General features: G+C 42.4%; 1 protein-coding gene across 3 annotated transcripts; it reads left to right on the plus strand.

Annotated features, from left to right (window-relative positions):
• The first annotated feature begins 26,275 nt into the window (after nt 1-26,275).
• LOC126419052 (glycoprotein-N-acetylgalactosamine 3-beta-galactosyltransferase 1-like) lies at nt 26,276-216,374 on the plus strand. Of its 3 annotated transcripts, XM_050086122.1 has the most exons (8): nt 26,276-26,374; nt 104,316-104,549; nt 165,158-165,313; nt 174,166-174,307; nt 188,913-189,139; nt 193,275-193,426; nt 211,841-211,966; nt 215,018-216,374. In XM_050086122.1, exons 1-8 carry the CDS (start codon nt 26,359-26,361, stop codon nt 215,147-215,149), a joined length of 1,185 nt encoding a protein of 394 aa, XP_049942079.1. In that variant the 5' UTR covers nt 26,276-26,358; the 3' UTR covers nt 215,150-216,374. The 3 variants fall into 3 exon arrangements, with proteins under 3 accessions (XP_049942079.1, XP_049942080.1, XP_049942081.1); XM_050086123.1 differs by lacking the exon at nt 211,841-211,966; XM_050086124.1 differs by lacking the exon at nt 104,316-104,549 and having other exon boundaries at nt 26,280-26,374.
• Nucleotides 216,375-240,347: the final 23,973 nt, after the last annotated feature.

The raw sequence follows: 240,347 nt of genomic DNA on the forward strand, positions 1-240,347 counted from the left end.
CATTAATTCAACAAATCAACACAATGATGACAAGAAGGTCACCACTGTAGTTTAACACATCAAGTTCAGTTTAAATTAGGAACAAGACAGCCAGCTGTGGCACGTGGTCACATTAGAGACTCAAAATTCAAAGGGCTTACAAGGTGAGACAATGTATCAGAAATATGATCCACATGCTACATTATGCTCCCAACACAGTCACTTGAGTAAAGAACCAGCCATTAGCAACTGTCGAGGTAAGAAAATACTGTCTGGTTGGATGCTCTAGCTACTTCCCAGGAAAAATGCTGGCAGTCTCCGGTGTACATCCAGAGCTCAGCCAGGACAATACGGCCTGGCAAGAACACTACTCTGGCTCCCGTAGTATACACTGCCAACTTGTGCTGAAGCCAGCCCAAATGTCATAGCTGGCAGGAGATGTGTGTTGTTAACTGGTGTCTGTTGCTAACTGCCAGCAGCATAGAACCACACCTCCCAGCTGCGTGAAAACAGCCAGCAGTCTGTTGCCCAGATTTAATGCACAGTGGAAGATAGCATGAATGTGTGGACTGATGTATTGTCAGCAAGCCACATGCCTCATCATGCACGAAGTAACTGAAAGCTCTAGTGGAAGAGATGTTGCATCAAAGAGTTATTTGCCCTTACAAATCACAGTATTTGGCTCTCATATTTCTTGTGCCAAAACTGTGTGGCAAAGCAAGACTGGTAGTTGATTATAGACAACTTACTGTGAAGGCAGTTCTCCTTTCCATTCTGTTGCCAGTTTTGCATACCAGTTTTGGCTTATTTGCAGGTGCCTGTGTTTTTACCATCTCGGATATGAACAAAACATACTATCAAATTCCACTGAATGAGGAACTGAAATGCATCATGGCATTTGCTACCTTTTGGAATTTGAGTTTAATAGGATGCCTTTGGGGCTTATCAATGACACAGTGAAGTTATTACAGCTCCCTGATATTGTAGTGCCCCTACCTAGTCTTGAGTGAAACTTGTAAGAATTTGTAGCAATTTTCTGTGCAGTATTGTGTCAGTTACTGCTGGCCAGTAAGTGCAGTGTGATGATGTGTAGGTTATAGCAACATTATGCAAAGAAACTGCAACACAGGTTAACAGTGCTCTGCGAAATCGGCACCACCCAGCGGTAATAACATCACAACCAGTATAGAATGATGTTATGAGCTAAGTAACTGGGTGTCTGGCAATAATGCAACAAATGCATCCCACAGAAGTGGAAATAGCTGTTAATTTTGAGACAGATTCATTTGGAGCTCAGCCGTAGTACCACGAAACCAGGGCTACACTAGATGACAAGACAAGTGCGCACTGTCAGCTGCAGCCACAGGGAATGTGACCGGGTCAGACAGCCCCCTCCCACATCTAATACACCCTGTGTGACAAAGCACCATGGTGCAGAAGATCTCCCATCTGTGCCTGCCAATGCAAGACTCCAGTCAGGAGGCAGCAGATTGTGTCCCGTGTATGTCAGAAGATGCGAGCCGCTTCTGAGTCACCTGGGCATGGGCCTACAACAGCAAAAGGCATACAGTAATGTGCCACTGATGGCAGGGCCTTGACTTACTGACAAACTGCCTGCTTGCTGGTTGACCTGATGCCAGTATCACAGATTGCCGATGCTTGTACCATCCCAATGGGCAGAGGCCATTCATGTGCTGAGCATTGCCAACCATCGTGCTGGAGTGAAGAGTGTCTGTCTCACATTGACAGTGGAGAAATGTGTAACTGACAAGTAATAAAGAGTTTTACTTGACAACCAGTCTGTCACTGGGTCCTACTGGCCCTCCATACAGTCCTCTCTCATTGCCATGGTCGCACCATCCCCAACAGTATGTTGTTTTCCGATATCAAGTTTGGATTCGTGAGTCATTGTGGTTTCTTTAGTAAAAATTGGCAAGAGCATATGGAATATATTAATGCCTCAGCTTCATAAATGGAGTACTTCTTCTCTAATGGTGTTAGTCCTCTAGGACCATATAATACTGCCCTTCACCCTTCTGGGTACTCTTGAAGTAAATCAGCTGCCACACCAGTCACTGAGGCATCAGTTTGTTTGATGAATACTTTAACATATCTTATTTCCAACAGAGGGGCACCCACCAAAGCCTCCTTCAAGCCTTTGAGTGCTGATTGCTGGGGTTCACCCCATTCAAACTGGTAATCCTTTTTCTGTAGTTCATTCAATGGTCTAGTTAATTGCACAAAATTGCTAAAAAAATTAACCGTGGTCACAAATCCCATCCCCAACAGTATGCTGTCTTCCGACATCAAGTTTGATTTCATGTACCATTGTGGTTTCTTTAGCATGTGGAACACTCTAGGGACATATTCATGTGTGTTGATGTATGGTCAGATCTGAAAAGGTGAGTGATACGTTTCATGACATGCCGTTTCTAGGGCTTATCATGTCACCAGGGAAATCAAAATTGATCCTGAATATATCAAGGCCATTAGAGAATGACCTCTGCCCAGGAACGATAAGGAAATAGCACGATTTGTGGCCATGGTTAATTTTTTTAGGAAGGGTGAAGGGCAGCATTATATGCTCCTAAAGGATTAACACAATTAGAGAAGAAGTACTCCATTTATGAAGTTGAGGCATTAGTAATGATGTTCACCCTGGAAAAATTCAGGCTTTATCTAGAATATAGGCCTTTCTTGTTAAAGACCAACAATCCAGCACTGAATTGGGTGTCTGCATGACTGTGGCACACAGGGATCGGCAATGTTACTGCAAATGGGTTGAGCCACATGTTTCAAGAGGATTCTGAGGAAGCTGAGATTAATGAGCCAGGTCAGGATAGTAAGATAAAAGGAATGAATCATATTTTGGGGGATTTTCCTGCCTTGTTTAATGGCATTGTCCTTGTTGAGGGCAGTCAAGTAGAAAATAGAAAGAGAGAAAGTGATTAAGCCATATTCTGCATAGAATGATATCCTATATTGTAATACTATGGATAGTAGTTGTTCCAGTCATTTTTGTTGGTCTAGTGGAAAAACAGCCATATATCTACAATCACAGCAGTGCTAAAATAGCATAGGAAAGCTCAAAATTAAGAGTGAGAAAGGAATGCAAATGAAATATCATAGACACATGCAGTAATTGGAATTCATTTCATTTTTTTTTTTTATGGAAGAGAACAAAGATATAGAACTAAATAGAATTATGTAAGGCAATTTTCTACAAAAACATGTCTTCAAATCTGTTTGGTGATTTTCTGGATCTAGAACAATATCAGACCCATTCTGTATGTAGCTAAATCCATACTTTGTTTTGAAAAGACCATGCTCCACTTTGGCTATGAAAGAAACCAGAGAATGGATCACTAAGTTTCATAACATTGTTTGTAGGTCACTATCAGTTTTCTGATTTTTGATATTCCTTCTCAGTAGGGTGGTACACACTGTGCTGCACAGATGACTTAGAACAGACATCATCATGAATCTGTATAAAGTTATGAAACAAAGGAATTGCTTGAATTATCACATAGATTTTATTCATGTCACGAAAGAAGACGAAGTAAATATTCCAGAATTGGAAACCAGAACAGCTGTTAGCATGAGTGACATAAAAGTAGATATCTTAGGTGTTGCAAAACAACTCAAATCACTTAAGAAAGGCAAGTCTTCCAGTCCAGATGGTATACCTATCAGGTTCCTCTCAAAGTATGCAGACACAATAGCGCCTTTCTTAGCAATCATATACAACCACTCATTTGAAGGGTCTCTTCCTATAGACTGGAAAGTAGCAAAGGTCAGACCAATATTCAAGAAAGGAAATAGGAGTAACCCATTGAATTACAGTCACTGACCTCAATTTGCAGTAGGATTTTGGAGCATATACTGTACTCGAACATTATGAACCACCTTGAAGAAAATGACTTATTGATACATAACCAACACGGATTCAGAAAATATCATTCTTGTGCAACACAGCTAGCTCTTTATTCCCAAGAAGTAATGAGTGCTGTCGACAAGGGATCTCAGATCGATTTCATATTCCTAGATTTCTAGAAGGCTTTTGATACCACTCGTCACAAGCGACTATTAACAAAACTGCGTGCATATGGAGTATCGTCTCAGTTGTGTGACTGGATTCGTGATTTCCTCTCGGAGAGGTTACAGATAGATAGACGGTAAATCATCAAGTAGAACAGAAGTGATATCTGGCGTTCTGCAAGGTAGTGTCACAGGCCCTCTGCTATTCCTGATTTATATAAATGATCTAGGTGATAATCTGAACAGCCCCCTTAGATTGTTTGCAGATGACGTTGTAATTTACCGTCTAGTAAAATCATCAGACGATCAACTCCAATTACAAAATGATCTAGTGAGAATTTCTGTATGGTGCGAAAAGTGGCAATTAGCACTAAACAAAGAAAAGTGTTAGGTCATCCACATGGGTACTAAAAGAAATGCGATAAATTTTGAGTATATGATAAATCGTACAAATCTAAGGGCTGTCAATTCGACTAAATACCTAGGAATTACAATTACGAGCAACTTAAATTGGAATGATCACATAGATAATATTGTGGGGAAGGCGAAACAAAGACTGCGCTTTGTTGGCAGAACACTTAGAAGATGCGACAAAACCACTACAGAGACAGCCTACATTACACTTGTCCATCCTCTGCTGGAATATTACTGCGCGGTATGGGATCCTTACCAGGTAGGACTGACGGAGGACATCGAAAAAGTGCAAAGAAGGGCAGCTCGTTTCGTGTTATCGCGCAATGGGGGTGAGAGTGTCACTGATATGATACGCGAGTTGGGGTGGCAGTCACTGAAACAAAGGCGGTTTTCTGTGCGGCGAGATATAATTACGAAATTTCAATCACCAACTTTCTCTTCCGAATGCGAAAATATTTTGTTGGCACCCACCTACGTAGGGAGAAATGATCATCATAATAAAATATGAGAAACCAGAGCTCGAACGGAAAGATTTAGGTGTTCCTTTTTCCCACGCGCCTTTCGAGACTGGAATGGTAGAGAAGTAGTATGAAAATGGTTCGATTAACCCTCTGCCAGGCACTTAAGTGTGAATTGCAGAGTAACCATGTAGAATGTAGATGTAGACCATGTAGATGTAGATCGATTCTATTCATGTCACCACTCTTACACCCAGATCTGCGACACTAATATACAGGGTTGCCAATATCTAGCTGGGACCTCGTCGGGACACTCTGATACGGAAACGTAAAAATGAAGTACAATATTTATTTAATATAATTACTTTTTATTTAGAACACAATTACATGGAACGTGTTGCGACAGAAGTAATTGGTACACCATAGTTTTCGGAAGATTCCACCTTTTTCAGCAAATCTTTTTTCCCTATTTACGTATTTGTAAAACTCGATGCAAGTCAGGTTGTAGTTAAACTGGCACTGTAAGACTGATTCCACAGTCCCTGGCGGCAATCGATTTCTTTCGTTAGTCTATCGGGCCGACATAAGCGAAGATACTCTTTCCACTGTGGCGTTGTCCGTCCCTGGTAGCTCAATGGTCAGCGCGACAGACTGTCAATCCAAAGGGCCCGGGTTCGATTCCTGGGTGGGTCGGAGATTTTCTCCGCTCAGGGACTGGGTGTTGTGTTGTCCTAGTCATTATCATTTCATCCCCATCGACGCGCAAGTTGCCGAAATGGCGTCAAATCAAAAGACTTGCACCAGGCGAACGGTCTACCCAACGGGAGGCCCTCGTCACACGACATTTCATTTCACTGTGGCGTTCTGTGTGGGAATAGAAAACAAATACTCGCAGAATTGTAGCAGTTGGTATTTGCCTTCAGGATTTTCAGTTTTATTAAGAAATTAAATCGACCTTTCTTCCACGGAGCGTTCAACAACCGCACGGCCGAGTCACGCTTAGTTTCTAAAAAGCTCCTCAGATTCGTATATTCCAGAAAACAATTGTCACCTGAAATCTTCACACCAGTTTTAGTTAAGTATGTAATAGTGTTTTCAGTCATCACGCAATCTGGGGTTTCAGATAGCGTTATCCAATCAAATACTTGCTATTTATTAAAAGAAACATCCAATTTCTCTAAGTAATTAAACGCTATGGTATAGAAACTCAAGTTCACAAGAGTATTTTGCAAAATCGGGACAAAATTGGATATTGTAGGGATGTTGGAGTCCCGATACATCGGGACGGGGCCAACCCTACTAACATACCAAAAGAACACTTTCACCGACCACCTTCATCTGACTAATCTGTTAAATATACGCCTTTCATTAGTTAATTCTTTATGAGTATATATTCCCCTTATAAGTTTTGTCAGAGGGAAAACAGTTTTCTTCTGCGCCTTAGATTACGTAAGCAGGAGCGTGTATCCTAACAATGCTTTATTGAAATAACTTTCTTTTAATAAGAAGCACTCGTGCTGCCATATTCCCCTATATCAACTGATAAAATAACCCACCAAAATATAAAAACAGCTAAAAACGGTTTGGATCGGAATTATAAAATATTGATCCAGTTTTAGCAGGACCTGTAAGTCTGATATGCTTTCCTTCGAAGTTACCAACACAGTTGCATAGATTCCGTACTTCCCGGCAACTATCAGCTGTTTTCCTCCAGAATAATTGAATTGATGTTGGTAAATATTCAGGTTGCAGATGTTCTCATACTACTGTTCACGTGTCAGCCATAATTCTTCGAATGGTAGTGTGTCCTCAGAAAAAAATAAAAGGACAGCTTTGTGAAAAAATGTAAATGTCATGTAACTAGGGCCTCCCGTCGGGGAGACCGTTTGCCGGGTGCAAGTCTTCGGCGATTTACGTGTCGATGGGGATGAAATGATGATGATTAGGACAACACAACACCCAGTCCCCGAGCGGAGAAAATCTCCGACCCAGCCGTGAATCGAACCTGGGCCCTTAGGACTGACATTCTGTCGCTCTGACCATTCAGCAAGCCGGCCGGTGTGGCCGAGCGGTTCTAGGCGCTTCAGTCTGGAACCGCGAGACCGCTACGGTCGCAGGTTCGAATCCAGCCTCGGGCATGGATGTGTGTGATGTCCTTAGGTTAGTTAGGTTTAAGTAGTTCTAAGTTCTAGGGGACTGATGACCTCAGATGTTAAGTCCCATAGTGCTCAGAGCCATTTGAACCATTCAGCTACCGGGGGCGGACAGCTTGGTGCTAGAAGGGTAAAAATAAAAGAGACATCTATTTTGACTGAAGTGCCAACACCCAGTAGTTTCAGAGAAAATAGAGGTCAAAGTTACGAAGCCACTTCGTCAGGCAGCTTGCTCAGTATCAAACATAATGAATTGGTTAGCGCAGTGGGTAAGGGCATCGTTTCGAATTTTTGCACCTTGTGTCCAAATCCGATCTTATGTTTCTTTTTTCTCTATTTTTTGTCGTCACGGAAGTATGTGACATAAGTGTTGTTTCGCGAGATCGTGAAATACAATGAAGTTATTGGCAAAAGAAATAAGCATTTAAAATTTTATTAAGATAGATTTTATCATGACAAGTCTTATATCATTAATAGTATATGAAAATGAAAAATATACGCTGTGTTCCAGGAGGAATGGTCAGTATTTAGGGATATGACAGGAGCGATAATCTGAAGCAAAAAACTTTGCGTGGATATATTCCCTATTTAACGTAGATTTTTGTTTATTTCCTGTATTTTCAGTTCATTGTCATGTTTTGCAACGTACCGCAGCGGTCTAGAGGAAGTTGAGACGAACAATTTAATATAAGACATCAAGCTGGGAAATTACCTCAAATTTGGCCTACAAATACTACCTAAGCTTCGAGCTTGATTTTCACTATTCTCTCGCTCTCTTTGCGCAAACTACACTGACGTGACTAAAGTCATAGGATAGCAGTATGCACGTATACAGATTGTGGTAGTATCGCGTACACAAGGTAGAAAGAGTGATGCATTGGCAGAGCAGTTGTTGGTACTTAGGTGACTGAAGTGAAAAGTTTTCCGACGGGAATTAACAGACTTTGAACGCGGAATAGTAGTTGGAGCTAGAGACATGGGACATTCCGATTCGGAAATCTCTAGGTTCAAATGGTTCAAATGGCTCTGAGTACTATGGGACTCAACTGCTGAGGTCATTAGTCCCCTAGAACTTAGAACTAGTTAAACCTAACTAACCTAAGGACATCACAAACAGCCATGCCCGAGGCAGGATTCGAACCTGCGACCGTAGCGGCCTTGCGGTTCCAGACTGCAGCGCCTTTAACCGCACGGCCACTTCGGCCGGCAATCTCTAGGGAATTCAATATTCCGATTTCTACACTGTCAAGAGCATGCTGAGAATACAATATTTCAAGCATTACCTCTCACCACGGACAGTGCAGTAGCCGACGGCCTTCACATCACGACTGAGAGCATCTGGGGAGGTATCAAGAATGGTGTCCCACAAGATTTAGTCTCGGGTCCCTTATTGTTCTTAATATATATTAGCGACTTGCCACTCTATATTCATGAAGATGCAAGTTAGTTCTTTTTGTTGATGATACAAGTATAGTAATCACACCCAAGAAGCAAGAATCAGCTGAGTAAGTTGCAAAGAATGTCTTTCAGAAAATTATTAAGTGGTTCTCTGCAAATGGACTCTCACTAAATTTTGAGAAAATACAATTCTGTACAGTAAATGGCATAACACCATTGATAAATATAGACTGTGATCGGAAGTCTGTTGCTAAGGCAGAATACTCAAAATTTCTGGGTGTGTGCGTTGATCAGAAATTGAATTGGAAGAAACACATTGATGATCTGCTGAAACGTTTAGGTTCAGCTACTTATGCTATTAGGGTTATTGCGAATTTTGGTGATAAACATATGACTAAATTAGCCTACTATGCCTATTTTCATTCACTGCTTTCATATGGCATCATATTTTGGGGCAATTCGTCATTAAGAGAGAAAGTATTCATTGCAAAAAAGTGTGTAATCAGAATAATAGCTGTAGCTCACCCAAGATCACCTCGCAGACACTTATTTAAGGGATATTCATAGTACCTTCGCAATACATATATTCACTTATGAAATTTGTCATTAATAAACCATCCCAATTCAAAAATAACAGCGAAGTGCATAGCTGCAACACTAGAAGAAAGGATGGTATTCACTATTCTGGATTAAATCTCACTTTGGCACAGAAAGGGGTGAATTATGCTGTCACAAAAATCTTTGGTCATTTGCCAAATAATATTAAAAGTCTGACAGGTAGCCAACCAACATTTAAAAGCAAATTAAAAGAATTTCTGAATGACAACTCCTTCTACTCAATAGATGAATTCTTAGATATGAAGCAGTAACAGTAAAAAAAAAATTAATTAATTATTTTTTGTAAAGAAAACTTATGTTAAAGAGACACGTTCCACATCATTACTAAATGTCGAATTCATGATCTATGGAACAAGGATGTATGTCTGTATGTATGCATGTAGAGTTGCCAGTGTTAACAGACTAGCAAGATTGCGTGAAATAACCGCAGAAATCAATGTGGGACGTACGACGGACATATCCGTAAGGACAGTGTGGCGAGATTCCGCCTTAAGGGGCTACGGTAGCAGAAGACCGGCGCAAGTGTCTTTGTTAACAGCACGACATCGTCTGCAGTGCCTCCCCTGTGCTCGTGATCATTTCGGTTGGACCCTAGACAACTGGGAAACCGTGGGCTGGTCAATGAATACAGATTTCAGTTAGTAACAGCTGATGGCAGGGTTCGAGTGTGACGCAGACCCCACGAAGCTATGGACCCAAATCGTCAACAGAGCACTCTGCAAGCTGGAGATGGCTCCATAATGGCGTGGGCTGTGTTTACATAGAATGGATCTCGTCCAACTGAACCGATCATTGACAGGCTACATGGACACCATTTGAAGACATTCATAGACCTCATGTTCCCAAATAGAGATAGAATTTTGAATGGAAGACAATGCGCCATGCCACTGGGCCAAAATTGTTCGCAATTCGTTTGAAGAACATATTCTGGACAATTCGAGTGAATGATTTGGCCAGCCAGATCACCCGACATGAATCCAACCGAACATTTATGGGACATAATCGAGAGATCAGTTCGTGCACAAAATCATGCACCGGCAACACTTTCGCAGTTATGGACGGCTACTGTGGCAGCATGGCTCAATATTTCTGCAGGGGACTTCCAACGACTTGTTGAGTCCTTGCCACGTCGAGATGCTGCGCTACTCCGGGAAAAGGAGATCCGACACGATATTAGGAGACATCCCTTGACCTCTGTTACCTCAGTGTACTGGTCCTAGAGAATAAATGAATAGGAAAATTAATGTAGATTTATTTTATACTGCGACTCGTTTTCGCTAGAGGCCGCGGTTTTCCAATTATTCAAGAAAAACTTACAAAAGTGACATTAAATGTATTCTATCTCGGAAAATGAAAATGATCGTGTGGCATCGTTGGCCGGGAGGCCCCATCCGGGGAAGTTCGGCCGCCAAGTGCAAGTCTTGTTTCAGTCGATCCCACATTGGGCGACTTGCTTGCCAGTGATGAGGATGACATGAAGATGAGGACAACATAACACCACGAGCGGAGAAAATCTCCAACCCGGTCGGGAATCGAATCCGGGCCCACTGCATGGAACTATGCAGAACTGGGCATATGTCTTTATGGAGTTTTTTGCTTCAAGTGAGTGTTCTTGTTATATCCCTGAATATTGTCCATTCCTCCTTGGACACCCTGTGTAAATGCTAATATTGCAATTTTTGCTCTGCTTTTTAATTTTGTACTTCAGGAGAACCAGTGCATTCCCCATGGCGATATTTACCACAAAAACATTCAAAGCCTAAAAATTTGGAGCACCACGAGCAACGTAGGAAGGCACATACGTCGCAGTCACGTTTTTATAGTATGAGTATCATTAGGAAAAGCATCATCGCTAACGTTGCTAAATATCTCGCGATCTGGCGATAATTCTGCGCCACATCAGCATGTACCGGGTGATCAAAAAGTCAGTATAAATTTGAATAAATCACGGAATAACGTAGATAGAGATGTACAAATTGACACACATGCTTGGAATGACATGGGGTTTTATTAGAACCAAAAAAATACAAAAGTTCAAAAATGTCCGACAGATGGCGCTTCATCTGATCAGAATAGCAATAATTAGCATAACAAAGTAAGACAAAGCAAAGATGATGTTCTTTACAGGAAATGCTCAATATCTCCACCATCATTCCTCAACAATAGCTGTAGCCGAGGAATAATGTTGTGAACAGCACTGTAAAGCATGTCCGGATTTATGGTGAGGCATTGGCGTAAGATGTTGTCTTTGCATCCCTAGAGATGTCGATCGATCACGATACACTTGCAACTTCAGGTAACCCCAAAGCCAATAATCGCACGGACTGAGGTCTGGGGGCCTGGGAGACCAAGCATGACGAAAGTGGCGGCTGAGCACACGATCATCACCAAACGACGGGCGCAAGAGATTCTTTACGCGTCTAGCAATATGGGGTGGAGCGCCATCCTGCATAAACATCGTACGTTACAGCAGGTATTTATCAGCCAGGCCATCTGTCGGACATTTTGTGAACTTTGTTTGGAAATGGAAAGTCCCATGCGTCTAGGTCCAACTACCACACCGCGTTCAAAGTTTTTTAATTCCCGTTTGCGGCCAGCATCACGTCGCAAACATTTTCACATGACATCTAAGTACAAATGACAGCTCTGCAAGCATATTATCCTTTGATAACTTGTGTACGCGATCTACCGCCATCTGTATGATACCTCAGTGTAGCTCGCGCGAAGAGAGCGAGGGAATATTGAAAGACTTGCTCGACGAGCGTGCGATGTAGCTTAGATGTTTTTGTTGGACAATTTGAGGTAATTTCCCATCCAGACCAAAAATGTCCAATATTAAATTGTTCGTCTCGACATCCTATAGACTACTGTGATACGTTGCAAAAAATGACAGTGAATTGAAAACACAGGAAATAAATAAAAATGTAGTTTAAATGTATCTCGGAAACCGTTCGGAATAGGGCGTATGTCCACACGAAGTTTTTTGCTTCAAATGATCCTGTCATATCCCTGAATACTGACCATTCCTCCAGGAACACAGATTTGTGATGATAAAAAGTGCTTTCTTATAAGATCTGAAACACTTATTGCTTTTGTCAGTAGTTCTATTGCTCAAATGGTTTAAATGGTGTCAGTAGTTCTATTGCTCAAATGGTTCAAATGGCTCTGAGCACTATGGGACTTAACTTCTGAGGTCATCAGTCCCCTAGAACTTAGAACTACTTAAACCTAACTACCTAAGAACATCACACACATCGATGCCTGGGGCAGGATTCGAACCTGCGACCGTACCGGTCGCGCGGTTCCAGACTGTAGCGCCTAGAACCGCTCGGCCACCCAGGTCAGATGTTCTATTGCGTTTCACGACGTCACAAAAAATGTTTGTGCCATTTACTTCCGCAACAACAAATTATAAAGAAAAAAAAAAAACACCCTAAGACTGGATTGGAAGGTACGCAAAAATGTGACTGCGTGCTGTTAAACCGCTAACGCCTCACTTCCGTACGCGATGTGCTAGCAGACTGAAAGTATCGTCGAAACTTAAATCATCACTTTTTCGGACTCTATTAAGTGTCAGCACCTAAGACAAAATAGGTGTCGCTTTCGTCTCAACCTTCTTTAACCCTGCAAAATTTTCGTCTGTGTCAGAGAGCGACCTATGGTCGGTTCCCCCTGTGAGTTCACATGAGCGGAATGTTAGCGGAACGTCAGCTACGCAATAAAGTGTTGAGATAATCCTACATTTCCGTTACTGCCAGCAAGTCGCTTTAGATATTTCACTAACAAAATAATTGTACGTCTCATCTCTGTTTCTTATTGCCGACACATTTCTTGTTCTTTCATCAGTTTGTGGTACTCTCAAATCCTCTCGAAGTAAATGTGTCTTCAAGTTGATGACCTCCAGAACAGACAGTACTTTAGTTCCATTTCATGTTCATTGCTCGCTGGAACAGACGCCATTCGATCGACAATATGTGAACAAAACAATGGTTCGTGAATGAAGCTGTTAATGCAGATAAGAAAATTTGACTCTCAAATAAATAAGCGTGCCTGTGAACCTGTTATCTCTAGTTTTCAAATAAAAATAACTCTTGATGCAATGTTAAATTACAATGTGAATGTAACTGACTTCATACACCACATACGAAAGAGAAACACAATTCGCAGCTGCCAATAGCGCGTACCTATAGCATCGAGTGGGGAGTGTCGTACTTCGTCACGGCCAAACCTATCCCGACAAATAAGTGCCATACGATCATTTCATTTTCATTTCATCAAAATATATCACTTATTTATTCGAGACTGGAAAGACTTGTGTCTCTCTTATCAGAGTTAAAAACAATTTCGACACGTTAGCTTCATTTTGTACACCGAAACGTGTGACCTAAAATGCACCAAACGTAAAGTGGTCAGCGTTTAAATTTTTCATTGCAATGTTGTGGTATTTACTTAGTTGTGAAACATCAAAATAACCATACGTAAGACCGCAGAGAGAGCCAGTTCGTTATCAAGCTGCGGCATCAGACTATACAATGCGAAACAATCAATTTTTTCATAGAATAGTTTCTTCAATATCGAATGGAAAAGACTGCTTAGTGAGAACGTGCGTAAAATCCAAAATAGCGGTTCTTAATTTTTTACGCGAAAAGTAGTTTTATTGAGAAACTAACTACAGAGACGATTTAGCTCTGCTTCATCTACATAAAACATTAATTAAGTTGCTTAAAGGTAGAATACTTTCATCATGTGAAAAACAAATGGTGTCACGTTACTTCTACTGATGTCGAGTCGCGCGCATACCACGCTACAGCCAGAGATAACTGCTAAGCCACACGGAAAAGATAATTGCCAGAGGGGAAAGAAACGATAAACGACTGAAAAACTCGCAGAGCTAACCGACAATTTAACTCCACAACCTATGGTTTTGTAGCGTGACACTCCACCATGAGCCACGCGAAAATTTAGAATTATTTACACTATGTGATCAAAAGTATCGGGTCACATGGCTGAAAATGACTTACGAGTTCGTGGCGCCCTCCATCGGTAACGCTGGAATTCAATATGGTGTTGGCCCACCCACAGCCACTCTCGCAGGCATACGTTCAGTCAGGTGCTGGAAGGTTTCTTGGGGAATTGTAGCCCATTTTTCACATAGTGCTGCACTGAGGACAGGTATCGATTCCATCGGTGAAGTCTGGCACGAAGTCGGCACTCCAAAACATCCCAAACGCGTTGTATAGTATTCAGGCCAGGACTCTGTGCAGGCCAGTCCATTACAGGGATGTTATTGTCGTGTAACCACTCCGCCACAGGTCGTGCATTATGGACAGGTGCTCGATCGTGTTGAAAGATGCAATTGCCATCCCCGAATTGCTCTTCAACAGTGGGCAGTGGGAAGCAAGAAGGCGCTTAAAACATCAATGTAGGCCTGTGCTGTGATAGTGCCACGCAAAACAACAAGGGGTGTAAGCCCCCTCCATGAAAAACACGACCACACCATACCACCACCAGCTCCGAATTTTACGGTTAGCACTACACACGCTGGCAGATGACGTTCACCGGGCATTCGTCATACGCACACCCAGCCATCGGATCGCCACATTGTGCACCGTGATTCGTCTCTCGACACAATGTTTTTCCACTGTTCAATCGTCCAATGTTTACGCTCCTTACACCAAGCGAGGCGTCGTTTGTCAATTACCGGCGTGGTTTGTGGCTTATGAGCAGCCGCTCGACCATGAAATCCAAGTTTTCTCACCTCTTGCCTAACTGTCATAGTACCTGTAGTGGATGCAGTTTGGAATCCTGTGTGATGATCTGGATAGATGTCTGCCTATTACACATTACGAACCTCTTCAACTGTCGGCGTTCTCTGTCAGTCAACACACGAGTTCACCCTGTACGCTTTTGTGCTGTACCTGTCCCTTCACGTTTCCACCTCACTATCACATCGGAAACAATGGGCCTAGGAATGTTAAGGAATGTGGAAATCTCGCGTGCAGGCGTATGACACAAGTGACTCCCAATCACCTGGCCCCTTTCGAAGTCCGTGAGTTCCGCGGAGCGCCCCATTCTGCTCTCTCACGATGTATAATGACTACTGAGGTCACTGACATGCGGTACCTGGCAGTAGGTGGCAGCACAATGTACTTAATATGAAAAACGTATGTTTTTGGGGATGTGCAGATACTTTTGATCACATAGTGTGTCACGTGCTGCCGTAAAACGACAAGTAAGTTTCTTATGGGCATGTGCTTGGAACTGACAAAGAATCTGTCAGTTAAATGGAGATAATTCAACTGTCGTTACGTACATAGTGATTCAGCTGCCCCTAACGATGTCGTTTTATGTATTCGACACTATGTCTGTATCAGGAACGGTATTCATATAGGCGATAGCTACGTATTCGATATAACTTCCCTCTCAAAGCTTTGGGCAGTTGTTAGCACACGTAATCATACCGTATAAAATACAAGTGAGGATTGGCCATGAGTTACACGGTGTTTTTGAGCCAAGATGTACCTTTCTTCTGGCATATATATCCAGTTGTCTCTGATCTCTCTTTGTGCAGTTGTCAATGTAGTTGTATATGTTCTGGATGTCTCTGTAAGTTTATTTCCGTTATAGTAGTTAATATTTTGTAAATCGTTCAGAAACGTTGCCTTATACAGTGTGTTTCACCATCAGAAACAACGAAAATGGGAAGCGCGGAAATAACAACTTTCCGATGTATAGCCCAATTAAAAGATTAATATATGACTTGCTGCATTAATGTACTGAAGTAGTTTCATAAGCAAAATTTGTACAATAGGTTTAAGGTGTCTTCGTGTACTTTACCAGTTATTCTGCGACGTTCTGACAATGTGTGTCACATCCCTAGGTCGAACTGGCCGGTAACGTATCACGTGACGGGTTGCATATATCGACTTCGGCAGGGGCACCTCCTCACAATTGAAACCGCTCAATAAACTGCAATTCTAGACAGACGAAAAGTTAACCCAGGGAGTTTAGCAAGAGTTAGCTCAATTCTTCAGCATACACCCTGTCAATTTATGTCACATAGTCTATGGGTTGTGTCAAAAAAACCTGGGTCTCGGGTTAGATCTTGACCATTGCTTAAATTCTGAATAAATATTATCATCAATGGCGGCCGAAGATTTCTAATATAAAGAGTTACCTTCGTTCTGCCAATGGTATTGTCAAAACGTACGTAGTAGCGAATAGAGGTTCAGGGCATCTCTTGCCCTCGGAGTGTGTAACTGCCCCTAAAAGGCGGAAGAATCATCAAAGACCAACGACATGAAGTTGTAAACGGCAATAGAAACCACTGCTTTAAAGATTCATAAAATGAGGACGTGCAAAATGTAACTGAAAAATGTCACTATGATCCTTCCATTGTTAAAAGATTCAGGATTCGGATCTCCGAGAGGGGCCTATCAAGGGAGAAAGTGACCACGAGAAAAATATTGAATAACCATCGAAAAGTAGGCTTTCACGGCCGATATTGTCTTCATTAAAACCTCCGGGCTGATAGGCCGTGGTCGATGTATAAAATTCGCCCATGACGTTTCGTTTCCGACTGCAGGAGACGTCCTCCGAGGTAAAGCGGCGAACTGCAAAGAGATCCTGAAGAAGCGCTGATTATACAGCCAGTACAGAGGGCGCTAATCCATCACGTGGCGTCGGCTATGAGACTGTCTCTGGTAATGCCAACATTCTCGATTGAAAGTAATCGATCGTCACGCTCTCGGTGCAACGCTGACATCCAAATTTTACCCGGTTTAACACTTTCATCCTTCCTATTAAAATTATTACGGTGCTTATCAATCTCGATAGCCTCTCTATGCATGCGCGCATAATAATGCGAGGTTTTAGATATGTCTCTCGTCTCGCTGAACTTTATTTTATGAATACTTTCCTGGTAGGCATGATCTGCTACGGTCGATTTATGCGTGTGACCCAGGCGGCAATTCCTCTTGCGTTCAACACGGTGGGTGTTCACTCTTCTCTTTGTGATACCGATATAAACCTCTCCACAACTACAAGGAATTTTATATACCCCCGGTGTAGCCAAAGGGTGTCGTGCATCTTTTGCCGATTTAAAATATTCTTTTTTTTTTTCCTGGTGGGCCTGAAAATAGTTTCCATCCCATACTTGCTTAACACTTTCCCAATGCGATCTGTGACCTTACTAATGAACTGAAGTAAGATCTTGTCGTTGGCCGACTGTTGTTCGCCGTTGGTCTCTGCCTAGAGCGAAGTGCTCGATTTATATCCGTGCTAGAATAGCCATTCTTCGCGAAAGCTGACCGTAGATGTTCAATCGCATCTTTTAAATAAACAAGTTCAGAAACTTTGTGCGCCCTGTCTGCCAAGGTTTTTATTAACCTCTTTTTTGTCTAGAGTGGTGGTTCGAATCTTTATGCAGATAACGATCAGTATGTGTGGCCTTTTTGTATACCTTGTAGCCCAACGTTCCGTCCCGTCGCTTAATCACAGACACGTCCAGAAAATACAATTGCCCATTACTCTCCATGTCCATAATAAATTGAATTTTCGGATTAATGCTTTTTAGATGTGTCAGGAAGGCATCCATCTTCTCTGCTCCCTGTGTCCATACTACGGAAGTATCATCGACATAGCGATACCATCTGGCTGGTCTCTTACTGGCAGTCTGCCGGCCGTGGTGACCGAGCGGTTCTAGGCGCTTAAGTCAGAAACCGCCCAACTGCTACGGTCGCAGGTTCGAATCCTGCCTCAGGCATGGATGTGTGTGAGGTCCTTACGTCAGTTAGGTTTAAGTAGTTGTAAGTTCTACGGGAACTGATGATGACCTCAGATGTTAAGTCCCATAGTGCTCAGAGCCATATGCACCTTTATTTTTATTTTTACTGGCAGTGTGCAACGTCCGTTGTTCAAAAGTCTCCATAAACAAGTTAGCCACAGCAGGACTAAGAGGACTGCCCATAGCCACCCCGTCAATCTGTTCATAAAAGTCACTATTGCATTGAAAGTAGGTTGTGGTGAGGCAGTGTCAGAATAATGCCACAATATCGGTAGGAAAAATATTCGCTATGCATAAGGTAGCTTCGTTTACCGGAATCATGGTAAATAACGACACAATATCAAAACAGACGATGATATCATCCGGGTCCACGCTCATTTCCTTTAACTTGTCAATGAAATGAGCTGAAATTTTAATATGACTGTCCGTCCTACCAACATAAGGTTGCAGCAATGAGGCAAGTTGTCTAGCTAACCCGTGGGTGGGTCCGCCTATAGCGATGACAATTGACCTCAACGGAACCTCAGGTTTATGCACTTAGGGTAATCCATAAAGAAGGTGGGTACGCTTCTGTTTTACAAAGCAGCTTCTTATCGTCGGAGGAGAATGAAGACGCTTTCACCAGTCGATTGGCCATTTTTGAAATCTTCATACTCCGATCCTTCTGAAGTCTTTTGTAATTGAAGGGAACCAAAATATCATTGATCTTTCCATGATAGTCCTCACTGTTCAATATGATGATGGCATTACCCTTATCGGCATGAAGAACGATAATGTTTTTACCTGCGTTTATATCCCTCAGCTCCTTCCTTTGTGCCTGCGACAAATTACTGTAATATGTACGTAAAATCCTATCTGTTTCCATCCTAATTATATCAGCGGACTTCTGTGGAAGCTGACGGATACCTGTCTCAATATTTGCTACAATATCCTCTGTGGGTATGTTTTGGGGCGTCTCAGCAAAATTGCCTCTTTTAGCTGGTAAAGAAATTTATCCGAGAGGTTAATAACAGTTCGAGAATTGTCCTCAACCTCCCGAAATGTTCTTCTGTAAGTTAGCAGATTTCATTTTCTGTCTGTTCCCTGATATTTCTGCACTAACTTCCACAGTTTTGAACGCTAGACCGTCTATCTTATTCTAGTCACCACATTGCATAGCATTGCTAATAACTAAGTGGAGATGAAAAAAAGCTTACGGCTGGTTTCCGCTAGTGCTCGCCGCGTCTGATGAATCCTCTCCCGTAACAACGCAGATTCCTTACGGTTGAAAAAATGATGAGCCTGAGCCGAGGGAAACATCCTCTTCACCTTCAGAAATTTGGGAACCGGCGAAGTGTCCCTGCAGAGTGAGAGGAAGGTGAGGGTACACGGTTGTCGTGCTTTCTTCTTGCGCATTCCTTCGAATCGGCGACCGATACTGACGTTGCATTTGATCATACAGTGTAGGCTTTCACGGCCGGTATTGTCTTCACTTGAAACTTCCGGGTTGATAGGCCGTGGTCGATATATAAAACTCTCCCCTGACGTTTCGTCTCCGACTGCGGGAGACGTCTTCCGAGGTAAAGCGGCGAACTACAAAGAGAACTCCTCTTAGTCCTGTGTGGAGAACTTGTTTATGGAGACTTTTGAACAACGGGCGTTGCAGACTGCCAGTAAGAGACGAGCAACATGGTATCGCTATGTCGATGACACTTTCGTAGTATGGACAGACAGAGCAGATGAGTTGGATATCTTCCTGGCACATCTAAACAGCATTAATCCGAAAATCCAACTCACTATGGAGACGAAGGTAATGGGCAATTGAATTTCCTGGATGTGTCTGTGATTAAACCATGGGACGGAAAGTTGGGCCATAAGGTGTACAGAAAGGCCACACATACTGATCGTTATCTGCATAAAGATTCGAACCACCACCCTAGACAAAAAAGAGGTGTAATAAAAACCTTAGTAGACAGAGCGCACAAAATATGTGAACCTGTTTATTTAAAAGATGAGACTGAACATCTACGGTCAACTTTCGTGAAGAATGGCTATTCTAGCACGGATATAGATCGAGCACTTCGCTCTAGGCAGAGAATCAGCAAAATGGCTATAAGCATTATGGGACTTACAAGCATTATGGGACTTACCATCTGAGGTCATCAAGTCCCCTAGGCGTAAAACTACTTAAACCTAACTAACCGAAGGACATCACACACACCTCGATGCCCGAGGCAGGATTCGAACCTGCGACCGTAGCAGCAGCGCGGCTCCGGACTGAAGTGCCTAGAACCGCACGGCCACAGCGGCCGGCGAGAATCAGCAGCAACGACGAACCGCAGTCATCCAACGGTAAGGTTTACTCCCGTTAATTAGTAAGGTCACAGATCGCATTGGGAAAGTGTTAAGCAAGTATGGAATGGAAACTATTTTCAGGCCCACCAGGAAAAAAATCGGCAAAAGATGCACGACACCCTTTGGCCACACCGGGGGTATATAAAATTCCTTGTAGTTGTGGAGAGGTTTATATCGGTATCACAAAGAGAAGAGTGAACACCCACCGTGTTGAACGCAAGAGGAATTGCCGCCTGGGTCACACGCATAAATCGACCGTAGCAGAACATGCCTACCAGGAAAGTATTCATAAAATAAAATTCAGCGAGACGAGAGACATATCTAAAACCTCGCATTATTATGCGCGCATCTATAGAGAGGCTATTGAGATTGATAAACACCGTAATAATTTGAACAGGAAAGACGAAAGTGTTAAACAGGATAAAATTTGGATGTCAGCGTTACACCGAGAGCGTGACGATCGATTACTTTCAATCCAGAATGTTAGCGTTACCAGAGACCGTCTCATAGCCGACGCCACGTGATTGGACAGTGGCGCCCTCTGTACTGCCTATATAATCAGCGCTTCCTCGAGTTCTCTTTGCAGTTCGCCGGTTTACCTAGGAGGATGTATCCTGCAGTCGGAGACGAAACGTCATGGGAGAATTTTATACATCGACCACGGCCTATCAGCCTGGAAGTTTTAAGAGAAGAACCATCAAAAAGCTAAACTTCTAAGAGTCGAGGCGTGGAATGTCATAAGCCTGAATGTTGTAGGGAAGGTAGAAATCTGAAAAAGGCAATGCAAAAGCTCAATCCAGATAAGTTGCAGTGGGGTGGGTGAAGTTAAATGGAAAGAAGATAAATATTTCTGTTCAGGGTAATATCAACAGCAGAAGAATCGGCGTAACGCGAGTAGGATTCGTCATGAATAGCGAGGTAAGGCAGAGATTGAGTTACTCTGAACAGTTCATTGACAGGATTACTCTCATTAGAATCTATAGCAAGACCAAAACCAACATACATTGTTAAAGTGTATAGGTCAACAGCACAATCAGAAGAGACAGAAATAGCGAATTGTGGTTGCTAGTAGGACGAGGTCGTTTCGGTTAGAATTTGGGCTTGATAGTAGGAACGAGAAAAGGAAGAAAACCAGTTGGTTCTATGTAATTTTAGCTAGTAATAGCGAATACCCTGTTCAAAAGACACAAGAGGGGTTGGTATTATTCGAAAGATTCTAGTGGCTTACATCGTGGTCGGGCAGAGAAATCAGATATTGGATTGTAAGTCGTACCACCGAGCAGTTATAGACTCAGTTCACAATTTTGTGATGTTTAAGAATAGACTGAAATTTGGGAGAATTGTCCGAAAGAATCAGTGTGGAATGAAGGGCATAACGAAGAACTCAGGTGAGTTTGAAGTTATCTAGGCTGTAGATAACGCAATAACGATACTGCAATAGGCGGATCAGTGGGAGAGGAATGGACGTCTCTAAAACGGGCAATTAGAGAAATTATATAGACAAATATAGGTAGACCAACAGGGAAAGTAATTGGGAAGAAACGTTGGCTAACAGAAGATATACTTCAGTTGATTGGCGTAAGAAGGAAGTACAAAAACTTTCAGGAAAACTCAAGAAATACAGCAATATCAGTCAATTTGAAATGAAATAAACAGCAAGTGCAGGGAAGCCAAGACAAAATGGCTATAGGAAAAATATGAAAGAATTAAAAAGGAATGATCGTCGGACGGACTGATTCAGTATATAGAAACTTCGGTTAAATTAACAGCAAAGACATCAACATTAAAAGTGCAATTGGAATTCCGCAGTTAAACGCAGAGGAGAGAGCTTTGAATGAGCTGTGATCAAGCAAGGCGGAAATCATCGATAACATGTCTCTGGAATTTCTAAAATTTAAAAAAAAATTGCAATTTATATTAAATTATCGGTTGACTGCGGGCAATGACAAGATAAAATACATAATTGATTATATACGACAAACTCTTCTAGAAAGAAATCTTCTTCATGTAACTGACATTAACTTTCCTATAGATAAGAGAGGTAGAAGATTTACTTCGGCAAACGACAAAAGAATGGTTAAGAAACCAGCAGAGAACATTAGATGTTTTAGTTGTGCTACAAACTTTTCAGTGCTGAAACTTTCTCGTTTGCAGGTACTTCATGGTTTTCAGCGTGATACAATCCGTCGGGTTTTTTTAGAAAACTCGAGAACTCCCCAAACAATCTAAATGCATACCAATCATGGTGGGAATTACACATGCATTGACTGACTGTTCCTTCGGGTCTTGGTAGAATATTTTACATTATGAATGAAAACGCATAATATTCTACAATACTTATTACTTATTTCACAAACCGCCGAAAACGATATATGAAATAAATAATAAATGTTCTCGAATTTTACACCAGTGTTGTGTGTGTTTTCATTTATAATTACACTTGCGCTTGCGTCAATGCAAAATGCTTGATGAAGAAACCAAGAGACTGATTCAGGCTGAGACTAAACATTAGTATGAGGTAATAGAGAGGCTGTTGTAATACAGTTCTTGGGGACACAAGGGTTGGCATTCGACGAACAAGAGATATTGACTTTAAAGAAAATAACGGTAATTTGTTGAAATTAAAAGAGCATGCTGCCATGCTTGATGTTTTGTTGAAAGAGCATTTGCGAAGAAGTTCTTATGAAGACAATGTTTATTATCTCACTAAGAGTTATATCAAATAAACTCATCACTCTGTTTAAAAAAATGGTTGCTGACAAACATGGATCTCATTCAGACTTTCAACTTTAGTCATTTATGTGATACTTTGACGTCAATAGCGTCAATTGTATTTTGAAATATCGTGCAAAGTTAAGGACTAAAAAAATTTAATTCTAATGTTCTTATCCTAAGAGATAAATTGTCAGAACACGTACTGAAAAACTGTAGGAATTACACGTAATTTTACTAACAGAATATTTATCTTTAGTGTCACATAAAAAAGTGTTTTTTCCCTTTCTGATGCGCACACAACAATTTTTATGTGTTTGTCAGCTTTCAAATACTTTCATCGCAAATTTTCTAAAATTTAACTACTTGCTCCGTGAGTTTTCTTCACCTGTTGACATACCACTTACGCAGTTACACAGTGTCTTATATTTAAAATGTCAATATAAAATTAGAGTTTTTTTTGTGTTTATGTTCCATTTTTCCCTACGGAAAGAGAAATAATTTGTAAATCATAGAATTAAAAAGTTCCATTATTAAAATAAAAAACTACGCAGATTTTGTACTTTCATTCTTACCACTCAGTTTAAGAGGTAACATATTTTTATTGACGCTGGAACAACACAGTAGATCTAGTAATTTCTGTTTTCACTAAAAGCTTTTAAACATCTCTGGTATTACCTTAAATGGAAATGAAATGTTTCTTTCTTTTAACGTTTAACGATGGAATAAGATCCAGATATTTATTTCTATTATAGAGGAATCTCTACGCGGTAGCTATTTTGAAAGAAAAATCCACTCATTTTCACAATCACTAGATTTTTTTTAAAGGTCTTAACAAGAGCACAAGGAAAGGCAAGTAATGTAGTATGGACTGATGTGTTGGGGGTTAGGGGATGGAGGGAGGTAACGTCGAATAATATGTCGGTTGTGTGGAAAAATGTTGTCGGACAGACCCTAGTTAAGATAATACACAAAATCATCTGTGTCATAGGATTTTTATGTAAATGTCATATTTTGATGCCACCAAGGCTTTCTAGACAATAGCATCGAATATGTCAATGTTTCTGTAAAGGTGGGATACTGTATTGAAAAATTGAACGTTAAAGTCAACGGTAAAATGATAATGTCTTTCTAAAAATATAGCTGTTTGGATTTCAAAAGCTCATGAAGAGCGCGAATGAGCTTCTGATCGCAGCAAACTCTCACAAGCCTCGTTCATTTCGAAACCGCCAAAACGATTTGCCGAGCAGTTTCAACCACTATTAGGAACAACACTGTTCGTGATGTTCTGCTACAGAATATGAACTGCTATGTTTAGCAACAGTGGCAGTTGGTCTCTATATCCCCAAAAATACTCGCAAAAAAAAAAAAAAAATTAAAAAAATGGGATGATCAGATTTGTAATTTGCAAACTGTAGGTTACTTTACGGAATACACTTCGTTTTTCACTAACGCCAAGTGAGTTGGATAGCCTACAGTATATCTTTTCAGGGTGCTAATACAATTCCTTTTTCATTCATTAGTCGTAGAGCTTAGCCGCAAGTATTTACTACGATTTGTTGTGTAATCTCTATGCGTCTATAGAAATATGGTGCATTGGAGTACAGATGATTACCCTAACTCTTGTTATAAATTGTATGAGGGAGGGTTAGATTATATGAAATGACAAGTGACTTGAGTGTAGCTCTGTAATAGATATGAACTAAACATTTAAATTAAAATGTCCACTTGACATTACAGTGTGCTATTCTGATTAGAAGTTAAAGACACCTTAAAAATGCATGTAGTTGTTTAAAATACACTCACAATCCTCAGACGGAAAATAGTGTATCGCAAACATTACTGTGAACTTCCTGTCAGTTCTACATCAAAGGCTTCAAAATGCTAACCACTGCAAATCGAAGAGTGTCAATGCTTTACTTTTTATATTTGTATTACTTCTTAATGTTTTGCTTTTGTTGATGTTCATCTTATATCCTCCTTTCAGGACACTGCCCATTCCATTCAACTGCTCTTCCAAGTCCTTTGCTGTCTCTGACAGAATAACAATGTCATCGGCAAACCTCAAAGTTTTTATTTCTTCTCCATCGATTTCAATACCTACTCCCGAATTTTTCTTTTGTTTCCTTTACTGCTTGCTCAATACACACACTGAATAACATCGCGGAGAGGCTACAACACTGTCTCACTCCCTTTCCAACCACTGCTTCCCTTTCATGCCCCTCGACTCATAACTGCCATCTGGTTTCTGTACAAATTGTAAATAGCCTTTCGCTCCCTGTAATTAAGTCAGGTGATGCTGAGGGAATTAGGTTAGGAAATGAGACACTGAAAGTAGTAAAGGAATTTTGCTATTTGGGGAGCAAAATAACTGATGATGGTCGAAATAGGGAGGATATAAAATGTAGACTGGCAATGGCAAGGAAAGCGTTTCTGAAGAAGAGAAATTTGTTAACATCGAGTAAAGATTTAAGTGTCAGGAAGTCGTTTCTCAAAGTATTTGTATGGAGTGTAGCCATGTATGTAAGTGAAACATGGACGATAAATAGTTTGGACAAGAAGAGAACAGAAGCTTTCGAAATGTGGTGCTACAGAAGAATGCTGAAGATTAGATGGGTGGATCACATAACTAATGAGGAGGTATTGAATAGAATTGGGGAGAAGAGAAATTTGTGGCACAACTTGACTAAAAGAAGGGATCGGTTGGTAGGACATGTTCTGAGGCATCAAGGGATCACCAATTTAGTATTGGAGGGCAGCGTGGAGGGTAAAAATCGTAGAGGGAGACCAAGAGATGAATACACTAAACAGATTCAGAAGGATGTAGGTTGCAGCAAGTACTGAGAGATGAAGAAGCTTGCAGAGGATAGAGTAGCATGGAGAGCTGCATCAAACCAGTCTCAGGACTGAAGACCACAACAACAACACCTGTTAATGTACCGTTAAAAGTCAATTCCGGTCTGAAATTCACTTCCCAGAGTTGTTCGTGGTTCCTGAGTAAATGTAAGTTCTAAAGTTCTTGCTTGCGTTGGTAAAGCGAAACGAAACAAAACTACACAACCACGCTTAACAACCAAAGCGAGTCGCAGTTGGGCACCCATATTGTCATACATCGCATGCCAGCCCTCAGATTGTCTGGTATTTCATTGCGGTCAGTGATCTGCTGCCGATCACAACAATTTGTCCCCACACGTACGATCTACAAAGAGACTGCATCCCTATGCGGCGCGTCGCGGTACCCGCTTGTTCGTGAACCGGCAAGGTGGCGCGCAGACGCTACCCCCACCACGGCGCTTCCCCCCTCTCCGAGTCAAAAGCGTTGGAGAGACGTTTATTGGCTGGGAAACGCTCAAGGTCTCGCGTCACCGCGCCGCCTCAGTAAGCCAGCGGCTTTCGTGAAGAGAAGTGATATAACGTATCGTGCTAAGTGGCGGTCATTCCTCCAACAGAACTGTCATCGGCAACAGCTATGAGACTAGCTACAGGTCAGTACAACCGGCTCGGCGCCCCCTTTGTAAATCGGTAAATTTGCATAGCCGGCTTTCTTCCCTGAAGCACGCCATGGTCCGGTCTAAAATACGCAATGCCTGTGTTCGTGGGCGCAAGGACTACCGAAGCTGGCTTCTGCGGGGTACGTTGTTGTTGTATGTAAAACAACACTTCAACCAGTCACAGTTTGTCCGTTAAGTAATTTGCTGGTTCGGCCCATCATCTGACGGCGGCATAAACTACTTACGCAGTTAAACACAAAAAGTTTCAAGAAATCCATACCGTTATCAGAAGATGGGCTTAGAGCTGTAAATATTGTGGATAAATCGGTTATTCGACGAAATTGTGACTAGGTCCATAATTCTTATACTTCTTATATTTTTGTGTAGTAGTCAAGCTATTACGGATAGGGTTATATTCCTTTTATTTCTACGTGTGTATCTCCTGCTTTTAGTCTGGTTGACAGTTTTTGTCATTACAACGCAGTATATATAGTGCGTATTACATATACCTAGAGAAGATTGCAAGAGACCGTTTGATCCCAAACAGCAATAAGCTCCAATTCCTATTGAACTCTCATATTACGATAACGAGGAGGAATAGTTTTATGCGGCGTGCGTTGTGAAAAAGTTGTGTAATGACGAAAAATAAGAGCATCACCAGACATGACGTTTATTGTTCCTGCAAGTACGTACTTTTCATTGGATTCTATCATTCTTGTTTCTGTCGTCTATAGATCTTGTATGCCCCCGCTATAGGACGTTAACGCCTGTAACAATTAGCAAACGGGAAGTTCGTTTAGGTAATCCCGGAAACCCATACGGTAGCGAGTTTCTACAACAAATGGGTAGGTAAGGTGCAATTAAATAGATGAAAATTGATCTTGATGTATTGCGATGAAATCACTCACACTAAAAATTCGTGATTATTTTCACAGTATAGCTTTTTCGAGAGTTGTAATACCCTTGGTAAGGAAAACACTTTTCTTTTCCTGATTGTCCGGTAAACATCACAGAAATGACGAGGGAAATCTTTTTTCATTCAATGTACATCTTTGTATGCATCATGACTATTACAGAGCTCTTTATTAAATTCAAAAGGCGTGTATTGTCAACCAAAGCAATAACCTGACAGTTGAGAAAAAAATTGAGATAATGTTTTCCACGAGTTGCCAACGGAGCTCACTTCTGGAATGATGTGTGTTCTATAGTCAGAGCCACAAAGACCAAATTTTAAGGGATAAGAACTAATCAGGGATTAGCCTACGCCAAATTTCATATTAGTCGAACATACTATACGATATAAACGTGCCGATTTGCCGTGAAAATATAAAAGCGCGCGCAGCCGCATAATGTTATTGCTTGCTACGTATCTCTGTGGTGGAAAACAGTTCTAGAGTGAAGGCTTTATTTGATGGAAATAGGCAGCGTTTCACATTCTCTTCATCCGGAATCGTTACTCACTCGAAAGCAGAGTGAGGAGTTGTTTACAAAAGTGATGACAGCCGAAAATCACAGCAACAAACACCGATTCTCCGTGGATCTTCCTGGATTTTGCCACGGGCCTCACTATAAACAATAGCATTGTCGGAGAAAAGTCTTGCAGGAGCTTGCCGTGCTTCACATTCGCGGTTGTCTTTCCGCTTCATTTTCATTGTAGGAAATTAAAATGAAATGATCATATGGCATTATTGGCCGGGAGACCCTTTCTACAAGTTTCGGCGGCTACTTGGCGCTAGTGTTTGGCGCCAATTCGGCGATATGCGAGTCGATGAAGACGATATGAAATAACACAAACAGCCAGTCCCCGAGCGAAAGAAATCTGCGGCCTGGCCGGGAATTGAACCCATGGCACCAGATCTGGAGGCAGCGATGATTACGACTTTTTGTTGTCTCTTTTGATCAGTTTGCCAGTGATTCTGTGCGGATGTCGCGTGACATCTTTTAAATTCAATCGATGAGAACTTATTACAAAAAAGTTAAGCCAGTACGGTGGCCGAACACTTTGCCACCGTGCCGGCTAGACCATGAACTATGGACATTCTAGGGCACTGAAAATTCATCGTTTGCAGTAGTTAAATAAAGTATGCTAAATCACCCAAATCTGAAAACAGAAACATTGTATCGTTCCTTAAACGAAGATATCTAGAAGTTTAGCTTTCCAACTCAGCCCGGTGTTACCAGCTGTCCCGAATGCAGCCGGATATGCGGATTTTTGAGAAGTGGCATTACTCAAATACCTCAAGTTTTGGATGTTGGTGACAATGGAATATGTAACGCGTATTCGCTTAAAAAAACAGTGGAATACATGGAAGTTCGGATATGAGTTTCTGAACGCGTTGATTGTGGTAATTAAGAATGCGGCGCTGTAGGAGCTCAAGATCAGCCTATGAACTACGCAGCCATTTCCAAAGTGGTGTATATCCAACCACAGGGGTCGACTCTCACCTGCAACGAGAAAAAAATGAAAGGGAGCGCATTAAATGCAGGTCACAACCAAAATTCCGAATTCTTATCATGAGGCTGAAGTTTTTTCCTGTGTATGTTGCCGTTCGCCTCATCAGCTAAGAGGGTGGAACAACTCTTATTTTTGCTCTCCTGCTCGTAACGTTCAGCGACGTTATTATTTTTCTATCTCCACTCCCTTTGCCGTCTTCAGAGGACTGGAAAAAGCATCTGGCTTTGCCCGTAATGGGATAGGAACCGCTTCGTCACTCATAAAGAGATGTATTAATTTGGGACATCACATGACACAACAATCACTTTGCAGCTTCTGCCAACTCGCAAGTAGGGAGGCCTCGTTCATCTGTCTGTAAAATGGCTATAGTTAGGAACCTTAAGTTAAACGGAATCAATGTGATGAATAGGTCTGCTATACCAAGACAGTTATTTTTTTATCAAATTTTCTTTTTGTATTTCCGTAGATTGCGTAGAGACTTGCCGATCATTAGTTGGGTTGACAGGGTTGATTTTGATTGCTATGTCGTACCACATTTACTAAACAGCTCAATTTTTGTGCTGTGTCTTGCCATATTTACCTGAACAGCCCAGTTTTTGTCCACAGGAAACTGATTTTAAACATGAGCGCTATATATTCGAAGTTTGGCTGCATTCTATCACTGTTAGATAAATGATAACCTATGTGCTTTTTATGCAACAAATTAATGACGCTGGAGGATCATCTGAGAAGGGTTTTTGATGCAGTTGCCAAACTGCTTAAAGATGAACACGTAAATAAATAAAGAAATAAATTGGAAATCACTGACTGCGGAGATTTAAGGTGAAACCTAACAAAAACGAAGCCAAGTATTGAAAACTTGCTAATAAAGCATAGATTCATCCATCCCATGAAAAGCATTTACAAGGTGAGCGGGAAAAATGACTACGCTGCGAGCGATCTAGCAACGCTGTGTTCTACTCGTGTAGACCTGCGTGTTCATCCTTTCCAGATGCTCAGTCCACGATTCAGCTTCGTACAGCCATCACGTGATTTTTGAGAGTCCCATCACTGAAGTTGGGTTTTTAGTGTATTAGGAAAATGGAATACCGGAATTTTGAGTGACGTTATCAGGTTTTGTGCTAAACTTGGCGAATCCATGAGTGTGACCTTTGAAAAGTTGAAACAGGCCTATGGGGAACATTCGTTATCAAGACCACAAGTTTTTCGCTGGCACAAATCATTTCTGGAAGGCAGAGAACGTGCCAAAGATGAACCTCTCTCAGGGAGACCTTAATCTTTAAAAAACGACGAAAACTGCGAATGAGTGCGTTCTCGTGTGTGATGAGACTGAAGTTTAACAATGTCAACCAAGTGTTTTACAACGATGTACTTGAAAGGCTCAGGCAAGGGGTGAATCGATTGAGACCGGACATGGCAGACAAGTGGATGCTGCATCATGACAACGCCCCATGTCACACGACCACTTCCATCACGGGATTTTTGACTTCAAAAGGCATTCCGGCATACCTGTTGTTCCACAGCTGCCACCCCTCCCCCCCCCCCCCCCCCTTTTCAGTCACCTGATCTGAGTCCTTGTGATTTCATTCTTTTCCCGAAATCGAAAAATGTCCTAAAAGGACGTCGTTTTGGGAACTCTGGACAACATTAAAAGGAATGCTACCGACATGTTGTCTTTCAGCGCTACTACCAAGACTGGAGACGACGACTGCGCCGGCGTGTAGTTATCGAAGGGAACTGCTTTGAGGGGGACAAAATTGTTTCAGAAAATAGAAACTCATGTAGACAAAAAATAAGTCTCATTACTTTTCTCACACACCTCGTACACTACTGGCCATTGAAATTGCTACACCAAGAAGAAATGCAGATGATAATCGGGTATTCATTGGACAAATACAGGGTGTTACAAAAAGGTACGGCCAAACTTTCAGGAAACATTCCTCACACACAAAGAAAGAAAATATGTTATGTTGACATGTGTCTGGAAACGCTTACTTTCCATGTTAGAGGTCATTTTATTACTTCTCTTCAAATCACATTAATCATGGAATGGAAACATACAGCAACAGAACGTACCAGTGTGACTTCAAACACTTTGTTACAGTAAATGTTCAAAATGTCCTCCGTTAGCGAGGATACATGCATCCACCCTCCGTCGCATGGAATCCCTGATACGCTGATGCAGCCCTGGAGAATGGCGTATTGTATCACAGCCGTCCACAATACGAGCACGAAGGGTCTCTATCTTTGGTACCGGAGTTGTTGAGACAAGAGCTTTCAGATGCCCCCATAAATGAAAGTCAAGAGGGTTGAGGTCAGGAGAGCGTGGAGGCCATGGAATTCGTCCGCCTCTACCAATCCATCGGTCACCGAATTAGTTGTTGAGAAGCGTACGAACACTTCGACTGAAATGTGCAGGAGCTCCATCGTGCATGAACCACATGTTGTGTCGTACTTGTAAAGGCACATGTTCTAGCAGCACAGGTAGAGTATTCCGTATGAAATCATGATAACGTGCTCCATTGAGCGTAGGTGGAGGAACATGGGGCCCAATCAAGACATCACCAACAACGCCTGCCCAAACGTTCACAGAAAATCTGTGTTGATGACGTGATAGCACAATTGCGTGCGGATTCTCGTCAGCCCACACATGTTGATTGTGAAAATTTACAATCTGATCACGCTGGAATGAAGCCTCATCCATAAAGAGAACATTTGCACTGAAATGAGGTTTGACACATTGTTGCATGAACCATTCGCAGAAGTGTACCCGTGGAAGCCAATCAGCTGCTGATAGTGCCTGCACACGCTGTACATGGTACGGAAACAACTGGTTCTCTCGTAGCACTAGCCATACAGTGGCGTGGTCAACGTTACCTTGTACAGCAGCAACTTCTCTGACGCTGACATTAGGGTTATCGTTAACTGCACGAAGAATTACCTCGTTCATTGCAGGTGTCCTCATCGTTCTAGGTCTTCCCCGGTCGCGAGTCATGGGCTGGAATGTTCCGTGCTCCTTAAGATGCCGATCAATTGCTTCGAATGTCTTCCTGTCGGGACACCTTCGTTCTGGAAATCTGTCTCGATACAAACGTACCGCGCCACGGCTATTGCCCCGTGCTAATCCATACAACAAATAGGCATCTGCCAACTGCGCATTTGTAAACATTGCACTGACAGCAAAACCATGTCTGTGATGAACACTAACCTATTGATGCTACGTACTGATGTGCTTGATGCTAGTACTGTAGAGCAATGAGTCGCATGTCTACACAAGCACCGAAGTCAACATTACCTTCCTTCAATTGGGCCAACTGACATTGAATCGAGGAAGTACAGTACATACTGACGAAACTAAAATGAGCTCTAGCATGGAAATTAAGCGTTTCCGGACACATGTCCACATAACATCTTTTCTTTGTGTGTGAGGAATGTTTCGTGAAAGTTTGGCCGTACCTTTTTGTAACACCCCGTATATTATACTAGAACTGACATGTGATTACATTTTCACGCAATTTGAGTGCATAGATCCTGAGAAATCAGTACCCAGAAACACCACCTCTGGCCGTAATAACGGCCTTGATAGGCCTGGGCATTGTCAGAGCTTGGATGACGTGTACAGGTACAGCTGCCCATGCAGCTTCAACACGATAACACAGTTCGGCAAGAAAAGTGACTGGCGTATTGCGACGAGCCAGTTGCTCTGCCACCATTGACAAGACGTTTTCAGTTGGTGAGAGATCTGGAGAATGTGCTGGCCAGGGCAGCAGTCGAACATTTTCTGTACCCAGAAAGGCCCGTGCAGGACCAGCAACATGCGGTCGTGCATTATCCTGTTGAAATGTAGGGTTTCGCAGGGATCGAATGAAGGGTAGAGCCACGGGTCGTAACATATCTGAAATGTAACGTCCACTGTTCAAAGTGCCGTCAATGTGAACAAGAGGTGACAGACACATAACCAGTGGCACCCCATACCATCACGCCAGTATGGCGATGACGAATACACGCTTCCAATGTGCGTTCACGATGTCGCCAAACACAGATGCTGTAAACAGAACCTGATTTCATCCAAAAAAAAATGACGGTTTGCCATTCATGCATCCAGGTTCATCGTTGAGTACACCATCGCAGGCGTTCCTATCTGTGATGCAGCGTCAAGGGTAACTGCAGCCGTGGTCTCCGAGCTGATAGTCCATGCTGCTGCAAACATCGTCGAACTCAAAATGGTTCAAATGGCTCTGAGCACTATGCGACTTAACTTCTGAGGTCATCAGTCGCCTAGAACTAATTAAACCTAACTAACCTAAGGACATCAAACACATCCATGCCCGATGCAGGATTCGAACCTGCGACCGTAGCGGTCGCTCGGTTCCAGACTGTAGCGCCTAGAACCACACGGCCACTCCGGCCGGCCATCGTCGAACTGTTCGTGCAGATGGTTGTTGTCTTGCAAACGTCCCCATCTGTTGACTCAGAGATCGAGACGTGGCTGCACGATCCGTTACAGCCATGCGGATAAGATGCCTGTCATCTCGACTGCTAGTGATACGAGGCCGTTGGGATCAAGCACGGCGTTCTGTATTACCCTCCCGAACCCACCGAGTCCATATTCTAACAGTCATTGGATATCGACCAACGCGAGCAGCAATGTCACGATACGATAAACCGCAATCGCAATAGGCTACAATCCTATCTTTTATCAAAGTCGGAAACGTGATGGTGCGCATTTCTCCTCCTCACACGAGCCATCACAACAACGTTTCACCAGGTAACGCCGGTCAACTGCTGTTTGTATATGAGAAATCGGTTGGAAACTTTCCTCATGTCAGCATGTTGTAGGTGTCGCCACCGGCGCCAACCTTGTGTGAACGCTCTGAAAAGCTAATCATTTGCATATTACAGCATCTTCTTCCTGTCGGTTAAATTTCGCGTCTGTAGCACCTCATCTTCATGGTGTAGCAATCTTAATGGCCAGTATGTATTTAGGTACTAGTGTTACTAGATTTGCATTGTTTGTCGTTGAGGCAATAAATCTATAAAGCTTGACCTCTTTCTTTTTAAGTTTTTTCACTGTACAATTTTACAATTATACCTATGGAAGTGAGCAGCACTGTATCAGCCTCCAAGAAAAACGTTTGAAGTTGAATTTGTAAAAATCAGTATATGAAAGGCAAGAGGTCTACCCAGAACGGAAAGAATTGCAAACGTTCAAAGACAGTTGAAAGAAATCTCAGCGCAAGCCCGAACTGTACATTACGACACCACTCAGCCACGTAGCTTCCAATGTTGTATCACTGTCAGCCCGCCGCTGCTTTCCGAAAACTGTTCAAACTTTTCTCCTCTCTCCCACTGACTGGCAGCGACTTCTGATGCCGAATCAGTTACTTGTGCTGAAATGTGTAAAAAAAAATAAATAAATAAATAAAAATAAAATATTAGCAACTTGAGTTTCGTACTTTGGATGAAATAGAACTATACTTCCGACTACAGTTGTTCCAGTGTAACAGCTTTGTTCATTGTGTGTCTGATAATTCCTATTACAAGCTTCTAGGGCTTGTCGAGGAGACTTAATAAATAAAGCTTTTATAAGGAACCCATACTAGCAAATGTATCATTTGAATGTAAAAAAAGTTTGACAATCGGATCACTATCAAAACTCCTGCCACACGGTTACGCACACGGCGCAGGCAGTCATCTCTAACCTGTGTCCTGCACATGAGCAAGTAAAATGAGTAGGCCTACTGTACAACTGGCTTTAGGCTGAAATCGACCGATTAAATATGGAGCGAATGAAAACGTTATGCTCCGTTATAGGTCAGTCCTGTTTCCATAAACTTTATTTGGCATTTAGAATCGTTGGCGTCACCAACTCACAACCACATTATCACTTTTCAGCGTATCCTAGACCTCGGAGTGAGCTACAGATCAGTCACCTCAACCAAATCGATCAATTTCAGCCGCACACCATTTAGGCTGTGTTTACAGTAGCACCGGCAACAGTTGCCAGAGTAATCGCCCGATAACATCGGCCGACAACTTGTCACAGCGCGTCTGACCTCCTTCGTCGGTTTTGGTGGAGTCAGGACGGTTAGGTTAGGTCAGAATCTGTGCATGAAGTACGTTAGATTTGAACCTCCTAGGGTGGGACGGATACCATGACGCTCAAGTGCATTGCGACGGGACGGATACCATCACGCTGAAGTGCATTGCGACTTTTGCTGCTAAAAAGACGCCTAACGCTTGTGAATGAGCTGTATCTGTCTCGCAAAGAACATGGCGAGTACTGTACACTCTGTCCTCAGTTATCGGAATAACCAGACAAGTTTTACGAATATATGATATGAAGGGAGAAATCAAGATGATCTTCAGAAGCAAGGATACAAACAATGTTTTGCTGTATTTACATACGTGAATTAATCTTTAATGACTGTCAAAGACAAGCATAAAGTGTAGAATAAGATATTCTGAAGACCACGTACATTATATTTGCAAGCAATTTCTTATAACAGAATTACCATCCTAATGGCACAAAAAACGCCAGTAAGCAGTAATAATAATTTGTAGACAGCTAAAACCTACCTACCACAACCCCCTAAAAAAAGGTTAACTACATATAAGCACAAGATAAGCCACCCTTCTGACTCGACAGATTATTTTTTGAGGTTATAATTTATGTATCAAATTTGATAGATTTTGCGTGCTTGTGCTTTCCAATAAAATTGCGATTCCAGTCCACAGATTTCGGACTATACTCCGATAGTGATAGCTTTCATTTTCAGGATGCCACAAACTCTCCTTCTTGGGCTAAACCTAGCAGTTTCTCACAGCCCATATTCCCTGTGTGAGAACGTCAATCGATTTGACCGAAGAAAACTGATCTGATTTTCACCGTTTGTCGTCTGAAGTCCGTACAGTCGGAAGATGAGATCGGCTACACTGTCACTGCGACCCCTAGTGGCGCACTGATTTGAAAAGATCGGCCGTTTTCGACCGATGTCCGTGCTCCGCGGAATCCACCGACATCGGTGCCACTGTGACCGGAGCCTTATACCGTACTCATTTTAGCGACTCACGTATTGTACACCAGCTGCTCCACCTGACGACTGTCCGTTGCAAAATGTGTGCGAAATGTGATCACAAAGAAACTGAATAATTTTATTAGACACAAAGTAATAAGCTTACATGGAATTTGATTTAATCTCCTTCAGTGTACTATCCTTGACAAGCAATGCTCTTATCCCAACGTTGAATCCATGACTGGAAGCATTTCTGGAAGGCTTCTTTTTGGGAGGGCGTTCAGCTGCTCTGTCGTAACACTCTCAATGTCAGGAATAGTGTCAAAACGTTTTTCTTTAAGCACGGTTTTAAGTTTTGGGAAGAGCCAGAAGTCGCATGGTGCAAAATCTGGTAAGGCGGATGTGAGAATACAGGAACCCTTTTCCGGCCAAAAACTCGCGAATCAAAAGCGCGGTGTGGCACGGCGCGTTGTCATAATGAAGGAAACCAGTGGCCCACTTTTTCTGGTCTTTCTTCGTACATCGTTTCGCAAACGTTGCCGTACGCCCTTGTAAAATTCGGCGTTTAAAGTTGTTTCCCTAGAACGAACTGTGATCACACTACGCACTCAGAATCGGAAAAATGATCATGACTTTGCTTAAAGTGCCTTTTTAGGGCGAGGAGATTCACTGGTTTCCCCATTGGAAACCCTGAATCTCCAGTTATAGTTCTGGACACGAAGTGCGAATCCGAATGAAGACGATCCTTCGACTGCGTGCAGACTGAAACAAGATTTTCCTTCTGTTAATCAGTCAAAAGGCTGAGCAAATTTTGCGCTCCCCTGTCTCATCTGCAAATTATCGGTTAATGTTTTGCACGTACCCGTACGAGATTCTAAGTTCTTCAATAAGCTTAGTTATTTGCCTGAAACTTCCTGGCAGATTAAAACTGTGTGCCGGACCGAGACTCGAACTCGGGACCTTTGCCTTTCACGGGCAAGTGCTCTATCACCAAAGCTGTGAGGACGGGGCGTGAGTCGTACTTGGGCAGCTCAGTTGGTAGAGCACTTGCCCGCGAAAGGCAAAGGTCCCGAGTTCGAGTCTCGGTCGGTACACAGTTTTAATCTGCCAGGAAGTTTCTTATCAGCGCACACTCCGCTACAGAGTGAAATCTCATTCAGTTATTTGCCTGTTTGAATGCTTTTTGCACGTTTTCTTCTATTTTTGAAGTTAATGGACGTCCCGAACTTTGTTCTTCTACAGACTCATTTCCGCTTTTAAACGTACCACTGAAGTCTTCAGAATTACAGCATTATTGTTGTACACCAATCGCAACATTTAGTGAGCTTTAGTACGTTTTGCAACTGGAAACAGAACTTTAGGTTAACGCGTTGTTCGAAATCCATGGTGCACGACAGGCACGTAAACACAACCTCTAATGTCTCTGGACGCTGGGCAACAACTCAGAAGGTGTTGCAGCTTACCACTGCCTGCCTCAACAGACCAGGCTTTCGGACAAAAATTAATCAAACATTTGCAGCATCAGCTGTTGCTACTAAAAAATTCATTGTCTACGTTTTTTAATCACACCTCGTACCTCGTAATTGTCACGCGGGGCCGGTTTAACGCCCTAGTGACACAAGGGGGGGGGGGGGAGGGGGGGGGGGACCGGGTGACGCCAAATGCTAAGTTGCTTGTGTGGAAAAATGTTAAGAGGGCCTACCCAGCTGTCACGTACGCTTTCATACACACATTTCACAAACCCTGGTGTACGTCCCTGGAGCTCCGCAGTAAATTTTCCTAGCTGCAAACGTACCAGTTTCTGGCAGTCGTTGTTGTAGGCGGACGAAAATACTGTGAGATAGACACAGGTGATCCGATATGCGGCCTTCGTACTGCATGGTACTCGGCTATTGCGTAACATTTCACGCAGCAGTGACCGCACAACAACGCATAGAAGCCAGTAATAGGAATCTTCCGTATATTACAAGGAAATTCGTATCCTATGATAGAAAATTTACCTCTATTTTAGTCCAACTCCATGTTAATTGTAGCAAATAGAAGGATCATTTTTTTCTAAAACCATTAAATATATTGCTCTGAAATTTGGACGACATGTTCAGTGAATATTTCTCTACAAAGTTATAATGCCATGTTAAGAAATATGTATTGGTTTTTGTTTTACAATTTTTTTTAAACAGATGCTTATTTTTTCTCTAAAATTTTGCACTTTTCTTGTATAACTCTTGAATTATACACTATTTTTTTTACAATTTGTTATAAAAATGAAGGAAAAGAAGTAAACAATATCGTGTATAAATTTCATTGATATACTGTTAGCAGTTTTTGAGAAAATGTTCTTCAAAGGTGGAAAATTTTAAAGTTATGGGAAATGGCTTCCAAAGTTTTTTAACACATTCCTGCCCCATCCTCTTTTTTCCAATGTTAGTTTCCTTTTCACTGATGTTTTGTTCCCTTTTACTGCATGTTGTAGGCTTTTGTCTCTTCTTCCTGCTACTCTTAGTCTTTCATCATCAATTAGGCGCATTATGGAAATGGTGTTTTGTCCTGGCTGGGAACCTGACGTTACAGCACATCACATTTGATAATGTTTCCTTCATTGTATTTTGCCACTGCATCATACACTCCAACATGCAATGTTTTTATCGGCACAAACACTCTTTTGGGAATCCTAATCCAAATTAAATTATTTACACTTTCGTTTGGATTTTGTGTTTTCCCACGTAAACACTTTTCCAATAAACTTGGCTGTGATAAATCTCTGAATATGGGCTTAATTACATCAATTACAGCATTTGGCAAACTGTTTTTATGGGCGTATTCCTTTCCTGATTGGTAGTTACACAGAGTCATCACCAGTGGGGCAAAGTGCATGTTGTGGGTGCTCATTTGTTGATGCAGTATGACAAAATATTGCCAATACTGCTCTCCTCATATGCTCAATGCTTCTTGTATTTTGCCCAATTGCTTCGTCTGTCAATCTTCCTCTTCCTCCAAGTGTCTTACCATCACTAAGCTTCTGGGATCCTAATGTCTGCTTTAGTTTGTGTAAGCAAGCCCCCATGTGCTTCTGCTCATGTCCAATGCACTCCTGTTTTTTAATGTGAATTTCATTGCCATATGGTTTGAGTTCCTCTACAGCTTTATATGCCTTAGAATCACCATCTCCTAGATAGTAAGTGAATCGTACATTATACCAGTCCTGTGATCTGGAAAAAATTGCTTTCACTCCCTCTACTTCCATCGCTCCACTCGTGCCGTGAAAATTTGCTTCACAACTTTCACTATGTTCGTACTTGGTATTGCCCTTACATCTACAATGTTTTGAGAGAATAGCAACATCAATTACTTTGCAACTGTCTCCACTGGTAGCTGTCACAACTCCATTTAGAGATTTATGACTATGTTGCCATGATCCATCTAAAGCAACAGTTAAATCTCTACAATTCCCATTATCTGTCACAGCTTCTTCAACTGCTTTCTTCATTGTTGCTCGAGCAATATCTTCAGCAGAAGATCCCACCAATTCATTATAAAATCCAAACTTGGTTGGTGGTTTTGGCAAGTTCATAATTCCACATAACATTGCCCCTGCAGCACTGCCCTTGCCAATGCAACGCTAGCCATACACTAGCCTAACATTTATATCATACACCTTCTTTCCACTATTACCACTACGAAGAATACTGTTAGGAAACGAAACTTCTGCAGCACATTTGTTACACTTCAATAACATTTTACATGCCAAATTAACGTGTGAAGTTATTTTCAATTCCAGTCCTCTTTCTTTGCAAACTTGGCATAATACGTTATGTTTCAAAATATTAGAGAGCAAGGAAATGTTACATTCACATAATTACTGTCACTTTCATAGTTTTAAAATTTTTCTTTGCTGTCAGTTTCTTGCTGGAAGAAGTTCTATCACATTCATTTGGAGTAGTCGGTGAAGCAGTCTGTCAGCATCTCCCTTCGAAACAACAAAAGATTTCTTCTTCCACTCATTGTGCCTTTTCTTAAACACTCGGTTGCTGAAACGAGGCATATTGATATCCACAAACCAAATACATACAACAGGTACGAGCAAAATTCGTCAAATACGCAAAATTGAACAGCTAAACAACACAAAGCAAACTCCACAAGTCAACACACACGTATAGCGTTTATGTTTACCGATATGAACAGTCACTTGTCACAGAGATAAAGCCATACAACGTTGGAAAACATATCACTGTCGAATTCCGCAAAGATACCCTGCTTGCAGCCAGCGAGCGGCGCCGACAGAGGTGGCACGCCAAGTCGCTACAACCGTTTACGCGGCGCGTCAACTTTGCAGCGATGAAACACACACTTAGAATTCACTTAGAAGGGTGAAACTTGATTTGTTTTATTCAGAAAATTCCAAATAATTTTGTAATGAAAAAAAAACAAACAAACAAAAACGTTAATTTCGTCATTTTCATCGTTCCGGCTCCCCTAGCGTAAATCCGTGTAAACCCATCTGTCTGCGTGTAGAGCTAATCCTAGCAATACTAAAGCATTTTCCATAACGGGTAATACCAGGAAGGGGATGAGTACTGTATGTCTACTACGAAAAATTAAAAAAAAAAGGAATTTCGTTTATTAACTTATATTAGCCACATACTTCTTAAATAGGTACTGATAAATAAGTAGGGTCCAGAATCTTAACATATCTGTTAGGAATACCAACGCCTTTTTTTTAATGTGTACACTGAGATGAGAGGTACTTTATGATCAGCAAATAAAAATTGTCCACGACTTTTATTCAAAACGTATCTTTTAAAGATATACAGATGTGTAATAAGGGTCATGAAATTGAAAATATGAAAGACATTTATTGTGAAGTCACATTCACTACTAAGACTAAAATTTGTTGGTTAAGTTTTACTGAAAAATTTAAAACAATTACGGATTCTACTCTAAGAAATAACTAGAAACAAAAATTTTTAAAAATTTCAAGGTATAAAGTACATGGTAAGATAACATTTTCAAAAGGTGGGCATTAAGTGCCCTCCCCTCACCCTCTTCTTCCGTATGTATTGCAAGGGTTAATCCTATTTGCGTGGGAACGTTTTCTACAGCGGACTGCGGGCAAAAAGATGGAAACACCAAAATAACAAGGCAGTACCACGCCTAATATAGTGCAAGAAATCTGTTGGCATTCATAGTGCAAGAAATCTGTTGGCATTCAAAACAGCTTCCATTTATCTCGGAATGGATAAATACGGATCCTGTATAGTTTTCAAGGGAATCTTATACCGTTCTTCCTGCAAAACAGTGGCAAGCACAGGTAGATAGCGATCTTTTCGAAGTAGACCACAAAGGCTCAATGATATTGAGATATGGTGATTGTGGTGGCCAGGGGAGATGACAGTTCATCTTCCTGCTCACATAACCAGTCCTGGACGCTATGAGCTGTCTGAATAAGCGTTCTGTCGTCTGGGAACACAGCATCACCATTGGGTATCAAACATTATACCATGGGATGGACCTGATAAACCAGAATGGCCACATAATCCTTGGGAGTAGCGCGACTTTACAAAATAACCGTGGTCACAATGGCTGCCCATATCACCACAGAACCCCCCGCTATATTTCATTCTTTGGACGTAAACTTGTCGAGAAATTGGACACAGTGTGAAACAACTCAACCGATCAAATGACTTGCTTCCATTTTTTTATAGTCCAGATTTTATGGCTTCGGCACCATTTTTTCCTGTTAGGGGCATTTGCATCGTTGAGTGCTTTTGAAATTCCATCTCGCCCTGAAATTCCCCGCTTCTGGAGTTCCCTTCGTGTTTTGGAGTCGAGAGTGTTCGCGGTGCGGCATTTATTTCTGCAGCGACTTTTGCTGCTGTTGGCCCCTTAGTTTTTGTCACATTCCTCTCACGATCACGCAGAACACATTTTCGTCCGCTTTGTGACTTTTCTGATGATTTACCCCTTTCCCCGTATGCGGTATAAATCTTCAATACGGTGCCTCTTGAAACATCGAACACTTCGGCTCCATTGGTTACGGAAGTGCCCACTATCAGCACCAACAATTTGCCCATGCTGAAATTCACTTAGCTCCGACATAATGCACCTCACAACTACACAGAATACTATTGTGACAGCGACTTACATCTGCAAAGTCTTAAGGACATTGCACAGGTGCCGTTTGTGGTTAAACACAACAGTGCATCCTGCAGGCTTGTCTAACATTTCTCGCTGTGTTTTCATATTTTTGTGCTACTACTGCAAATGTTAACGTAACGTGTATCTGAGGCGGAATATGGATGCCAGGCCGGTATTCATCTAGTGCAGGGGAGTCCAACCCCACTGCCCAAACCAAGTAATCGTATAAGTATGCTCCAAGAAGTGAGTAGTAAAAAAAAAACCCATAATATTCCGTTTATGTAAAATTATGATAAATTAAATGTTATTGTCTTCTTCCAGTGTGGTCTAGGTAAGCTAAAAAGTTGGAAACCCCTGACCTTGTGGAATGTGGGAAACCAACTGAAAAGCACTTTCAGGATGGCCAGCTAACATGCCCTCACTAATCAGCAGTTGGTTAAGTGAACTGATTTACAGATTGGAGGAAGGCAAGGCGTACTGCATCCAATAGTGTCCTCACGGTACACAGCGTCTTCTGAAACGAAAGGTCGTGGTAAACCATCCCTCGATGACGAGGTCATTAGAGACTGAGTAAACAGATCAGGCACACAACAAAAGCCCAAGCTGGATAGCCTGGCGAGTTCTGTCCGCGGCTCAGAAGTACGCGCGGCAGGAATGTGGCTGAGAGGGTCGACATGGTCTAGACAGAATTGTTGGCAATGTTCTAAGATCATTTTTGTGAATGCAAGTACGTGAAGAAGATAACTGTGCCTGACTATATTAATTCTATCTAAAGTCTTCAGTGGAGTGTTATTTCCAAAATAATGTTAGTCGGTCTCCATTTGTTTACATGATTTCAGGAAATGCAGTACCAGTACCGATAGTTTAATACTGGTACTGTGCATGCAACTGCTGAAACGTGTTCTTTTTCATTACGAGACACGCTTAGTTTTATTCAGATAAGACATAGCCAATGGTTAAATTTTCGTTTCTATTTCTTGCTTTTAATGTGATTGCGATATCTGCATTCACCTTCACTATAAGTTTTCCCTTTGGCACTGAAGATACAAATAAGAAATTCGGATAGGTGAGAGTAAGATTCGCTCACCGAGCCTTCCGTAAAGATTTAATAACGTATGTACATAATTATCGAGCCCCAGAAGAAAGAGATTTTCTTCGGTTTTAGCCTGTCATCGATACTGGCAAGATACAAAAATATGTAACATAAATTGCCGTGTCTTTTAACCACATGGACGTAGAAATATCCAGATGGCAAATTTGACGAGTAAATCTAGACGGTATGAATTGCAATTATTGCAGGAGGGATAGTTTGCTTTAAAGGAGTAAGGTATACGTACACAGTCTAGGAATCGAGCAAAAGTAAGATATTTTGACCGTCTGTTGACCAAAAACAGTGTTCATACCAAAGTTATAGTTCTGTTACGCTCTTTTTCCGACTCTTGCTTGCCACGACGTAAATATTCCCTACTGCCCTTGCAAGGATCACTCAGGCGAGAAAGAATCGTAGGGGGCACACCTGCAACTTCTCACAGCACATTTTCCAGCCAATTTACTATCCAGATTAACATTCGGTATAATTGTATACGAATGCGTTAAGGCATTAATGTTACCTGATCTTGATAAAACTATCTCTGTGCTTCCGATTTCCAGGGTTCCTTCTTGTGCATTTTCTCTTCTGTTTCCGATTGCTCTGAGTTGCAAACAAATTCCTTAATCAATGATCGGATAAGTTTATTACATCATCTACGAATTTTCGGGGGCGATTACGCAGTTTGCTGTACATCGCCAAGTTGGCGGTTTGTCTGAAATTTCGTTATCTTAAGTTTTTCAACTCTTTAGCACTGTTTGAATTTATGCAACCATCCACTGCTTCCCTTGAAATCACTTAATCTATATCGCGCGCAATGATAGTGCATCATATTTTTTTACTGCGCTGCGGATGATCTTCCATATACGTAATTATGATTAGTACCCGCTCCTTGGACGTTTGTCCTTTACTACGTTTCATTAGAGATTTAATTTGTTTCTCCCTGTCAAACAAGGATGATGAACTACATCATTCGACATGTGTTTGAATCACTTTCAATTGTTAATCACGTGAAGTCATCCTTGCCCCTCAGGTACATTGTCCGCACAGTCGAGTGTATACACCAGCATTCATTCCACTGACTCATCATGCAGAAACGCAAATATTTCATCTGCCACTTCTTTCTACTCTGTAAAGTGCCTTGGGTTCCTTTATGACGAAATATCAACTACGGTAGCTGTTATTGTAGACATAATGCAATTTCTGCCTTGTTTATCGTTGCCTTTGCTCTGTTTTGTATCAACATCACTAGCACTGCAGCACTGTTGTGTGTTATTCGTCGACTAAGCAGTTCAACTATACTCTGCGCCTCATGTAGTGCTCACCATTGGATACCTCCAGCCCCCCCCCCCCCTCCCTGTTATCATTAGCAGCCAATATTGTGCTTGCATGGTAGACGATATGAGGGGCGTCGAATGCCGTAAACATCGTTGGACTTTTGCGTGTGGTGTCGACTGTGAGGACGACGTACACGAGGAGTACAATGACTGCGATAGGTGCTTAATGAAAAAGACATCGAAATAGGTATCAAGCCGTATAGTTCATCATTATTGTAGCGCAGGGAGCCACAAATCCAGTTTTCAGTGAAACGTAGTAAAGGACAACTGTTGTCAAAGGAGCGGGTACTAAACATAATTACGCACGTGGAAGAGCATCCACAGCGTAGTAAAATAGCGATTAAGAACAGATTTCTTGTAAGTGCGCAGTAGTATGACAGTGCAGTGCATAAGAAAACTGCTGATATTCAAGGGAGGAAAAGGCGCACTTGTTACAAAAACTGGTGTTTGCTCGTTTCAAGGATGCTCGACACAATAGTGATCTACGTTACGCACATCAAATTGCACGACATAGATTAGAGTGATTACAAGGGAAGCTGTGGATGGCTGCATAATTTCAAGCAGTGCTACAGAACTGGAAGACGTAAGATAACGAAATTTAAGAAAAAGCGTCAACTTGACGATGTACCGCAAACTGTGTAATTGCCCCATACATTTGCAGATGATATAAACTTAGCCCACCGTTCAGTGAGGAATTTGTTTTCAACCAGGCCATTGGGGATTTGAAGAGGAAATTCCTGTGGAAGGAATATTGTAAATCAGATACCGAGAGAGTTGTATCAAGATCAACTAATGTCAGTGCCGACTGTTAATCTGGATAGTAAATTGGTTCAAATGGCTCTAAGCACTATGGGACTTACCATCGGAGGTCATCAGTCTCTAGACGTAGAACTACTTAAACCTAACTAACCTAAGGACATCACACACATCCATGTCCGAGGCAGGAGTCGAACCTGCGACCGTAGCAGCAGCGCGGTTCCGGACAGAAGCGCCGAGAACCGCTGGGCCGATAGTAAATTGGCTGGGAAGTTATTCATTGTGCTGCGAGAAGTTGGAGGTGCTGTGCTCCCTAAGATTCTTTATCGTGTGCGTGATCTTGGAGGGGCAGTAGGGAATATTTACGTCATAGCAAGCAACAGTGGGAAAATGGGCGTAATAAAACAACTGTGATATGTGTATGGCTTTTGACCAATAGCTGCTGAAAATAACTTGCTTTTGCCTGATTCCTGGTCTGCATATAAAAATCATACTCCTTTAAAGCAGACTATCCTTTCTGAAAAGTGGCATTGCTATTCATACCGTCTGGGACCACTGAACAAATGTAGCCTCTGGATGCTTGTTTTATCCGTGCCTATGAAGTATATTACTATCTGAAGCTGTGCCTTAAAGGATAGCCAGTTTCACGATAAGCTCCACGACAGTGTGTTTCACATTCGGTTGCACGCAGTCACATTCCATCAGTTCCCATCATCCCACTACACCAAAACAATTCCATACTCGTTCTTTGAGTGGATACCTAGCTGAACGTCCTCCACTGTTCGTAACTCCCAAGAAGTTCATCTTCAGTCTTGATGGTGCGAACCTTTATCACTGTGTCGCGCCATTTTTCATAAGATATTCATGGCGAAAGTCAGTAGTTCGTTTTGAACATTTCTTGAATGTTGACGACGTCCATTTTGTGACACTGACTTTCTGTCGCCCTCCTGATGTACAGTGTGTCATTAGCAGCTAAGATTTTTCCTGTCATAACTATTAACACAACACTTTCAAATGAGCCTTATTGAAGATTGAACGTACGACCTCGCAATCAAGGAGTTCCTTTCAAGTACTTATTACAATGATGCGAAAGATGATCAAATCGGCAACCTCTTGGGTGTATAATTTACCTTGTGATTTACATTTAAAAAATTCTGTTTTTTAAAATAAGACGTTATTTTGGGGACTATAATTACGAAACTAAATAATATTCGTACATATAATTCATAAAATAATCTTCCTGAAATAGGAGCACCAAGTGTCACAAATTTTTACGAGAGGTGATTTGTTGATTTACATTTAACAGTGGCAACTATGTCTTTACAACTTATACAAAATACACACGTTTCCAAGTTTCACTGTCCTTCAGAGTGGTCACCAGCGTTATGTATAGCCAGTAGGCAGCGATTTTGAAGTCGTAAGATATCCTTAGTTCTAGTTTTGTTGATATTTCGAGCGGAGCGATCATTTTTGGGAACACAGTCTGCTACCAGTTTATAGAAAGAAGCGGCAACACACTCTGAAGGACCCGTCCATCATTTTGCAGGAAAAACCTCGGAGCCGTATGGTGCGAGGTGTAAGTGATTTGTTCGACCGATGGGGCTGGGAAATGCTGTACCGTTTATCACAAACCTCAGACTTAAAGCCGTTGTTATTTCAACTTGCTTCTTAAGATGAACAAAGCACGTTATAGAATACACGTCAGAACTGTCAGATTCGTCGGGCAATAGATCGCTCCTCTCGAACTGTCAACACAACTGGGACTGCTAAGGGTATCCTACAACTTCCACATTGCTGCCAACAGGTAATACACAATGCTGGTGACTGCTCTGAAGAACAGTAAAACTTTGAAACATGTCTATTTTGTATCAATTGCAAATAAATATTTACCACTATTACAGTTACAGCACCTATATATACGTTCATTCTAAAATGAGATAAATGTAAGTTTTTCTTACAGCCCTCTTGCAGTCATTTGCCATAAATCAGTTAAGTCCTGTTCCAGACCTTCGCGTGCTTTGCTGTTTTCAGCGATACCTATCCACTTGGTTCCTGCTTGTTTTCTAGATCTATTCCGTTAGACCATCCTCTTGGACTTTACTCAGTTCTAGGAATCCACTTAAGATCCTTCTACTGTCTGTTCGCCTGGACACATATCCCACCCGCCTCCATTTTGTTTACATTATAATCGCTAACGTCTCCTTCTTTTCGATCTGCAATAATGCACATCGAGTATACAAACTACACCCTACCCCTGAAAATCACATTGCTTACAAGCTGTGAGAAATGCTAAACTGAGGCATGCAAGTACAATAACCGACAGGACACGGACCACCTGTCCTGTAGAAAAGCCTGCATGGTCTTGGTACGGGCAAAGTAAAACACAGCTGATCCCATTGTCCCAGTCCATGAATTAAACCGTTATTTCACTTCAGCTACAACCACAATTGAGCGCAAAAGAAATAGACTTACTGATTACTACTTTGGGATAAGTTAAATAAGGGTAGCTGCGAAAAAGTCTATTTTAACTATGTTACTGGGAATACCATTAAAAGTGCATCATGTGTATCAGATCAACTTCTACTGAATATGATGGCATCACACACTCCAAATGATAAATCTGTCCACAGTAATAGATACCCCCGTTAGTCCAAAAAGACTGAAGACTGGATTAATAAAAAAGTAGAAGTTAAATAGTGGTGTTACTATTTAGTGTTGTAAAGTCTTACCCTCCACTTGAGTACAGCGCACAGAACGTTCATATCACTATGCCAAACTGACATTCGCTTGAATATCGGTTATGTAGTCAAAGGGCTGAACCTGCGTGTGGATTTCTGCACTTAGTCGTTTTGTGGTAGGCTCGTATTGATGATACAAAGTCTCGTCAACCATGATAAATTTTTCCTGAAAGGAAATGTCCGCGTTTTGCATTCCAATCAAGTCACGGCAGGGATCAGTGCGTTGGTTTTTTTTGTTCGGGAGTCAAGATGTGCGGGACACGTCTTCAAAACGCTCTGTAGAATATCTTGAACACGTGCTGTAGAGATGTTGTTCCACGCGATTTGTGACACAATACGGCCGCACGTACACTAATAACACTGCCTGCTCACAACTGACTACTCGAATACACATCTGAAGTTTACAATTGTTAGTTCGAGCTGCCACAGTAGTTATTGCGCTGATGTCGTTTATGCGCCAGGTCTAAAACAAGTCTCGGAACTTTCTGGTCAGACGGTGTACAGGGTGTGCAAAAACGTGGAAACACCGCGAGAATTGCTTGCTTGAACATTAAACTAGATGCTAACCAAGTCTGCAAATTTCAATGTGGTATTTGACCACGAACGGCAGCTGTACATTGCCCTCAATACGTTGCAAGTATCAGTCGTGATCAGAAAGTGTTCCGTGTAGCTTTGAGTGCGTTACGTCGAAGCTGTCAGTTCGAATGTGGGTATATTGCTGGTGCTCGGAGGGTGGATACCTCCATAACAAAGGGAACCGAAAGTTTTGGTGTTTAAGGGGCTCCGGAACGCCCTATACTTGCAATGTTAAAATAACCCTTATAAATTACATCTTTCCTCACAAAGTATTTGAGGTAGGAAGTTGAACTTTTTACAGATTATTTATTGGAATATGGGCTACAACTTAACACAGGGATTTTACAAAATTTTAGTTCAGTTATTAAAGATGATTTTTTTCAATTGTAATGAAAATTCACAACATTTTTTGCAATTTTTTATTTATATATTAAAAAATGTATAGTTTTTTGGAAAAAGGCTGTGTTAAATTATGCAGAAGGTACTGTGTAACATTTACTGAAAGTTTGAAACAAATATGTTTGGAAGATCCTTAGAAAACATGTAATTAGTATGAGAAAATAAAAGTTTTGGGAATCGAGCGACAAAGATTGGATTAATTTTTAGTGCATTCCAGGTCCATAGGATGGATTATCTTCATCCTCTGCAAACTCCTCCTCCAGCTTCCTCTTGTTCCTCCTCCTGTTTACTCTTGCTTGTATTTCTAGACTCTTTACAGCCCTGTCTGCAGCCCGAAGGCGTTCCTTGTCTAAAGCAAGCATCGCTCGTACCATGTTAGAACCTATCTTCATTCCCATATTTCTAAATACCTTGCACCTTACAATGTTGCCATCATTGAAAGTCGCAACAGCATCATACACACCAAAGTGAAGTGTTTCTATTCCAACAAATACAGTCTTGGGGATTCTCGACCATATAACACTATTTACACTTTCATTGGGGTTTTGAGTTTTTCCGTGAATACACTTTTTCAACAGTTCAGGTGCTGCTAAGTCTCTGAAAATAGGTTTTGTCACCTCCATGATTGCATGAGGCAGACTAAAATGTACCTGATGAACACGGACGTTAATAATAACACCATTTGACAGCAGTTTAACAGCGCCACAGTGGGTCACGCCCATGTAGAACACATTTCAAAAAAAATTTAAAAATAGTTGTAGTCTTCGGAATTGAATAAATTATATATCTATTAAAAGGTAATAGTCTGCAGATTCAGAAAACGCAAAAAAGTAAAAATTGAACTTTTCATGATTTTGAGCCTTTCCGGAGCCCCTTAACAGGTGTTTAAACCGCATAGAGGGAGAGCGGAAAAAACACCATCCACCAAGTCACAGCGCTGTCAGGCGATCGTAACGTACGTATTGAAGAGAATTGTAACGAGCGAGAAGAGGACTACAACTGAAAAAGTTACTGCAGAACTGAATGTTACACTCTTGAACGCTGTACCCACCAAAACACGGTAGAATCTCCATAAGCAGGGAACTTCAGGGGGAGTTGGAATTAAAAAACCACTGAGCAGTGATTCAAATGCCCTTAACAGGAAAACAGTGCCAAAGCTGAAAACCTGGACTCTGGAGCGAGGGAAGAAACTCATTTGATCTGAGGAGTCTTGTTTCACACTGTTTCCAACTTCTGACAGAGCTTGTCCCAAGAGTGATACGTGGAGGGGGGTTTGTGATGATTTTGGCTGTTATATTGTAGATGCCATGGTTACTCTAAAAGATCGCATTACTGCCAAGGATCAAGTATCCATTTTGGCCGATCAGGTCCATCTCGTGCCACAGTGTCTATTCCCAAATAGTGATGTATTCCAAGACGCCAGGGCCCTTCCTCACACGGCTCGCATAATAGGACTGGTTTTGCGAGCACGAGGATGAATTGTCACATCTCCTCTGGACACCACTGTCACCAGACCTCAATAATATTGAGCCTTTTTGGTCTAGATAGAGGTTTGCTTGATCGCTTTCCACCCCATCATTATCTGAGCTTGCCGTTATTTTGGAGGAAGAAAGTTAGGAGATTCCTTTGAAAATCATACACGACCTTTACTTATCCATTGCTAGACGTCTGGAAGCTGTTTTATATGCCAACGGTTTTCATATACAGCACTAGGACGGTAATGTGTTGTTTTATTCTTTCCATGTTTTTGATCACCACCCTGTTTCTTGACCACAAGGGTTTCTCCTGAGGCCTAGAAACAGTGACTTGTCAAGCAACTATCCAGGAAGCACTCTCTGATTACCGACGTACTTACATTCTTTCGACTCTGTCCCACGCCTCAGAATATAGTATAGTCTAAGACTAGGTAACCAATTAACTACAAACAACTTACTGGACGAACACCAGTTAGATTCCCGCAAACACCGCAGCATGACATCTGCTTTAATAAAAAGAGACAACAGGCGACTATCAGGTGTTTCTCATACTTCAGAAAAGCCTTTGACTCTTGTCGACCAATATTTTACTCGCCATGTGGCCTACATTTCTGTCAGAGCGCAGTGCAATTGCTTGCCTCGTACCAACTATCTACTGAGCAAAGACAGTGTTCATACCATAGCTTTAGTTCTGTTACGCTCATTTCCCCACTCTTCATTGCTATGACGTAATATTTTGTACCGCCATTGCAAGATCACGCACACGAGAAAGAGCCACAGGGGGCAAAGCATCTCCAACTTCTCGCAGCACAATAAATAACTTTCCAGCCAATGGGACCGTGTTGAATATTAGAAGAAAAGCTCAGTCCACTCAAAATCCGAGCTGTCCCTGTTGATTTATGTAGACTCATTAGCACGAAATATCGACAATCCGTACCATTTTTAATCCCAAATAGGGCAAAAATAAATTTCACTCGCTCGTCAGAGTCTAGGCGTAATAATAAATGAAAAACTAAAGTGGCTCGTGCCCGGCCCTTTGCTTACCCGGAATGATATCTCCAAATACTGTTCCATATTTATAACTGTATTACCAGTACCCCGTATGTGCGTTGTCATGGCAGATCTGGATGTTCAAATGAAGATTTTCTTTGAACTGTGCCTCAAAACCCCTTCCTGTCTGCCTAATATACCTACTTTGACAGTTATTACAGGTAATTGCATATACACTTGTACCCCAATAACGGCTGTTATTAGTTCCTTATGTCTATATCTAACCGAAAAGCGCTGCAGTCAGGCACGGCAGCTAAGTACGAGGAGGCATCAGCTCTCCCCATGCTCAACAAAAGTGTAAATAGCTCTTCCCTTTAGACTTTAGGAAGAAAGTTGCACAATTAATAAAAATATTCCGGGCTATTATGCCGTGGTCGGATGGATTTTACATTAAAACCCAACGTTTCGCCCCTCTCTTCGGAGGATGTTTTCAAGGGGGATCGTAGCTTCTTTGAGTGAGTGTCCAATCTACACTCTGACTCGCTACTTTTGCCGTAGTCCAGTGCTGCTATCACCCCATGGTAGAAGACTCGTACACAGCGATGTAGGTTCAAATGGCTCTGAGCACTATGGGACTCAACTGCTGTGGTCATAAGTCCCCTAGAACTTAGAACTACTTAAACCTAACTAACCTAAGGACATAACACACATCCATGCCCGAGGCCGGATTCGAACCTGCGACCGTAGTGGTCGTGCGGCTCCAGACTGTAGCGCCTTTAACCGCTCGGCCACCCCGGCCGGCACAGCGATGTAGCGCAGTGATTAGCATACTAGACTCTCACTCGAGAGGACGACGGTTGAAACCCGCGTCCGGCAATCCAGAATTAGGTTTTCCGTGATTTCCCTGAATCGATTAAGGCAAATGCCGGGATGGTTCCTTTGAAAGTGCACGACCGATTTCTTTCTGCGCTCGTCCCTACTCAGAGCTTGTGTTCCGTATCTAATGACATCTTTGTCAACGGGACGTTACGCTAATCTCCTCCTCCAGCACTTTTTCTCTTCTTCCTCCTTCTGGAAGGTTCGTATACATAATCTTCAGCTCCAGTATCAAGATGTCATTTAGTTTCACACCCTCATCTTTTCTGTTGAAATCCATGTGTTGTTTAACGCTCTCTATAGTCCCTCTGTATAGCTTTTTTATGGTATCTGCTTGTAGCTGTCAGCACTTGAAATGAATGTGGTGTACTCCTGGCTGCAAAACATGTCCCGCAACAGCTGTCAACCTCTCCCCTCCTGCAGTTGCCCTGTGATCTTTCAGTCGTTTTTGACCGCTCTTTTTTAGTACCCACGTATACCTTTCTACAACTACATTGAACGTGTATAGAGACTGTTAAACAGGAAGTAAGAGTGTGTGACACAGAATACCTGGATCCTGGTGCCGATGAATATGTGTACCGAACTTCCACCACGTGGTGATAATGGCGGACGACGGCAACCGACAACTGCCACTTGGCCCCTGGTATGCAACGCATGTGACCTCACGCCACTGCGCGGGTGGCGCGCGTAAACGGAATTTTGCTGCAGTCAGCAGCGAACCAAAGTGTGAATCGGTTATTCAAAGAAGCTCCGATGTCCCTTGAAAATGTACTCAGCAGATGGGGACGAAAAGTTGGGTTTTAATACCTGTTAAGTTAGTCTTTTGGATCATATTTCACCATCAAATACACAGCTATGCTGGCTACGTGCAGACAGGCGCAGTAATTTCCATATACTCTGTCCCCTCTCCCGTCTTATCAATGCACACAGTCCCTCCTATCTCTCCTCGACCTGAACGCTCTTGTCTGAACAACATGGCAGCAACATTCGTTTCCGTCAGAACAAATTCCCTTCTATCCCACTCCATCACGCAACAGCTTTCCCGAAGCCCTTTCCTCAGTAGAAACCAGACTCTGGAGTGACCTCCCGCATTACATCGAGAACAGAATATCATCTACTACTTTAGGTACGTTGACGTCAAACATCTTGCCGCCTACATCACCGTTCTTTACCCGCTTTCCATGGATGCTCCCGAAGGTAGCACGCGGCGGCGGGGCCTACCAACTGTTCCCTTTGCGAGATGCTCCTCCCCAGTCGCCGAACCACAGAAATGTTCCTTTTGTTGAAGTCGTCCATGTCAGTGCATTTCGCCAAATGCGGCTCGTATCATCGCTAGCGTGATACCCCATTCGCCTCTGCTCCTCGTACATTCTCCTTATCCACGCGGTGGGCAGTGGCCTTAATGCTGCGGTTTATCAGTGCTTGCGAACAATAAGTACGGCATCCACAGCTACAATAATTACACATACTGAAAGGAACACTCAGATTAAAATACATCGAGGTGTTGAAACGTTGGTAAAATTGATTCAGCTCTATTTGCTGCGTTAGCTGTTTTATTGTAGTAGCTCATAGAGTCGTAAAACCGGTTCGTACCATGCAGGTGTATTTTTGCTTAAAAGTTTTTGTACAATACTTTATAAGAACCGTACTATTGACTAAGTTCAGAATTCTTAATACTAAAAAAGTAAATGCATGGCACGCAAATTAATAACAGAAACCATGAGCTATCACAAAAATTACTTTAATGGTCTAATGTCCCATGTTATCTAAATGAGTTAGTGCGTGTTCCAAGGTGCAATGAAAAGCACCAACTGACGCAACCACCATCAGTAATCAAACATAATGAAGCCCATTGTCACTGATAATTTCTGTTCGGAGAGCGCCAGATGTCCCTAATACAAAAACTTTATAAAAGTAATAATGAGCAAGGTCCAACAGGGGCTACAAGCAGAGCCAAACCAAGGAATATCTCAATTTTGAGGTAAAAGTGGTGATTACACCAATGTCTACCGCTCCCATTTTGACAACGCATGTACGTCCTCAGCCATTGTAGGTGTGTTCCTAATGATAGTATATATGAGGCGAAATTTCTCACAGTTCCAAATAACATGAAGGAAACAGGAGCTAAGGACGGTACTTACGAGAAACGCATGCTATACGTGTGTCCGCATAGTAATGACGGCGTCAAATTGGCTTCCTAGGATAAAAGTGCTGTCACCTTGGCCGGGACCCAAGTTCACTTGGCCAATACATCAATACACGAAACAATTACGTCCTTCTGGCCTTAGATGGGCCAGTCTGTTCCGACCGACCGCCATGTCATCCTCTGGCAATTGAGTCATCCGTAGCGGTACGGAGAGCACGTAGTCAGAACAGCTCGTTTTCCGGTCGTTGTCGGGTCTCTTGACCTTGGAATCGTCACTAATCGTTAGAGTAGCTCCTCAGTGACTGCCTTCCATACCAGTCTTCTGTGGAAATACCGATAATCGAACCCTTGTCCCATGCACGAATAAGCCGGACTGACCACGGAACTAGTGTGTCGGCGAAATATTGTATAGGAGAGTGAGTCCATAATATTTTGAATAGGAAACCGTGTCCGGAAACGTACCGTGATACAGCCGTTTGAAAACATGTTTTGTAGATAGGTATGCAACAGGGAGGGGGGGGGGGGGGGGTTACGTCGGACTGGCTGACGATGACGTCTGTCCTACCTCTCTGACCCGATACGGGACTCAATCACGTGCCTGTGTGTGTCGAGTACTCGCTTGCAGATTACGAGATTACGACGACATGATCCTTTTGAATGGTGAAGCTCACGTTAATGAAAGAGTTGCTCGTCGCCTTTATCAGGATCGTTCTCCACTACGTCCGACTCCATTGCATACCCTTTTCGCCACAATTTCGCTTAAAGAAGTGGTGCCATCACCTTCAGTAGGCGTGACTGGTACTCAGTGGAGATGACGCACACCCGAATTGAAAGAGACCACACTGCTTCACGTTGAAGAAACCCCGTAAACGAACACACGAGCAATATCTTCGGTTATTAACGAGTGGGACTGTAAAACAAGTGAAGTGCTGGGTCACTCCTAATCAATCACTTATAAAAGTGGTTGCCTTACCAACATGTTATGAGCACGGAAACGGTACATTTGCGGATATGGGTTCCAATTCAAAATTTTATCCACTCACTCCTCTCTACAAGTCCTCGAAGTTTATAACGTGAATTTCCGAACACCATGTATACTGAGATGGACAATAATATGGAAACACATTATCATGTGGGGTTTTCGAGAGAATCTTGTATCTTTATATTCCTGTAAAGTAGCAAAATAGTGGCAAGTTCAGGTAACGATGGCAGAGGTGGATAGAGATCACGGACCCTTGTCTCCAAAGTACGCCACAAGGGCTCAATAATATTGGTTTGGTGACTGTAGAGGCAAGGGGAGACACAAATGCATCCTCGTGCTCACAAAACCAATCCTGGACGATGCGAGCTTTGTCAACAAGGACCTTGTCTTGGAATACACCAGCACCACACTGTACGGTGGGATGGACCTGATAAGCCAAAATGGTCACATACTACTTAGGAGTAACGCGACCTTGCTGAGTAACCACGGGGCTCATGGAATACCACAACATGGCTGCCCAAATTACCACCGAAACCTCGCCTTGTTTCACTCTAAAACATAAACTAGGCCAGAAGTTGGAAACAGTGTGAAACAAGACTCACGTCCAAATGATGATATGCTGTTGTTCCATAACTCAGGTTTTTTGGTTTCGGCACCATGTCTTTCTGTATGGGGCATTTAAATCACTGATGAGTGGTTTTGAAATTCTAGCACGCCCTGCAATTCTCCAGCTTCTGGAGCTTCGTTCGCGTTTTGGTGCTGACAGGCTTCGCCAGTGTGACATTCAGTTCTTCAGTGACCTCTGCCTCTTCACAATTCTCTTCAGTCACCGTCTGTTAGTCACTCAACGCACACTTTCGTCCGCGATATGACTTTGTAAGCGGATGATGTTTTTCGCCTTTCGTGTATGTGGTATAAACGTTCGATACGGTGCCTGTTGAAACACCAAACATTGTGGCTCCCTTGCGTACATACCATCCTAGCACTAGCAATCTGCACACGTTCGAATTCGCTTATCTACGACGTAATGCACTCCCAAACTTGCAACGTATTGAGGACACTGTACAGGTGTCGTTCGTGGTCAAATAAAACAGTACAGCCTGCAGGTTTGGATTGCATCCACATTATGTTCATGATTCTTAACTGTCATAATAAACTACAGTAGTGTAGAACTGTAGCTTAGTTTTTTCAGTTGTTACAGTCATGGGTGACTGGAATTCAATAGTAGGAAAAGGAAGAGAAAGAAACGTAGCAGGTGAATATGGATTGGGGGGGGGGGGGGGGGGGAAAGAAATGAAAGAGGAAGCCGCCTGTAGAATTTTGCGTAAGGCATAACTTAATCATGGCTAACACTTGGTTCAAGAATCATGAAAGAAGGTTGTATACATGGAAGAGGCCTGGAGATACTGAAAGGTTTCAAATAGATTATATAATGGTAAGACAGTGATTTAGGAACCAGGTTTTAAATTCTAAGACATTTCCAGGGGCAGATGTGCACTCTGACCACAATCTATTGGTTATGAACTGTAGATTAAAACTGAAGAAACTGCAAAAAGGTGAGAATTTAAGGAGATGGGACCTGGATAAACTGACATAACCAGAGGTTGTAGAGAGTTTCAGGGAGAGCATTAGGGAACAATTTACAGGAATGGGGGAAAGAAGTACAGTAGAAGAAGAATGGGTAGCTCTGAGAGATGAAATAGCGAAGGCAGCAGAGGATCAAGTAGGTAAAAAGACGAGGGCTAGTAGAAACCCTAGGTGACAGAAGAAACATTGAATTTAATTGATGAAAGAAGAAAATGTAAGAATGCAGTAAATGAAGCAGGCAAAAAGAAATACAAACGTATCTAAAATGAGATCGACAGGAAGTGCAAAATGGCTAAGCAGGCATGGCTAGAGGACAGATGTAAGGATGTAGAGGCTTATCTCGCGAGGGTAAGATACATACTGCCTACAGGAAAATTAGAGACCTTTGTAAAAAAGAGAACCTCTTGTCTGAATATCAAGAGCACAAATGGAAACCCAGTTCTAAGGAAAGAAGGGAAAGCAGGAAGGTGGAAGGAGTATATAAAGGGTCTATACAAGGGCGATGTACTTGACGGCAATGTTATGGAAATGGAAGACGATGTAGATGAAGACGAAATGGGAGATATGATACTGCGTGAAGAGTTTGACAGAGCACTGAGAGACCTGAGTCGAAACAAATCTCCAGGAGTAGACAACATTCCATTAGAACTACTGACAGCCTTGGGAGAGCCAGTCCTGACAAAACTCTACCATCTGGTGAGCAAGATGTATGAGATAAGTGAAAGACCCTCAGACTTCAAGAAGAATATAATAATTCCAATCCCAAAGATAGCAGGTGTTGACAGATGTGAAAATTACCGAACTATCAGTTTAATAAGTCACTGCTGCAAAATACTAACACGAATTCTTTACAGACGAATGGAAAACTGGTAGAAGCCGACCTCGGGGAAGATCAGTTTGGATTCCGTAGAAATATTGGAACACGCGAGGCAATACTGACTCTACGACTTATCTTAGAAGCTAGATTAAGAACAGGCAAACCTGCGTTTATAGCGTTTGTAGACTTAGAGAAAGCTTTTGACAATGTTGATTGCAATACTCTTTCAAATACTCAAGGTGGAAGGGGAAAATACAGAGAGCGAAAGGCTATTTACAATTTGTACAGAAACCAGATGGCAGTTATAAGAGTCGAGGGGCATGAAAGGGAAGCAGTGTTTGGGAAGGGAGTGAGACAGGGTTGTAGCCTCTCCCCGATGTTATTCAATCTGTATATTGAACAAGCAGTAAAGGAAACAAAAGAAAAATTCGGAGTAGATATTAAAATCCATGGAGAAGAAAGAAAAACTTTGAGGTTCGCCGATGACATTGTAATTCTGTCAGAGACAGCAAAGGACTTGGAAGAGCAGTTGAACGGAATGGACAGTGTCTTGAAAGGAGGGTACAAGATGAACATCAACAAAAGCAAAACGAGGATAATGGAATGTAGTCGAATTAAGTCGGGTGATTCTGAGGGAATTAGATTAGGAAATGAGACACTTAAAGTAGTAAAGGAGTTTTGCTATTTGCTGATGATGGTCGAAGTAGAGAGGATATAAAATGTAGACTGACAATGGCAAGGAAAGCGTTTCTGAAGAAGAGAAATTTAACATCGAATATAGATTTATGTGTCAGGATGTCGTTTCTGAACGTATTTGGATGGAGTGTAGCCATGTATGGAAGTGAAACATGGACGATAAATAGCTTTCGAATTGTGGAGCTATAGAAGAACGCTGAAGATTAGATGGGTAGATCACATAACTAATGAGGAGGTATTGAATACAATTGGGGATAAGAGGAGTTTCTGGCACAACTTGACTAGGAGGGATCGGTTGGTAGGACATGTTCTGAGGCGTCAAGGGATCACCAATTTAGTATTTGAGGGCTGCGTGGAGGGTAAAAATCGTTGAGGGAGACCTAGAAATGAATACACTAAGCTGATTCAGAAGGATGTGGGTTGCAGTACGTACTGGGAGATAAAGAATCTTGCAGAGGATAGAGTAGCATGGAGAGCTGCGTCAAACCAGTCTCAGGACTGAAGACAACAACAACAGTTAACACATTTTATTCGTACTTTAGTCTTTGCAATAAATGTTATTTGGCGCAGCAGTTCTATCGTAACTCCTCCTTGAGCTCTAACTGAACACTAGCATCAGCGCACACAGTCATTACTTTGTATCTGGGAGTAAGCATTTACACTGAGCGAACAGAATTAATCCGAGGGGGTGAACATCGAAGCATTTGCTGTGTATTTCCTTTTTTTTTTTTTTCGCGCTAACGTTGTCGCGGAGAAGTTGTTATATTGCGTACAGTGCGATAGAGAACTGAAACGTACAACTTGATTTGTCATGTATGGCGAGCACACTGTTGGTCGTCGAAGCAAAACGGCGTAGACACCAAAAAATTTAGGTATCTGAATTTTTGCGCAGATGTGAAACAAATGGTGGTTTGGATCTGAATAATGATTTGCAACTGCAGCTATCGTCAGCCGTAGACGATTTTCGCCTCCTCCTAGCTGCAACTGAACCGAAAGTTTTAAAGCAAGACAAGACTAGTGACGAGCCATACCAGCAGAAGAGGCTCGCACTAGCGCCCGTCTTATATACATGGTGTCCCTAAATGTCGCCAGGCGCATTTTCTCTGGTGTTTCGGCAGATAGTTGGAATTTAGTTATTGCGACATGTAGCTAGAGTCAGCCCCAAACAGATTCTTCTCATCGCGTCTTTTCTGTGACGCTCAGCGTCGATGGAATGCGTCGGTTTGCTTCTCGTTACAAACTGTATGATTTTATGTAGAATTTTACGTTCCCATTCGACAGAGCGCCCCAAATTATGAGATACTCGTGTTATCGATGTGTATTAACAAGGACAGAAAATCACGAAGGATTTTAACAGTACTCCAGCAGTGGGTGCGCAGCGCTTCCATGTGGCGGTAGCAGTCACCATGGGTCAGGGCGTTGATTTCACTGCTGGATTACTGATTATTCTTCGTGTTGTACTGTTTCTGTTAATGAATATCGAATAAATCACTAGACTACTTCTGGACCGCTCTATAGAATGGACACGTAAAATAAAGAATTAAAATCATTTTGTTTGTAATGTGAAGCCAACCGACGCTTTCTGCCGACGATGGGCGTCGTATGAGAGGCGTGATGAGCAGTATTCTTATGGGCTGAGTGTGGCTACAAGTCACAAAAACGAAATTACATAGGTCTACCGAAACACCATTGAAAATGCTCCTAACGACGCACAGGAGAGACCCCCGGTCCACCAATGTTGTTGTGGGCTTTAGTCCGAAGACTGGTTTGATGCAGCTCTCCCGCTACGCCATCCTGTGAGAGCCTATCTCCAAATAACTACTGCAATCTACAACTTTCTGAATCTGCTTAGTGTATTCATCTCTTGCTCTCCTTCTACGATTTTACCCCCCCCCCCCCCCCCACACACACACACACTTCCCTCAGAATGTGTCCTATCGACCGAGCCCTTCTTTTGGTAAAGTTGCGCCACAAATCTCTTGTCTCCTCAGTTCTGTTCAGTACTTTTTCGCTAGTTATATGATCGACCCATCTAATCTTCAGTGTTTTTCTGTAGCACCACAGTTCGAAAGCTTCTATCTTCTTGTCTAAACTGTTTATCGTCCATGTTTCACTTCCATACACGCCTAAACTCAAGACAAATACCTTCAGAAAAGACTTCCTAACACGTAAATCTATATTCGATGTGTCGCGCGGAGGGGCCGCGCGGTTGGAGGCGCCATATCACTGATAGCGCAGCCCTTCCCGTCGGAGGTTCGAATCCTCCCTCGGGCATGGGTGTATGTATTGTTCTTAGCGTAACTTAGTTTAAGTTAGTTGAAGTAGTGTGTAAGTCTAGGGGCCGATGAGCTCAGCGGTTTGGTCTCCTAAGGATTGACGCACATTTGAACATTTTGTATTCGATGTTAATAGAAAATGGTTTTCTTGCCATCGCCAATCTACATTTTATATCTTCTGTACTTCGGCCATCATTCGTTATTTTGCTGCCCGAACTCATCCAACACTTTTGTCTCGTTTCCTAATCTGATTCCCTCGGCAACACCTGCTTTAATTCGACTACATTCCATTATCCTTGATTTGTTTTTGTTCATGTTCATATTATATCCTCTTTTCGAAATACTGTCTACTCCGTTCAACTGTTCTTCAAAGTCCTGTCTGTGACAGGATTACAATTTCCTTGCCAAGCCACAAAGCTTTTATTTCTTTCTGAATTTTAGTTCCTACTCCAAATTTTTCTTTGGTTTGCTTTTTGCTTATTCGACATTCGGACTGAATAACATCGGGGATATGCTACAATCTTGTTTCACTCCCATGCCCTTAGACTCGTATTACTGCCTTCTGGTTTCTGCACAAGTTCTAAATAGCCTTTCGCTGCCTGTATTTTACCCATGCTACCTTCAGAATTTCAGAGTATTCCAGTCAACATTTTCAAAAGCTTTCTCGTCATCTACGATTGCTATAAATGTAGGTTTACCTTTTCTTAACCTGTCCGCTAAGGTAAGTCGTAGGGTCAGTATTGCCTCGCGTTTCCTGCATTTCTCCGGAATCGAAATTGATCATTCCCGAGGTCGGCTTCTTACAGTTTATCCATTCTTCTTCTGTAAAGAATTCGTGATATGTTGCAACCATGACTCATTAAACTTGTAGTTCGTACCTGCCAGCAACTTTCTGTGGAAATGGAATTACCACATTCTTCTCGAAGTACAAGGGTATTTCGCCTGTCTCATATCTTGCACACAAGATGGAAGAGTAGTCGTGTCATGACTGGCTCTCCTAAGGCTATCAGTAGTTCTGACGGAATGTCGTTACTCCCGGGGCATTGTTTCGACTTAGATCTTTCAGAGCTTTGTCAAATTCTTCTCGCAGTATCATATCTCGGATGTCATCATTATCTGCGTCATTTTCTATAATATTGCTTTCAAGTTCATCTTCCTTATATATACCCTCTACTACTCCTGCCACCTGATATTATTTTTTCAAAAATATCCCCACACCTCTGTCCGCGGAATTGACCACTAGATATCAGGAAAGCCGGAATCGACAGTGGGGCCAATAAAAGGAGGTATTGTGTTGTCGATAATTCGCGACTCACGTGACTATTCCAGCGCTGGACTGACTGAGCCGAAAGAAACAGTAGGAGCAGAAGGCTCAGTCAGTCCAACTCTGGAATAGTCACATGATGTCACTTGAGTAGCGAATTTATCAGGGACATTTGGACCCTTCTAAATCTGCACACGTTAGCTGTTGATGTGACTGTAAAGTGGAGATATATGTCGTGTGCATAGGGCCTCCCGTCGGGTAGACCGTTCTCCGGTTGCAAGTCTTTCGATATGACACCACTTCGGTGATTTGGGCGTCGATGGGGAGGAAATGATGACGATTTGGTCATCACTACACCCAGTCCCTGAGCGGAGAAAATCTCCGACCCAGCCGGGAATCGAACACGGGCCCTTAGGATTGACATTCTGTCGCGCTGACAACTCAGCTACTGGGGCAGATACTGTAGAGTGGAAACACGAGGAAACATCTACAACTAAACAAAGACCAGGCAGGCCTCATATACTACCGGGCAGGGACCTTCGAGCATCGCGGAAGGTGTATAAAATCCCACGAAATCAGCGGGAGGAATCACACTGTAGTTCCAAAGAGCTACTAGCAGTTCAGATATCACATCAACTAGGGAGTTGCAGTGGTCGAGCAGCTTCTCATAAGCCACACATTTCTGTAGTCGGTGCAAAGCGACGCTTGAGGTGGAATAAAGAGCGACGTCACTGAAGAGTAGGTGAATGGAAATGAGTGATTGGCGTGATGAATCACGATATGCCGTGTGACAATCCTGCTGTAAGTTGGCTTCCATCTCCGCCAACTCAAATATTCTAGAATTCCGTTAACAGACTGAAGATTGTTGTCCCAGTATTTCAGTAATGTAATTTCCAAATTGTGATTCGGTAGTCGCTCTATGCCGTGTGACTGATTTTAAAAATTCAATCTTTTCTGAATGACGGCAGGTTCCGCACATGTAACGAATAAGACTGGACATTGTAAATTAGTGATAAAATCTCGCCAGTGGCGGATCGGTACCACATCAATTTGATGCGTCTTCCCTGCAAGAAATGCGGAAAAATAACTCGTGGCACAATGAATGATGAAATTAAACATGCGGACTTGTTAACTGATAAAACTTTCGTGTCGTCTCGTTGTCACTGTAGGCTTGTACCATGGGAAGTAAGGAGAGGATGTTGTTTGGTGGCCAGTATCTCACTCATTTGTCTCCTTCGATAATCAAACTTCTGATGCTGTTCACATCCCTTATAAACCCTCCTAGGCCTGGTAACAACACTAAACATCTTCAACGCCAAAGCACTGTGGTGGCCGCTCTGTCACGACTCTGATCATTTACATACATGGTGGATACGTATACAAAATTACACTGACATCCGACCATGTGTTGTGGGTGCCTTCACCCCCCCCCCCCCCCTTTTTGTTCCAGGCAGTCTGTATTGCAAACGTCAGCTTTGTATTGGGATGTCTTGTGACACTCCTGATACTTCGATTTCTGTTGAACATCCACTGGCTGGTACTGCAAACTCTGTTCTATTACCAAACAATTCTTCGTGCCTATCTCACATTTATGAAGGTAAAGTATCAGTCGACACTCTGGTATAGTGTCGAATACCTTCCTGTAATCTAGGAAAATGGCATCCACTTCTTCTCCAGCAGCACTCATGCTCATAAATTAAGGATAATGCTGATACATGGTGAAACAACGCTCTGGTGAGCGGTTTGCGGGTTTAAATCACCTCGTTATATAACCATGTGGTGCATTTGACCTGCGGTCGTCGCACGGTGACGCTGGCGGCACTCCACATACGCAGAGGTGTGTTGGTGCATGTCAGAGTACGGTGCAGCGAGTAAGTGTGCAGACGTTTTCAGACGTGCTAATGGTGACGGTGTGTTGAAAATGGCTCAAAGAAGACACATTGATGACTTTATGATGGGTAGAATACTAGGGCGACTGGAGGCTGGTCAAACATAGCAGGTCGTAGCATGGGCCCTCTGTGTGCCACAAAGTGTGATCTCAAGATTATGGCAACGATTCTAGGAGACAGGAAACCAGGCCAGGCGCTATAGTGCACAGTGTACAACACCACAAGAAGACCGATACCTCACCATCAGTGCCCGCAGACGGCCATGAAGTGCTGCAGGTAGCCTTGCTTGGGACCTTACTGCAGCCACTGGAACAGTTGTCTCCAGACACACAGTCTACAGACGACTGAACAGGCATGGTTTATTCGCCCGGAGACCTGCAAGGTGCACTCCACTGACCCCTGGTTACAGGAGAGCTCGTAAAGCCCTGTGTCAAGATCACAGTACATGGTCATTGGAACAGTGGTCCCAGATTATGTCAGACGATCCAGGTATAGTCTGAACAGTGATTCTCACCTGGTTTTTATCTGGCGTGAACCAGGAACCAGATACTAACCCCTTAATGTCCTTGAAAGGGACCTGTATGGAGGTCGTGGTTTGATGGTGTGGGGTGGGATTATGATTGTTGCACGTACATCCCTGCATGGCTATGACAGAGGAACTGTAACAGGTCAGGTGTATCGGGACGTCATTTTGCACCAGTATGTCCGCCTTTTCAGGGGAGCAGTGGGTCCCATCTGCCTCCTGATGGATGATAACGCCCTTCCACGGACCCGTCATCGTAGAGGAGTACCTTGAAACAGAAGATATCAGGCGAATGGAGTGGCCTGCCTGTTCTCCAGACCTAAACCCCATCGAGCACGTCTGGGATGCTCTCGGTCGACGTATCGCTGGACGTCTTCAAACCCCTAGGACACTTCAGGAGCTCAGACAGACACTGGTGCAAGAATGGGAGGCTATACCCCAGCAGCTGCTCGACCACCTGATCCAGCGTATGCCAACCCGCTGTGCGCCTGTGTACCTGTGCATGGTGATCATATCCCATATTGATGTCGGGGTACATAGGCCGGAAACAGTGGCGTTTTGTAGCGCATGTGTTTCGGGACGGTTTTCTCAACTTATCACCAATACAGATTTGTGTCGTGTGTGTTCCCTATGTGCCTATGCTATTAGCGCCAGTTTTGTGTAGTGCCACGTAATGTGGCACCTCATTCTGCAATTATCCTTAATTTATGAGCATGAGTGTATAACAAAACTGCACACACATATTAACAGGGTTCCTTGTTAACATAAACAGGAAGCTACTTAAGATAGTCAAGGTGTTGTGGTACTATCTCTCCGTAATAGTCCACATTAGCCTCACTGCTGGTGAAGTAGAAGTCCGCTATGCACACTACTCTGGTCGCTATGTACTGCCTGAGAATGAGAGCCTGATTGCGCCTGCGACTGATGACTCGACTCGGTGACTCACTGGATGACTGACTGGAACCTCCGGTCCGCAGCGGTGATCTAAAAGGGCTGTTCAATAAAGAATGATCATTATTTTTTTACAACATACCTTTACTCATCCTCATAATGTTGATGGTCCTTCTCAAAGTAGTCTCCCATGAATGCGATGCGCTTGTTCCAGCATTTCTGCCAGTCTTCAAATACATGATGGAAACCATTTTTTGAGAGATCCTTCAAAATCGCATCCGCAGCCTTCACCACTGATTCTGATGATGCCTGCCACGAAGGCGTTTCTTCGTGTTAGGGAATGGAAAAGTCACATGGGGCTAAATCCGGACTACAGGGAGGGTGAGGGATGCACTTCACGTTGACTTTTGCAAGATATTCGGCAACAACATTGGCAATATACGGCCGCGCATTATCGTGCTGCAGCATCTAGCCTGCTTAAAGGAAATGGGGTCTTTTGCGTCTGACATGGACTTGCAGTGATTCATGACATCCCTGTAGTACTGTCCAGTTACTTATGCGTGTGCAGGTACAACACGTTGATAAACCATTCCATGAATATCAAAGAATGGGACGGCGATAACTTACCCAGCAGAAGCAACCACTTTTGCTTTTTTGGGGATTGGTGATGGAGATTTCCCCACTGGGCTTTGGTGTTTGCTTTCAGGATCAGAATGATGTAGCAAAGTTTCATCAGCAGTGATTACGTTTGAAAGAAACTCCGGATCTTCCTCTAACATCAACTTTAACTGCATGCAGACCTGCACGCGGAATATCCTTTTGTTCGGAAATCAACAGTCTTGGTACCTATCGCGCACAAACGCGTGTCATGTGTAACTTTTGTCACCAACAGTGTGGGTGGCACCCAATGAAATGTTCTGTATTTCAGAAAGTGATCTTAGGGTAATTCGTTGACCCTCTCTCACAATGACAGTAGCAGTGTTGTTTTCTTCCGTAAGAGCAGTAACTGGAGCAACCGGTCCACCTTCCTTCGAAATTGTCTCCCCTCTTTAAACATTTTAAACCACCTTCGAGCTGAGCTGTAGGGAAGAACACTGTCCATAGGTCTCCTGTAACATTGTATAGGCCTTAGCTGAAGATTTATTGAGGCGACAGCAGAATTTCAAAGCTTCATATTGTTCCACGCGTGTTACCTCCATTGCAGCGGTGGGGACACTGAACATGTCTAACCTTGCCTGCCTCTCACAGGTGGGAACCAGGAGTTCCAACAATGAACCTACTTCGGCGTGTTTGTTGCACATTAAGCTAGCAGAATATCAAAATTACTTTTGAATACATTGTGGGAGTGAACAGTGATCAATGTGTTACAAATATTTACTATCAAAAACAGTCTTGATCACAATTTATTACGGTGACCGGTTTCGACCACTGCTTTGGTCTTCTTCAGACCTAAAAGTCGTATACAAAGCTTTAATTAGAGGACTACATATATTAAGGAAAATACATAGCTATAAAACGATGAGCCGGGTGGAGTGGCCGAGCGGTTAAAGGCGCTACAGTCTGGAACCGCACGACCGCTACGGTCGCAGGTTCAAATCCTGCCTCGGGCATGGATGTGTGTGATGTCCTTAGGTTAGTTAGGTTTAAGTAGTTCTAAGTTCTAGGGGACTTATGACCATAGCAGTTGAGTCCCATAGTGCTCAGAGCCATTTGAACCTCTTTGCCGATCGGAGGGCTGGCGACAGCTTCGCCACGACAAAAACAGCACTCGAGTAACACAAAATAATTATATTGTGAAATTACAACTACAATCCACGATGCTTAAATTGTCAAAAGTTGAAGACAGGAGGAAAAGTGCGAACAGCCAGGCTTCTCCTAGCTGCTCTCAAAAAATTTGAAGGCTGCGTCTTCTTTTATTACAGAGATAATAGTAATACAAACACTCTTTGGTCGGAAACTGTTTAGATAAATTTTTACATAAAGTGTAGGGGTATTAAATGACACAAGGGTTTGGTGAATACCTGGAGAATGTTAAGAAAACACTAAACGTGGAAGGGTGTGAACACACATTGTAATATTTTTTACTACATACAATAGAGAAACAGTTTGGAGACAATGATTGCTTTTATCAGTATGACAGTGCACCCTGTCGTAGGGCAGCATCTGTGAGGCATTGGTTTGCAGGGAGTAACATTCCTGAAACGGACTGGCCTATCCAGAGTCCCGGCCTGAACCAAATGGAACACTTTGCGCTCGGTTAAAACGTCGACGTCACTCCAGAGGCCATCTGTACCGTCTGTGATTTCGGCTCTTGAGGACGCATGGGCTGCCATTTCCCCACAGACGTTTTACCTCACTGAAAATTCTCAGCAGATTTTACGCCGTTATAAAGGTCAATGTCAGACACGCCGCATATTAATGTTCACTAACAGATGTCCGAATACTTTTAATCAATAAGTAAACATTAAGAGTCTTTAATGCAGTGGTTTCCATTGTCTCGTGCATCCTCGGGTGATTGATCATTGCTCATTTTCCCGCCTTTTCCGCCTTTCTCGGGCAGTTTCGCACCCCAAGGGCAAGAGGGTGCCCTCAACCTCATTTCGCTCCTCTGCCCTCTTTGAGTAGGCCGCTGGCAGAACGAGGTCTCTCTTCATAGCTAAAGTCTTTAGCCGCCATTGCTAATGATTTTTGTTCAGTTTTGACAACGTTCTGGTATCGAAACCGGGACCCAGGACGTCTTGATTTCAGAGACACTACCGCTTGAACCGCTGTAGGTCGTCCTTCGCGTCATGCTCAGCAATGGAAACTATTAATCACAAATTTCTTGTAAAGTGTGCCTCATGTGAAGTGTTTTTTAGCCGCAGCACGTGCGCAAACCGCACTGTTTTTAACAGCATTTACGTCGCTATAATCTGAACACAAATATGCCTCCTTACATCCTCTGTGACAATGTTTGTAGTCGCAGTGTATTTACACAGCTTTAAGTGTGTACATAACTGTTGCCATTAAATCCCTTTGTTATGCCTCAGAATCGCTCGTAATGCGGAGGTAACGACGCGTTTTTGAGACTTGAGAGGCAGCATGCCCCACGTGCGGCTTTATTCTTTTTTGTTTCCCCTCTGCAGAGAACAATATGCACTGTAAATATCCGTCCCCCTTTTGTTCGCCCTTAGTAAGCGGATGACGACATTCTGCTCTCTACAAAGCACAATACAGCAAAGTGCTTTGTTTGACCGGGCTTAAGTGCTGTTTTGTAGGGAAACAAGTTCCTATAAATATAGGACGACGTTACAAGATACTTTATATGAATACGTTTGAACTTCAATATCTAAATTTAAAGTTATCCACGAACTATGGGAGACAGACTACAAGGTTTCTTGGACTGTTTCCGTACATACATACGAGGGTCAAAGTAGCGTCTGGGAAACCGAATATATTCGTAAGTAAATATTTGATTTTCTGTCAAGGTAGCATACAGGGTAAAAGTACTTCAGATGAGAGAAAGCTGTAGATGTTTGTCGGCAATACAACACATGACACCATGTTAAATGGGTATTACAGTGCTCGACAGAAGAAGTTGTCGCTCAAATAATATAGAGAGTGTACCATTCATCTTGACCACCCCAAGTAACTTGTCTAGAAGAAACAAAAAAGCTGTATTAAGGAAAGGTTCTTTAGCTATCAGGGGGACATTGACCAGCATTGGTACCTTTCTTGTAACTTCGAAGATATGAACAGCAGTCCGTCTTTCTTAATTGCACCTTGTATTTTTAATGCGGTAATCTACTTTCTCTCCTCATGACATTTCAAAAATTGCATTGTATCATTCATGTAAAGTTCACCTCATTAAAAACTTAACATAAGACTGACGTTGACTTGCCTGTACTAGCATATAGTGGAAGTACCTGGGGTAACGCAAAGCGTCCGCTTGGTGGAGTTGACAGTGAAGAATCTGAAAAACAAATAAAATGCACATTGGTCGTTTAGTCATCCATTTTCTGTTGGTGGTTTTAGTTACTCATTGTTACACAGTATACTCGCATCAGCCTTCAACTGAAGGCGTTTGATTGAATGACCGGTGTGCACTTCGTGTTTTCATTTGCTGTCAACTTCTGCGTGTGGATTCCTGGTCTTCAGTCGGAAGACTGGTTTGTAGCAGCTCTCCACACTAGCCTATCCTGTGCAAGCCCCTTAGCGTCCGAATACATACTGAAACCTATGACCATTTGAACTTGTTTAATGTATTCATCCCTTGGCCTCTATCTACAATTTTTAGTCTCCACAGATCATTACCAAATTGACGAGTACTTCATGCCTTAAAAATCCCTTCTTTTAATGAAGTTGTGTCGTAAATTTCTTTCCCCGAGACGATTCAATTGGAGAGTAATTCCATCTTATGCAAGACACACCTTCATGAGTTTCTCTATCTACCAATTTGATCTTCAGCATTCTTCTGTACCATGACGTTTCAGAAGCTTTCATTCTCTTCTTGTACGAACTGCCTAAGCTCCTATTAAATGATGCAGTAGCGCTCCAATCGCAAATCTTTGGAACTGCACACATTCAGGTCGACCGATTACAATTGACACGATACACGCGGAATACTCACGGTTCGACGCCGCGAATGCGCACTAGACGGCAATAACGCGTGAAAGTGGAAGGTGAATGTCTGATTTCTTGTAAAGTCTTTCATTCGCATTAAAAATTTCTGAGAGTTCAGGTTTCCTATTTAACTAATTGTTGTAGTCTTACGTAGCTATCACAGAATTATGCGGTTTCTGTTCCGAACTATGGCTTCAACTGTTTATGTCTCTTGCTTCCACAATGAAATTTCATATAATTTTACGTTCATACAGCATTTTGTAACATGAAGGATGCAGTTGTTTTTGGACCTATTGCCCTGGCATTGTCCTTAACCCTCAGGATTAGGGAGGAACGACGACGAAAATGCAGACGTTGGGTCCGATCCTGGTGGGAAGATGGCAGGAAGATATATTATCTATTAATGAAAAGTGAGAATTGAACCATATTGTGAGCGGACTCTCTCGCCGGCTGTAGCCAATTTCTTCTCCATAGCGTGCCGAAATAAAGCAAAAGATTTAATAAAACCAAACGTGAACTTTCGTCAACTAAGGTACAAACACAAATCGAAAAGCGTATCTCCTTAGAAATAAAAAATTGCCGACAGCAGCTTATTGTGATACAGCGGCCGCGCGGATTGGCCGCACGGTTAGAGGCGCCATGTCACGAACCGGGAGGCCACTCCCGCCGGAGGTTCGAGTCGTCCTTCGGGCATGTGTGTGTGTGTGTGTGTGTGTGTGTGTGTGTGTGTGTGTGTGTGTGTGGTCTTTGGCGTAAGTTAGTTTAAGTAGTTTGTAAGTATAGGGACCCATGACCTCGACAGTTTGGTCGCATAGGAATTCACACACATTTGAACATTTTTGTGATACAGCGGGTCGTGAGGATCATACAGACACCTTTACTCGTTATACGTCTGGATTAGAATGCTGAATGATTGTTAGGTCCATTCCATTTCTGCAATAGAAATCGGTACAAAGAATGCTTTTCGCAAACAGCTTGTATAAAAGAGAGCCTCCTGGCAAAAAGTACTGCTTTTGTTTAATTACTGAACTTACGAAAATTTACTCACTGAAAATGGGCATAAATATCCAATTTGAAGAGTTAGCTGAAGGCCAGAGATGTCAACTATAACAGGACATCATAACAACTAGCAGAAAGCACACGCTGAGTACTAGCCAACCACGATACTTTTTGTAAGTTAGGTTCCAGCATCATTGCTTAAAACATTTATTGATTATTACGACAGATGTTTCGGAAGATTTACATTTTCAAACAAATCATTGTCCTGACGTATATATAACATCTGGTGTGACTGTATCTGGTGACTGTTCTCGTTATACTTCATGAAAATTCACGTCATTTTGTGCTGTTTTATACAGTGTGGCGTAATATTTTGGTATAATATTGTAGATTTTTTGACATTTTACACCATCTATGGTGTGAATTGTCCTTTCAAGACATGTATTTCTCTGCAGGCCCAATCATCAAGAAACACGATATTTCTGCTCTTGGCCTCCTGTGGCCGCTATAGGCAAAATGAGGTGACGTCGCAGTGAACAAAAACCAAATCCACTTTTTCGACTCTTGTATATACTGTCGAGGTCCGAATAGCTTACTACTACCCCCTCTGCATATGCGCGTCTTTATCGCCGTCTGTGCGCGTGCGCGGTTTCACGGGAGGTTAAAACTTTCGTCTGTTCGAGAATTACAGTGTCATTGGTAATTTTCGAAGATTTAATTTCTTCTCCGTGAACTTTAATCCCACTCCAAATTTTCTTTGGTTTCTTTTGCTGATTGTTCAATGTACAGATTGAATACCAGTGGGAACAAGCTATAACCCTCTCTCTCTCTCTCCCTTCTCGACCACAATTTCTCATTAATTTTCCTGTACTCTGGTGTTGTACAAGTTGTAAATTACCTTTCGTTCGCTGTATTTCATCCCTACCACCTTCATAATTTCAAAGAGTGTAGTTCAGTCAACACATCAGACCTTGTACTACGCTGATAAATTACATCCAGTGCGTATGTCACAGCAAGATAGAGGAAAAAAAGTGGCTTAACACCTCATAAACAAGGGAAGCAGGACCACAACATTAAAAAACGTACAACACCGTAAATAACACGATATATAGCGATTGTCTGAAATGGACGACGAACGGAGAAATAGAAATGGTTTCGTTGTTTGCCAATGGACAAACTGTAGGATGTTTGGTAGATACAATACTACCAGCATACGCAGTTAACAGCGTCATTTGAGGTATTTGAATGAGTATCTAACCGTATTTTTTCCTAATATAGTATCATAGATCTAAATCTTTCGGCATGTCTCGAAAAAAATTCAAATGACTCTAACAAGGGAACCTCCCCATCGCACCCCCCTCAGATTGTTATAAGTTGGCACAGTAGATAGGCCTTGAAAAACTGAACACAGATCAATCGAGAAAACAGGATGAAGTTGTGTGGAACTGTGAAAAAAATAAGCAAAATATACAAACTGAGTAGTCCATGTGCAAGATAGGCAACATCAAGGATAATGTGAGCTTAGTGGTCCCGTGGTTAGCGTGAGCACCTGCGGAACGAGAGGTCCTTGGTTCAAGTCTTCCCTCAAGTGAAAATTTTAATTTCTTTATTTTCGCAAAGTTATGATCTGTCCGTTCGTTCATTGACATCTCTGTTAACTGTAATAAGTTTAGCGTCCGTGTTTTGCGACCGCACCGCAAAACCATGCGATTAGTAGACGAAAGGACGTGCCTCTCCAATGGGAACCGAAAACATTTGATCGCAAGGTCATAGGTCAACCGATTCCTCCACAGGAAAACACGTCTGATATATTCTATACGACACTGGTGACGGCATATGCTTCACATGACAGGAATATGTTGTCGACCCACCTAACTTGCAAAAAGATTCTTCTACCTTGCCCGATTTAGGTTTTCATGTGGATGTGATAATCACTCCCAAAAACGTGATGAAAACATAAGAGTTTGTCACATAAACTGCAACAAATGAATGCAACAGTTTCACAGTCGCACAGTTTTGCCTGTGCTCTATCAAAACATATGTTTTTAACGATTTAAAATTTTTCCGTGTGTAGACCGTCAAATCCTGCATATGTCCAAGCAAATCTGAACGTGTCCTGGAATTTTGGAGAGCGAAGTTGATTATGTATGAGTGCCTGAACTTTGATAATTGTGTGAAAACAAAAAATTAAACTCTTCGCTCGAGGGTAGACTTGAACCAAGGACCTCTCGTTCCACAAGTGCTCACGCTAACCACGAGACCACAGCGCTCCTGGGCTCAGACCACCCTTGATGTTGCATATCTTTCGTATGGACTACTCAGTTTGTATATTTTGCTTATTTTTTCATAGTTTCACACAACTTCTTCCTGTTTTCTCGATTGATCTGTGTTCAGTTTTTCAAGGCCTATCCACTGTGCCAACGTATAACTAAATCTGAGGGGGGTGCGATGGGGAGGTTCCCTTGTAAGTACTATGGGACTTAACATCTGAGGTCATCAGTCCCCTAGACTTAGAACTACTTACACCTAACTAGCCTAAGCACATCACACACATCCAAGCCCGAGGCAGGATTCGAACCTCCGACCGCAGCAGCAGCGCGGTTCCGGACTGAAGCGCCTAGAACCGCTCGGTCACAACGGCCCATCTCAGTATGCCGTGAGTGTAAAAGAAATAACTCAACTAGTGACATGTTTAACTGTATGTCGTATGCAAACTAATATAAAATACCTTTTATCCAAAAGTTCGTATAAAGTACACAAGATGTTAACGTGTAAGAATATTTTTTGAGAGAGAAAATAAACAAAATTTCTTTCTGTAGTCCACCACCAATGGAGAATGAATATTAGGCACTGCCATCTATTCGTGTTGGTGAAACGTCAGAAAAATCGCTAAACGAACGTCTACCGAAGATTCCGAGACAAAAGCCAACGCGCAAAACGTCAAATTTTGTGAAACTAATAAAATAATTTGTAAAATGAAAACAAAACAATAAGCAAATTAAAGGCAGCCCGTTCGGAAGTAAACACGTATAAAATCAAGATCTGTTCTTGGGTGTTATTCAGTACCGCGTTGATCCATCCCGCTCATCGCAACATGTTTACATCCTCCTTGATATGCTGCCCATTCCATGGCCGCGACGTTGGTGCTCAAGCACGCTGCATTCTTCGCCGACTGCAGTCGTGAGGTCACCTAGTGTTTGAGGACGGTTCCTTTGACGACGCACTGAAAATTTCTGCTGGTCACAAGAATGCTCAGTCGGATTTGTCAGCAGTTCCACAGGTTATTCGATTAAGTTGACTCACCTCCTGGAGGAAAATGTTCACGAGATACTATGTGCATCATCGATTTGAAAGACTAAACCTGAAAGGATAAGGGGAAAAGATTAGGCTATTTTTACCTTTTGAGCGAGGTTGCTTGGATACAAGGATCCTAGAGCAGACGTCAGTGAACTATTAGATTCGGGATAGGATGATTCGGTGGAAGAGACCAAACAGCGAGGTCATCTGTCTCATTGGATTAGAGAAGCACGGGGAAGAACGTCTGCCGCTCCCTTTCAAAGGAACCATCGCGGCATTTGCCTGAAGCGAATAAGGGAAATCACTGAAGACCTAAATCCGGATGGCCGGACGCGGGATTGAACAGTCGTTCTACCGAATGCGAGTCCAGTGTGCTAACCACTGCGCCATCTCGCTCGGTGAACTATTAGATTTCTGAAACTTCATTATCACAGCCTAAAAAACACATTATAGGCATGTATCAGTTCTTACCCTGAGCAATTGATGATAATAGTTATGTTTTACCTGAACAACCAAAGATTCTTAACACAGACGGTGGTAATATACATGAACAATTTGTCTATGAAACAACCCTTTTAAATAACAATAGTTCAAGAATAGAGCTGGTGGAAATAGATAAATGATTCGAGGTTGGCACTACACTTCTTAGATCAGCTAGCTTTAAATAACACTTACGATAACCATCGACACTGCGGTGATATACTGTGCTCAATAAATTAAATTGGACACCGAACAGTTTTACACTTATACGTGTACAACATCGAGCACTACCTCAGACCGGACAGCTAAATATACCGAGCCACATAATTTTGCAGCCAATAGTTTTTAAACATTAAGCATTACTCAATGAAATGGCGGACATACTGTAGTTCGCCACAACTAATCAGACCGAATAGTCGGTAAACAAAAATGGTATGTTGCGCAAAGGAAACAAAAACGGAATGTTGGGCAAGGAAAATACGAATGAGTACTCGAATTAAGAACACTAGCCCAAAAATAAATACATCACGGACACAGTCCGCCAAAGTTAATTTGGGAGGTTTAATACGAAATAGCAACCAGTGGTGGTGCTACTAAAAGAAAGGCACTGCGAAATATGTAAATAGCTGCTCAAGCTAAGAGCGACAGCCGACTTAGATTAACAATTGAAAATAACTGCTTTAAAAGAAACAGCATCCTTAAGTCCATCGGAAGAGTACTGTTGTCGTTGTTGTGGTCTTCAGTCCTGAGACTGGTTTGATGCAGCTCTCCATGCTCCTCTATCCTGTGCAAGCTTCTTCATCTCCCAGTACCTACTGCAACCTACATCCTTCTGAATCTGCTTAGTGTATTCATCTCTTGGTCTCCCTCTACGACTTTTACCCTCCACGCTGCCCTCCAATACTAAATTGGAGATCCCTTGATGCCTCAGAACATGTCCTACCAACCGACCCTTCTTCTAGTCAAGTTGTGCCGCAAACTTCTCTTCTCCCCAATCGTATTCAATACCTCCTCATTAGTTATGTGATCTACCCATCTAATCTTCAGCATTCTTCTGTAGCACCACATTTCGAAAGCTTCTATTCTCTTCTTGTCCAAACTATTTATCGTCCATGTTTCGCTTCCATACATGGCTACACTCCATACAAATACTTTCAGAAACGACTTCCTGACACTTAAATCTATACTCGATGTTAACAAATTTCTCTTCATCAGAAACGCTTTCCTTGCCATTGCCAGCCTACATTTTATATCCTCTCTACTTCGACCATCATCAGTTATTTTGCTCCGCAAACAGCAAAACTCGTTTACTACTTTGTCTCATTTCCTAATCTAATACCCTCAACATCACCCGACTTAATTCGACTACATCCCATTATCCTCGTTTTGCTTTTGTTGATGTTCATCTTACACCCTCCTTTCAAGACACTGTCCATAGTGTTCAACTGCTCTTCCAAGTCCTTCGCTGTCTCTGACAGAATTACAAAGTCATCGGCGAACCTCAAAGCTTTTTATTTCTTCTCCATGGTTTTTAATACCTACTCCGAATTTTTCTTTTGTTTCCTTCACTGCTTGCTCAATATACAGATTGAATAACATCTGGGAGAGGCTACAACCCTGTCTCACTCCCTTCCCAACCACTGCTTTCCTTTCATGCCCCTCAACTCTTATAACTGCCATTTGGTTTCTGTACAAATTGTAAATAGCCTTTCGCTCCCTATATTTTACCCCTGCCACCTTTAGAATTTAAAAGAGAGTATTCCAGTCAACATCGTCAAAAGTTTTCTCTAAGTCTACAAATGCTAGAAATATAGGTTTGCCTTTCCTTAATCTAGCTTCTAAGATAAGCCGTAGGGTCAGTATTGCCTCACGTGTTCCAATATTTCTACGGAATCGAAACTGATCTTCGCCGAGGTCGGCTTCTTCCAGTTTTTCTATTCGTCTGTAAAGAATTCGTGTTAGTGTTTTGTAGCCGTGACTTATTAAACTGATAGTTCTGTAATTTTCACATCTGTCAATACCTGCTTTCTTTGGGATTGGAATTATTATATTCTTCTTGAAGTCTGAGGGTATTTCGCCTGTCTCATACATCTTGTTCACCAGATGGTAGAATTTTGTCAGGACTGGCTCTCCCAAGGCCGTCAGTAGTTCTAATGGAATGTTGTCTACTCCCGGGGCCTTGTTTCGACTCAGGTCTTTCAGTGCTCTGTCAAACTCTTCACGCAGTATCGTATCTCCCATTTCATCTTCATCTACATCGTCTTCCATTTCCATAATATTGTTCTCAAGTACATCGCCCTTGTATAGACCCTCTATATACTCCTTCCACCCTTCTGCTTTCCCTTCTTTGCTTAGAACTGGGTTTCCATCTGAGCTCTTGATATTCACACAAGTGGCTCTCTTTTTCTCCAAAGGTCTTTTTAATTTTCCTGTAGGCAGTATCTATCTTACCCCTAGTGAGATAAGCCTCTACATCCTTACGTTTACCCTCTAGCCATCCCTGCTTAGCCATTTTGCACTTCCTGTCGATCTCATTTTTGAGACGTTTGTATTCCTTTTTGCCTGCTTCATTTACTGTATTTTTATATTTTCTCCTTTCGTCACTTAAATTCAATATTTCTTCTGTTACCCAAGGATTTCTACTAGCCCTCGTCTTTTTACCACTTGATCCTCTGCTGCCTTCACTACTTCATCTCTCAAAGCTACCCATTCTTCTTTTACTGTATGTATTTCCCCCATTCTTGTCAGCCGTTCCCTAATGCTCTCCCTGAAACTCTCTACAACCTCTGGTTTAGTCAGTTTATCCAGGTCCCATCTCCTTAAATTATCACCTTTTTGCAGTTTCTTCAGTTTTAATCTACAGTTCATAACCAATAGATTGTGGTCAGAGTCCACATCTGCCCCTGGAAATATCTTACAATTTAAAACCTGGTTCCTAAATCTCTGTTTTACCATTATATAATCTATCTGAAATCTGTCTGTATCTCCAGGCTTCTTCCATGTATACAACCTTCTTTTATGATTCTTGAATCAAGTGTTAGCAATGATTAAGTTTTGCTCTGTGCAAAATTCTACCAGGCGGCTTTCACTTTCATTTCTTACCCCCAATCCATATTCACCTACTACGTTTCCTTCTCTCCCTTTTCTTACTACCGAATTCCAGTCACCCAAGACTATTAAATTTTCATCTCCCTTCACTACCTGAATAATTTCTTTTATTTCATCATACATTTCTTCAATTTCTTTATCATCTGCAGAGCTAGTTGGCATATAAACTTTTACTACTGTAGTAGGCGTGGGCTTCGTGTCTATCTTGGCCACAATAATGCATTCACTATGCTGTTTGTAGTAGCTTACCCGCATTCCTATTTTTTTTATTCATTATTAAACCTACTCCTGCATTACCCCTATTTGACTTTGTATTTATAAGCCTGTATTCACCTGACCAAAAGTCTTGTTCCTCCTGCCACCGAACTTCACTAATTCCCACTATATCTAACTTTAACCTATCCATTTCCCTATTTAAATTTTCTAACCTACCTGCCCGATTAAGGGATCTGACATTCCACGCTCCGATCCGTAGAACGCCAGTTTTCTTTCTCCTGATAACGACGTCCTCCTGAGTAGTCCCCGCCCGGAGATCCGAATGGGGGACTATTTTACCTCCGGAATATTTTACCCAAGAGGACGCCATCATCATTAACCATACAGTAAAGCTGCATGCCCTCGGGAAAATTACGGCTGTAGTTTCCCCTTGCTTTCAACCGTTCGCAGTACCAGCACAGCATGGCCGTTTTGGTTAGTGTTACAAGGCCAGATCAGTCAATCATCCAGACTGTTGCCCTTGCAACTACTGAAAAGGCTGCTGCCCCTCTTCAGGAACCACGCGTTTGTCTGGCCTCTCAACAGATACCCTTTCGTTGTGGTTGCAACTACGGTACGGCTATCTGTATCGCTGAGGCACGCAAGCCTCCCCACCAACGGCAAGGTCCATGGTTTATTGGGGAGTACTAGCTGGTGTAAATTATCCAATTTGAAAGGCAGTTTTTTAAGAGTAACATCTAACCAAGATGGTAGTGCACGTAGGCTTTAACCACTAGTAGGGCAGTGTGACAGGTAATTCTAGCCCGTTTCGTGGTAGCAAGATGTTGAAATAGATACTCAGACAAGGGCGCTAGCCAACTAAAAATTAACAATTTTTTTGTTTTAAATAGTAATAAATTAGTGACTGACTCACTTGTCAGTACTGGACAACTACTTTCTAGCAAATAAACATTGCAACAAACATATTCTTCACGTGCCGAGGATTATTAAACAGACTGCATCGTCTTACTACAAGTAGTACACAAAACTTAGTTAACTGCATCATCAGCCACGCCAAGCGGTGGAAGTAACGAACGGCCTGGGACAGCCGTTAGATAGGCTAAACATTCTGCCATCGTCAGAGCAGTGAGAGGGGTGAGCGCGTGTTTGACAAGAATATGAACGCCAAATTGCACGCCACCACACTCACGTCCAAAACTGATCTTATACAGCAAATTCACCCATGAATTTCCATAATAAAATACGGCAACTTCATTAGTGTACAGAAGATCCCAATGTTCGAAAAGCAAGCTCCGAAAAAGATAATTGACAGACAACCAAATCAACCACTGAGCGCCAGTTCGCGCACTAGGAGATGGAATGGTGTTACTCAACCTAGAGCGTGAAACGGTTACAGAGCGGATCTCCTCACGGTCATTTCCCACAGCTGGTTCCGGCCACATGTGCCCTAACACCCGACTTCACGCAGTTGCTAGCCGTGGCACAGTGCAAACAGACGTAGTACAAGCGGTTCCAGGAAAAATAGCTCCAGACGGACGTATACACAGTACGCTATTCCGACCAGAGCACTGTCTTCGGGATTCACTTCTCTTGCCCAAGTCCTCACGCCAACTACCTGCCAACTCTCATCGCCTAAAATCTTTTTCCTCACGCGACGCGCGCTCCCGCTAGGCTCCGTTAATTGGACAATATAAACGTATCAACACCTTCGTACAAATATTGAGAGTATGACTGTACAGTCGGTTTGAGGATCATGTCTGTGCTGCACAGTCCTCAAATTACACTCTCGATATCGATTAGAGGCGCCAGACATCCGTACGAACTGGTCCAAAATTATTGCTGTACCACCTTCCTGCTGAGCCTGTCAAACTGAAACCTCGATATGTGCTTTGGTACTTGACTGGACCCGCTATCTACTAAGAAGATCGTCAGACTTCAAACAACTGTTATACTCGTCGGCGAAGTGAGACTGATATTAATCCAGGTTCCATTTCAAATGTTACCTTGTCCATTTTCGGCGGTGCTGAGGACTTATCCTGTTCATAATGGACGCCTTATGGCCAAATTCATCGAGACGGTTGCACACAGGACTACACCCCATCCTCCCCCCCTCCCCTCCCCACCCACCCACCCACCCGCCTTCCCCAGTTGCCTCCGGCGCATCTGTTGTATTCTCCTGTTTTTCAAATTACGTCGCTGCGGTGTACGCCAATTAGGATGGGCATCTTCCCGTTCTGGCAAACCTTCTTGCCTTAAAGTGAGCATGAGCGCACGGTCTAACAAGGAGACGGCACGAGCGTGGGGTCGGGGATTTGTCCGAAATTTTGTGTGGTGAAAGAGGACCCCTAACACCACACGTGGTTAAAATATTAGGACGCACTACCCGGAAAATCTCGGCAAAAATCGATCCTAAGTTTCTTAGGTGCCTTATGAGTATAAAATGTTGGTCCATTGCCGAGCCAGTCTGGCCTAGCTGTTTAGGGCCCGGACTCTTACGCCCGAGATCTCGGGTTCTATTCCTCCTGTCACTTTTTTCCTTCTGTTTCATTTTCTTTTGTTAGTCCAATTATTCAGAAAATTTCCCAAACCTACATTATCTTCAACAAATTAGTTACATTATTGAATAAAAATTATTTTATTTTTGTCCAACACAATTCATGGCGGTGGGTTTTCCATTTTTCATTGTAAAGTATATAAGGAGAATCATTGGGTTTTTAATCAGAATAAAAAATTCGATTGGGAAACATTCAATTTTTATACATATAATAATTACAAACAAGAACCGCAGTGGTAATTATTGTAAAAACAAACAAAGCAATAATTTTTGCGACATTGCGCAACATATAAAAGCGGATTTTTTACAATCACGGGGCGTTTGTATAAATCTGTACAAAAATATGACCCATTAACATTTACGAAAATGTTTTGAGTTTCTGATAATTTTGAGCCAAACCAGGCATATTGAATCATGTCTCGGAATATTGGTGACGATAACTGATGGTGAATTATAGAATGAATTTTTATACAGTCTTCCTGGGAATTAATTTCACGATTCTCCTGTAACAATGCGCTGCAATTTTGCAAGCAACAGAAGGAAAAAAGGTGCCAGAGGAGGAATCGAACCCGAGACCTCTGGCGTAAGGTTAGGGTTAGGGTTTTTTTTTAACTTCCCGTCGACAACGAGGTCATTAGAGACGGAGCGCAAGCTCGGGTTAGGGACGGATGGGGAAGGAAATCGGCCGTGCCCTTTCAAAGGAACCATCCCGGCATTTGCCTGAAACGATTTAGGGAAATCACGGAAAACCTAAATCAGGATGGCTGGAGACGAGATTGAACCGTCGTCCTCCCAAATGCGAGTCCAGTGTGCTAACCACTGCGCCACCTCGCTCGGTTCTGGCGTAAGGGTCCAACTGCTAACCGTGTAGGCCAGACGGCAGTTCGGCAATGGACTAACATTTTATACTCATAAGCCACCTAAGAAACTTTGGATCGATTTTTCTCGGGATTTTCCTAGTAGTGCGTCCTAATATTTTAACCACGTGAGGTGTTAGGGGTCCTCTTTCACTACATTAAATTTCGATCAAATCCCAGATCCCAGGGTCGTGCCGTCTCCTTGTAAGCTTGAACTGGTCCTTAGAGGTGTGTTAACAGGCTGAACAATGCCTGTAATATACACGGCCACGTTAACTATTGCCGATACAGCATGCTCTGCTGAAGTGCGAGGAGAATGCATCTTCACTTACAGAGTTGGGCAAAAATATGAGAAACCGTAAACACAACACAATACCATGCTTAATACTGTGTAAGAAAACCGTTGACATTAAGAATAGCTCCCGGTTGATTCGGAATGGGTAGTTACAGATCCTGTATGGTTTTGAAGGAAATCTTGCATCATACTTCTTGCAAAATAGTTAAAAGTTCAGGTAACAATGATGCAAGTGGAACGCGATAACGCATTCTTCTCTCCGAAATATGCCACAAAGGCTCAATGAGAGCTGATGGCTGTGGTATCCAGGATAGATGGACAGTTCCTCGTGCCCACAAAATCAGTAGGTGATGATACGAGCTGTGTGAACAGCGGTTATGTCGTCTTGGAGCATAGCATAGCATAGCCATTGGAGAACAAACACTATGCCGTGGGATGGACCTGATCATCCAAAATGGCCACGTAGTACTTTAGCTGCGACCTTGCTGACTGTCCACGGAACCCATGAAGTACCACGATATAACTCCCAAATCATTACTGGACCCCCGATTTGGTTCACTCTTGGGACGTAAACTCTGTTATAAGTTAGAAACACTGTGCGAAGTAGTCTTGTCCGACCAACTCACATTCTCCCATTGTTACACAGTCCAAGTTTTGTGTCTTCGGCACCACGTCTCCCTATGACAAGCATTTGCATCATTGGAGTGGTTTTAGAATTCCAGCTCTCCCTGCAATTCTCTGCTTATGGAGCTCACTTCGTGTTTTGGTCCTGACAGGGTTCGCCACTGCTACATTCAGTTCTGCGGTGACTGTGCAACAGTCGTCCTGTTTTTTCGTCACAATTCTCTTCAATTACCGTCCGCCACCATCACAAAACACTTTCATCCTCGTTTTCACTTAGCAGATGCTTTTCCGCTTTCCTTGTTTGTGGCGGAAATCTTCGAAACGGTGCTTCTTTGAACACCAAACACTTCAGCTATCTTGGTTACGCATCTGACCACCATACACGCACGAATAGCTTGCCCACGTTCAAATTCTCTTACCTCCGACATAATGCACTCAAAACTGCACAGAACACTGGTTTGATCACGACTGTATCGAGGACATTTAACAGGTGCCGTTCGTGGTCAAATAAAACAGCACAACCTTGCAGGCTTGACTTGCATCTGTATTTATATCGAAGCATGTATTTCTCACGGTGTTGCCACATTTTCGTCCAATCCCTGGGCTTGCATTTTACTGATTATATTCTTTGCTTAAGTGTTTTGAGAAAGAAGTTACCGACACAAGTGTTTTGATTTTTTATTTTTAGTCGACAGATTCATTTACCTTGCTGTTTCGGCAGTATTCACAGTTTCGTCCCTAAACAAATATTGCTCTTGACGTATTTCGCGCGATCCCGAGCGTTTGCATAAACTAGGCAGGGGCCAAGGGTTCCAGGTGACATGGTCGCGCGTGATTTTTGTGACATGTGGCACCAATGATCAACCAAGAAACATATGTTGGCGGACCTGGAGCAATTATCGGAACTGTTACAGCTTCAAAACAGTCTGAACAAATATTTGTTCTGCGAAACGTAATAAAATTATGCTTAGAATTCAACTGTTGCCTTTGTAGCATAGTTGTCAATCCAGTACCCGATCATGCGGTGGACACAGGTTCGATTCTTGGTAGTGCCACGGATTTTTCCTTGGTGGAAGAACGGGACAGGTGTGCAGTCATCCTCACCAGACGAGGTGGCAGTTCCAAGGTATGGATGATAACTGCGGGAATGTGGTGTACTGACCCCATGCTCCTCCACACCGCATTCGATGATTGGATAACACAGCGGTTGGTAGACTGACGCGTGGTCTTCAGGGGCTGATCGCCGGTTTCCTTTCTTTCTTTCTTTCTTTCTTTCTTTCTTTCTTTTCTTCTTCTTCTTTCTTTCTTTCTAAAATTCAACTGTCCAGTGCACCTAAACTTCAATGATTTTGAAAAAACCTTTGGCAGTATACACTGAGCCATTGTGGACTTTAAGCCAATATGGGATTCTTTACCATCTTACTGAAGTCTTCAGAAACCTGTATCTAGACTAGAGTTGCTATGTAAGAACAGAAGATGGGAACACCCCTTTTTTTTAGCATTCTGACAGGCGTCAGACAAAAATATCTTTTGCCACACTCTCTTTTCATATTAGTTATAGATTTCATAATGGGAGAAACTATCGAAAACTACAACCTGGGCATACGTTGGAATTAACGATCTAGGGTTAGGGTCTGGATTTTGCTGATAACATTCTTCAGGTAGAAACATCACGAAGTTTACAACTAATGGTTACCAAACTGGATGGAATGGCCATTTTTGCAGGGCTAAAATTAAATTGTGATAAGACAAATGCAATGTGCACGCAAAGTTGAAACGTATAGACAACTTTCAACGCAACGGAAGGTACTACAAGATGCTGACAGTTTTCCATATCTCGGCGGGCTTATTATCTGTAAAAAAGGGAAGTAGTTGTAGAAATCAGCAGCAGAACTGGAAAATACAGGGCGATTCTTGCAGAGAAGAAAACAGCATCTAGACACCTTTAATAAAACTGTCCATTCACATAAATAACACCGTTACTAGTTCCGAACCGACAGGTCCATCAGCAGAGGGCTGTTCACGTTAAGATATAAATTCGTGTTGTTTACATTAGTTTTCACTTCTTATTTCCCATTGTGGTGAAAATTCCTTGGGATGGAGGTGCACTACAAATAAAATACGATGTGAGGGACGGCCTGTTTAATTGTACCTAACAACGATTGAAAACAACGTAAACAAATTATTAAACTGAAACTGTTTCAGATTACTTACGTCGAAAATCCGGCATTATTATGTTGCTGCTTGTGTTCATGCAGTAGACAAGACTGTATGAAGCACTTTTTGGATAACGATAATATATCCGCGTAGTGTAAAGCGTCTCTCTCTCTCCCTCCCTCTGCAGTATACCTCCTACAACACAGCAACCTTTAACACACTCTTGTCCTGCGGGTAGCTATGCTTCAGGCGTCGTCCAGCGTAACAGTCACTGGCTCCTGCAAGCTAAACAATGATCCACGATCATGCCGCATGTTGGTCAATGTTCTGGACAAAAACTTCGACACAGCAACATACCTAGTTGTTGACCCTGGAGTCTCTGGCAGCCGCCACGAGAGGAACCAAGTCTACTGCCAGCAGAGCGCACTTTGATGAGCATGGAATTGGGAGCGCGGGCGCTATTTTCCTACGACTTGTCATATCAGCGGCTCGCACCATATCCATACGCCACGACAGGTCTTACTGCGTACTATTACTTTTCAGCTTCACATTTGACAGATTCTTGGATTTCTTATTAACGTAATACTGTGGGCGTTCAATAAATAACGCTACACGCTTTTTTTTCTGAAAGCAGCTTGGTTTTTTCTGGATTCTAATACACCTCTGTTCAATAAGACCGCCTTACAGCACCTTACTGGGAGGCTCTGTGTTCCCGCACAGTAGCACTCTACTGTTCGACGTCGGAGCCAAAGTCTTGCTGTATCAACAACGTCCCCATCATCCACATATTGCTTCCTGTGAAGTGAATCCTTCATTGGGCCAAACAGATAGAAACCGTAAGATGCGAGATACAGTTTTCAACCTTTTATTTTTCGAATGTGTGAAATACGTTTTAACCATGAAAGTCTTGAATCTCACCCGTGTAACGACGTCCATTCCGCCACAAAAGATTTCGACATTATCTAGTCGAAGAAGTTGGGGCTTACACCATGGTTAGATAGGCGGCGCTCCTTGTGACTCACCGGTCTAGAGAAAATGATCCTTTAACAAGCAGTAGCTGGGTGCTCCACTGACATCATTCACGGAGTGGAGACTGTTCCCATCATCCATGTGATGTTCTGCTGAAACCTGGCTGCTCTCTGCTCAATTGGATTATGGTTTACTATACAGATTATCAATTGCTGTGTTGATAATTACTTTGAGGACTTACGGGCTTTCTGCTATTATCTTTCCACCATCACGTTTGCTCGCTGACACCGGACCAGCTTGTCCAGATTTTGTGGATTTCAAATTGATTCTGTTTTGAACTAATAAGTTGTGCACATTGGCACACAGGAGCCAAATAACGTGTAAACGAGAAAAGGTTTAGCAGTAATACAACAGTGCTCGTATGGTGCAGCCGTCCAATTGCACAACATATATACAGACTCACTCAGACCTACACTGTGTGATTCAAGCTATCCGGATACCCCAGTGTAATGCGCAGTCGAGCATTAGATGTTAAGAGATGAGGACCAGCCAGTATAAAAAGAGGCGGGGAGTATTGTTTAGTCGACAGAGAACCAGTAATGACAGAATGGATCGGGCAGGAGAGCTGGGCGGCTTCGTACGTGGACAGTCATTGGATGTCACCTGAGTACCGGATCCATCACTGACATTTCAACCCTCCCAAAAGTACCCATGCAGACTGTTAGTGATGTGACTGTGAATTGGAAACACGAAGAAATAACCACACCTAAACCAAGACTTGGCAGACGTCCTGTACTGACGGACGGCGGTTGACGAGCATTGTGGGGTGTGGCGGCTGAAAAAAAATTAAATGAAATCCGCGGAATGATTCGTTAGTGGTATCCAAAGTGTCACCAACAGTACAGTTAGTGCAATGGCTGTGTGTAGAATGTTAAAAAGAATAGGAGACAGTGTTAGAGTATCTCGTCATAAGCCACAAATTTCTCTCGTCAGTGATAAGCGACGTTTGAGGTACTGTGAAGACCGACGCCACTGGGCGATGGATCATTTATAACGCGTGATTTGGAGTGACGCATCACGCTATGCCAAGTGGCTGTCCGATGGGACGGTGTGGGTTCGGCAGATACCTGCAGAATGTTACCTGCCAACTTGTGTAGTGCCAGCAGTGAAGTGCAGAGGACTTGGTATCCTAGTGTGTGTTATTGTGCGTTTCGTGTTACGGTGTGGTCCCCGTTTCGTCCTTTGTTTTCCTCGACAGTTTTTAGACCATGAATTCCTGTCTTGTACCAACCGTTTCATCTCACAGCACTGGCATCCTACGTCCTCAATTATTTGCTGGATGTATTGCTATCTCTGTCTGCCTCCAGGCACCTAGGGAGAGGGGGGCGAGGGGGCGTAAATCGGGGTATCAGCCCCAGGCAGCTATCATTCTTGAATAATAAGCCCTTGTTTCACAGAGCGCCTAGCATCCAGCGCACGTTGGTCTATCGATTATTCACATTATTTTGAAACACATCTGTTGGTTTTTGAACACATTCTAATTACATTTCTGAACGAACCGTAAGATATTTGAATGTGTGCATATTGTACATGATGTCTCTGCCGCATCTAGATATACACACATCAAAAAAAGTTTTGCATCATCTCGGTTCCGAGAGTACCGGAACCTCTACAGAAAATTGGAATAGAGATGAACATAAACATAATTTCCCCATTTTTTATTGCTCATGAAAACCACACATTGCATGTTGTAACACCATACAGCGAGACTTTCAGAGGTGATGCTCCAGATTGTTGTACACACCGATACCTGTAATACCCAGGGGCACGTCCTCTTGCATTGATGCATGCCGTGGCATACTAGCCACAAGCTCATCAATGCACTGTTGGTCCAGATTGTCCCACTCCTCAATGGCGATTAGGCGTAGAATGGTTAACGGGTCACGTCTTCCATAAACAGCCCTTATCAATCTACCCCAGGCATGTTCGATACGGTTCACGTCTGGAGAACGTGCTGCCCACTTTAGTCGAGCGATGTCATTATCCTGAAGGAAGTCATTTACTAGATGTGCACGATGGGGGCGCGAATTGTTGTCCATGAAGACGAATGCCTCGACAATATGCTGCCGATATGGCTGCACTATCGGTCGGAGGATGGCATTCACGTATCGTACAGCCGTTACGGCGCCTTCCATGACCACCAGCAGCATATGTCGGCCCGACATAATGCCAGCCCAAAACAGCAGGGAACCTCCACCTTGCTGCACTCACTCGACACTGTAAGGCGTTCAGCCTGACTGCGTTGCCTCCAAACACCTTTTCGACTATTGCCTGGTTGAAGGCATATGCGATACTCATCGATGAAAAGAACGTGATGGCAGGCCTGAGCGGTCCATTCGGCATGTTGTTGGGCCCATCTGAACCGCGCTGCATGGTATCGTGGTTGCAAAGATGGACCTCCCCATGGACGTCTGAAGTGAAGTTGCGCATCATGCAGCCTACTGCGCACGGTTCGAGTCGTAACACTACGTCCTGTGGCTGCACTAAAAGCATTATGTTGGCGTTGCTGTCAGGGTTCCTCTGAACCATAATCCGTAGGTAGCGGCAATCCACTGCAGTAGTAGCCCTTGGCCGGCCTGAGCGAGGCATGTCATCGACAGATCTTGTCTCTCTGTATCTCCTCCATGTCCGAACAACATCGCTTTGGTTCACTCCGAGACACCTGGACAATTCCCTTGCTGAAAGCTCTTCCTGCACAAATTAACAATGCGGACGCGATCGAACCGCGGTATTGACTGGCTAGGCGTGATTGAAGTACAGACAACACGAGCCGTGTACCTCCTTCCTGGTGGAATGACAGGAACTGATCGGCTGTCGGACCCCCTCCGTCTAATAGGCGCTGCTCATGCATGGTTGTTTACATCTTTGGGCGGGATTAGTGACATCTCTGAACAGTCAAAGGGACTGTGTCTCTGGTCAAATATCCAAAGTCAACGTCTATCTCCAGGAGTTCTAGGAACCGTGGTTGTGCAAAACTTTTTTTGGTGTAAGACGTTCCTGCGGACAAAAGGGGACGCGGCGATGAGCTGACCCGAATAAACCGGAACGGGTGGAATGCCAGTCGTTCTTTGTACATGTGGTTGACTGGGTGTGCAGATGATCAGCATTGTTATAATTATTAGCGAAATCCATAGATTCAAACTACCAGAGAGTAAATAAACGACTAACAGGAATAACATGTAAGAAAGATACATATTATCTTCTCGGTGTGTCCAAGAAAAGGAAATTTTAACAGAAAATTTTCGACAGATGGCTACACTACTAAGAGCCAGTTGTACAGTCCGCCGTTAGCAGACGCTTAAGTTCTACTCTCGGAACAGCGCGGAAAACGCGTTGTATGAACACGTAATAACTCCTACATGGAGAATAAATGCGGGATAACTAAAGCGATGATTCTGGCAGCGTTAGTAAAGCAGTTTTGAAAATTGGAGGAATAGTTACAGAGATTGTTTGTTAGAACCAGAAAGGAGATGGAAACGGGGACATCACAGATATGAAGTGGAATGATATGACGGTGCCAAATTTATACAAAAATTTCGTGCTACTACTTTTCGATCTCATGCTTCAGAAACTCGAGCGTATGAATGAAATTTGAAACTATTTCGCAACATAATACGTTTTGGTTGTAGTAGGCCTATTTTCATTTGATACTGGCAGATCGTGAATTATATTATCATGATTTCGCAAATAATACGTTTTGGTTGTAGTAGGCCTATTGTCATTTGATACTGGCAGATCGTGAATTATATTATCATGTTATTTATGTAAATGAGGTTGATGAAAATGACCATTTGTGCCAAAGCAGTCTTGCTTATTTGGCGTGTGTTACAGTTGCTGCAATATTACAGAGGCCTACTTCGTTTTGTCTAGCAGACGGCGACAAAATGGACATCAAACCGAGGAAACGCACCAGTCTTGAGTCCCATTCGTATTAACAGCTTTTTCAATATTAGGAAACGACATTTTGATTTTTCATGTAGCAAAATGTGTACATTGGTGAGGTGTCACGTTCTTTGAATAAAGGAAAGTACGCCGTGTAGAGTTGTAACAACAAGAAAAAATACTGGGACCTAAAGACTGAAGAAACGTCTACAGTCTTGCTTATCTTTTGTATTTACTGGTTTTGTGTTTCCTGTAGTTGTCACATGAGAGAAAGTAATTAGCTGACAGACAATAAGGAATACAAATTTTCTGAAGAGTTCGTATTTTCCCGGTTACAAATAATCCCATCCAGTATTGTGGAATTTCTTTTAAGTGGGTTGGGATGTCACACCGACCAACTGGGAGCAGGAGGGACACCACAGGACATTTTAATTTCCACTGTGCTCAATATGTTTGATGGCTTCCATTACAAATTATACGCGTTCGAATCCCACAGAGCGAAACACAGTGACCTGCGATAATAGAACGCTGTGTGAAGAGACGTGGCACTGCACTTTGGCACATTTAAGATCAAATAATATGTCTTTCATTTCTTCAAACATAAATGTTTTATATATCAAACATCTTCAGAAATAGGTGCAATAAAAAATGAACATATTTTTGAAAAATCTGTTTATCGATGTGGTTAAATTTTCGATGTTCTGTCTCAAACGCTCTAGAGGCGGACGTCATAAAGATTTTGCCCCGATTCGGAAACATCGTAGATCCGGGACTATCTGCTTCTACAGATTTTACCCTCTACAGCTCCCTCTAGGTTTAAATGGTTCAGATGCCTGTAAGCACTATGGGACTTAACATCTGAAGTCATCAGTCCCCTATATTGAGAACTACTTAAACCTGACTAACCTAAGGACATCACACATATCCAAGCCCGAGGCAGGATTCGAACCTGCGACCTTAACAGCAGCGCGGTTCCGGACTGAAGCGCCTAGAACCGCTCGACCACGGCAGTCGGTAGCTCCCTCTAGGACCACGGAAATTACTCCCTGATATTTTAACACATGTCTTATCATTCTGTCCCTTTTTCTTGTCAGCGTTTTCTGTATACTCTTTTCCTCGCCGATTCTGCGGAGGAACTCTTCATTCCTTACCTTATCAGTACACCTAACTTTCAACATTCTTCTGTAGCACCACCTCTCAAATGCTTCTATTCTCTTCTGGTTTTCTCACGGTCCTTATTTCAGTACCATACAGTGCTGTGCTCCAAACTTACGACTAACTTCTCAGAAATTACTTTGTCAAATGGAGGCCTATTTTTGATACCAGTAGACTTCTCTTGGCCAGGAATTCCCTCTTTGCCTGTGCTAGTCTGCTTTCCATGTCGTCCTTGCTTCGTCCATCACGGGTTATTTTGCTGCCTAGGTTACAGAATTCCTTAACTACATCTACTTCGTGATGACAAATTCTGATAAGTTTCCCGTAGTTCTCATTTCTACTTCTTCTCATTACCTTGCACTTGCCCGCATCTCGTGGTCGTGCGGTAGCGTTCTCGCTTCCTACACCCGGGTTCCCGGGTTCGATTCCCGGCGGGGTCAGGGATATTCTCTGCCTCGTGATGGCTGGGTGTTGTGTGCTGTCCTTAGGTTAGTTAGGTTTAAGTAGTTCTAAGTTCTAGGGGACTGATGACCATAGATGTTAAGTCCCATAGTGCTCAGAGCCAACACACTTGGGATAGCAACACCATCTGTAAATCTTTACTACATTGATATCCTTTCATTCTGAATTTTAATTCCACTTTGAACCTTTGTTTTATTACTGTCATTTCTTCTTCGCTGTACAGATTGAACAATAGGGCTGAAAGACTACATCTGTCTTACACCCTTTTTTTAAATCTGAGCCCATTGTTCTTGATCTTCGACTCTTATTATTCCCTCCTTTTTCTTATACATATACAGGGTTTGCCCAGAAAGTAATGCACCGCTTTTTTTTTTCTCAGCCGGAAACTATGCTACGAATGCTAAACTTTACGTATGTATTATTTGAAGTCTCCTGACTGAGTTTGCCAAGTTGCGGTCACTTCCGACAGATAGCGTAGCTGCAGGACAGGTTCAAAATGGCGTCTGTAGGTGATGTATGTTACAAGCAATGTGACGTCACTGAATTTATCACTTCAGAGAAAGAAACTGTAGGGAATATCCGCAAATGCTAGTACCGTGTATGGGGCATCTGCTGTCGACAGAAGTACAGTCGCTGGGCACGGAGGGAGAGGTCATCAGGAGGCGGTTCGGCGGAGTTCGACGATTTGCAACTGTCGGGAGACCATCCACGGCTGTCACACCTGACATGTTGCAGCGAGCTGATGCCGTCATTCGGGAGGACAGGCGCATTACGACTCGACAGTTGGCGCTGCATCTGTCATTCAGCAAAGGCAGTGTCGATGCAATTATCCGCACCCTTGGGTATTCAAAAGTGTGCAAGATGGGTCTGGCGTTGTATAACGGTGGATCACAAATCGCACAGAAAAAACATTTGTCTTCATTTGTTGCAACGTTTCGAAGCTGAGGGGAGGCCTTCTTGTCCCGGACTGACAGTTAGCGAAACCTGGGGTCACCATTTTGAGCCCTAAACAAAACGACAGTCGATGGAACGGCGCCATTCCCATTCCCCACAGAAGAAAAAAGTTTAAAGAAACTGCTTCCGTCGGTAAGGTCATAAGTGTTCTGGCACTGTGAAGGCGTGATTCTCATTGATGTGATAAGAGGCGGTAGCATTAGTTCAGAAGCATTAACAAAACTTAAGACGTGCTTCCGGCGACTTCGGCACGACAGCATCCCAGGAGATGTTTTGCTGCAACACGATAACGCTCGGCCCCACACAAGTCTGCGGACTGCTGAACACATCGCAAAACAGGGTTGGACAGTGTTCCCCATCCACCCTGCAGCCCTGACCTAGCATCCTCGGACTTCCACTTGTTTGGACCTTTAAAGGATGCCATTCATGGAAGACATTTTGAGGACGATGAGGAGGTGATTCACACAATGAAGCACTGGCTCCACCACCAGGACAAGGATTGGTACCGGCAGGGCATACACGTCATCGCTTCGCGCTGGAGGAAGGCCACAGAACGGGATGGAGATTACGTGGAAAAAGAGGTTGTGTAGAGAGAACACCATTCTCATTATGTTCAATAAAGAATTTTTGAAGAAAAAATGTGGTGCATTGCTTTCTGGGCAACCCTCATAGTGTAACACCAATCTTCCATTCTGGCTTATCTCTACTTTTCTCAGAATTTCGAACATCATGGACCATCTGACTTTGTCGAACTTTTTTTTGAGGTCGACAAATCGCATGTCGTCTTGATTTTTCTTCCGTCTTGCTACCGTAATCAACCGCAACGTCAGAATTGCCTCTGATGCCTTCACCTTTACTAAAGCCAAATAGATCATCTAAGAGATCCTCAATTTCCTTTTCCATTCTTCCATATGTTGCTCTTGTCAGTAACTCGGATACAAAAGGTCTTAACCAGATTGTGCGATAATTCTCGCACTTGGCGGCCCTTGCCATCTTCGGAATTGCGTGTATGTTGTTTTCCCAAAAATCTAATGCTGTATCGTTAGCCTCATATATTCTACATACCAGCTTGAATAGTAGTTTTGTTGCTGATTTTAGGAATTCTGATGGAATTTTATCCATCCCCTCTGTCTCATTTGATCTTAAGTCTTCCAAAGGTCTTTTAAATTCTGATTCTAATACTGAATCCCCTATCTCGTTCCTATCCACTCCTGTTTCTTTGTCTATCATGTCATCAGAGAAGTCGTCCTCCTCACAGAGGCCTTCACCGCACTCTTTCCACCTATTCCCTGAACATTTTTCTACTTCTTTCGTCGGTCAACTGAAGTATTTCTTCCGTTACCCGTGGTTTTATCGGAGTTACTTCATTTGCACCTATGTTTTTATTTCAAGCTTCTGTGACTGCCCGGTTTAGAGATGTCTTCAACTCAACTGCCTATAGAACTATACATTATCACAGTATCTATAGCCTCAGAACTTCAAAGCGTATCGCTTCATTTCTTAGTGTTTCCGTTTCCCACTTATTTGCGCATTGATTCTTCCTGAACAGTCTCTTAAACTTCAGCCAAGTCTTGATGACTAACTTGTGATCTCAGTCTATATCTGCTCCTGGGTACGCCTTAGAATCCAATAACTGATTTCGGAACTTCTGCCTGACCATGAAGTAGTCTAACTGAAATCGTCCAGTTTCTCCCAGTCTTTTCAATGAATACCTCCTCTTGTGACACTTGAAAAAGGATTCGCTCTTACTAGCTGAAATATGTTGCAGAACTGAATTTGTCTCATTCCTCTTTCATTCGTCATGAGCATATTCTCCCGTAACCATTCCAATTACTCCTTCTCCTACGATCACATTCCAGCCCCCCATGACTTAGATTTTCTTCTCCCTTTACTTACCGAATTACGCATTCAATATCCCCATATGCTTTCTCTATCTCTTCATCTTCTGTTTGCGACGTCGACATGGATACCTGAAGTATAGTTCTCGATGATGTTTGCTGTTGATTGTGATGCTATCACTGAACTGTTCAGTGACTCACTCTGTCCTACCTTCACACTGATAACGTACCTACTCCCGTTACACCATTTTCTCCTGGCCGGAAATCCCTGTCTCTTTTTTCATTTCACTAACCCCCTTATATCTTGATTTCCCTTATCAGATCTTCTAATTTCCCTACGACGTTCAAACTCCTGATATTTCACTTCTCGACTCGTAGAATGTTATCCTTACGTAGGTTATTCTATCGTTTTCTCATAGTCTCCTCCTCCTTGGTAGTTCCCTCCTGGAGATCCGAATGGGGGACTAGTCCAGAATCTTTTGCGAATGGAGAGATCATCATGACACTTCATCAATTACAGGCTATATGTCCTGTCTTTAATGCAGAGGTTTCCATTGCCTTTTTCACCCTGACGCCGTTGGTCATTGCCGGTTCTGTAGGGTAGTTTCCTATCCCAAGGTCAAGAGTGCCCTGTATCTGTCCGCACCTCCACCCTGTTTGACAAGGCCGTTGGCGGAATTCTTATGCCGGAAGTCATTGGCCGCCATTGCTGATGTTTTTTTTTTAATCAAAATTTAGACAGTGGTGGGTTTCGAACGCGGAACCGTGGACCTTTCGATTACTAGTAAAAGACGCTGCCCGTAGACCACGAGTGAAGAAGACGTGAATGCAGAAGGATATCGACACATCTTACAGCAGTATAAGAATAGTTTTGCGATGCTGATAATTTATATCGACTTGGTAGTGGAGCACGTCATGAAGCAGCATCTGTGACGCAATGGTTTGTGGAATAATGTTTCTGAAATAGACCAGCCTACACAAAGTCTATACTTGACCTAAGTGAAACACTTTTGGGATGAATTCGAACGTCGACTTTTCTCCAGATCCCAAATCTCTGCATCCAACATGACCACCTTCTCTGCTTTCGGTTCTTAAATGGCTGCAATTGATCCAGATTTCGGCCACTGCATTGAAAGGGTCCCAGCAGGGTTCAGGCCGCCATAAGGACAGCGGGTGTGCACAGCCCATATTAATGTCCACTGATAGGGGTGCAGATTCTAAAATGAAACTTCCTGGCAGATTAAAACTGTTTACCGGACCGAGACTCTAACTCGGGACCTTAGCCTTTTGCGGGCAAGTCTCCTATGTTCCAAACTTTACAGAAGCTCTCCTGCGAAGGTAGACGAGGCACTGGCAGAAGTAAAGCCGTGAGGACGGGGCGTGAGTCGTGCTTGGGTAGCTCAGATGGCAGAGCACTTGCCCGCAAAAGGCTAAGGTCCCGAGTTAGTCTCGGTCCGGCACACAGTTTCAATCTGCCAGGAAGTTTCATATCAGCGCACTCTCCGCTGCAGAGTGAAAATCTCATTCGGGTCCAGAGACTGTTGATCATGTAGTATAGATTGTTGATGCGTAATGTCCTACAAAGCTAAAAACGTGGCAGCGGTTTCCATGCTGCACTCAAAAGTACACTACTGGCCATTAAAATTGCTAGACCACGAAGATCACGTGCTACAGACGCGAAATTTAACCGACAGGAAGGAGATGCAGTGATATGCAAACGATTAGCTTTTCAAAGCATTCACATAAGTTTGGCGCCGGTGGCGACACCTACAACGTGCTGACATGAGGAAAGTTTCCAACCGATTTCCCATACACAAACAGCAGTTTGAAACGTCCCCTTTGAACAATTATACAAGACTGTCCTTAAACTGACACACAATATTTTTAGCGCAACGCAATCTGACTTTCAAAAATCCCTACAAACGAATGGCCCTGACTAACATTAACCTACACGTTTCACAAATCACTTACCTCACAAAAATCTTGGTTACTCGAACTACTGCAATACAGCGAGCGCCACTACTGCCAGATAAATAAAAGATTCAAACTACTGAAGGCACTAACTACTGATAGGGATAGTCAGCAAATGAAAGATTTTGATAGAGAACAAACAATGTATTTACCTCAATAGTGTTCAAAAGTCATAATGTATATAGCAGTTCATGACATCCAGTCTTACAAATTTCAAAACCCTGCCATCTCTCTCCCCACATCCACCACTTCTGGCGGCTCACCTCCAACTGCGCAACACTACACGCTGTTCACAGCCAACTGCCCAACACTACAATGGCAGACAACAATGCAAACTAGCCACAGACTGCACACAGCACAGCCAGTGATTTTCATACAGAGCGCTACGTAGCGTTACCAATATAAAAATCTAAACAGCCTATGAAACTTCATGGCAGATTAAAACTGTTTGCTGGACCGAGACTCTAACTCGGGACCTTAGCCTTTTGCGGGCAAGTCTCCTATCTTCCAAATTTACAGAAGCTCTCCTGCGAAGGTAGACGAGGCACTGGCAGAAGTAAAGCCGTGAGGACGCGGCGTGAGTCGTGCTTGGGTAGCTCAGATGGCAGAGCACTTGCCTGCAAAAGGCTAAGGTCCCAAGCTAGTCTCGGTCCGGCACACAGTTTCAATCTGCCAGGAAGTTTCATATCAGCGCACTCTCCGCTGCAGAGTGAAAATCTCATTCGGGTCCACCCCACGTGTCCCGGGGTAAGAATAGGCCCGAGGTATTCCTGCCTGTCGTTAGACGACTAAAAGGAGTTTAAACTGTTTCGGCCTCCTAGTAGTAGGTCCCCATTGTGGTTTGACCTCCGTTTTTCAAAATTCTACAGAAGTACGAGCCTTTTGGGGAAGGACGCCTTACGTGGTGTATCACTGGTCCTCAGTGCACTAAGACCTTGGCACTCAGCATTGTAACGGCGTTGTAACCACACCCACTAGTCCTCAAATTGGGCCTAAACGCCTGATGGGTTGCACAAGTTACGCCCATAGTGCGTCCCCATCTGCACCTACGATCATGATAGACCTTCCGTGGCACCCGAAATCCAGCACGGTAGCCAGCCCGTTGTGGTGGGGTCGTCATGTACCTTCTAGGTTGTAGCCCCCTGACAACATAGGGATCGTACTGCCGATACCTGAGCTGCACCCTCCCCACGTCGGCCAAGGAGTAGATGACCATCTCCTTGGGGCATCGGGACTCCTGCCAGGTGGCCCTTGCTGAGGCTGGGTGGCGCCCGTGGGGAGAGCCCCTGGTTGGAGTGGGTGGTATCGGGGCGGACGTTTCGCAGATGAAACATCAACATGTATCAGGTCGCTCTGCAGCAGAGTCTTTTAAAAAGAAAGGTACTGTCTCTGGTTCTGGTTCTCCTGCCCTTTCCCCCTTGGCCACTCCCTGGGAGGAAGGACAGGCCCACCGGCTTGGGGCGAAGTACTTCCCCCGCTATTTAGTCTGTTCTCGGACCGATGGGGGGATGTTGGCCACCTCCAAGCCCATGTTCTTTGTTGAGCACATCGAGGACATCTTCGGGGAAATCAAGGCTCTCAATAAAATGCGTTCGGGGTCCGTTCTTATAAAGACCACCTCCGCCACACAGTCGGCGGCGCTCCAGGCGTGCGACCGACTAGGGGACATCCCAGTGTCTATTGTCCCGCATCTGGCACTGAATAGGATGCAGGGGGTTATTTTTCATCGGGACCTCCTGCTGCAATCTGATGAGGAGCTCAGGGCCAACCTGGAGTACCGAGGCGTGCATTTCGCCCGGCGAGTTCAGCGCGGCCCCAAAGACCGTCGCGTTGACACCAGAGCTTTTATCCTCGCCTTCGAGGGGGACGTTCTCCCGGAGAAGGTAAAGGTGATGTGCTACTGGTGCGATGTACGACCTTACGTCCCGCCTCCTATGCGCTGCTTTTGATGTTTGCACTTTGGGCACATGTCGTCCCGGTGTGAGGCTGAGCCCCTTTGTGGCGATTGCAAACGTCCTCTTCGTGACATACATGCACCCCACCACCTCGGTGCGTCAATTGTCCTGGCATCCACTCACCTAGATCTTTAGACTGCCCCGCGTATCAGAAGGAGAAGAAGATTCAAGAATTAAAAACTTTTGATCGTCTCTCTTATTCTGAGGCCAGGAAGAAGTATGACCGCCTCCATCCCGTGACATTGACAACTTCATTTGCCTCAGTTGTGTCCACTCCTTCCACACTATCCTCACCCCTCTCCTGTCCCCAATCCACCTCCTCACCCCATCCGGGGTCTATGCCTCTGCCTCCCAAATCCCTCCCTTCCAAATCCTCCTCCCTCGCAGCCCCTGCCCCCTCTGCCCCGGGGGCAACCCTTCCTCCTCCTCCCCCTCCGCTGCCTGAGAAGCGATCCTCTTCTCAGGCACTGGCCAGTGTGGCCGTGCGGTTGGAGGCGCTTCAGTCTGGAACCGCGTGACCGCTACGGTCGCAGGTTCGAATCCTGCCTCGGGCATGGATGTGTGTGATGTCCTTAGGTTAGTTAGGTTTAATTAGTTCTAAGTTCTAGGCGACTGATGACCTCAGAAGTTAAGTCGCATAGTGCTCAGAGCCAGCCTCTTCTCAGGCGTCCGTCTGGGAAACGTTCCGTACCCTGGCTTCCGAAGTCCGCGTTCCAACACGGACCCCGCATGTGAGGACCTTCTTCGGGTCCAGCCCACCATCCCCGTGCCTCATCGGACTTCCAAGAAGGCCTCCAAGAAGAAATCTTTATCCCCCTCTCCACCCCGGTGCGTTTCGTCTGACGCTCCATCCGTGAGTCGCTGCTCCCGGCTGTCCTCAGTTTTGCCGGGACGCTCTGCTGCCAGGCGCTCACCTGGCCTCTCGTCGGCTAATGATGCTGCCCCTCCTACGCAACCCGGGAAAACGGCCGCCGCTGGCGACGACGCGATGGAACAGGATCCGCCTCCCGCCGGTTGTATCGTTGTTCCCTCGACACCTGGCCCTCCGCGGCCGTCGAGGTGACCAGCTCTTCACCCGTTTCGTTCCCCCTCTTTTCTGACTAGCGATGGCTTTGTTACATTGGAACATAAGAGGTATTCGATCTAATCGGGAGGAATTACAACTGCTCCTCTGCCTGCACTATCCACTCGTCCTTGGTCTCCAGGAAACCAAGTTGCGCCCAACTGACCGTATTGCTTTTACCCACTATACCTCGGAGCGGTCTGACCTCCCCCCTGTGGACGGTATTCCAGCTCATGGTGGGGTCATGTTGCTCGTTCGGGATGATGTCTATTACCACCCCCTTCCATTGACCACCCCACTCCAAGCAATAGCTGTCCGTATTACTCTTTCTGCCTTTACTTTTTCTGTTTGTACCATCTACACTCCATCGTCATCTGCAGTTAGTCGGGCTGACATGATGCACCTGATTGTTCAGCTTCCTCCGCCGTTTTTATTGTTTGGCGACTTCAGTGCCCATCATCCCCTTTGGGGCTCTCCTGCATCCTGTCAGAGAGGCTCCCTCTTGGCGGATGTCTTCAACCATCTCAATCTTGTCTGCCTCAATACTGGCGCCCCGACTTTCCTCTTGGACTCTACTCATACCTACTCCCACTTGGACCTCTCGATCTGTTCTATCACTCTTGCCCGTCGGTTCGAGTGGTATGTCCTTTCTGACACCTATTTGAGCGACCACTTCCCCTGTGTCGTTTGTCTCCTGCACCACACCCCATCCCCACGTCCTTTGAGCTGGAACATACCGAAAGCTGACTGGGGACTTTACTCCTCCCTGGCGACCTTTCCGGACCACGATTTTCTCAGTTGTGACAGTCAGGTCGAATACCTCACGGCTGTTATCATCAATGCTGCCGAATGTTCCATTCCTCGTGCTGCCTCTTCTTCACATCGCGTTTCCGTCCCCTGGTGGAATGAGGCTTGTCGAGACGCTATCCGTGCTCGACGACGTGCTTTACGCACCTTTCGCCGCCATCCTACGTTGGCGAATTGTATTGGATACAAACGACTCCGAGCGCAATGCCGTAGAGTCATCAAAGACAGCAAAAAAGCTTGTTGGGCCTCTTTCACCAGCTCCTTTAACAGTTTTACTCCATCTTCTGTCGTCTGGGGTGGCCTGCGCCGGCTGTCGGGCATTAAGACCCACTCCTCGGTACCTGGCCTGACTTCAGGTGATGAGGTCCTTGTTGATCCTGTGGATATCTCCAACGCCGCTTTTTCGCGGAGGTTTCAAGCTCCGCCCATTACCACCCTGCCTTCCTTCCCAGGAAAGAGGCAGAAGAGGCTCGGCGACCTTCCTTCCACTCGCTGAATCTGGAAACTTATAATGCCCCCTTTACTATGCGGGAACTCGAACGTGCACTTACTGTCCCGGTCCTCTGCTCCAGGGCCAGATGCCATTCACGTTCAGATGCTGGCACACCTTTCTCCGGCAGGCAAAAGCTTCCTTCTTCGTACCTACAATCGCGTCTGGACTGAAGGTCAAGTCCCTATGCGTTGGTGTGACGCCGTCGTTGTTCCTATACCCAAACCCAGGAAGGATAGACACCTTCCTTCTAGTTACCGCCCCATTTCTCTTACAAGCTGTGTCTGTAAAGTGATGGAGCGCATGGTTAACGCTCGGTTAGTTTGGATTCTTGAATCTCGACGGCTACTTACCAATGTTCAATGCGGCTTTCATCGCTGCTGCTCCGCTGTTGACCACCTTGTGACCCTGTCGACATTCATCATGAACAAATTTTTGCAAAAGCGCCAAACGGTCGCCATGTTCTTTGATTTGGAGAAGGCTTACGATACCTGTTGGAGAGGAGGTATCCTCAGCACTATGCACAGGTGCGGCCTACGCGGTCCCCTACCCCTTTTTATTGATTCCTTTTTAAGAGATCGACAGTTTAGGGTCCGTGTGGGTTCCGTATTGTCCGACATCTTCCTCCAGGAGAACGGAGTGCCTCAGGGCTCCGTCTTGAGCGTAGCCCTTTTTGCCATAGCGATCAATCCAATTATGGATTGCATTCCACCTAATGTCTCAGGCTCTCTTTTTGTTGATGACTTCGCGATCTACTGCAGTGCCCGGCGAACATGCCTCCTGAAGCGCTGCCTTCAGCGTTGTGTAGACAGCCTATACTCATGGAGTGTGGAAATGGCTTCCGGTTCTCTGAAGAGAAGACGGTTTGCATCAACTTCTGACGATATAAAGCGTTCCTTCCGCCATCCTTACATCTCGGTCCCGTTGTTCTCCCATTCCTGGAAACAACTAAGTTTTTAGGGCTCACACTGGACAGGAAACTTTGTTGGTCTCCGCACGTCTCTTATTTGGCTGCCCGTTGTACACGTTCCCTTAATGTCCTCAGAGTTCTTAGTGGTTCATCTTGGGGAGCGGATCGCACTGTCCTGCTTCGTTTGTATTGGTCCATCGTCCAATCAATGCTGGATTATGGGAGCCTCGTCTGCTCGGCCATCCCTCTTACGCCTTCTCAACTCCATCCACCATAGGGGGTTACATCTTGCGACCGGAGCTTTCTACACTAGTCCCGTCGAGAGTCTTTATGCTGAAGCTGCCGAATTACCATTGACCTACCGGCTCGATGTACTGCTTTGTCGGTATGCCTGCCGGCTGTTGTCAATGCCCGACCACCCCTCTTATCAGTCCTTCTTTGCCGATTCTCTCGACCGTCAGTATGGGTTGTATGTGTCTGCCTGCTGCCCCCTGGAGTCCGCTTTCGTCGCCTGCTTCGACGATTGGATTTTGCCCTCCCTACCACCTTCAGAGAGGGTGAGAGCCCGACACCACCTTGGCTCCAGGCTCCGGTTCATGTTTATCTCGACCTCAGCTCACTCCCGAAGGAGGGTACTCTGGCTGCAGTGTATTGCTCACGGTTTGTCGAACTTCGTGCGCGACTTGCCAGTCACACCTTCATTTACACTGATGGCTCCAAAACTGACAAAGGTGTCGGCTGTCCCTTTGTCGTCGGGGCCGGCACCTTTAAATACCGGCTCCTCGACCAGTGTTCCAGCTTTACGGCCGAGCTTTTTGCTCTCCATCAGGCCGTTCAGTATGCCCGCCGCCACCGCCATTCATCGTATGTATTCTGCTCTGATTCACTCAGTGCTCTTCAGAGCCTTGGAGCTCCATATCCGGTCCATCCCTTGGTGCAACGGATCCAGCAGTCCCTCCATTCTTTCGCTGAGGGTGGCTCTCCTGTCAGCTTTCTGTGGGTTCCTGGCCATGTAGGAGTACCTGGGAATGAGGCTGCTAATGCTGCAGCCAAGGCTGCAGTCCTCCTGCCTCGGCCAGCCTCCCATTGTGTCCCGTCATCTGACGTTAGTGGGGTTGTTTGTAAGAGGCTTGTGTCCTTGTGGTGGGATACTTGGTCCTCACTTCAAGGAAACAAGCTCCGGGCAGTAAGACCATTCCCAACTGCTTGGACAACCTCCTCCCGACCATCTCGGCGAGAAGAGGTCCTTCTGACCAGGTTGCGGATTGGGCATTGCCGGTTTAGCCACCACTACCTGCTCTCCGGTGACCCAGCCCCGCAGTGCCCTTGTGGTCATGCATTAACAGTGCGCCACGTTTTATTGTAGTGTCCCTGTTTTAGTCAATCTCGTGTTGTCCTGTCTATGCCATCTACTTTACAGGATATTTTAGTGGATGACACTCGAGCAGCTGCTCGTGTTCTTCGTTTCATTACTTTGACTGGATTGTCCAAGACATCTAACTCTTTCACTTATTTTACCTGCATCTTTGTAAGAACTTTCTGGTGTCCTTGAGTTTTACTAGATTCTATGTGCTCTAACAATTGTGACTGGGTGCTAATGACCTCAGTAGTTGAGCGCCCTTAAACCCCAAACAAAAAAAAATCATTTGGGTCCAGATACTGTTGATCATGTAGTATAGATTGTTGATGCGTAATGTGCTAAAACCGTGGCAGCGGTTTCCATGCTGCACTCAAAAGTACACTACTGGCCATTAAAATTGCTAGACCACGAAGATCACGTGCTACAGAAGCGAAATTTAACCGACAGGAAGGAGATGCTGTGATATGCAAACGATTGGCTTTTCAGAGCATTCACATAAGTTTGACACCGGTGGCGACACCTACAACGTGCTGACATGAGGAAAGTTTCCAATCGATTTCCCATACACAAACAGCAGTTGACCGGCGTTGCCTGGTGAAACGTTGTTGTGATGCCTCGTGTGAGGAGGAGAAATGCGTACCATCACGTTTCAGACTTTGATAAAGGTCGGATTGTAGCCTACCGCGATTGCGGTTTATCGTATCGCGACATTGCTGCTGCTCGTTGGTCGATATCCAAAGACTGTTAGCAGAATATGGAATCGGTGAGTTCAGGAGGGTAATACGCAACGCCGTGCTGGATCCCAACGGCCTCTTATCACTAGCAGTCGAGATGACAGGCATGTTATCCGCATGGCTGTAACGGATCGTGCAGCCAAGTCTCCATCCCTGAGTCAACAAATGGGGACGTTGCCAAGACAACTACCTGCACGAACAGTTCCACGACGTTTTGCAGCAGCATGGACTATCAGCTCGGAGACCATGGCTGCGGTTATCCTTGACGCTGCATCACAGACAGGAGCGCCTGCGATGGTGTACTCAACGACGAACCTGGGTGCACCAATGGTAAAACGTAATTTTTTCTGATGAATCCAGCTTCTGTTCACAGCATCACGATGGGCGGATCTGTGTCTGGCGACATCGCGATAAACGCACATTGGAAGCTTGTATTCGTCATCGCCATACTGGCGTATCACCCGGCGTGATGGTATGGGTTGCCATTGGTTACGCATCTCGGTCACCTCTTGTTCGCATTGACGGCACTTTGAACAGTGGACGTTACATTTCACATGTGTTACGACCCGTGGCTCTACCCTTCATTCGATCCCTGCGAAACCCTACATTTCAGCAGTATAATGCACGACCGCATGTTGCAGGTCCTGTACGGGCCTTTCTGGATACAGAAAATGTTCGACTGCTGCCCTAGCCAGCACATTCTCCAGATCTCTCACCAACTGAAAACGTCTGGTGAATGGTGGCCGAGCAACTCGCTCGTCACAATACGCCAGTCACTACTCTTGATGAACTGTGGTATCGTGCTGAAGCTGCATGGGCAGCTGTACCTGTACAAGCTCTGTTTGACTCACTGCCCAGGCGTATCAAGGCCGTTATTAGAGCCAGAGGTGGTTGTTCTCGGTACTGAGTTCTCAGGATCTATGCACCCAAACTGGGTGAAAATGTAATCACATGTCAGTTCTAGTATAATATATTTGTCCAATGAATGCCCGTTTACCATCAGCATTTCTTCTTGGTGTAGCAATTTTAATGGCCAATAGTATCTGAAATGTCGTGGCTGCGTCGGAACGACAGTTATACTTACAATTGTCGCTTGTCAATCAATGCAAACAAAAAGTAATGCTAATAAACGCTTTAAAAGTTCCTCGACCAAAACGTGGCCGCCCTGCCTGGATACGTTTACTTTGGTGGTGTGAGCAGTGGGGCGCGCGCTTCGTGCCTGCAGTGTGGTGCTGCCGGCTGTCTGCGGCCTTCCTCTGCGGCGTGGCGCTGGGCTTCGCGGCGGCCACCCTGGACTTCCGCAGCTCGTCGGCGTGGCTGCAGCGGCAGCTGCAGGCGGCCCTCGCCGGAGACTTCCTGCAGTACGAGTACGAATACGAGTACGAGTGGTCCACGCTAGCCGCTTCGGACATTCCAGCGAGGGCACTGCCCACCCTTCCTGCGGCTCGACGCAAGCCAGGTGAGTGCTGCCGTAGAATTCGTATGTCTGAGCACAGTACTTTGTATCCTGTGCTATGTTATGTTCCCGGCCTCTAAAGCGCTTCGTCTCCATTCGTGAAGCGAAAAAAGTTCGGATACGATCGTTTCGTGAGACAACCTTAACTTACTGTTTCAGGACCGTGTCGACGATCACAAAATTATCTGTATTCTGTCTCTCCTCCTTGCAATTTTGCAATTTTTCAGATAAAATAAGGCTTACCTCAGATATTTGCATGTCTCCTTGACTGTTTAGCATCGGGCTCGCAACTTACAGCAGGTGTTTCAATACTGTCGTGTGTGCTTTTTTTTTCGGGGGGGAGATTGAGAAAGCTGCAGACGAGCTATAGTTCAATCCAAAATTTTTATGTTGATCTCAAACTCACGGGAAAGGACGACGGAGCCTTCATAGTGTGGGGAAAAAATGCGGTTAGATCATTATCTACATCCATACGACCTGACGGTGTGTGGCGGAGGGTACCTTGAGTACCTCTATCGGTTCTCCCTTCTATTCCAGTCTCGTATTGTTCATGGAAAGGATTGTCGGTATGCCTTTGTGTGGTATCTAATCTCCCTGATTTTATCCTCATGGTCTCTTCGCGAGAGATACGTACGAGGGAGCAATATACTGCTTGACTCTTCGGTGAAGGTATGTTCTCGAAACTTCAACAAAAGCCCGTGCCGAGCTACTGAGCGTCTCTCCTGCAGTGTTCCACTGGAGTTTATCCATCGTCTCCGTAACGCATTCGCGATTACTAAATGATCCTGTAACGAAGCGCACTGCTCTCCGTTGGATCTTCTCTCTCTCTTCTATCAACCCTATGTGGTACGGATCCCACACTGCTGAGCAGTATTCAAGCAGTGGGCGAACGAGCGTACTTTAACCTACTTCCTTTGTTTTCGGATTGCATTTCCTTAGGATTCTTCCAATGAATCTGTCTGGCATCTGCTTTACCAACGATCAACTTTATATGATCATTCCATTTTAAATCACTCCTAATACGTACTCCCAGATAATTTATGGAATTAACTGCTTCCAGTTGCTGACCTATATTGTAGCTAAATGATAAGGGATCTTTCTTTCTATGTATTCGCAGCACATTACACTTGTCTACATTGAGATTCAATTGCCATTCCCTGCACCATGCGTCAATTCGCTGCAGATCCTCCTGCATTTCAGTAAAATTTTCCATTGCTACAACCTCTTGATATACTAGAGCAACATCAGCAACAAGCCTCAGTGAACTTCCGATGTCATCCACATGGTCTTTTTTGTATATTGTGAATAGCAACGGTCCTACGACACTCCTCTGCGGCACACCTGAAATAACTCTTACTTCGGAAGACTTCTCTCCATTGAGAATGACATGCTGCGTTCTGTTATCTAGGAACTCTTCAATCCAATCACACAATTGGTCTGATAGTCCATATGCTCTTTGTTCATTAAACGACTGTGAGCAACTGTATCGAACGCCTTGCGGAAGTCAAGAAACATGGCAGTCTCGTAGACGAATAGCGCGAGCTGGATTTCACACGATCGTCTTTTTCGAAACCCATGCTGATTCCTACAGAGTAGATTTCTAGTTTCCAGGAAAGTCGTTATACTCGAACATAATACGTGTTCCAAAATTCTACAACTGATCGACGTTAGAGATATAGGTCTATAGTTCTGCACATCTGTTCGACGTCCCTTCTTGAAAACGGGGATGACCTGTGCCCTTTTCCAATCCTTTGGAACGCGACGCTCTTCTAGAGACCTACGGTACACCGCTGCAAGAAGGGGGCAGTTGGAAGAACCAAGCTATCCACGAGAGAATAATTCATAAAAGCACACACAGAAAATAATGGTCAGTGCGCTGCCAGAAGACGTCGGTCTTACGCTGTACAAGGCCGCCATACGATCGCTGCTGGAATACGCAGCGGTCGTGTGGGGAAACACGGCCGATACAAATCTGAAGCGCCTGCAGACGATCCAAAACAGAGCGCTACGACTGGCACTTCACCTGCCCAAAGACTTCCCCACCGAGGAGCTCCACCGCGTCGCTGCCGTCCAGCCCCTACGCCAGAGGTTTAAGGACGCAGCGACAACATTCTACGAGAAAGCCGAGAGGTCGACCAACCAGCTGATCAGAGGACTCGGCAGCCGACCACACTGGCGGGCGTCATTACGCTGGCCAGACCTGCTGCGCCTGTAAAAGTGATGCAGCTATCCTATCAACAATTGTCCCTGTGCAGGACAGCTTAGAAACTCGCAAGCCTATCCCATAACCTTAACAAACATAATGCAGGAAAAATAGCGCTAGGCTATTAAAACCTATACCATAATCAAGTGGAACACACTCCCCTTGTTCCACACATTAGCACACACGCTAATGGTCAGTGTTTGTTCCAGCTCTGAAGGAAAATTACGTGTCGAGAGAGAACTAATCAGAAGGAATATGAGAAGTGTTCAGTAAGTAATGCAACACATTTTTTCTCGAAAAAATTTAGATTGAAAAAATCTGGAGTTTTAACTCTCACGATGCGGCCTGGCACTGAGAGAAGCTAACACACTACATGTCATGTAGCAGTAGCCCAGTGTGCCGTCTTCTACTAAAGCCAGCCTTACACTCTTACCCGAATTAGTAGGCAGTGTGAGTGGTATTACTTTAAATATTATGCTTATTAGTTACGACACCTTAACAGAGTGACATGCAACAGTTTGTGGACTTGCTTCTTGTCATGCTTTCCTTATCTGGGAGGACGACGGTACAAAAAAAATCAAATGGCTCTGAGCACTATGGGACCTAACATCTGTGGTCATCAGTCCCCTAGAACTTAGAACTACCCAACCAACCTAAGGATATCACACACATCCATGCCCGAGGCAGGATTCGAACCTGCGACCGTAGCGGTCACGCGGTTCCAGACTGAGGCGCCTAGAACCGCACGGCCACAACGGCCGGCGACGACGGTACAGATCCGTGTTCGGTCATCCCGATTTGAGTTTTCCCTGATTTCGCTTGAAGTCTAGTCAAATGGCGCCCACAAAGGCCAAATAGCAGAAAGTTGTTTTTAAACATTTTTGACTAGTTTTCTTTGTTTTCGAGGGTGCTGAATCCGAATTTTCAAATTTCCACCAAAATTTCGGCTAGGAAATAGGCTAAGAATGAAAAAAAACAGAAAAATGCTACTTTTACGGTTTTTTCGCTTATAAATTTAGAAATGACGCAATTTTAGGCAAAGATGATTTATGAAAATACAGGAAAAGATTTGCGACGAGATAGGTCCCAATGGCCATTTTCTTTAGAGCAACTGTGTGGCATGTAGCGCGAGTTCACTAACGTCACGATGTTGCTAGAGTGGCTGGTAGTTGATAGGTGACTGGGCTGTATAGTATGAGAGAGAGAGAGAGAGAGAGAGAGAGAGAGTCATTATTGAAACGCCCGCTAAACCCGCAGGGCAGAACAGGTGATTAGGACTGTGGAAAGGGCCAAATAAGGTGTCGGTAGGTTCACTCAAAATTGTAATTTATTGTAATTTATTAACACCTTTAAACCAAAATGGCACATAGACGAACATACAAAACTAAGGTTTCCAAAAGGCAATTATTTCACAGCTGAAGGCCTCCAAACAAGAAATCTTAAAAATCAACAAAATAAAAATAAAATAATTAAAATATACATGGTATCACAGCTAGGCTGGAAAGCTCAAAAGGCAAAATAAAATAGCAAATAAAATAATTAAAATATATGTAGTATCACAACTAGGCTGGAAAGCCTCAAGGCAAAATTAGATAGAACAAACATATGCAAGATGCAATACAAGCGGCTGAGGGCTACAATTAAATTTGAAAATTTTAAAATATATTACCATAATTTTTTAAGGCAGAAGGCAGCAATGTTTTTGCTAAAAGGGTAATTTCAAGAATAAGGTTTTAAGTAGCATAAGGCCCAAAATAATTCCAATCCCAAAGAAAGCAGGTGTTGACAGATGTGAAAATTACCGAACTATCAGTTTAATAAGTCACAGCTGTAAAATACTAACGCGAATTCTTTACAGACGAATGGGAAAACTGGTAGAAGCCGACCTCAGCGAAGATCAGTTTGGATTCCGTAGAAATGTTGGAACACGTGAGGCAATACTGACCTTACGACTTATCTTAGAAGAAAGATTAAGAAAAGGCAAACCTACGTTTCTAGCATTTGTAGACTTAGGGAAAGCTTTTGACAATGTTAACTGGAATACTCTCTTTCAAATTCTGAGGGTGGCAGGGGTAAAATACAGGGAGCGAAAGGCTATTTACAATTTGTACAGAAACCAGATGGCAGTTATAAGAATCGAGGGGCATGAAAGGGAAGCAGTGGTTGGGAAAGGAGTGAGACAGGGTTGTAGCCTCTCCCCGATGTTATTCAATCTGTATATTGAGCAAGCAGTAAAGGAAACAAAAGAAAAATTCGGAGAAGGTATTAAAGTTCATGGAGAAGAAGTAAAAACTTTGAGGTTCGCCGATGACATTGTAATTCTGTCAGAGACAGCAAAGGACTTGGAAGAGCAGTTGAACGGAATGGATAGTGTCTTGAAAGGAGGATATAAGATGAACATCAACAAAAGCAAAACGAGGATAACGGAATGTAGTCAAATTAAGTCGGGTGATGCTGAGGGAACTAGATTAGGAAATGAGACACTTAAAGTAGTAAAGGAGTTTTGCTATTTAGGGAGTAAGATAACCGATGATGGTCGAAGTAGAGAGGATATAAAATGTAGACTGGCAATGGCAAGGAAAGCGTTTCTGAAGGAGGGAAATTTAACATCGAGTATAGATTTAAGTGCCAGGAAGTCGTTTCTGAAAGTATTTGTATGGAGTGTAGCCATGTATGGAAGTGAAACATGGATGATAACTAGTTTGGACAAGAAGAAAAATGGTTCAAATGGCTCTGAGCACTATGGGACTCAACTGCTGAGGTCATTAGTCCCCTAGAACTTAGAACTAGTTAAACCTAACTAACCTAAGGACATCACAAACATCCATGCCCGAGGCAGAATTCGAACCTGGGACCGTAGCGGTCTTGCGGTTCCAGACTACAGCGCCGTTAACCACACGGCCACTTCGGCTGGCCGGACAAGAAGAGAATAGAAGCTTTCGAAATGTGGTGCTACAGAAGAATGCTGAAGATAAGGTGGGTAGATCACGTAACTAATGAGGAGGTATTGAATAGGATTGGGGAGAAGAGAAGTTTGTGGCACAACTTGACTAGAAGAAGGGATCGGTTGGTAGGACATGTTTTGAGGCATCAAGGGATCACAAATTTAGCATTGGAGGGCACTGTGGAGGGTAAAAATCGTAGAGGGAGACCAAGAGATGAATACACTAAGCAGATTCAGAAGGATGTAGGTTGCAGTAGGTACTGGGAGATGAAGCTTGCACAGGATAGAGTAGCATGGAGAGCTGCATCAAACCAGTCGCAGGACTGAAGACCACAACAACACAACAAGGCCCACAATTGATATTTCAAAATTCAAAAAACATTTAGTCCATTAAAAACAAGAATTTTTAAATCATTGGCTATGATAGATTATCAACAGAGAATTAAACACCGGTGAGCAGGACAATGAAGAAAACGGCACTCCGAAGCCTCCAGACAGGGAGGTCGGTCTGCCCTCTTTCACTTAGGTAAGACAGGTGGTGAGCCCAACTACACTTGATCCCACGGAACCCAACCAGGGGACAGCCACGGACCGACCGACACGACGACTCGCTTGGTACCAAAGGTTATGAACGTGATTATCCACAATGAATATGTACTAGCTGTGACAATTACACACCATGTTGGACAGCAACAACAGGTGAGGAAAGGACCCTACCTGAAATTACGTTGATTGCCTGGGCAGATAACCGGATCTCTAACGGCCATAAGGCAGAAAATTCCGCTGGTACACCTGAATTTGAAATACGGTAATACAGTTAACTTCACCCAAAAGGAACACTGTCTGAATTTGTCAGTGGCCAGGGCAGGTAACCAGAACAATAACGTCCACAAGGCAGAAAATTCCGCATGTGCACTCTAATTGTAGTCAACCAATGTAGTTAATTGAACCGCATGGCGGCTAAATTTCAGCAATAGAAACACAGTGTTGCTCACAGGAAAACCTCCCCAACAGCGAAACACCGAAACGAACCACACAACATGAATAGACGTGGCTTGGGTCGTTGAAACCACTACTCAACTTTGACGTCCTGGGTCGGTGAACCACGAAGCTCGTAGCGATCGGACAGCTCCACACACGATCCAACACTGCGAAGGGACCGCCAGCGGACATAGCCGACTGCATCGCGCGGAGATAACTTCTCTGGTCCGGAGCAACCGATGGACTACCCTCAGAATGCCGACAACATCTAAAATAGTCCAGTGGAAATAACACCAACTACACACACAACCTGACACACTTGCACGAAGACCTGAACGACATCCAACAGTAACTAAGCACGCACGAAGACAAGATGCGCCCGACCGACGATCCACCAAGACCGCGGCCCGGCTCAAGTGATGCTTGGTGGCAATGGTCGGGCGAGCCATGTCGACGCAGACCTCACTGCACCAACCCGACTGCACTAGTGCCGCATTGCAACTCCCCGCCTGGCAGGTCCGGACTGCTCTCCAGACGCGTTCCAACTGACTGGCAGACCCGAACTCGCGACAGGAACTGCTTACGACAGACAACGACCGGGAAATAATATCTGTCGAGCAAAGATACTACGAGAGGGGATATATCGATACGCGCTGCTAGCGCCGCTCACGGACAGGCAAAGCAGCAACGTAGTGAGGTGGAAGTACGTTAAAAACAGGGTGTAAAATACATGATGGCGGGAACACGAGCCACGCACGGCTCAATTATGCACTGACTTTGATATCAGTTTGAGACCAGGTTTGTGTGTTAATATCATTGTTTACTCCGTCGACAAGTGAACTTGAAGCTCATGTGTGTTCTGCAATATGGCATGCATCCCATATTACACAGATTAGATGTCAGCAAGACATGGCTTGTCGGAACAAATAAAACGTTCAGTTAGTGTGTTCAGCATAGCTGATGCCTGCATGTCTGCCTTGTAACACTTGACAAGAATCGTAGCACAATTTAAAAGTGGAAAATACTCGTAATAATTTTCGGGGACCGCGCGCCGTTCGAGAATGGAACGGTAGAGAAACTGCTTGAAGGTGGTTCATTGAACCCTCGACCAGGCACTTAATTGTGAATAGCAGAGGAATAACGTAGACGTAGATGAATGGGCGATGAGGTAAACGGTTGACAGCAGTCCACGGACGCAAAGCCTGTGCAGCTCGTGGAAGAGCAACAGCTTGTCCTGCAGCGGCAGTTGCAACAACAAGTCAAACAGCAATTTCAACAAAAACTGAACTGCTCTGACAGAAAACTCAGCTTTTGTCTGATCCCTTAGGTTCTGGGTTCCCATCCCATCCAGCTGCTGAAACAGCACTTCGCCACTTTTCGGGTTTCTGATGACGCTCTCCAGTCGTCGCTCTTCCTTTCTTGAGCCTCTCTGGAGACGTTTTTCTTACTAAGGTTGGCTCCACTCCCGAATCCTGTTGCGCTCACATTCGAAGAGAAGTGTTCGTTGCTGCCAAATTATTATTCTCAACGTTTCCATGTTGTCGTATCGCACCTGGAGTTCCATCAACACTGCAAGCAACCTGGTCAGTCGTACTGCTCGCGGGTAATGGATTTGCAGGGTTTGAGTCGACATTGTGATTGTATGAACCCTGCCTGCAAAAGGTCATATGCTGATGTTTTCATTCGAGAGGTAGTGGTCCAAATGGCTCCAGATCTGGAAGTATGCACTGCAGCCTGTACACTAGACAATCCTTCCTTGGACGCTTTTTTTTTTTAAAGTAGTGCACCCTCTTTAGAGATTGTACAAGTGGCAAATGAATGACTCGCACCTAGATTCCCAGTAGCACAATTCTAGCCTCAGTGGCCTCTGAATGGTCTGTCATGTCCCGTTGGCGTAAGCAGCAGGGTCTCCAGTCATGGCCTGATTCCTTCACACCACAGCTGCATCCAAACTGTCCGGATCGCTGGGCACACTGGACGTATTGTGGGGAAAGATGGACATATCCAAACTGTCGTCAGCTGTTGTGACAGTTGGATGCCACCCCCAGCCCCCCTCCCCACATGCATCAACGGATGATGCGTGTACCTCAGGCAATTCTTTCTTAGGGCGATCCTTCCAGCAGTTTATCGACATCATGACTGCAAGCCAGGAAGTCCATTTCTCGAGGGACAAGGAGGCTACCGTTTCTTTGATTAATCTCAAGATGTATGCTCATCTTTGTTCTCCTGACTTGGTCACTCCATCCTGCACCTTAATTGTGTATGGTGACAGTCCAATTCCCCTCTGGCGTCAATCAATGCAGTGTCAAAAAGGTCGTACAGCTGATAACTCTGTTTGTTGTAGGTAGTCACAAAGCTGGCAACATTTTTAGTCTGGATGCCTTTGCTCTTTGTGTTGTCCTACTGATGAGGTTGTTCAGGCACAGATCTCTTTCAGGAGCTCGACGACCTCTGTACTGCCTTCACATCTCTAATCGAACGTGGCCTGGCGTGTCCCACATATCTCACTATGTCCAGACACAGTGCCCCATTTCTGCCATGTGTGTCCTATTCTTGCTCCTTAAAGGTGGCAGTTAAGCAAGAACTCGATCGCCTCCAAGAAGCAAGTGTAGTTTAACAAGCAAGTGTAGTTTAACCAGTGTTTGGGACACACCCTGGGTGGGATCAAGAAATCAGATTGATCTCTGGCTATGTGGAGATTTTAAATCAGCTGTCAATGCCGAAACACGAGTGGAACCTACCCCATACGTCATACTCTGATCTTCTCAGAAACCTTATCAGAGGTGAATGAAATGGAATTCTCAGCCACTTGCTCATCAAAGAAGGGATCCAACTGTTGCCATTAACTCTCTACCATGCCCTCAAATCTTATAGTAGCTGCAGGATTTTTTGAGTAAGGTGAATTATTATTCTAAGTTTGTTCCACCTTATGTATCTGCTCAATTGATTGCGAAATGACGACGTTCAGTTCAAGTGGGCTGCTGACTGAGCGCATTTTCACATGGCCGAAGCATCTGCTGTGTTCCGTGCCCGTCTTTAGCCCTTTTCATCATAATACCCCCTGTTTTTGGCTGCTAATGCTACTCTCTATGGCACTGGTCCAGTGCTAGTGCATAGGAATGATGACATTACTGAACAATATATTGCCTATGCGTCAAAGACGGAGACACCTGCTCCAAAGAACTACTCGCAAACCGAAAAAGCTTTGGCGATCATTTTTGCCACTAAGAAGTTCCATGTTCACCAGTTTAGGACCAAGTTTACCCACATTAAGAACCACTTACCACTGGTAGCACTCTTTGGGCCCCGCTCTCGGCTTCTGGAGCAGATGACACAATAGCTTCAGTGTTGGGACACCGTTCCTCAGCTCTTACAGTTATGCCATTAAATGCAAGCCCACAGCACAATATGCAAATGAGGATGGCTTCTCTCATTTGCCCTCAGTAACTGTCCCAGTATTTCTCAACCAGAAAATATCATGTTTCCACGTCGATGTGGAATGACAGCATGCATTGGCTGGATTTCCAAATTGCTCACATCACTGCAGACGTGCACCGTGACCCTGTCTTACAGTGTGTCATGCACTATACACTCCATGGGTGGTTCACTTATCTTCCGAAATTTTCCAATCCTGAACTCCAGGCCTGTACTCTTCTCTCCCAATATTTGTGACTTCTCTCCATTGTTTTCCTGCTTGATGCAGGGCCAGATGCTCATGATGTTTTCATCCTGTCACCTGCACCCCCAAGTTTTGCAACTCTTACATCATGGGCATTGGGGTATGTTGCAGACGCGAACCGTTCAAAGGCGACATGCCTACTGGCCAGAACTGAACAAAAACGTGCAGGCAATGGTGCACAGCTATTCTGATTGTGTCTGGAACGAGGCTTCTCCTCCCCAGTCTTTCAACACCTGGCCCAACCCCACCCTGTCCCTCTTGGGACTTCATACACTTTGACTTTTCTGGCCTCTCTCTGGGCTCAGTGGCTCATTGTCATGGATGCTTATTCTCTCATACACTGAAGAGCCAAAGAAACTGGTATACCTTCCTGATGTCGTTTAGGGCCCCTGCAAGCATGCAGAAATGCCACAATACAATGTAGCATGGACTCGAATAATGTCTAAAGTAATGCTGGAGGCAACTGACACCATGAATCCTGCAGGGCTGCCCACAAATCTATAAGAGTACAAGAGGGTGAAGATCTCTTCTGAACAGCAGGTTGCAAGGCATCCCAGATATGCTCAATAATAATGTCTGGTGAGTTTGATGGCGAGCGAAACTGTTTAAACCCAGAAGAGTGTTCCTGTAGCCATACTGTAACAGTTCTGGCGTGTGGGGTGTCTCATTGTCCTGCTGGAATTGCCAAGTCAGTCGGAATGCACAATGGACATGAATGGATGCAGGTGATCAGGATGCTAACATACATGTCACGTATCAGGGGTCCCATATCACACCAACAGAGCCTCCACCAACTTGAACAGTCTCCTGCTGACATGCAGAGTCAATGGATTGATGGGATTCTCTCCATACCCATACACGTCCATCCGCTCAACAAAATTTGAAAGTCGACTCGTCTGACCAGGCAACGTATTTCAGCCATCAACAGTCCAATGTCTGTATTGACCGGTACAGGCTAGGTGTAAAGTTTTGTCATGCAGTCATCAAGGGTTCACAAGTGGGCCTTCGGCTCCAAAAGCCCATATCGATGATGTATCATTGAATGGTTCATATGCTGACACTTCCCCCAGAGGGCTCGCCACTCTTCAGTGGGTTTGTGCTTGGCTACCACAGGGCCAGAGACTATGCAGCGTTTTTCCCTTCTGTGCTGTATGTCTCTCCTCTTGCTCCCGTGAAAACTTCCTCTGTCCCTCCAGCCAAACACTGCCCGAGTCTTCCTCTAACCAGAAGGGCTCAAAGAACACCGAAGGCAACCGGTCTTCTCCTTCACCAAGATCCTCTTCGATGGTGTCGCCATGTGGTACGCTAGCCCAGTGGACCACTGTATCGCCGGTGCACACCACCAGTCGTTTTTCAGCGTTGGACCGCACAATGACGCCAGTGTTTCCGTGGACCCCATGGAGCAGGATCATCCTGCTTCTGTGCTTTGTAGTAGCGACTCTACACTGGCTGTCACTCAGTGGCCGCTGAGTTGACACCTCCTACATCTCTTCCCCATCATGACTGTCCTCCAACAGAATGTTAGTGGCCTTCAGTCCCACAAAGAGGATTTATGGCTGCTTTTAGCATTGCAGCGTCCCCTTGTGCTCTGCCTTCAGGAAGCGAAATCATGCACTCATGACTGCTTTGAGCTTTCACATTACTTCCTGATTCGTTTTGACCTTCCCCTTGAGGTTGGCATTCCATCTCATGGGGGCATCATGCTGCTCATATGGGATGACATCCATGGTCAACCCTTCTCCCTGATTACCAGTCTTCAAGCTGTTGCAGTTCGCCTTTTCCTTCCCCCACGTGACTTTTCCCTCTGTACCATTTATGTCACTCGGTCACTTGGTGTTACCAGGGCGGCCTTCTTTCAGCTTATTGGGTAGCTGCCTCCCCCACTTTAATGTGCATCATCCCCTTTGGGGTTCTCCCAGGACCTGTTGGAGAGGTGCCCTCTTGGCTGACCACCTTAACCAACTTAACCTCTTCTGCCTCAACACTGGAGCACCCACTTTCCAACTCCTCGCACACCTATTCCCATTTGGACCTATCCTTTTGGAGCTTGCCCATCGTCTTGAGTGGTCCGTTCTTTCTGACACCTGCTCGAGTGACCATTTCCCACATGCTCTCCGTTTTCTGACTCCCACCCCATCTGTGTGCACGCCCAAATGGCAGCTGGGACCTTTACATTTCCCTGGCAAGATTCCCCAGTTGTGATGACCAGGCTGATTCTCACTATCATCCTTACTGCCGCAGAATATTCCATTCCTCCCACTTCCTCTTTACCACGTCGTTTCCTCGCCCATTAATGGACAGAGACATGCTGCAATGCAATTCGTGCATGGAGATGTGCTGTCTGTCATCTTACAGTGGCAAACTGCATTCATTATGAACAGATGTGTGCAAAGTGTCGTCGCGTTTTTCGGGATAGCAAATGAGCTAGCTGGATTTCATTCACTAGTTGTTTTAACAGTTCCAATCCTTTCTGTCGTGTGGGCAAACCTCGAACAGATCACTGGGCCCAAGATCCGTTCCCTCATTTCCGACCTCACGGTGGCAGCCGATGTTGTCGTGAACCCTATTGCTATCTCTAACACCTTTTGTGGAAGTTTCGAACTCTTCCCACTATCACCCTGTCTTCATCCATCGGAAACGAGTGGAGGCGGCTCGGGCGATACCCTTCTCTTCTCCGAATCGTGAGTGTACAACGCTATATTTACTATGAGGAAGCTCCATCATGCTTTCAGTTCATCCCGGTCCTCCGCCCCAGACGCCATCCACATTCAGATGTTGCAGCACCTTTCTCTTGCAGCAAGCACTTTCTGCTTAACATGTACAAACGCATCTGAGTAGAGGGCACGTTTCCCGGACGCTGGCGTGAAGCCACCGTCATACCCATACCTAAGCCCAGTAAGAACAAAAACATTCCTTCTAGCTACCTCCCCATCTCTTACCATCTGCGTTTGCAAGGTGATGGAACACATGATTCATGCCCGGTTGGTATGGTGGCTCGAGTCTCGCAATTTATTGACCAATGCACAGTGTGGATTGCGAGTGCTGCGTTCTGCAGTTGACCATCTTGTGACTTTGTCCACCCATGTCATGAATGGTTTTCTGCAGAAATACCAGGCTGTGGCCGCGTTTTTCAATTTGGAAAAAGCGTCCGACACCTGCTGGAGAACTGATATCCTCCGCATTCTTGACACGTGGGGCTTCCACGGCCGCCCGCCCTGTTTCCTTCAGGCATTTTTAAAAGATCGTGTTTTCAGGGTGTGTGTGGGTCCTGCCTTTTCGTTTATCCAGGAAAACGGTGTGCTTCAGGGTTCCGTCCTGAGTGTCGTCCTCTTTTCTATCGCCATTAACCCTATCATGGCCTATCTCCCACTGCACATCTCTGGCTCCCTTTTTGTTGACGATTTTGCCATCTATTGCAGTTCACCACGGACCTATCTCACTGAGCGGCGTCTTCAGCGGTGTCTTGATCGTCTTTACTCCTGGAGCATCGTCACTGCCTTTCGCTTTTCCACTGAAAAAACTGTCTCTATGAATTCCTACGACCCCCCAAGGGGTCCACAACTCTTTTGTGGATACGTGTGTGGCGAGCACGGGGCCCCGAGCTATTGCACGGTAGCCAGTCCGTGTGGTGGGGTCGCTATGTACTCTTTTGGTTGAGCCCCCTGAACACACAGGGATCACACTTCTGATACCTGAGCTGTGACCTCCTCATGCATGCCTTGGAGTGGTTGCTCGTCATCCTGGAGCATCAGAACTCCCAGCAATGGCCACCGTGCCAGACGGCCCTTGCTGTGGCTGGGTGGCGCCCCTGATCGGAGTGGCTGGTATCAGGGCGGATGCTATGCAAATGAAACGCATGCGGGTCCAGAACTCTGGCCATTCTTCTGCGGCCATCTCTCTGCGTGGAACTGATTCTTCAAGTGCTGCTTCTCTTGCCCCTTTGGCCTTTCCTTCCATGGCTACCCCCTTGGAAGAGGGTCAGGCCCGTCGGCTAGGGGCGAAACCTTTCCCCTGTTATCTAGTTTGCACCAGGACTGATGGAGATACTTTCACCAATACCAAACCTTTATTCTTTGTGGAACACATTGAAGACAAGTTTAGCGAAGTGGACTCCCTGAGCAAGATGCGGTCGGGTTCGTTGCTGATCAAAACTGCTTCAGCTGCCCAATCTGCGGCCCTTCGTGCCTGCACCCATCTTGGCACAATTCCTGTGTCCATTACCCCCCACCAGTCTCTAAATAAGGTACAAGGTGCGATTTTTCACAGGGACTTCATCCTTCAAAGTGATGAGGAACTTCGGGACAATCTCGGATGGCGGGGTTTTCACTTTGTTCGGCGTGTTCAGAAGGGTCCTAAAGACAATCGCATTGATACTGGTGCCTTTATCCTGGCCTTTGAAGGGGATACCCTCCCTGAGAAAGTTAAGATTATGGTTTATCGATGTGATGTGAAGCTGTACATCCCACCTCCTATGAGGTGTTTTAAGTACTTGAGTTTTGTACACACGTCTTCCCGCTGTTCACAGGCCCCTCTCTGTGGTGACTGTGGACGTCCACTCCATGAGGGGAGTCCCTGTGTTCCCCCTCCTGTGTGTGTAAATTGTCATGGTAGTCATTCTCCACGTTCACCAGACTGCCCAGTGTATAAGAAGGAAAAGAAAGGATTTTAATGCTCATCATCCCTTGTGGGGCAGTGCCTTTCCATCTAGACGAGGTCTTCTTATAGACCAATTTATTGCAGACCACGACTTGTGCCTTCTTAATGATGGCTCCCCTACTCATTTCAGTGCCAGTCACGGTACCTTTTCTGCCATTGATCTTTCTCTTTCTTCTCCCTCTCTCCTCCCTTCATTACACTGGTCGCCACACGGCGACCTTTGTGATAGTGACCATTTCCTGTTGATTATCTCGCTCCCTTCCCGCTCCCCGATGGACAGGTTACCTCGTTGGTCTTTCCACCGTGCCGATTGGCCTCTATACACTGCACAGGTCGTGTTTTCTCCCTCTTTGTCGGGTTGTATTGATGACGTCCTACGTGACGTATCTGACGCGATTGTTCGCGCTGCTAGCCTTGCCATCCCGCGCTCATCTGGGCCATTTCGTCGCCGGCAAGTCCCATGGTGGAGTACAGCCATTGCCATTGCCATTCGTGATCGCCGTCGAGCTTTGCAACGCTTTAAGAGGCACCCATCTGTAGCCAGCCTTACTACCTTTAAACGCCTCCGCCCTAAAGCCCGTTATTTAATCAAACAGAGCAAGCAGATGTGTTGGGAACGATTCGTTTCTTCCCTTGGTTCTACTGTCCCTCTGTCATGGGTATGGGCTACACTTCGCTCTCTCCAAGGTTGCCATCGGCAGTAAACCCTCCCAGGCCTTCATCTCCCAGATGGCCTTTGTACGGACCCATTAGTTCTTGCGACCCATTTTGCAGTGGCATCAGCATCAGCCTCCTATCCAGCTGCTTTCCTTCACCAAAAACAGCGGGCTGAAGCTTCCACCTTATGTTTCACCCCTTGTGAGTCAGAATCTTACAACGAACCTTTTACTGAATGGGAATTTCTTTCTGCTCTATCTTCTCATGATACGGCCCCTGGCCCAGATTCCATGCATAACCAACTGCTTCAACATCTCAGTGCTCCACAATGGCAACATCTTCTTCAGGTGTTTAACTGTATCTGGCTCCAGGGTGACTTCCCTTCTCAGTGGAGGGATAGCATCGTGGTTCCTGTCCTTAAGCCTGGTAAGAACCCCCTATCTGTTGACAGCTATCGGCCAGTTAGTTTGAGCAATGTTGTTTGTAAGTTACTCGAATGGATGGTAGCCCGTCGGCTCAATTGGGTCCTCGAATCTCGGGATCTATTGTCCCCTTAGCAGTGTGGCTTTCGAGAGGGATGGTCTCCAATCGATCATTTACTTCGCTTGGAATCCACAGCTTGGCAGGCTTTTTCCCAGCACCGCCATTTGGTTGCAGTGTTTTTTTGACCTTCGCAAGGCCTATGACATGGCCTGGCTCCATCACATCTTACTTACCCTTCATCAGTGGGGTCTTTGGGGGCCACTCCCGATTTTTATCCGCCAGTTCCTGTTCCATCAGTCATTCAGAGTTCGAGTTGGTACTGTTTTTAGTTCTCCACGGACCCAGGAGACGGGCATCCCACAGGGTTCTGTTTTAAGTGTCCTTTTCCTCATTGCTATCGATGGACTTGTGGCCTCTGTCGGTACCTTGGTCGCCCCTGCCCTGCATGTGGATGATTTCTGCATTTGGGTTAGTTCCTCCTCGATGGCATCTGCAGAACGGCAGCTTCAGAGAGCTATACGGCGTGTCTCTGCATGGACCCTCTAACACGGGTTTCAATTCTCCCCTTCAAATCGTGGGTGGTCCACTTCTGTCGCCGTACTATGATCCACCCTGATCCAGAGCTCTATCTCGATGCACAACGATTGCCTGTGGTCCCACGGTTTCGTTTCCTGGGTCTTCTTTTCGACAACAAGCTCACTTGGCTGCACCATATCAGACTCCTGAAGGTAGGATGTTTCCGTAAACTCAATGTCCTTTGCTTCCTTGCCCACTCCTCTTGGGGTGCGGACCGTTCCCTCCTTTTCCATCTTTATCGTGCTCTGGTTCTGTTTCGCTTGGACTATGGTTGTCAAGTTTATGGTTCAGCTGCTCCTTCCACACTGCACGTGCTGGATCCAATCCACCATCGTGGTATCCGTTTGGCCTCTGGTGCCTTCCCTACTAGCCCTGTTGATAGTCTCCTGGTTGAAGCTGGTATCCCCCCCCCCCTTTCTGTTCGGCGGTCCCAGCTTCTGGTGTCTTATGCACTCGCTATCCATTCCTCTCCTACTCATCCTTCCTATTCTATCCTGTTCCCAGACCATGGACGTCGCCCACCCGACTCCCGCCCACGGGCAGGTTTACCGGTTGGGCTCCGCCTTGCGTCTCTTTGCCGTGATTTTCAGCTTCCTTCTTTGTCCTGTCTTCCTCGCTCCCTCCCCTCCACCCCCCCCTTGGTTAGTTCCTCGGCCTCGAATTTGGATGGCTCTCTGCCGAGGTCCGAAAGATTCCATCCCCTCGGTGGTGTTCCGTTCCTTCTTCCGCCAAATTTTATGGGAGTTTCGGGATGCTGTTGTTTTTTACACTGATGGCTCTAAATCTGCTGATCATGTGGGGTATGCCTTCACGTCCTCTGTTGGAACGGAAAATCATCTGCTGCCACCTACATTTGCGGTGTTTACTGCGGAATTTATGGCAATTTCCCAGGCCCTTACCTTTATTAAACAGTCCCAACGCAACCGTGTTTTGTTATGTACGGACTCGATGAGTGGGCTTCTTGGTATTGACCAGTGTTTTTCGCGCCATCCCTTGGTCTCTGCCATCCGTTACCATCTCGCTGATATTCGCCGTGCTGCTTGTTCCATTGACTTCCTTTGGATCCCTGGCCATGTGGGTATCCCGGGTAATGAGCTCGCTGATCGTTTGGCTGGGGGAGCAGTCACTTACCCCCCGTTTTCTGTAACCCCTCCTGCAGCGTATTTATGGCTTCACATCAAATCCCACTTCGCACAGTCATGGGCCAATTCTTGGGAGGCTACTCCCCTGTCTAATAAACTTTGTGCGATTAAGGTGACACCAGTCCCATGGCGTTCTTCCTTTCACCTCTCCCGAAAGGACTTGGCCACACTGTGTCATCTCCGCATTGGCCATACCAGGCTGACCCATGGTTTTCTTTTGCGTGATGAGCCACCCCCACTTTGTGGTTGTGGAGCCTTCCAGTCAGTAGCCCACATTTTGGTTGAATGCCCCCTTCATTTTGCTCTGCGTGCTAAGTACAGACTCCCTCACACTTTACCTTTGATGTTGGCTGACGATTCCCGGATGGTCTCTCTGGTTCTCAGTTTCCTCTGGGAAAGTGGTTTTTGTTCTCAGTTTTAAGGTTTTTAATCTCTTTCTGGTGTTGGGGCAGGGCGGTGAGTGTTTGGGTGTCTCCCACTGTAAGCCGTGTTTGGAGATTGCCGATTCACCTCCCTGACCGAGATATTCTTTTCTTCCCCTTTTACTCTGTTTTTACCCTTTCTTTAAGGATTGGTTAGTCTCCTTTTCCCATACGTCTTTCTACATTCTAGCGGTTGCACCTTTTAAGTCACAGGTGGTCTTGCCTATGCTGCTTCAGCATAGCGTTGGGTTCGTTCTCTTGCTGACTTCCCTCATTTTGTTTTTTACCATTGACAACATGACTGCCCTTTTATGTTTTTCCCTTTTTCCCTTTTATTGTTCTGACTTTACTGAGATGTCCCATTAGCGGAATGGACCATATTTGAAACAAGGGACTGATGACCTTGCTGTTTGGTCCCTTAAACCTCAAACAACCAACCAACCAACTAATTCCTACCAAGCTAGTGGATTCTCCCATCATCTTTAAATCTTGGGCCTGTTGCCCTTCCGTTCGTTGAAACTACGAAATTCCTGGGGCTCATGTTCGATAGGAAACACTCTTGGTCCTCCCATGTCTCTTACCTTGTAGCCCACTGTACACGGTTCCTCAGTGTCCTACGTGTCCTCAATGGTACGTCCTGCAGTGCCTATCGAACGACCCTCTTCCTTTTGTACCGGTCCCTTGTCCGTTCGAAACTCGACTATAGGTGCTTTGTTCATGCGTGTGTATGCCCATCCCTCTTACCCAGTGTCAACACTATCCACCATCATGGCATCCGTCTGGCCACGGGCGCCTTTTACACCAGCGCGGTTGAGTCTGTATGCTGAAGCGGCTGAACTACCACTGTCCTACCACTGTGACTTTCTCCTGAGCAGGTATGCATTCCGTTTGACATGTGTGGCCACCCATCCTATGCCTCCTTCTTTGATGATTCATTTGATCGCCCATGTGTTGCTCGTCCTGTTACCTCTTGGAGTCCACTTTCGGCACTTGCTACAGCGGCTTAACTTCGAACTACCTGCATCTTTCCCAGTGGGTGTGAACCCTTCGCCACCTTGGCTTCGTGAAGCCTTCATTCGCTTCCTAAGGACACTACTCCAACCTTGGTCTATCGCCTTCAGTTTCAGGACCTTCGCATGGAACTTCACGATAGTACCTTTGTATACACTGACGACTATCAGACCGACCATGGTGTGCGTTCGTCATTGGCACCCGTGTCTTTAGATATCAGCTTCTGGCACACTCCTCAGTACTTACAGCCGAGCTCTTCACCTGGTATCAGGCCACGGAGTATATCCGGCGACACAGCCTTTCCAATAGTGTCCTCTGCTCAGACTCACTCAGTGCCCTTCACAGTGTATGTGTGCTGTACACCGCCCATCCCTTAGTGCAACAGGTCCATGAAAACGTAAACTGCTTACTCTTGGTGGAGCCAGTGTGATGTTTCTGTGGGTTCCTGGTCATGTCAGTCTGCCAGGAAACGAGGCTGCTGACGCTGCTGCCAAAGCTGCAGTCCTAGTACCACAGCCTGCGAGTATCTACGTTCCCTCCGATGATCTCTGTGTTGCCGTCTTTCAGGCGGTGGTCCCTTTGGCATCGCCAATGGTCCTCCCTTCACAGGAATACACTCCAGCTTATTAAGCCTCTGCCAGCGGCTTAGATGACCTCCTCTCGGCCCTCCCGCCAGGAGGAGATTATTTTAACTCGGCTGCTTATTAGCCATTGTCATTTGCTACCCCACTATTTTGTACACATTGCGCCCACGTTTTAAGTGTCCGCCACTTCCTGATGGAATGTCCATTTTTTGACCTTTTACATTCCCATTTGGGTTTGCCATCTGAGTTATCTGCTGTTTTAGCAAATGAAGTGCGGGCTGTTGACCACGTTTTACTTTTTATCCGCCAAAGCAATATGGGGAGGCCATTTGATTTTTAGTTCTGGACCTCCGTTTCTTATGGTCTTTTTTAGCCCTTTTTCCACGTGCCTGTTTTTAGCAGTCTTCTATTGTCAATTGGGACTGACTAAGTCGTTTAACTCCTTTCTGTGTCCGCATTCTGTATTCTTGACTTGGGCGCGTACGACCCTAGTTGTTTTTTGCGCCCTAAAGGAAAACAAGCAGAGCATACGGTGTGAGCATTTAAACAAATAATGTTGCAAGCAATGGATATTTCCACTACCACAGCTGTGCTCACGTTGTTTCTGAGCACTTACAGAGCCAACTCTATCCGTGACCATAGCCCAGCAGAACTCCTCCACATTGTCTCCCGGGCTCCACTGTGTATGCATGCTCGTTTGGGGCGAAATCCTCACGCCTGCCGTCGATGGTGGTTGCCACCCACAAGTATCGCCTTACGATGGTTGACACAAGCGGTTTGGGGCGCCGAGGGATCAGTCAGCCCTGGAATACCCTCTCACCCCGCATGGTTACAACTCCCGCGTCCAGTGACGGTTTCTGTAGACATGGGTGGACGTCTGAGTGCAACCTCCGCCCTTTCAGCCATTATCACGCGCACCGTTGTTGCCCACGTCACAGCGCACCAGCCCATTGCCAGGAGCGCGAGTTTCTTACTCCCAGCCGGTGGGTTACTGTTCCAGGACTCAACTCATGCCACCAGTTCACCTTTTCAAGCATCGTCCGAGACATTGGCCAAGTGGGAGGGAACTTGTATCCCAGCCTGACGAGTCTGAAGACCCACCAAAGGATACGTAACTCGATGACAGCCACTAGATGGCGCTTCTGCACCTGTGGGCGCTGGTGTCGCCACTGCAAGTGCCATCTCGAGAAAACGGCTGTCAGTGCCCGCAGCAGCCCTTTAAAGCCAGCAGCGCAACGGCTCCGCAGTCAATTGTGATTTCTCTGCGCCATTATATTGATCTCGCTACACTTCGTCTTGATTCTGAATTCGCTACGTTTTAAGTTTCTATCTTGGTTTACTTACTGGACTCGCCATTCTGCCGCCTTTGTCTGTTATTTGTTTTGCTGTAACCATTGTCCACTTGTTTACTCGTTGTGACACCTTCGGCCAGTCGACCTGTTCCACTGATTTTCGAGTCGTTCCCGATCTATCCAGATTCTGACCGCTATATTCAGTGGAAGGAATCGCTCGAGAGTTCCAGTACTACCACCTGTCCAGTTAGCACAATCACTACGCAGGGAGTTACACAGAATGAGGCACAGTGGTCGATCAGCTGCTCATAAATCGCACATTTTTGCAGTCGATACTAAGCGACTATTGAGGTGGTGCAAAGAGCTACGCCACAGGATAATGGATGACTGGAAACGAGTGATTTGCAGTGATGAATCACACTTTATCCAGCAGTAATCCGATGGAAGGATTTGGGTTTGGCAGTTGACCGGAGGATGTTAAGTAAACGTTAAATCGAAAGGATAAGAATACATTTTACAGTAACGTGTATTGCATACAGTATAGGAATAATTTGGACACAACGACTGTTTGTTTCAGCGCAGCAATTGATGCTGGACAGTAAATGGGCTGTCCCGTCGTGAACCCAATGGAACACCTTTGGGATGAATAGGAACCTAGACTTCTTTCCTGGCCCCCGTGTCCAATATCTCTACCTACTCTGCTTTCAGTTGTTGAGGAAAAATGGGCTGCCATTACTGCACAGACAAATGGTTCAAATGGCTCTAAGCACTATGGGACTTAACATCTGAGGTTATCAGTCCTCTAGACTTAGAACTACTTAAACCTAACTAACCTAAGGACATCACACACATTCATGCCCGACGCAGGATTCGAACCTGCGACCAGAGCAGCAGCGCGGTTCCGGACTGAAGCGCCTAGAACAGCTCGGCCACAGTGGCCAGCCTGCACAGACATCCTCACTGAAAGTATTCCCAGCAAATTTCAAGTAGTCATAAAGGCGAAGGGTGGACCCACTCCATACTGATGTCTACTAATAGATGTCCGGATACTTTTGATCAGGTAGTGTGTATCACAATGAATGAAAGGTGAAAAACAGCTCTGGCTAACCGGCTGTATTTTCACAAGTAAAGGAACTATGTATGATCATCTCTTTTGTCCTAGAGAAATGTTGCTAATTCTCAAAAGCAATTTATGCAGGTGTTCTTACTATCCCCCCTCCGCCCCCCTTCTAGTTGCAGCGTACTTGGGGAGTCATGAGAATTCAGTTAAATGCTATTAACCTACCAGCAATGGTAGGTTGTAACGCGAGAAGTAAAATAACCATATAGTAAATATCTTGGAAAGTTTCATGTCCTTAACGCGGTGTCCGCTGCGTTCGAAAGTTCACTGTTACTTCCCTCGATCGACACTACCGCAAATAATTAAGCAGCACTCGGACTGCGTGTAGCGGAAGTGCTGACAGCAAGGAGAATATTAGTCGTGACCTCAAGAATCGTAGAATGTATTTTGTGTCAATGACGCAAAACAGCATATCTGGAAAGTTGTAAAATTTCGTCACGCTACACTGGTGGCGCCGTCTTCAAGCTAGCATATCGTAATACCACAGTCTACAAATACATCGTTGTTCTGTTCAATTTGATCTTTTATTTTCGGAAAGGTGCAAATGATTCTCGCGTTGTTGGTAGTAATCCCCCTCATTATGTGCCTTTTCATCTATTTCTTTTTAAATAGACACCACCGAAAACTTTGCAATTAGTGCAATAATTTGAAGTCGGCGATGTGGCAAAGCAGTTCTAGGCGCTTCAGTCCGGAACCGCGCTGCTGCTACGGTCGCAGGTTCGAATCCTGTTTCGGGCATGGGTGTGTGTGATGTCCTTGGTTAGGTTTACGTAGTTCTAAGTCTAGGGGACTGATAACCTCAGATGTTAAGTACCATAGTGCTTAGAGCCATTTGAAGTCGGCGACGGCAAATTTTTGTCATATTTCTCAAATACCGGATGATCGTACACAAAAATAATCACCTGAAAAATGTTCAACTTTTCTTGTATCTTCTTGATTAAATGTAGGCAGCTGCCTTGCCTTATTACGTTACAGGTCACTTTCGTAAGGAACAGAAAAAGTGACCAGTGGCGCGATGTAGTTTCTGCAGATATCTCAAAACTTTCAAGGTTCTCAAAATTTATGGAAATATTAGTTGCTTGTATAGTTAATAATATTCCGACTCGTGACACATCAATTGAGCAGCAGTGTAGTGCAATAATTTTGAGTTGTGTGAAGACTGTATTTCGGCCGACCACAGGATTTTAACACCCAGTACTTTCTACCAATCGGAAAGAAAGTTTAAACTTCATCTGGAAGTAGCTTTATGGCCAGTAGAGGCCATCTGTCGTAGAAAAATGTGGCTGTTGCCATAACGTTTCCAGAATATATCTTTTTACTATAATTCATGTGGAAATCCGTGTAAACAACAGTGCGACGCTGGCAACTTTTCTTTCTAACTGTTTCTCCATTTTAAATTACTCAAGCTGTAAGCCCTCTCACGATAAAGGAAATATTGCGTGAAGTTTTTGCCACAGTTCGTCGTTGAATGTACGTATTATTATTATTATTATTATTATTATTATTATTATTATTATCATTATTATATCAATAATAATAATTTTTCTTCTTTAGGGAGATTAGAGACCACAACAAGTAACTAAAAGGAATTTCTAGAAAGCCTTTTTTGCAGCGTAACGGCGTTGCATCCTTTTTGTGCTCGCCTTCTCTCTCATGTCCAGCTGCTATTCTGCTTTCGCTGATCGTGTACGCCCTTAAAGTTGTTGGTCAGTGATCTGTACTTTGATCGACTGAGATGGCTTCTCTATTCAATCCAGTGCTCTTGAGGTCCTTCCTTACTCCCTTGAACCACGGAGAATTTAGGTCTGTCTTCCAGTACATTTCACACACGGGGACTGTTAACAGATCTAACAACTGTTCATCAAAACGTTGTCAGTAAATAGTAAAATACAGCTATTAGAAGCTGAGCAACAGTATTTCACCTGTACAATAATTTGCATTACAAGACACTGAGGGATACAGAAATCAAACATATAAAATTATTCTCGTACGAAGGGTCAAACTACTGTAAGACCTGCTGAAAAGGAGAGGATGTATATAATTATTTAAAAATGGAAACCTCAACTATTTTGGTCAAGAATTGGTTCAGACCTGGCTTTTAATAATTGACTAGTGGTCGGGACGTTAACAAAATTACCGCCACTAGGCATTTCAACTATTGATTGCTCATAAACATCTGTGTTAACATTAGCGTTATTGTCAATATTTTGTTCGATATCTCTCTCTCTCTCTCTCTCTCTCTCTCTCTCTTGTGTGTGTGTGTGTGTGTGTGTGTGTGTGTGTGTGTCGTGCTCTATTTTCTCGAGATGTTTGCATGTTATACCATGCTATACGTAATGAATTGTGGAACGAACAAAATCTTTAAACTCGTCAGAAATTAATTTCGTAAATTTCAGTATAGCAACAATGATGGTTTTACTGAGCAAGAATAGCAGTTGATCGGAAAATTTTAGCTATAATGGCTGCTCGCCATTTTGCGTTCTACGAGAGACAGTTCGACCATTTTGTAAAGTAGTGTAAGTCTATTGTTACAGTGGTTTGTTCGGCAAAATAAATTGCAATTCGCGCTTTTGAGCAAAAGTGATTGCTAAAATTTCGGAAAATTTTTACGGAAGCAAAGTGCAATTACGGAATGCCCTTGAACTAGCGTGCTAAAGTATAAATGTGGTATCTTACCTTGGATCTTATTTTTCAATGCAGATTTCACGTTTCATCACTATTCCCATTAAAATTCTCTCCAGTTTGGTTGTTCAAATTTTTTCAATGGTAATGGCTCCTTATGTATGTTCCCATTGTCTATGCAATAAACAAACGTAATATAGTATACACAATAATTAGTGCACACAGGAAGTCGCCTGTTTAAATTTTCTTTTATTATTAATTCTGACGGGATCGTGCATGGATAAATGCTAGGCAGTGGGCCAGCTTATTAAAATAATCAAGTAATGTCTTAAATAAATGTTTGTAAATACGTTACTTTTGTTAGGGGCGCTTGACAATAGCGTTCTGTGTAAGGTCTATTTTAATTCTTTTACTCGACTGTGGATGTCTCTTCTTTTATCGGACGTCGAAAGCATTTACTCACCGAACAAATGGTTCGTACTGTAGTAGGCCTATTAATGTGCATTTAATGAACACGGGACCTTTCATCATGTCAAGATGCAGTATAGCTGAGATGAATTTTAACATAAATTGAAACAAATATTAAGTAATATCACTACATTCAATTATCAAACAATTATCAAACAAATTTGTAATGAGACTTAAATTAAGCAAAATGTAAATAATAATGGCGATGTGCAGTATTAATCTGCCGTATTCACTGAAAAGTCGTCTTGGTTCCCTTCTAAAACAAAAAGGTGCTGTCCCCTTCATAAAAATAATTGAGGGACGTAATTCTACATTTGTTTCTGCCGTCGTAGCCTACACTCCATACAACCCTTCATAGTACTTGATTTTTTTAATTAATACTTTACTACGCTGCAAATATTTCGTTTGTAAATTCTGCTCTTTCCGCAAATGTGCCTTAAAAAGCGTTATATGTATGTCCCATTTGCGAATGCAAATTAGATAACAAAAACAATGCAGAACACTTGATTGCTATGGAATCGAGAGTTTTAGATTAGAAAGGTGTGAACTTCTAAATGTAGGAGCAGATAATACCAGGTTTATAAACCAGCGCACTCCAAAGCCAATTAGTGCGTCTACAAGAAAAAGGTCACTTACAGAACAATCGTGCACACTATTTCAGAACAGTGCTAAAAAAATGTGGGACCCATACCACGGAAGGTTTTGAGAGCATACAAAGGAGGACGGTACGAATGGCCACATGTATTCACCAAAATGCTGATAACCACGCCTTGCCAAACGCTTTAGGAGAGGCGCCAGCTATGCGACGAAAGCCTCCTTACAGAGTTTCGAGGACCAATATTACGTGAAGAATCCAGATATTTCTCCAGTGATCTTACGTATCACCTCTGTCGAGACCGCGAAGGGAAGGTTCCATTGATTACTACGTGCAAGCATTCTTCCCGCGCTCCGTGCGCGAACAACTGGGAACAAACACTAAGGCTGCTGCCACAGTGGCACCGACATCTGATTCCGCTGACGACCGACATCGGCCGACGATGGCCGATCTTTCCAAATCAGTATGCCACTTCGTATGCACTTACACTGTAACCGATCTAATCGCCCGAATTTACAGATTTCGGACAACGATCAGTGAAGTTAGAATCGGTTTGTTTTGTTCGGTGAAATCAACAGACATTTTCGCACAGTATATACAGAGGGGCCCAGAAAAATATAAGTATTAATGGAACAAAATATAACTTTACAATTCTTGCACGGGCGGAAGGTAACTATGTGTGTTCAAAGTGACCCCCTTAGCAGCCAAACAACGTTGATACCGCTGAACGTTGACCGAACTACGGCTATCAGCCGCACAGGACGCCTCGTTGGTTTCTCGTAGCTCGTTCAGTGTAGCTGGCTTTTGTTGACAAACTTCATTTTTCAAGGCCCTCCGTAGATAGAAGTCAAGATGTGTAAAGTCTGGAGACCGTTGTGAGTACTCAACAGCTCCTCTTCGCCCTGGAAGTTCTCATCCAGTAAGGCTCTGACATCTCTGTGGTATTGAGGCGCAGCACCATTTTGTTGTAGGTAAAATCTTTCATTTCCAAACACCTCTCGTATTGCAGGTCAAATCGATGTTTCCAGCATATGAAGGTACACCTAACCAGTTACGGTACCTTCAAAGAAGGTGGGACAATCAAACCGCGCGCTGACAGACCGCACCACATATTAACACACAGTAGATTAACATGAAACTTCCTGGCAGATTAAAACTGTGTGCCGGACCGAGTCTCGAAGTTTCATATCAGCGCAGACTCCGCGGTAGAGTGAAAATTTCATTCTAGAAACATCCCCCAGGTTGTGGCTAAGCCATGTCTCCGCAACATCCTTTCTTTCAGGAGTGCTAGTTCTGCAAGGTTCGCAGGAGAACTTCTGTTAAGTATGGAAGGTAGGAGCCGAGGTACTGGCAGAAGTAAAGCTGTGAGGGTGGGGCGTGAGTCGTGCTTGTGTAGCTCAGTTGGTAGAGCACTTGCCCGCGAAAGGCAAAGGTCCCGATTTCGAGTCTCGGTCCGGCACACAGTTTTAATCTGCCAGGAAGTTTCATATCAGCGCACACTCCGCTGTAGAGTGAAAATTTCATTCTGGTAGATTAACATGCTTGCCCATGTGAACCTGTAGATTTTCGGGAGCCTAGTACATAGAGTTGTGGCGGTGTACAGTACCATTCAGTTTGAACTACGTCTCGTCATACTAGATAACCATCTCTGCAAATCGTTCATCCTCGTGAAGCATGCCTTCAAACCACTCGTGCTACTCCATCCGTAGATACGAGTCGTCCTCGTTCGTAGCATGGAGCGATCTTGGAATGTTCATTTTCCACTCTACAGCCTCGAGAATTCGTTGTACGCTTGATCGGCGGCTTACTTCGCCTTCACGTGCACGCTCCTTCAAAGGATGTTTGAGTTGACTTAGTAAGGTCCCCCATACGTAGAAGTCAAGATGTGTAAGGTCTGTAGACCGTGCTGACTACCCAACGGCAGCGCTGGAAGCTGGACTTGATGTTTCTGGTCGACCATAGCTTTCTTTTTGCGCATCTTGAACAGTGCCGTTGGCTTCAAATTAATCCCGATAACGCGCGAAGAAATAGTTTGGGAAAACAATCGACTGCGCTGCCGTGCAAAATTGCAACGATACTTAATTTTATTCCAGAGATATCGGAACCTGTGGACTAAAATCGCAGGTTTGTTGGAAATTACAAGTACCGTAGATAAAATCTTTATTGGAAAGTTTAGGCGTAAATAATAACCTCAAAAAATAGTGAAATGGTGGCATATCTTATGCTTACAATTACTGTAGTTGAACATTTTTGGGTTGTGTTAGGTTGGCATTAGCTATCTACAAATTATTACTGCTTTCTGGCGTTTTATGCCAGTAGGGTGCTGATTTTGTTAATATGAAGTGGTTCCCAAATGTGGTGTATGGTATAACCACTTCCAATGCTTTAGGTATTAAGAGTATCTTATGCTAAACCTTGTGCTTAACTTTACTCCACTGATGAATTTCTTAATAAAACCAACTGATTTGTATATAAGTACAACATAACTTCTGCACCATTTCAGTGCAGTAATGTGTTCATTGTAAATAAGTATTACAGTAGTTGTATTACATGTTTATTACCTTATAAATAAATAAAAAACTTTTTTATTTTAAATTCAATGCATTAGTATTTGTAAAATGACTCTTAGTGTTCATTAAAAAATGACGATCATTCCACTTGGGACCTGTGGAATGGTACATTAGCTTATTTGTTTTAGTTGTAAATATTTGTCATGTATTGTTGTTTTTCTGACATGTTCCACATCCTGGAGGACCTCCTCACTACGGATCAATTGGAATGAAAGTAAATCTAATCTAATCTTAGGCTTGTCTTTCACATTTATGCTGAATGACAGCCATTGACGAATAACTGACGTACGTCTCCACAACCTTAAACAAATACAGCAAAACAGTGTGTTCGTAACTCGGTTTTCAAGGTCACCACGAATTATCTCGAGTATGCAACACAACGTTTCTCCCGTCATCTCAGGGATTCGTAAAACTTGTCTGGTTATTCCACTAACTGAGGACAGAGTGTACAATACTCGCCATGTTCTTTCCGAAAGAGATGTAGCTCATTCACAAACATTAGACGGCTTTTTAGTAGCAAAAGCCTCAATGAAGTACTTACCTCTAAGCACAGAGGCGTCATTGTATCCATTCCACTCTAGTAGGTTAAAATCTAACCTACTTCATGCATAGAATAGATTCTAACCTAACCTACTTGAACTCGCCAAAAACTGACGGAGATCAGACGCACTGTTGCCAAGTCGTCAGCCGATGTTATCGGGCGACCTTCGGCAACGGTGTCTGATGACAGTTGTCGCCACTGTCAAGCTTTTGCACCGGTTCGGAAATATCGTAGATCCGGGACTGTCTGTCTGTTGCCACGTGGCCATCCAGTACCCAATGTTCTTAGGTTTATTCATTTCCTCCATAGTATGTTTGACATTTTGAGAAGTAATAAATGTTATGTGCATACTTTTCTGCTTTGAAAGGCAACAGGCTATGTAGATCGCTGACAAACAATGGACAAAACTGGTTCGTGCACCGATCCCTGAGGCACATCATAACGCCTGATGTTTTGTTTGAATTGGTTAGAACCATTTTCTTGCTATTGGACTAGTATGATTTTAGTAATGTCAACCCCCTATCTGATATCTTATATTGTTTAAGTTGATTTACAAGTATACTAATTACCTGTGGTATACCTTTCACTACTTCTTCGTATCTTATTCTCGAGTTTAACGTGGACGAGGGTGCAGCTTGGCGTTTGTCGCATAAAAAAATGCTTTTCAATGGGGTTAAACACGAGACCTATAGGTTTGTAGAAGTAGCACTTCGCCGATACAGCTGCGATGCAAGAACGAAATATGAGAGACTTATCTATCAATGGAGGGAACTTATTAATTTTTCTAATGCTTGTGTAAATAACTAGTATGAAATTGACAAGTTCACACTTCCAAAGAAAGAAAAGGCAACAGTCGCTTCCAAAATCGCAATGAATGTCGCAACTGAGGATGCGCTGCTGCTTTAATTCCTCTGCTAGAATGGTTGCTGCACTTTAGGATCTCAATGCCATGACAACACACACGTCTATCGTTCCTTCCGTAGTCCAAAGTGCACACTTCTGCTGGGGCTGGACGCCTGTTTAGGACATCTCCAACCTCCTTTTCTGCTCGTCTGCTGCCTCACTACAAAACACATGCCCTTATTTACCTATACGTTATGAGAGGTACTGTGGTTGTGCTCGCTTAAAATATGAAGCCAGGAGTGACACCAATGAGCCTCTCCAGAACATTGGGAGACTGGGTCTTCTCCCTGGCTTGTCACAATACTCGCCGATCTGGTGTATTGCCAGACTGCGACTCGTTGATGAACACAATGCAAAGCCATTCATCAGGAGCCCGTACTTCCCAGTCATAGCGCCAGTCCAAATGCGTACGTTTGTGTTGGGCTGCTAACGGAAGCCTACGCATGGGACGGTAATTCCCTAGTCCAGCTACTGTGAAATGGCGCAGAATGTTTCAGGAGTCATTATTTGCTCTCGAATGGCAGGCACATATGTGAATGGGTTATGATGTGCTTGGTGCACAATAGTGATACTCAGACATGGTCGACCAGAGCCTTGACAATGAGTATGTCGGCACCAACGTTCCTATGCAGTCCAATATTGGGCCACTGTCATATCAGAATACCCCCACAAATCAGGATATTGCATGATTCCGTCAGTCGACCACAGTGAGACCCCTATAGACACTGTCAGGTGCTGATAACTGTGTATCACAAGATTACATGGTATTTCTCTCCTTCAATGAACAAACGTCTGAGGCTGTTCACATCTCTTATAAACCCTCCTAGGCCTGTCACGACTCTCATCATTTACATACATGGTGGATACGTGTACAAACTTACATTGACATCCGACCATGTGTTCTGGGTGCCTGTGCCCCCCCCCCCTTTTTTTCAGGCAGTCTGTATTGTAAACATCGGCTTTTCTATTGGGCTGTCTTGTGACACTCCTGATACTTCGATTTCTGTTAAACATCCACTGGCTGGTACTCCGTTCTATTACCAAACAATTCTTCGTGCCAGTCTCATATTTATGAAGATAAAGCATATGATCGTACATTGAGTATCAGTCGACACTGTGGTACAGTGTCAAATACCTTCCTGTAATCTAGGAAAATGGTATCCACTTCTTCTCCAGCAGCACTCACGCTCATAAATTAAGGATAATGCTGATACATGGTGAAACAACGCTCTGACTGGCAGTTTACGGGTTTAAATCACCTCGGGGTATGACCATGCAGTGTATTTGACCTGCGGTCGTCGCATGGTGGCGCTGGCAGCAGTCCACGTACTCAGAGGTGTGTTGGTTCATATCAGAGTACGGTGCAGCGAGTAAGCAGACAGGAAACGCGTCCAGGCGGTACAGTACGGGACGTCCACAGTGTACACCAGCACAGGAAGACAGATATCTCACCATCAGTGCCTGCAGATGGCCACGGAGTACTGCAGGTAGCTTTGCTTGGGACCTTACTGCAGCCACTGGAACAGTTGTCTCCAGACACACAGTCTAAAGACGACCCAACAGACATGTTTTATTCGCTCGGAGACCTGAAAGGTGGATTCCACTGACCCCTGGTCACAGGGGAGCCCGTAAAGCCTGGTGTCAAGAACACAGTACATGGTCACTGGAACAGTGGTTACGTTCACGGACGAGTCCAGGTATAATCTGAACAGTGGTTCTCGTTGGATTTTCGTCTGGCGTGAACCAGGAACCAGATACCAACCCCTTAATGTCCTTGAAAGGGACGTGTATGGAGATCGTGTTTAGATGGTGAGAGGTGGGATTATGATTGGTGCACATATACCCCTGCATGTCTTTGACAGAGGAACTGTAACAAGCCAGGTGTATTGGGACATCATTTTGCACCAGTATGTCCACCTTTTCAGGGGTGCAGTGGTCCCACCCTCTTCCTGATGGATGATAACGCACAGCCCCACCGAGCTGCCATTGTGGAGTAGTACCTTGAAACAGAAGATATCAGGCGAATGGAGTGGCCTGTCTGTTCTCCAGACCTAAACCCCGTCGAGCACGTCTGGGATGCTCTCGGTCGACGTATCACTGCACGTCTTCAAACTCCTAGGACACCTGAGGAGCTCTGACAAGCACTGGTGCAAGAATGGGAGGCTATACCCCAGCAGCTGCTCGACCACCTGATCGAGAGTATCCCTGCGCGTTGTGCGGCCTGTGTACGTGAGCATGGTGATCATATCCCATATTTATGTCGATGTACATGCGCAGGAAACAGTGGCGTTTTGTAGCACATGCGTTTCGGGATGGTTTTCTCAACTTATCACAAATACCGTGGACTTACAGATCTGTGTCGTGTGTGTTCCCTATGTGCCTATGCTACTAGCGCCAGTTTTGTGTAGTGCCACGTTGTTTGGCACCACATCCTGCAATTATCCTTAATTTATGAGCATGAGTATATTTGCAGGATATCTTCTCTATATACACTGAGGTGACAAGTCGTGGGATAGCGATATGCACATAATATACAGATTAGTAGTAGTATCGCGTATACGAGGTATAAAGGGCAGTGCATTGATAGATCTGTCATTTGTACCCTGGTGATTCATATGAAAAGATTTCCGACGTGATTGAGGCTGCACGACGGGAATTGAAGACTGAACGTGGAATGGTAGTTGGAGCTAGACACACGGGACTTTTCATTTCGGAAATCGTTAGGGAATTAAATATTCAGAGATCCACAGTGTCAATAGTGTGTCGAGAATACCAGATTTCAGGCATTCTCTCTCAACGCGAACAATGCAGTGGCCGATGGCCTTCACTTAACGATCGAGAGCAGTGGCGTTTGCGTAGAGTTGTTCGTGCCAGCAGATAAGTAACACTGCGTGATATAGCCGCAGAAATCAATGTGGGATGTACGACAGACGTTTCCGTTAGGGCAGCGCAGCGAAATGTGGCGTTAATGGGCTATGGCAGGAGACGATTGACGGGAGTGCCTTTGCTATTTAACAGCACAACATGCCTACACTGTCTTTTTCTGGCCTAGTGACCATATCGCTTGGACCCTAAATGACTGGAAAATCGTGGCATGGTAAGGTGAGTTCCGATTTCAGTTGGTAAGAGGTGATGGTAGGGCTCGAGTGTGGCGCAGACCTCAAGATGCCGCGGACCTAAGTTGTCAACAAGGAACTGTGCGAGCTGGTGGTGGTGCCGTAATGGTGTGGGCTGTGCTAACATAGAATGGACTGGGTTCTCTGATCCAACTGAACCAATAACTGACTGAAAATGGTTATGTTCGGCTACTTGGAGACCATTTGGGGCCATTCATGGACTACATGTTCCTAAACGATTGAATTTTTTGCAGTGACAGACCGCCATTTCATGGTGCCACAGTTGTTTTGGATGAACGGAACGGTTGACGTGGTCGGGGTTGTAGGGTGTGGCTGGGTAGAAGAAGGTGGCTGTTTTTAGCAATCTTCTTCTTTATTGTTGGTTCTTCCAATTCATTTTCAGCCCCACCACTCGTCGTAGTGGAGACGTGCTGATGCGTGCAGCCTGGGGAACACGATGCAGTGCTCGGTCAGCGGCTGCGCAGGTGGTAGGAGGTCAGCAGCACGAGGCCTGGCCTAGCTTGGCTCCGGTCATCGCGCACTAAAACACTATTTCGCACCATATTTCCTAAAAATAATCCCTTGCCCTCTACATGAAGAACATTCTGGACAATTCCGGCAAATGATTTGGTCATCCAGGTGGCCGGCATGAATCCCATCGAACATTTGTGGGACATAATCGAGAGGTCAGTTCGTGAAAAAAATCCTGCACCAGTAACACTTTTTGCAAATGAGGGACGTCTGTACAGGGAGTTCGGAAATTCCTGTTACAAACGTCTATGACTTGTGGAGTAGATAATATTTTGAATTGGGGCTAATGTCTGGAAATGTACGCTTTCCATATTACAACCATTTGAAAACTTGTTGGTAAGGTGACCACTTTTAAAAGCAATTGATTAGGCGTGACCCACGACATCACTTCTTTTACAATTCCTCTCATTAAGAGCAAAGGAATTTCGGTGTACTCATTGGCAGGTTCTCCTCAACATTATGCGGTATGGCCGAACTGGCATTCACAAACACGTGATTGAGCTCGAAGCAGGTCAGAGGGGTAGGACAGCTGTCGAATGACAGCCAATCCGACGTAAGCACGCCACACCATGAGTATTCTGTTGCACGCTTATGTACCAAACATGTTTTCAAACGGCTGTAGCACTGTACGTTTCCGGACGTGAGTTTCTGTTCAAAATATTATGTTGTCACTCTGCTCTAAAAGTTCTAGAACCAAGAACTTGTGAACACCCTGCAGAGGCAGCATGGCCCAATGTCTCTGCAGGTAGCTTCCAACGACTTGAGTCCATTCCACGTAGAGATGCCGCACTACACCGGGCAAAAGGAGGTCCAATACGATATTAGGAGATACCCCATGACTTAAGTCACCTCACTGTACAGAAGGAAATATCCCGACAGACTCATCATCACAGAGCCCAAACCTCTAAGGACAGAAACTTGAAATTTGGAGAGGATGTTGACCTTATACCGTAGGTATAGTTTAACAAGGGATTTTTCGAAATTCCGTCCCTAAGGGACTGAAATAGGAGATGAAAAGATTTTTGAAAATGTGTCGCGACTGCGGCAATTTTGAAGCTAGAACTACGAAAATGTATATTTGATTTTACACTTTGTACAGTGTGGTCCTTTGCACTTGAGTGGTGGCCGTGGGAACATAAAATTTCGTTTAAATAAAAATTAAAAAAAAAAACTGTGGAGACCATAAAGTCAACGTGAGCAAAGCAGCAAGTGCTAAGCTAGTTGGTTATGAAACGACGAGGTGAAGCAGTGTTGATCCTTTGAGTGAAACTTCCTCCAGGAATATCAGAATGTTCAAGGCTAGAACAGTTATTTAGTGTATTTTCGAATCTCACTCTTCCCAAGCAGTTTTTACCCTCTGTAGCTCCCTCTAATACCATGTAAGTTATTCCCTGATGTCTTAACACAAGTTCTATCATGTTGACCCTTCTCTCTGTCGATTTTTTTTGCATGCAGTCCTAACCTTGCCGTTTCTGTGTAGAACCTCCTCATGTCTTACTTTATCAGACCATCTAATTTTCAGCATCCTTCTATAGCACCACATCTCAAACGCTTAGAATCTCTTCTTGGCTTTCCCCACAGTCCATGATCACTTCCATGAAGTGCTGTGTGCCATATGTACATTCTCAGAAATTTCCTCCTTGAATTAAAGTCTGTGGTGGATACTAGTAGGCTTCTAGCCAGGAATGCCCTCTTCACTTTTGCTAGTCTGCATTTTATGTCTTTTTGCTCCATACGCCAGATATTGTGCTTCCAAGGTATCAGAATTCCTTTATGGTCACCAATTTTTATATTAATTTTATTACTGATCTCATTACTGCTACTCCTGAAGCCTCGTCTTTCATTTCATTCAGTATGACTTTTAATTCTTTTCACTTCCACTGAGGATAACTCTTTATAATCTGAGTGCTTCGCTTTTCGTCTTTAATTCTTATTGTTCCATTTTGGTTCTTATACATATTGTGTATTACCTGTTTCTACCTACAGCTTACCACTATTTTTGTGACAGTTTCCAACATCTGGCACCATTTTGCATTGTGGAACGATTTTTCTAGGTTGACACATTGTATGAAGGTGGTTTGATTTTTCATTAGTCTTGCTTCCATTATCAACCACAACATTTGAACTGCCACTCTAGTGATCTTGCACTTACATAATCCAAACTGATCGTCATCTATAAGATCCTCAGTTTTTTTTCTCCATGCCTCTGTATATTATTTGCAGCAACTTTGATACCCGAGCTGTTGGCTGTTTGATAGTTTTTGCACTTGTCCACCCTTATTTTCCAGACTGTGTGAATGATATTTTGCTGAAAGTCAGATTGTACGTCTCCATTCTTGTGTATTCTAACATCAACTTGAATTGTCATCCCAGGGATTTCCTAAGGAATGTTATTTTGGCTTTCCATCGTACTTGGTCATAAGTCTTCTAAATCTGTGTTACACTCTATAATATTAGATCATCTGTGTCATCCATATCAAGTCCCACTTCTTCCATCACATCATCAGACAGTTCCTCCTCCACTGTAGATGCCTTTACTTCCCTCTTTCCACTCAACTGCTCTCTCCTCTTTATTTAAAAGTGGAGCTCCTCTCGTACTGCTAATGTTCTTTGCTTTTAATTTCACTGAAGGTTATTTTCATTCATTTATATGCAAAACCTGTCCATCGAAGGACCGTTTCTTTTTCTGTATCTTCACATTTTTACTGGAGCCATTTCACCTTAGTGTCCATGCTCTTCCTGTTTGTTTCATTGCTAAGCAACTTATACTGCTATATTCCTTTCCTAAGCCTTTTTGCACTTAATTCTGTTGTCAGTCAGTTGAAGTACTTCTTCAGTTACCAAAGGTTTCACCACCTTCCTTGTATCTATATTTTTCTGTCCAACTTCTGTGATTGCCCTGTTTAGAGATGTCCTTTCTTCTTGAAATGAACTGCCTACTGCGGTTATTCACTATCAAAGTATCTACAGCCTTAGAGAAATTCAAACATATAACATCACTCCTCTGTGCTTCAGTACCCCATTTCTTTTCACACTGACTCTTACGATGATTTTCCTGAACTTCAGCCTACTCCTCATCATTACTAAATTGTTATACGAGTCTATATCTGATCCTGGGTATGCCTTACAAACCAATATCTGATGACAAGATTTCTCCTGATGATGTAATCCATCTGTTATCTTCCTGTCTCTGCAGGCCTTTTCCAAGTATACCAACTCCTCTTGTTACTTTTGAACAGTATGTTCTCTATTAGCATCTGAAATTTTCGTCACAACACTATTAGTCTTTCTCTCTCATTCCTACTGTCAAGCAGATTTTCACCTGTAATCCTGTTGTCTATTCCTTCCCCTGCTACTGAGTTCCAATCATCCATGACTGCTAGTTTTCCATCTCCTTTAATTTACTAAATTACACATTCAGGCTCCTTTCTCTCTCTCTCTCTCTCTCTCTCTCTCTCTCCCCCCCTCTCTCCCCCTCCCCCTCCCTCCCCTCTCCGTCTTCTACTTATGTCAGTGTTACTAGCATTAGTTTATTGCTGATTCTACTGAGAATACTGCTATCATTGCATTGTTCAAAGTAACTCAGACTTCCCCTACCTTGCTGTCCATTATGAATCCTCCTCCAGTTACACCATTTTCCGCTGCTGTTGATTTTACCCTTCATTTTACAGACCAGAGATTCATATCTACTTCTGCTATATCAGAGAAATACAGAAAAGGGAGAGAGAACCCCCCTTGGGCATGCATGAAGTCTACATGTCCCCTACACGTCTCATTGTGTCTACACAACATGTGACAAGAGTGTTAAAAGTATTTCACCAGCATTAGCTCCAATGAAGCACCAAAGAAACTGGTATAGGCATGCGGATTCAAATACAGAGATATGTAAACAGGCAGAATATGGCACTGGGATCAGCAATGCCTATATGAGACAAGTGTCTGGCACAGTTGTTAGATTAGTTACTGCTGCTACAATGGCAGTGTAGTAACACGGTTCACTTTTTCCGTCGCACTTCACATAGCGTGGACCGGGAACTGTCTCCTAGGCATGCCTGATGTGAACTCACTGGTCACGGCCCGTGCTGCCTGAGTTGTTGTTTTGCCGTTTTGCCGTTCCGCCTGCAGAGGTCGCGGCCGAATTCTCGCGTGCCCTCTGGTGGACGGGACCCTACTTGTGGCAACTACCATCCGTGATGGCACCGTGCCGATGTGCGCCTCCCGCGATCTTTCTGGTGGCTACTGCACTCCTCCTCCTTCGGGGGTGAAGCCACTGTGATCCACTGCATTTGAAGGTGGAACGTCATGCAGGAGCGATGACCTCCACGTCCATCTGAAGGCTGAAGTCGAGGGGATCTGCCAACCCTCGAGCTGGAACTTCGAATACGGCTGGAAGTGACCCACACGAAGAGGCCCCCGTCGTCCCACCACTGGAGCCCGGGATAGAACGGGCGACAAGCCATCGAACTCCAGAGCCTGGTTCACTTCAGGAGGGGCAAGACCCCATGGCAGGGATGATGGGGAAGGGACGACCACTGGTGACCCAGCCTCCTGTGAAACCGGGCCTGTGAGGGGGACCGGCTCTCACTGGGGCATCTCTAACAATGGCGATGGCGGTGCTGGAGCTACTGGAGGCTGCCAAGGCTGAGAACCATCACAGTGTGGCAGAGTCACAGGCGGAGAGGCGGTAGCATCCCCTGAAAAACCAACACGGGTGCCGGCAATGGGGAAGCCGGTGCCCGAGGGGTCGGAGGGTGGGTGCACAAATGTGGACGTAGCTGATTTTGGTGACAATGTACATCCTGGTCCCCCACCTGCAAGGTATAGAGACGGCGGCCATTTCGGCGCAGGACCACCGCCGGCATCCAACGTGGATTGCGACCAAACCCACGTGCCCAGACCGACATACCCGCTGGGAAGCCGGGTACTCCATTTTGCAAATACTGGCGAGGACCAGGCCGGAGGAGGTGCAGCAGAGTCCTAGGTTGGTGCCCATGGAGGAGCTCTGCAGGGCTGCGTTCTCCCATTGGTGTGGTCCGGTATGCCGTCAGGAAAAACGTCAACGCCTCCTCCGCAGGAAATTCGTGCACATACTTTTTCATCTGCGTCTTAATGTGCTCACCATGCGCTCGGCTTCCCCATTCGATTGTGGATGAAAGGGGGAGAGCAAACGTGCCGAATACCGAAGTGCCTATAAAAATCCTGGAAGATCTGCAAAATCAACTGAGGTCCATTGTCCGAGACCAGGGTGACTGGCAGACCTCCCACAGAAAAGATTTTTGCTAGTGCCTGGATTGCAACTTCTGAAGTGGTTGAGGAGCAGTGAACCACATATGGGAATCGGGAATAATCATCAGTGACAATGAGGCAAAAGCCATTTAGAAACGGGCCCGCAAAATTGATGTGAACACGTTCCCATGCCTGGGTTGCAGGCGGCCATGAAGAGAACGCTGACCTGGGAGATGCCTGTTGGCTCGCACACTGGGAACAGGCGGCCACCAAGTGCTCAATTTCTCTGTCAATACCAGGCCAGTACACATGTCTGCGAGCTGAAATATGGCATCCCGGCTAAGACACAAGTTGAAAATATGATCACTATTTTTTATTTACTTAAATTTGCCATATTTCGTGACAGTACCTTTTCCGTTAGACGTTTGCAAGGCGATATTAGTCTTGGCTTCAGTTGTCTAAGTATGATTCCACAATGCATCGTTGTCGGCTGCAGAAAATGACGTGGTTCAGCGTGTTTCTCTCATTTTGGTGTTTCAAATACAGTTTCTTCCAATGTAGTTTCTTCTTTTCAGATAATACAAAAATAATAGTTAACATAATTCAAAATTATTTATGACTGCGACCTTCACATTGTTCTTCCGTCAACACACACCAAGAGTTAGCTTCCGACTCGGACTGACTATAGTCAAAGACGACTCCAATGTCAAAGATATTTTACACAATCAGTTTCTTTGCTATTCTTCGATACATTTTCTAATAGTAATCAATATGCTTTTACTCTCAAAAACAGAAGTAAATTAACATATAATAAGACAAATTATAATAAATTCTGACAAAAATATAAGAAAACATTTTCAATTCAGTATCGACAAATACGGTAAAAAAATAATATCTCCCAGATCCATTACAACTGCTCCCCAGGGCTTTTGTTGTTATGGACATATACAACAAAATCCCGACAACACTCAGTGATGGATCTGTATTACACAATTAGTACATTAATGATGCAGTCTGATAACCTCTTCCAAATTTGGACTCTTTGAATCTGTGGACTTGTTACTGGCTGTTGTTGCAATGATACTTCCCCATCAATCCCATACACAAAAATTTCAAGTAAAGAAATTATTTAACATGACAAATATACATGGTATAAAACATACATGAGAAATATTCTAACATACAGATTGAAAGTAATAGGAAGGTAAAACTCATTTCCTAGAATAAGATTTAATTTTTTTAAAAAATATTAATGTTAATTTCATTCTGCTTACATATTGTAACAGTAAAAATGATACTGGACATATATAGTGTAGTGTTTTTTTTTTCTTTTGTATATTTTTTTTTTTTTTTTGCTTATGATTTTCTTTTTAACACTCTCTGTACCAGGCCTATTTTATGCACCCGTCCCTAGAAACCGGGCAATTTTACCAATATTAAAAAAATGACTGCATCAAATCTACTGTTTGGATTGTGGCAAATTTGGTACCATCTTGAAGCTGCACATTTCTACTTTAATTCTGAGTGAAAGAAACTACTTTACAATGCACAGCTTTAAGGTACAGTTATAGAAATCACTTAGATGTTTTAAGAATTTAGAAAAAGTCATACGAATAAGGGAATACAATTGTGATTTATTTTTAACCAAAATTGTGGCACTACATTACATGTTTCTGATAGTATACAGTATTACATATAAATTTCACACAGAATCATATTGTTTTTTAGTGTGGAAAATTTTAAAGCAAGGTTCCAGGCAGAGTGCAACGCCACACTGTTCACATTCGTATCGTGTCTCTTTGCGAGAAGCCTTGCCACTCTGTTTCTTGCTCCTGGAACTGCACACGTGACACACACGAGCAGCATACTTCTTAGTAGTTGCAGGTATGTGCTGCAAAAAATGTCTCTTTGTTAGCCGACCTACAGTTCCTTCATTTCTTGGAATGAATTCAAGTGTGTCGTCTTCAACAAGCTGAACTGCAAGCACTGTTATAAAGTCTGTTATTGTAATTTTCTTCCTGTGCACTGCATTGTACAGCCAAAATGCATTTGATACTCCCATAAGCAGCAAATGGAAATATAATTTTCGCCACCATTTCACAGTTCTGTGCTGGAACGGATTGTACTGCAGGCGTTGGTCTCCAATATCCACTCCAATTTTATTGAGGTTGTAATCAAGTACCTGAAGTGGTTTCAATACTACAGACCCATTTCTCTTAGTATGCGTACCAAATGTTGCTTGATGCCTTGTAGACAATGTATACACATCTCTCTTATCTTTCCACTTCATTGCCAATACATTATCTTTACGCCGAAAAGACATTTCGCCCTTTTTCAGCTTAGCAGATACTAAATCTTTAGGCAATCCTTTCCTGGATTTGTTCACAGTACCAACAGCTCCAGTGCCTTTCTCTGCCAGTTGCTGAAATAGCTCTGGACTGGAATAAAATCGATCTAAATACACAGTGTGGCCTTTGTTCAGCAAGCTGCTGTCAGACAACAATCGCAAAATAACCGCAGACGAAGAATTGTCAACAATATGCTTACCAGCATAAACTTCAAAATTTACAACATAGCCACTACTGGCTTCAGCAACAGCATATACTTTCAGTCCATACTTATGAGGCTTATTTTGCATGTAAACACGGAAACTCACACGACCTCGAAATGGGCAAATTCCTTCATCAATTGTCACTTTTTCTGAGGGACGATATGCCTGGATACATCGCTCCTTCAAATTATTATAATATGGCAAAACTTTGTAAAGTGGATGAAATCCATCTTCGCCTGGTTTTTTCTGATTTGAATTGTCAACAAGATGCAAGCATGACAGTATCTGAGTGAAACGCAAACGGCTCATGACATGGGGACAAAAGTTACAACTAAGAACAGGATTAGTGCTCCAATGGTCCGCAATTTTGGGCTTTTTCGAAACACACATGTGGAAAATAATACCCAAGAAACGCCTCATCTCACTTATAGTCACTGGCTTCCACGAACTCAAAACTGAATGGGGCTTCAGATTATTTCCTCTTCTTTTCTTCTGTATTGTCTGTGATGCATACAAATTTGTCTGTCTCTTGAGTTCATTTACGTCACTGTCAGTAAGGAACACTTTACTGCAATCCAGTACAGAACTCGACTCATCAATATCCACTAGTATCTGCCTGGGTGTCGTGTTGACAGGCAGAGGTCGGTAGGTGTCAACTGCAGTCCACTCACTGTCTTTCGGATACGGCACAGCTGCTGGATTTGAAGCAACACCTTCAACATCATTCTCGTCTTCATCTGAAGACAAACTGTCATCAATCTCGTCTTCTAAAAAGAATATCACATTATGTGTAACTACATACATCGTTTACACATGTTCAACAGATATGTGCGTACTGCACAATTACGTGGAAAATTCGGAAATACGTACCTTCAAACACACCATTGCATTCAGAATCGTCTGAATCACTCTCTACATTATCCAGAGTGTCGCTATGATTGATCAAATCCGCAATTTCTGCGTCTGATAAACCGCGCCGAAACATGATGACAAACAACTGAATGATATACAGACTGAGAACGCAAAGATAAGTTTTAACATGAATTACAGCGCTGCCGTGACATCTATGGACGCATTTTGTTAATAAACATCTGAAAAACGTATAGCGCTGGCCAAACCCGTAGAAATAACGTTGCAGTGTTTTGAATGAAATTAAATGTAGCGGCCCGTAAATTTTACGGGCTTGGTGATTTTCGCGCGATCCCAGGCCCGTAAATTTTACGGGCTTGGCGCTTAGAGTGTTAAATTTTTTTTTACTCATGTTTTTTTTTTATTTTGTATTTTTTTTTTTTCCTTATGATTTTCTTCTTTTAGTACAGCTAAAGATACATCAGTATTATCTAAATTTTTTGCAATTATTTATGTACACTTTCCTCTCTACTACAATATTACTACAAGTCACATTCTTGTGAAGAGTACTTTTGCTCCCCACAACATCAGTATAAACAACAATAAACTGCTCATATATCATGAGGCTTTATCTAAAATTGGTTTTGAAACTTATACCTTTGCATGCATGTCCTCACATGCGTGCCTTCACCCACAGGGAAGACTTAGCTTCCAAAAATTAGAAAAATTCAGAAATGCTCACTATGGAGACTTTTTTTTTGTAAAAAAAGTAAAATTAAATCTTTCTCTCATTCTTTGTTACAACAGTGTTTTTTTTCATCAGTTTCAATTAATATGTGACTTCAAATTATTAATTTATACATGCAAATATACACACTTGGTTGTACAGGCAGTTTTGTTCTAGCAAGTGTATTCCAGTGGAGGACTTTTGTTTTAGATGATAATAGGTTATTTAAATTTTGAAATTATGATTTCTGTTTATACAGTTTTAAAGAGACAACATTCCTGAGACCAAATAATTTCTTTGACTTAGGATACACCAAACGATAAGCATTAGGGTGTGGATTTTCTATGACTATAGATATCAAAGAATTTTTTTAATTTCTGAAGTTAAAATTTTTGATCTTTCATGAGATTTGACCAGAACAAGATCCCCAATTTTAAAAGTGGTTTATCTTACCCTATTGTTATGTCTTTTATTCCTCTTTTCCCCTTGTTTCCTCATAGTTTCCCTGACAATATCTTCTCTCTCTTGCATAGTTAATGGTGTACATTTAGGAAATTCAATTAAGTTCTGATATAAGATTTGGAGGTCTAATATCAAACATAATCTCATACGGTGAAAATCCTGTGGAACTATGTTGTAGGCTATTCATAATATCTTCAAAATTTCGAATGTGCTCAAACCAGGTTGGATGTTTATGGCTACAAATATGTAACGATGACCACCTTTACTCTTTGGTAACATTCCATATAAATCCACTGCGATAAGATCTAAAGGTTTTTCCGGAATAATGTTTTGCATCTCTCCACCATATCTTTGATTGCTCACTTTAACTCTGACATTTGTCACAGGTTGCCAATTCTTTTCTTACCTTCTTTCCAATATTGTAAAAATAAACATTTTCTTGTATCTTTTGAATGCACTTCTGTATCCCACAATGACCAAAACTTTCATGTATGTAAATGATCAGCTTATCAGCATCTGCCTCTGGCCAAAACAGTTTCCAATTATCAGAATCTACATCTGTTCTCCGAAATAAAATCCCCTTATGCAATTTGTAAAATTTATCAAGTTTCTCATACCCCTTCTTGCCTAAACATTCTTTGATTAATTTCCAACTCTGATCTAAATTTTGATTTTTTTCTAATTTTGTTACACATAGCTCTAATTGTTTTTTCATTTTCCACCCCTTTCAAGTATCTAATTTTAAATTGCTTTTCCTCCTCTTGTTCAAAAATCTCCTTTTCTCCCCCAATTGGTAACCTTGAAAGTGAATCAGCTACTACATTCTCAGAACCTTTTATGTGTTTGATTTCAAAGTCAAACTGTTGCAGAAAAATTGCCCATCTGGTCACTCTACTGGGGTATAATTTGCACTCTTGTAAGTAACTCAAAGCTTTGTGATCCGAAAATACTATGGTTTTATGTCCAATAAGGTAAATTCTAAATTTTGTAAAAAGCCCAATGAATTGCCAAAAGTTCCTTCTCTGTGACTGTATAATTTTTCTCATGCTTGAGCAACATTCTGCTTGCAAATGCTATGGTACAATGTATCTTAACTCCATTCTCTACTCTTTCTTGAAATAACTCTGCTCCAAGCCCATAATTACTGCTATCAGTGTTCAAACAAAATGGTAAATTAAAATCAGGTCTGTGTAATAAGTGTTGCTTCCTCAACTCTTGCTTAATTTTATCAAACTCTTCCTGACAACTTTTATCCCAAACCCAAACAGTGTTTTTCTTAAGTAATTGACTTAAACATGGTGCATTCAGACTCTGATCACTTATATGTTTTCGGTAATAACCGCATAACCCAAAGAACGACTTTAATTGTTTTTTAGTCTTAGGAATAGGAATTTCTGAAATTGCTTTAATTTTTTCTGGATCTGCCAAAATTCCCTTGTCTGTGACAACATGACCCAAAAATTTTAATTCAGAAACTGCAAATTTACATTACTCTAATTTCAATGTCATCCCCCCTTTTCTAAGTTTTTCACAAACTGACTTCAAAATCAAAAAATGTTCCTCCCAATTTTTCCCTGTAACCAAAATGTCATCTACATAGATTATCAGTTTAGACGCAAGTTCTTGCCCCAGTACATGATCCAAAGCTCTTATAAATTCGGAAACAGAAGAATTTAACCCAAATGGCACAACACAATATTGGTAACTCTTACCATTGTACAAGAAAGCAGTATATTTTCTAGAATTAACCGAAAGTGGTACCTGATGAAAACCCGAAGTTAGATCCAAACTTGACATATATTTTATATCTGTAAATTTATAGAGTAACTCGTCAATATTTTCAGGATGGTCTGTCTGTCAGAACAAAATTTTGTTCAAGTGTCTAGAGTCCAAAACCAATCTTACTCCACCATCTTTTTTCGAAACTACTACTAGAGGATTATTATATGCACTGATACTCCTTTCTATTATATTACATCCTTCCATCTTATGCAGCTCTTTCTCAACAGCAGGCCTTTTTGATATTGCTATACTGTATGGTTTTATGAAAAATGGTTCATGAGGTTTTACCTGAAGCTCACACTGATAACCCTTTACCCTACCAGGTATGTCACTGAAAACATCACTGTATTCCCACAGCAGATTTTCTAACTGTTGTTTTTGCTCCCCAGATAAATTTTGTGTTTCTGAAATTTTCAAATTTACTAAATTCCCAAATTCAACTTCATCAGGATCAAATCTATGAATTTCAATATTCTTCAATCTATTTTCTTTTAGTAAATTAATACTGTCAAAATTTCCATTACCCTGATCACCAAGTGTGTTCACAAAATTTGTCTGAATGTATTCCCTTTCACTAGTTTCTATCAAAAGTTTTCTTCCAACCCAATCAAAAGCTGTATTTACTTTTACTATCCAATTCATACCAAAAGAAAATCCTCATTAAATTCCTGAATTACAAAACATCCATGTGTGAACAACTTGCCTTCAATTAAAAATGTGACTAAAGCCTGGCTTTTTACCAATTTACTGCTCTTCCCAGTAGCACCTTTTATCTTTACCCCAACAACTGGCATTTCAACATAATCTTTCCCCACTTTCAATTTCTTGCTTAACCTTTCAGATATTCCCGAGATCTCACTTCCTGTATCAATTAAACATTTTCCAATCCATGACCCAATTTGAACTTTTATATAAGGAATGCAAAATTGATCACTTTTCTCAGAACCTGTATCCTCTTGTAATAAATCACTTTCAATTTCCCCAAACCTATACTTATCAGAATCATATGGTATATCATTACATGTACACTCCTGGAAATGGAAAAAAGAACACATTGACACCGGTGTGTCAGACCCACCATACTTGCTCCAGACACTGCGAGAGGGCTGTACAAGCAATGATCACATGCACGGCACAGCGGACACACCAGGAACCGCGGTGTTGGCCGTCGAATGGCGCTAGCTGCGCAGCATTTGTGCACCGCCGCCGTCAGTGTCAGCCAGTTTGCCGTGGCATACGGAGCTCCATCGCAGTCTTTAACACTGGTAGCATGCCGCGACAGCGTGGACGTGAACCGTATGTGCAGTTGACGGACTTTGAGCGAGGGCGTATAGTGGGCATGCGGGAGGCCGGGTGGACGTACCGCCAAATTGCTCAACACGTGGGGTGTGAGGTCTCCACAGTACATCGATGTTGTCGCCAGTGGTCGGCGGAAGGTGCACGTGCCCGTCGACCTGGGACCGGACCGCAGCGACGCACGGATGCACGCCAAGACCGTAGGATCCTACGCAGTGCCGTAGGGGACCGCACCGCCACTTCCCAGCAAATTAGGGACACTGTTGCTCCTGGGGTATCAGCGAGGACCATTCGCAACCGTCTCCATGAAGCTGGGCTACGGTCCCGCACACCGTTAGGCCGTCTTCCGCTCACGCCCCAACATCGTGCAGCCCGCCTCCAGTGGTGTCGCGACAGGCGTGAATGGAGGGACGAATGGAGACGTGTCGTCTTCAGCGATGAGAGTCGCTTCTGCCTTGGTGCCAATGATGGCCGTATGCGTGTTTGGCGCCGTGCAGGTGGGCGCCACAATCAGGACTGCATACGACCGAGGCACACAGGGCCAACACCCGGCATCATGGTGTGGGGGCGATCTCCTACACTGGCCGTACACCACTGGTGATCGTCGAGGGGACACTGAATAGTGCACGGTACATCCAAACCGTCATCGAACCCATCGTTCTACCATTCCTAGACCGGCAAGGGAACATGCTGTTCCAACAGAACAATGCACGTCCGCATGTATCCCGTGCCACCCAACATGCTCTAGAAGGTGTAAGTCAACTACCCTGGCCAGCAAGATCTCCGGATCTGTCCCCCATTGAGCATGTTTGGGACTGGATGAAGCGTCGTCTCACGCGGTCTGCACGTCCAGCATGAACGCTGGTCCAACTGAGGCGCCAGGTGGAAATGGCATGGCAAGCCGTTCCAGAGGACTACATCCAGCATCTCTACGATCGTCTCCATGGGAGAATAGCAGCCTGCATTGCTGCGAAAGGTAGGTATACACTGTACTAGTGCCGACATTGTGCATGCTCTGTTGCCTGTGTCTATGTGCCTGTGGTTCTGTCAGTGTGATCATGTGATGTATCTGACCCCAGGAATATGTCAATAAAGTTTCCCCTTCCTGGGACAATGAATTCATGGTGTTCTTATTTCAATTTCCAGGAGTGTATTATTTGTCACAGTTATAAAATTTGCACAAGACACAAAATTGTCATGAGTACTCTCTATTATCTCAAATAGCCAAGAATTTTCATCCAAATCACATTGTATACTATTGAAGTACTTATCCTTCAGGTTTTCGAAAATAACATCTCATCTTTTTCCACCACTCAGGACATACAGTTTCACATACATTAATAAGCATCTTTCTAAAGTTCTTGTCAAAAGAAATAGTTTCACTGTTCAGCCATATATTCATAAGAAATGTGTGTGTATCATTAGTATCTGTAAAAGTTTCACTTAGGTTAGAAGTTATACATGTGTTATCGTTATTTGTGTAGTCAGATTCTTAACATCAAAATTCACACTTTCACATACATCCAGCTTGTGAGCTTTATTCATCCTGGTAACATCCCTGGGAATTTCTATAATATTCTCACTATTTAATCCATTTTCAACCATGTGTATACCCAACTCCCTATTTAAACTAATGAAATACCTTTCCTCAACATCATCATCAATACCATTACCATCATTATCAACTTTATCAACAACATCATTATCATTACACATATTCAGGTCATACACATTCAAATTATCCCCCAAAATATTATTTCCCCTTTCTAAAGTTACCAGATCCCTTTCACCAACATTTTCATTCTCACAGCATGCATTCTCTCTTTCATTCACACACAACTCTGAACTACTGCAAATTACATCATCCGACAAAGTGTTTTTCTTTTCTGCCCAAGTGTAAAACTCTGTTAAATTAAATGAATCACAATTACTTTTATCTACTGTATGTTCTTGTGTACTGAAAATTTTATCTTTATCAATATTATTTTCCTCTTGAAATTTTTTCAGTAAGTAACAACTAATAACCTCATGTGATAGCTTAGGTTTGGAACTGTCATGTTTGGGTTTATGATAGTCACATCCATTGGTCCTTTCATCATGCTCACCTTCTGCCTCAACCTTGCGGACCTTCAAGGGGGCGTCTACTCGTTTTTTATTTCTGGTTCCAGTTTGAACTGCTGATTATGGTTCTGCCAATGTCTCTGATCAACATTTCTGATCCCATTCCTATGCCAAACATTACCTGATTGTTGGTAGTTTCTATCAAAATTTCTGTGATTTTGATCCCTAAAATGTTTTCTATTTTGTTGATTATTAACGTGGAAATGTTGTTATTGTTCTGGATAAAAATTATGGTCCTTCTTTTCAAAATTGCTATATCCCCCTGAATTTTGACTGACACCATGATAATTGTTTTCTTCCCTTTTTTGAAAGTTGTCATTTCCCCAATTTCGACCATTACCTTTCTGAGTAAACCCACTGTGTGTTCTTGTTGTTACCCTATCCAACTTTTCAATATAATTGAGAAACTGCTCTACATTACTATCAGGACAATGAACTAAACTCAACTGCATTGCTGATGGCAATCTTCTCTTTAAGGTATCAATTTTGATCAAGTCATCCAAAGGTTTTGTTAAATGAATAAGTTTTTGAAGTTCACTTTTGCAAAATTGTTTCATGTTCCCATCTGATTCCCTATAGTTTTGCCCATTCAAAAATTCACTTTTGATTCTAGTTTGTTTAAGATCATCCCAAAATTTTTCCAAAAATTTTGATTCAAATTCTGAAAAGGTCATCCCTAAAGTTACAATCTGGTTTGCCCAAGTCAAAGCTTCCCCTTCCAAGAATTTTTTCACAAATTTAATTTTTATTTCATCTGGTGAGTGAGGTAAAAAACAATCCTTACAATACTGCATAAAATCAACGGGATGTAAGGGTCCATCTACCGAAAAGTGCTTCACTGGAATATTAGATATAAGATTACACGTGTTGACATTGTAATTTTTGCTTTGAAATTCAATGTCAAAACTTTCAATTTTTTCGCTAAGTTCTTTGACAGATTTTTTGTTTTACAAATCATTGCATTCTACTTTTTCTTCTAGAGTAACCAAACGATTGTCAGTTTCTTGTTGTACATTTTTAACTAAAACTTTTGTATTCTCATCCAAATTTTTAATTTCCCCTTTTATCTCATTAAAATCAATTAAATTTCTTTCCCTATCTACCAGTAACTCATTTTTTACAGTATTAATTTCACCGCTCAATTTAACATCAATTTCATTTACTTTTGCTTCCACAGATTCAATTTTTTCCTCAACACTGCCAACTCTGTTCGAAAGCTCACCCACTTGGGTATTGACTGCTTGGACTTGCAACAAAATGTTATCAATTTTTTCATCCCAGTATGTCTTATTGTCGTCAACTGATTGTTTAATTTCTTTCGTGAAATTTACAAGAAAACTTTTTAAATCAAATTGATCGGTTCTTTCTGTTTCATTTGACCTGTCCTGATGTTCGAAGTCTATTAAATTACTACTTTCTACTTTAGGCACAATACTCTCGAAAATCTCATAAGTCATTGTGAAGAACAAAAATTTGTACACAACAATACAAAACAAGATAAAAATATTGTTTTAACAAAATACGAGGGTTTCATGACTTATCTGGAACACTCTTCTACTGTTGCAAAACCACGTTTTCCATCCATGTGATTGTTGACCAAAATTCTTGAAGTATTTTCTTCTGTCGAAAATTATATTTTTTTGCCGAAACATTTCTTCTCCAAAACTTTTACTTCCCGATGAACACAAACACTGTAACACACATTCTGAAGAAACTGGTATTAACACACACAAATTTTCTTCCTCGTAGCACTGTTGAAGATCTCGTGAACACAATATCCTGGCTACAGTCCCCAGTTGAAATATGGCATCCCGGCTAAGACACAAGTTGAAAATATGATCACTATTTTTTATTTACTTAAATTTGCCATATTTCGTGACAGTACATTTTCCGTTAGACGTTTGCAAGGCGATATTAGTCTTGGCTTCAGTTGTCTAAGTATGATTCCACAATGCATCATTGTCGGCTGCAGAAAATGACGTGGTTCAGCGTGTTTCTCTCATTTTGGTGTTTCAAATACAGTTTCTTCCAATGTAGTTTCTTCTTTTCAGATAATACAAAAATAATAGTTGACATAATTCAAAATTATTTACGACTGCGACCTTCACATTGTTCTTCCGTCAACACACACCAAGAGTTAGCTTCCGACTCGGACTGACTATAGTCAAAGACGACTCCAACGTCAAAGATATTTTACACAATCAGTTTCTTTGCTATTCTTCGATACATTTTCTAATAGTAATCAATATGCTTTTACTCTCAAAAACAGAAGTAAATTAACATATAATAAGACAAATTATAATAAATTCTGACAAAAATATAAGAAAACATTTTCAATTCAGTATCGACAAATACGGTAAAAAAAATAATATCTCCCAGATCCATTACAGAGCCAAGGTTTTAGTACTAGAAACACCCCAGTGCCCCTCATGTAATAATGTGAGGACTTCCCTTCGCAAACTTGCAGGAACAACCACGCGAGGAGCTGTATCATCGGTAGCCAGAAGGAGAACTCCTTCCAAGATGGAGAGGCGGTCTCGTAGAACAAAGTAATTATGAAGAGGGTCCGAGGCCCGGCCTGGTGGTCGGGATGACCACCCCCTGCTGAATGAGGCGAACCACTTGCCAGAGAACCAGGTCAGCTGCCGTTTCCCTGGCGACTCTAGAACTAGTGGTCGGGAAGCCATCAAATGCTTGGCAGGATGCCACATCCAAATGAAAACACATAATCTCCTCCCGATCGAACTTAGGATCCGGGCCCACCGGAAGACGGGAAAGAGCGTCTGCATTGGCATGCTGTCCGGTAGGGCGAAAATGAGTGTCATAATGGTACTTATAGAGGAACAAGGCCCAGTGCTGTAGTCTGTGGGCCGCCCTATCCGGAATCTGAGAGGCGGGGCCAAATAACGATATTAACGGCTTATGGTCAGTGATTAACTGAAACTTCGTGCCATACAAGAAAGGGTGAAACTTGGTAACAGCGTAAACAATGGCCAAAGCCTCCTTTTCCACCTGGGAGTAATGGGCCTGTGCAGGACTAAGCGTTTTAGACGCAAACGCCAGTGGCTGCTCGGAACCATCTGCATTGCGATGGGCCAGGACTGCCCCCACCCCATACTGCGAAGCTTCTGTAGCCAGGGCCAACGGCTTATGGGGGTCAAATGTAGCCAAACAAGGCGCTGATGTGAGGAGGCCCTTCAACGAGGTGAACGCTCACTCGCATGCAGGCGACCAATCAAAAAGAACACCCTTGCGCAGAAGGCAGTACAGAGGGTGGGCTATGGTTGAAGCCCTGGGTATGATCCGGTGGTAATAGGCAATCTTGCCTAAAAAAGCTTGTAACTCCTTCAGCGAAGCGGGGTGCGGAAGGTCGACGATACCTTGGACCAAACTTCCTAGCGGCTGGACGCCGTGCCGAGAGATGGTGTAGCCCACATACTCAATGGACGGTTGGAAGAAGTTTGGCTTACGCAGCTTGCAACGCAAGCCCACGGATCTGAATTTGAGAAAGAGGGTGCGAAGGTTGTGCAAATGTTCCTTCGTGCTGCGGCCTGTGACAATTATGTCGTCCAGGTAATCAATACAATGAGGGATTGTCGACATGACGTGCTCAAGATAACGCTGGAATATCGCTGGGGCACTGGATATTCTGAAGGCCAACCGCTGGTATTGGTAAAGGCCAAACGGGGTGTTGACGACCACCAGCCATTTGGAGTCCTCATCAAGTGGTATCTGATGATAAGCCTCCGAAAGATCGATGTTCGAAAAATATTGGCCTCCCGCCACGGCGGTGAACAATTCATCAGCACGAGGCAAAGGATAGGTGTCCACCACCAATTGGGAATTAATGGTGGCCTTGAAATCGCCACAAAGACGTAATTTTTCCGAGGGTTTCCGGACAATAACGAGGGGCGAGGCCCACTCACTAGAAGAATTGGGTAGAACGACCCCTAAGGCTGTCAGCCGGTCTAGTTCTTCTTTTACCTGAGGGCGGAGAGCCAAGGGGACCTGCCTCGCGCGTGGAAAACGCGGGCGAGCCGACGCCTTCAACGTTAAATGAGCTTCAAAGTCTGAAACACGCCCCAGGCCCTCCTCAAAGATATCCGGAAAGTCAGAGATCAAAGATTCCAACGATTGATAGGGAACGTCTTCGGAGACCAACTGTACGGTGTCAGCGATAGAAAAACCGAAAGCTTGAAAGGCATCCAAGCCAAAAAGGTTAGCGGAGCTCGCATCACTGACAACAATAAAAGTAATATGCTGAGTAACTGATTTGTAAGTCACGTCGGTAGTGAATTGACCCAGTAAGGGAATGAACTGGTTACCATAACCGCGGAGACGCCGGTAAACTGGCGCCAACGAGGACGACCCAAGGTCGGAGTATGTTTGTGCATTCAACAAAGAAACTGCCGCGCCCGTATCTACTTGCAGTTGTAATCGGCGCGACCGAACGGACACCTTGGTAAAGAGTTTGTGTGCCGATGTGTCGGGAGCATGGCCCGAGGAAACTTCCTGAATGTCAACGTCCATGTCCTCTGTACCTGCTTCCTTCGATTCTTTTGAGGCCGAGCGGCAAACTTTAGCAATGTGTCCTTTTTTATTACATTTGCGACAAACGGCCCAATGCTGGGGCCGCCCTGACCGATCATGACGTATATAGCATGACGCACAGGACGGCAACAGGGGCCGGCGGCCGGAACTTTGTTTACGCGCCGTGCGGGAGCGGTCGTAACGGCCGGTTGTACCGCTCGCACGTCGTCCACCCTGGACGCAGTGGACGCGGCCGCGCCGCCCTGAACCGCCGCAACGTCGCACCACGCTTCCAACTGTTGACCTGCGGCGTGAGAGACTTCATACGATTGATCAATGGACAGGACGTCCTCGAGGGAAGGGTCTTCTAACTGCAGGGCCCGTTGCCGGACCTCCCTATCAAGGGCTGAACAAACAATGACGTCTTGCACCATAACGTGGGCATACGACTCTCGCGACTGCTCCATGACAAAATGACACTTGCGACTAAGACCGTGCAGGGTAGCGGCCCACGCCCGGTAAGACTGATGGGGCTGCTTCTTGCATTGATAGAGCTCGACCCTAGCCGCCACAACACGCGTGCGGCGGTGATAATATGAAGATAGCAATGAACACAACGCGTCAAAAGACAAGGACGAGGCTTCCTGCAACGGCGCTAGCTGCCACAAAACTTGATACAGCGAGGGAGATATCCAAGACAAGAAAAGAGCACGACATACCTCCGCATCGGCAACATGAAACGCCTGGAAATGCTGCCGAAGGTGATGTTCATATGAGTCCCAATCCTCCGCCGTCTCGTCATACGGGGGAAAGGGAGGAGGGAACGGCGCTGGAGCAGACTGCGTGGAGAGCAGCCCCGGAAGCACTTGTTTCATGGTGGTCATGAGCTCCGTCTGCTGCTCAACCAAAACCCGCACTAAATCCTCCATACCGGAACAGTAACGCAACACGCGAAAGAACGACCCTACTCTTTGCCAATTGTGTAGTAACACGGTTGACTTTTTCCGTCGCACTTCACATAGCGTGGACCGGGAACTGTCGCCTAGGCATGCCCGATGTGAACTCACTGGTCACGGCCCGTGCTGCCTGAGTTGTTGTTGTTGTTGTTGTTGTTGTTGTTCCGCCGGCAGAGGTCGCGGCTGAATTCTCGCGTGCCCTCTGATGGACGGGACTCTACTTGTGGCAACTACCGTCCGTGACGCGCCGTGCCGATGTGCGCCTCTCGCGATCTTTCTGGTGGCTACTGCAGGCAGATTTAAGTGAATTTGAATTTTAGTCGGTGCACGATCAATGAGACACAGCATCTCCGAGGTAGCGATGAAGTGAGGATTGTCCTGTACGACCAGTTCACTAATGTACCGTGAATATCAGAAATCTGTTAAAACGTCAAACCTCTGACATTGTTGCACCCAGAAAAAGATCCTGCAAGAACAGGACCAATAATGACTGCAGAGAATTGTTCCACGTGACAGAAATGCAACCCATCTGGAAATTGATGCATTGTGATGACTCCACAACACAAAGCTTTATGCCTCACCTGGGCCCGTCAATACCAACATTGGACTGTTGGTGACTGGAAACATGTTGCCTGGCTGGATGTGTCTCATTTAAAATTGTATCAAGCAGATGGACGTGTATAGGTATGGATGTAATCTCACGAATCCTTGAACCCTGCATGTCAGCAGGGGGCTGTTCGAGCTGGTGGAGGCTCTGTAACATGTGTGGCATGTGCATTTGGAGTGATATGGGACCCCTAATATGTCTAGATATGACTCTCATGGATGGCACGTAATCATCCTGATCACCTGCATCCATTCATGTCCATTCTGGGCAACTACAGCAGGACAATGCGACACCCCAAACGTCCAGACTTGCTACAGAGTGGCTCCAGGAGCACTCTTCTGAGTTTAAACATTCTGCTGGCCACCAAACTTCCCAGACATGAACATTATTGAGCATGTCTGGGAGGTCTTGCAACTTGCTGCTCAGAAGAGATCTTCACCCTCTGGTACTCTTATGGATTTGTGGTCAGCCCTGCAGGATTCATGGTGTCAATTCCTTCCTGTACTACATCAGCCGTGTCTATGCCACATTGTGCTGTGGCACTTCTGCATGCTCGTGGGGGCCCTACATGATACTAGGTAGGTGTACCAATTTCTTTGGCTCTTCAGTGTATAAAGGCTGATGCATGGACTACATGAGCCAGTTCTTCCAGCTCGACACACTCTTGGCCTACTCACGTCGTCATCATAGAGACAAAGGCAGCTATTCTGAGCTTTCCTATGTGTACTTACACTGCATTAAAATTAGACTTTTCTGTGCCTGTGTTGGACCTAATTGGGATGACACTCTCGAAACTTGGATTATTTTTCTGCAGTTGTACTTTTCAACAAAGCTCCTAGTGGTGTACTGCATACTAGAATCAGATGACTTTTAGATATCAGCTCTGTCAAGCCTCTGTACCAGTACCTAGTGAGATACTGTATTTTGTACAGTCAATAAACTTGTTGAAATTTGACCACTGTTTTCCCTGTGTTCATGTGAGAGACGCTTCAACTTTCCATTTTGCTTCACTTCATTTATGGGTAAAAGCTTTTAATTCAGTAATCCTTATCATCTATGTGAATAAGAAGACTTTGTCTGCTATTAATTTTTATTTTGTTTGTTTATTTTTCATTCATTCATGACTCCTCCTTTGGACATAATGTCCACAATCCACCCTGAGTACAGAAATGTAACAGAAACATCATGTGCCAACACATCATCAGCTAGTCACAGCTTACACCCTCCATGACAGTAAATGCAAGTGGCGAAATATACAAACTTAAATTACTTCCTTTTGTGCTGCCCCCTCCTTCCCGTTGTCTGTCCCTCCTCACAACTCACAAGAAAATGTGTGCTCACTATGTGTTTATCTGTATGATATTTCCAAAACACTAAACTCCATGACTGAGCCATGGTAGAAAACCGCTGCTTTGAAGAGCGCACCGCAGCGCATAGTGTGAAGCAGTCGCTGTCCGTTTCTGGCGGTGGTGCCGCTGTGGCAGTCACAGCTTTGATGTCTCCCTCTGGTGAGAAAGGGGAAAGGTAGCTTGTTCAAGGGCATTTAAGGGGCACTATGAGCTCGCTTGGGGGGAGTCTAATGAGTTGGTCAGCCGGGTCAGTGTGGGGCAGTCAGTGTCTGTCTGTCGTCCGGAGTGCTAGTATGTGTTAGGCCGCCAGTCTGCTCGAGTTTGTTCAGGCAATGGGCATTGGCAGTTGGATCGATCGGTTGGTCAGTCGCGCATTGGGACACAAGATGACTTGTCCGTCTTGAGCATCGGTGCATGTGAGGTCGCCACATCAGTCCAGCGGGCCGCGCCTTATAGTGAGGGGCAGTGGCTTCGCGGCCGGCACGAGAGCAACAGGAGTCAACCCACGACATCGGCCTGGCCGGTGCAAGCTGCAATGCCGTGAGGTGGGAGATCGGCGCGCCTTCCTGCGTCCGTTGAAGCGGTGAGCAGCGGATGGTTCAGGAGAGCATTTTGGGGGTGTTGTGCCAGGTCTTTGCCAGACATTGCAGTTTATTAGAAGTTGAGTGATTCGTAATATGTTGTTTCATTTACTTATTAGATTCTACTTATTTTCTTGGTCAGTCTCTCATCCCCAGCTTGCTCGTCTGTCTCTCGTCCGCATTTGTTAGGCAGTTAGTGTCTGTCTCTTTGTTTGTCTGTTGGTCTGCCGTACGTTAATAGCTGCCTGTGTCATGTTTGTCGAATTTGGTGTTAATGAATTTATTAAACTTCCTGGCGGATTAAAACTGTGTACCTGACCAAGACTCGAACTCAGAACCTTTGCCTTTCGTGGGCAAGTGCTCTACCATCTGAGATGCCGAAGCACGACTCGTGCCCATTCCTCACAGCTTTACTTCTGCCAGCATCTCGTCTCCTACCTTCCAAACTTTACAGAAGCTCTCCTGCGAACCTTGCATGGTCATGAGTCATGCTTCGGTAGCTCAGATGGTAGAGCACTTGCCCGCAAAAGGCAAAGGTCCCGAGTTCGAGTCTCGGTCGGGCACACAGTTTTAATCTGCCAGGAAGTTTCATATCAGTGCACACTCCGCTGCAGAGTGAAAATCTCATTCTGGAATGAATTTATTGCTTGAAGTGTAACGGCCAAATCCCTGAGATGTTTTTATCTTGCCTATCATGTGTAACATAGAGCATGTTTGTATATTTTATGTAAGACTGCATTTCATGGGTTTTTATTTAAATGGTCATTTTAGTATATAAAATTGCTACCCTTCCACCGTAAGTTTTTTTTATAAAATCAAGTTGCACCTTTGGTGGCAAGTTAATTTTTTTTAATGTGAGGGTTTTTTACCATTTCCATCCCTCCTACAGGGTGCATAGTTTGTGATTGTGAGAGTTGTTAAAATTTTTTTAGTTTAAAGTAATCTGGTGTGTTGCAGATTTGCACCAGTGTAGTCTTTCAGAGGTTGTTGTGAGCAGTCATGACTATGGCCGTGTCAAAAAGCAGCGGCCAGGTTCTCAGCCGGAAAGCTCATACTGTCGATATTTGTTCTTCCTGCCTCTGAATAAAACTGTAACTTGATATTTTGAGGGTGCTTTCTGATTATAATTTTAAATCTGTTTCCAAAAAAAAAAGCTTGTAGGAATAAAATTTCCATTTGTTGAAACAAATTTAATTTTTCATCAGTTATCCACTGGCAACTACTTCCACGCTCACATAGTGTGATTAAATGTGTTATGTTCTTGATGAATCGTTAGTAAATAAAGTAAATTCTTAAGAAAAGGTTTTGAAAGTAAATTCATGGTTCAATGACTACTACTAGTATGTTGCAAGTATTTCCATAATTCAACCTGATTTTCACTTATGTTTAACTTTTGTGCCAGTCACAAATAAAATTTTTAAAAAGTCTGCCTCATAGGACTCCCTAAGAGCCTCGTATCATCTAGTACTGTAACAAAAATTACTGTAATGTTGAAACTGATTTTGGAGATTCCTACTTTTGGGTCCTTTATGCAAATCTGGCATGCTCTTAAAGCAGTAGTTTACCTTCCTGCTGCACTCCTTTGCAGTTGGGTTGCCATACCCTATATACCCTCCCTATTATGGTGACCGCACAACTGTTTCAACCCTGCTGTAACGGAAGCTGAAGGTTATGTACCAGATGAACCAGCTCACTGTAACGTCTGTGCAATTGACAGACACTAGTGATGTTATCTGCCACATTGTTGCTAGGAATTTGGACTAGGTCTCCAGTAATATTGAACTGTACATGGCAACAGAGACTGATACTTTGTTAATACATTGTGGAAAAATATTTTGACAGTGTGACTTTTCTCATTAGTCACACAGCTATCATGAATCAAGTGGCATCAGTGATGAAAACAAAATAAAATGTAAAATTTTAGAAAGCATTCTGTAATTGGAGCAAAGCTGCAAATGGTGCAGAATGCTAAAAATCAAATAATAAAAAAGAAGGTAGTGTCATCTTACTTCTGTGGATCTCTCTCTGTCTGCTACCACTAGCAGTCATAATAGTTAGAGGAAAGCCTGAAGATGAAGAAAGGAAATGGCCTAAACCAGTTGGTAATGAATAATAATGTGAAAATGTGACTATTGTTGTTTGATTTTTAAAATAGACTGTGTACCCACAAGAGGTCCTGCCAGTGCACTGGACTAAATAAATAAAAACTGCTCCTAGATTTCATGGTCCAGGTAGATACATGTAATTGTGCCAGTGGTTGAATTTGGAGTGGAGTTTTATGTTTAGAAATAGAGGTTTCATTTCTTTGCTCACTTTCTTGAAAAATTACTCACCTACTGGTCAATGATGGATTGTTTCATCATTAATATAATTGGATAGTTGTTTCTGTGGAGTTCGGTAAGTGCAGTGGATTGAGATGTCACTATTATTTTATTATGATCTTTGCCAAAAGACATTAAATTATAGCAACAGAATTATGCCATGAGATTACTGTTAAATATTCATCTGACACACAAACTTCAGTACACCACTTGGCTTTCTTTCAAATACTTCTTCCATCCAAGTGTTGATGATCTGAAGACTCCAATTAACTAAGACTGCACTTGTGTGCTGTCAAAAAACAAGCAACTCTTAAACTCATTGTTGAAACCAGAGAAGCTTAATCATGTGTTGTAACATTCCACAGAGGTTGTATCTGTTCTCACATTTGATAGAGATGCATAACAGTGACCTCACCAATTCTACCATTGTCTGTTCAGACCATCAAGAGTATAGTAGAACTATCCCTAAATAAAAAACCTGGACTGTGCTATGACTGGGTGCATGACTGTTAAGGCAAAAAATTGTAAGCAAACAACATCTAGGCATCTCTTGCTAACCCCAATTGTATAAACTTTGTTTGGATTATCAGGTTACTGTGTCCACATCACTTTTGATTTTTTAATTGATAATGGGATTTGGGTCAAGCCTATTAATTCAACCAAATCATTTCACTTCCATATTTTCATGAGTTGACAAATTCCCATTATGACTCAATGATATTGAAGTCTTAGTGTACAATGCACTTTGTTTTGTGAATTCCATTAACATTCGAATTTGTGAATATGTTAATCAAGTTGCCAATCTTTGCACCACTTTGAATCTAATCAGGATATAACTGAAAATTTCTGCAGAATTTTTCAGACTGTACTTTATTACTGATAACAGCACTGTCTACAAGGTAATTAATATACAACATGGACACCAGGGTCTCAACAAACTTCCGTGGGAAATTGGCGAAGTTGCTTCTATATCTGGTGATGACTCTCCATCTAAGATCACATGCTGCATTCTCCCTATCAAGAAATACCAACCCAGTCACACCATATGATCATATTTTTGGTAATAAACATTGATGTGGTGCTGGAGTTAAATGTGTTTTGGAAATCAAAAAATACTGCAGCTTCCTGAATGGCTTGATCCATGGCTTTCAGGGCATCATGTGAGAAAAGCATGAAGGGTTTTGCATTACTGATGTTTGCAAATACAGTACTGATTGGCATGGAGATCATTGTGTCAAATATATCTCATTACATTTGAACTCGGAATATTTTCTAGAATTCTACAACACATGAATGTCAAGAACAGTGGACAGTAGTGTTCTGGATCACTTCTGTTACCCTTCTTGCACACTAATGTGATCTGTGTGTTCTTCAGAAACAGTGAAATGAGTCATAAATGGGATTTTTGTAATATTTAACTAACAATTGACACCTGTGTTGAAAACACAGCATCTTGAGGCGTAAATCATACATCCCTGAAATGGAGATAAGGTGTTGTCCTGCAACAATATAGTGAATTGGAAACTTAAGGACTTCAGGAAAAATGAAAGTATGATGCTGTCACAAATGCGAGAAATTTTGTGCAGAGGGTTAACAATGACCTGCAGAAGATGACAGCATTTATATGGATGTTTAACACATCCTAGTTCAGAGTTTATTAAAGGCAGATTCAACAGATTCAAAATACTGCCCCAGTGATTAGGACATGACAAACTTCCACGTAAGACACAGGCAATATGGAGACATTGTGACATTGAACCAGGAACATAATTTTCATTCCTACGATCTGGCATTGGATGATCTTGATGTCATGTTACGTGGAGTAAATATTGTCTTCTGTACTCAAACTGAACTGTGTAGGTAATGGTGTGTGCACATGGGAGGGTAGTGACACAGGGTGAGAGAGGTGAGGGATAAGGTGTGGGTGACACTTTGGTGAGGCAGGGAAATGGGAAGGGGCCCCACTTCAGGTACTTGCCTCAGGTCTCCATGACTGTAATTATGCCCCTGACGCAACTGTAAGTCTAGCAAGTATGGCAAATTATTCGTATGTGGCACTTAATTTTACTGATTTGTCTGTTACCGAGTGATCAGCTGCTGATGAGAGAAACTATTGTCTGATCAATGTAGCTGTAAGGAGACTGTCTTCCATTCTAGAATGCAACCGTACTGCAGCTGACAGCCTGCGACAGCGTGTTCGGGTGTTGTGCTGGGTGATGACCAGTCCTAAGAACCATGCCACGAAGGCGGCTGCTGTCAATGCCACATGGGGCCAAAACTGTGACAAGCTGCTCTTCATGACCTCAGAACATGGTGAGTGTTGACTGTGAATGTACTCTGACTAGAAGTATTGATATCTCATTTAAAAAATATGCGGACATGAAATGGGTTTCAAATGCCAAATTGAAATTCTTGTCTTACTTTGTATCTTGTAGCACTATGTATTTAGTGTCCCAGTTTAATGTAGATAACAGTGCATGTAGGTTGTGTTTTCTAATGAGAAGATACGCGTACAGAGACTGCTACTCCGGAGTCAAGATAAAATATGTAAACATAGAGTAGATCAGAATAACACAGATTTTTACAAAATCTGTTTCATTTCCTTATTTCATTGATGCTACATCTAAATTTAACAATTCCAACTTAGATGTTCTCCAAGTGTCTCTCTCTCTCTCTCTCTCTCTCTCTCTCTCTCTCTCTCTCTCTCTCTTTCTCTCTTTCTTTCTTTCCTCTCCCCCCACCTGCTTAGTTGCAGCTATTGTTTACAATGTGCAAAGTTTTTTTTCTGAAGATTTGACAGGAGTAAGAGTACAATAAACTTTTTAGTTAACTTATCTTTTCTTGTAGAGTTTACTCCAATTCTTGTCTACGGGGTCTGATTCTCGAATCTGAAATTCTCCCTTTTAGGTCCTCCTGGTTGAACTAATCTAAATAATTTTGATGATTGTCATTGCATAATTTTTGTGTTTACATTAATTTATTTTGCCACATTTTAGTATATCACAGACTTTTGAATTTTCACATTAACAAAGCCAAAAATTACATTGTTTGCCCAAAATACAAAAATACATCCGATCACATCAGAGACATGCTTATACTGCTTCAATCTGTGGTAATAACAATGTTCCAGAGGTTTTACAATTTTCCTTTACAAATGAATCTCTATTAGTTTCAATTATTATCTCATAAATGAATTAAGAAATAAACATAATAAACAGTACTAGATTGTGTAATTAATAATAGAATTTTTAAGTATGCCAAATAATTCATAATTTCAAATGTTAAAAAAAAATTAACCGTACATTCACTTATTGATTGTAACATCCAAACTAATTCCTATTTGTAAAGTTTAGCTTTCATTATAAAATATTGCGGTTAAAATTACGTGATATTTTTTCAGGAAAACAGCTGAGATAATACTGACCAGTCCAAAATTTAACAAATATTACTGGTATCGACTACTACTGTTGAGGGAAAGTAATGCTACAAGAGGATGTCTTGTTAAAACTTCTAATTTGACAAGGAAAGAATAATTCTTAGTCTGTTTTCTTATCTTGTTAGGTAAAACCCGTGGTGTAGGGGTAGCATCTTTGATTCATAATCAAAACGTCTTAGGTCCCAGGTTCGATCCCCGCCACTGCCTAAATTTTGATAAATAATCAGCATTGGCGGCCGAAGACTTGCAGCATAAGAACGGCCTTGTCAAAGAGGGCGGAGGAGCGGATAGAGGTTCAGGGCACTCTCTTGTCCTAGGGATGGGAAATTGCCCCTAAAGGCGGAAGAATCAGCAATGATCAACGACATGAGGATGCAGAAGGCAATGGAAACCACTGCATTAAAGACACGTAACGTGTATCCACAGGACATATGGCCTGTAATTGAAGAAGTGTCATGATCTCTCCATTGGCAAAAGATTCAGGAATAGTCCCCCATTCGGATCTCCGGGAGGGGACTGCCAAGGGGGAGGTTACCATGAGAAAAAGATCGAATAATCAACGAAAGGATAACATTCTACGAGGCGGGGCGTGGAATGTCAGAAGTTTGAACGTGGTAGGGAAACTAGAAAATCTGAAAAGGGAAATGCAAAGGCTCAATCTAGATATAGTAGGGGTCAGTGAAGTGAAGTGGAAGGAAGACAAGGATTTCTGGTCAGATGAGTATCGGGTAATATCAACAGCAGCAGAAAATGGTATAACAGGTGTAGGATTCATTATGAATAGGAAGGTACGGCAGAGGGTGTATTACTGTGAACAGTTCAGTGACCGGGTTGTTCTAATCAGAAACGACAGCAGACCAACACCGACAACGATAGTTCAGGTATACATGCCGACGTCGCAAGCTGAAGATGAACAGATAGAGAAAGTGTATGAGGGTATTGAAAGGGTAATGCAGTATGTAAAAGGGGACGAAAATCTAATAGTCATAGGCGACTGGAATGCAGTTGTAGGGGAAGGAGTAGAAGAAAAGGTTACAGGAGAATATGGGCTTGGGACAAGGAATGAAAGAGGAGAAAGACTAATTGAGTTCTGTAACAAGTTTCAGCTAGTAATAGCGAATATCCTGTTCAAGAATCACAAGAGGAGGAGGTATACTTGGAAAAGGCTGAGAGATACGGGAAGATTTCAATTAGATTACATCATGGTCAGACAGAGATTCCGAAATCAGATACTGGATTGTAAGGCATACCCAGGAGCAGATACAGACTCAGATCACAATATAGTAGTGATGAAGAGTAGGCTGAAGTTCAAGACATTAGTCAGGAAGAATCAATACGCAAAGAAATGGGATACGGAAGTACTAAGGAATGACGAGGTACGTTTGAAGTTCTCTAAAGCTATAGACACAGCAGTAAGGAATAGCGCAGTAAGCAGTACAGTTGAAGAGGAATGGACATCTCTAAAAAGGGCCATCACAGAAGTTGGGAAGGAAAACATAGGTACAAAGAAGGTAGCTGCGAAGAAACCATGGGTAACAGAAGAAATACTTCAGTTGATTGATGAAAGGAGGAAGTACAAACATGTTCCGGGAAAATCAGGAATACAGAAATACAAGTCGCTGAGGAATGAAATAAATAGGAAGTGCAGGGAAGCTGAGGTGAAATGGCTGCAGGAAAAATGTGAAGACATCGAAAAAGATCTGATTGTCAGAAGGACAGACTCAGCATACAGGAAAGTCAAAACAACCTTTGGTGACATTAAAAGCAACGGTGGTAACATTAAGAGTGCAACAGGAAATCCACTGTTAAATGCAGAGGAGAGAGCAGATAGGTGGAAAGAATACATTGAAAGCCTCTATGAGGGTGAAGATTTGTCTAATGTGATAGAAGAAGAAACAGGAGTCGATTTAGAAGAGATAAGGGATCCAGTATTAGAATTGGAATTTAAAAGAGCTTTGGAGGACTTACGATCAAATAAGGCAGAAGGGATCGATAACATTCCATCAGAATTTCTAAAATCATTGGGGGAAGTGGCAACAAAACGACTATTCACGTTGGTGTGTAGAATATGAGTCTGGCGATATACCATCTGACTTTCGGAAAAGCATCATCCACACAATTCCGAAGATGGTAAGAGCTGACAAGTGCGATAATTCTCGCACAATCAGCTTAACAGCTCATGCATTGAAGCTACTTACAAGAATAATATACAGAAGAATGGAAAAGAAAATTGAGAATGCGCTAGGTGACAATCAGTTTGGCTTTAGGAAAAGTAAAGGGACGAGAGAGGCAATTCTGACATTACGGCTAATAATGGAAGCAAGGCTAAAGAAAAATCAAGACACTTTCATAGGATTTGTCGACCTGGAAAAAGTGTTCGACAATATAAAATGGTGCAAGCTGTTCGAGATTCTGAAAAAAGTAGGGGTAGGCTATAGGGAGAGACGGGTCATATACAATATGTACAACAACCAAGAGGGAATAATAAGAGTGGACGATCAAGAACGAAGTCTTCGTATTAAGAAGGGTGTAAGACAAGGCTGTAGCCTTTCGCCCCTACTCTTCAATCTGTACATTGAGGAAGCAATGATGGAAATAAAAGAAAGGTTCAGGAGTGGAATTAAAATACAAGGTGAAAGGATATCAATGATAAGATTCGCTGATGACATTGCTATCCTGAGTGAAAGTGAAGAAGAATTAAATGATCTGCTGAACGGAATGAACAGTCTAATGAGTACACAGTATGGTTTGAGAGTAAATCGGAGAAAGACGAAGGTAATGAGAAGTAGTAGAAATGAGAACAGCGAGAAACTTAACATCAGGATTGATGGTCACAAAGTCAGTGAAGTTAAGGAATTCTGCTACCTAGGCAGTAAAATAACCAATGATGGACGGAGCAAGGAGGACATCAAAAGCAGACTCGCTATGGCAAAAAAGGCATTTCTGGCTAAGAGAAGTCTACTAATATCAAATACCGGCCTTAATTTGAGGAAGAAATTTCTGAGGATGTACGTCTGGAGTACAGCATTGTATGGTAGTGAAACATGGACTGTGGGAAAACCGGAACAGAAGAGAATCGAAGCATTTGAGATGTGGTGCTATAGACGAATGTTGAAAATTAGGTGGACTGATAAGGTAAGGAATGAGGAGGTTCTACGCAGAGTCGGAGAGGAAAGGAATATGTGGAAAACACTGATAAGGAGAAGGGACAGGATGATAGGACATCTGCTAAGACATGAGGAATGACTTCCATGGTACTAGAGGGAACTGTAGAGGAAGACAGAGATTGGAATACGTCAAGCAAATAATTGAGGATGTAGGTTGCAAGTGCTACTCTGAGATGAAGGGGTTAGCGCAGGAAAGGAATTCGTGGCGGGCCACATCAAACCAGTCAGTAGACTGATGAAAAAAAAAAAGGTAAAGCATAATTTCTACTCCTGTCTCTATTGTAAGAACAATTTTATGCTTATACATCGCACTGTGTTATCAGTTCACATAGATTCAAGATTCTAACAATGCAGTTTGGTCTTTGTTTGCAGCTAGCTTGTACAGGGTTGCCACAAATTCTGAAAATCAGAGAAATCAGAAAATTCAAGGAATGTCAACCATGTCAGGAAAATTTAATAAAAAGGAAACACTGTAAAAAATCTCATTTCTTGTCTCAGTAGGTGAAATCATTTGTTTACTGACATGTCGTGCAACATTGCTGGCAGGATGCAGCTGAGTGTATGTGCAGCTTCCCTACATCCTCATTCTTACTGCTTCTTCCCTTTCTACCACTCCCCTCAGCCTGCAGTCAGTGCTGCCACCACTTCGTGCCACTAGCTTAGCAGCTGACGTTGAGAAGCAGAGAGGTGTGAGAAGACATTTTTTTTGATCTGATTCTCAGAGACTGTTGATGCAGCAGTTAAAGATAGAGGTCATGTGCGCATGAGTTGTCAGTGATTGTGTGAATGTGTGTGTGTGTGCTCAATTTCTGACAAAGGCTGTGGCAAAAAATTTAGTTGTGAGTGTGTGATTCTTTTCCATGTGCCTGTCTGTGTCTCAGCAATCATTTTTATGATGAATTGCTATATCAGTAGTCTTGAAATAAAAACAGTTTCTGACAAATGTGGCAACTCCTCCTTTCTCCATGTTTTCTCCACAGAAGTAAAAAGCTAACTTGAATCCTGTAACATTTAACATACCTATACCAGTGGTAGCATGATGTTCATAGAAGCAGATTATATCAGCTGATTTGCTCAACTCTAATTGTTAAACACAAATAAGCAACTAATTAAGGTTGCCCCTTAGCCCTCAGATATTCTGGTGCAATAAGGATAACTGTTTTGTACACTGGCAGAATTACAACTAGATGAACCTAATTGTCTTGTTGATTTTTGAGTATATCTCATTTCAATCAGAGGCTGTCTGCATGAATTGGGTACATTAAAATTGGCTTTCTGGCTGCCTATTTTATCTATGTGAATGTCATTTTCAGCCTGTCTCTGAACATCTTTTGTTTTGGCACATTCTGTCATTTGTAACAACTGGTACTTGTGATAGTACCCACCTTAATTATTTGCTATTAGCCCAGACAGTTTCCCATCCCTTTCCTGTCGAGATGAAGGCCATGCCTACTATAGTCCCACATGCTGATAGTCAACAGGAACCACATCAATATGAGACCCCATACCAAATTCAAGCAGCCGATCCACCTCTAAATTAACTCTGCTAACAGAAGAGTTTAAATGGGCCGATCATGGTGCCTCAGAACAGACACAAGCAAAACACCAGTATGTCTCATTTACCAGGTCAGTCTCAGTTGAGTAATTAGGGTTCTTGTCTATGCTCTTACCCACCCCACCCATTATTACCACAGTGTCTTCCTTTGTGAAGTATCTACAAAGTGAGCCTACATCCTCTATCACCTGACCCAGACTTGCACTAAGGTTTTAAAAAAAATTTGTGACCTGGCAACCTGACCCTAGTTTATCCTGCAACAGTTGGCCAGCACTTCTACCCAACAATAAAACTTTCTTCTTTTTTACAACTTTTTCTGACTTCTTACTTTTCAAACACTTTTGAAAGTTTGTTGTCTTGTCGACTCCTACACATGCTTGTGGCTCATCAGTTTCCAATTGTGATGACAGATCAAATCTGTTTTCCACATTCACAACAATACTGTCTGAGAAAGTCATATTCCTATGTCTTCTATAACCTGTTGTCACATCCCAACTCTTTCCCTTCTCCCCCTTAACCAATCACATTTCATCATCATAGTGTCTGTAACATGTGAATAGCTGGCCACAAGAGTGGACTTCCATGACGGTGAAGACTGCAGGCCATTTCTGTGGTTATCTCTAATGGATTGGGCCTGCTGATCTGAAGCTCATCATTTCCCACTAACATACAGGCCCTGCCCATTGGATCTAATCTCACATGTCTGACCACAGGCCAGGTCTGTTTGTGTGTGGTGTAATGCAGTGGGCTTTTATGATTTATCTGTGGACCCAGGACTTTGGTGCTCCTCGGCAGGCCAGAGAATTTCAGGAATTGTGACTGTGTCACTGCAAGTACATTGCACAGTGTGTTGCTTTATAAACATTTTATTTAATTTAGTACATTTTGGTACTTCAAAAATAGTTTATATATTAGAAAGTATGGGTGATAAAAAGAAGAATATTGTGGCAGACACAGGCAGTTTGTACGATATGTACTCACGTATTTCTTGAGAGAGAGAGAGAGAGAGAGAGAGAGAGAGAGAGAGAGAGAGAGAGAGAGAGAGAGAGAGAGGAAAAAAAAACACACATGCACTCAATACCTGTAAAATAAGACACAACACAGTGGGTAATGCCCGAGAATAATGAACATAGTAGAACCAACATTTTATTGGTGGTCACTTATAGTGTTAGTTTACACAACTCCTCCCTGCCTTGTACAGTTCTTTCAAGAGGCCTACCTTTTTCTGAGGTTTCTTCTGAAATCAGTGACGGTATTTAAAATCTGTCTTGTGACGCCAAAGAAATGCATATTTGCCACCAAATGTCTTTTGTTTTATTGAAATAAAATATCATCAGTGTTCTTAATGAAACACACATACCATTTGGCCTGCTTTCTTCATCTAAAAACAGTTCATTACAAAAAATGTGGATATTATTACTTAAGATTTTTGCTTGCACATTTAGAAGTACAGAAGTCCTTAAGTTTTTTCAACTTATGTCTTTACTTGACCTTGAGATCTCAAAATTTGTAAGGGAAAAATGTTAAAATTTATCAGGAAATCAGGGAAATACCAGGGAATTTCACTTGGGGAAACTTGTGGCAATCCTGTAGGTAATTCACCCTTAGTGTACGGAGAGAACAAAATGTTTCCATTCAAAGACTGTACAGTCCAGAATCGGTATTCCAGTCAGGAAAAATATGAGCATTAAGGCGATCATCACACTGATACATCAGGTTGAAGGTATTCATTTGGTTCAAATGCCTCTGAGCACTATGGGACTAAACTACTGAGATCATCAGTCCCCTAGAACTTAGAACTACTTAAACCTAACTAACCTAAGGACATAACACACATCCATGCCCGAGGCAGGATTCGAACCTGCAACCGTAGCGGTCACGTGGTTCCAGAATGTAGCGCCTAGAACCACTCTGCCACTCTGGCCAGCTATTCATTTGATAAAACACTGTCCTGTTGCATGAAGAAGTTTGCAACTGCCAGCTGCAAATCATCCTACAACAGGAATTGTTGACCCTTAAAGGTTTTTTTTTAAAAAAAACAGACTGAGGGTGTGATAATTACATGGGAAGTGATCAGGACCATAGGGCAGGTGCTAGAGTGACTGTCACTTGAGGTGGCCTATCTTGAGTGGTAAGATGTTTGTGATTGGGTCATGCATTATCATGAAGCAGTAGCACCTCTTGTCGCACACTGTTCCATAATTGGCAGATTTCAATAGACATTCTGCCCCATACACATTATTCTCTTGATGGATGTCCACCAATGTTTGTCCTATGGAAATCAAGAAAAGAATAACAGCATGTCATTCCTGTTTGGACACATTTGGTGGTAAAGTCGTCATAGTTCGCGTTTCTGCATTTACCACATGCATGGTTGGTAAGATAAAAATGCCACATTGATCCCTTGTCTAAATGTTGGTGCTTGTATACTCATATTGGAGTGCTATGATGTTTACATGCTGCAGCCATGCCCTCAGACTAAAACTATTGAACTATATAAGAATATGATTGAGTCCATGTCTGACCATCCTCAATTAGGTTTTCCTCAAATCATTGTCGAAACATACCGTTATGTTTTCCTTAGAAAGCCTACAGTCAATTCTCTTCACCATCCTTGTCCAGTGGAGCCAGTGTTTCACCATTAATGGCCTTAATGCTGACATAATGGGTCTCTAACTTTTCATCTTTGTTGTAAGTGCAGATGGTATGCAGAATGCTGTTATATGTGATTTTTTTTATGAGTGGACTGTTAGGCAATAGTGTTAGCATGTGTTTATCTAAATTGGGATTCATTTCTTGAATACTTAAATGTAAGTTTACCTTGTGATGTTGAACTCTCGGCATAACTTTGTGATTGAAATATTGGTAGCATGCATTTTAGTTGAATCGCCTTTTTTCATGCTGTGTTATTGAGATGTCAGCATGCTCTTGTAAAACTTGTTGCCTCAATGTTTTGTCATGAACTTCATTTGTATTAATTACTTGGCATTATTTTTGCTATACACAGATTCCAGACTACCCACAGTGGCCCTCAAAGTACCAGAAGGACGACAGCATCTATGGGCTAAGACACAAGCTGCCTTCAAATATATTGTCCATGAAGGCTTGTTGGAGAGTATTGATTGGGTGCTTAAGGCTGATGATGACACGTCAGTATCTGTAAAATGTAGTTATAGTTTTTCTTTCGTATATATTACAAATATTTAAAGAGAGAAATAAGGAGCTGCAATAGACTTGTTGTGGCATAACTGTCAAGGGTAAGATGTAAATTCCCTAGCACCGAAAAGTCCTCTTTGTGCAAGTTGAATCATATAGTCTAGCATAAAATACAATATTCTGAGTAAAGAAAGAAATGAGGGAGAATTTTCAGAGCAGCATACTGATCTACCAGCACATGGTAAGCCAACAAAAGAAACCGGTGCTGTTTGAAGTTTTCCTGACATAATAAATTCTTCGAAGGTTCTGAGTGTTGTCAGATGTTAACACTCATCTTGTGATATTTGATTGAATGACTTGGTATTTTATTTATTTATTTATTTATCAGGTTCTGTGGGACCATGCAATCCAAAGCTAGTTGGTTGTGGAAGGAGTCAGTACATATTTTACAGAATGTTGAATTAGAAATTTTGTAAACAGGTAATTAAAGAATTAATAAAGCACAAACAATAGTTGAGAGATTGTATGAATGAATAACATTTCTGTTGGGAGTTTATTGAAAATGAAACATAATGAATAATGCACACTTTTCTGTACAGTGCTTAAGGAAATGTTATCCAAGTTCATATCATTTTTACATCTAGTGTTCAATGAATGAATTTTGCAGTTTCTTCTGAATGAGTCATTGTTATCAACAACAAATCCCAACATGAAATATATGTACAGGAATACCAACATTAGAATTCCAAGACACTTCAACATAGGCCTTTGCGAAGTTCGCAAACTGATATTTTCGATTATTCTGACCACCCCTTTCTGGACAAATAAAATATTTGGTGAATGGACAGAGTTGTCCTCAAAATATAATAGAGTGAAAGCAAACGAAATAAACAAGCCCTGTCACAGACAAGGAGATTATCCTTGCAGTGTAGGTAGCAGCATTCAGTTTCTGCACAAGTTCTTAATGTGATAGTGGTACTTGCAAAAAAGCTCTCGATCTACCATCATCCCGAGAATTGAAACCGATTGACTTCACTAACTATTTTGACCACCTTGTGAGAGTAAAAATTCACTTTTATAAGAGTTCTGTGTCAGAAACTGCGTGCATAGCGTTTTGTTGCAGTAAAACATGAAACTGTTGTCTGAAATCCATGTGCTGATGCAACTGTTTACTCTATCAGCTATATCATTTACATTATGTTTCACATCTTTTAAAATAACACCTGTGTTATCACTGAAGGGGAAAACTGTTGAGTTACCTGTCATGCTTAGTGGCATATCATTGATAATATATGAAGGAAAGCAAGAGGCCCAGGACAGAAATGTGTTGCACATGTGTTTAACATGACCTAAGAAAGTTCTAAATCTCTTCCCTGTATGTTGCACTGGAGGACAACATTCTGTTTACATTTATAGAATTTGTTGTGCGGTCCACACAATCGAATGCTTTCGCTATATAGAAGGAAATATCTACTGTTCTTTACCTATCATTTGACCCTGATAGTACCTTACACATAAAAGAATAAATTGCATTTGATATGGGAAGCGATCCTCAAACCAAGCTGCAAATGTGACAGCAAATTAGGTGTCAGAGATGTGCTGCTACTCATATATATTGCTTTCTCAAAAACTTTCCAAAATACCGATGGCAAAGAAATTGCCAGGTAATTGTGTACATCAACCTTTTCATCCTTATTATAAAGTGGTTTCACCAGACAGTATTTCAGTCTGTCAGGAAACTGAGCACACTAACAAGGCACACTGCACAGGTGTCATAGTACAGAACTAATATATGCGACACTGATCTTCATAATCCCACTTGAAATTTCACCATTCCAATAAAAGTGATTTAATACTTAACTGATTTAATACTTGATTCAATTCTATCTTTGCTTGTCCCAATAAAATTTTAATTTAACTCGCCAGTTATTGACAGGAAGAGATAATAAACTATTATGCACAACTCTGGTGGATCGTTGACAGTTTCATTCTCTTGCAAGAGTGGAGGTAATGTGTTTATAATTCACATCCTTCCCTGGTATCACTTTCACAATTGGTGGGGTCAGCAGAAGAAAGTACCCTCAATTTAGTAAGGTTGTATTTTCAGATGTACCACATGCTAGTAAGAAGCATTTCCCTTCGAATTCCTAGAAAGCACCATCTACTGTAAAAGTTCTTTTCTATGCTGTATTTATATTCTTGCGTTTGGATTTAGATATATCTATCTATACCTGCATATACATACATTCTCCACAAGCCATCATATGGCGCATGGCAGAGAGTACCTTGTACCATTAAAAGTAGTTTCCCTTCGTGTTCCACTTGTAAATAAAGTGAGGGAAAATCATCTGTCTGTATAACTTTGTATGAGCCACATTTTCTTGTAGCTTGTCTTTGTGGTCCTTATGCAAAATATATGTTGGCAGCAGTAGTGTCATTCTGCAGTCAGCTTCAAATGCCAGTTCTCTAAATGCTCTCAATAGAGTTCTTCAAAAATAATGTTGCCTTCCCTCCAGGAACTCCCATTTGAGTTCCTGAAAAATCTTGGTAGCACTTGCATGTTGTTAGAATCTACCCATAACAAACTAGTAACTTGCCTCTGAATTGCTTTGATATCTTCCTTTAAGAACCACACTTTCCTAAAATTCTCCCAGTAAACTGAAGCTGTACCATACACCTTCCCTACCACAATCCTCACATGCTCATTTCTTTCATATCACTTTGCAAAGTTGTGCCCAGATATGTAAATGATGTGACTGTGTCAAGTAGGACACTATTAATGCTTTATCTGAACATTACAGGGTTTTTTCTGCTCATTCACATTAACTTTCATTTTTCTACATTTGGAGCCAGCTGCCATGCATCACACCAACTATAAATTTTTTTAAAGTCATCTTGTACCATCCTACTCAGGAGGACATCATTATCAGGAGAAATAAAACTGGCATTCTACAGATCAGAGCGTGGAATGTCAGATTGCTTATTCAGGCAGGTAAGTTAGAAAATTTAAAAAGGGAAATGGATAGGTTAAAGTTAGATATAGTGGGGATTAGTGAAGTTCCGTGGCAGGAGGAACAAGACTTTTGGTCAGGCAAATACAGGGTTATAAATACAAAATCAAATAGGGGTAATGCAGGAGTAGGTTTAATAATTAATAAAAAAACAGGAGTGTGGGTAAGCTACTACAAACAGCATAGTGAACGCATTATTGTGGCGAAGATAGACACGAAGCCCACGCCTACCACAGTAGTACAGGTTTATATGCCAACTAGCTCTGCACATGATGAAGAAATTGAAGAAATGTATGATGAAATAAAAGAAATTATTCAGATAGTGAAGGGAGACAAAAATTTAATAGTCATGGGTGACTGGAATTCGGTAGTAGGAAAAGGGAGAGAAGGAAACATAGTAGGTGAATATGGATTGGGGGGAAGAAATGAAAGAGGAAGCCACCTGGTAGAATTTTGCACAGAGCACAACTTAATCATAGCTAACACTTGGTCCAAGAATCATAAAAGAAGGTTGTATACATGGAAGAACCCTGGAGATACTGAAAGGTATCAGATAGATTATATAATGGTAAGACAGAGATTTAGGAACCAGGTTTTAAATTGTAAGACACTTCCAGGGGCAGATGTGGACTCTGACCACAATCTATTGGTTATGAACTGTAGATTAAAACTCAAGAAACTGCAAAAAGGTGGGAATTTAAGGAGATGGGACCTGGATAAACTGAAAGAACCAGAGGTTGTACAGAGTTTCAAGGAGAGCTTAAGGGAACAATTGACAGGAATGGGGGAAAGAAATACAGTAGAAGAAGAATGGGTAATTTGAGGGATAAAGTAGTGAAGGCAGCAGAGGATAAAGTAGGTAAAAAGACGAGGGCTGCTAGAAATCCTTGGGTAACAGAAGAAATATTGAAGTTAATTGATGAAAGGAGAAAATATAAAAATGCAGTAAATGAAGAAGGCAAAAAGGAATACAAACGTCTCAAAAATGAGATCGGCAGGAAGTGCAAAATGGCTAAGCAGGGATGGCTAGAGGACAAATGTAAGAATGTAGAGGCTTATCTCACTAGGGGTAAGATAGATACTGTCTACAGGAAAATTAAAGAGACCTTTGGAGAAAAGAGAACCACTTGTATAAATATCAAGCGCTCAGATAGAAACCCAGTTCTAAGCAAAGGAGGTAAAGCAGAAAGGTGGAAGGAGTATATAGAAGGTCTATACAAGGGTGATGTACTTGAGGACAATATTAAGGAAATGGAAGAGGATGTAGATGAAGATGAAATGGGAGATACGATACTGCGTGAAGAGTTTGACAGAGCACTGAAAGACCTGAGTCGAAACAAGGCCCCGGGAGTAGACAACATTCCATTAGAACTACTGACGGCCTTGAGAGAGCCAGTCCTGACAAAACTCTACCATCTGGTGAGCAAGATGTAAGAGACAGCCGAAATACCCTCAGACTTCAAGAAGAATATAATAATTCCAATCCCAAAGAAAGCAGGTGTTGACATGTGTGAAAATTACTGAACTATCAGTTCAATACATCACAGCTGCAAAATACTAACTCAAATTCCTTACAGACGAATGGAAAAACTGGTAGAAGCCGACCTTGGGGAAGATCAGTTTGGATTCCATAGAAATATTGGAACACGTGAGGCAATACTGACCCTACGACTTATCTTAGAAGTTAGATTAAGGAAAAGCAAACCTACGTTTCTAGCATTTGTAGACTTAGAGAAAGCTTTTGACAATGTTGACTGGAATACTCTCAAATTCTGAAGGAGGCAGGGGTAAGATACAGGCAGCAAAGGCTATTTACAATTTGTACAGAAACCAGATGGCGATTATAAGAGTTGAGGGACACGAAAGGGAAGCAGTGGTTGGGAAGGGAGTGAGACAGGATTGCAGCCTCTCCCCAATGTTATTCAATCTGTACATTGAGCAAGCAGTGAAGGAAACAAAAGAAAAATTCGGAGTAGGTATTAAAATTCATGGAGAAGAAGTAAAAACTTTGAGGTTCGCCGATGACATTGTAATTCTGTCAGAGACAGCAAAGGACTTGGAAGAGCAGTTGAACAGAATGGATAGTGTCTTGAAAGGAGGACATAAGATGAACATCAACAAAAGCAAAACGAGGATAATTGAATGCTATTTGGGGAGCAAAATAACTGATGATGGTCGAAGTAGAGAGGATATAAAATTTAGACTGGCAGTGCCAAGGAAAGTGTTTCTGAAGAAGAGAAATTTGTTAACATCGAGTATAGATTTAAGTGTCAGGAAGTCGTTTCTGAAAGTATATGTATGGAGTGTAGCCATGTATGGAAGTGAAACATGGACGATAAATAGTTTGGACAAGAAGAGTATAGAAGCTTTTGAAATGTGGTGCTACAAAAGAATGCTGAAGATTAGATGGGTAGATCACATAACTAATGAGGAGGTATTGAATAGGATTGGGGAGAAGAGAAATGTCGCACAACTTGACTAGAAGAAGGGATTGGTTGGTAGGACATGTTCTGAGGCATCAAAGGATCACCAATTTAGTATTGGAGGGCAGCGTGGAGGGTAAAAATCATAGAGGGAGACCAAGAGATGAATACACTAAGCAGATTCAGAAGTAGTTACTGGGAGATGAAGCTTGCACAGGATAGAGTAGCATGGAGAGCTGCATCAAACCAGTCTCAGGACTGAAGACCACAACAACAACATTGTACCATCCTACAGTCACTCTTCTTTGACACCTTCCCATATATCACAGCATCTTCAGCAAACAATTGCAGATTCCTGCCCATCCTGTCTGCCAGATCATTTATGTATATAGAAAATAATAGTGATCCTATCACACTTCCCTGGCGCACTCCTGACAATACCCTTGTCTCTGATGAAAACTCACCATCGAGGACAACATACTGGATTGTATTACTTAAGAAGTCTCTCATATCTGAGAACGTATTCCGTATGTTTGCATCTTTAATAGTCTGCAGTGGGTACCATGTCAATTGCTTGTCAGAAATCTAGAAATATGGTGTCTGCCTGTTGTCCTGCATCTGCAGTTTGGAGTATATCAAGTGAGAAGAGGGAAAGCCGAGTTTCATGCAAGCAGTACTTTCTCAAACCATATTAATTTGTGGGCACTAGCTTTTCGCCCTCTTGTGGGCACTAGCTTTTCGCCCTCTTGTGGGCACTAGCTTTTCGCCCTCTTGTGGGCACTAGCTTTTTGCCCTCTTGTGGGCACTAGCTTTTTGCCCTCTTGTGGGCACTAGCTTTTTGCCCTCTTGTGGGCACTAGCTTTTCGCCCTCTTGTGGGCACAAGCTTTTCGCCCTCTTGTGGGCACAAGCTTTTCGCCCTCTTGTGGGCACAAGCTTTTCGCCCTCTTGTGGGCACAAGCTTTTCGCCCTCTTGTGGGCACAAGCTTTTCGCCCTCTTGTGGGCACAAGCTTTTCGCCCTCTTGTGGGCACAAGCTTTTGTTGTTAGAATATTCAAGGAGGGCATTAACTGCTGCAGTGAGAAGGAATGGCAATGCCTGGAGCAATAGTCTTGGGCTTTGCCACTCCCAGAAAAGTGCAGTCTTGAGAAAGGAAGTGAAAATAGTCAGGTGTACTGCCAAATATGAAGAGATGAAGTAATGGCTTCTTAGTTTTGTCATTACATTATTCTCTGTGGCCTTCATTGTATATTTATTTATCAGTATTGCCCTGCCATCATTATAGTCTGTAGAGGAAATACTAAGATACAGAGAATGCAATATGTCAGGCCTACAAGACAAATGCTTTGTGGTGAAATAAAATAGGCCATCAGGATATTGCACGTGCTGTTTTGTAACTGTTTCCTTTGGGTCCTCATAAGTGGAGAGCTGCATCAACCCAGTCTTTGGGCTGAAGGCCATCACCAGATCATCATCATCATCATCATCATCTGTTGCCTGAATATAAATCTAAGTTCTGATTGGTGGGGGATAGTTGAGACTGACTTACATAACATTTTGACAACAGTCTGAGCTGTAACTGTCAATGGACTGATGCCAGAGGGCTGCAGTGACTCAGTATACATATCTGTATGCATCCCCCACTCCTTGCATGCACCATAGTCTAGATGTTGTGTTATAGGTTCACACCATACACTGTGTTTGTATCTGTATTGCCCACTTCAGCAGATTCTATATCCACCATGGTATACAATCTTTACATTCTGAACATCAAATTATGATCTAAGCTCTTACAGGTGGATTGAGGAAAAGATTTCAGGCTTTGCTGAGGTGGTACTTGTGAGACATGGCCAATAAGATTTTAGTGAATTAATTCCAGTTGATTATTCTGTGATTGGATCTCAGAAGTTATAGGTATGGACCAGATCCTCTGCTTGGTTGAATTCCATTGAGTGTCCAATTAGAAAAGTGTTCCTGCAATTGCCATATTGATGGGGTGTTTTAAATGAGTATGTTGCTTATGTTTCTCACCATTTATGCATTTTACCAAGGGTAGCAGTATTAGATAGGCTTTGAAGTGGCCACAGAATTCATGATTTAGTACGGTCTTCTAAAGATGCAGTGATATATTTCAATACCACCAGCATATATGAGATACATTGTGAGCACAGTGCTGACTACGCTGGGGAAACCAGAATGCCTGTTAGCACACACATAGCACGGCATGAGTGCTGTCTTGGGTTGGGGCAATACATCAGATTGGTGCTAGTGGAGGCACTGTTGCAATTGTGGGTCTGCTATCAGTGGTATTTTGTCCATAGTTGCAGACATCTTCTCTATGTCTACATCTATGCACGTACTCCACAAGCCACTATACCTCTCTCTCTCTCTCTCTCTCTCTCTCTCTCTCTCTCTCGCCCCCCCCTCTCTCTCTCTCTCTCTCTCTCTCTCTCTCTCTCTCTCTCTCTCTCTCTCTCTCTCTCTCTCTCTCTCTCTCGCCCCCCCCCCCTCACTCTCTCTCTCTCTCTCTCTCTCGCCTCTCTCTCTCTCTCTCTCTCTCTCTCTCTCTCTCTCGCCCTCCCCCCCTCTCTCTCTCTCTCTCGCCCCCCCCCCTCTCTCTCTCTCTCGCCCCCCCCCTCTCTCTCTCTCTCTCTCTCTCTCTCTCTCGCCCCCCCCCCCCTCTCTCTCTCTCTCTCTCTCTCGCCCCCCCCCTCTCTCTCTCTCTCGCCCCCCCCCCCTCTCTCTCGCCCCCAATGATGTCCATTCACTGTCTAAGTGGGATAGGAACAACTGCATATCTGCTTTTTCTAGCATAAATTCCTCCCTAGCCTTCTTCATGGATCTATTAGCTTTAGTAACCCTCATCACTGTATCATCACAATTGCTAATTCCTGTCAGTTTACTGGTAAGCTGTCTATATATTTTCAATACAGTCAGGCCTGTTTGTAATGATGTCTAAAATATTTGTATTGTGTGTGGGCTTTTGAACTAGCTGCTCAAGGTAATTTTCAGAAAACATGTTCAAAAATACTTCACAAGTATATATGTCTGTATTATCTGCTGTGAATACTTAAATGTCCCAGTCTGTAATTGATAGACTGAAGCCTCTTTCAATTAATAACGCATGATATGGGTATTTCTGCACTACTGAGCATAGACTTCTCATGCATTATTCTACAACTGTTATGCAAATTGGGTGGCTGGTACTAGTGTCTACTAGAGTCAAAATTACTCAGATTGACTCTTTCAGCCTTGATAGACAGAATAGTTTTTTGTTGATGGCAATGAACAAATGAAAACTCCCCCCCTCCTACAATGTCTAATCCGTCTTTTCAATATATGTTCCATGGCACAATAAATATTTCAGAGCTTTCTTCTTTGGGTTCCAGCTAGCTGTCATTTCTCAGAATAATTTGAGTGCAACAACTTTCCTGGAGCACAGTAAGTTTGTTTTGAATACTTCAATTTATTGTTAAAATTTTGATAGTCAAAATTTCTCTACATTGTAAGTGGTCTGATTTTGCTCTCTGTTTATCAACTGGTGAGCATTCATCAGAAGATTTCAAACTACCACCTAGCCTAGAAAGACTTCACAAGTACACTACCTCAGTAGCTGTTTCCTTTGTGCTGTGATTCTCTGATCTATCAAGGGGAGTCCTACAATTCTGCACCCCTTAACACAGGTCCAGAAATCTGCAGTCATGTTCATCATGGAACTGATGAAGCCTCTAGTTGAGACCACGTACTCGGCTCCAAAGCAAAGGACCCCAATTAACTATAGATAAAACAATGAAAATTGTGATCTGTACTTGAACCCCATGAGAGAGGCCAGCAGTCTTCACCACTTCTACCAACTGCCCATAGGGATTCAGGTTGGTTCAGAACCCGTGACAGGTGTCAGTGATGCCAACATGAGCAACAACTGGTAGACTACTACCCTCAATAACTGTGGGAGGGCCTCCACCACATCTCAGATGAGGCCCTCCAGTACACACACTGAGTGCACATTGCATTTCTTTCCTGATCTGGATGCTATTTCCCTAAGACTCTCCATAATGTACCTGGCATTGGAGCTCCAATAACTAGTAAACTCCTCAAACTCTGTGTTTGCTCAGACCCCATTAAAGGAGCAGCCACCATTCCATGCAGAGTGAATGGGTGAAGCCAGGCATCCAGCCTCCACATCAAATTCCACATCAAGCGACACTACTGTGTAACAACCATTCACCATGCAATGAGTGCAGATCCCCACATCGAGTGTGCTGGAAGGTGCCCCATCAGCAGAGCCTGTGGGCAAAACATGCGACACCTGAGGTGTCACATGTGATGTGCTGTTTCTCTGCTGTCACTATATCCTAAGGCAACAGCCTGCAGACAGCTGACGACAGCTGTAAGTGTCTTCAGCTGTTTGTGGACTATGGCCAGCTCCTCCTGCATCCACACACAGCTTCACAAACCCTATCATCTATTACAACTGACTTAAAAATCAAACTATGAAAAACAGAAAAGGCTAAATAGGTGAATGCTAGTCTCCTGGTGCTTCAAATCAGTGGAGGCTGGCAGCTGACTAAGATGTAGTCAGCTGTCACTGTCTTTCCAAAACAAACAAACTGACTGACTGACTGACTGTTGTGTGGCTGCGCAAATGTACATGTTTACCATTACTAAAAGTGATACTACAGGACTACTAAGGTGGTTTATGAAGTCATCACAGTCCGACCGTACATTCGGAATCTAATGCATTGCTAGCAGTGTCAATGTTATAACCACACTCACATCTCCCAGCAAAACATGATCAAATATGTTGCTTGTGGTAGAGATGGTTATGAGGGTGATTGACCGCTTTCTTCTTTATGATGTATAACTTGTAATGATGACCATACCATCTCATCCTGTGAATGTCCCATGTATCTTTGAGCAGGCTGTTCAGGAGGTCTGGGAGATGAAAAGAGTACCTTACCCTTTCACTCACAAGTTGCTAGCTAGTCTAAAGACCTGCATTTTACCATCTGGCACTCGCAGTACCATTCTTGCTGTGTCTCACTCAATGAAGGACATGGCCATGCTGACTTGTGACCTGCAATTCAATACTACAGTTGCGAAATTGTCCAGTATCATAGTATCATCCCCATCTTGTTCTTCTACATCTGTGGAACAAGCCTCCAAATCTTCAGCCCCCCCCCCCCTCCCGCCCACGTGATAAAATCACCTGCTACACAAATGGCAGGCCAGGAAGGACAAAAGCAACACTCCCACAAAGATTTTTTATCTCCTTCCAGCCAACAAACATCTGGGTCTTTCTCTGCCAACAATGAAGGCTCTAAGAAATTTAAAAAAAGGGAAATGGTCTTCTCCTTCCTCGACTTGGAAATCCTCTTCAGTAGTGTTGTCACATGTTACTGTCACCCGGCTAACTTCCATTTCACTAGGGCACACTGTCTATCATTTCTCTGCCCTAAAGTCCACAGGCCAACCAAGGGAGAATGCGGATAGCTCCATAGATTTCATTTAAGATGATCCTGCAGCCTCTGTGCCCTGTAACAACGAGTCTTCGAAAACTGGCATTTGGCAGGTGCTGATGTGACTACTCTTTGTTTGTTCTCTTCTCCCCATTCCCAGTTATAACTCTTCTCCAAAGGAACATTTGTGGCACTATATCAAACGAGGAGGAATTACAGCTCCTCTTGGAATCCCAACATCTGATTGTTTTCTGCCTCTAAGAAATGAAATTGCGTCCTCACAATCACTTTGACTTGTGATTTCCCTAAGTCACTTCAGGTAAATTCCAGGATGGTTCCTTTGAAAAGGCACAGCCAATTTCCTTCCCTAATCCAATGGAACCAATGGCCTTGCTGTTTTGTCCCCTCCCCCAGATCAACCAACCAATCTTCCGCTCACTGAAACTACAAAATTCCTAGGACTCATGATAGGAAACTTTCTTGGTCCTCCCATGTCTTACCTGGACACACACTATACTCAGTCCCTCAATGTCCTACATGTCCAAATCAGCAATTCCTGAGTAGCAGATTGGCCCACCCTTCTTCATTTATACCAATCCCTTGTCCATTCAAAACTAGAATGTGGGTGCTTGTCTATTCATTTGCATGTCTGTCCATCTTGTCACCTTAGAAGAATCCACAGTCATCGAATAAGTTTGGCCGCTAGTGCCTTTTACACCAGCCCAGTTGAGTCTCTATTCAGAAGCTGCTGAAGTACCACTGTCCTACCAGTGAGATGCCCTCCTCAGTGAATATGCATGCCATTTGTCTTCCATGCCCAACCATCCATCCTGTGTCCCCTTTTTCGATGACTCACTTGACCACCAGTATGGGGCATTCCCTTCTTCTCTATTACCTCCCAGAGTTCGATTTGGCTACTGCTCCAGCCCCTTAACTTCATGCTACCTTCCACAGTCCTGATTAGTGTGAACCCTCCACTGCCATGACTTTGTCCGGTTTCACATGTTCATCTTGGATGTCATTTGTTTCCCATTTTCAACCTATCCCTATTAATTTCTCAACCTTTGCACGATAGCACCTTCGTGTATAGTAATAGCTCTAAGACCGACCATGGTGTCGGGTGTGCCTTCATCATTAGCTCTGACCATTTTCAGTATTGGCTTCCAGAACACTGTTAGATTTTCACTGCAAAATTCTTCACCCTGTATCAGGCCACCCACTACATCTGGCAATATAGGCTTCTTAATTGTCGGCATATGCCCAAATTCTTTGTGCCCTTCAGAGCCTCTGTGTGCTGTACACAATCCATCCCTTAGTGCAACAAGTCCAAGAAAACCTCCACCTGCTCCCTGTTGAGGAAGCCATTGTTCTGTTCATGTGACTTCCTAGTCACGTTCATGTGATTTCCTAGTCATGTTGGTGTGATGGTAAATGAGACGGCTGACACTGCTGCCAAGACTGCAGTCCTCCCACCTCAGCCTGCTAGCTCTTCTTTCCCTTGGACGATTTCCGTGTTGCCATCTACTGGCAGATGGTGTCACTTTGACATTACCACTGGTATTTTCTTCACAGGAACAAGCTCCAGGGAATTAAACCTGTCTCAATGGCTTGGTCAGCCTCCTCACTGCCCTCTCATTACAAGGAAATCATTTTAGCTAGGTTGTGTATTGGGCACTGTCTTTTTAGCCATCACCATTTAATTTGTGATCCCCCACCACTTTGTGCTCATTGTCATCAACCTTTAATGGTTCACTGTCTCGTGACCCAATGCCCTTTTTTTCACCAGTTATGTTTGAGTGTATATTTGTCGTCTTAAGTTATCGGCCACTCTAAACGACGTATGGGCTGTTGATCGCTTAGGTTCCTCTGCTCTCTCTACAGTGTATGTAGATCTTCCTCCAAGGGGGAGTCCTTACTTTTCGAGATTTTTTTTATATATATATATATATATTTGGGGGGGGGGGGGGGGGGGTATAGAATGGTAGAACTTGAAAGTAGTTGATTCTCATCTAGCAACATGATCATTCCCTCCCTGAGCTTAAAACCTGAATATTGTAGGTAGGAGTAGTTATGATATAAAATGTATATAAAGTTTCAAAACTGTTTAACAACTGATTTCAGTTAATTATAGTGCAGATTTCCTGCCAGAACACAATGTATTGTCATCAAAAACAGAAAACAGTAGACAACTTGGGGCACATGTTCACAAGGGAAGAAATTGGTTTACATATCTTTGGATTCTTGTCAAATCACTTGACAAAGTAAACACATATGTACATAAAGAGCATTTCTGAATGAAACGGTAACTGAAACTAATTTTGGTGTGACTTATTCCAGAGTAGTGCTCCAGCATTATCAACTCTTGTCATATGGGAATAACAACAGACAGTGATTAGATTCAGAGACACATGGCTAGGATTGTAGCTTTTCAGATCACACAAAAATGTTTGAGATGTTCTGGAAACTTAAGTGGGGTCTTTGGGAAAAGAAAGGGTGCTCTTGTTCTCATGAAGCCTAATGGGGTAAATTAAGAGAACCAAGATTCAAAGAAGATTGTACAAAAATCACTATCTCCCTCATCTGTTCCAATAGGCATCATTACAATAAGCTAAGCGAGATTAGGGTGCATACAAAGGTATGTATAGTAATTTTTCCACCACTCATTGTTTGAAAGTCACTAATATTAGTATGAAGTACCCTTTTTCATGTACTGAATGGTGGCTTGCAGGTTTCAGAGCACATAATGGCAGGACTGAAATTTGAAAAACTGATTTCAAAATGCAAAATATGCCACAAAACTGCAAATGCCATATGGCGTTAGAGAACAAATTGAGTTAGCTTGTGATATTGTTCCATTAGAAGCAACATGGTTGCTGTATCACTCTGCTCTAAGTTGTTGTCAACAATGCGCTGTGGTAAAAGCTGTTTATTTTGAGCATATACCATCTTAAGTTACACCGTAATATACATGACACCAAAATCTTTTCCTTTCTATCTGTTTTAATGAGAGATACTAGTTTGCAAAGTGTGTGTGAGTGTGTATTTACAATTAATTTTCTAGCTGTGTGAAACTTTAATGTTCAACATTATTCTCATATTACTCTCACGTATATAGTCCTCTAAGATATGGTATTAAATTTTGGGGGAATACAGGTATCACAAAAAGTTCTTTTAAGCTCCAAAAGAGAGCTATTCATATTCTGAGGGGTGCTGCCTACAGAGAGCCATGTAGAGGACTATTTAAGGAATTGAAAATTTTGACCCTCCCTAGTTTATTCATCTACAAATCAGTATATTTCCTAAAGTCAGATCAAGAATTCTCCTTTCTAAACAGTGAATTACACAACTATCAAACCAGGAACAGGCATGTTTTCCATAGAAATATACATTCAAAAGCCCTGTACCAAAATAGTGTGATGTATCTACCCAAAATAATGTTCAATGCCTTACCACAAGAAATAAAAAAACGTACAAAAACTTTCATATATTTAAGAAAGAAAAGGGCTATCATTAGGTCAAAGAAAATGTTATTTCCCTTAATTGTTGAAAATATAAATTGTTCTCTCTTCCTCCCTCCCCCTCCCCTTCTCCCTCTCCCTCTCTTTTTTTCCATATGACAATTTCTATGTCATGGATAATGATAAATTGAACTGGATAGAATATTTTGAGTAAATGTTAGTGCTGCTATAATTCCTGTGGTTCAACAGGTTCATTGTGATGGAAAATTTACGTCACCTGTTGCTGCCTCTGGATGCCTCACAATCTCTCTTTGGGGGTCTGCGGCTGCGGCCGTTTTCACCAAAGGGCTTTATGAGTGGCGGAGCAGGGTATGTGCTTAGTCGAATGGCAGCTCTCCGATTTGTTGAGCAGGGAATATCTGGAGACCTCGGAGGTTGCCGTAATCCAGGATACAGAGGCGAGGATGTTGCCATTGGTGAGTTGAGTGATCATTCTTAAGTGGTATGGTATCTTGCTGTGGAAGTCATTTAATTTGCTTCTTGTGTTGCTCTTATTGAAATCTGATACTACAGTCTTCAGAAATACGCATCCATGTTGATCCTTCATATTTTATGTCATCCACCCACTTTTGACTGGATCATCTATGATTTTTCTTATCTGTTGGACACCAACAAAGAACTCATCCACTAGTTATACAACATCACTGTTAATTTGTAGAATTTTCTTATTGTGTTGATTATGTATTATTTCAGTCTTTCTATAGTTGGTCTTCAAACCTATTTTCACACTTGCCCTATTGAGTTGTTCCATCAATTATTGAAGTTTAACTGCAATAGAGGCAAAGATCAATGTCTTCAGCAAAATGAAGGTGGGTCAGTCTAATTCCATTAACATACAACCCTTCTTCATTTTCCCAATTAAGTACTTGAAGGAAAAAAACACTCACATTCTGCATATTCAGATTTTATGTGGTGTAAAAACATTATTGCAATTGGTATACAGCATTTCTGTAGTATCATTTATCCTTGCAACCTGAAGTCCTGAAAACAGAAGCTAATCCCAACTTAGGTTTTTTTTATTGCCTTTATATCAAGACTGTTGCTGAAAAGAAACCTGAATACATGTCTCCTAAACAGTCCGCAAAGTGACATCGTTATAGTGCTTGACAATAACTGAAATGAGCACAACCATAATGCACATCACACATTATTGATTTAGAACCTGGATTTCTTAATGTACTATTTCTTTTTGTAGAGACAAAAAGTGTTCTCTGTGAGTAATAAATTAAAAATTGTTGATCTTGTGAGGAATGATGATCCAAAAGGTAATTTAGCTTGTGAATATAATGTACCTGGAGTATTAATCAGGATGATTGAAAGAAGAGAATCGACTTAGAAGTTTCATAAGCGCAATGTGATAAATGTCTTTATAGTAGGTTTAAAAAAACTGGAAAGGTGCCACTTACGCCAAGCTGCAAAATTTCACTTTGATTATATTAGCAACAAAGAATTTATTGGTTCTAATAGATGCTTTTCAAGGTGTAAATGTCATCATGGTATTAGCCAAATGATACTGAAGTAGTAATAAGATCTTCCAGTGGCAAATCTGCTGAATTTCTAGGCAATATAATGGTAGATGAAAGCTAAAATGAACATAAACTGTATAATTGTGAAGAAACAGTTATTTTTTTATTGACTGCTTCCAACCAGAACTTTCATTGTAAAAACAATTTAGGAAAAAAAGGTGGGCCTCAAAATGATAAAGATGTAATTATGCTCCTCTTGGGGTGTAATGTATGGGATTTTGATTATGATGTGTTCCACATTTTAGTATTTGCAGTAGGTGTGACAATGCTGCTATTCAGCTAACTAGACAATCAAGTCCTCAATTAGCAAATCTGCATAAGGGGTAGCAAGTTTGGGACACTTGAAATCTCACATGTGTGAGAGGCCTTACAAATCAGTGATCCAGGCCACATAAGACTACTCAGGGCACCTGTGATACTAGTTAAACTGTAACTGTGCTGCTACCAGATGAGTTTGATGGCCAGAATACTGCATAAGCAACCAACAGCACTCATCCAGCAGAAATAGAATGACTCGCTAAAGGTGAAAGAAAAGAAATATGACAAATCTTGGATTTGTTGATTCTAGCTGTTCACCTATCTGCTTATTATGTAGCAAGCTACTTCAGAATACTTCCTTGCTACCTGCTAAGATGCACTGAGATTAGGAACTATGCAACCTGATGGCAAAGAAAAGAGTGAAGAATTTTTTATGTGTAAGAAAGTCATTGTTGAGTTTGAGGGATCATTAGGCAACAGTTGAGTAGAACAGGGAAAAGGAATACCATAGAAGAAGAATGGGTAGCTTTGAGAGATAAAATAGCGAAGGCAGCAGAGGATTAAATAGTTAAGACAAGGCCTAGCAGAAATCTGTGGATAACAAAGTATACACTGCATTGAATTTATCTGACAAAAGGGGGAAAAAAAACATAAAAATGCAGCAAATGAAGCAGGCAAAAGGGAATGGAAACGTCTAAAAAATGAGATTGTCTGGAAGTGCAAAATGGCTAAGCAGGCATGGGTAGAGGACAAATCTAAGGATTTAGAAGCATATTTCACTAGGGGAAAGATAAATATGGCCTACAGGGAAATTAAAGAGGCATTTGGAGAAAAGAGAAGCAGGTGTGAGACTATAAAGAGCTCAGATTGCAAACCAGACTCTGAATGTGGCTCTCCAGCAGGGATACGACTTCCTCAAATCCTGCCATGAAATGAGATCCATCCTTCATGTAATCCTCCCCACTCCACCAAGAGTGTCTTTCCGCCGTCCACCTAACCTGCGTAACCTCTTAGTTCATCCCTATGAAATCCCCAAACCATCTTCCCTACCCTCTGGCTCCTACCCTTGTAACTGCCCCCGGTGTAAAACCTGTCCCATGCACACTCCCACCACCACCTACTCCAGTCCTGTAACCCGGAAGGTGTACACGATCAAAGGCAGAGCCACGTGTGAAAACACCCACGTGATTTACCAACTGACCTGCCTACACTGTGATGCTTTCTATGTGGGAATGACCAGCAACAAACTGTCCATTCGGATGAATGGACACAGGCAGATAGTGTTTGTTGGTAATGAGGATCACCCTGTGGCTAAACATGCCTTGGTGCACGGCCAGCACATCTTGGCACAGTGTTGCACCGTCCGGGTTATCTGGATACTTCCCACTAACACCAACCTGTCAGAACTCCGGAGATGGGAACTTGCCCTTCAGTATATCCTCTCTTCTCGTTATTTGCCAGGCCTCAATCTCCGCTAATTTCTAATTTCAATTTGCCGCCACTCATACCTCACCTGTCTTTCAACAACATCTTTGCCTCTGCACTTCCGCCTCGACTGACATCTCTGCCCAAACTCTTTGCCTTTACAAATGTCTGCTTGTGTCTGTGTATGTGCAGGTGGATATGTGTGTGTGTGCGCGCAAGTGTATACCTGTCATTTTCTTCCCCCTAAGGTAAGTCTTTCCGCTCCTGGGATCGGAATGACTCCTTACCCTCTCCCTTAAAACCCACATCCTTTCGTCTTTCCCTCTCCTTCCCTCTTTCCTGATGAAGCAACCGTTTGTTGTGAAAGCTAGAATTTTGTGTGTATGTTTGTGTTTGTTTGTTTGTGTGTCTATCGACCTGCCAACACTTTCGTTTGGTAAGTCGCATCATTTTTGTTTTTAGATATAACTTTACATGAAGGTAGATGAACAAATAGTTTGAACTGACTTGTACAAGTTTAAAGTATAGAAATGGCACAATTCAAAAACCCCTGAAAAATGTTTTTTTGCATGTAAAATCCAAATGAAGCAAGATTTTTTTCAAATGGTTAAAACTTACCTCAGTCCTGGGCCAAATTTTAATCATCAGTTGTCTCTAGCCCAGAGTTATTTAGGGGTGACTGTTTTTGCATGTGAAACCCAAATGGTGCATGCAGCAATGGTGCCATTAGCTGAGCTTTAATTTCAGGTCAATTAAAAACTCTTGCAAGAGAATTTAATAGGTTTTCACAAATTGCATGTGCGCCAGCTCCAGTTCACTGTTCAAACTTTGCTTAATATACAGTAACATAGCTACAGTAAAACAGATGTTCAAATAGCCATTGGTCCAGGCTAAACCAAGAGCTTTTTACCCCATGTGCCCCGCTCAGATAGAAACCAAGCACAAAGACCGAACCACCCACCCGCACCCCCCAAACAGCGATTGTGCATTCAACTTTTTCATACATATTTGTTATAGTGTTTCCATGCTGTAATGATTTCAAAATTATATGTTGTTATAGTGTAAAAGAATTCATGCCTGATGAACATACATAGGTAAAACTAGAATTATTCATGAATAACTGTTGTTAGAAATCAAAGTGTTTGAAGTGATATTAAGACCAAAAATGTGCATATCTTAACCCATCATTGATGAGCAGTCTTACCATTCATACTCCCCTCTGCTCAATAAGTACTGTGCTTAGTCAAATAAAAAAAAACTTTGAAGACAACTGTGTGTTTCCTGCTTGACAGCCCACTCTTTTTTGTTTGTTTTGGAGACTGAATAATAATAATAATTTTAGGTCGCTGCATGGTGGCAATAAATGCAACATTTCTGGACAGCCGAGACTCTGATGGGCTGGAGCGCTTTCACGCCTATGGCCCAGAACGAGAAATGGCACCAGATAAGAGAATGGATTGGCTGAAGAATTATTCTTATCACCCACTACAACCTGTAAGCATTCCTTCACAAGTCTGACTATTTTTCTTTCACATTATTATTGTTTCCACAATCTAAAGAATGAATATAATAGGAAAAAAAACTGTAAAACTTTCTGTTGTTATGAAAGAAAACTTTTCTCTCTACTTAGTTCCTACTATCTTTCAGACTGCTGTAACATAGTTGAGACAGATAAAACAAATCAATTTGATTTTCTTCTTAACACAAGTAACGTTATGAGTAGCATTTAATTAAAATTAAGCTATTCATAAGAAAACAAGTCTTTCATGTATGTTTGATATTTGTTTCATTATTCTGCTTTCCATCTGTTTCATTTAGTTCAAATTAAGTGAATTAGTTCCCTGGATGGCTTGTAAAATATTGAAATGATATGGCGCAGGTCAGTTTATACACTATTTACCGTAACTTGTACATAAATATGCCCGCAAATGTGACTTTATATAACAATTTAAGCTATTTTGTTTGGTTAAATAAATAATTATTTAATTCTTGTGAACTACTTTTGGTACTAGGTTCTAAATAATAATTCTTAAATCAAATGATAGTAGTTAAATTTTATCTGTCAGGCAGTGTGAGTATTTTGGCAAGAGAACAAAGACTTTGATACTACTGTTATTCACTCTTTTATGAGCTAATGTCAATTAATTAAGAGTAATGAAGTAAAACTTGAGCTTCTCACAATATATTGAATGTTCAAATAACTTATAAGATGCCTTGACAACCTCCAATTATTCAATTAGATGCATTATCGAGGCACATATGCAACAAGACATTGCTGTGCATGCCAGTTTAAACATACAATGTGTGGGGTTGTCCAATCATAGAAACAAAGAGGTGACAGACAACCAATGTCAGACAAGATAAATAGTGAAAATTAGCCAACCATAGGTGAGCAAATAGCACTGATTCTGTCCTCTTGTTTAACAAGAGATTGAGCAGGATTCCAATCAGAATTTAGGTATAACTGTGTGTGTCTATCTAAAAGGTCACTTGCAAATTTAATACCGACAGTTTTCTTAATAGCACTATTCCAATAATTGGAAGTGGATGCCAAAATTTCATAGAATGGCTAGTACCAAGGTAATGTTATGCAGTGAAAACTTGATTGGGCTATTGTAATTGACTATATTACTATTGTCCTGTACAATTACCCTCCATGATCCTAATGGTATGAGTGGTGTAAGACATGCTAAAATTGCAGAGAAAGTGGGAGATACCCTCCTTACACAGACCAAAAAGATGGTTAACCACTACCCTAAAAAGTCCTTGATTTTAAATGATTGTCCAAAAACACACTTTATGCCGTGTTTCTTCAGAAACAACTAATTCTGTGTGAATGTTACCTGTGTAAAACAAAACAGCCATAGACTTAGGTGCCATCTCATTATTCTCATCACTTACCTGATTCACAGTTGGTTGTATTGTAAAGCATATCCTACTTTTCTATGAACCAAAGTGTTGTGTCTAGACAAGACAGCCTAGACACAATGAGAGGAAGCCGAAAGGCATGTGCTTAAACTCACGCAGGCTGGCGTGAGGTCTGAAACAGGATACATAATGAATGCTATAAAGAAAAGTACGTAGCTTCTGGAATACTTAACTTTAATCCATAATTGTATAACATCACTATTGTACGGATATAATCTCCATTTCAATATACTTGGTGATGGCGCCTTGCTAGGTCGTAGCAAATGACTTAGCTGAAGGCTATGCTAACTATCGTCTTGGCAAATGAGAGTGTGATTGTCAGTGAACCATGGCTAGCAACGTTGTCTGTACAACTGGGGCGAGTGCTAGTAAGTCTCTCTAGACCTGCCGTGTGGTGGCGCTCGGTCTGGTATCACTGACAGTGGCGACACGCGGGTCCGACGTATACTAATGGACCACGGCCGATTTAAAGGCTACCACCTAGCAAGTGTGGTGTCTGGCGGTGACACCACACAAAGTATGAAGTATAGTTTGATGCTGAGATGGATGCCAGCAACTGCCAGCCTGAAGATAAAATTCTGTGAGAGTCCACTTCCTATAAATGGCTTGTCCCAGTGCATTTCCTCCTGGCCAGCACATCACAGTGCGAAAGGTTGCCATCCTTTTCCATCTCCTTTCCAAGAGAAATCATCCTTTAGATGAGAGGAACCCTCTGTACTCAGTAGTGAAGGAACTGTGTAGGCAGTGTGTACATGAATACTTAGCATCTGTAGAGATCCTGTCTGATAAAAAATAAATTTTCATGAAATGTGCAGTAGTTTTCTAAAATTAAAAAGAAATACATTCCTCAATGATTCAGTTTTATACAAACTGAATTTTCAAACTTATAAGCTATTTCTTAGCATTAGTCCTGTGAGAAGTAGAACTTCATCTGCAATTTAACTAAAAGCTAAATTCAAACACCTATTAAAATTGGGCAAGTTGAGGTCTTCAGAAGCAGCAGTGCAACAATGGTTGATACTTTATTTCTAAATTCAAGAAAAAGACAGTGCCGGTAGGTCTGTGCAGTGTTGCATCAGTCTCAGTAGAAAATCAATTTTATAGTACCAAAAATAGAACACACAGACCATCAAGAAAGTGAAAAACAAAAACAAAGCACTAGAAACAGTGTGCCAGTTACATTGAATAAGTTTTCAGCACTAGACTCGGCCAGCGAAACATTGAATAGTGTAAGCAAAAGTAAATTTAACACATCTCCGATAAAGGCTGAAACAAAAAAAATCTAATACCTGGAAGCACAAAAAAGTTATTACTGTATGCATACAGCCACAGAAAAGGCCTCTTAGCTCCCCTTTATGAAGCTTTACACAATGATTATTCTGTATTCACAAAAGTTAAACCCATTAAGTGCTGTAGTTCAGAATTTATCAGAAACAAACAATCTTAAAAACCACATTGTATTCATTGGTGGCACCAATGATGTTTACAAAAACGAGAGCAAGTCAGCACTCGCAGTTTACAGGAAGTTATTGCCAAAACTATACAACATGAATGTTACCATAATAAACCTACCAGTGTGACATTATCTCCACAGTGGTCATGTGTTAATACAGAAATTGAGCGCCATAATTTAGAACTGCAGAAACTATGTAAAAAACTGAATCATATGTGCTTGCTAGATATAACAAACTGAAATGTGAAGAACATACCAGGCACAGACTTCACTTAAACGGAAATGGAAAGCTGAAGTTAGTGAACCAGATAATGGAACTTTGTAAGGAGATGCATAAAACCATGGACCCAATCATCTTAGATTACAATGAAAAAGTTTTTTTAGGCTCAGTTTCAAGCAACACGATTTTACTGAACTAAATGCTTTGGATTGGAAAGAAACCCTGTCCAAATGCCGAAGAAACTGACTTGGGAGTGAGTAAATTCTCATTACAGTGCAGTGTTAGACTTGTGTAACACCGAGTGAGGTGGCACAGTGGTTAGCACACTGGACTCGCATTTGGGAGGATAACAGTTCAATCCCATTTCTGGCCATCCTGACTCAGGATTTCCGTTATTTCCCTAAATCTCTCCAGGCAAATGCCAGGATGGTTCCTTTGAAAGGGCATGGTTGACTTCCTTTCCCATCCTTCCCTAATCTGATGAGACCGATGACCTCACTGTTTGGTCTATTTCCTCCAAACAACCCCCAACTTGTGTAATAATTCAACTGATTCAGAATACCATGTCACAAAGTGCTGTAAAATATAAGTGCCCTTTAGGATAATGCATGTAAATGTACAGTATCTTAGGAATAAACTCAATTTGCTGCAACTATTTGTGGATGAGAACTCACCACACCCGTCAGTTATTACAGAACATGGACCAAAAGACAATGACATTATCACAAATTAGATGGTTATGTGTTAGCAGACAGTTACTGCAGGCAACAGCACAAAGGGGATAGGGTGGCAATATTTGTAAATGAACATCTTCCATTAAAAAAAATCTCATTCGTTGAACAATACTGCAAAGAAGGAACAATTGAAATGGCTAGTGTGGTGGTGCACATAAACACTCATTCAAGCAGGTTAGCTGAACATAAACTTATTGGTATGTACCACCCACCAAATACAGATGTGTTGTGCTATCTTGATAGACTGAACAGGGCAATTAGAAAAAAAGGGCCACACTGACCTTAGTATAGTTGGAGACTTAAATATTGCTGCAAAGTCCTGTAGTATAACACAGTTGAAAATAACAGATACATTAAACTTATACAATCTCACAAATATCTCCTTAATTTCCTCCATAACCTCAACTCCTTTTCAAATCTGAATTTCACCTGGTCCTTCTCCAAAACCCAAGCCACCTTCCTGGATGTTGACCTTCATCTTGTTGAAGCTCACATCCACACCTCTGTCCATATCAGACCCACAAACAAACAACAGTACCTTCACTTTGATAGCTGCCATCCATTCCACATCAAACGTTCCCTTCCCTACAGCCTAGGTATTCGTGGCAAACATATCTGCTCCAGTGATGAATCCCTCAACAATTACACCAATAACCTGACCAGTGCTTTCCTCTCCCGCAACTATCCTGCAGACCTTGTCCACAAACAGATCTCCCGAGCAATACATTCCTCCCCATCCAACAACAATGTTCCTACCCCCAGACCACACAGAAGCATCCCCCTTGTCACCCAGTATTATCCTGGCCTCGAATACATCAACAAATTACTCTGCCAGGGATATTACTTTCTCAAGTCAACCCCTGAAATGAGATCATCCCTTGACAAAATTCTCCCCACACCACACAGAGTTGCCTTTCGTCGGCCCCCTAACCTCCGTAACATCCTTGTTAAACCCTACAATATTCCCAGACTACCTTCTCTACCCAGCGGTTCCTACCCCTGTAACTGACCCCTCTGCAAAACCTGCCCCATGCATCCCCCCACAACCACCTACTCCAGCCCTGCTACTGGTGAAACATACACAATTCAAGGCAGGGCCACGTGTGAAACTACACGTCATTTATCAGCTGACATGCCTGCACTGCACAGCCTTTTACATCGGTATGACAACTAAACTGGCTGAGCGCATGAACGGACACAGACGAACTGTCTGCCTAGGAGATGTCCAATACCCAGTAGCAGAGCACGCCCTCCAGCATAATTCTAGGGACCTAGGAACCTGCTTCACCGTATGTGCCATTTGGCTTCTCCCACCCAACACCAGTCCCTCTGAACTGCGGAGATGGGAACTTGCACTCCAACACATCCTTTCATCCCACCATCCCCCTGGACTGAACCTACGTTAAACAACCTCGCTCCCATTTACTCTTCAGTCTTCTCCTCTTTCCGTTTCATCTTTAGCCATTCACACATCTTTTCATCCTACATAGTTGTGTTTATCTTTATACTGTATTCCTCTTTACTTATGTATGCATCCTCTTTGGTTTGAAGCTGGCACAGTACTTACAGTAGAATATGTTTGGCTTCTCTCTGACAACCATGCCTCCATCCTTGCTACCGTCCCTGTTTCCCTTTCCCTCTTGCTTCATAACCTGGGTTGTGAGTAACTGAATCCACTTTCCCTTCTTCCCTTTCTTTCCCCCTCTCTCCTCCCTGATGAAGGAACATTTGTTCCGAAAGCTAGGAACGTAAATTTTCGGTTCTGTTTTTTGTGTATCTATTGGCTGTACTGAGCTGAGGTAAGTACTGGCCAGCCCCTCTATCTCTTTGTTAGTATTTGTTTCACATCTTTATATGAGATTTTCCATTAATCATTTAGATTATGTAATAGTCAATAAAAATGTAAAAGACAGTGTTAACTCTCAAAATGTTGTTTTTCATTACTCAGATCACTATTGTCAGGTGTTAGAATATTTAAGATTTGCTGTACCAACAGCAACCACAATAACTGAGGAGAAGCAGATCCTGAATAGCACCAACATCAGTACCTTTAAAACTAAGTTAGCAGAGGAGAAATGGGATGCTATCTACCAAACTAAAGGGTCAGAAAACAAATGGGAAAAAATTATAGGGCAGTGCTTAAGCATTTAGACTGCTGTTGCCCTCTCAAAGAAGTAAGCAGAGTATGAACCAACTCTAGTCTTGAAAGTGATACTGGGGTGAAACTTATACCTATGCTGATTAAGTTATGGCAGAATATACATGATCTCGACTGTTTATATAACGAAACAAAGCTACATATATTTAAGGAAAAGTACAATCAAGCCAAAAAACTTTTAAGACAGACCTTTTACACTTGAGGAAACAAATAATGATGCTATAGAGTGTTCAGCCAACATGGTAAGGCATCCTGGAGACTAATCGATAAACATCATAAAGCCACTAACAATGGACAGGGTGAACCAGTTACCATTAGACACGAGTGCCATCTAGTGAAAGATCCTAAAGAAGTATGTAATTTATTCAATAAGCATTTTATCTCTCCTTTTGACCAACCATCCCCTATTATAGATCTACAGGCTGGCACACCAAATGATGTCACAGATGGTATAGAACTTGAATTTATTGAGGTGAATGGTGAATCAACAGGAAATATTTAACAGAATGCAAAAGCTAAAGGACAAGCATTCATCTCTGGATGGAATGGTATCTCAAGTGTGGTGTTAAAGAAATGTGCCAATGAAATAACTAAACCCCTTATCTACCTTATCAACTGTAGTATTAATGAAAACATATACCCAAATGCCTTAAAAATAAGTGTAATTCAGCCAAGCCATAAGAAGGGAAGTAAAGTAGTATTTTCAAATTATAGACTGATATTACTAATCCCTACCTTCAGCAAAATATTTGAAACAGTTATCCTATCACAACTCACATCATTTTTCTCAAGACACAAAATGATTACCAAATTGCAGCATGGGTTTAGGAAAGACCTAAGCATGGCCACTGCTGTTACCAATTTCCTCCATGAAGTATATAGCAGTATAGAATGGGGTATCCAGCATAGCCGGAATATTTCTTGACCTGAGCAAAGCTTTTGACTCAGTAAACCATGAGCTTCTCGTAAGAAAACTGTGAGTGTATAATATCAGTGATGCATCAATGAAACTTCTATCCATCTGCCTGGTGAATCGGAAACAGTGTACCAAAATTACACAGCCTATTGACAATAAGATCCTAGCCTTGAAATCCACAAGTGAAACAGTGATACATTGAGTCCCTCAAGGCTCAATTCTTGCACCTTTCCATGTTGCAAACCCCATTAACTCACGCATTGTAAATTATGCTTATGACACCTCAGTTTTATTTCTTAATAAAGACTGTGAGGAACTGAAATTCTCAGCAAGTAATGATATACTAGAATTATGTTCAACAAGGATTAAAAGTCAATGTAAATAAATCCCAGATGCTAATATTTACAACTGGCAGCTCACGCCACTCATGTGTAAATGAGGTATGCAGCATAGTGACAGAGGAAGCAAATGAGTGTAAATTTCTAGGGGTCCATCTGGACTCAAACCTCTGGTGGATTAGCCACATTAATGCAGTATGGAAAGTAATAATAATAATAATAATAATAATAATAATAATCTGGTTCTGCCTTGCCCTGAACCCACTATCCAACATGCTAAATAATACAAATTATGGATACAATATTACTGGAACATACCCACACAAAATCACACATTTGCTATACATGGCTGATCTAAAACTACTGGCAGCAACAAATCAACAACTCAACCAATTACTAAAGGTAACAGAAGTATTCAGCAATGATATAAATATGGCTTTTGGAACAGACAAATGTAAGAAAAATAGCATAGTCAAGGGAAAACACACTAAACAAGAAGATTACATACTGGATAACCACAGCGACTGCATAGAAGCGATGGAAAAAACAGATGCCTATAAATATCTAGGATACAGACAAAAAATAGGAATAGATAATACAAATATTAAAGAAGAACTAAAAGAAAAATATAGACAAAAACTAACAAAAATACTGAAAACAGAATTGACAGCAAGAAACAAGACAAAAGCTATAAATACATATGCTATACCAATATTGACCTACTCATTTGGAGTAGTGAAATGGAGTAACACAGACCTAGAAGCGTTCAATACACTTACACGATCACAATGCCACAAATATAGAATACATCACATACATTCAGCAACAGAAAGATTCACATTAAGCAGAAAGGAAGGAGGAAGGGGATTTATCGACATAAAAAACCTGCATTATGGACAGGTAGACAATTTAAGAAAATTCTTTCTAGAACGAGCAGAAACTAGCAAAATACACAAAGCAATCACTCATATAAATACATCGGCTACACCATTGCAATTTCATAACCACTTCTACAAACCCTTAGACCACATAACATCAACAGACACGAAGAAAATAAATTGGAAAAAGAAAACACTACATGGCAAGCACCCGTATCATTTAACACAGCCACACATCGATCAAGACACATCCAACACATGGCTAAGAAAAGGCAATATATACAGTGAGACGGAAGGATTCATGATTGCAATACAGGATCAAACAATAAACACCAGATATTACAGCAAGCATATTATTAAAGATCCCAATACCACAACAGATAAATGCAGACTTTGCAAACAACAAATAGAAACAGTAGATCACATCACAAGCGGATGTACAATACTAGCAAATACAGAATACCCCAGAAGACATGACAATGTAGCAAAAGTAATACATAAACAGCTTGCCTTACAACATAAAGTTATAAAACAACACGTTCCCACATACAAGTATGCACCACAAAATGTACTGGAGAATGATGAATACAAATTATACTGGAACAGAACCATTATAACAAATAAAACAACACCACATAACAAACCTAACATCATACTCACCAATAAAAAGAAGAAATTAACACAACTAATCGAAATATCCATACACAATACAACAAATATACAGAAGAAAACAGGAGAGAAAATTGAAAAATACATCCAACTGGCTGAGGAAGTCAAGGATATGTGGCATCAGGATAAAGTTGACATTATACGAATTATACTATCAACTACAGGAGTCATACCACACAATATCCACCAGTACATCAATGCAATACAGCTACATCCAAACTTATATATACAACTACAGAAATCAGTAATTATTGATACATGTTCAATTACCCGAAAGTTCCTAAATGCAATATAACACATACCATACAGTTAAAAGGAAGTGATGCTTGATCAAGGTCCGCGTCACTTTCCATTTTTAACCAGACTTAATGTCTGAGAAAGTAAAGAATAATAATAATAATAAACCCTGTGGAGGCCCAGGAAAAGAATAGGCCTCCGGTATGTTCTGCCAGTCATAAAAGGCGATGAAAAGAACAAACCACTAATAGGGCTAACCCCCTTTTAGTGTGATTACTTGGTTCAGGACAGAACTAAAGAAGCCTCGGACAAGTGCCGTCATGGTCGGGGACGACGCTTGAACCCTATGCCCGTCCACAACGGTAACGACACTGCTAGCCAACTGGAAAACGATTTAAAACCAAATAGAGGTGTTTTGCAGGATATGCTTCCTGCAACCACCCTAGAAGGAAAACAAAGACAGAGGATGAGGTGGTCAGATGAAGTTAATCGACACCTCATGTTCTGTTATTACCAAGCAACAAACCTAGGAACCAACACAACTGGATACAGATCAGAAGTATACACAACATTTATTACCAGATACCCAGAATTAAAATTTTTAACAGAACAACTTCTAGCTGATCAGATCCATGTAATAATAAAAAATAACAAGATACCCCAGTCAGAATTAGAAAACATCAAACAACAAGTACAACAAATACTGGAACAAAATAATGTGCAATCAGAAGAAGAAGAAGAAGAAGAAGATACAGTAATGGACTCAAATATCCCAGAGCAAACAAACAAAGACCAACACGCATCAATTAAACAATCAGAGGAAAACGAAATCTTAAGACACCCACCAGAACAAGCACAAATAGAACACGAAGTTACACACATGTTAGATATAGAAGAAAAATTTCAGCTGACATATATAGAATACAAAGACACAAATACAGACATTAGACCATTCTTGCATAGACCGCCAAATAACCCACAACTCGAAACAACAATAAAAACTATCAACACAATCATACACAACAAAATAAATGAAAACACAACTATGGAAGAGTTACAACTACTGGTTTATATAGGAGCACTCACTACACTAAATATACACACTAGGCAGAGATCAGAACCAACCAACACACAGAAGCAGCCCACAAAACCAGCATGGCAACACAGGCTACAGATCAGAATAGAAAAACTGAGAAAAGACATCGGACAGCTAACACAATTTATAAGAAATTAAATGTCAGAAAAAAAACAAAAAAGGTTAGGTAAAATCTCACAACAAGAAGCAATGGAGCAATTAGATGAAAAGAAGCAGAAATTACAAGCATTGGCCAAACGACTTAGAAGATACAAAAAAAGTGAAAATAGAAGGAAACAAAACCAAACATTCAACACAAACCAAAAGAAATTTTACCAGACAATAGATAACACACACATTAAAATAGACAATCCACCAAGCATAACAGACATGGAACACTTCTGGAGCAACATATGGTCAAACCGGTACAACATAACAGGCATTCACGGTGGATACAAGCAGAAACAGACACATACAAGATGATACCACAAATGCCTGAAATGATAATTTTACAACATGTCACCCAAGCAATTAATTCTACTCACAGTTAGAAAGCCCCTGGAAAAGATAAAATAGCAAATTTCTGGCTAAAGTAGTTCACCTCAACACATTCACATCTAACTAAATTATTTAACAGTTACATTGCAGACCCATACACATTCCCTGATACACTTACACATGGAATAACTTATCTGAAACCTAAAGATCAAGCAGACACAGCAAACCCAGCTAAATATCGCCCCATAACATGCCTACCAACAATATACAAAATATTAACTTCAGTTATTACACAGAAATTAATGACACATACAACACAGAACAAAATTATAAATGAAGAACAAAAAGGCTGTTGCAAAGGAGCACGAGGACGTAAAGAGCAACTGATAATAGATGCAGAGGTGACATATCAAGCTAAAACTAAACAAAGGTCACTACACTACGCATACATTGATTACCAAAAAGCTTTTGATAGTGTACCCCACTCATGGTTACTACAAATATTGGAAATATACAAAGTAGATCCTAAATTGATACAGTTCCTAAACATAATAATGAAAAACTGGAAAACCACACTTAATATCCAAACAAATTCTAATAATATCATATCACAGGCAATACAGATTAAGCGTGGAATATACCAAGGAGACTCATTAAGTCCTTTCTGGTTCTGCCTTGCTCTGAACCCACTATCCAACATGCTAAATAATACAAATTATGGATACAATATTACTGGAACATACCCACACAAAATCACACATTTGCTATACATGGATGATCTAAAACTACTGGCAGCAACAATTCAACAACTCGACCAATTACTAAAGATAACAGAAGTATTCAGCAATGATATAAATATGGCATTTAGAACAGACAAATTTAAGAAAAACGGCATAGTCAAGGGAAAACACACTAAACAAGAAGATTACATATTGGATAACCACAGCGACTGCATAGAAGCGATGGAAAAACAGATGCCTATAAATATCTAGGATACAGACAAAAAAATAGGAATAGATAATACAAATATTAAAGAAGAACTAAAAGAAAAATATAAACAAAGACTAACAAAAATACTGAAAACAGAATTGACAGCAAGAAACAAGACAAAAGCTATAAATACTTATGCTATACCAAAATTGACCTACTCATTTGGAGTAGTGAAATGGAGTAACACAGACCTAGAAGCACTCAATACACTTACACGATCACAATGCCACAAATATAGAATACATCACATACATTCAGCAACAGAAAGATTCACATGAAGCAGAAAGGAACGAGGAAGGGGATTTACCGACATAAAAAACCTACATTATGGACAGGTAGAGAATTTAAGAAAATTCTTTCTAGAACTAGCAGAAACTAGCAAAATACACAAAGCAATCACTCACTTTAGATCACACAACATCAACAGATACGAAGAAAGTAAATTGGAAAAAGAAAACACTACATGGCAAGCACCTGTATCATCTAACACAGCCACACATCGATAAAGACGCATCCAACACATGGCTAAGAAAAGGCAATATATACAGTGAGACAGGATGATTCATGATTGCAATACAGGATCAAACAATAAACACCAGATATTACAGCAAGCATATTATTAAAGATCCCAATACCACAACAGATAAATGCAGACTTTGCAAACAACAAATAGAAACAGTAGATCACATCACAAGCGGATGTAAAATACTAGCAAATACAGAATACACCAGAAAATATGACAATGTAGCAAAAATAATACATCAACAACTTGCCATACAACATAAAGTAATAAAACAACACATTCCCATATACAAGTATGCACCACAAAATGTACTGGAGAATGGTGAATACAAATTATACTGGAACAGAACCACTGTAACAGATAAAACAACACCACATAACAAACCTGACATCATACTCACCAATAAAAAGAAGAAATTGACACAACTAATCTAAATATCCATACACAATACAACAAATATATAGAAGAAAACAGGAGAAAAAAATTGAAAAATACATCCAACTGCCTGAGGAAGTCAAGGACATGTAGCATCAGGATAAAGTTGACATTATACCAATTATACTATCAACTACAGCAGTCACACCACACAATATCCACCAGTACATCAACGCAATACAGCTACATCCAAACATATATATACAGCTACAGAAATTTGTAGTTATTGATACATGTTCAATTACCCGAAAGTTCTTAAATGCAATGTAACATATACCGTACAGTTAAAAGGAAGTCACGCTTGATCAAGATCTGAGTCACTTTCTATTTTTAACCAGACATAACGTCTGAGAAAGGAAAGATGATGATGATGATGATGATGATTACTAAATACGGGGTATAATAATAATAGTTATGGGCTGTATCTTCTTAGCCAAGGGACAATCTATTCCCATCTTAGCTACTGTACGGAAATACGAGGTTGTGCTGCAGATGTTCACCTTAACAGAGTATTATTGCTACAAAAAAGAGGGTTAAGGATTATGCATGGGCTAGGCTATAAAGACTCTTGCCATTATGTTTTCAGACAACACAAGTACTTCTCCATATATTCTTTGTATCTTTATAAATTAATTACTTTTTCATCTCGCAGAAAACTGAAGTAACTAAATGTAGTGATATACGTGACCACAACACCAAGTCCAAAGAGAATTACTACCAGCAAAGAACAAGATTAAATATGACAGATCAGAGCTCATATACTAATGGACTGATATGGTATAATAAACTGCCAAAGTCCATGAAACACAGTAATAAAAAGCAATTCAAATCAAAACTAAAAGAATTCTTAATTGAAAAGTGTCTCTATTCACTCAATTAATTTTGAATGGTTAAGTTTAAGAGCTGTAAAATAATGTAAAAAAAATTGGCTGTATTAATATGTGTAAGATGTGATGTATTTTAACAAGCATCAATTTACTGTTTAATTACTACCTGTGAGGCTAAGATCTAATGCATTTTGTGTTTGTAACTGTACTTAACATTTGCAAAAGCCATCATATTGATGACTCCACGGAAAAAAATTTAAATAAATAAATCTGTTTTCGAAACAGATTTAAGCCTCATAATAAATTGTTTAAGGTCAAATAGCAGTGATAATCCTCCCCCACCCAGTGGTTTACCTAAAAGGGAAAAGTAAAATTTCATGTGATCATCCAGACAGAATTTACAGGATGACTATGGCAATAAGTTTACCAAGGAAATATAGTAGATGAGAGATTTCTTTCTTTCCTACAAATATTTTTACAACACTATGAATACAGTTTTCCTTTACAATATGTCGGGGACAACTACATAGACAGTGAAGAGAGAGGCTAGGTTCTAAGTGTATTAATCCAGGAAAGAAGAGCTTTGTATAATGCAAAGGACTAGCTCTGATAAAGTTTTATAGTACACCACAAGAAGCATGGCAAAATTCTTCAGCCAGTCATCAAACAAAAAAATGCAGTAAAAAAATTCAGCACATAAAGATCGAAGCAAAAGCAATTTGAAACAGTGTTAGACAAAATAAATAAGCCTAGTAAGACAAATAATGTAAAACTCATTGATGACCGTAGTAGTGAGACACAGGACACTAAATTCAAATCATTGGCCACTAATTGTAATTAAATCTTCCTAACAGTAGCTGAAAACACAAGGACAAAGAAGGGACCATGAAAATCAGATCCATTAGCCTTAACAAGATGGGTATTGCACACTTCACCAGTGCATTTTACTGAATAATTATTAAACAGATAATAAAAAGTGTTTGGGTACTAAAAAGCAATAACTCCTCTGGCCATTGTAATATTTCAGCAAAGTACTACTGTAAATTTTTGTGCTGTCTTGGTAACACCTCATGAGTTGAAGCATATTTCCTGAAATGCTAGAATAAATTATAGTAGCCCTTCCCATGTTGTCATATTTACAACATTTCTGAGAAGAAATGTGTAGCAAATGCTCATTTTGGCTTTTATAACTACTACTTGATTGAGAAAGCAATATGTGAGCCAAGAAACACAGTTCTAATAAAACTAAGAAATAAAAACGCTCTGTTAAGACCATCTATTCTGTAGATCATAAAATTCTACTAGGGAAAGTAAAATGCTGTGGTATTATAGGTATTACCCCATCGCACAGATGGAGTTACATCTTAATAATAGAAACAGGGGATTACACTAACAAATATGACATGAAAAAAGACAAAATTCAGCAGGAGAAAACATTAAAAGTGTGTCCCCCACGATTAAGTACTTGGTTCATTCCTGTTCATCAGCATAAATTATTTACTTGATAAATTGAAAGAAGGGGAAATTGGGATTTAATGTTTTGCAGTGATGTCATTAGAGATGGAACACAAGTTCATTTCTTGGAAGATGGATAGTAAAATTAGCTGTGTTCTTATCAAAAGAAGCATATTGGCATTTGCATTAAGCAATTTATGAAAACTATGGAAATCTGGATGCACGGATGGTGATTTGAATCACTGTGCCACTTTGCTTATTGGAACATTGGTCTAATGGTCACAAACAGTGAGGTCTGCTGATAATGCAAGTATAATGGTAAAAGGTCCAAACACATCCATACCAGTCCCAGCCAGACAATAATGGAATAGGCTCTCAACCAGTTCACAGCAAATAAGTTAATCTTTAATCTTTCAAAGAGTAATATTATGCAATTCAAACTTGACTTGTTAAGAATGAACCTTCAGATGTGTTAAAACAGGATTTATGGAACATTGTATGCAAATGAATGAATAAGCAGGCCACAACACTAATTTTGTTAGTACTGGAAGGTCATCATGAGGAGAAAAAAAACTGGCATTCTATGGGTTGGAGTGTGGAATGTTCGCTCCCTTAATGGGGCAAGTAGGTTAGAAAATTCAAAAAGGGAAATACATAGTTTGAGATAAGATATAGTGGGAATTAGTGAAGTTTGGTGGCAAGAGAAAAAGAACTTCTGGTCAGGTGAATACAGGGTTTTAAATACAAAAGCAAATAGGGTAATGCAGGAGTGTGTTAATAATGAATAAGAAAATAAAAATGCAGGTAAGCTAGTACTGTATTCACATAATAGTGAACACGTTATCATAGCTAAGATACACACTAAACCCAAACCCACCACAGTAGTAAAAATTTGTATGCCAACTAGATCCGCAGAAGAAGACACTGAAGAAATGTATGATGAGATAAAAGAAATTATTCAGATAGTTAGGGAACAGAAAACTTAACTGTGGTGGGGTACTGGTATTTGGTAGTAGGAAAGCAAAGAGAGAGAAGAATAGTAGGTTAAGATGGATGGGGGGATGTTAATGAAAGAGAAAGTGACCTGATAGAATTTTGCACAGAGCATAATTAAATCATTGTGAACACTTGGTTTAAGAATCATGATAGAAGGTTGTATATGTGGAAGAGGCCTGGAGACACTAGGTGGTTTCAGACTGATTATATAATGGTAAGACAGAGATTTAAGAACCAGGTTTTAAATTTTAAGACATTTTTTAGGGGCAGTTGTGAAGTCTGGTGGCAATTTATTGGTTGTGAATTGTAGATTGAAACTGAAGAAATTGCAAAAAGGTAGGAAATTAAGGAGATGGGACCTGGATAAGTTGAAAGAACCAGATGTTGAAAGTTTCAGAGAGCACTAGGCAACAACTCAGTAGAGCAGGGGAAAGGAATACAGTAGAAGAACAGGTAGCTTTGAGAGACGAAATAGTGAAGGAAGCAGAGGATCAAATGGGTAAAAAAGACAAGGTCTAGCAGAAATCAGTGGATAACACAGGATACACTGTATTGAATTTAGCTGATGAAAGGAGAAAATATAAAAATACACCAGATGAAGCAGGTGAAAGGGTATGGAAACATTTAGTAAATGAGATTGACTGGAATTGCAAAATGGCTAAGCAGGAATGGCTAGAGGACAAATGTAAGAATTGAGAAGCATGTTTTGTTAGGGGAAAGGTAGATGCCACCTAGAGGACAATTAGATACGATTGGAGACAAGTGAAGCAGCTGTATATCAAGAGTACAGTTGGAAAACTGGTATTAAACTAAATGGAAGAAGTATACAGAAGGATTACAAAGGGAAATAAAGTAGAGGACTATATTGTAGAAAGATAAGAGGAAGAGGAAGAGGAAGAAGATGAAGATGAGAGGGGAGGTATGATACTGTGAAAAGAATTTGACAGACCATTGGGAACTTGTGTCAAAATAATTCCACTTTAGTAATTGGCATTCCATCAGAACTACTGATAGCCTTGGGAGAGCCAGTCATAACAGAACTATTCCATCTGATGTGAAAATTGTATGAGCCTTGCAAAATACACTCAGACTCCAAGAAGAATGTAATAGTTCCAATTTCAAAGAAATCAGGTACTGACAGTGTGAATATTACTGAAATATCATTTCAATAAGTCACAGTTGGAAAATACTAACACACATTCTTTACAGAAAAATTTCAAAACTGGTAGAAGTTTGTCTCAGTGAAGATAAGTTTGGATTCCAGAGAAATTTAGGAACATGTAAGGCAATACTGACCATAGGGCTTCACTTAGAAGACAGGTAAAGGAAAGGCAAACCTCCATTTATAGCATATGAAGGGTTAGAGAAACATTTTCACAATGTTCACTGGAATACTCTCTTTGAAATTATGAAAGTAGCATTGATAAAATAGTGAGTGATAGGTTATACATGAGCTGTACAGAGACCAGATGGCAGTTAAGTGAGTCAAAGGGCATGAAAGGAAGCAGTGGTTGAGAAGAAACTGAGACAGGGTTGTAGCCTGTCCCTGATGATGTTCATACTGTACACTGAGCAGGCAGTAAAGAAAACCAAAGAAAAATTTGGAGTAAGGATTAACATTCAGGAAAAATAAATATCAACTTTCAGATCTGTTGATAAAGTTGTAATTCCCTGAGACAGCAAAGGACTCGTAATAGCAGCTGAATGGAATGCACAGCATCTTGAAAGGAGGATGTAATATGAACATAAACAAAAGAAAAAAAGGACAACAGAATGTAGATGAATTAAGGTGATGCTGAGGGAATTGGACTGGGAAACAGCCGCCAATAGTAGAAAATGAGTTTTACTATTTGGGCAGCAAACTAACTGATGACAGCCAAAATAGAGGGGATATGAAATGTAGACTGACAATGGCAAGAAAAGTATATCTGAAGAAACTTTTTAACATCAAATATAATTATCAAACTAGTCTTTGGAATGAATGTCACAGCAGCAGTTCACATATAAACTGCCTAACAAAATAAGTGAAGCATCCAGAAGATATGGCTGGGTGTTAATGTAACTTTGTACTTGTACACATCATCAGAAGCTATACAAATGATTAGAGCTGCCCTTTTCTCTCACAGGTAGAATGGCTGCCACGTTGCTTCAGTTTGTCTGTGCTTAGCGTTGTTACCAGACATGGTGGGATATATGAGGTGTGAACAGTGCTACATGTTGAGTGTTCATTCTGAAGGACATGGAGGTGCCACATACTCATCTGAGACAGTATTATCAGCACTTGAAAGAGTTTGAAAAAAAGTGTAATTGTGTGTCTCCATTTGACCAGCTGATAAATATGTGCAGTATCCAGATTTATAGCTCATTCTGGTGTGACAGTGACCCTGTGTTGTACAGCTGGGAATGTGAGAGCAGGGATACCCATCATCAAATTTCTGGCCAACCATGTCTGACTACCACAAGGGATAATTGCCATAGTTTGCACTGAACTCACAGAGCACAATGGAATGTCATGTACGCGCTACCTCCTCACCCGTTACTTCTCATGTGACAGTATTGTAGTGTCATTTTTCAACAGGGCTATGCTCATCCAGTCCACAATAGAACATGTGTGCAAGCAACAGAAAGATCAACTCTGCCGCAGTGCCAGCATCAGGATATTGAGGACCAGTTACAAAAATTGTGGAACAGCTTGCCTCGGAAGGTGAGATGACAGCTTTGACACCCTTCCAAACTAAACCAGTGCTTGCAATCAGGCCGGAGGTGATGCAACACCACACTGAAAAGTGGGCTCATCCTGCTAAGTTCTTTGTGGAGTTGACTCAGTTTTGTAATCACTGAAATAACATCATGTACTCAACCTATGAAGTTTCATTTCATTTCCTCCTCCTCTTCTCAGTTTTCACTTTTTTTGTCACTTATTGAGATAAAAGGTTATACTAGTTGTACTTCTCTTACCATTAAGAGATAAATACATACATTAATGTAAATAGTAAAGATCTGGAATTATCAGCTTTTGTTACAAAAACAAATCTTATGAGTGTAAACACCAACAGTTTTACAAGGAAACATTCCAGTTCAAAATCTTATCTTGAATAACAGCAGTTCTCTATTAAGTCTTTGTTTATTCTTTAAGATATTTAAATTAATTATCTTAAATGTAGTTGTAGTATGTTGTAAAAATTTGTTGCTGTTGTATGTTTTCCCTCCCCTGTGTGTTGTAGGTATGTACAATATTTTTCATTACATTAATGTTTTGGATTTAGTTTCACAAACATGATTCCCTGCAGGATTTACATAGAGTGGGAGGCTAATGTTTTATATTGTCTAAAAATTTCTGTACAAGGCTGTCTTGTTTACCTTAGATACCACTCTTTACTGCCTTTTCTTGCAGTCTAAAAAGCAATTCTGTATAGACTACTGGTGCCACACCCCAGTTCTCAATACAATACTGAAGACACTAATTGCAATTTGGAATATATTTGCCTTAAGGTATCATAGTCAAGGAAGCCTGAGGCCTGTATTAGTAAATATATATTTGTACTGACTGTCTTACAACTAAGATCTGTATGCTCTTCCCACGACATGTCATCACCCCAATTATTTCTGTTTATTTGTATAGCTAAGTGCTACTGGAGTGTAAATGGTGTATTATTTATATTTAGATCACAGCTAAGGAGGAAACTTATTATCTTGTCTTCTCTTTATTTACAAGTAGCTTCTTTACAGTCATTTAAGTTGATGGAATACTGTTATTGATTTCACCACTGTTGCGAGCTGTTTGCATATCACTGCCCAAACAACAAAGGTTAAGTCATCCATATGGCTTATGGCTTTGCAGTTTTGGGGCTCAATTAAATCATTAACATACACAATGAACAGAAAAGACCATAATATGCTCATTCTTCCTTGAAGGTCTTCATATGCTCATTCTTCCTTGAGGTGCATCATATTCAAGTACCCTGTAGGTTGTTATTAGCATATCATTCATGTTAACACATTGTTTCCTGTCTTTGAAGTAGGAGGTAAGTAGTTTTAAGGCTACTTTTCTCGACCCATAGCCTATTAATTTATGCAATAAAATGATATGATTCCCTGTATTGAAAGCTTTGCTCATATCCAGGAAAGTGCCTGTTAACTTGTCTCCTTTATCCAATCTTTTTAATGTTGCATTTATAAAAGTTTCTGCTGCTGTTATGGTAGATCTTTCCTTATCTGTAGCCATGTTGTAGATTATTGAATATATTATGTTTGATGAAATATGCCTGAAATTGATTTAATATTACTTTCTAGCAGTTTGTGAAGTTCCAAAGTTAATGACAGTGGTCTGTAATAATCTGTCATTTTTCATTTCCTTCATATAAAGTGCTAGAATTTCAGTGATTTTCAAGTGGTCAGGATATTCTCAATGGCAAAGGCAGATTCTTCATTTTTTAGCACCTTAGGTAAAACGCCATCCAGCTGAAAACACTTTCTCAGCATTTTTGGATTATTGCTAGGAGGGCATGGATAGTAACGCCAAGGATGAAAAAAAATTAGCCCAGTCATATACTTTATTCATGCCAATTGTACTGAACTTTGGTCTGGATTTCTCTCTACTTATTTTGGGTTATTTATTATTTCATTGTTTTCTTTTTACATTATATTGTCATGTTCATGATACCGCTATTGCTATCTCAACTGGAGGTGCATATTTGAAATGCAAATTTATGAGCTTTACAGTTATCCATGGCATGTATATTTTTTTCTGTGCAGTTTGTATATTGTTAAAAATAATATAATTAAGAATCTCTAGACCATTTACAACTATCTTCACTATTCCCTGTACTTTCTCTTCTGCTGAGCTTGTGATAATGTGATCAATGTATGTCTGTTTATGTATAATTATTCTTGTAGGTGCATAGTGTGTTTATAGTTATAGCACTTTAGTGAGTCAACATGATGCATATAACTTTTCCTATTATTTAATAAGTCTATGTTGATGTCCCCAACAAAAAATGTGTTGTTTATACACTGATGGCTTCTACAGTAAGTCCCCTAGACAATTAAAAAATTCTTAAATCCTGTTGCCAGATGACTAAAGGGCTACTGTAGTCAGGTTCCTTTTCCATAATTTTAAGTTTATTGTTGCAGTGTCAAGTACCATTTTATAATCAGCTCATCATCTCCTTTGATATTTTAAAGTGCTATATCATTACTCTCATAAATGATTCCCCCACCACCTATGTGTCTTTGTACAGAAAGGTTGAGTTTGTAGTTATTTAGCCCGCATCCATATGCTTCATCTTCCTTGTAATCCAGTTCACTCGCTATGAGAAATGTGGTTTAGTTTTATGCACATTCTTAACTTTATGTAGTAGAATAGAAAAATCTCCTGCACGAGTTAATTTGCTCTTATTTACTCCAGAAAAGCATCCTTTGTGCCTTGTGATTGAGACTTTCGTTTGTCATATTTTTGTGCAGAAAATAATGTTGTCACTGTGCAATATAACAGCAGTGTCCCAAAACAAGATGCCACCCTTTTGTAAATTTTTAAAGTGTATTTTCAGGGTTGCAGAATCCCCTTACTTGAGTTTTAGCATCATATTGTTTGTAAGTGGAGTTGGCCACACCTCATTGAAAATGTTGCTATTCTGTCAACAGGATTCTTTATCATTGCAGAACTTACGAATTTTTGAAAGTTTCTACCTGCTTTTCTTATTCATTTCAGGTTGTGTAAAACTATAGTATTCTAATTACCATTTTACACTTACAGGCTTCTAAGTGTTGTTCACCAGCTGCAGTGTCATTTCACTACATCACACCCACAGCCATGCGGGCCATCTACTATCTGGTATATAGGTTAAAACCATATGGACTGGATGAATGTGAATTACCAGCTAGCTGACAGTTTGAAAATGATTAGAAAAATCCATGGCTACAGTATTATGTAAGGGTTGGACAGTGTGCAAAGTACATCTGGACAGTAAAATGTAATTTAAAAGAATCAACAAAGTGCTAAATATTGAACTCCTTGTGATGTGTGAAAATACTTTGACCAAAGACTTGACAAACTAACAGAGATACTCTTCACAGCAAAGTAAGAGTATATGTGATAAATGTGCCATCAACAATCCATGAATAAATGTATTCTTTTATCCATTTATTTCCCAAAGAAATGTGCAAATTGTGTATAAATACTATGCATTTGTGTTGTATAAATAACATTTTCTGTGACTTCATTTATCTTTCATTCTTGTGTTTCACTCATTTTACATAGACTTGCAATGAATAATACATCGTTTAGCAATTGATAGTTCAACTGATTTTTAAATTAATTTATTTCTAATAATGTATGATAAAATAACCTGGAACTATCTGACTTGCTGGTGAAGTCTATTTTCAATAGATCAGACAATCTTGTAAAGAACTACTGAACTACTTTGAGACTTGAACTGTGTAGGCTTCTGCAGCCAGAGTCAGTTGACGCAAGTTTTCTCAATATTGCATAACAGTAGACTTGGGAGCAGGTCATTGTAACTGTGGCCAAGACATTGGTTTGTCCAGTATAGCATTTTACTTTATGATGCAGTACAATACTCAGAAAAATTTTGTGTGTCCTTTGACATTTATTATTGGTAATCTAGTTTACCATATTTGTAACATGACGAACTGCCTTAGTCTCAAGATTCATCTCAGTGTGTTTATTCACTGATATTGAATCAACTTTCATCACATCAGTGAATAGTTAAGAGATTTGTCCAGTGTTGTTAAAAAAGTTAAATTTATTTTCTCTCATGTATGCCATGAAACTATGTAACTTCGTGATTCAATACCACTCAGTTTAATAATACATTATGCATATCACCTGTTTCATCTATTGAATGGAAGCCAAGTACAAGCATTAAAAGTATTTTATTCTGAATGATTACATTGAGTGTACTTTGATATTTGAACTGTGCCTTCAGTGATATTAAAATTACATGAACCTGGAGATCTAAAGTAACATCAGATATATTTTACAGTGACAGATCATTAAATATTGTGTAACAAATAAAACTAATTTTCTTTATGGCCTACGAAAATCTGATATGTCATAGAATTGTTTTGGAACAGTTTATACCTAGAATTTCCCAAATGTACAGTTTCATATTTTAATCTGAACTGAACTTATAATAAATGCCAGTGAAATAAATTATAAAATTTTGCTTCCAGAAAGGAAAAAGAACTTATCCATATAAACATGCATTATGTATTGATTTTTGCATATCTTTATCTTTGTTTGTGACAAATCTGTGAAACACGGTAAAAAAACATAAGGCAGACTGCTTGAAGAAACAGAATGGATACTTTGAATATAATAGAGGGAAACATTCCACGTGGGAAAAATATATCTATAAAGAAAGGTGATGTGACTTACCAAAAGAAAGCGCTGGCAGGTCGATAGACACACACACAAACAAACACAAACATACACACACAATTCTAGCTTTCGCAACCAACGGCTGCTTCGTCAGGAAAGAGGGAAGGAGAGGGAAAGACGAAAGGATGTGGGTTTTAAGGGAGAGGGTAAGGAGTCATTCCAATCCCGGGAGCAGAAAGACTTACCTTAGGGGGGGGGGAAAAGGACGGGTATACACTTGCGGGTGGCCAGTATTTTTCTAAAATTGACCTGTCAGAAGCTTATCAACAACTTCCCCTCGATGCTGCTTCCCGGCAGTTTCTGGTCCTTAACAAGCCTTTTGGCCTCTAGCAATACCAATGATTGCCATTCGGGGTTGCCAGCGCCCCTACTCTCTGTCAGTGACTCTTGGAACAATTATTGCTCCCTTTCCCTGTGTGTATCAATTACATGGACAACATTGTTGTCACTGGCTCCACCACTGAAGAACATCTTCAGAACCTCCGCACACTTTTCATGTCTTACAGACTGCCAGTCTTAAGTGTAATCTTCAGAAATCACAATTTTTTTCAGGCATCTATCACGTACTTGTGGTTTCAACTCTCTCGGGATGGTATTCGTCCGCTTCAGCAAACTGTCGCTGCGATCGATGCCCTTCTTCGCCCTACATCTGTTAAGGAACTGCAGGCCTTCTTGGGGAAAGTAGTGTACTATCACAGGTTTTTACCATCTGCTGCTTCGGTGGCTCAGCCATTGCATTGCCTGTTGCATAAAAACGTGCCTTTTCCCTGGTCCGCGTGATGCAATGCGGCTTTCCAGAAATTGAAGACTATGCTGGAACAGGCCCCGTGCCTGGCTACTTATTGACCTGGCCAACACCTTGTTCTTGCCACAGATGCCTCTCAATACGGGGTCGGTGCAGTCCTAGCGCACCGTTTTTATGACGATTCTGAACAACCCATTGCTTATGCCTCCAAAACGCTCACAGATGTCCAACAAAAGTATTCTCAAATTGAAAAAGAAGCTTTGACCATTATTTATGCTCTTCATAAGTTTGGTGTTTTTCTCTATTGATCCAAATTTCATCTCGTTATGGATCACAAACCACTTGTTTCCTTGTTTCATCCATCAACGTCACTTCCCAACAAGGCTGCACACCGCCTCCAGCATTGGTCTCTTTACTTGTCTCATTTCAATTATGAGATTCATTTCTGGCTGACAGCTCAACATGCAAATGCTGATGCACTGTCTCGCCTTCCCATGGGTCCTGGTCTGGCATTTGATAGGGACGAACTTTTGTGTTTCCACCTGGATGTTGCCAAGCACCGGGGACCGGCTGGCGGCTGTTACAGGTTCTGACCCTACCCTCTGCCGGGTTTTACACTGTATTCAGAATAGTTGGCCAGATCGTCTGTCCACTAAGACTTCTGATGCGTTGTGGAACTACTTCGCTTTGTGCTACCGCCTCACGGCTAGGGATGATGTTATTCTCCTTTCCACTGACAATGCTTCGCCGCGTGTTGTGGTCCCTGCATCTTTGCGTGTTTCGGTCTTGCACCTTCTTCACCAAGGGCACTGGGGTGTCTCTCGCACAAAATGTCTGGTGCGCCGCCATGTGTACTGGCCCAGCATCGACTCTGAAATAGCACACATGGTCGCTGCCTGCGGCCCCTGTGCGTCACAGGCCGCCACCCCGAAGTCATTTTTGTCACCGTGGCCTTCGCCTGAGACGCCCTGGGAGCACATTCACGCTGACTTTGTGGGACCTTTTTTAGGTAGTTATTGGCTACTCATAATTGACACCTACTATAACTTTCCTTTCAATGTCCGTTGCACGTCACCTACCACCGCAGCAACCACAAGTGCTCTCACCTGCATTTTTTGTTTGGAAGGTCTTCCCACTACTCTTCTTACTGATAATGGTTCGCAATTTGCCTCTTCCGAATTTGCGGATTTTTGTGCTCGTCACGGCATCATGCATGTCATGGCCCCCTCCGTTCCATCCATAATCAAACGGTGAGGCTGAACGACTGGTCCGCACATTTAACGCTCAGATGAGGAAACTCCTGACTTCTTCTGTTACTGGTGATGTGCTTCTCCAATTTCTGGCTTCTTACCGTTTCACCCCCCATGGGTGACCACAGCCCGGCTGAGCTCTTACATGGCCGACAGCCCCGCACGCTACTTATCTTCTGCGGCCTTCCACCTCACGGCCGCGGGTGCCTTCACTTGGCTGGTTCACTGCCGACCTTGTATGGGTACGGGGATATGGCAGGCAGCCAAAATGGAGTCCGAGCCGCATCTTACGACACCGTGGCCGACGCCTGTATGAAATCCAGACGGACACAGGTGTTGCAGTGTATCATTCGGACCAGCTTCGGCCTCGTGTGCCAGTAAGGCCTGTTCCGAATGCCGCTACACCATCTTCGGCTCTACCTGACACTCGAGTTCTTAGCATCTCTCATTACTCACAATGCAGCCCTCTCACCATCATCTTGGTGCCAGTACAAGAACGGATGCCACCAGGTGCGTGCCCATGCAGGAACCGAATGACCAACATCTGTCGGAGCAACTCTACTCGCCTCCTTCTCCTACGGACGCCGACACATCGCCCATGTCTCCTGTTATATCAACCGGACTTGCCGCAACGCAGATTGGTGCACGGGGCCCCAGCAGATTCGACCCCTACGTCTCCTGTCATGTCGACCCGTTATCATCAAGGACACTTCCGTCCGTACAGGAAGTCTCCTCCTTGAGACTTTACGGCCAGTCAAACAACGCCTATGGACATTATCAATCTACAGGCCACCTCCATCAAGACCAGTGCAAAAATTTCAAAGGGGGGAAAAGTGTTGTGACTCGGCAATCATTCAAAGTGCCGCCACGCAATTACGTGCATCCTCTACATGCGGCGCTGTCTGTCTGCCAGCCATGCAGCAGCCACGCCACCTAAGCGGCCAGCCAGCCAGCGGCCTCTAGACTTGGACTCAGTGCTCATTTGAATGTTACTGTGTTCACATGTCTTGCTTTGTCATCTTGCTCTGTGACTTACATGTGTAGAGTCGTTTTGAAATATATGTGTTCAACTTGACGTTATAACACTAACACATACCATTATATGCAAAAAAACAGACCTGTGTGCCCATAAATTTATCAATTCTAACTTTTGAAAGAGAAAACTCTTGAATTTAATTGCAAAAACTTCTGTACCCTTACAAAAGGCACACAAACCAGTCTTCAGACTGAATATCTGTCATTCATTGAGATATCCTTAGCCACACAATATAAAACTTACCTCTGACTGCATCCTACAAACGGTTTCAAGTTGTCAGCAAACAGAGGTGGGATCATCTAGCAGAAGCTAAAATGGTCACAGCTAAAGATAAAAGTTTGAGCTAAGAAGAACTTGGCTGTAACATTAGGAGATTCTGAAAGTGTTTTAAGAGACAAATTAGATTTGATACAACAAGTTTTAATACACCAAACAGTGATTACATGTGGGTTTACTTAGTTTCCCACAACTAAGTTAAGAACTTAAACAAACTGTAAATAGAATCACACATGTAATATATTCAGTCAACTCATGACTGAGACTGCTACCTTCAGCAGAGTTCCGAGATACAGAGGCAAGACTTAGATGTGCAGTGCAGCTACATGCTTACCTGGATGGGTGTCATAGGCACCTCACCCTCTCAAACCATGACTCCTTATATCATGACTGTTGAACTGTTAACTAACTCTTGGACAGCCAGTCCAGGGATTATTTGCTGCTCTGCACATTATACAAGCAACAGCTGAGAAATGGCATGGATACGAACACTTTGACATTGATAGTGGAGTCAGGAATGTTAAAATTGATTTCACGAAACATGTGCCTTCTTTTCTCCCAATTCAAGGATTCAAAGCCCTTGTAGTATATGACAGACAACTGTGGGCATGCATCAGTTGTAGCTCCACAGGACATCTAAAAAGCAGATGTCCATATATAAAACTGCAACATCAAGACTGACTCAAGGAAGCAGGAGTAATAACATATATGCAAACGCTAATAGATCTGCTGTCACCAGGCACAGAGCTGCTGGGACTCAGTACAGTGGGACCAGCCACAATTGGCATGGTGGCAAACAACACAGCAGGAATTCATGAGCTGGCTTCCTCTTGCAAAAATGCAATAGACATATGGATGGCTCCAACAAACAGCAGCTTCAGATGTAAGACTCAGGAGAGGGGCCAACAATAGACTGTATGAACACCTCTGAGCAGACAGACATTGATTGTACTCTGAGCTATAGTACCTTTTAGACACTGAGTGTTCATGTGACAACAGAGGCACCTAAGCCATAAAGTATAGCAACCGGTTCTGAAGAAGGTGGCAAAGAGCACACTGTGTCATCACTGTCCACTGTGGCCACATCCACCCAGGATATAATTGACAGACTGCCACATGGGAAACTTCAAATGATTAAGCAGTACATCTTCCAGGATGGGGTCATCAAATTGCAGTGCCCACTGGTGGACCTCTTCATCAGGGGCTGACCTAATTATGGTATCCCTGGCCATAGTATCAATGTAAAACTCCTTGTACTGAGTGGTAACAGAGTAGCGCTACCAACTGAGACTCCACTGCTCCACTGTCCAATAATGGTGAGGTTGCTTCCTGCACTGACAGAATTCCACCTACATGGAAATATCATAAGCATACCAGTGGTGATAAGACATCAATAAGCGACAAATTTCATTGAACAAGAGGGATGTGGGTTCCTGAAGTGGAGCCAATTTGCATAACAAGTGATATGTGTGGGGTGTAACTGACAACAGAAAGAGTCTCAATAATGTCAGTATTATTATCTCAAATATGGTGATGAGTTGCTGTTACTGCTTCACTGTTAGTTATGAGATGCCCATATGTATTTTCTGGTTGTCTTTTTTGATATTCTACTGTAAAGTTTAAAATGTATGTTATGACAAAGAGGACCAAAAATTCCACTAGTGATGTTTTACTCACTGTAATAAAATCACTTATAAATTTTCAAAATTATGACAGTCCATATTTTTAACTTAGTGAATCCTTCCACTATAAGTCTGAAGTAAACTACAGTTATACGTATCAGCAAGTATCTGCAAGTAATATTCTCCATGGACGAAGATTTTCCAGAAAATTAAGTGGCAAGCCCTCATGAAACTTGCATGTACCAATACTGGTATCAACAACAAGTTTGGCAATGTACTCAGCATACCATGTCATTTCTCTTCTACTGCATAATTGATTTTTCCTTTTATTATGCTTTTGTCCAAAGCAGGTTCCTCCATGTGTTCAAGTTCAGTGGCCAGGTCATTGCATTGTTTTTGCACACCAGTTACTATTTTGAGTGACTGTTTATGCTGTGAACAACTACACTTCATTAACAGAATGTCTGTGCTATGTTTTCTGATTTTCTTCTTCAACCAGCGTGATTTTATTGTGCATGTGATCTTCATCTTGCTTGGATCTTAATACTCAAACTTCTGATTTGGGCTTGAATTGTTCCACCATAACTTCATTATGCAATCTGTTCTGTTTTCCCATGAAGATGCTGATGAGCTTTTTTTGTGACTTTTCTAATGATTCTCACAATATTGTGAAAAGGAAGGTTGCTACTTTCCTTTTCACAATATTGTTACAATTCATCCTGGATCTTCCATGGTTTGATCCTAATGATTCTCGACATTCTTATGCTTTTTTTTTTCTTTAAATTTTATTTGATCCTCTGTCCCATTTAATTCACATATAAGCTCAGTTAAGATCATCATTTTGCTTTTGAATTTGCTGTTTAAGATCATCAATCTGCTGCTCAGTGTTGACAGTTCTTTGTTGAAGATCATTATTCATTGCCTTGATGTACTCAAACAATACACTTCGTTCAAATGGTACTGGTTCATGGATTACAATTGGTGTGGTATCCTCTATTGTTAAGCTATTTGTCAGAACCCCAGATTCATTACCACCACCATTTGAGCTACTGTTATTTGACGAAATGTTTGATTTCAGAACCACCATTTGTGACTGAACTCTCCAGCATACTGACATCTCCTACACTCATGTTATACTTCACTATTAGCATTCATTTTTAAGGGTAACAGGTGACTTATTGTTTCTCATAGTCACACATACTCACAGTTTACAGTCAACAATTTCACTCCTTTGCAAGTTGATTCTAGCAAACTGAGGCACTTCTATGCTGAAATGCTGCACACTCACCATTTTCTGTTGTTCTGCTGTATTGGGCATTTCTGAAGATTATGATTAAGTTATCATTCAACACAAGCATCACCAATTATGATCTCACTACTTGCTCACTACCTTTATCATTACTCCTCTCGTTGTTGGTAACAGATTGTTTCTTAGTTAGCATTACATGCTTTTTCTTGGAAGTAGTTCATTTTGCACAACAGACTGAACTGTCACTATTTATTTAGTATATAGTCTTTGAATCAATTATTGAATTGCAGTTAATAAAGTCATACCATGAGACTCGAATAAAACTTCAACTTTCTTGAATGCTTCAATCTTGGATTACATTCCCAACTTGTGAATTTCTCTATAGTATTATTATTTCACTGCACCTTACAGGCAACCATAAAATTCAGTACACTACTTGTCTACCATGCAACCACTTCCTTCAACCAACTGTCCCCAACCAATGACATCTATACACTCCACCCTAATGACTTCCAGACCAGTGCACACTCAAGAAGCTGCAATACTTGTTGAACCCAGACACACTTAACCACATGTCACCTCACTGAGGTACTACCTGTTCTCATATTGATTGAGACATGACAATTGAACTTCATGAAACATAGACATCTGCCGTCACGTGCTTACAATGCTGTATCAGTACATTTAACAAGAAATGTGTTTCATGTGAACCAACATCATTTTGTAAACTGAACTCCTTCTGATGCAAGAGAGATTCACATTTCCTATGTATTTAGGTGTCTGTGATAAGAAGGACAAATTCTGAATGTGTGAGAGATCAAACTAATCATGGTAATAATACAGTTCATAGTGGGAGGGCACCTCCATGGAATACATGGAGAGGGTTTTAAGGGCGCACGACGGCAAGGTCTTTAGTGCTTGCTCATTAACAGATTGAAATGGGGGTCAAGAAAAGACTCAGAACAATAAGATAAAACAGAACGTAAGACACAGAAAACTAGCTTGGAAAAATATGTGCCTACCCACACCAAAGCATGAGATGAAGCATGCCGCCAGCAGTAAAACATGGACAACCCAGGAAGAAAGTTGTAGAGGGAGCTAAAACAATATAGCAGATGGTAGTGGCTGGCTGACTGCAAGGAAAAAGGGAGGAGACAGTCACTTTGCAATACACTAAAACCTCCAGCCTAAAAGTTTAGGCCAGAGTCCAGACACATCACAAAACTTTAAAACACTAGACACACACGTCTCATCATTAGCTAAAACACAGGGCAGATCCCCATCAACTTGTGCTTCAGTCCTTGCATCATGGTATAAACTGCAGTCTGTTAAAATGTGTGTCACTGTATAGAAACTCCTAAAGAATCAGAGATTACTGCAATAATGGGTATAAAACAATTGTATGGCTTTAGACAGAGAGATGCTGAATGAAACATGCTTGTTTGTCAAGAGAGCAATGTGTGATGTCTTCAGTGATTACCTTGACCAAATGTTCTCAAGTGATCTTTCGCAGAACCCAAAGAAATTCTGGTCGTATGTCAAGGTTGTTGGTGACACCAAACTGAGTCCAGTTGCTAGTGAATGAGACACGAAATGAGACTGAGGGTAAAAGAAAAAGCTGAAATGCTTAACTCCGTATTTAAATGTTCCTTTATAAAGGAAAACTCAGGAGAATTGCCCCAATTTAATCCTTGTACCACTGAAAATATGAATGAAATAAGTATTAGTGTTGGTTGGTTGGTTTGGGGGAAGAGACCAAACAGCGAGGTCATCGGCTTAGGGAAGGACGGAGAAGGAAGTCGGCCGTGCCCTTTCAAAGGAACCATCCCGGCATTTGCCTGGAGTGATTTTAGGGAAATCATGGAAAACCTAAATCAGGATGGCCGGACGCGGGATTGAACCGCCGTCCTCCCGAATGCGAGTCCAGTGTGCTAGCCACTGCGCCACCTCGCTCGGTAAAGTATTAGTGTTAGTGTTAGTGTCAGTGGTGTCAAGAAACAGCTGAAATCGTTAAAATGGAACAAAGCTCTAGGGCCCAATGGAATCCCTGTCATATTTTATACTGAATTTATATCTGAGTTAGCCTCTCTTTTATCTATAATCTAGCATAGATCCCTTGAACAAAACCTGTGCCCAGTTATTGGAAAAAGGGACAGATCACATCTGCCTACAAGAAGGATAGCAGAAGTGATCCACAAAACTATTATCCAGTGTCACTGACATCGATTTATTGTAGAATCATAGAAAATATTTTGAGCTCAGACATAAGGAGGTATTTTGAATAGAATGACCTCCTCAGTGCCAACCAGCATGGTTTTCGAAGACATCGATCATGTGAAACCCAACTTTCACTTTTTTCACATGACATACTGAAAGCTTTGGATCAAGGCAATGAGGTAGATGCTGTATTTCTTGATTTCCAAAAAGCATTTGACTCAGTACCGCACCTACACTTATTGTCAAAAGTATAATCATATGGGATATCAAGTGAAATTTGTGACTGGATTGAGAACTTTTTGGTCTGGAGGACACATGTTATCTTGAATGGAGAGTCAGTCAGATGAGGAAGTAACTTCAGGTGTGCCCCAGGGAAGTGTGTTGTGACTCTTGCTATTCATGTTGTATATTAATGACCTTTAAGACAATACTAATAGTAAAATCAGGCTTTTTGCCAATGATGCAGTTGTCTATAATGAGGTACTGTCTGAAAGAATCTGCATAAATATTCAGTCCGATCTTAATAAGATTTCAGCATGGTGCAGAGATTAGCAACTTGCTTTAAATGTTTGGAAAACTAAAATTTTACATTTCACAAAACAAAAAAAATGTGGTATCCCCTGACTGTAATATCAATGAGTTACTATTGGAATCAGCCAACTGATACAAATACCTGGGTGTAACACTTTGTAGAGATATGAAATGGAGTAATCACATAGGTTCAGTCATTGGTAAAGCAGGTCATAGACTTCAGTTTATTGGGAGAATACTGGCAAAATGCAATCAATCTACAAAGGAGATTGCTTACAAATCACTCATGTGAGTGGTTAATGGTCACAGATTTGTTTAATCTGTGTGAGAGCATCACAGAGATACTAAAGGAACTGAACTGGAAGACTCTTGAAGAGAAACAAACTATCCTGAGAAAGTCTATTAACAAAGTTTCAAGAACTGGCCTTAAATGATTACTCTAGGAAAATACTTCAACCCCCTATGTATCCCTCACATAGGGATTGAAAAGATAAGATTAGAATAATTACTGCACGCACAGAGGCAGATTAGTTTAGATTAGATTAGTACTTGTTCCATAGATCATGAATACGACACTTCGTAATGATGTGGAATGTGTCGGGTTAATAAAAGGTGTCTATATAAGATATTACATTACACAAAATTTTACGACGCTTAATATTTTTAATTTTTTTTTTTTCCAAACAGTCATTCTTTATGTGCTCCATATGTGAATACGACAGGAAGAAACCCTAATAACTTGTACAATGGGATGTAACCTCAGCCATGCACCTCACAATGTTTTGAAGAATATATATGTAGAAGATGAAGTTATCACACTGAAGTGAGTTACCTCCTTTGCAGAAGTATGAAGATTGATTTCTACCAGTCAAATGGCATGACTCAACAGTTATAAATAATGCGTAAAAATGCTGAGGCCAATAAATTCCTGTTCTGTCATTACTTTTTTTAAAGAAGTTTGAAATTAACTCAGCTTGTCCTGGACTAACTTCTACAAGTACATAGACTGTAGATAAGGAAAAAATGACACCCACAATAAGGAAGCATGACCACTTTATTGCTTGTGATTCACATTCCAAGGCAAATGAATTAAACAATTGTTTCAGCACAATGTTCACAGCAGATATGCACCTATCAAAACAATGACACAGTTGAGACAAACTGAACTGAGATAAAGGTCTCTGTGATCAAAAAACATTTACAAATAAATCTGGTGGACTGAATAATATAATTGAAGATATTCTAAAAACAGGACAGGATGCAATGATTTCTAATCTTATACTTTTAATTCATGTAAGTCTTAATAATGTACATGTGCCAGAAGGCTACTTTTAATCACGAGTGTCCCACTTCACAGATACTGTCCCAAGCCTGAACTAAGTTCTCCCTCTACATTGGCCTTCCTTGTGCGGGAATAAAATGCAACAGGACTTAGAGCCAGAGATGGACCACCCGGACAGTAATGAGGCCACATGGGAGACAGCCAGCACCCGTCATCAACCCACAAGCTGAATATACAGCCACCACTTCTGTGTTACAGCCTTCCATGTGACAACACCAGACCAGTCTTCAGAAAGTTAATAAAGCTGACTTACTGCCAATTACAACAGACTGCAATTATTCATTAACCTGTTCCAAATGGTTCTGAGGGCTTGGGGTTGGGTTGTTTTGGGGGAGGAGACCAGACAGCGATGTCATCGGTCTCATCGGATTAGGGAAGGACAAGGAAGGAAGTCTGCCATGCCCTTTCGAAGGAACCATCTGGGCATTTGCCTAGAGCGATTTAGTGAAATAACGGAAAACATAAATCAGGACGGCTGGACATGAGATTCCTCCCAAATGTGAGTCGAGTGAAATGGTTCTGAGAGACACACAAACAAAGTTAATATCATGCATTCAGCAATGAGCAACAGCATTTAAACCCAATTGTACCAGCCCTCATCACCAAGCAACTAAGCAGTTTAGGCGATGCTGAGCCTGTGCTATTCAGCATTGTGCTGATAATGCAGCCACATCTACCTCTACGAGGCTGCCTAAGCATCTGGGCACTTAGGCAGTCTGACACTTTGCCATCATATCAGAAGTATGTCATGAGGAATCAGCCATTGCAGCCCTTGCTGAGGTATCAATAACAGATCTCTATGCTAGGATCACCAGAGCATGATGCAGCTAGCCGTTCCTGCAGCAGCTGCTGTTGGCCACATATACTGCAGCCGAGGAATGCAATAATCTAGTGAATCAACAGCAGTAGCAGCAGCAGCAGCAACAATGGCAGCACAGAGCATTATCAGCAGCCAGAAGCCAACACATTGGGAAACACCCTGATATTCATCTCACCCACCATCATTACTTGCAGCTCTAAATCAATGATACTAAACAAGCTGCAATTAAGCAGCTTTTGTAACTGTGATATGACCTCCTTTAGCTCAACACAAGATCCTTCTTCAGCAGATAATCTCACCCCCACACCAAGCCATCCTAGACAACCCATTATAACTGGTATCAGAGGAATTACTGAGATAGAGATGAAGATGGATAGCAGAAGACAGCAAGCAGAACCATGGATCTTCTGCAGCAGGGGCATCCTAAGCAGCAATTCCAGTAAGTGTCAATTTTTGTTTTTGGGCCTGTATGGTTGTTTCCATATGCTTTCTTCTTCCTTTTCATTTTATTTTTGGTATACTTTGAGCTTATGTTCGTAATGAGTAGACAATGTGAAGCAGCAAATGTCAGCTCAGGACTTTGTTCAGCAAGTGATAAATCAAGTAGCTAGGTTACAGGCAGAATGAGGGTAACTAAGAGAGGAAAGGTCATGCTCATATATTAGTACACCTGCTATGGCCACTAATACTGCTGCATTAGACACTGGTCACCCCATTTCCAGGAAAATCAGAGGAGAATGTCTATGTATTCTTAGATGGTTTAGATGCAGGCACTAGATTGAAAAAAATAGAGTAATGAGCAGTTTTTAAGTGTAGCCAAGTCAAAACTAACAGGGGATGCCATGACATACATTGTATGTCATGAAAAGTTTTGGGAAGCACAGTCATTTAATGAATTACAAGGGTTAGTGGAGAGCTGTTGTATGCTGGGGCCTTCAGACTGAAAATTGGTTTGATGCACCTCTCAATGCTAGTCTATCCTGCACAAGCCCCTTCATCTCTGAGTAATTACTGCAGCCTACACCTTTCTGAATTTGCTTACTATTTCATCTTTCTGTCCCCGTCTATGATTTTTACCTCCTACACTTCCCTCCAACACTACATTGGTGATCCCATGATGTCTCAGAACATGTCCCATCAACTGATCCCTTCTTGTAATCAAGCTGTGCCACAAATTTTTTCTCTCCTCAGTTCTACTCAGTACCTCCTGATTATTTACATGCTCCATCTTTCAACAGGATGGTGCTCCACCGCACTTCCATCATGATGTTCGGCATTTCTTAAACAGGAGATTGGAAAACTGATGGATCGGTCGTGGTGGAGATCATGATCAGCAATTCATGTCATGACCTCCACGCTCTCCCGACTTAACCCCATGCGATTTCTTTCTGTGGAGTTATGTGAAAGATTCAGTGTTTAAACCTCCTCTATCAAGAAACGTGCCAGAACTGCGAGCGCGCATCAACGATGCTTTCGAACTCATTGATGGGGGACATGCTGCGCCGAGTGTGGGAAGAACTTGATTATCGGCTTGATGTCTGCAGAATCACTAAAGGGACACATATCGAACATTTGTGAATGCCTAGAAAAACTTTTTGAGTTTTTGTATGTGTGTGCAAAGCATTGTGAAAATATCTCAAATAATAAAGTTATTGTAGAGCTGTGAAATCACTTCAATCATTTGTAATAACCCTGTATACAGTTTGCTTAGTTCTGTCTATAGTTGGACAGTGATAATAGTGAATTCTCAATCATACCACCAGAGAAACTTAATAGTTTGGGCCCCCACCATTCACAAGTGTGAAGATGAGTGAAAACTAGAAAATGTCAATCACAGTTAATGAAAGTTCACATAATAACTTAGCTGCTCCATATGATGAGATATTCAGCTTTGATATCTTCGGGTGTTGTTCCTTCAGAAAGTCACAGAATTCGGCATCACTTTGTACTAATTTTTAAATAAAACACAGAGTATATCATTTTTCTTGTCTTATATTGTGACCACTTATCATGCACTTCGGTGGAATTTACATTGGCCTTCTGACAGCCTCCAAAAGACTCACACAAACAACTTCCAAAAGAGAATAATGCAAACTAACTTCAAGGCTCATGTGCCACTTCCATTTATATAAAACTAAACAATCAAATGGATTGTTAAATTTACAATTTACGAAATAACAATTAAAAGTCATGAGATGATTTTAGTTACTTAAATCAAAAAATGTGGCCTGTATTGCCCTACATGTCCTGATATTCAGTTTACAAAAGTTTACTTAATTTTATATACAATTTTAATGAATTTTACAGTACAACAATTTAAATTACATTTTAGTTCATTATAAACAAATCACTTTGAATAAAATATTGTTAACAGAGCTATCATTTTAAATGATCATAATGAATAAACATCGTAGCTTTTCAAAAATAGTGAAAAAGTAAATTTCCAAGAATATGTGGTGCAACACGACTGCACAGTTCCTATCATAAAATTTCAAAGTTGGTTTATTAACAAACTGGATGCTTCCCTTAGCTGCTAATATAAAATGAGTAGTATATTAATGTGAAATTTAATCTGAGATAGTAACCTCATTTGTACTAATTTTTTAAAGAGGCAGTTTACTACTGAAACTGGGTTTAGACATAACAGTGTAGAGACGTAGAACCACTGGCTCTACCCCCAATAATATCACTGCCCTACTGCAGCAAGAACAACTGTATCTTTGCCAGATCAGTTCTCTAAAGTATGCGCTCTATGCTACACTCGTCGTGTATATGGAGGAATACAAGTGATTATTTATCATCGTAATTACCACGCCCGCTCTCCACTACCTACAGTGGTGGCCCCATTATTTTCTTTTCAACTGCACCAGAAAATACCGAGTTATACTCACGCTGGTACACTGCCAATCACCGCAGGATACACATTTCATGGTACGAAGAATATACTCCATGACAGTGCTTCACTGCAAGGATCACCACAGATGATTTATTTGCGCATCTATTTGGTGTTCTTGTTGATTCCTATATGATATAACCAGTGCAGCTGTGGTTCTCAAATGGTCAAGAATGTTACCATTGTTTCAACAACTGCCAAACCAGGGTATCATTACCTCTCCGCAAATGGATGAACACACTAAATTGCAAATCAAATTTGATGTTATCAGAGAAGAAGGTGAGATAAAGCCTGCCACTCTCTTAATTAACTGTGCTACATCAACAGTGACCATACACAGTGAACAATGGCTGCCTGCCACCATTCCCACCTTCCATCTAGCCATTGCTACTAATATAACAATCAGTGGCAGTGTTAATGAACTGCATCGCACACATTTCCCCTCTAATGGCTCAGCATGTATCGACATTCCGTGTGCTACATACCAATCACCTCCATGTGAACCTGCCTTCCACTGCAGAGAACCAATATTTACATATTATTGTGGACAAATGTGTTGTAAAAGTGACCTTCTTGTGCCAGACCATGTCTTTCTACAGCCTACATTTGAACTTTATGTTGCACATGATACCATACATCACCCGGGTGACGTCACACTTGTTATGGCCACATCACGTCGTCATGATGGCATCACACCAACAACAGCCATGCTGTGCTCTGGCCCAAACCTATCACATGACATCACTCAACAAGGAGGCATACCATGACTACCTGCAACCGCACAGGGTTTTCACACCTCGTGACCGCAGCATATCAATACAGTGAGCCTGACCGCACTATGACCCACACCCCATTGGAAACACAAGGAGTTCCTACAACAGCCGCCACATTGGGTGACCTATACCGATGCACCATCCACCACAATTGCCACCAACCAGGACTTGTCCTCCACACAGCATTCCTCGGTACCCCACTGAGAGATGTTGTCCTCCACGACACCGATGCACCAACTGCGTCACCTGTGCAGTGCCCCGTGATAATCGATCACAACACTCACATTACTGTCACACCTATTGCAACTACTGTGCTGTGACAGCAGCTGCCACCTCTATTAGCACCACCAGATGGTGTTCATGATCCCACACCATGTACTCTGCACGATTACAACAACCTCATACTACTCCCGGCTCCTCGCCACCAGGCAGATTACTGCCGGCCACACACCACGTTACATCTGCCGCGACTACAAGTTGATTCTCTGCAAGTATGGTTTGCACTCTGCAAATGCATGATGCAGTCGGTCAGGATCACAGACGACCACGACAAGTTTTTGGTAGTTTTGAACCATCTCTACACCAACACTGACCTTATCAGCGGCCTCCTATAGAACACACCAACCACTGACAGATACAAGACAGTGAAGATGTTCATACTACAGCCCTGTCAAGTTCACCTGAACAACAACCCCACCTAGCCATCGCTGAGACATCATTAAGCCATGATACCCCGTCAGTGCTCTGGTACAGGTTATGCCTCCCAATCGACACAAAACTCTAATCAGATCATGCTCTCTGGTCACTATGGCTTCTCAAGCTGCCTGAAAATATACAGACGCCCATGCTGACACACTAAGGCAAACACCTGGAGACCCAGTCACGTCTTGCCGACTGGATGTTTGCCCTTGCACATCATCATGCCTTGATAAAAACTCTGGCATCAACATCAACACTGACTGCATCTACAGCCAGCCCAGGCCAGCCTGCACATTGGTTGCACACATGGAGACCACCGCACAGTGCTCACTGCACAGTTGCCGGTTAACCAACAGTCGCCGAGCCACAGCGGCCTTGCAAGACTGCTGCAGCGAGGCACCAACAATCAGATACAATGATGACCCAGGCACCACATTTGTAGCAGAATGTAAAACAACAATCTGCTGCATTCACACCTGACCATCAACCCACACGTAACTGTCACAACTCACTCAGCTAGGACACTGTGCCTACTCAGCCGCACTGCCCCTGCTTGTTCATGCACACTTCGGTGCCATTGCAAGCCACTGTTACCTATCCTGCAGCTACCCAAACTAGTACAGTGGCCCAAAACAGGCACATCAGGTCACTCCCCTGCTTCAAGCTACCTCACTAAGAAACGTGACAACACTCACTATATCCCAAGTCTATATTCTATCAGCGTGTGGCTCTTCATCTATGACAACAATCTTAGAGCCAACTTCCTAGTCGACACGGGTGCTGACATTAGCACGCTGCCACTTCAGCTGGCACCTGGAAAACATACACCATCCGCTACACAACTATGCACCGCAAACGCCTGTGATTCCGGTGATAGGCAGATAGGCACAGCTTCTATCACAATTTAACTGGACAACCACATGACCCCCCCTCCCTCCCACCTACCCATGGACTTTTGCATGGCATTATAATTTTCTGCCAGATCTGGGTAGGGCCTTACTACTGCATCACAACGGCTGCACTCTGATCAGTGAAGTAAACGGTGACCACCTAACGAAGGATGAGACTCCACCACCTGTTCCTCCTACCTCAGAAACAGTGCTGGACCTCAGTGCCAGGCATTATTCAAGGAGCTTAGAACTATGAGTACTGCATACACCAACCTCCACCACACCAATTCCAGCTCACGAGCAACTAATGAACACTTCTGTAAGCACTGCTCTGAGCTCATGGCCCAACTGCACATCACTCAGCAACAGCTGTCATCACACCAGCAACAATGAGAGTCGCCCGCCTGAGACGCAGCCAGGCCTTCAGAATCACGGGTCAGTCCAGCACCTCTTACTGCTGGTGATGACGCTCCTGTGAATGGGCAGCATGAAAACAGTGATATTGCTCTCGTGAGTGGGTCAGGTGTAAACAGTGAAATCGCCTCTGTGGGCAGATCATGTGCCTCATATGCTACTCCACATCAGCCCCATAAAAAGATTATCATCATATGCGACAGTACTGTACACAGAATTAATGCTATCCCTGGTCCACTGGTCTGATGCCGGCCCCACCACCTCACCCCTCACAAACTAAATGCAGCCAAGGCCACAATAGATGAACTGTCATGCGAGGGCACCATCAGGCCATCAGAAAGCGCGTGGGCCTCACTGATTACTATAAGAATGAAAAAATAAAAAACATGGCACCTGAGTGAGGACTATAGACATTTGAACGGGTGCACCATTATTGAAAGTTACCCCATGTCCAATAATCAGGACTTCTCCCAGGAACTGCCTGGTGCAATCATCTTTAGTATGATCAACTGCAAAAGAGCTTAATGACAGATCCCAAAGGCAATCTTCGCCCTTGAGTTTTTGGAGATATATGAGGTATTTCAGTACTTCGAGATGATATCGAGGACCGGCTGCTTACTATCTACACAGACCACCACCCTCTAGCTGACACTATTAAAAATTCAACAACCGATACCTCCTGTTGACAATTTCGCCATCTGGACTTGATTTCACAACATACTACGGACATCCGCTATGCACGGGGAGCAGAAAACATGATGGCTGACTACCTCTCATGACTTGCCATCACATCACCACACCTTGACTTTCACCAACTAGTGGAGGCACAAGCAAATAACACCGACCTTCGAAACCTGTTATCTGGACACACTATGGGCCTTCAGCTCAAGCAGTGAACTATCACAGGTACAACCAAACTAGTTTGGTGCAAAATATCCCATGGCAGTCAATGACCAATCATTCCACAGAACTTCAGGAAGACAGTCTTCAACCTCCTTCTCAACTTGTCTCACCGCAGAGTACACCCGACACTGAAACTGATAACAGAACATTTCATGTGGGTTAACATTAAATGGGACTGTGCTGCATGGACTACAGCCTGCATCCAATGCCAACAGGTCAAGTCAGGACATCATGCCCAATTGCCCTTCAGGAAATTCCCCATCCCAAAGGGCTGTTTCCAACATGTCCACATGGACCTGGTGGAGCCAATCCCAGATTCAAACAGATACAAGTGCATCTTGTCAACCATAGACAGGACAACTTGACAGGTGGAGGCCACATCTCTGACTGATATCTCAGCCAACACTGTCGTCCAAACTTTCATCACAGTATGGATTGCATGGTTCGGCTGCACAGAGTGACAACTGACTGGAGCCAGCAGTTCAAGTTGGCCGTGTTCTCGAGCTCTGCCACCTCTCTGGGTGCCACCGGTTCCACCATCCTTATCCAATGGACTTTTGGAATAGTGGCACCGCACCCTCAAGATAGCGCTCATATGCCATGACCAGGAGTGGACGGAGGCCCTCCCATGGATGCTGCTGGGCACACGAGCTGCCTAGTAAAAAGATCTGGATGGCTCACTGGCAGAGGTGCTCTACAGAGAACCAATCACCTTCCTAGCAGAGTTCGTATCACAAACAAACGATCCTGTGGATGTCAACTTGCCGGACCTAATAAAACGTATCAGGGACTGCATTCGCCATGTCTGGATCCCATCGCCATCACATCATGCCAAACCAACCATCTTTGTGCACAAGGACCTCCAATCGTGTACACATGTCACGCTCAGGACTGACGCCATCATCAAACCCGACCTCCACCTTGTGTACGGTGGCCAGTACAAGGTAATGAAACGAGAGCCAAACACTTTTGATATCTTGCAAGCTGGAAAAACGACAACAGTGTCACTGAACCACCTAAAACCAGAGTGGACTTGAGCAGACACACCAATGTGTACCCTCCACCAGCCACAGCTCCAGGGCCCTCAAGCCAATTTACAGTTGGCCTAGACCTGCAAAACTACCGCCCAGAAGACATTTCCATAACACTGCAGGGCTCACTACTTGTGGTTAGAGCCAAATTTGATAATAGACAGTCAGGCTACAGCACGGTCTCAAGGTTGTGGGGCAGGGAAGGGGGTATGGGGGCTCTGCACCCAAATAATAACGCTATTACCACAGCAAAAACAACTGTATCTTTGACAGATCAGTTTTCCATAGAATGCGATGTATGCTACATGCATTTTGTATAAGCTGTGAGAATAAAAGTCTTCGTAGTAAGTGATAGGAGTGCGAGTGATTATTTGCTGTCATAATTACCATTCCTGTTCCCCACTACCTACAACAGTATAAAGTCCGGAATGTTAAAAATTTGAGCTAAAATGACCTCTTCAGAGAATATTGACATGAGTAAGGAATTTCAGACGACGATGGGAAGGTAGTCCCATCTCAATACTCCTGGAAGAGGTTTTACTAACTATAAGCTAGTAAATGCTCTTCTACAATCCTGAGGGTGGAAAGAGACAATATGGAAAAGAATTACAGGTCAATACCTAGGCATAAACTATCAAATACAGGTTCAAATACCAAAAATAGTGAGATACCAAAAACATTAAATTATATAAGAGAAATCATGGGTAATACGCGTAACACCCAAAACATATAAAATTATAAAGATGAAGCATTAATAGTGTGTAACACTTTAGAAACAAATAATTTGAAATATAAAAATGTACAGTGGATGAGGTATCAATTAAAACAAAACATCCTAAAGGCATATATGAGATACTCCCAAGATGTAGATCACAACATGAGATACTCTCAAGATGTAGATCATAACGAAGTTCAAAACATGTAACATATGATTCCTGTCTAAGTAATACAAGAAACATTACTACATTAATTGTGAAATTTCATTTTCCTACATAAGTTATTTCTTCTGGTGTGATCTGCACCCTCCACAGTCCAATGTGGCACTCGGGCAACACTGTCTTTTCAGTAACTGAAGTCACACACTGAATAAGTTTCCATCCTAATGGATGACACCACATGTAATAAACAAATGATTCTGTCATTTATGTACATTTATGATAATGATTTTCTATTTGACTCATTTTACACTTCAGAATGTAGTTCTTTACATGGGTCATTTTACCACAGAACCAGACAAAATATGTAGTATAAATAATATTTATACTTCCAAGAAATAGTATCAAGATATTGACTTAGATAAGCATAGGCATCATATTATACATCAATTAATATCCTAAAATTTGACACTATTCCTCCTCCTGTAGATACAGAATTTCAAAGGCAACATACAAGTCTAGTATGAAAGCGAACCAAACAGGAAATTCCTGTGAGAAAAACCGCTTGCTCAGCCTGAAACCTACCTTACATCTCAAGTGTGACTCTAAGCCAACAACAAATGTTAAGTGTAAGATAAAAAAATCATATTTTATGGATGAGTATAAATTGTTTAGATCATAATTATCATCTTTGTTTATATGAGTACAGTCTCAATGTATATATCACCTTCGATCTGCATCGCAGGATACACAGCATCTCAGAATCATCATGAAGCTTCTTGAAAATAATATTTGTGGAAGAAAAGCTGTATGTCATAGCAGTAAAATTAACTTTAAATTCCAAATTTTTCATATTACTTAGAATCCAGTAAATTTATATACTGGGTGTTTGAAAAGGAACTCCCTAGTTTTAAGTATAAATTTAATAGGGAAATTAATGAAAAATTACACCAATGAGTACATATCATGAAAGAGAATTCCTTCAGGTTTTGTTTAATGTTAGTACAGTAGATGTCCATTTGTTGCCCTGCACGAGATGATATTCCACGTCTTGCCATGTACTCACCAACATTTCAGGTGTAACTGTCCCAGCCGCTGTGACAATTCTTTTCCGTAAATGATCGATGTGTCTGACCTTTTCACTGTATCATCATCAATTCTGTGTAGAAAGTAAACAGCAAATTCATACCTTCTGATTTTATCAGTAGGTTTTATTCCATGTAACAGTTGTCATTTGTAGGGATTCAACTTAAGTCTTTTACGCACAACATCATACACAGTATCTTCAGCCACACCTAATTGTAGACTACATCTGGCCAATGACTTCTTCAGGCTCTGAACACATGAAACATGGATCTGTTCAACAACATCTCCAAAAGTTCTTGGTCTATGTGGTGATTTTGCTTATAAAACACTACCTGTTTCCTTGAAAGACTTTAGCCAATGACAGATAGTTTTTGTTGTAGGTGGTTCACCACCATACTGACATCTAAAATTACGTTGCAGTGTTATAACTGACTCAGTCTACACAAGCCAAATAACACACTGCACTTTCTGTTGAGGAGTACACATTATTACCGAGTTGCTCTGCACTGCACTGCACTGCATGCACATGCACTCCTGGACTGAACTGAGGGAACAGAGGGGTGAGGGGGGGGGGGGGGGGGGACAGCACTGATGCCATCTCAAGGTCAAGCAGACCTGCCAACTGCAGGGGAGCCAAACTTGGACAGGTAATGAATCAAACACCACAAGCTAGAACAGTGTGTGTCACTTTGAACAGACTCTAGCACACATTAAAACTAGGGATTCTTTTTCAAACACACTGTATATATTATGGCATAATAATATGAGTTACTTGACCTAATCTTGGACAAGTGTGTCATTAAATTAGCATGTAATTAATCAGTTACTTAGTTAAACAAGAAAAGTCATCATAGAAGATTTTCACAAAATAAATGAAATATAAAGTAGTAGCACTTAGTCTTAGTGGGTCATGAAAAATCAGATAAATGTATACAATTCAAAGGTAATCAAGTTGCAGATTTGCTTCCCAGACCATTCCTGAAATCTTGGGTTGAAGCCAATTCATGTTACAGATAATGAGAAGGGTTTTAGAGATGGAAACACGTGCATATGGAAAAGAGGAAAACTGGTTGAGTGATCATCATGTGGATGACATAATATGAAAGATAGAAGAAAACTTACAGCGTATTATGAACGTAGAAAAACAGAAGACAGATTCCCCATATATTTCCAAACCCCCCCTCCCCCCCCCCCCCCCCCCCCCCCATGTCAGTGAAGGTGATAGATACATGGATGTAGATGTTGCCATATAGCAACAAACAATGGCTTAAAACAGACTAGCATAATAAGCTGAATAAAATAAGATAGACATGGTAATACATGAATTTTAAACAAAGTAGCCCTAACAGGCTACTGAAAATTGAAAAGAAGCTTAAGTAGTCTTTGTATTTACACAAGAAGAAAACCAAATTTCTAGACATCAAAAATGGCAAGATGGAACATCCAGTTCGAGACCACTATCATGATCATAATACATAGCATAATATACAAAAATGAAAGTTAAAATTGCAAAAGAAGACACTTGGAGTCACGAAGGACAAAGCCATAAACATAAGCATAAGCATACAGAACAGTCAGTTCCAGATATCATCGTCATTTCATTTGAAGAATGTCACATCAAACATTGACTCAAAATCCCATGTACCTAAACCATATTTTTGCTATACATAACAGGATTGGGCAACAAACATCCAAGGTTCATCAACCACGCACAACGTGTTCAAAATTTCAAGAGCTTCCTGCACCAAAGCCAGAAACAATGAGAAATTCAAGCAAGACAAGAGTACCATCAAATACAAGAAAACAAGAAAGAGCAAAGTATATACAAGTGTCCAGCCCAAGAGAGTTAACCATCATGTATTACTGAGCAAGTTCATAGAGTCATGAATAAATACTACTAGAGAATGTCAGTAAAGAATGAAATGTAATGCAATTAGGTAAATTATAAGTTGTCACACTAAGAAAAAACAGAAATCAAATATGGAAATTACTTGTTGTCACACAAGGACAAAATAAAAAACTGCAAAGAATAAAGGTTGAGTCAGAGAATAATTAGGTAAATTTTCTGTTGCAGAAAGCAATTAAGTAAATTTGTCTGTTGTCACACTAGGACAATGCAGAAAGCAATTAAATAAATTTTTCTTTGGCATGCTATGACAAGCAGAAAGTTGCAAAGCAAAAAGGTCAAATCAGAGAACACACTACTGAACACTCAGCAGAGAGATGGAATGAACCGTAGAAACAAAATCATTAGCTTCATATTGTCATCAACAGAATGACAGAATCCCATTAAATACTTCATACAGTCAGACCACAAAGCATAATTGCATCAAAATCTACAGAACAATAAATATGGTGCATTACCTCCTCATCATCCAATACATGTAAGGTGTAAGACATTCTGTATGAAAGTGTATCAAGTGTGTAATGACTGTCAATATAAGCACATCATAATAGTCATTCAAAACATTGTATTTACATATGTGAAAAATATAAAGGCATATTAGTGAAAAACATAATGAGCATGTGTCAATCATAAGTATTATCAAAGCGTAAGTATTATCAGTATCTCTCAGGAGTATTATATTCATGTAGATGCGTATATTCCCAATGTTTGTGTAACAAGTATAAATTAAGCTAAATCCTCCACATTTCTACTGATAATCAATAATATCAAGGACCATAAGGTAAGATTTGTATAATCTCAAGTAAAAGGAATGTGGTATTGATGTGTAAGACTGTAGAAACAAATACCACACTGGCTTGGGACCTGGCATCTGCCACACACATGATGCACAAAAGAGTGTACTCCCCCTGAGGGTACAAGTTAATGATGAAATCTCATAATCACTATATAGATTAATAAGTAATCAAATCAACTCAATTATCACTTTGCTGTTCTCCAGTCTTTCAGTGCATATATCACTCAGTTTAGTAAGGTAAATGTGTAGATTTGTGTCAGAAGAATGTGGTATTGATGGGTAAAACTGTAGAAGCAAATACAAAAGGGTTGTTGAATTGGCTAGTACTC

This window comes from Schistocerca serialis, chromosome 9 (genome assembly GCF_023864345.2).
Source record: "Schistocerca serialis cubense isolate TAMUIC-IGC-003099 chromosome 9, iqSchSeri2.2, whole genome shotgun sequence".
Classification (NCBI taxonomy): Eukaryota; Metazoa; Arthropoda; class Insecta; order Orthoptera; family Acrididae; genus Schistocerca; species Schistocerca serialis.

Coding starts and splice junctions, on each gene's coding strand:
- LOC126419052 (XM_050086122.1), top strand. Junction 174,308..188,912: donor CTTAAGGCTGATGATGACAC/GTCAGTATCTGT, acceptor GTGGTTCAACAG/GTTCATTGTGATGGAAAATT. Junction 193,427..211,840: donor CTTATCACCCACTACAACCT/GTAAGCATTCCT, acceptor ATTTTTCAACAG/GGCTATGCTCATCCAGTCCA.